This window comes from Lobosporangium transversale, assembly GCF_002105155.1.
Source record: "Lobosporangium transversale strain NRRL 3116 chromosome Unknown BCR41scaffold_20, whole genome shotgun sequence".
Classification (NCBI taxonomy): Eukaryota; Fungi; Mortierellomycota; class Mortierellomycetes; order Mortierellales; family Mortierellaceae; genus Lobosporangium; species Lobosporangium transversale.
In genome coordinates this window covers 435,049-690,171 of record NW_019028998.1, presented here as the reverse complement: position 1 = coordinate 690,171, position 255,123 = coordinate 435,049, and the positions used below count along the sequence as shown (strand labels likewise).

The 255,123-nt window shown below is 41.7% G+C and overlaps 70 protein-coding genes across 70 annotated transcripts; 36 read left to right on the top strand and 34 right to left on the bottom strand.

Annotated features, from left to right (window-relative positions):
* The first annotated feature begins 13,135 nt into the window (after positions 1-13,135).
* On the top strand, positions 13,136-14,376 carry BCR41DRAFT_82362 (hypothetical protein). The gene is made up of 4 exons (XM_022031037.1): positions 13,136-13,645; positions 13,771-13,782; positions 14,022-14,054; positions 14,147-14,376. Exons 1-4 carry the CDS (start codon positions 13,330-13,332, stop codon positions 14,203-14,205), a joined length of 420 nt encoding a protein of 139 aa, XP_021881146.1. The 5' UTR covers positions 13,136-13,329; the 3' UTR covers positions 14,206-14,376.
* A 2,949-nt stretch (positions 14,377-17,325) lies between these two features.
* On the top strand, positions 17,326-18,534 carry BCR41DRAFT_354512 (hypothetical protein). The gene has a single exon (XM_022024329.1). The coding sequence runs from the start codon at positions 17,341-17,343 to the stop codon at positions 18,340-18,342; it is 1,002 nt and encodes a 333-aa protein (XP_021881145.1). The 5' UTR covers positions 17,326-17,340; the 3' UTR covers positions 18,343-18,534.
* Positions 18,535-22,682: 4,148 nt separating this feature from the next.
* BCR41DRAFT_396737 (hypothetical protein) lies at positions 22,683-23,688 on the bottom strand (the record flags this gene model as incomplete). The annotated part of the gene is made up of 3 exons (XM_022028836.1): positions 22,683-22,895; positions 23,087-23,147; positions 23,312-23,688. The coding sequence occupies 3 exons, from the start codon at positions 23,686-23,688 to the stop codon at positions 22,683-22,685; spliced, it is 651 nt and encodes a 216-aa protein (XP_021881144.1).
* Positions 23,689-25,059: 1,371 nt separating this feature from the next.
* BCR41DRAFT_396736 (hypothetical protein) lies at positions 25,060-26,235 on the top strand (the record flags this gene model as incomplete). Its single annotated transcript, XM_022028835.1, has 2 exons — positions 25,060-25,229; positions 25,977-26,235. 2 exons carry the CDS (start codon positions 25,060-25,062, stop codon positions 26,233-26,235), a joined length of 429 nt encoding a protein of 142 aa, XP_021881143.1.
* Positions 26,236-30,388: 4,153 nt separating this feature from the next.
* BCR41DRAFT_354506 (hypothetical protein) lies at positions 30,389-31,596 on the bottom strand. Its single transcript, XM_022024328.1, has one exon. The coding sequence runs from the start codon at positions 31,579-31,581 to the stop codon at positions 30,580-30,582; it is 1,002 nt and encodes a 333-aa protein (XP_021881142.1). The 5' UTR covers positions 31,582-31,596; the 3' UTR covers positions 30,389-30,579.
* A 2,959-nt stretch (positions 31,597-34,555) lies between these two features.
* Positions 34,556-35,823, bottom strand: BCR41DRAFT_82260 (hypothetical protein). Its single transcript, XM_022031036.1, has 4 exons — positions 35,287-35,823; positions 35,150-35,161; positions 34,878-34,910; positions 34,556-34,785 (listed from the first exon to the last, which is right to left on the bottom strand). Exons 1-4 carry the CDS (start codon positions 35,600-35,602, stop codon positions 34,727-34,729), a joined length of 420 nt encoding a protein of 139 aa, XP_021881141.1. The 5' UTR covers positions 35,603-35,823; the 3' UTR covers positions 34,556-34,726.
* Positions 35,824-56,526: 20,703 nt separating this feature from the next.
* Positions 56,527-57,739, top strand: BCR41DRAFT_422501 (lactoylglutathione lyase). The gene is made up of 5 exons (XM_022030163.1): positions 56,527-56,610; positions 56,707-56,777; positions 56,917-56,956; positions 57,070-57,182; positions 57,323-57,739. Exons 1-5 carry the CDS (start codon positions 56,572-56,574, stop codon positions 57,564-57,566), a joined length of 507 nt encoding a protein of 168 aa, XP_021881140.1. The 5' UTR covers positions 56,527-56,571; the 3' UTR covers positions 57,567-57,739.
* Positions 57,740-58,132: 393 nt separating this feature from the next.
* Positions 58,133-60,568, bottom strand: BCR41DRAFT_386830 (TFIIE alpha subunit-domain-containing protein). Its single transcript, XM_022027835.1, has 8 exons — positions 60,417-60,568; positions 60,080-60,175; positions 59,767-59,908; positions 59,479-59,654; positions 59,230-59,345; positions 58,851-59,129; positions 58,621-58,747; positions 58,133-58,456 (listed from the first exon to the last, which is right to left on the bottom strand). Exons 1-8 carry the CDS (start codon positions 60,530-60,532, stop codon positions 58,243-58,245), a joined length of 1,266 nt encoding a protein of 421 aa, XP_021881139.1. The 5' UTR covers positions 60,533-60,568; the 3' UTR covers positions 58,133-58,242.
* Positions 60,569-60,938: 370 nt separating this feature from the next.
* Positions 60,939-61,671, top strand: BCR41DRAFT_371090 (hypothetical protein; the record flags this gene model as incomplete). Its single annotated transcript, XM_022026572.1, has 3 exons — positions 60,939-61,028; positions 61,174-61,393; positions 61,511-61,671. 3 exons carry the CDS (start codon positions 60,939-60,941, stop codon positions 61,669-61,671), a joined length of 471 nt encoding a protein of 156 aa, XP_021881138.1.
* Positions 61,672-61,984: 313 nt separating this feature from the next.
* BCR41DRAFT_354475 (ubiquitin carboxyl-terminal hydrolase) lies at positions 61,985-65,464 on the bottom strand. Its single transcript, XM_022024327.1, has 10 exons — positions 65,311-65,464; positions 65,001-65,150; positions 64,730-64,864; positions 64,459-64,597; positions 64,180-64,368; positions 63,969-64,087; positions 63,777-63,886; positions 63,038-63,640; positions 62,823-62,908; positions 61,985-62,747 (listed from the first exon to the last, which is right to left on the bottom strand). Exons 1-10 carry the CDS (start codon positions 65,407-65,409, stop codon positions 62,059-62,061), a joined length of 2,319 nt encoding a protein of 772 aa, XP_021881137.1. The 5' UTR covers positions 65,410-65,464; the 3' UTR covers positions 61,985-62,058.
* Positions 65,465-66,052: 588 nt separating this feature from the next.
* Positions 66,053-67,725, top strand: BCR41DRAFT_82173 (transcription factor TFIID complex subunit 8 C-term-domain-containing protein). The gene is made up of 3 exons (XM_022031034.1): positions 66,053-66,270; positions 66,409-66,803; positions 66,937-67,725. The coding sequence occupies exons 1-3, from the start codon at positions 66,132-66,134 to the stop codon at positions 67,651-67,653; spliced, it is 1,251 nt and encodes a 416-aa protein (XP_021881136.1). The 5' UTR covers positions 66,053-66,131; the 3' UTR covers positions 67,654-67,725.
* Positions 67,726-67,865: 140 nt separating this feature from the next.
* BCR41DRAFT_354473 (Protoglobin-domain-containing protein) lies at positions 67,866-68,782 on the bottom strand. Its single transcript, XM_022024326.1, has one exon. It carries the CDS (start codon positions 68,582-68,584, stop codon positions 67,886-67,888), a length of 699 nt encoding a protein of 232 aa, XP_021881135.1. The 5' UTR covers positions 68,585-68,782; the 3' UTR covers positions 67,866-67,885.
* Positions 68,783-69,244: 462 nt separating this feature from the next.
* BCR41DRAFT_337087 (hypothetical protein) lies at positions 69,245-72,072 on the bottom strand. Its single transcript, XM_022022055.1, has 4 exons — positions 71,721-72,072; positions 70,791-71,549; positions 69,811-70,658; positions 69,245-69,646 (listed from the first exon to the last, which is right to left on the bottom strand). The coding sequence occupies exons 1-4, from the start codon at positions 71,860-71,862 to the stop codon at positions 69,431-69,433; spliced, it is 1,965 nt and encodes a 654-aa protein (XP_021881134.1). The 5' UTR covers positions 71,863-72,072; the 3' UTR covers positions 69,245-69,430.
* Positions 72,073-73,558: 1,486 nt separating this feature from the next.
* Positions 73,559-75,243, bottom strand: BCR41DRAFT_354471 (hypothetical protein). Its single transcript, XM_022024325.1, has 4 exons — positions 75,104-75,243; positions 74,301-74,451; positions 74,104-74,179; positions 73,559-73,981 (listed from the first exon to the last, which is right to left on the bottom strand). Exons 1-4 carry the CDS (start codon positions 75,149-75,151, stop codon positions 73,810-73,812), a joined length of 447 nt encoding a protein of 148 aa, XP_021881133.1. The 5' UTR covers positions 75,152-75,243; the 3' UTR covers positions 73,559-73,809.
* Positions 75,244-77,668: 2,425 nt separating this feature from the next.
* Positions 77,669-80,104, top strand: BCR41DRAFT_306391 (hypothetical protein; the record flags this gene model as incomplete). Its single annotated transcript, XM_022020822.1, has 3 exons — positions 77,669-77,972; positions 79,581-79,637; positions 79,890-80,104. Coding segments are annotated over 3 exons (576 nt in total), but the record flags the coding sequence as incomplete, so codon positions are not given.
* Positions 80,105-82,970: 2,866 nt separating this feature from the next.
* Positions 82,971-83,525, top strand: BCR41DRAFT_396717 (hypothetical protein; the record flags this gene model as incomplete). The annotated part of the gene is made up of 1 exon (XM_022028834.1): positions 82,971-83,525. One exon carries the CDS (start codon positions 82,971-82,973, stop codon positions 83,523-83,525), a length of 555 nt encoding a protein of 184 aa, XP_021881131.1.
* Positions 83,526-83,617: 92 nt separating this feature from the next.
* Positions 83,618-86,115, bottom strand: BCR41DRAFT_422491 (hypothetical protein). Its single transcript, XM_022030162.1, has 3 exons — positions 85,695-86,115; positions 85,025-85,488; positions 83,618-84,929 (listed from the first exon to the last, which is right to left on the bottom strand). The coding sequence occupies exons 1-3, from the start codon at positions 85,969-85,971 to the stop codon at positions 83,760-83,762; spliced, it is 1,911 nt and encodes a 636-aa protein (XP_021881130.1). The 5' UTR covers positions 85,972-86,115; the 3' UTR covers positions 83,618-83,759.
* Positions 86,116-86,248: 133 nt separating this feature from the next.
* BCR41DRAFT_422490 (mitochondrial 39-S ribosomal protein L47 (MRP-L47)-domain-containing protein) lies at positions 86,249-87,341 on the top strand (the record flags this gene model as incomplete). Its single annotated transcript, XM_022030161.1, has 3 exons — positions 86,249-86,541; positions 86,802-86,968; positions 87,105-87,341. Exons 1-3 carry the CDS (start codon positions 86,424-86,426, stop codon positions 87,339-87,341), a joined length of 522 nt encoding a protein of 173 aa, XP_021881129.1. The 5' UTR covers positions 86,249-86,423.
* A 1,673-nt stretch (positions 87,342-89,014) lies between these two features.
* BCR41DRAFT_386821 (hypothetical protein) lies at positions 89,015-93,350 on the top strand (the record flags this gene model as incomplete). Its single annotated transcript, XM_022027834.1, has 9 exons — positions 89,015-89,047; positions 89,281-89,415; positions 89,787-89,903; positions 90,088-90,369; positions 90,525-90,617; positions 90,758-91,174; positions 91,470-91,734; positions 91,831-92,306; positions 92,422-93,350. The coding sequence occupies 9 exons, from the start codon at positions 89,015-89,017 to the stop codon at positions 93,298-93,300; spliced, it is 2,697 nt and encodes an 898-aa protein (XP_021881128.1). The 3' UTR covers positions 93,301-93,350.
* Positions 93,351-93,389: 39 nt separating this feature from the next.
* BCR41DRAFT_354459 (translation initiation factor 3, RNA-binding subunit) lies at positions 93,390-95,215 on the bottom strand. Its single transcript, XM_022024324.1, has 5 exons — positions 95,012-95,215; positions 94,459-94,524; positions 94,075-94,354; positions 93,605-93,944; positions 93,390-93,511 (listed from the first exon to the last, which is right to left on the bottom strand). Exons 1-5 carry the CDS (start codon positions 95,141-95,143, stop codon positions 93,499-93,501), a joined length of 831 nt encoding a protein of 276 aa, XP_021881127.1. The 5' UTR covers positions 95,144-95,215; the 3' UTR covers positions 93,390-93,498.
* Positions 95,216-95,469: 254 nt separating this feature from the next.
* BCR41DRAFT_354458 (hypothetical protein) lies at positions 95,470-95,953 on the top strand. Its single transcript, XM_022024323.1, has one exon. The coding sequence runs from the start codon at positions 95,553-95,555 to the stop codon at positions 95,853-95,855; it is 303 nt and encodes a 100-aa protein (XP_021881126.1). The 5' UTR covers positions 95,470-95,552; the 3' UTR covers positions 95,856-95,953.
* A 3,033-nt stretch (positions 95,954-98,986) lies between these two features.
* BCR41DRAFT_337073 (peptidyl-prolyl cis-trans isomerase D) lies at positions 98,987-100,725 on the bottom strand. The gene is made up of 6 exons (XM_022022054.1): positions 100,620-100,725; positions 100,458-100,509; positions 100,291-100,364; positions 100,037-100,190; positions 99,671-99,901; positions 98,987-99,548 (listed from the first exon to the last, which is right to left on the bottom strand). Exons 1-6 carry the CDS (start codon positions 100,689-100,691, stop codon positions 99,031-99,033), a joined length of 1,101 nt encoding a protein of 366 aa, XP_021881125.1. The 5' UTR covers positions 100,692-100,725; the 3' UTR covers positions 98,987-99,030.
* A 201-nt stretch (positions 100,726-100,926) lies between these two features.
* BCR41DRAFT_386817 (Endonuclease/exonuclease/phosphatase) lies at positions 100,927-103,170 on the bottom strand (the record flags this gene model as incomplete). The annotated part of the gene is made up of 5 exons (XM_022027833.1): positions 102,881-103,170; positions 102,512-102,762; positions 102,168-102,423; positions 101,914-102,031; positions 100,927-101,825 (listed from the first exon to the last, which is right to left on the bottom strand). Exons 1-5 carry the CDS (start codon positions 102,995-102,997, stop codon positions 100,927-100,929), a joined length of 1,641 nt encoding a protein of 546 aa, XP_021881124.1. The 5' UTR covers positions 102,998-103,170.
* A 1,664-nt stretch (positions 103,171-104,834) lies between these two features.
* BCR41DRAFT_354450 (hypothetical protein) lies at positions 104,835-105,458 on the top strand. Its single transcript, XM_022024322.1, has 2 exons — positions 104,835-104,966; positions 105,104-105,458. The coding sequence occupies exons 1-2, from the start codon at positions 104,896-104,898 to the stop codon at positions 105,426-105,428; spliced, it is 396 nt and encodes a 131-aa protein (XP_021881123.1). The 5' UTR covers positions 104,835-104,895; the 3' UTR covers positions 105,429-105,458.
* A 3,096-nt stretch (positions 105,459-108,554) lies between these two features.
* On the top strand, positions 108,555-117,154 carry BCR41DRAFT_422483 (hypothetical protein; the record flags this gene model as incomplete). The annotated part of the gene is made up of 6 exons (XM_022030160.1): positions 108,555-108,622; positions 108,976-111,056; positions 111,185-111,673; positions 111,866-115,704; positions 115,801-115,890; positions 116,012-117,154. 6 exons carry the CDS (start codon positions 108,555-108,557, stop codon positions 117,152-117,154), a joined length of 7,710 nt encoding a protein of 2,569 aa, XP_021881122.1.
* An 845-nt stretch (positions 117,155-117,999) lies between these two features.
* On the bottom strand, positions 118,000-119,707 carry BCR41DRAFT_354444 (G-protein gamma-like domain-containing protein). Its single transcript, XM_022024321.1, has 2 exons — positions 119,251-119,707; positions 118,000-118,490 (listed from the first exon to the last, which is right to left on the bottom strand). The coding sequence occupies exons 1-2, from the start codon at positions 119,349-119,351 to the stop codon at positions 118,373-118,375; spliced, it is 219 nt and encodes a 72-aa protein (XP_021881121.1). The 5' UTR covers positions 119,352-119,707; the 3' UTR covers positions 118,000-118,372.
* Positions 119,708-120,515: 808 nt separating this feature from the next.
* On the bottom strand, positions 120,516-122,534 carry BCR41DRAFT_354441 (mitochondrial carrier domain-containing protein). The gene is made up of 5 exons (XM_022024320.1): positions 122,276-122,534; positions 121,544-121,849; positions 121,151-121,382; positions 120,854-121,046; positions 120,516-120,772 (listed from the first exon to the last, which is right to left on the bottom strand). Exons 1-5 carry the CDS (start codon positions 122,408-122,410, stop codon positions 120,721-120,723), a joined length of 918 nt encoding a protein of 305 aa, XP_021881120.1. The 5' UTR covers positions 122,411-122,534; the 3' UTR covers positions 120,516-120,720.
* A 1,081-nt stretch (positions 122,535-123,615) lies between these two features.
* On the top strand, positions 123,616-126,412 carry BCR41DRAFT_323208 (tRNA synthetases class II core domain (F)-domain-containing protein). Its single transcript, XM_022021504.1, has 8 exons — positions 123,616-123,955; positions 124,069-124,209; positions 124,351-124,440; positions 124,557-124,672; positions 124,780-124,995; positions 125,155-125,270; positions 125,387-125,988; positions 126,110-126,412. Exons 1-8 carry the CDS (start codon positions 123,803-123,805, stop codon positions 126,215-126,217), a joined length of 1,542 nt encoding a protein of 513 aa, XP_021881119.1. The 5' UTR covers positions 123,616-123,802; the 3' UTR covers positions 126,218-126,412.
* Positions 126,413-127,658: 1,246 nt separating this feature from the next.
* On the top strand, positions 127,659-129,583 carry BCR41DRAFT_354436 (HAD-like domain-containing protein). The gene is made up of 5 exons (XM_022024319.1): positions 127,659-127,901; positions 128,025-128,093; positions 128,190-128,428; positions 128,629-128,951; positions 129,128-129,583. The coding sequence occupies exons 1-5, from the start codon at positions 127,721-127,723 to the stop codon at positions 129,366-129,368; spliced, it is 1,053 nt and encodes a 350-aa protein (XP_021881118.1). The 5' UTR covers positions 127,659-127,720; the 3' UTR covers positions 129,369-129,583.
* Positions 129,582-132,448, bottom strand: BCR41DRAFT_323202 (retinal pigment epithelial membrane protein-domain-containing protein). The gene is made up of 6 exons (XM_022021503.1): positions 132,046-132,448; positions 131,735-131,928; positions 131,317-131,614; positions 130,693-131,135; positions 130,078-130,579; positions 129,582-129,970 (listed from the first exon to the last, which is right to left on the bottom strand). Exons 1-6 carry the CDS (start codon positions 132,409-132,411, stop codon positions 129,695-129,697), a joined length of 2,079 nt encoding a protein of 692 aa, XP_021881117.1. The 5' UTR covers positions 132,412-132,448; the 3' UTR covers positions 129,582-129,694.
* A 922-nt stretch (positions 132,449-133,370) lies between these two features.
* BCR41DRAFT_81778 (histone H3) lies at positions 133,371-134,227 on the top strand. The gene is made up of 2 exons (XM_022031033.1): positions 133,371-133,453; positions 133,757-134,227. Exon 2 carries the CDS (start codon positions 133,767-133,769, stop codon positions 134,175-134,177), a length of 411 nt encoding a protein of 136 aa, XP_021881116.1. The 5' UTR covers positions 133,371-133,453; positions 133,757-133,766; the 3' UTR covers positions 134,178-134,227.
* Positions 134,228-134,666: 439 nt separating this feature from the next.
* BCR41DRAFT_306411 (hypothetical protein) lies at positions 134,667-135,527 on the bottom strand (the record flags this gene model as incomplete). Its single annotated transcript, XM_022020824.1, has 1 exon — positions 134,667-135,527. One exon carries the CDS (start codon positions 135,525-135,527, stop codon positions 134,667-134,669), a length of 861 nt encoding a protein of 286 aa, XP_021881115.1.
* A 204-nt stretch (positions 135,528-135,731) lies between these two features.
* BCR41DRAFT_381089 (mannose-6-phosphate isomerase, class I) lies at positions 135,732-137,789 on the top strand. The gene is made up of 3 exons (XM_022027292.1): positions 135,732-136,065; positions 136,332-137,040; positions 137,214-137,789. Exons 1-3 carry the CDS (start codon positions 135,925-135,927, stop codon positions 137,684-137,686), a joined length of 1,323 nt encoding a protein of 440 aa, XP_021881114.1. The 5' UTR covers positions 135,732-135,924; the 3' UTR covers positions 137,687-137,789.
* A 112-nt stretch (positions 137,790-137,901) lies between these two features.
* Positions 137,902-139,272, bottom strand: BCR41DRAFT_396699 (hypothetical protein; the record flags this gene model as incomplete). The annotated part of the gene is made up of 1 exon (XM_022028833.1): positions 137,902-139,272. One exon carries the CDS (start codon positions 139,270-139,272, stop codon positions 137,902-137,904), a length of 1,371 nt encoding a protein of 456 aa, XP_021881113.1.
* Positions 139,273-139,534: 262 nt separating this feature from the next.
* BCR41DRAFT_386808 (hypothetical protein) lies at positions 139,535-140,380 on the top strand (the record flags this gene model as incomplete). Its single annotated transcript, XM_022027832.1, has 4 exons — positions 139,535-139,595; positions 139,715-139,800; positions 139,919-140,014; positions 140,159-140,380. Exons 1-4 carry the CDS (start codon positions 139,559-139,561, stop codon positions 140,378-140,380), a joined length of 441 nt encoding a protein of 146 aa, XP_021881112.1. The 5' UTR covers positions 139,535-139,558.
* Positions 140,381-141,009: 629 nt separating this feature from the next.
* On the top strand, positions 141,010-141,629 carry BCR41DRAFT_371067 (hypothetical protein; the record flags this gene model as incomplete). Its single annotated transcript, XM_022026571.1, has 2 exons — positions 141,010-141,118; positions 141,184-141,629. The coding sequence occupies 2 exons, from the start codon at positions 141,010-141,012 to the stop codon at positions 141,627-141,629; spliced, it is 555 nt and encodes a 184-aa protein (XP_021881111.1).
* Positions 141,630-142,495: 866 nt separating this feature from the next.
* Positions 142,496-143,519, top strand: BCR41DRAFT_354429 (hypothetical protein). Its single transcript, XM_022024318.1, has 2 exons — positions 142,496-142,629; positions 142,710-143,519. Exon 2 carries the CDS (start codon positions 142,725-142,727, stop codon positions 143,376-143,378), a length of 654 nt encoding a protein of 217 aa, XP_021881110.1. The 5' UTR covers positions 142,496-142,629; positions 142,710-142,724; the 3' UTR covers positions 143,379-143,519.
* Positions 143,520-147,508: 3,989 nt separating this feature from the next.
* On the top strand, positions 147,509-149,975 carry BCR41DRAFT_306482 (hypothetical protein; the record flags this gene model as incomplete). Its single annotated transcript, XM_022020827.1, has 4 exons — positions 147,509-147,887; positions 148,555-148,754; positions 148,893-149,120; positions 149,277-149,975. 4 exons carry the CDS (start codon positions 147,509-147,511, stop codon positions 149,973-149,975), a joined length of 1,506 nt encoding a protein of 501 aa, XP_021881109.1.
* Positions 149,976-150,116: 141 nt separating this feature from the next.
* BCR41DRAFT_354424 (glycosyltransferase family 20-domain-containing protein) lies at positions 150,117-154,176 on the bottom strand. The gene is made up of 7 exons (XM_022024317.1): positions 153,279-154,176; positions 152,941-153,081; positions 152,639-152,764; positions 152,460-152,512; positions 151,645-152,361; positions 151,050-151,530; positions 150,117-150,937 (listed from the first exon to the last, which is right to left on the bottom strand). The coding sequence occupies exons 1-7, from the start codon at positions 153,919-153,921 to the stop codon at positions 150,159-150,161; spliced, it is 2,940 nt and encodes a 979-aa protein (XP_021881108.1). The 5' UTR covers positions 153,922-154,176; the 3' UTR covers positions 150,117-150,158.
* A 231-nt stretch (positions 154,177-154,407) lies between these two features.
* Positions 154,408-155,912, bottom strand: BCR41DRAFT_354423 (hypothetical protein). Its single transcript, XM_022024316.1, has 4 exons — positions 155,873-155,912; positions 154,997-155,846; positions 154,788-154,904; positions 154,408-154,703 (listed from the first exon to the last, which is right to left on the bottom strand). The coding sequence occupies exons 1-4, from the start codon at positions 155,884-155,886 to the stop codon at positions 154,434-154,436; spliced, it is 1,251 nt and encodes a 416-aa protein (XP_021881107.1). The 5' UTR covers positions 155,887-155,912; the 3' UTR covers positions 154,408-154,433.
* A 5,417-nt stretch (positions 155,913-161,329) lies between these two features.
* On the top strand, positions 161,330-162,342 carry BCR41DRAFT_371063 (linker histone H1 and H5 family-domain-containing protein; the record flags this gene model as incomplete). The annotated part of the gene is made up of 3 exons (XM_022026570.1): positions 161,330-161,503; positions 161,703-162,047; positions 162,160-162,342. The coding sequence occupies 3 exons, from the start codon at positions 161,330-161,332 to the stop codon at positions 162,340-162,342; spliced, it is 702 nt and encodes a 233-aa protein (XP_021881106.1).
* A 723-nt stretch (positions 162,343-163,065) lies between these two features.
* On the top strand, positions 163,066-163,950 carry BCR41DRAFT_396691 (RmlC-like cupin domain-containing protein; the record flags this gene model as incomplete). Its single annotated transcript, XM_022028832.1, has 1 exon — positions 163,066-163,950. One exon carries the CDS (start codon positions 163,066-163,068, stop codon positions 163,948-163,950), a length of 885 nt encoding a protein of 294 aa, XP_021881105.1.
* Positions 163,951-164,111: 161 nt separating this feature from the next.
* On the bottom strand, positions 164,112-168,224 carry BCR41DRAFT_377875 (P-loop containing nucleoside triphosphate hydrolase protein; the record flags this gene model as incomplete). The annotated part of the gene is made up of 4 exons (XM_022027126.1): positions 164,112-165,579; positions 165,724-166,014; positions 166,114-167,689; positions 167,783-168,224. The coding sequence occupies 4 exons, from the start codon at positions 168,222-168,224 to the stop codon at positions 164,112-164,114; spliced, it is 3,777 nt and encodes a 1,258-aa protein (XP_021881104.1).
* A 2,315-nt stretch (positions 168,225-170,539) lies between these two features.
* BCR41DRAFT_371060 (hypothetical protein) lies at positions 170,540-172,151 on the bottom strand (the record flags this gene model as incomplete). Its single annotated transcript, XM_022026569.1, has 2 exons — positions 170,540-171,681; positions 171,782-172,151. The coding sequence occupies 2 exons, from the start codon at positions 172,149-172,151 to the stop codon at positions 170,540-170,542; spliced, it is 1,512 nt and encodes a 503-aa protein (XP_021881103.1).
* Positions 172,152-175,246: 3,095 nt separating this feature from the next.
* Positions 175,247-177,186, bottom strand: BCR41DRAFT_422466 (hypothetical protein; the record flags this gene model as incomplete). The annotated part of the gene is made up of 4 exons (XM_022030159.1): positions 176,833-177,186; positions 176,632-176,725; positions 175,492-176,512; positions 175,247-175,362 (listed from the first exon to the last, which is right to left on the bottom strand). The coding sequence occupies exons 1-4, from the start codon at positions 177,144-177,146 to the stop codon at positions 175,247-175,249; spliced, it is 1,545 nt and encodes a 514-aa protein (XP_021881102.1). The 5' UTR covers positions 177,147-177,186.
* A 567-nt stretch (positions 177,187-177,753) lies between these two features.
* On the top strand, positions 177,754-178,788 carry BCR41DRAFT_354411 (pirin-like protein). The gene has a single exon (XM_022024315.1). It carries the CDS (start codon positions 177,839-177,841, stop codon positions 178,715-178,717), a length of 879 nt encoding a protein of 292 aa, XP_021881101.1. The 5' UTR covers positions 177,754-177,838; the 3' UTR covers positions 178,718-178,788.
* Positions 178,789-181,684: 2,896 nt separating this feature from the next.
* Positions 181,685-186,077, top strand: BCR41DRAFT_337030 (hypothetical protein; the record flags this gene model as incomplete). Its single annotated transcript, XM_022022053.1, has 3 exons — positions 181,685-182,468; positions 183,024-183,155; positions 185,021-186,077. 3 exons carry the CDS (start codon positions 181,685-181,687, stop codon positions 185,851-185,853), a joined length of 1,749 nt encoding a protein of 582 aa, XP_021881100.1. The 3' UTR covers positions 185,854-186,077.
* Positions 186,078-186,090: 13 nt separating this feature from the next.
* On the bottom strand, positions 186,091-187,708 carry BCR41DRAFT_354404 (ribosomal protein L36e). The gene is made up of 3 exons (XM_022024314.1): positions 187,575-187,708; positions 186,892-187,023; positions 186,091-186,459 (listed from the first exon to the last, which is right to left on the bottom strand). Exons 1-3 carry the CDS (start codon positions 187,674-187,676, stop codon positions 186,382-186,384), a joined length of 312 nt encoding a protein of 103 aa, XP_021881099.1. The 5' UTR covers positions 187,677-187,708; the 3' UTR covers positions 186,091-186,381.
* A 2,070-nt stretch (positions 187,709-189,778) lies between these two features.
* Positions 189,779-191,002, top strand: BCR41DRAFT_354401 (mitochondrial carrier domain-containing protein). The gene is made up of 2 exons (XM_022024313.1): positions 189,779-189,826; positions 190,116-191,002. The coding sequence occupies exon 2, from the start codon at positions 190,119-190,121 to the stop codon at positions 190,878-190,880; it is 762 nt and encodes a 253-aa protein (XP_021881098.1). The 5' UTR covers positions 189,779-189,826; positions 190,116-190,118; the 3' UTR covers positions 190,881-191,002.
* A 223-nt stretch (positions 191,003-191,225) lies between these two features.
* Positions 191,226-197,255, top strand: BCR41DRAFT_386795 (NRDE-2, necessary for RNA interference-domain-containing protein). The gene is made up of 8 exons (XM_022027831.1): positions 191,226-191,329; positions 191,501-192,674; positions 192,786-193,811; positions 193,907-194,269; positions 194,361-194,976; positions 195,098-195,311; positions 195,437-195,602; positions 195,736-197,255. Exons 1-8 carry the CDS (start codon positions 191,252-191,254, stop codon positions 197,100-197,102), a joined length of 5,004 nt encoding a protein of 1,667 aa, XP_021881097.1. The 5' UTR covers positions 191,226-191,251; the 3' UTR covers positions 197,103-197,255.
* On the bottom strand, positions 197,207-197,970 carry BCR41DRAFT_354397 (heavy metal-associated domain-containing protein). Its single transcript, XM_022024312.1, has 4 exons — positions 197,886-197,970; positions 197,678-197,753; positions 197,520-197,587; positions 197,207-197,394 (listed from the first exon to the last, which is right to left on the bottom strand). Exons 1-4 carry the CDS (start codon positions 197,889-197,891, stop codon positions 197,335-197,337), a joined length of 210 nt encoding a protein of 69 aa, XP_021881096.1. The 5' UTR covers positions 197,892-197,970; the 3' UTR covers positions 197,207-197,334.
* A 1,823-nt stretch (positions 197,971-199,793) lies between these two features.
* On the bottom strand, positions 199,794-201,912 carry BCR41DRAFT_337018 (guanine-1-methyltransferase-domain-containing protein; the record flags this gene model as incomplete). Its single annotated transcript, XM_022022052.1, has 4 exons — positions 201,427-201,912; positions 201,240-201,340; positions 200,210-201,089; positions 199,794-200,104 (listed from the first exon to the last, which is right to left on the bottom strand). Exons 1-4 carry the CDS (start codon positions 201,875-201,877, stop codon positions 199,794-199,796), a joined length of 1,743 nt encoding a protein of 580 aa, XP_021881095.1. The 5' UTR covers positions 201,878-201,912.
* A 459-nt stretch (positions 201,913-202,371) lies between these two features.
* Positions 202,372-206,242, bottom strand: BCR41DRAFT_80512 (hypothetical protein). The gene is made up of 6 exons (XM_022031031.1): positions 205,612-206,242; positions 204,778-204,884; positions 204,535-204,689; positions 204,281-204,433; positions 203,108-204,185; positions 202,372-202,983 (listed from the first exon to the last, which is right to left on the bottom strand). The coding sequence occupies exons 1-6, from the start codon at positions 205,880-205,882 to the stop codon at positions 202,603-202,605; spliced, it is 2,145 nt and encodes a 714-aa protein (XP_021881094.1). The 5' UTR covers positions 205,883-206,242; the 3' UTR covers positions 202,372-202,602.
* A 3,126-nt stretch (positions 206,243-209,368) lies between these two features.
* Positions 209,369-210,253, bottom strand: BCR41DRAFT_354392 (pirin-like protein; the record flags this gene model as incomplete). The annotated part of the gene is made up of 1 exon (XM_022024311.1): positions 209,369-210,253. One exon carries the CDS (start codon positions 210,251-210,253, stop codon positions 209,369-209,371), a length of 885 nt encoding a protein of 294 aa, XP_021881093.1.
* A 1,364-nt stretch (positions 210,254-211,617) lies between these two features.
* On the bottom strand, positions 211,618-212,619 carry BCR41DRAFT_422454 (hypothetical protein; the record flags this gene model as incomplete). The annotated part of the gene is made up of 2 exons (XM_022030158.1): positions 212,135-212,619; positions 211,618-211,940 (listed from the first exon to the last, which is right to left on the bottom strand). Exons 1-2 carry the CDS (start codon positions 212,274-212,276, stop codon positions 211,618-211,620), a joined length of 465 nt encoding a protein of 154 aa, XP_021881092.1. The 5' UTR covers positions 212,277-212,619.
* A 6,068-nt stretch (positions 212,620-218,687) lies between these two features.
* Positions 218,688-219,811, top strand: BCR41DRAFT_422452 (ubiquinol-cytochrome c oxidoreductase). Its single transcript, XM_022030157.1, has 3 exons — positions 218,688-218,762; positions 218,970-219,182; positions 219,690-219,811. Exons 1-3 carry the CDS (start codon positions 218,753-218,755, stop codon positions 219,746-219,748), a joined length of 282 nt encoding a protein of 93 aa, XP_021881091.1. The 5' UTR covers positions 218,688-218,752; the 3' UTR covers positions 219,749-219,811.
* A 1,902-nt stretch (positions 219,812-221,713) lies between these two features.
* Positions 221,714-223,094, bottom strand: BCR41DRAFT_354389 (hypothetical protein). The gene has a single exon (XM_022024310.1). The coding sequence runs from the start codon at positions 223,024-223,026 to the stop codon at positions 221,851-221,853; it is 1,176 nt and encodes a 391-aa protein (XP_021881090.1). The 5' UTR covers positions 223,027-223,094; the 3' UTR covers positions 221,714-221,850.
* A 473-nt stretch (positions 223,095-223,567) lies between these two features.
* On the top strand, positions 223,568-224,367 carry BCR41DRAFT_354388 (hypothetical protein). The gene is made up of 2 exons (XM_022024309.1): positions 223,568-223,825; positions 223,961-224,367. The coding sequence occupies exons 1-2, from the start codon at positions 223,630-223,632 to the stop codon at positions 224,314-224,316; spliced, it is 552 nt and encodes a 183-aa protein (XP_021881089.1). The 5' UTR covers positions 223,568-223,629; the 3' UTR covers positions 224,317-224,367.
* A 3,839-nt stretch (positions 224,368-228,206) lies between these two features.
* On the top strand, positions 228,207-229,941 carry BCR41DRAFT_377871 (MBOAT-domain-containing protein; the record flags this gene model as incomplete). Its single annotated transcript, XM_022027125.1, has 4 exons — positions 228,207-228,472; positions 228,621-229,148; positions 229,241-229,462; positions 229,563-229,941. 4 exons carry the CDS (start codon positions 228,207-228,209, stop codon positions 229,939-229,941), a joined length of 1,395 nt encoding a protein of 464 aa, XP_021881088.1.
* Positions 229,942-230,128: 187 nt separating this feature from the next.
* BCR41DRAFT_354383 (hypothetical protein) lies at positions 230,129-230,341 on the bottom strand (the record flags this gene model as incomplete). Its single annotated transcript, XM_022024308.1, has 1 exon — positions 230,129-230,341. One exon carries the CDS (start codon positions 230,339-230,341, stop codon positions 230,129-230,131), a length of 213 nt encoding a protein of 70 aa, XP_021881087.1.
* Positions 230,342-230,420: 79 nt separating this feature from the next.
* BCR41DRAFT_354382 (hypothetical protein) lies at positions 230,421-231,265 on the bottom strand. The gene is made up of 2 exons (XM_022024307.1): positions 231,026-231,265; positions 230,421-230,693 (listed from the first exon to the last, which is right to left on the bottom strand). Exons 1-2 carry the CDS (start codon positions 231,044-231,046, stop codon positions 230,454-230,456), a joined length of 261 nt encoding a protein of 86 aa, XP_021881086.1. The 5' UTR covers positions 231,047-231,265; the 3' UTR covers positions 230,421-230,453.
* BCR41DRAFT_396671 (hypothetical protein) lies at positions 231,202-232,368 on the top strand (the record flags this gene model as incomplete). Its single annotated transcript, XM_022028831.1, has 3 exons — positions 231,202-231,873; positions 232,014-232,102; positions 232,260-232,368. The coding sequence occupies 3 exons, from the start codon at positions 231,202-231,204 to the stop codon at positions 232,366-232,368; spliced, it is 870 nt and encodes a 289-aa protein (XP_021881085.1).
* A 3,171-nt stretch (positions 232,369-235,539) lies between these two features.
* BCR41DRAFT_80413 (hypothetical protein) lies at positions 235,540-239,134 on the top strand. Its single transcript, XM_022031030.1, has 4 exons — positions 235,540-235,936; positions 236,083-236,352; positions 236,472-238,047; positions 238,144-239,134. Exons 1-4 carry the CDS (start codon positions 235,637-235,639, stop codon positions 239,040-239,042), a joined length of 3,045 nt encoding a protein of 1,014 aa, XP_021881084.1. The 5' UTR covers positions 235,540-235,636; the 3' UTR covers positions 239,043-239,134.
* A 166-nt stretch (positions 239,135-239,300) lies between these two features.
* On the bottom strand, positions 239,301-240,178 carry BCR41DRAFT_422446 (hypothetical protein). The gene is made up of 2 exons (XM_022030156.1): positions 239,933-240,178; positions 239,301-239,799 (listed from the first exon to the last, which is right to left on the bottom strand). The coding sequence occupies exons 1-2, from the start codon at positions 240,040-240,042 to the stop codon at positions 239,343-239,345; spliced, it is 567 nt and encodes a 188-aa protein (XP_021881083.1). The 5' UTR covers positions 240,043-240,178; the 3' UTR covers positions 239,301-239,342.
* Positions 240,179-240,348: 170 nt separating this feature from the next.
* BCR41DRAFT_323147 (peptidase M24, structural domain-containing protein) lies at positions 240,349-242,313 on the top strand (the record flags this gene model as incomplete). Its single annotated transcript, XM_022021502.1, has 6 exons — positions 240,349-240,471; positions 240,571-240,661; positions 240,797-240,885; positions 241,028-241,173; positions 241,329-241,847; positions 241,982-242,313. Exons 1-6 carry the CDS (start codon positions 240,454-240,456, stop codon positions 242,310-242,312), a joined length of 1,194 nt encoding a protein of 397 aa, XP_021881082.1. The 5' UTR covers positions 240,349-240,453.
* A 207-nt stretch (positions 242,314-242,520) lies between these two features.
* On the bottom strand, positions 242,521-246,062 carry BCR41DRAFT_354376 (hypothetical protein). Its single transcript, XM_022024306.1, has 2 exons — positions 245,751-246,062; positions 242,521-245,646 (listed from the first exon to the last, which is right to left on the bottom strand). Exons 1-2 carry the CDS (start codon positions 246,050-246,052, stop codon positions 242,556-242,558), a joined length of 3,393 nt encoding a protein of 1,130 aa, XP_021881081.1. The 5' UTR covers positions 246,053-246,062; the 3' UTR covers positions 242,521-242,555.
* Positions 246,063-247,822: 1,760 nt separating this feature from the next.
* On the top strand, positions 247,823-248,587 carry BCR41DRAFT_80362 (hypothetical protein). Its single transcript, XM_022031029.1, has one exon. The coding sequence runs from the start codon at positions 247,890-247,892 to the stop codon at positions 248,550-248,552; it is 663 nt and encodes a 220-aa protein (XP_021881080.1). The 5' UTR covers positions 247,823-247,889; the 3' UTR covers positions 248,553-248,587.
* Positions 248,561-249,139, top strand: BCR41DRAFT_306461 (eukaryotic cytochrome b561-domain-containing protein; the record flags this gene model as incomplete). The annotated part of the gene is made up of 1 exon (XM_022020826.1): positions 248,561-249,139. The coding sequence occupies one exon, from the start codon at positions 248,561-248,563 to the stop codon at positions 249,137-249,139; it is 579 nt and encodes a 192-aa protein (XP_021881079.1).
* Positions 249,140-249,290: 151 nt separating this feature from the next.
* On the bottom strand, positions 249,291-250,460 carry BCR41DRAFT_306406 (DHS-like NAD/FAD-binding domain-containing protein; the record flags this gene model as incomplete). Its single annotated transcript, XM_022020823.1, has 2 exons — positions 249,291-249,987; positions 250,090-250,460. The coding sequence occupies 2 exons, from the start codon at positions 250,458-250,460 to the stop codon at positions 249,291-249,293; spliced, it is 1,068 nt and encodes a 355-aa protein (XP_021881078.1).
* Positions 250,461-250,928: 468 nt separating this feature from the next.
* On the top strand, positions 250,929-254,287 carry BCR41DRAFT_422442 (clasp N terminal-domain-containing protein). The gene is made up of 3 exons (XM_022030155.1): positions 250,929-251,246; positions 251,420-251,859; positions 252,173-254,287. Exons 1-3 carry the CDS (start codon positions 251,052-251,054, stop codon positions 254,127-254,129), a joined length of 2,592 nt encoding a protein of 863 aa, XP_021881077.1. The 5' UTR covers positions 250,929-251,051; the 3' UTR covers positions 254,130-254,287.
* The last annotated feature ends 836 nt before the right edge of the window (positions 254,288-255,123 follow it).

Sequence of the window (255,123 nt, the reverse complement as noted above, 5' to 3'; positions counted from 1 at the left end):
TATGGTAGGAAGGAAAGGTGCTCTGCTCTACCGACTAAGCTAAACGAGCCTCCGATGGAGGTTTGTCGTAGAGCATCTACTAGTGATCTCTGGAAACTAGTAGGTAATGATGAAAAATGAAGAATTGGGCAAGAGCCTCGTGGTTTTGGGATACGATAGTGATCCTAAGTAATGCTTTGAATGATTTTGAGGATGCTGCAAAAGGGCATCGATAATAAGAAGAGAGATCTTTAATAACTGCTAATTTTCTGAGAATTCATAATGAGAATAATGAAGATAAACTCACCTGCAAAAGGGCATCGATAATAAGAAGAGAGATGCCGTTTTTGCAGTGAAGGAAAAAGCTACTTAAATACTATTTAAAAATGGTAGAAAATAGGATGATAGGAAATAAATAAATTGAAAGGAAATACATATTTAGGTAAATGAATAGGCGTCATTTACGACACCCCTCCATTCGGATTGGCACTACTCCTGGAGTGCCTGGATAAACGCCGTAGCTCTCTCTGATAAATCTCAGCAGAATTTGCTGGAGGAATGATAGGAGAAGGAGGAGCTACAGCATCACGATCAGCGATGAACTGCTCTTGAGCTACACGTTGCCGTGCAGCATCTTGAAAATGTGCCGTTACTGGATCAAGTTCAATGGGTGATCCGTCCATGGAATTATCCATAGAAAATTCATCAGAAGCGCTTTTTGGTTTATACCAAGGCGCCTTAGGCATCTCATTATCGACTAGAACAGCCTTCTTCAATCTATCTTGATGGACTAAGTCAGCTTTTATCGTACCGTCAGGCCATGCAAGCTGAAAGGTATGTAGAGGCGTTGCTCGAACAATACGTAAGGGACCATAAAAACTTTGATCAAATTTCTTCTTAGCGAAGTGCTTCACAAGGACAGCATCACCTGGAAGAAATTTATTTTCGTCGATTTCATTCTGCTTGTCATAGGTAGAAGCCATAAGATCTGCTGCTTTCTGTTGTAGACCATCTGCCTTGCGACGTATTTCATCAATCTGATCAAACTGTTGTTGTCTGTAAGCTGAGTAATCATCTTCCGTTATGAAGTCGAATAAATGAGGGTGAGAAGTATCTCCAGGGATAACTGGATCTAGACCATAAACCAGTTTAAAAGGTGACACTTTAGTGATAGAGTGTATACGAACTCGACATGCGAATAAGGCTTGTAAAATGTATCTGTCCCAAGCTGTACGATGATTTCCGACAAACTTGTTAATCATTGTGCCTAATAAGCCGTTAAATCGTTCGCACTTTCCGTTGGCTCGGGGATGGTATGCAGATGTTAGTTGATGGTTCGTACCCATCCGATTCATATATCGCTGTAAGGTCGCTGCCGTGAAATTTGATCCACGGTCTGTGACAATTTCAGATGGACATCCAAACTGCATAAAAATTTCCTCATAAATAAAGTCAGCAACTGCCGATGCAGTCGCTTCATGCACAGCACGGGCTAAGGGCCAGTTGGTAGCATAATCAATTGCGGTGATAATCCAACGATTGCCATTCTTGGTTTTCGGTAGGGCTCCTATGAAGTCCATTCCCCAGCGCTGAAAGGGCAAGGTAGGCTCTAGAGGATGTAGAGGTGCAACAGTGGCATCTTGACGGGCTAACAGCTGACATTCAGGACAAGCTGAGACCATTGTTATAATATCAGCACGAAGGGTTGGCCACCATACACGAGTTGAAACCAGATCGAATAAGCCGTTTCGGCCAAGATGACCAAAGCCAGCATGATACATACACTATCATGCAAAACTGATTCAATAATTCATTTCCATGTGCATTTCTTTTTTTCATTCCTAGAAACCGTATATGCATACACCACTCATACTTTGGTTTAATAAAGCTCCCGTCTTCTTCTACGTCATAGTGATGCGTTGTGACATTAGCTTGTCTCATTTGAATAGCTAATGACTTTTTTGTTCATGCAGGTCATTGAATCAGTTTCACATGTGCCCATTCGGTGGCCAAAGATCTTTATTCTTTTGTGAGGCATAACCTTACATCAATAGATAGTATTCCAACCATGGGCATCACTGACAGCTTGGAGTCCCTTATGGATACCTATGATGAGTTTGCGGCAGAAGCCCACTGGGATCCTGTACCATTCAACCGATACTCGCTCCCATAGTTCATCACAGCTCTTAGCTCGCTCCGGATACCTAGAGAGCCGCCTATCCAATTCTGCCCACATGTGTTCAATAGGGTTGAGGTCAGGGGATTGTGCTGGCCACTCTAGAAGTGTACCTTCCTCTTCTATCAGATGTACTGACTCCAAATACTTCCTAACAATCTTCGCCGTGTGCTTCGAGTCATTGTCGTGCTGAAAGACGATATCGCTTTTAGTTAGGCCCCAGTCATCAAGCGACATCTGTAGATCCTCCTGCAGTAGTTTGATGTAAAGTTGTGCGTCCATATTATTGTCAATCTTTGCAATGTATCCAGGTCCGTACCATGAGAAGCATGACCACACTTTAACATTACCACCCCCAAACTTGACAGTGCCTTGCACCGACCTGCGAGTGAGGCGTCCCGGATTGTCGTCCCAGATCCACTGCACGCCATCAGAGCAGATTCGGTTTATTTTCGATTCATCTGACCAAATAACCTTTTTCCAATCTTCCAGAGTCCATTCCTTATACTTATTGATAAAATGCAAACGAGCTTTAATATGTCGTTGACGTAAAGCTGGCTTATGTACACGCCTCTTTGCTGTCAATCCTAACTCCTTGAGCCGTCGTCTAACGGTGGTCTCAGAAACAGCCGCTGGTATGAGCTGGTTGGCTCTGACGGTGGCCTCAACTGCAGACTTGAGTGTACCTCGTTTCATGTTCACCTTAAGATACTGCATGATACCTCTGGGTACTTTCCTTGGTCGACCGCCTTTATTGACTGGCATGTACTCCTTATTATGTGCATAGATCCTGGTGGCCGTCGCTATTGATATACCAACACTAGCAGCAGTTTCTCTAGTAGACATGCCTCCCATCATTAACCTCCTGGCTTCGTTGACTTTCCTTTGTGGAGTGGGTCTCATATTCTGTGAAGGTATAGTTAAGAGAGAGTTAAGCAAGTGTTCATAAAGGAAAGAGAGAAAAGTCCTTTTTTTACTGGCATTAAATGACGTCCAAAAGTTGTCATGGGCAACATTTTAGACCACATGTGAAACTGATTCAATTACCTGCATGAACAAAAAAGTCATTAGCTATTCAAATGAGACAAGCTAATGTCACAACGCATCACTATGACGTAGAAGAAGACGGGAGCTTTATTAAACCAAAGTATGAGTGGTGTATGCATATACAGTTTCTAGGAATGAAAAAAAGAAATGCACATGGGAATGAATTATTGAATCAGTTTTGCATGATAGTGTACGATATCATCCTAGGGCAACCCTGGCTGCGAAAGTGGAACCCGCAGGTAAATTGGCGTACTGGAATATACAAATGGCAAGGTCGAAAAGGTTGGCAGGCGATACGCAGCGTAAGGGAGGAAAATAATGGCCAGCTGGCTTCAAATATTGAATCTACCGGGGCGAGCGACAATAAGAGCGTTAAGGAAACTGCAGAAAGGACAATGGAAGGAGACGTCATAGAAAGTGTCGCAGAGACAGTGGCAGGCACAGACGAACTGTGGAATACGACAGTAAGAGAGGGCGAGGAAGCAACAATGGGAAATGTGAAGAGCGATGGAATGGAGCAAGTAGAAATGGTGAAAGCAAATGAGGAGACAAAAAATGGGGAATCTACAGAAAAAGAAAAAGATCATCTGATCTCAACCTCTGCAGAGCATGAGGCCAAGAACCGTACAGACGTTCGCCTCGTCGGAGTGAAGCATTTCAAGAAGATCCTGAATACTACAGAGGATTATGGAGTTTGCTTTATCAGTGGGGACGAAGTAGAGTTAGTGGTCAATTCCGTTGACGCCGCCGGTGAGGGAGCAGAAAAGGTCCCAGAGAGATACCGCGCGCTGATAGAGGAATTCGCAGACTCCGTCTTCGCCGACTTGAACAAACTTCCCCCACACCGTCACGTTGATCATCGCATCGAGACTGGCTCGGCCCTCCCTATCGCCATGCCGGTGCGGAGGATGTCGCCTGAGGAACTGGATGCATTAAAGGAGCAATTAGAAGAGCTGCAGAAGAAAGGCTTCATTCGGCCCAGTATTTCCCCTTGGTCAGCGCCCGTTGTATTCGCTAGGAAGAAAGACGGAGGCCTCCGTCTGTGTGTAGACTACCGCGCGCTCAATGCAATTACCGTCAAGAATAAGTACCCTCTGCCACTCATTGATGAATTCTTCGACCGACTCTCAGGTGCAACCGAGTTTTCTAAACTCGATTTGCAATCAGGCTTCAATCAGATTCGAGTTAACCCCAGCGACGTGGAAAAGACCGCTTTTGGTACCCGCTATGGTCACTTTGAATATTTGGTGATGCCTTTTGGTTTGACTAACGCACCTGCGTCCTTCCAGGGGATGATGAATGAAGTTCTGCAAGGCGGTCTAGATAAATTTTGTTTAGTCTTCATGGATGATATCCTAGTATTCAGTCGCAACCCTGAGGACCATAAGGAACATTTGCGTTGGGTACTTGAACGTCTGGCGAAGTATCAACTCAAGGTCAAGATGTCCAAATGCGAATTCGGCAAGCCTGAACTCCTCTTCTTAGGCCACGTTGTGAGCGGTGAAGGCTTGAAAGTCGACCCCTCAAAGACAGAAAGCATCCAATCATTGACGGCGCCCACCAATGTTCAAGAGGTTCGTCGATTTTTAGGTATGGCTGGCTACTACCGCAAATTTATTAAAAACTATGCCTCTCGGGCCGCTCCCCTCACAGATCTCACAAAAGAAAAAGACAACAACAAAATCAAGACCAGACCTCTCCCCTCGCCGTGGGGCGAGAGAGAACAAGCTGCCTTCGACGACCTCAAGCAAACCCTCGCCTCAGCTCCCGTTCTACGCCTTGCCGATTTTTCTCGCCCCTTTTTCATCGAGACTGATGCGTCCCTCACTGCCATTGGTGCCGTCCTGAGTCAGGACTTTGGTTCAAACGGCCGGAAGGAAATGCACCCTATCGCTTTCATGTCGAGGAAATTAGATGAGGGTCAGCAGAAATGGCCAACACATGAGCGCGAATTGTATGCAATTGTGCGCGCTTGCGACGAATGGCGTACTTATATCCAGGGCAGAACAGTCAACATCTTGACCGACAATCACAGTTTGGTGTTCTTAAAACGACAAAAAGGCATGAGCAGACGCATGGCGGGATGGAGCCAACACATGGAGCAACAAGATCATGTTATCATCTATCGTCCGGGCAAGGATAACCCTGTTGCCGATGCTCTTTCTAGGCCTAATGAGGAGAATACCAAGGACGTCACCTGCAACTTCATGGAACTCGCCAACGGGGAGCTCGGAATAAAAGAGAGTAACCACGACGCAGGTGTTGAGGCGTTCGAGGAGGCATTATTGATGGCCATGGAAGAGGCAGAGTTTGACGAGACACTGGAAGATATGGATTGGCCTCTATTAATGGTCGAGTATAAGGAAACGGGCACCCTCGCTGACCCCGTACACCAGGACTTCCTAGGTTTAATGAGGGAGGAAGAGGATAATTTTGTGGTGGAAGACGGGAAAGTGTTTAGAGTGATGGGTGATACGCAAGTAGAATTTTTAAATTTCGCTCGGCGCGCAGATTACATGGCCAAAATGCATGAAAGTATGGGACACCCCGGTGCGCAAGGCTTATTTGAACGCATCCAGCCTAGATATTGGTGGCCTCGTATGCGTGAGAGCATTCAAGAAGCATGCCGTACTTGCAAGGAATGCCAGCTGACTCGCGGAGGAGCAACGGTCACCGAACCTCTCCACACTTTCTCGGTGGCTAAACCCTTCCAACGCTGGGGTATCGATTTCATCGGACGCTGTCCCAAGACTAAGAATGGAAACATGTGGATAATAGTCGCTGTAGATTACGCCACTAGCTGGACAATAGCCAAAGCTACGCCTGACGCCACTGCCGAGACAGTCTCAAATTTCATTTATGAGGAAATTGTCATGAACTTTGGTTGCCCCGCAGAGCTGATTTCCGATAGAGGCAGTCAGTTCATGTCAGAGGTCCTGTCAAGGACTGACAAAGGGTTTGCAAGGAAAGGTAAGTGAATGAATAACAAGAATGATAATGAGCTGAGAACTAGAATGGATTCACGAATAGTTTTATTGCAGACTGAGGTTTACTATGTTACAAATCTATCATATTTATACTTGTTTGACTGAAGCGGAGACGCGCTTCAAGAACTCTAAATAAAGCTTACTCAAATATTTCCTAAGGACTTTTACCATATGCGGAACTTCAAGTGTTGAGTTAACTTAATACACAGGATCCGAGGAAGATATCTGGTGCAATCTTATTTCAAGGTTCCTTGGCACTATAAGCCTTGGTTATTGGTTTATAGCTCTTCTAGAATCCTTGGAGCTATTCACGGAGCTAGAAAACTAGGAGACGCGACTTGGCTTGACAGGCAAACTATGCATGGAGGAATGAGTGAAGGAAATGAGCGGAACAAATTAATCAAGCACACGTGATCTTTTTCAGATTCGAATCAGACAAAAGTCATTCATCAATTCATGAGCTAGACATTGCTTGCTGTTCGTGACAATTTGCTTGAGTTTTTATACTTTCTCTCCGAGACAGCCTAGTGTTCTCCGCTAAGGCTAAGATCGTGGGTGCACTACCCTAAGTCGCCTGGCTGGCCACATGTCTTAGGTATATATTCCACCCCCCAGCCGAACCAGCGGTACATCTGGCAGCACATCCCCATCCACCCACTTGACTAGGACAGCGATGATCACAAAGTTTGACGGAGTCCAAAGTAGAAATTTCAGACCAATTCCGCAAGATTTGGGTCCACATGCCAGTGGATTTGATCGAATAGAAAAAATTAAAAGTCGTCCTTAGCTAGAGTCGGCACGCCAGCCTCCGCGGCTTTTCACGGGCGCAACAGGCCACATCGGAAGGATGGACTTCGAGTACCGATCACGGTGTACATTGGTAGAGAAAAACATGGATACGAATTGGCTCTTCACAGCCATCCCGTGCGAACTTTGAGAATTTCGCTTGTTTCTTTTTTTTTTTTTTTTTCCTGTTAACAAGAACCCACAGAGGTGAGGAATTTTATTTCATAATCTCGCTCTAAATGAGAGTTTCGCTTGTTTCATAGTTGATGCAAACGTGTTATACAATACTGAACTCAAACCTTTGAGGAGGGCTCAACTATCACGCGCACCCCAGGCGCCAAGACGTCAAGCCCAAGTGCCAAGACACCAAGCCCCAACCCTATCAATTATCAGTATAAATAGTCCACTACGTTATAGCCAAATAAAGTATCCTTTGACCTTCGATTCCACCTAAGATCACCTTTGATTGTTACTATTTACAGTTGAGGGCGATATCATTACTTTAGAGCGAGATTATGAAATAAAATTCCTCACCTCTGTGGGTTCTTGTTAACAGGAAAAAAAAAAAAAAAAAAAAAAAATTGTACCAAGATAAAGGTCTTTATTAGTTTATGATACATATAATACTATACAAGTAACTAGTGCTGAGATGAATGAGGTTGCATACCTGAAGTGTTGTACCAAGATAAAGGTAAGGAACACTTCAGGGACGGAGAGTCCACTATTTATTATAGCGGGGAGGATCGGGTGGCTGAGCTCACGTCCAGGCAAGACGGGGGGGTTTTTTTTTTTTTTTTTATTTTTTTTTTTGATAACAAGGACCCTCAGGGTCATGGGATTTATTTTCTACACTCTATGAACAAAATGCTACAGAAACTATAGTCAATAAACAGCTATTACTGCACAAACGACAAGAGCCGCTGTATCCATGATTTCATAAACCCTGGCCGCCGTGGTTGGTACTCAAAGTCTGTCGAGAACCTAGGCTTAGGGTAAGGCAGAATGACCTTTTCCAGACTAGGCAGGTGGGTATGTAAGAGAGTAGGAGATACAGTGGTCATCAAAAGTCATTCAATGATTTTGAATTTTTAACATTCTCATTCCTTTTCTTCATTCTCATCTAGCATGTGGCTAGTATATTTGGGGTAGTGCATTTGTTCCCCACACCTCATGATTACTTTCATGTCTCATTCCCAATTATGACTTCATTGTGAAATAAAACCAATTTCAATTTGACCTGCCTATTGAATGACTTCTGCTGAATTTCAATGTTGATTGCAAAAAAAACTTTTTCACTTCTCTTTTTTCTACCAAGGTTACCTTCAGCTATATCTTCTTACACCTCTACTTACAATTAACATTCCACATCGTTTAGTATTTATTATGAGGACGCTTTCTATGGAAAAGGTACACAATGCTCAGGCCTTACTTCGACAAGGGAAGTCTACAAGCGAAGTGGCAAGGAAACTTGGTATCTCTATTCCATCGGCAATAAGGATCAGGAGGGACGTCAAGGACAATATTCCTAAACCCAGAATGGGCAGACCCTCATTGGTTTCCCCTGCTACCAAGAGGGCAATTGCACGCGAGGTTGATACGGGGAAACTTAGATCCATTCTGGCAGTTCAAGAATACATCAGATCGAGTCATGGAGTGCATGTCAGTGTAGAGACTGCCCGACGCTATGTAAAATCAGAGGGTTTGAAAAACTATGTCCGCCCATTCAAGCCTAGGCTGACAAAAATGCAGATTGCGAAAAGGAAGAATTTTGCCCTCAACCACCTTGACTGGACTGTTGATGACTGGAAGCGAGTGATGTTCTCGGACGAAAAGCTTTTTGAAAGGCTAGGGTCCTTAGGAGGAAGAACACAATATAGGCGACCCGGCCACAGGACTTTAGAAGATCGAGATGTTAGAGAGAGATCAAGGGGAGCACATAACAAACTTATGTGGTGGGGCTGTATCACTTATCATGGTGTAGGCGATGGTTGCAGGATCCCTGTCACAGTTGATTCCTCTTCATATGTTGATGTTCTACAAGATTATGTCCTCGGCTCGTGGAAGTGGTATGGCCAGGACCCTGAAAAGTTAATTTTTCAGCAGGACAATGCAAGTGTTCATACGAGTAGGATGGTTAAAGAGTTCTTAATTAAGTCACACATTACCACTTTGGAGTGGCCTCCAAATTCTCCTGACCTCAACCCTATCGAGAATGTATGGGCCTACATGGATCATCGGCTCAAGGGATATGAGAAGGTACCAAAGGATCCGGATGAACTATGGGAAAGACTACAGGATATCTGGACATCTATTCCACCTGACTTCCTTGATGAGCTATATGAAAGTATGCCACGAAGGGTAGAGGAGCTACATCGCATGAAAGGAGGTCGTACACATTACTGAAGAACAGAAAAAAAAAACAAATAAAGCAAAGCTCCTGATTTTCTTCAAATGTCATTCAATGAGATGCCAATAATTGGCATTCATCTAAATTTTCAATTAGCAACAGGAGCTCATTGACATTGTAGTAGGAGTGACGTTGTCGATGGTCAAACTCGCTACGTAAGTTTCATTAGCGACAAGCAAGATCAAATTGGAGAAAGGAATGAGAATGTCGAAATTCCTAATTCATTGAATGACTTTTGATGACCACTGTATGTGAACAGGAACAAGGGTCAAGGAAAGCTTAGGAGTTTTATTCAAGATATCAGGTAAGGAACTATAGTGCGTGCCAAAACTGATGCAATAAATTGCATTTTTCAACATTCATTCCTCATTCTCCTTCTTCCTCTTTATGATCTTCCCTGCCACCACCGTTTCTCATTCTCATTTGTCTCACCTCCATGGAGTCTCATCGTCATCGCCATCAGTGGCCTAATTAGCATTTAATTGCAATTTGCTTTCAACATCTCATTGCATCTATTATGGCAATTAACAACTTCTTGTTTTTATTTATTCCTGTTACTTCTCCTTTCCCCTAACGATGTTCCCTCCTTTAGCCTTATATAACTCCCTCATCCTCTTCGGCATACCGCAGTATAGTTTGTGTAAGAATTCAGGAGGGATATGTGTCCATACGTCTTGGACTCTCTCCCAGAGATCCTCCATATTCTTTGCCTTGTCTGGATAATGATCCAACTGCACCTTCATGTATGCCCATATGTTTTCTATTGGGTTGATGTCAGGAGAGTTTGCTGGCCATTCCATGAGAGGTATCTTAGACTTTTGGATATAGGTCATTGCTATTCTTCCGGTATGAATCCTAGCATTGTCCTGCTGAAATATAAATTTGTCCTTATCCATCAAGTAGTAATCCCTGGACTTAAAGATATAATCCTTGAGAACGTCGACGTATGTCACCGAATCCACCTTCTCTTGGAGCCAGCAGCCATCGCCTGGTCCGTAGTAAGTTATACAACCCCAGAACATCATTTTGCCTCCACCGCCTTGCCTTGTCTTTTTGATATGATGTGCTCGTAGAGTTTTATCCCATCGATGCTTGTAGTAGTACTTTCTTCCGCAGGACCCAACTCTGCTAAAGATGGTCTCATCTGAGAACATGACGTTCTTCCAGTCTTCTAGAGTCCTGTCCAAGTGATCCTTTGCAAAATTATATCGAGCATAGATTTGCTTCTTCGTCAGATCAGGCTGCTTCTGTTTTACATATGCCCCCATATCATCCTGCATAAGGAACCTCCTGATGCTCGATTTACTAACCTGCACTCCTTCCCTCAATTGAACAAGTTGTTGGCCATCTTTTAGGGTCTCCAATACACCCATGTCAAAAAATCTTGATAAAAGCTGCTTCGTTTTCTTAGTAACTTTGCAGGGTCGGCCCCCTCTCAGCACTGGAATACTTTCTTTGCCTCTTTTCCTAATCCTTTGAGCTGAGGTAACAGATATCCCTAAACTCTTTGACACTTCTCTGGAAGACTTTCCCTGGTGAAGTAGAGCAGTTGCATTTTGGATAGTTGATTTGGATAATGATTTCATGTTATGATAAAGATATGGCAGATATGTAGAGTGTCGCTTGGTGTATCAGTGGTGATGGTGCTATAAAGAAAGAATAAAGAATAAGAAAGAAGTAAGGGATGGACAAACCTGACATGTACTTTTTACCAAAACTGATGCAATGAGACATGACTATACAAATGGCGATTATTCGCTAATTGCGTCATTGATGAGAACAGCGATGACAGTCTACGAAGGTGAGACAAATGAGAATGAGAAGCGGTGATGGTAGGGAAGATCATTAGAAAGGAAAAGGAGAATGAGGAATGAATGTTAAAAAATGCAAATTATTGCATCAGTTTTGGCACGCACCATAAACTAGGTGGGGAATGCGTCTCTATTTATATGTTATTCATGGGCTATGCTTATCAGTGAGTCATAGGGCTGTACCTATCGATGACTCATGGGCAATGCTTATCGATGGGCTATGTTTATCAATGAGTCATAGGCTATGCTTATCATTGAGTCATAGGCTATGCTTATCAATGAGTCATATGCTTTCACATGCTATGACTCAGACCTGAACCGAGCCGTGGTGGCGTTAGTTCGTGACTTGCTTGGCCTCGAATCACGTGACGAGCTTCTGACTTGGTGGCTGGTATACGACAAAGTCCACCTTTCCGACGTGGCCTGTTGCGCAACGCGACAAATTATCCACTATCCATAGTCATCAAAAACTTCATCCCACCTAGCCGCTCCATCACGTCCAGTTTGGTTTTCCCAAGGTAACTGTCCCGGACCAGTGCTCCTATTCGAACCATTCGAATCGAATTTGCCTGATATCGAATTCGATTCGAATACGAATAGATAACAGGATTCGAATGCTATTCGAATGGTTCAAATGATTCGAGCCATTCAAACCATTCGAATCGAATAGGAGCACTGGTTGAAAGAGATGCCTTGATTGAGCCTTATATAGTTTTCTAAATAAGAGTATAAGCATCTCTCAATACTAGCAAATCAAATAAAACTTTTTGCAATACAACTCTGAACCAGGGCTATGAGCTATATCAGTCATAACACGTCGCAATTCAAACCACCACGCTCCTATTCGAACCATTCGAACCATTCGAATCGAACCTGGATAAGGCTTATTCGAATCGAATGCATTCGAAGCTGTTCGAATTCGAACCGTTCGAACCAAATAGGAGCACTGCACTTAACATTGGCATGCTTGTTTATTCTAATAAAAATAAAAGTGCAAGCAAACATCGCTATTATTCTTATCAAGATGGAAAACATGGGCGCGGAACATGTGGACAATTTTGGAAGCCACTGTATGAAATAAAGCACATTACATTACCTTCGCACGCAGACATGATAATGCAGACTGTCCAGGAACACCAAATTAATGCAGAGATTACCAGGGACGGAAACCACCGAAATGATAAAGACTTACGAATGTCGATTGGATAATAGCGTCAATGAAAGATTGGCACAGATGTGAGGCCTTCACGTTCTAACGGTAGCGAGAGAGAGAGAGAGAGAGAGAGAGAGAGAGAGAGAGAGAGAGAGAGAGAGAGAGAGAGAGAGAGAGAGAGAGAGAGAGAGAGAGAGAGATTGCTAAAAATAATGGGAACGCAATGAAAGGAAAATACAAATGGGAGGAAATTAGGTGTGTACTGAGTGAGGAAAACTAGAACAGAGGAAGCGAAGGAAAAATCAGTGAGCAGGGAAAATGGGTGCGTATAAGGAAAGGAAATCGGTGTGCGAAAGTAAATTGAAATGATTGATTCACAGAATGAGAAAAAGCTGTGCAAAGAGAGCGAGAGAGAGATAGGTGCACAGAGTATGAAATAAAAAATGGGCAGGGAATGTGTGCTGAGAGATAAAAGTGAAAAAAATTGGTGAGGAAAATAAAAAAATAATGGACAAAATAAGCGAGGAAAGAGAGAGTAAGAGGTGTCTAGAGAGAGAGAAAGAGGTGCACATGGAGGAGCAAAAATTAAAGATGTAAAGAAAGAGATAAAAAAAATAGATATAACCTTGAATTAAATGTTTAACGTGTAGTTAAGGTGCGAAAACAAAGATTCTGAAGGATAATCAAGCAATAGAGAGGAAAATGTATGTATATAATTGTATGATGGATGATGGGAATAAAAACGCGTGTACGTAATTTTATTTTTAGTGAGCACATCCTATTGCCACTCTTTTTTTTTCTCACACATCCATCTTTTCTTTCTTTCATCCCTCTTCCTCTAAGCATTTCTCTTTCAATCTTCACATTAACGCCAACATTCTTGCTCAGTTCACTTTAATCAAATTCGCTCTTTGCTGATTTACTGACAATTACTTTTTTTTTTTTTTTTTTTTTTTTTTTTTTCAGTACGCAATTAAACCAAGATGACTCAAAAAATTAAGCTCTTTTGTATTCTCGACGGCGACTCTTCCGCATTTGAAGTCCAATTGGATGCTGATGACTCAATTGCTGCTCTCAAAAAAGCAATCAAGAAGGAAAAAGAAAACGACTTCCGAGAGATTGATGCCGACAAATTGAATCTCTTTCACATCTCTGTTCCTGATGAGGGCGCTACAATCAATCTCGCCAATATTGAATCAAAGGAGCTACTCACCAGAGCAACAAGCGAGATCTCTGAGGTCTTTGGTTCTGCTCCAGCGAAGAAAACCATACACGTCATTATTCAGCGGCCATCACAAGGTAGCTCTTGATGGGCTGGCTACTGATATTTTCAGCCAGATGGAGCTTAAACTCCTGTGCATGACGATCAACATTACTGTTCATGCTAACATGTTTATTTATTTTATTGCTGTTGCAATTGTTAGGATCCTTTGCAGGTACGAGTTCTCAAGTCAACAGTAAATGAGTCTATTTCTCAAGTAGACTTTCAGCATCGCAGATGCTCTGTATTCATTCCTTGGGTCTTTTGATTGAGTTTGCACACCCGGAGCCTATTCCTAATGCCCTTTCTTTTCTTTTTTTTGTGGTTGTGGATTGAGTCAATTTCTCGTTTAATCTTTTGCTACATGCTGCAGCTTATTCTAACGCCTTTTCTTGAAACATTATGGATACTTAGGTCCAAGAGCTTTAGAACTAAATGATGAGGATGGTAAGAGATTTGTCGGGTTATATTACGGGTTATATAGCACATTAGTTTTTACGGCATATTAACATTGTCCGTCACATGTCATATCTAGAGAGACTCTGGCTTGAGAGAATCAAGAAGGAATTCTTCCAGGGAAAGGTCAAGCAATTCCTAGAATCATACGCCAATGGTGACCTTAAACTTCCACTGACTGGGGGAGTTGTGTCAGGTCTTCCGAAAGTCCCTAGGAGAGGAGCGCCAAGCGAGAAAAAAGAATGGCCAAGTCTTCTTCTCCTTAGCCCATCGACATCTCTCAATAACACTATATACCATCCATGTGAAGAGGCAATCAAAAAAATTTATGAAGATGATCCTCGTCAACTATCATTGTTTGGAGTTAGTGGTTGCGGGAAGACCAGGACTGTCATCGAGATTCTTTCCCAGAAATGGGGCATCTATTTGAACGCCAGCAGCACCGATAGAGGATCCAATGACTTGACATCGCTTGCTAAGTTTATGCAAGAGGCAAATTTGGAACGGTTATATAATAATCAAGATAAGGCAGAAAATGGCCTTAACACACAAGCAATCACGCACTGCCTACTCCTGTCAAGACTACTGATCTTCCAACACTGTCTGGGATTGAACAAAAACCTAACTTGTGAAAGCTTGATGCTCTTGCAGGTTTGCCCCTCAGCTTTCAGCAAGGAGGTACCCGATATTTTTGACAAGCTTTTCAATACTATAGCCGCAGGCTTCCACAGGGGAGGTGTTGGAAGAGGGAACGTATGCCGTGTCGTTCAAAAAGCTTTTGAACAAGTTCAAAGTCAACTGAATCCATCGACCAAAATTCTGATTGTAGTTGATGAGGCTCAGAATTTCAGCCGAGTATTTGAGAAACGATTCCAATCGAACCTACCCGATAGCAGACCGAGGCCATTACTATCGCCTGTAGTCCATGGCCTTGAAACAGTAACCACGGATTCGCAACATGTTTGTATCATTCCGTGTGGGACTGGCCTTAGTCTTAATGACCTTCAATGGTTGGAGGATTCTGGCGCAGAAGCCAAAGGTACCAAGGAACCGGATGGAGGTCAATCCTATCGTATCACCAATTTTTCTGGATGGAGTAGTATAGCACAAATCACCGAATACTTAGAGCGTCTTAAAGATCAAGTGACTACAGGTCGTGAAAAAATCGATGAAATGATACCGCCAGCTGCAGTCGATACGATGTACCGACTCCTCCGAGGCCGATTCCGACCCATTATCAGCGTGATCGAGGGAACTATATGGAAGCACAATGCGATCGAGGAGACTAAAAGGGAGCAAAATGAGCCAGGATCTCAAGAAGAGCCAATCTGGATGAAGGAGATAAAGGACGTGCAACAAAGGCTAGCAACTTGCCCTGATGATTTGAACCAGAGGAAAAGGGGGAACTTATGCTCTGACTTTCATCACGCTATGAAGCGCTTAATGTGGGAGAAATCTGAGATGCTCTATCTCGTCAAATAGCACTTGTTCGCATGGTGTTATTTGGAGTACAAACTGTTATCGCTAAGGAACTTCCCCAACTTGTAGAATCGGCGCTTGGTAGGATGGAGTTTATCAAGTCAAAATCGTCAGAATATCGTACAGTGATCGACGAACCATTTGTGTTTCTTGCAGTCCACAATTACTTTCAAAAATCAGACCCTGGATTTCACAACATGATAGTTACCTTTTGGACATTCACTAAAGACCCCAAAATACATGGAAAATTTTGGGAGTGTCAAGTTCCTTTGAGCTTGATCAACATCTTCCACAACAAGACGCTTGCGAAAAAGATGTTTCCAAAAAATGCACCTCTGGATCTGGTTGATCACGAAGCCACCATAGTTGGATGGAAAAAATCCCGCATTGGAGCTGATTGCAGTGACTTGACTATGGAGCAATTCTTGGAGGCCCATTTCGACCATGATTCGAGGATTGATAAAAGAGAGATTCCTCCATTTTATTTCCCCACGGACGAAATCACTGGTCCAGACATTGTGTTTATTCTCAAGATCAACAAAAAGATGTACCCCGTATTTGTCCAGCTCAAATTCGTGAAGAAGCTTGATGGTATGAAAGCAGCACACGCCTTAGAGACAATTAGCCGCGACGCGATCAATGTACACCATTTGCCCAACTTTGACCGCTTTTGCCCTCCGAATGAAAGGTATCTTAGCTTGTTGTTAATGTATCCTGGAAAATTGTCAGATAAAAATAAGACCATGCATCCCCCAGATTCAAGGCAGGCTCTAATGGTGATAGATGAGGGCAACATTGCCGAATACTTTCATGAGAACGAGATTGAGCTATTGGATTCCATCAAGAGAAGTGGAGAGGCAATTGAGCATGGAAGAGAAAAGAAGATCAAATCCAACGAGCAAGAATCGTCCTTAACACTGCAAGATGGCGACTAATTGTTTTCAGAAAATAAAAAAAGCTTATTCATTCACATAAACGTTTGTAACAACCCAGTTTATTTTGTTGAACTCTCTTGGTGCGGAGATCGCACCTTCTTGGAAAACTGTGCGTGCTCTTCCAGCGTGTGAGTGCGCATCACAAATGATCCTCCTGCACTCTCACAAGCCTGGGAAAGGTCATCCTTACTCATCTTGAACACAGTCCTCCTCGTAAGCTCTGTTGGCCCCGTGGGATACCCAGATGCAGGGATCTAGCAGGCAGAGCTCGAATATCTCTGGTACATGATGAAAAAAAAAATAAAAAAAAAGCAGGTTAAAAGTATGATTTGGAGCAGAAAGAAGCAGAATGAACCTCAATTTATAATCGCCATGGTCTGTCTCATTACATTCCGGACAGTCAATGGACCGATCAGATTCGACGATGTTAATAAAGTCTACTATGTGGATCCTGCGGACCATGACAAAAATAAGGAAATACTACAGAGCGTTTTTCGCCGCGATTTAGTGATGCTCATAGGCGCACGTGCCTCTGGAAAAACAACATGGTTGTATCGACTTATCACCCAATTAACTGACTTTGGGTATCGCTGCCTCCCGTAAGCCAACTTCCGCGAAAATGGATAAAGTGGATGCAATGTATGCGCTATTGTACCGGTACTGACCTTATATTTTTCATTTAGACTATCATTTGAGGAAGTTAACGTTCGCAATAATGAGTCTGTTTTCTGGAGAACTTTTGGTGATGCGAGACGTACACTCGAAGTCAAATGGGTATGTTTTTTAAGCTTAGTTAACTCTCCACGAGTTGATGTGCCATTCTAATACAATGAATTGTGCTCAATGTCAATAGTCATCCAGGAATGATTTGTCTTTGTGGACGCTCCATTCATGAGGATCTTCGCTCGAAAGTCAACGGCTCGACGAAATGTCTCGATTACGATACATGGCAGGACTTCTCCACAGACAATCAGAATAAGAGGATGCTTTCGTACCATACTTTCAGAAGGATGGTCGATTCACTTTTGAATGAATCAGCTACAGATGCTGTTAATCTTCTCCGAACAGATTTTATTGGGTATCTCGGCGATATATCTATCACAGACATGGAACAACAGAGATTGGCAGACTTCCTAACTGCAGAAGGGGTGCTGATAAGACTTGATGGCAGTAACTACCGTATGGCCTCAGCATTCATTGACTCGTTTGTGAGGAGATATATTATCCCATTAAAATATCCTCACGCTCCTTCAGAGTCACCCCCAAAGAAAAGAGGAGGATCATTGGATATTCTAGAGATTATGAAGATTGCTCTTCGATTTTTCGATAAAGACTTGATTTTGCAGGCGGAAGATCGATCATACAAAAGTTCGGGGAGAACAGTTAAGGTTATGGGCGACTACAACGCCAGTGTCCCTCGAGAAAGCGTCTATGACACGGAATTGATGAGAGTTCTCACCAACTGGCTAAACAAAACAAAAAAATATGAGATCATTGGCCAGTGGCGCCTCCGTGAGCATGAGGACCACAAATATATTGACATTGTCATCAAGAAAGCAGGAAAACCTACGGTTGTTATCGAGCTTTTGGCTATAGGGAGTCAAACTTCTATTAAGGACCATATCAGCAAGACGCTAACTTACAAACGTTTACTCCCAGCAGAAGAAGCTTGGGTTGTTCATTTTACCTGTGAGGACGACTATTTTAAGCACCCATACTGGCAAACCGACGCGGAACTGGACCAAGGGGTGAATTTGGTGCATTTCTGGCACGATAAGAGTTTTAATACAGTGCGGATGAGTGCTCGCTGGAAGGACAGTAGTGGCAATACTCAAAGAATTGACAATGAGCTGTTGACTATCTAACAGCAATTCTATTTTTTTTTACCCAACATTGTAAGGACGTCCCATTTTGTTGACATAGGATTTATAATTTTGCAGATCTGTTTAAATAGCTGTTACTTTGTATATTTCGCATTGATTGCATTAAAACACTCTCTCTTCATTAATGACAAACAATTTACTTTATGTATCTATACCTTAATCTATATTTATATACTGTAGTTGCTGACTTTTTATGAATAGGCGTGCTTGTCAGCCTGAAACGACACAAATTGGCATTTCGAGCTCGAACTTTTTGATACGAGAAATGAGCTTGAGAGTGCCATGGACACAAAGGGAAGTATAAAGAGAAGACTGAAACTTTCTTCATGACAACTGAAAATACAAATCGAATACATGATACTGAAGTACAAGGCATTTACCGCGAAACTTGGCTGTGTTAATTTGTTCTGAAAAAGATATCAGATCATTAAACTCACTTTAAATGCGCAAACCGGGCTTCATTACGACATCTGGGCTACATGGGCTCACAAAAGTGATGTTAGCCATATACAGCCTTCCACATTTGAAAGTAGAAACACCAAATATTTTATGTTGGCTTCAACTTTAATGAATTTGACTCACTTATTGACACATCGATTGGGCAGCTGATAGGGCGTAATCGACGTCTGCCAAAAAATGGCCCGTGTCTCTTCCCCTGTATGCTCATATTTATTTTTTTGCTTTGTATCTCTTCCTTTTTCTTCCATTCTCTTGTGTCTCATCTCCCTCACTGCGTGTTGGTTTTGTTCTTTGTCTCTTTCCTCTTGACCATTCTTTCATCTTTCTTTTTATCTTTCCACAATGAGTGAATCCAACAAATACATTTTTTTCTTTTGTGCCAAAGGACTCGTGGGAAAAAAGAAAAAAGATGAAGAAAAATTACTCCGTGAATATCATGATCATTTAAATCGTTATCACTTATCCATCCTGGTTGAGTTCGAGTTAGAAAATACAACTGAACCTTTCCTCATTCATCGTAATCCCATGTCAGACATGGCCTTTCTCACCCTGTAAATTTTTTTTTTTTTTTTTTTTTTTTTTTTTTTTTCAACCGTACATCTGTGTTACGACACTACAAGACCTGTAAAAGTTGCCGAAAATAATGCGCCGCCGGTCCCTCCAGCCTCGAATGCCGATACATGTTCAGATGGCCATTCATTACAGGATAGTGTTAAAAAACATGAGGCAGTAATTAAGGTGCTTTGTGAGAGGATAGACGCTCTTGAAGAGAGGTATGACATCCTTTATTTGTTGTTAATGAGTTAATAGACTCTTCTTTTTTTTTTTTTTTTTTTTTTTTTTGAGATTAAATAGAAAGAAGTTCAATCGCCATGTCATGATAAATAGCGAACAAGAACAGTAGTTCTTTGTTATTATTTTAAATAAACCTCTTTTCATATAAAACGTTCGTTCTCCCTCATAACTTCAAAACAATAACTTTCAGTTCTCATCCTTTACTTCCTCATTACTCCATGGATATCTTGAAATATGTTGGAAAAAATCTTCCGACAAAAAAGCAGATCCCAAAAATAAGGTGTACACTCTTTTTTGTCTACTTGATGGAGAACCGCTTTCTGTCCTCATTGATGCATCTGCGCTCTCCTGCACCAGCGTTTGCCGACTCAAAAGGTTTATAATGGCAAGAGCAAATGTCAAAAAAAGATTCATTGCACGGGCTCGTGACATTGACAAAGCTTGAGAACATTCATAAGTTGTTTGACAATTTTGAATCGTTGGCAATGCTTTTCGAATCAACAGAAATGAATCGAAAGCATGACAGTGAGAATGACAATACTGCCGAGAGTAAACAACGACTACGGCGTTCTAAAAGAACATTGGCAAGACATTTATGAAAAACCCGTTGAATAAAAAATCGATATTTATTTCTTTATGATTTATTTTCTATATTTTCTATATCTATATTTTTATATCTTTATATTTTTATATTATCATGTTTTTATATTTTTATATTTTATACTCGGAGATCTTTATCTTCAATACTGATGTCAACACTCACCTTATACTGTAGAACTGAGCAAGGCTAATAAACTGTTGCACATCTCTTTGCTTGGTGGAACGAGGCCACTCTTTGATAGCCTTGACATGGCCTGAGCTTGTCTTGATACCTTCTTTACAAACGACGTGGCCCAAGAATTCAGTTTCTTCTTGCATAAAGGAACACTTGCTAAGTTTGGCATAGAGACGATTCTTCCGGAGAAATGAGAGTACACTGCAGAGATGGGCTAGGTGCTCAGTCTTGGCCTTGGAGTAGATTAGAATATCATCCAGGTAAAGTACTACACACTTATCCAGCAGTGGGCTCAATGCTTGTGACATCATGGTGGAGAAGGAAGCAGGGGCATTAGTTAGACCAAACGGAACAACATTAAATTCATAGTGGCCATATCTATATACAACGAAATGCAGTCTTATGAGTGTGTGCATCAAAAATCCGCTGCTGGTGATATCCTGACATTAGATCGAGTTTTGAGAAATATTTTGCATCTCGAAAGCGGTCGATGAGCTCATCGATACGCGGAAGTGGATGGCGATTTTTGCGTGTGATTCTATTTAAGCCACGGTAATCTACGCAGATACGAAGGGTCCCATCTTTCTTTTTGACGAAAAGGACGGAAGCCCCATAAGATGATGTGCTGGGCTTGATAAATCTTTTAGCTAAGAGTTCATTCAGCTGTTTGCGTAACTCGTCGAGTTCAGCGATAGAGAGGCGAATCACAGGGCGAACAGGTGGATCTGCGTTGGGATCTGTTTCAATTTCATAGAATCGCCACGGTCTGGTGGAAGACCTGCAGGGAGTGAGTCAGGAAAGACATCGGGGAACTCAACCTGTATAATTGACGCAATATCAGGGTGTATGTCGGAATTGGTAGATGAGGGAATTTTACTGTGGCGAGATAAACCTCGCTGCCTGGCTGTGCCGCGGCAGTTTAGAAATGCATGTGACTCATAAGTAGCCCACGAGACTTAGCTGTAATGGAATTGGTTTGAAACCCTCTGCATGACCAGTGCATGGCATTGCCATTATGTGTGAAGTGGGGATCATTAGTGCGCCAGTCGATAGAGGGATTAATTGTGGTAAGCCAAGGTTTGCCGAGAATGAGGTCATAGTATTTGAGGGGATAGACGAGAGGGTGAAGAGTGTCGGAATAAGTGCCACGTTCAAGAGTGATGGAAACAGTATGTTTGGTGATGGAGCGGTCGCCATTAGGGAGTATAATTGGAATGGAGGAACAGGAATGGAGGGGAATGGAGTTTTGTTTTTGGAATGAGGAGCTAATGACGTTACCCTCAGCGCCACCATCGATTAAAATCCTGGCTGGACGGCCATTAACAGCACCAAGGAACGTGAGTAGGGTACGGGCAGCAGTGTCGACTGTGAAGGATTGTAGTTGAAGGGTCTTCTTGCGTGAGCAACGTTGCAGGTTCTTGGGGGAGAAGGCAGGTCCACGGTCTCAGATATTCTAGTCGCCTCAAGCGGGCAAGGTTGTGGAGAGGAAGATACAGAGATCGTGTGGCCATTGGAATGTTGGTGAGTGTTTAGGTTTAATTTATCTCTGGCACGTGGCCCATTATTTACATTTTTAGCTTTTTTCGTTGGTTTCTGACTAATTATTGGCAGGAGGGAGCGTATGCATAGCAGAATTTTTAACTTCAACAGATTTATTTGTAATGTTGGGAAAACTTAAATCTGGTTTGCGCGCACTCCCCTTGTCCAGAAGAGAAGGAGAGGTTGCTTCAGCGACCAAGCCCTGGACTAAGCTTGACCGCTGGGGGCTTTTCCCGACATAGTGGAACATTGCTGGAGTATTTATTCATTTCTGGTAGAGGGACCTGTACCAGGTAACTACGTGTTTATCTACATAATAGAGAGTTTTCGCAACCTCGTTTTTACATCAAAATTCACATCGGGGAGTGAAAAAAAACCTTAAAAAGCATCTCTATTTTTGAAATCCAGCCTTGTCATAAATTTGCTTTGTAAAATACAACAAGATTCGTTTTTCTCGTATTTCTACGTCTAGCCAGAATTGCTTAAATTTAGCCAAAAAAATATAAAAAATTGCCAATTCTATATTTTACCATAAAAGACGCGACTTTTTAGACTATAGAGGTTATCAACATTAGAAATCTCTATTCTATTAGTCATCAATGCTCTAGCCTAGAGTCATTTAAAGCCGTAGTGTCTACGAGCCTTTACCTCCTGCTATTCCTTTCACCGAAAAAACTCTGGCACACAACAGAAAGCATTCTTCTCTAATGAATACTCCCCCAGAACAAAATGAGACGCATAACTTACCTTCCTTTCAGAGATTGTCGATTGAGGATATATCCCAAACGGATCCTGTGGATGATGTTGAAGAAGCAGGATCAGACTCTGAATCACCTTTATCGGTAAATCTGAACATCGTACGGAAATCTGCGTCAGAAAGTGCTTCCAAATCGATACGATTATTTTGGAGTCGAGGTACCTGGAAGTTAGCAGCACCATCATCATTTATATCCCTTCCATCGAGAAGCTGTTGAGCGTTGACGAGGTTTAAGAGAACGGGTGCAATGTGGACGCTTTACATATTTTTTTTTTTTTTTTTTTTAATTCGAAGTATTTATTTTAAAATCAGTCACAGCGTTAAGAAGAACATGGAAAAGTCGTTCTGTATATTACTAATGGCGAAAATAAAAATGGTCATTTTTCAGAAACACATCAAACTCTTTTAAGTTCATTCTCAGCTGATGTAAATCCTTGATGTAAACTTGGTTGCGAAAACTCTCTAATAGGTAGTGAAGACAAAAGGTGATCTTTATTAAATTATTATTACAAGCCTTTTATAGGCTTAAGACTATATACTGTGACACTGGTTCAGGACTACTTGACACCGTAGTCCGAACCTTTCGTCTCTAGATCATACAAAACAGCGGCATTCAGTCGGCAGACTTCCGCTGCTGCTTTTCACACACAGCTTGGGTTGATATCGTTGCTTTGACTTCAAATATGGCAACTTTCCAGAATTGTTCCCTTCGTATTTTGTCCTGTTTCCATTCCTTATTTAACCTTAAGTATTCTTGTTCAAGGTTGATGCGTCCACTATTCTGTAGTGCTGGTAATATTATGGTCATCCAATTTGAATCGAAGACACTCTTATCTTGGGAACGCACGTTGCAGAACTTTAGATAATCTTGATAATTGATTTCGCGAGGATTCTTCAACTGTCTAAAGTAATCCGAGCCAGGGACGTGTCCAAGAGCCGATGACCATGGTTCACATATGCTAGTATACTTGCTGCCGGTGCCTTCGGGAAGAATTGCTGTCATTATTACTTTTGAGTTTATACAGAAAATCTATTTCGGGTCGACAAATAAAGTAGAAACGCAATTGTGAATATTAGTTGGTGATTCTTGCCTTACCGAGCCTAATATTTATTGCAAGAGAGGAATAGTAGGAGACCTGAACACATTGGCGCCCTTTGCTAAAGGGTCCCCAAATGAGTATGCTCCATGAAACGTCTAGGACGCTCACGGTCATCAAACCTTTCTAGCAATAACGAAAGGGGTGATGATGGGAGCTAAGGTGTGCTATTTTAAAGCAGTCTTTATCCGCGGAGTCCCCCTAGCACATTCTGCCACGATTTCATAATAAAAGGCACTTCATTATACGATTGTTTCCAAGACATGTCAGAGAGACATGTATCCGGTGTAAAAAAAAGTGACGAACCCAGTAAAAAAAAGGCTGACAGTGTGTGTGAGAAAGAGAGATGAGTAGGTGTGCTAAAAGAAGGGAGGAGTGGGAGAGGCAGTAGAGAGTAAATGGTGTGTTGAGAGATAAAAGCTGATGCGGAAAATAATATGTAACACTATGGCGATAAAAAAAGTTGTGAATGACGAAAAAGGAAAAATAAAGTAATAGCTAAAAAAAAAAAAAAAAAAAAAAAGACTAGAGAGGACCAAGAGACAATGTCATAAAGCTTTCCTTTTTGGAGCTTTAGCTCCGTCAGACAGACACGCTCGATCATGTTGCGATGATGGGTGGTAGGTGGTCAAGTCGTGCTCCATAAGACCATAAAAATAAAGCGCCAGGTTCCAACAGATGTGAATAAGAACAAGCTAAAACTACTTACTGATGCTTTGGGAATCAATAGAGAGAGAGGCAGAGAGAGACGGAGAGAGAGAGGTGAAAAAAAAAAAAAAAAAAAAAAAAAAAAAGTGTTTGGAGTGTGTGTGTACAGTATGAGTAAAAAAGTGCGTGGAGGTGAAGCAACAAGAGAGGCAGTGTGAGTGGAGATAATCAAACGCGAAAACAAGTCATCAACCATGCGATGATAAATGTCAGCATCACTTGTCTAGCTTTTACCAATAATCCTTAGACGTCAGCCCAATATAATCACCTTGAAGGCTAAGAGGATGAACACCGTCTCGGGCTCGAAGAATGCTTTTAACTGTTCAATATGTGAAGGAAGGGTGATGCCTTTTGCGGTTGAGCGTCCTGCACCTAAAACATCATCGTACCGTCGCAGAGCTTAGAAATTAAGTCCTAGTCCCTGTCCCTCAGCAATAATTGGATAACTTTTGTTGATATCCAAACCTTTCGTCTCTAGATCATAAAAGATGGCGGCATTTAGTCGGACAGACTTCCACTGCTGCTTTTCACACACAACTTGGATTGATGTCGTTGCTTTGAATTCAAATATGGCAACTCTATGCCGCCATTTGCCGTCAAACCGGATTCGGATTGACATATTCACCTTCCGACCACATGGAGTTGAACAACTCGATCCATACTTGCTCTCAGAATCCTTTCGTGCTTGGGCACTTGCTCTGGAAACTAATTCACCACTAAGGGAGAGCGAGAATGCATGGTAATTACACCTATTAACTGAATTTCTTTGCCGAGCTACAGCAGTGGCAGAATCAACGTCTAAAACGTCCACAAACATTCTACTTACGTAATAGCTCGGAGCGACGTATCATGTAGCAGGTTGAAAATGGTAGACCAGCTCGACACAAATACATGCTATGACGTTGGTGAAGCAAACAAATCAAGTTCAATCCACAAGAGGATTTGGGAGATGATCTGAAGAATAGTGTACAGGGTAGTGTCCTCCTCTGATTGAGACAACAAAGTCCACACCCGTTTGTTAAGAAGCTTAAACTGGGATCTCCTGATATTCCTACTAGAGTTGCTGGTGGCAGGATAGAGAGTTGTCAATAGATCCTTCTGGAGGGATTTAATGCTCCGGTAGCACACCCATTACAAGATGATCGAAAGAGGGTCACGCCTTCCGCCATTGAATACGAGATCGAGAACTGCTTCCCTGTCACAGTATATAGTCTTAAGCCTATAAAAGGCTTGTAATAATAATTTAATAAAGATCACCTTTTGTCTTCACTACCTATTAGAGAGTTTTCGCAACCAAGTTTACATCAAGGATTTACATCAGCTGAGAATGAACTTAAAAGAGTTTGATGTGTTTCTGAAAAATGACCATTTTTATTTTCGCCATTAGTAATATACAGAACGACTTTTCCATGTTCTTCTTAACGCTGTGACTGATTTTAAAATAAATACTTCGAATTAAAAAAAAAAAAAAAAAAAATATGTAAAGCGTCCACATTGCACCCGTTCTCTTAAACCTCGTCAACGCTCAACAGCTTCTCGATGGAAGGGATATAAATGATGATGGTGCTGCTAACTTCCAGGTACCTCGACTCCAAAATAATCGTATCGATTTGGAAGCACTTTCTGACGCAGATTTCCGTACGATGTTCAGATTTACCGATAAAGGTGATTCAGAGTCTGATCCTGCTTCTTCAACATCATCCACAGGATCCGTTTGGGATATATCCTCAATCGACAATCTCTGAAAGGAAGGTAAGTTATGCGTCTCATTTTGTTCTGGGGGAGTATTCATTAGAGAAGAATGCTTTCTGTTGTGTGCCAGAGTTTTTTCGGTGAAAGGAATAGCAGGAGGTAAAGGCTCGTAGACACTACGGCTTTAAATGACTCTAGGCTAGAGCATTGATGACTAATAGAATAGAGATTTCTAATGTTGATAACCTCTATAGTCTAAAAAGTCGCGTCTTTTATGGTAAAATATAGAATTGGCAATTTTTTATATTTTTTTGGCTAAATTTAAGCAATTCTGGCTAGACGTAGAAATACGAGAAAAACGAATCTTGTTGTATTTTACAAAGCAAATTTATGACAAGGCTGGATTTCAAAAATAGAGATGCTTTTTAAGGTTTTTTTTCACTCCCCGATGTGAATTTTGATGTAAAAACGAGGTTGCGAAAACTCTCTATTATGTAGATAAACACGTAGTTACCTGGTACAGGTCCCTCTACCAGAAATGAATAAATACTCCAGCAATGTTCCACTATGTCGGGAAAAGCCCCCAGCGGTCAAGCTTAGTCCAGGGCTTGGTCGCTGAAGCAACCTCTCCTTCTCTTCTGGACAAGGGGAGTGCGCGCAAACCAGATTTAAGTTTTCCCAACATTACAAATAAATCTGTTGAAGTTAAAAATTCTGCTATGCATACGCTCCCTCCTGCCAATAATTAGTCAGAAACCAACGAAAAAAGCTAAAAATGTAAATAATGGGCCACGTGCCAGAGATAAATTAAACCTAAACACTCACCAACATTCCAATGGCCACACGATCTCTGTATCTTCCTCTCCACAACCTTGCCCGCTTGAGGCGACTAGAATATCTGAGACCGTGGACCTGCCTTCTCCCCCAAGAACCTGCAACGTTGCTCACGCAAGAAGACCCTTCAACTACAATCCTTCACAGTCGACACTGCTGCCCGTACCCTACTCACGTTCCTTGGTGCTGTTAATGGCCGTCCAGCCAGGATTTTAATCGATGGTGGCGCTGAGGGTAACGTCATTAGCTCCTCATTCCAAAAACAAAACTCCATTCCCCTCCATTCCTGTTCCTCCATTCCAATTATACTCCCTAATGGCGACCGCTCCATCACCAAACATACTGTTTCCATCACTCTTGAACGTGGCACTTATTCCGACACTCTTCACCCTCTCGTCTATCCCCTCAAATACTATGACCTCATTCTCGGCAAACCTTGGCTTACCACAATTAATCCCTCTATCGACTGGCGCACTAATGATCCCCACTTCACACATAATGGCAATGCCATGCACTGGTCATGCAGAGGGTTTCAAACCAATTCCATTACAGCTAAGTCTCGTGGGCTACTTATGAGTCACATGCATTTCTAAACTGCCGCGGCACAGCCAGGCAGCGAGGTTTATCTCGCCACAGTAAAATTCCCTCATCTACCAATTCCGACATACACCCTGATATTGCGTCAATTATACAGGTTGAGTTCCCCGATGTCTTTCCTGACTCACTCCCTGCAGGTCTTCCACCAGACCGTGGCGATTCTATGAAATTGAAACAGATCCCAACGCAGATCCACCTGTTCGCCCTGTGATTCGCCTCTCTATCGCTGAACTCGACGAGTTACGCAAACAGCTGAATGAACTCTTAGCTAAAAGATTTATCAAGCCCAGCACATCATCTTATGGGGCTTCCGTCCTTTTCGTCAAAAAGAAAGATGGGACCCTTCGTATCTGCGTAGATTACCGTGGCTTAAATAGAATCACACGCAAAAATCGCCATCCACTTCCGCGTATCGATGAGCTCATCGACCGCTTTCGAGATGCAAAATATTTCTCAAAACTCGATCTAATGTCAGGATATCACCAGCAGCGGATTTTTGATGCACACACTCATAAGACTGCATTTCGTTGTATATAGATATGGCCACTATGAATTTAATGTTGTTCCGTTTGGTCTAACTAATGCCCCTGCTTCCTTCTCCACCATGATGTCACAAGCATTGAGCCCACTGCTGGATAAGTGTGTAGTACTTTACCTGGATGATATTCTAATCTACTCCAAGGCCAAGACTGAGCACCTAGCCCATCTCTGCAGTGTACTCTCATTTCTCCGGAAGAATCGTCTCTATGCCAAACTTAGCAAGTGTTCCTTTATGCAAGAAGAAACTGAATTCTTGGGCCACGTCGTTTGTAAAGAAGGTATCAAGACAAGCTCAGGCCATGTCAAGGCTATCAAAGAGTGGCCTCGTTCCACCAAGCAAAGAGATGTGCAACAGTTTATTAGCCTTGCTCAGTTCTACAGTATAAGGTGAGTGTTGACATCAGTATTGAAGATAAAGATCTCCGAGTATAAAATATAAAAATATAAAAACATGATAATATAAAAATATAAAGATATAAAAATATAGATATAGAAAATATAGAAAATAAATCATAAAGAAATAAATATCGATTTTTTATTCAACGGGTTTTTCATAAATGTCTTGCCAATGTTCTTTTAGAACGCCGTAGTCGTTGTTTACTCTCGGCAGTATTGTCATTCTCACTGTCATGCTTTCGATTCATTTCTGTTGATTCGAAAAGCATTGCCAACGATTCAAAATTGTCAAACAACTTATGAATGTTCTCAAGCTTTGTCAATGTCACGAGCCCGTGCAATGAATCTTTTTTTGACATTTGCTCTGCCATTATAAACCTTTTGAGTCGGCAAACGCTGGTGCAGGAGAGCGCAGATGCATCAATGAGGACAGAAAGCGGTTCTCCATCAAGTAGACAAAAAAGAGTGTACACCTTATTTTTGGGATCTGCTTTTTTGTCGGAAGATTTTTTCCAACATATTTCAAGATATCCATGGAGTAATGAGGAAGTAAAGGATGAGAACTGAAAGTTATTTTTTTGAAGTTATGAGGGAGAACGAACGTTTTATATGAAAAGAGGTTTATTTAAAATAATAACAAAGAACTACTTTCTTGTTCGCTATTTATCATGACATGGCGATTGAACTTCTTTCTATTTAATCTCAAAAAAAAAAAAAAAAAAAAAAAAAAAAGAAGAGTCTATTAACTCATTAACAACAAATAAAGGATGTCATACCTCTCTTCAAGAGCGTCTATCCTCTCACAAAGCACCTTAATTACTGCCTCATGTTTTTTTAACACTATCCTGTAATGAATGGCCATCTGAACATGTATCGGCATTCGAGGCTGGAGGGACCGGCGGCGCATTATTTTCGGCAACTTTTACAGGTCTTGTAGTGTCGTAACACAGATGTACGGTTGAAAAAAAAAAAAAAAAAAAAAAAAAAAAAAAAAAAATTTACAGGGTGAGAAAGGCCCATGTCTGACATGGGATTACGATGAATGAGGAAAGGTTCAGTTGTATTTTCTAACTCGAACTCAACCAGGATGGATAAGTGATAACGATTTAAATGATCATGATATTCACGGAGTAATTTTTCTTCATCTTTTTTCTTTTTTCCCACGAGTCCTTTGGCACAAAAGAAAAAAATGTATTTGTTGGATTCACTCATTGTGGAAAGATAAAAAGAAAGATGAAAGAATGGTCAAGAGGAAAGAGACAAAGAACAAAACCAACACGCAGTGAGGGAGATGAGACACAAGAGAATGGAAGAAAAAGGAAGAGATACAAAGCAAAAAAATAAATATGAGCATACAGGGGAAGAGACACGGGCCATTTTTTGGCAGACGTCGATTACGCCCTATCAGCTGCCCAATCGATGTGTCAATAAGTGAGTCAAATTCATTAAAGTTGAAGCCAACATAAAATATTTGGTGTTTCTACTTTCAAATGTGGAAGGCTGTATATGGCTAACATCACTTTTGTGAGCCCATGTAGCCCAGATGTCGTAATGAAGCCCGGTTTGCGCATTTAAAGTGAGTTTAATGATCTGATATCTTTTTCAGAACAAATTAACACAGCCAAGTTTCGCGGTAAATGCCTTGTACTTCAGTATCATGTATTCGATTTGTATTTTCAGTTGTCATGAAGAAAGTTTCAGTCTTCTCTTTATACTTCCCTTTGTGTCCATGGCACTCTCAAGCTCATTTCTCGTATCAAAAAGTTCGAGCTCGAAATGCCAATTTGTGTCGTTTCAGGCTGACAAGCACGCCTATTCATAAAAAGTCAGCAACTACAGTATATAAATATAGATTAAGTATAGATACATAAAGTAAATTGTTTGTCATTAATGAAGAGAGAGTGTTTTAATGCAATCAATGCGAAATATACAAAGTAACAGCTATTTAAACAGATCTGCAAAATTATAAATCCTATGTCAACAAAATGGGACGTCCTTACAATGTTGGGTAAAAAAAAATAGAATTGCTGTTAGATAGTCAACAGCTCATTGTCAATTCTTTGAGTATTGCCACTACTGTCCTTCCAGCGAGCACTCATCCGCACTGTATTAAAACTCTTATCGTGCCAGAAATGCACCAAATTCACCCCTTGGTCCAGTTCCGCGTCGGTTTGCCAGTATGGGTGCTTAAAATAGTCGTCCTCACAGGTAAAATGAACAACCCAAGCTTCTTCTGCTGGGAGTAAACGTTTGTAAGTTAGCGTCTTGCTGATATGGTCCTTAATAGAAGTTTGACTCCCTATAGCCAAAAGCTCGATAACAACCGTAGGTTTTCCTGCTTTCTTGATGACAATGTCAATATATTTGTGGTCCTCATGCTCACGGAGGCGCCACTGGCCAATGATCTCATATTTTTTTGTTTTGTTTAGCCAGTTGGTGAGAACTCTCATCAATTCCGTGTCATAGACGCTTTCTCGAGGGACACTGGCGTTGTAGTCGCCCATAACCTTAACTGTTCTCCCCGAACTTTTGTATGATCGATCTTCCGCCTGCAAAATCAAGTCTTTATCGAAAAATCGAAGAGCAATCTTCATAATCTCTAGAATATCCAATGATCCTCCTCTTTTCTTTGGGGGTGACTCTGAAGGAGCGTGAGGATATTTTAATGGGATAATATATCTCCTCACAAACGAGTCAATGAATGCTGAGGCCATACGGTAGTTACTGCCATCAAGTCTTATCAGCACCCCTTCTGCAGTTAGGAAGTCTGCCAATCTCTGTTGTTCCATGTCTGTGATAGATATATCGCCGAGATACCCAATAAAATCTGTTCGGAGAAGATTAACAGCATCTGTAGCTGATTCATTCAAAAGTGAATCGACCATCCTTCTGAAAGTATGGTACGAAAGCATCCTCTTATTCTGATTGTCTGTGGAGAAGTCCTGCCATGTATCGTAATCGAGACATTTCGTCGAGCCGTTGACTTTCGAGCGAAGATCCTCATGAATGGAGCGTCCACAAAGACAAATCATTCCTGGATGACTATTGACATTGAGCACAATTCATTGTATTAGAATGGCACATCAACTCGTGGAGAGTTAACTAAGCTTAAAAAACATACCCATTTGACTTCGAGTGTACGTCTCGCATCACCAAAAGTTCTCCAGAAAACAGACTCATTATTGCGAACGTTAACTTCCTCAAATGATAGTCTAAATGAAAAATATAAGGTCAGTACCGGTACAATAGCGCATACATTGCATCCACTTTATCCATTTTCGCGGAAGTTGGCTTACGGGAGGCAGCGATACCCAAAGTCAGTTAATTGGGTGATAAGTCGATACAACCATGTTGTTTTTCCAGAGGCACGTGCGCCTATGAGCATCACTAAATCGCGGCGAAAAACGCTCTGTAGTATTTCCTTATTTTTGTCATGGTCCGCAGGATCCACATAGTAGACTTTATTAACATCGTCGAATCTGATCGGTCCATTGACTGTCCGGAATGTAATGAGACAGACCATGGCGATTATAAATTGAGGTTCATTCTGCTTCTTTCTGCTCCAAATCATACTTTTAACCTGCTTTTTTTTTATTTTTTTTTTCATCATGTACCAGAGATATTCGAGCTCTGCCTGCTAGATCCCTGCATCTGGGTATCCCACGGGGCCAACAGAGCTTACGAGGAGGACTGTGTTCAAGATGAGTAAGGATGACCTTTCCCAGGCTTGTGAGAGTGCAGGAGGATCATTTGTGATGCGCACTCACACGCTGGAAGAGCACGCACAGTTTTCCAAGAAGGTGCGATCTCCGCACCAAGAGAGTTCAACAAAATAAACTGGGTTGTTACAAACGTTTATGTGAATGAATAAGCTTTTTTTATTTTCTGAAAACAATTAGTCGCCATCTTGCAGTGTTAAGGACGATTCTTGCTCGTTGGATTTGATCTTCTTTTCTCTTCCATGCTCAATTGCCTCTCCACTTCTCTTGATGGAATCCAATAGCTCAATCTCGTTCTCATGAAAGTATTCGGCAATGTTGCCCTCATCTATCACCATTAGAGCCTGCCTTGAATCTGGGGGATGCATGGTCTTATTTTTATCTGACAATTTTCCAGGATACATTAACAACAAGCTAAGATACCTTTCATTCGGAGGGCAAAAGCGGTCAAAGTTGGGCAAATGGTGTACATTGATCGCGTCGCGGCTAATTGTCTCTAAGGCGTGTGCTGCTTTCATACCATCAAGCTTCTTCACGAATTTGAGCTGGACAAATACGGGGTACATCTTTTTGTTGATCTTGAGAATAAACACAATGTCTGGACCAGTGATTTCGTCCATGGGGAAATAAAATGGAGGAATCTCTCTTTTATCAATCCTCGAATCATGGTCGAAATGGGCCTCCAAGAATTGCTCCATAGTCAAGTCACTGCAATCAGCTCCAATGCGGGATTTTTTCCATCCAACTATGGTGGCTTCGTGATCAACCAGATCCAGAGGTGCATTTTTTGGAAACATCCTTTTCGCAAGCGTCTTTTTGTGGAAGATGTTGATCAAGCTCAAAGGAACTTGATACTCCCAAAACTTTCCATGTATTTTGGGGTCTTTAGTGAATGTCCAATAGGTAACTATCATGTTGTGAAATCCAGGGTCTGATTTTTGAAAGTAATTGTGGACTGCAAGAAACACAAATGGTTCGTCGATCACTGTACGATATTCTGACGATTTTGACTTGATAAACTCCATCCTACCAAGCGCCGATTCTACAAGTTGGGGAAGTTCCTTAGGGATAACAGTTTGCGCTCCAAATAACACCATGCGAACAAGTGCTAATTTGACGAGATAGAGCATCTCAGATTTCTGTTCTTCCTCCACATTAAGCGTCTTCATAGCGTGATGAAAGTCAGAGCATAAGTTCCCCCTTTTCCTCTGGTTCAAATCACCAGGGCAAGTTGTTAGCCTTTGTTGCACGTCCTTTATCTCCTTCATCCAGATTGGCTCTTCTTGAGATCCTGGCTCATTTTGCTCCCTTTTAGTCTCCTCGATTGCATTGTGCTTCCATATAGTTCCCTCGATCACGCTGATAATGGGTCGGAATCGGCCTCGGAGGAGTCGGTACATCGTATCGACTGCAGCTGGCGGTATCATTTCATCGATTTTTTCACGACCTGTAGTCACTTGATCTTTAAGACGCTCTAAGTATTCGGTGATTTGTGCTATACTACTCCATCCAGAAAAATTGGTGATACGATAGGATTGACCTCCATCCGGTTCCTTGGTACCTTTGGCTTCTGCGCCAGAATCCTCCAACCATTGAAGGTCATTAAGACTAAGGCCAGTCCCACACGGAATGATACAAACATGTTGCTTATCCGTGGTTACTGTTTCAAGGCCATGGACTACAGGCGATAGTAATGGCCTCGGTCTGCTATCGGGTAGGTTCGATTGGAATCGTTTCTCAAATACTCGGCTGAAATTCTGAGCCTCATCAAGTACAATCAGAATTTTGGTCGATGGATTCAGTTGACTTTGAACTTGTTCAAAAGCTTTTTGAACGACACGGCATACGTTCCCTCTTCCAACACCTCCCCTGTGGAAGCTTGCGGCTATAGTATTGAAAAGCTTGTCAAAAATATCGGGTACCTCCTTGCTGAAAGCTGAGGGGCAAACCTGCAAGAGCATCAAGCTTTCACAAGTTAGGTTTTTGTTCAATCCCAGACAGTGTTGGAAGATCAGTAGTCTTGACAGGAGTAGGCAGTGCGTGATTGCTTGTGTGTTAAGGCCATTTTCTGCCTTATCTTGATTATTATATAACCGTTCCAAATTTGGCTCTTGCATAAACTCAGCAAGCGATGTCAAGTCATTGGATCCTCTATCGGTGCTGCTGGCGTTCAAATAGATGCCCCATTTCTGGGAAAGAATCTCGATGACAGTCCTGGTCTTCCCGCAACCACTAACTCCAAACAATGATAGTTGACGAGGATCATCTTCATAAATTTTTTTGATTGCCTCTTCACATGGATGGTATATAGTGTTATTGAGAGATGTCGATGGGCTAAGGAGAAGAAGACTTGGCCATTCTTTTTTCTCGCTTGGCGCTCCTCTCCTAGGGACTTTCGGAAGACCTGACACAACTCCCCCAGTCAGTGGAAGTTTAAGGTCACCATTGGCGTATGATTCTAGGAATTGCTTGACCTTTCCCTGGAAGAATTCCTTCTTGATTCTCTCAAGCCAGAGTCTCTCTAGATATGACATGTGACGGACAATGTTAATATGTCGTAAAAACTAATGTGCTATATAACCCGTAATATAACCCGACAAATCTCTTACCATCCTCATCATTTAGTTCTAAAGCTCTTGGACCTAAGTATCCATAATGTTTCAAGAAAAGGCGTTAGAATAAGCTGCAGCATGTAGCAAAAGATTAAACGAGAAATTGACTCAATCCACAACCACAAAAAAAAGAAAAGAAAGGGCATTAGGAATAGGCTCCGGGTGTGCAAACTCAATCAAAAGACCCAAGGAATGAATACAGAGCATCTGCGATGCTGAAAGTCTACTTGAGAAATAGACTCATTTACTGTTGACTTGAGAACTCGTACCTGCAAAGGATCCTAACAATTGCAACAGCAATAAAATAAATAAACATGTTAGCATGAACAGTAATGTTGATCGTCATGCACAGGAGTTTAAGCTCCATCTGGCTGAAAATATCAGTAGCCAGCCCATCAAGAGCTACCTTGTGATGGCCGCTGAATAATGACGTGTATGGTTTTCTTCGCTGGAGCAGAACCAAAGACCTCAGAGATCTCGCTTGTTGCTCTGGTGAGTAGCTCCTTTGATTCAATATTGGCGAGATTGATTGTAGCGCCCTCATCAGGAACAGAGATGTGAAAGAGATTCAATTTGTCGGCATCAATCTCTCGGAAGTCGTTTTCTTTTTCCTTCTTGATTGCTTTTTTGAGAGCAGCAATTGAGTCATCAGCATCCAATTGGACTTCAAATGCGGAAGAGTCGCCGTCGAGAATACAAAAGAGCTTAATTTTTTGAGTCATCTTGGTTTAATTGCGTACTGAAAAAAAAAAAAAAAAAAAAAAAAAAAAAGTAATTGTCAGTAAATCAGCAAAGAGCGAATTTGATTAAAGTGAACTGAGCAAGAATGTTGGCGTTAATGTGAAGATTGAAAGAGAAATGCTTAGAGGAAGAGGGATGAAAGAAAGAAAAGATGGATGTGTGAGAAAAAAAAAGAGTGGCAATAGGATGTGCTCACTAAAAATAAAATTACGTACACGCGTTTTTATTCCCATCATCCATCATACAATTATATACATACATTTTCCTCTCTATTGCTTGATTATCCTTCAGAATCTTTGTTTTCGCACCTTAACTACACGTTAAACATTTAATTCAAGGTTATATCTATTTTTTTTATCTCTTTCTTTACATCTTTAATTTTTGCTCCTCCATGTGCACCTCTTTCTCTCTCTCTAGACACCTCTTACTCTCTCTTTCCTCGCTTATTTTGTCCATTATTTTTTTATTTTCCTCACCAATTTTTTTCACTTTTATCTCTCAGCACACATTCCCTGCCCATTTTTTATTTCATACTCTGTGCACCTATCTCTCTCTCGCTCTCTTTGCACAGCTTTTTCTCATTCTGTGAATCAATCATTTCAATTTACTTTCGCACACCGATTTCCTTTCCTTATACGCACCCATTTTCCCTGCTCACTGATTTTTCCTTCGCTTCCTCTGTTCTAGTTTTCCTCACTCAGTACACACCTAATTTCCTCCCATTTGTATTTTCCTTTCATTGCGTTCCCATTATTTTTAGCAATCTCTCTCTCTCTCTCTCTCTCTCTCTCTCTCTCTCTCTCTCTCTCTCGCTACCGTTAGAACGTGAAGGCCTCACATCTGTGCCAATCTTTCATTGACGCTATTATCCAATCGACATTCGTAAGTCTTTATCATTTCGGTGGTTTCCGTCCCTGGTAATCTCTGCATTAATTTGGTGTTCCTGGACAGTCTGCATTATCATGTCTGCGTGCGAAGGTAATGTAATGTGCTTTATTTCATACAGTGGCTTCCAAAATTGTCCACATGTTCCGCGCCCATGTTTTCCATCTTGATAAGAATAATAGCGATGTTTGCTTGCACTTTTATTTTTATTAGAATAAACAAGCATGCCAATGTTAAGTGCAGTGCTCCTATTTGGTTCGAACGGTTCGAATTCGAACAGCTTCGAATGCATTCGATTCGAATAAGCCTTATCCAGGTTCGATTCGAATGGTTCGAATGGTTCGAATAGGAGCGTGGTGGTTTGAATTGCGACGTGTTATGACTGATATAGCTCATAGCCCTGGTTCAGAGTTGTATTGCAAAAAGTTTTATTTGATTTGCTAGTATTGAGAGATGCTTATACTCTTATTTAGAAAACTATATAAGGCTCAATCAAGGCATCTCTTTCAACCAGTGCTCCTATTCGATTCGAATGGTTTGAATGGCTCGAATCATTTGAACCATTCGAATAGCATTCGAATCCTGTTATCTATTCGTATTCGAATCGAATTCGATATCAGGCAAATTCGATTCGAATGGTTCGAATAGGAGCACTGGTCCGGGACAGTTACCTTGGGAAAACCAAACTGGACGTGATGGAGCGGCTAGGTGGGATGAAGTTTTTGATGACTATGGATAGTGGATAATTTGTCGCGTTGCGCAACAGGCCACGTCGGAAAGGTGGACTTTGTCGTATACCAGCCACCAAGTCAGAAGCTCGTCACGTGATTCGAGGCCAAGCAAGTCACGAACTAACGCCACCACGGCTCGGTTCAGGTCTGAGTCATAGCATGTGAAAGCATATGACTCATTGATAAGCATAGCCTATGACTCAATGATAAGCATAGCCTATGACTCATTGATAAACATAGCCCATCGATAAGCATTGCCCATGAGTCATCGATAGGTACAGCCCTATGACTCACTGATAAGCATAGCCCATGAATAACATATAAATAGAGACGCATTCCCCACCTAGTTTAGTTCCTTACCTGATATCTTGAATAAAACTCCTAAGCTTTCCTTGACCCTTGTTCCTGTTCACATATCTCCTACTCTCTTACATACCCACCTGCCTAGTCTGGAAAAGGTCATTCTGCCTTACCCTCAGCCTAGGTTCTCGACAATATCAGGTCAAAACAACTTTTGACCTTTTCACTCCTGTCCACCATGTCTGTTTCTCCCTCTGAGCATTCCTCGACCGGTTCTCGACTCTCGAAGCCGCTGTCGAAGGTCTGCGAGTCATTGAGCCAACCCTGCAGTTTTTTCACCAACATGTTGACTTCTTTAAGAATGTCGCCACCAATCTCGAGGGCCGCCTTAATCTTATCGAAGATGCCGTTCTAGAGTCTCTACCTGCCAAAATCTCAAGTTCCGTCCACGCCAGTCGTAGCTCCATCGTGCAAGAAACCACCAACGCGGCCATGGCTACCCTGCATACTGAAGTCTCTGCCATTCGAAACCTGTTCGATTCCTTCCAACGATCTGCTAATGCCCTTTATGCTACTAAAGAGGAACTCAAGCTTGTCAACACCAAGACCTCAGTTGCTCCCTCTGCACCCCCTGCCGAGCCTAAGTTAGCTGCCCCTGCCGTCTTCTCTGGCAAAAGAGAAGACTGGAAAACCTTTGCAAGCCACCTGGACCTATACTTCGCTGGAAATAAGGAACACTACCCAAATGACTCTGACCGTATCCTCTTTGCCATTTCGCGTCTCGGAGATGGCCCTGCCTTCAAGTACATGGAGAAGTTCATTGGGGACTTCCAAAAATCTGCTGCCATGCGACCCGTTATTATCTCTGACTACTCCGTTTTCCTCAAGACCATGCGCGATGCTTTTGGTATCCAGAATGCTGATGTCGTTGCTCAGGCCCAATTGCGCAACCTGCGCCAGAAGGGCTCGGCAATGGACTACACTACCAAATTCCGTGAACTTTCTGCTGACCTCGGATACAACGACCGAGCTCTTATTGATCAATACCGTGTAGGACTGAAGGATGCCGTTGTTGATGTCCTAAGCCAGTTAGAGGATATCCCCACCACGTTTGACGACTACGCCGCCAAGGCTGTCGAAATCGATGCCAGACAGTATGCCCGCTCCCTTGATAAGAACTTTGCCAACCGACCATTTGCCCCTGCCCCCAAGAATGCTGTTACCTCCGCCAAGCCTGCCCAGGACTCAAGAACGCCCCCTGCTCGGACCTCCGCTCCCGCCGCGACGACTCAAGCCCCTAACATGGCCATGGACCTATCTCAAGCAAGACACCTGACCCCGGAAGAAAAGAACCCCCGCAAAGAAACTGGATCCTGCTTTTACTGTGGTGACTCTAGCCATTGGACTTCCAAGTGCCCTGTCAAAAAGACCTCTCTCGCTAGCACTTCCGTAGATGAGATAGCTTTTGAATTGGGAAAAGAAGAAGCCTAGTAAAATCCACAGGAGTTAACCTAGGCACACTATACAATCTGAATCCTGCCATTATGAAAAATTATGATTCCACTCCCATTACTATCCCCGTCACCCTGTTCTTCCACAACTCCTCCCTTCCTATCCACGCAATGATCGACTCCGGTGCCACTATTTCATTCATCCATGAGAACCTCGCCCGCCTTTATGATGTACCCCTTGTTGAACAACACCTTCGAGTCTCCCTTGCTGATGGAACCACACATCAGTCCCGCCACGCCACACGCATTGTCCTACAAACTACCCAGACTCATTTTGAATTACACTCTTTCCAACTCATCACTCTTGGAAATTACCCTTTGATCCTTGGAATGGACTGGCTCAAGAAACACAACCCAGAAATCGACTGGGCCGCCGGTTCAATAACACTACCCTGCTCACACCAACACACACTTTCTTCTCTCCCTCCTATCGCTACCACTACCATGCCTACTCCTGTTCCTGCTTTTGTCCCTGAAAACCATCTCCGCACTTTACCTCCTCAACTCACCCCTCCTGACATCAAGAAAAACCCCTCTCCTACATCTCAAGCACACGTCCCAGAAAGCCCAGTGAATATTTCCATCATCAGTTCTGCCTCCTTCTGCCACATCCTGAAGCAAGGTCAAGGCATTGGTTACATGATGGATGTATGTCATATGGAACAACTATCTTCTGTTTCCCTCGACTCTGATCCTGCTCCTGCCATTGAACTACCAGCCAAGTATGCCGAGTATGAAGCCGTGTTCTCCCGTCAAGAAGCCGACAAGCTCCCTCCACATCGCCCGTATGATCATGCTATTCCCTTAAAAGAAGGTGCCTCCGTACCCTTCGGCCCTGTCTACAATCTGTCCCAAAATGAACTAAAAGTCCTCTACGACTACATTCAGGAAAACCTCGAAAAGGGTTTTATCCGCCGCTCTGAGTCGCCAGCTGGTGCCCCAATCCTATTTGTCAAGAAAAAAGACGGTTCCTTACGCCTTTGCGTCGACTACCGCGGTCTAAACAATGTCACTATTCCAAATCGCTGTCCCCTTCCCCTTACCCCTGAGACCTTTGACCGCCTAGGAAAAGCCAAGAAGTTCACCCAAGTCGATATGCGCGGAGCCTACAACCTACTTAGAATAGCCAAGGGCGACGAGTGGAAAACTGCTTTCCGCTGTCGCTATGGCCACTTCGAATATCAAGTCATGCCCTTTGGTCTAATGAACGCTCCCGGCACATTCCAAGCGTTCGTTAACGATGTACTTCGAGAGTATCTTGATGACTTTGTCGTCGTGTATTTGGATGATATCCTCATCTACTCTGAAAACCCAGATGATCACGATGAGCACGTCAGAAAGGTTCTCTCTCGCCTACAAGATGCCAAACTTAGCCTGAAACTCGAGAAGTGCAAGTTCGATCAAACCTCTGTCAACTTCTTAGGTTTTGTGATTAGCCCCGATGGTCTCTCTATGGATCCTGCCAAGGTCGCCGCTATTCAAGAATGGTCTGTCCCCAAGTCTGTCCATGATATCCAAGTCTTCCTCGGTCTTACAAACTTCTATCGTCGTTTTGTCCCCAACTACTCAAAGCTTGTCACTCCCCTCACGTCCCTCTTAAAAAAGAACACTACATTCACCTGGTCCTCCGCTGCTCAAAGTGCCTTTGACGACTTGAAGAAAAAGCTGAGCACTGGCCCTATCTTACAACATTTCGATCCCTCCAAAGCCTGTGTCCTAGAAACCGATGCCTCGGATTATGCTCTTGGAGCAGTATGCAGTCAATATGATGACGATGGCCGCCTTCGCCCTATCGCATACTACTCTAGAAAGCTCCTACCCGCCGAAATGAACTACCAGATCTATGACAAAGAACTCCTAGCCATTGTAGTCGCCTTCAAGCACTGGCGCCATTACCTCGAATTCTCTCATCATGCCACCATTGTCCTGACTGACCACCGTAATCTTGAATACTTTGCCACTACAAGACTGTCAAGGACTGACAAAGGGTTTGCAAGGAAAGGTAAGTGAATGAATAACAAGAATGATAATGAGCTGAGAACTAGAATGGATTCACGAATAGTTTTATTGCAGACTGAGGTTTACTATGTTACAAATCTATCATATTTATACTTGTTTGACTGAAGCGGAGACGCGCTTCAAGAACTCTAAATAAAGCTTACTCAAATATTTCCTAAGGACTTTTACCATATGCGGAACTTCAAGTGTTGAGTTAACTTAATACACAGGATCCGAGGAAGATATCTGGTGCAATCTTATTTCAAGGTTCCTTGGCACTATAAGCCTTGGTTATTGGTTTATAGCTCTTCTAGAATCCTTGGAGCTATTCACGGAGCTAGAAAACTAGGAGACGCGACTTGGCTTGACAGGCAAACTATGCATGGAGGAATGAGTGAAGGAAATGAGCGGAACAAATTAATCAAGCACACGTGATCTTTTTCAGATTCGAATCAGACAAAAGTCATTCATCAATTCATGAGCTAGACATTGCTTGCTGTTCGTGACAATCCCTCCTCTTATGAGCGATCTCCTGATCGCGGCGAATACCCAGGTGGCCGAGGTAAGTGTGGGTAGCGTTCATGGAAGTCATGAACAAGGTCCTGACTATTCTCGAGATTCTTAGGAGGTTCTTTGGTAGGCTCATCATAACCAATCCACTTGACTAGGTAACGGAAGCGTCGATTCTTAAATTCTGATGACAAGATTTCTTCGACCTCGTATTCGTTTTCGCCATCGATCTCAACCGCAGGAGGCGGCGGAGCGACACGACCCGGGATGGAATTAGCATGGTAGGGCTCGAGCAGAGAGACATGGAAAACAGGGTGAAGTCGTGAAAGTTCTTTTGGCAGTTTAAGTCGGAACGAACGCGTTCCAACGGCTTCAACTATCTCGAACGGTCCAAGTCGTTTAGCGTCGAGTTTATCAGAGGGCCTGGTAGTCTTTATATTGGTTCTTGACAACCACACCATGTCACCAGGTGAGAACGATGGCTGTGGCTGAGCATGTTGGTTGTAATTACGCTCTTGCGATTCTTGGGCTTCACGAATATAAAACTGAAGGTCTTCTTGAACGTCTTTCAAAACTTGTAGACGATTTTTAGCACTAGGACTACTGGCAGCAACCCTCGGGATTACGAAACTGAATCTTGGGTGATACCCTTGATGCGCGAAGAATGGCGTCTGGTTGGTGGATGAGTGGACCGTGTTGTTGTAACAGAATTCTGCCATAGGGAGCAGACCAACCCAGTTGTCCTGCTGATAATTTAGAAAGCAACGTAGATATTGTTCCAGAGTAGCATTTGTCCTTTCGGTTTGACCATCAGTCTGTTGATGGAATGCTGTAGCAAGATTCTGAGTCACACCTAGGCCCTGAAGGAAGTCTCGAGTGAATTGTGCGGTGAACAGGGATCCACGGTCAGTGATGATATCATCCGGGAGACCATGGACAGCTACGATACGATGTAGGAACAAAGTGGCTAATCCTGCGGCGTCGATATTGTCTGTTGATGGGATAAAGTGCGCCATCTTGGTGAATCTGTCTACGACAACTAGGATAGCAGTCTTGTCCTCAGAGGGTGGTAGTTGAGTGATAAAGTCCATGGAAATGGAGGACCATGGTGTCTCGGGTACAGGCAAGGATTGTAATAAGCCATATGGCTTGTGGTGAGTGGTCTTATTGCGCTGACAAATGTCACATGTAAGGATAAACTTCTTGACGAACTGACGCATCTTTGGCCAATGATAGGTTCGTGCTACAAGCTCGAAGGTCTTATGAACTCCAAAGTGACCCGTGATGATGGTGTCATGACAGTGACGAAGGATATCCAGCTTGATGCGGTCATTGGCGGGCACGACGATGCGGCCCTTATGGTATAGCAGACCATCCTCGATAGCATGCTCTGGGTAGGACTCTGGCTTCTGGTGTAGGCTGTGGAATATAGCAGCTGTTGTTTCGTCTTGAGGGTAGGATTCTTTGATTCTTGCAGTGATGTCGTTACTGCTTGATTCTTGATGTGTGGCTACGGCTAATAATTTTGTATCCCATGGTTCTAGTTTGGGCAGGATCGCGTCATGGACAGCGTCTTCCCCCCCTTCAGGAGGGTGCATGCGAGAGAGGGCATCAGCAGCACCATTGAGAATGCCAGGGCGATAGACCACGCGGAACTTGAACTTGGATAGACGTTCGGCGTAGCGTACTTGACGAGAACTTAGGGAACGTTTTTCAGAAAAGTACTCGAGGTTCTTATGATCAGTTAGGATGGTGGCAGGGAAGTGAGAGTACGCGAAGTAGTGGCGGAATTGTTCCAGACCCTCTACAGCGGCTAGGAGTTCAGTATCATGGACATGGTAGTTTCGCTCAGGGGGTGTCAGAGAGCGAGAATAGTAGGCAAGAGGCCGCAACACTCCTTTGTCGTCCGCCTGGCTACAGACAGCGCCCAAAGCGTGCTTTGAAGCATCGGGCTCGAGAAAGCATGGTTTTTCTGGGTTGTAGTGAGACAGGACTGGTTCGGTTGTGAAAACCCTTCGAAGCTCGTCAAAAGCCTTTTGAGCAGGAGGACCCCAGACAAAGGGCACATCTTTTTTAAGGAGGCTTGTGATAGGCGAAACTACATTGGAGAAATTCTTGATGAAGCGACGATAGAAGTTGGCAAAGCCCAAGAACACTTGGATGTCGCGCACAGATGCAGGGGTAGGCCATGATGTGATAGCCTTAACCTTGGCAGGGTCCATGGAGATGCCAGTAGGAGAGATCACGTAACCGAGAAACTCAACGGTGGTAACATGAAACTGGCATTTTTCCAAATTGACTTGGAGGTCAGCATCCATAAGTAATTGCAAGACCTTACGCACATGGTGGACGTGTTCCTCCTCGTTGTTGGAATAAATCAGGATATCGTCCAAATAGATGACGACGAAGGTATCAAGGCAGCTACGAAGGACCTCGTTGAGAAAGGCTTGGAAGGTGGCTGGGGCATTGGTGAGCCCGAAAGGCATCACAAGGTACTCGAAATGGCCATACCGAGTGCGAAAGGCGGTTTTCCATTCGTCACCCTTAGCTATACGAACAAGATTGTAAGCGCCCTTGAGGTCTAACTTGGTGAAGATGAGTGCTAACCGTAGTCGGTCCAAGGTCTCTGATATTAAGGGCAGGGGGCAGCGGTTCTTGATTGTTATTTTATTGAGGGCTCGATAATCTACACAAAGTCTGAGTTTGCCATCTTTTTTTGGAACAAATAGGACAGGAGCGCCGGCAGGGGATTCTGACCGTCGGATAAATCCTCTTTTCAGATTATCATCAAGGTATTCTTTAAGGGCTTCGAGCTCAGTATGTGACAAAGTATACAAGGGGCCAAATGGAATTTTGGAATCAGGCTCAAGAGAGATAGCATGGTCAAAGGGTCTATGAGGAGGCAGAGTTCCAAGTTCTTTCTCTTTGAAAAGTTGCAAAAGTCAAGGTAGTGTTCTAGGGGGATCTAAGGGTGCAATAAAGGTATCTTTATTCAGGGGGAACTATGCTACAGAACTAGATAGAAAAGTAGACCTATTTATACTAGTTAATATCCTGTTGCAAGGAATGCTCTAGAAATATGGGCGAAATACTATGTTGCACAAAATTATTATAGTGATTTCGCTTGCATCCTTCCCGTCATGAAGAAACCTATTATCTTGTTTTTCTTGAAGCCTCAAAGACGGCAAGCGCCTCTTTAGCGTTTGCGAGCGAAGATTTTGTTTCCCAAGTGGCTTCATCTAATGGATAGCCTTTCCAAAGAACGAGCCACTTAGGAGTTTTGCCAAACATTTTGAAGTCAATGATTTTGTCGACTTCATACTCCTCTTCTCCATCTACCAGCTCGGGGGCAGGGCGTGGTGGTGAGCGGTCGCCGAATTCACGAGGTGACTCAATATAGGGGCGAAGCAGATCGGCATTAAAGACTGGATGCTGATGCATGTCAGGCGGTAGTTCCAGCTTGTAGGCATTTTCATTGACCTTCGAAATGATCTTGTAAGGGCCTATGTACTCAGGTTCCAGTTTCTGCGACGGTCTATTTTTATGTCCCGCGACAGAGATGTTTTCCGAGCTTAAGAGCACCATGTCACCCACAGCAAACGTAGCAGGCCTGCGAGTTTTGTCCGCTTGGGCCTTTTGCCTATTCTGCGCTTCGATAATGGCATCCTGAGCTAGCGCCAAATTCATCGACTGGGTTCGAACAAAATCACTGACAGCCGGAACATTGGTATCAGGTGGCTTTAAAAGAGATCCAGGGACTAGTGGATGGTGACCATAGTTCAGAAAGAATGGGGAGAAGCCTGTCGTAGGATTGACAGAGTTGTTGTATGCGAACTCCATCATAGGCAGTAAAAGATCCCAGTCGTTTTGCTTGTACGATATGTAAGAGCGGAGCATTTCTTCTAATGTTCTGTTGGCGCGCTCTGTTTGTCCGTCTGATTGTGGATGGAAGGCAGTAGACATGTTAAGTTTGGTGCCCATGAGCTTCATCAACGTTGTCCAGAACTTGCCGGTGAAACGTGAATCTCTGTCTGACACAATTGTCCGAGGCATGCCGTGCAGTCTAAAAACATTGTCGAAAAAGAGTCGTGCAACATCAGAGGCAGTGTCGGTAGTTCGGCTAGCGCAGAAATGAACTTGCTTGGACAGTTTGTCCACAAAGACCGTAATCGCGTCAAAACCTCTGGCTGTCTTCGGAAGCTTGACAATGAAGTCCATTGTTACAGTATCCCATCGTTGGCTTGGAATTGCCAAAGGTTGGAAAAGCCCTGCAGGAGGCTTTAGTGAAGGCTTGTTACGCTGGCATTGCTCACAGGAAGCAATGTATTTTTTTATATCCCTCGCCATGCGTGGCCAAAAATATGTTCGTCGCATGCTACTGTACGTTTTATCGAATCCCAAGTGGCCTGATATAGGAGCGTCGTGAGCGTCATGCAAGAGTTGTGAACGGAGTCCGTCGTCCTTGGGTATGCAGAGGCGAGGGCCTTGTCCAGCGTTGATCCAGAGTAGACCATCCACCACGAAGTAACGATCCGAGGTAGAGGCATCCTTATACTGATGCACGAGGGGACCTAGAATTGGATCGTGTAGGTAGCAACTGGCTAGTTGTTTTCGAATGCCAGGGTCTAGATTGATATCCAAGGAGTTCAAAGTAGTAGGTGTAGCCTCCAAGTCCTTGAGGTCCGGTCTTCGTGAAAGAGCATCAGGGACGACGTTATCTTTACCAGGTTTATACTTGAATACGAAATCATACTCTTGAAGCAACTCCATCCATCTTGCTTGTCTGCGAGTCAAGTTCGGCTGGCTAGGAAAATGTTGTAGAGTGGCATGGTCGGTATAAACGACAAAGTGAGAACCATCAAGGTAGTATCGCCATGTCTTCAGAGCATGCACCACAGCCAGCAGTTCTTGTTCGTGTGTAGGATAGTTGCGTTCCGCTGGGTTGAGCTTGCGTGAAGTAAAAGCTACTGGTCGTGATTCACCATTTTGGTCCGTCTGGAACAGGACAGCACCAATTGCAAAGCCTGAAGCGTCTGTTTCGACTGCTGTAGAGAGGGCAGGATCGAATATCCTAAGAACTGGTGCTGAGCTCACTGCTCTTTTCAAAGTCTCAAAGGCGTCTTGTTGAGATTTTCCCCAGTGGAATTCCTTATTGGAGCCTAACAATTGTGTGAGGGGAAGAGCAATATCAGCGTAATGAGAAATGTACTGATGGTAAAAATTAGTCAAACCAAGGAATTGCATCACATGTCGTTGGGTTGTTGGTACTGGCCATTCCCTTATTGCCTTGACAAGTCCGCCATTCGTCTTGAGTCCATCCTTGGATATGACATGGCCTAGGAACTCAGTCTCTTCCTGCATGAAGGAACACTTGGATAATTTACAATAAAGCCCAGCTTGACGCAAGAGGGAGAGTACTTGTCGGATGTGCTCTAAGTGATCTTTCTCGTTATCGGAGTAAATTAAAATATCATCGAGATACACAACAACACATTTATCAAGAAGTGGATCAAGTACGTTACGCATCATAGTCGAGAACGCTGCAGGTGCATTTGTAAGACCGAAAGGTACGACGTTAAACTCGTAGTGGCCATAGCGAGTTCGGAACGCGGTCTTGTGTTTATCATCAGGATGGACACGCATTTGATGATAGCCCGAGAGTAGATCCAGCTTGGTAAAACATTTAGCTGTTCTGAATCTGTCGATCAATTCATCGATCCGTGGTAAGGGGTACCTGTTTTCTTTGTGATCTTGTTCAGGCCCCGATAATCAACACACATTCGAAGCGAGCCATCCTTTTTCTTCACAAAGAGGACTGGAGCACCGTATGGTGAGGTGCTCGGTGAGATTAATCCTTTTTGTAAAGATCAGTTAGCTGCTTCTTCAGTTCATCAAGCTCAGCGATCGACAATCTGATGACAGGTCGGACAGGTGGGTCAGCATAAGGGTCAGTCTCTATACGCATGCTATCACCTCTGTCAGGGGGAAGGCCATCGGGAAGTGTTGTAGGAAAGACATCAGGGAATTCGACTTGAACGATTTGCTTGATAGAGTCCGGTAGTTCAGAACTACTGCTAGAGACAGGTACTGGAACTCGAACTTGGGCGAGGAATACAGAGGCATCAGGTTCCGAGGCAACGGTAAGGAAGTTAAGAGCAGATATGACGGAAGATCGCTGTCTAGGCTTCCTGTCGATGCCAGTGCAAGGCCACAAGACCGGGGTACCTTGGTATTCAAAATGCAGATCATTTGTTCGCCAATTGATGCGAGGGTTGATATCCGTCAGCCATGGTTTACCCAAAATTAGGTCGTATTTGGATAGAGGATAAACAATGGCGTTGATTTTATCCTGATACGCGTTGCGGGCGAGGGTGAACGTGGCTGTGTGCTGAGCAATTGTCTCGGTACCGTTGGGAAGAATGACAGGAATGGGTCTACCCTCAATTAGCGGAACATGTGTGTTCTCGCAGAAAGAGGAACTTATGACATTGCCTTCGGCCCCTCCATCTACAAGAATGCGCGCAGGTCGACCATTCACTGCTCCAATGAAAGTAAGGAGTCGGCGAGAGTTTTTATGTTTGTCATAGGTAAGGCTGAAGGATTGAAGGCGAATTTCGTTACGACAATGGGAGTGGCGATTGGATGAACTAGGGGTAGATGAATGAGTGGAAGTGAGTGAAGTGGAAACAGTGAAAGGATCAGTGGAGGGGAAAATAGGGTCGGAGAGGGGATTGTTTTTTAGCAATGAGGAATGAGTAGGGGAATGGGGATCAGGATGAGGTGAATACTTAGAGAGTAGATGTAAGGAAGTAGATGCAGTGGGAGCAATAGAGTGATCAGAAAGGGGCATGGATGTTATATTTGTGCACAAAGGATTTTTATTTGTAGTCATCAACTGTAACTGACCATGCCCTCTATTATCCAGGGCTTGAAGGCTGGGGCTAGAGGGGGCGAGGCAGGCCTGGTTTACTGCTCGCCCTCCTCTTTTCCCGACTCAGAAAGCGTATGGTCATTGTTTTCTATATTAAAGACAGAGGTGCGTTGGCATTGTTCGGCTCTATGACCTCGGTTCCGGCATCTGAAACAACGCCCCTCACGAACGCAACGTTCTCGTTCAGCTGCTGTGAGCTTGGGTAGCGAGCTTGGCTTGGAGTGGTTTCTGTTTGGTCGTTGCTGATGGAGAGAGGTGTACAGGTTGGCAACCAACATTCTCATGTTATCGAGATCCATTGGTGTAGGGCCAGAATTATTCTCATGATGGGGTGATAAGGCGTTCGGGGTAGCGGATACAGGGGTGGCATCGATGGGATGTAGAATACTGTGGACAATGGTCGCCTGCTCAATGGCATCGTCCAACGTCTCTGGCTGTCTAAGTCTTACCTGCTTGCTTGTTTCGGGCTCAAGGCCTAGCATGTATTTTTGCAAAGCAGAGTCTTTGTCGAGATTTGTAGCCAGACGTAGGTGGCTTCTAAACTTGCTCGTATATTCTGCCACACTCATCCTTCCCTGACGAAGTTTATCCAACGCTCGGCGAGCTGCATTCGCAGAATCTGGAGGGGTGAACTGACGGAGGAATGCTTTACGGAAGTCAGCCCAAGGTGTATCGAGATTCAACCCGGAATCTCTCCACCATGCCTTGGCTTCGCCATTGAGACTGAGGACAGCGTATCGAACCCATTTGGATGGCGTGAGTGTGACAATAGTGTAATACTCCTCCAGGCTGTCGACAAAGTTTAAGGCTGCAACAGCGTTAATAGCTCCTTCGTAAGGCGTAGGCTTCTGTGGCTTTAGGACCGTGGCGAGGGTTCTGGCTAGGTCATTCTCAGCGGCTTCGTTGGCTTTAGCAGTAGAGAGGGCCTGATTAAAAGCAGTAGCTATGGCTTCGCGAATGTTCAGAGGAAGATCGATGGACGAAAGGGCGTTATTCAAGTGTTCCATGGCGAGGGGTGAAATTCAATGGTAATTGTAGTTCTCTGGGTGTGGTCGTGGTTTCCTTTGCTACCAATGCAAAAGTCAAGGTAGTGTTCTAGGGGGATCTAAGGGTGCAATAAAGGTATCTTTATTCAGGGGGAACTATGCTACAGAACTAGATAGAAAAGTAGACCTATTTATACTAGTTAATATCCTGTTGCAAGGAATGCTCTAGAAATATGGGCGAAATACTATGTTGCACAAAATTATTATAGTGATTTCGCTTGCAAAAGTGGTGTGAACTCAGAATAGGTTGGGGGCAAAGATTCAGAGAGTGTTACAGGGCAAGGCTCAGAAGTGCTGGAATTCAGGGATAGAGAGAAACAAGAGAGGTCAGGAACAGAGATCAAGGACTGGGTAGGACATAGGTCCTCAAGGTATTCTGAGAGTAATTGACAGAGATAATAATCATTAACAGATATATTATTTTCAAGATCAAGACTAGGAGCAAGACTAGGGACGAAACTGGAAGCAAGAAAGCTAGACAAGATTGTTTCACAAGACACGACAGGATACTGTTCAAAACAGGTTTTATTGCAGAAGTCATCAGAGAAAGAAACTAGTCGCCTTTTCCAGTTTATGGCAGGGTTGTGCTTTTCAAGCCAATCGATACCAAGGATGACTGGGTGCTGGATACTAGTGACGTTCAGTGACAAATTTTCACGATGATTTTCTATGGCTAGGGAGACAGGGGCATGGTGAGTGACAAGGCCGTGAAGGCTGGCCTGACCATCAGCCATGTTGAGACGAAGGGGAGTGGACAAGGGGACAGTGATGAGGTTATGTTTCGTGACGAGGCTCACATCGATGAAAGAAGCTTGCGCCCCAGAGTCGATGAGAGCTTTGGTTTGGACAGGGGGCTGACTAGGCAGGGACAAGGTTATATTAACTAAGAGGCAGATTCTAGGTCTTGAGGGCGAGGAAGTAGTGAGCATATTTCCCAGGATCCATTCCTCGTCGGAGCCTAGGCAGATTCGTTTCCCGACTCGGCTTCTAGAACGGATGCATGGATTGTCTTCTTGGTAGGGCAATTCAAGGCGATGTGGTTAGCGCCACCGCAATACAGGCAAAGACCCATATCTCTGCGGCGCTTTTTCTCTTCGGGTGTGAGACGTCGGGCACGCATGGCATCTACATCCATTGCCATAGATGGAGCCGCTGGGGCCTGAGTAGTGGTGCTCACTGGTGGGGGACGTCGGGCTGGTGGTGTCTGATGCTTGAAAGACTCGAAGCGGGGCCGCTGGCGACGATGTGATGACAGATTTCTATAGGCGTCGATTGCCGCGGTCTGCACCTCATGTACGGTCTTGAACTTAGACCACTGTGGCAAGAGCAGGCCATGGATTTCACTTGATAGACCTTTCTTGAAACGGGCCTTGAGGGCTCGGTCGTTCCAGCCACTGCGGGCGGCGAGGCGGCGAAACTCTGTTACATATTCGATCATCGAACCGGATTGACGGATGCAGGATAGTTGATGTTCAACATCTTCCTGCTCGAGATGGTCTCCGAAAAATTCTTCTAATGTCTCGATAAATACTTCGTAGGAAGTCAGGACTCCGGAGTCATCTTCGATTTCTCCATTGATGTACGGAGCAAAGTGCCGAGATGCGTCACCATCTAGGCACTGCAGGGAGTAGTTAATCTTTTCTTCGTCGTTGGATAGGGCGTCAGGAAAACGTGCGAAGACAATTTGTAGACGAGCACGAAAATCCGAGAGGGACAGCTCATCGCTGTTTCCCTTAAACTTGGTAGTGAGGGGTTGCGGGATAGCAGTACGTGGCGTAGGAGCTGTGGCTCGATTTGCAAGTCGGCTCAGAATAGAGTGCATATCTCTTTCGAAGGAGCGCTGCATATTTCTCTGTTCTTGATGCTGGGATGCAAGGGTCTCGATGGCGCTACGTAGGGTGATTAGCCCTGCGGGGTCAGGATTACTGTTCAGTTGGGCGTGCTGTTGGTTCACTACATCTCGGATATTCTGGATTTGCTGCTGCATTCCGCTAACGGCTTCAGCATGGGACTGGAGATGAGCCAAGACTTGACGGGGGTCTACATTAGGATCTTGGGCAAGTTCTTCTAGGGCTCGTGGTGTATAGATTTCAGGATGGGGGTTCTGGGACATGATTGTGAGATTGGGTTAACAAGGGAAAAATATAATTTGCTTAGGATAAGAGTGGGCAGAACAAGAATTTGTGGAGTCTGCAATGTCAAGGACTGACAAAGGGTTTGCAAGGAAAGGTAAGTGAATGAATAACAAGAATGATAATGAGCTGAGAACTAGAATGGATTCACGAATAGTTTTATTGCAGACTGAGGTTTACTATGTTACAAATCTATCATATTTATACTTGTTTGACTGAAGCGGAGACGCGCTTCAAGAACTCTAAATAAAGCTTACTCAAATATTTCCTAAGGACTTTTACCATATGCGGAACTTCAAGTGTTGAGTTAACTTAATACACAGGATCCGAGGAAGATATCTGGTGCAATCTTATTTCAAGGTTCCTTGGCACTATAAGCCTTGGTTATTGGTTTATAGCTCTTCTAGAATCCTTGGAGCTATTCACGGAGCTAGAAAACTAGGAGACGCGACTTGGCTTGACAGGCAAACTATGCATGGAGGAATGAGTGAAGGAAATGAGCGGAACAAATTAATCAAGCACACGTGATCTTTTTCAGATTCGAATCAGACAAAAGTCATTCATCAATTCATGAGCTAGACATTGCTTGCTGTTCGTGACAGTATGCCTGAGCGGATGTTAGCAGTCATAAGGGCGAAAGGGGGCAATACGAGGTTTTGATAGGTGAAAAAAAACGATGGTTAAAAAATTGTCCAAATGAGAGGTAAATTTCAAAGTAGTGAAAAGCTATCAGAAACAAGCAGGAGCGCTAATAGGTTTTGAGCAAATAAAGTATGTCTTCCAGGTTGCTCCCATCTAGGATCCAAGGGCACAAGCGCTGCTCACTGTTGAACACTTATAGTTTTCCTTTGGAAGAATGAAAGACTTGGACAATATTGGAAGCCACTGTACGAGTGGTTCCATATGTGCAAAAATCAATAAATAGTGACTCTCTTTTAAGAGAATAATATCGATTTTTCAAATTGTCTATTGAAGGAAAACCGAAAATAACCGAAACATGCTAACACTTTTTTGGAGGACTGTAGCTTTGGAATAGTCCTTATAGAGCGGATGAGGATAGTATTTATAATTTTTCGAAAAAGTGTTAGAATGAGCTTGTCAACTTTCTAGAGCCTTCTATCCATACCCAGTGCTCCTATTCGAACTGAAACTTTGTCAATTATGATGTTTCAAATTAAAAAAATAAATATCAATTGACAGAGTTTCAGTTCGAATAGGAGCACTGGCCATACCTATAAGCCAACGAGGCCTAGAATCTTCAAGAAAGCAACTAATAAGACCCGAGAATATATGTTAGTAACAGAGCTATAGTTTAATGGCAGGGTAGAGTCCTCGCCAAAAAGTCATAAACTGGATATATTTTACAATACTCAATTTGAATTAAAAATTTGAAAAATAAAAATTTACATACGAAGACAAAAATGCATATATTTTTTGAATAGAAGGAATGAATTAGATGCATGGCCACCAAACCAATTCAATCTTCGTTTTTAATTAGAAATATTAGAATTTGCGAGAAATGGGCAACATCATTCTCAATCTCATTCTCGATCTCATCCTCATTGTCAACCTACTTTATTCGCAATCTTCAGATAGTAAAATGTCTTTCCCTTTTGATATCAATAACCTACTCTCATACAACGATCTTGGTGGTTGGTATAGCGAAGGAAATATCGACCAAATGATTTCAGGCACACCCTTCACTCCGCCTCGAAGATCGCCACAACTGCCCACTGAAGCCGATCTCTCCCCTATTAGGTCTCCTACCGAATATCAATGGATTACTCCTCCCAGAAACGAGCCAAGGAGTTCTACCTCATTAGAGCAATTCGGTGAGCGTCCCAATACCCTCGATTTAAATCCATTCTTGTCAGACAAACAAGCTGGAGAGAGAAAAAAGGCATTTACACGCAGTAAAGCGTCCGTTACTAAAGACGAATACGCGATAATAGCTCATACATATAATGCTATAATGAATGCGCCACCAGCAGTCCAAGACTGGTTTAAGAAGACAGACAACAGAGCAATGGACCTTTCGATTCTGATGGGTGTAGGGAGAAACACTTGTGTGGCAGCAATTAAATATGCACAAACAGGCATCGTCGAAATGACAGGGCGAGGAAGAACTGGACGCCCTAAAAAAGAAGCGGACAAGGATTTAAACTCGAAGGTGCTGAATATCATAGTTGAATCAAACAAGAGCGGGACTCCTAATTCTGCGGGTTTAATTGCAAACCAACTGAAAGAAGACTTTGAAATCGACAGATCAGCAAGATCAATCACTCGCGACCTCCGTAAAATGGGACTGTATTGGGGCAAAGGGATCCGACAGAACTTTTTGCACGACTCCAAGGAGAATATTGCCTTCCGAGCTACTTACCTGAAGCGCCGTCTTAAGAATTTAAAACTAGTAGACGGCAGTTGGGTGCCTAGGACTCCAGAGGTCTTCTTGGACGAGTCTTACTGCCACATTGACCATGCTGCAGCAAGACGTTGGGTGCAAAGTGGCGGTGGTGTCATTAACGATGCAGGAAGGAAACCAATCATGGTTATATTTGCAGCCTTCATTGTATATTATGATGAAGCTGCTAAAAAGGTTGAAGGCAAATTCGTTAATGATAGCGTGTATGTTTGGCCATCAAAGGGACCAAAGCCTCAATCAAAAAAAGGCCAAGAGCAGGAGGCTGAACTGTGGGATGACGTACCTGAGGAGATCAGGAATGCAGGGGTCGTGGCAACAGATCACGATTATCATGGAAACTTCAACGCTAGTTTGTTCGATAGTATCTTTAAGCGACTTTGTGAGAATCTCAATAAGATGGGACTTGGCCCTTGTAAAATCCATCTTGATGGCGCTTCATATCACTTTCACAAGAAAAACAGGAAACCAACCAAGAGCGACACTGTGAAAACTATCAAAGAGTGGCTCACGGGCAAGGAGATTGTTATTCCAACAAGGGAAAATGGAAAAGCACTGAACAAAAACGAGCTTATGGAATTGGTTAACGCTCTTCCTGATGAGTCGTATTTCTCTATCAGTAAAATAGCCCAGGAGAATGGTGGACATGAAATCCTCAAGACTCCACCCTACCATTGCGAGCTACAACCTATTGAGAAGATCTGGGCAGTTGTGAAAAACATAATTGCCTCGAGAGCAATGGTGACAATGACATCCATCTTGCTGAAAAAAGGCTACTAAGCTTGTTTTCCCAGATTCCGTGTAAAGTCTTTTACTCTGTATGGAAGAAGTCTGTGAAAATTGGCATGAGATACTATAACGAGAGGAGTCATGCACAGGAAGAAATAGTCGAAGAGGTTTATCAAGAGGTTTTTGATGAAAACGAGCCTATTGTGGACCTTAGTGACACTTTCAAAGTCGACAATAGTGAGTGGGATGCAGAACTCATTAGAGTACTAAATCAAGAGCGAGCTGAAGCTGTTACCCTAGGCCCTGAGATAGTGGATCTTACGCTAGATGCTGGAAGCATGTTTAATGTGATAGAGGATAGCGAGTCTGAGGACGAGCCTCTTATCAATCGAAAACGCTCTCGTAAAAATTAAAATTTTGAGTTTGTACGTATTTTTCCTGCGTCTAAAAGTGGAAGTATTCTATTCAATTTAAAAGCCTGAAAAATATATCCAGTTTATGACTTTTTGGCGAGGACTCTATAAGGTATCATGACCAAATGAAATTGGCGACATGTTGACACTTTTTTGGAGGGCTGTAGGAAGTATTTTGAGTAAGCTTTATTTAGAGTTTATGGAACGCGTCTCCGCTCCAGACGTTCAAGGATAAATGTCGTAGACTTGTAATATAGAAAACCTCAGTCTTCAATAAAACTATCCTTGAACCTATTCTAGTCCTCAAGCCCATTACTATTCTTGTTTTTCAACTACTTACCTTTCCTTGCAATCATCTTGTCAGCCCTTGACACACCCGGGGCTACTAAATTATGATATTCGATCGCATGCTGTCGCTTGTGCTCATCGTACATTGCTCTCTGTCCAAAAGAGGGTCGACAGGTTCTCTGGACAGTGCCATCCATGAAAGAATAGATCTTGGGTGTCCACCTTTATGAGAGATCGTGACAGCATAACTTTGAAGCTTTGTCCTAGTCAATCTCCGCACATCCAACATTATGGCACGAATGATCGTGCAATAAGATTGATGGTTTCTTGTAATTGCACTACCATCCTTTCTAAAAATAATGCATGCGATCAAGTTTGGTGCAAGACGAGACATGATGTCTCTTGACTTGAAGGCGCAAATGAATAATTGGCAATTATATGTTAACTGGAGTATTGGGGACAACGGCAATGACAGTTTATAATGATAAACCGCCTTCAGATTAATCTTTCCAATGCATCAGATAAATTGAATGCGAACGCGGAAGTATATCAAAAAAAAAAAAAAAAAAAAAAAAAAAAAAAGTCGCGTCCGTGGCGGCTTTCATGGAAATACATATTTTATTTTTGCATATTCCTATAATCCTATAATTACAATATTTAATTTAAAAATATACGTCAAGAAAAGTCAACCCCTGAGCGATTGGAACGAAATGGCTTTATGGCTGCTGAGGTTTTTTTTGTCTTTTGAATCGGCTGTCCAGGACCTTCACTACTTCAGATCAAGAGAGTATTTCATGATATATTTTTAAATATAAATACAAATATTGAATGATGGTGAGTGCGTAAATGGAACCCAGTTTCATATTCATCAGCCACCATGTCAACTCAATTATACACAAGAAAACCATAGCCAATGAACCTGATTACATGACATGATATTATTGTCATGACGCCAGAGTTATGATAAAAACGACGAAGAGCCCAGCAATTATTGTCTCTTTCTTTCTTTCTTTTTTTTTTTTACAACAAACATTCTCCATTTCCAACGTTCATTACCATGAGCCAATTCAACACTGACATCAAGACCTATGAATTCGTAAGTATAGAGTGTCTTCTGTACTAAGAAGCTTTTTTTCTTTTTCTTTCAGAACATGTAATCACATTTTATTTTTCCTAATTCAATATAAAATAGAATCACACTATGATCCGTGTGAAGGATCCAGGAGCCTCGCTTCACTTTTACCAGGAGATTCTTGGTATGAAGTATGTAAAACATTTGTGGTTCGGTTTACCTCTTTTTTTGTTACTTTTAAATCGTGAGAAAAAAAAAAAAAAAAAAAAAAAGTGATGCACGATAGAATACTGCAAATTTCTTTTACTTACCTGAAATTTATACTAATAGACTTGTTTCCAAGATGGATAACGAGGGCGGCAAGTTCACTGTAAGAAAGTGTTCATTTCTCAAAAACTTGAAGAGCTTTTTTTTCTTCCTTTCACTAAATATAATTCTAATGCTTTTATTATTATTATTGCTGTCATTACACGCTCAACCTAGCTCTACTTCTTAGCTTACGTGAATGATGATGAGTTTGCGAGCTTGCAGGGCAAGACCGAAGAACAGCGTCGCTCCTATGTTACCAACCGTGCTGGCGTTCTTGAGCTGACACAGTGCGTAAAAACCGTGAAGAATGGGTTCTCAGATATGCCTTGAATCGTTATAATGCTGACATCAAACACCCTTTCTAACCTTCTTCATTCTATTTTTTTTTTTTTAAAAAAAAAAAAAAAAAAAAAAAAAAAACTGGTAGTAACTGGGGTACGGAGGACGATGCAAATTTCAGCTATGCTAATGGAAATCAGGATCCTGGTCGTGGCTTCGGACACACCGCCATCGTTGTCGATGACATCGAAGAGGCTTGCAAGCGCTTCGAGAGCTTTGGTGACAAAGTCAAGTGGGTCAAGCGTCTTACAGATGGCAAGATGAAGAATATCGCCTTCATTGCTGACCCTGATGGCTACTGGGTTGAGATCCTCCGTCGTGGCCACAACTAAAACAAAGGAACTAAGAGATCCAAGGATAGCCGATTTTTGTACAGTTAAAAGTATCTTTCGATGCTCTTTTAGGGTCCAGTGTGGACAAAAAAAAAGTCAATAAAGAAAGCCACATCTTCTCACATTAAAAATTTTACGATCAGACAATTGAAACACCACGCATTGAAGCGAACGTCAGTTGTCATGAGAAATGATGGCGTAAAGCCTATGCCCTGTTTGTAGTAAAAGGAGCTAAGGGTTGTCGCACATGTACGTACATGAGACTCGAGTTAGAAGTGGGTACCCCACAATAGCCTCGCTTCCCTTGCCCTCTGATGACTATTGACAAGTAGGACTACTTGAGCGCAGTAGCAATTATCTAAATGCACCCTCAGTTGTGCAAACGTTGATTGCCTTTGGCGTTGATTTACTATCAGCTAGGCAAACTTGCCCATGGCCTCTCAAGATGAGTGAGATGGTTATTTCATTTCTCCATATTATGGAAATTCGATCAGCTATTTCCTAAAACTTCACTTACTCTAATAATCGAATAATTATATATTTCATTCGAATAATTAATTCTTATGGGGTTGATGCTCTTTATTATTATCGATGATGCAGAAACCATAGTCCCCCATCTGAACTGGCCTAGAGTAGCACTCAAAGTAGCAAGCGAAGAGGGAGGGGGGGAGACCAATTACCCCTGGAACCTTTGACAAATATCATAGTACCTTTGGTATTCGTCCGGCGTCATTTGACTCTGATGTTCTTCAGTAACTTCCAGCAGTGGAACAAGGACACCTGCAACATACACATCAGGCAACGGTTCCTCATCATCGCCCCCTTCATACAATTCCTCTTCGCCACCGTCCTCTACTTCAGGTGGCTCGTCATCAGTTTTATATCGTTTTCTAAAAAAAAAATAAAATAAAAAATAAAGTAGAAAAAGATAGGGAAAAGATAGGAAAAAGAAAAAAACTATTTAGCTTACGTATTTTAAATCGCAACGCTACTTCATAATGAAGCAAAATTGAGTAACAGATGGGATTGCTAAAGAAAGTATAAGATGGCTTACCCAGAACTGTATTGGCCATCTTCCAGTGGCCTCTTGCCATTATCATTAGTAGTATCCAGCGTCTCAAATGATTCTTCATCAGCATGTTCCTGTGAAACAGCAAGGTTCTCGTAGTACTGTTTGTAGTCTACGGAAGAAAAAAAAAAAAAAAAAAAAAAAGTGAGTGAGTGTTTATGAAAGAAGAGAAAAGATATTAAAAAGAAGTTAGCATGAATCTTATATGAACTTACAATCGTCACGTTCTGTGTCATCTTCTACATCTTCGTTCTCATCTGCATCTGCACCATCGGCTGGCAATTCTTGAAGTTTTGCTGCAGCTGCTCCCAAAGTTGTCATTTCTCCAGAAACAGTCGACCAAGCATGCCATAAAGGCACTGCATTCTGTTGTCTTTTCTTGTTTGCCTCATTTTCACGTGCCTTCTTAGCAGCCTTGTCATTATCATCCTGGAATACCACTTGGATCTCTCCTTGCTGTTGACCGCCATCCTCTGCGAACGCCAGATCATCGTCTAATTTGATATGAAAGCAATAATAAGTAAATATGAGGGTCTTTTAGCATCGTCTCCTGAACGTATGGTGATCGCGCGAGATCGACTCTATTAAAATTACCGTCATGAGTCCGTGCAGCAGCCTTCTTGGATGCCATGCTCTCTGTGTATTGCTCAATCACAATATTATCTGTCAACTTGAGAAGATCGACGATTGGCTTCGTGTTCTCGCGCAGTCTTAGGGAAATAAACATGAAAATAAGGCCCAGTCCTTGTCAGAATTTGAAGCGACCGTATATGTAATAACAACAACAAAAAGGCGACAGTAAGGGTAACAGCGACAGCTTGATTGTAGTGTTATAATTCATACTTTGTCTTTGCCTCCTGTCCTTCCTGATCATCCTCAACAGTTTCTTCATCCAGAATGAATCCGTCGTTAGGGCACATGAACTTTTGACTTGATTCATCAAGGAGGTGCATAACGTCTACTACAGCGAAGGCATTTAAACATGCAGGGCACTTGAGTCCTGCATTTTCTACCTCGGCCTATGTTGGTTTTTATTAGAGCATATTTCGCTTTAGAGACTGATGTATAACAAATGATAATGCTATAGCCTATCGAAGTTTTTCTTTTTCTTTTCTTTTCTTTTTTATTTACCTTGGACAAAGTAGCATCAAGCTCCTTACCCATCCTGTGAATCTTGTACTTGACTACATCGACAAACAATTTATAATCAAGATAATAGTAGGTATTTGGAATGGGACGCTGATCAGGTTTCCGTGCCTCCATTTTCATCAAGCTTTTCGGAAAAAAAAAAAAAAATTGCGGATGTAATTATTAATAGCTTTTTTAAGATGTTCCGTGATATCTGACACGTATATATATGAATATAGAAAAAATTAAATAAAATTAAATAAAATAAATAAGTAAAATAAAATAAGAAATAAAAAGTGTTTCAAGGGTCGCTTACTCTTTAATTAAACGGTCTTCCTTGAGTTTGCCACAGATTTTATGAACCTCACGCTTGTTTAGCTTCAAGGTAGCGGCCAATTCTTCATCCTTGACCCTGGAATATTCATTTGATTGAGTGTGGAGACGAGTCCATTCGATATAGTATATATTTATATTTATAAGTTCGAGAATAAAGGGAAAAAATAGATAGAAGCCGTTGAGTTTAAAGTTACTACATCTGTCTCTCCTATAAATTTCTGTTAAAGACAAGAAACAAAATTGCTTTTCACACGATCTTCCCCCCCCCCGCCTTTCCACTAATATATATGTATAAAGATCTTTTCGGGTTCCCTTACTGCTTCATTTTATTGATCACATCCATCACCACGATATATTTCGGTTCGTAAAAGGCACGACAGACTCTGTAGACTAATTGGTCCAGAACCTGCTGGTCTTCAGGCGAGTTTGACATGTTTGTAACTTATAATCACTTTAAAAAAAAATAGAAAGTTGAGGGTTTTTTTTTTTAAAAAAAAAAAAAAAAAAAAAAAGAGAGAGAGAGAGAGAGAGAGAGAGGATGCCAATAACACAATGTCGCAGTATTGTTATTCGTTTGCGTTTCTTCTTTAGACAAGAGGATTATATATTCGTATATGGCAATATATGGCAGTTATAAGAAACGTTCACGCATGCAGCTTTAGACAATGAAGAAAAGCAAAGAAAAAAAAAAAAAACAAAGTCCATCATTCAATGAAAAAACAACTCCCTTTTATACTTTTTTCTGTGGCTTTGAAGTTTCGTACAGATAAAAAAAATCCATTATTTGCTGCGCCCGCATTACATTATTTTTACACTCAAAGTCTTCCTTTTTGTTTTTCATGCTCAAGGACTACTACGCCATCCTCAACGTCGCACAGGATGCTACTGTTGCAGAGATCAAGCAGCAGTACCAGAAACTGCTCCTAATCGTGTGTATTCCATTACATTGTTTTTTTTTTTTTTTTTTTTTTTTTTTTAAAAAGTCATTTGCAACAATAACTTTGGAATGACTTTAAGCTTAACTTTTTCTATCACTATTATTATTATTTTCATTCATAAATCCTGCTGATTTAGCATCATCCCGATAAACAACAACAGCAGCAACAGCAACAATCTCAAACATTACCGGTATCAGTGACATCAATCCCTCTTCAAGATATCAAAGAAGCATGGGAGTGTCTTCGTCAGCCAACACAACGATCCTTTTACGATTCGTCGTTAAAGGCCATGAAACTTCGAGCCAATGGACAAGTTAACGATGACATTGATTTAGACGATATGGAGTACGACGAAGGTATGCCAGTAACAATATATACATTAGAGAAGGATTAGTGGTCTATCATTCGTTGAATCTAACTATTTTTTTGACATCTGTTGTGTTTCAAAAAAAAAAAAAAAAAAAAAAAAAAAGATTCCAGTACCTATTCCTCACCTTGTCGGTGCAGCGGTGAATATATCATCTCAGAAGGTGAATTAGAGTTGGGTGTTGACACCGTAGTCTGTTCGACCTGTTCTCTCATCGTTAGGATCCACTACGAGTTGGCCGATGATGAAGACAATGAAGAAAATTGAGCTAGAATTTTTTTTTTTTTTTTTTTTTTTTTTTTGAGATGGAAGTAATCTTGGGACTAGAACTGGTGATGTTTAGTTGGCCTATCATCATAGCCAGGGAAGAATGAAGCGACATGTCCATCCTAAAGATATCCAACATCCACTCTTCACTCCCCTGAGTAATATTCTGTCCTCTGTCCTGTTCACTCTGGACATGGGCCATGAACCGTACTAATTTTTGCATGTTCCACTTGCCTTAACGCCCCACCTAAAGCCAAGGTAGTCTTTACGAGATAATTGCAAAAAAAAAAAAAAAAAGACGAATTAAATAGAAAGGCGTCCATGAAAGCGGCGCGTCGTTTTATTTATAAAAAAAGAGTGAATTCTTTCTCTTTTTTTCTTTTTAATCTAGTCCTGGCGCCTAAAGATATACATGTAGGCGTCACCAATGGGAGCTTTGGGATCATCAACAACCTTATTGTCGTTAAAGAGGACCCATTTATTGCCTCGCTTGATGTGGCTGACATAATGTCCGCAATGTACTGAAGGTCCCTTGTGCGAAATAAATGAGGCCAACTTGTAGTGGCCCTTCTTGTTGACATCACCTGCAAGTGGCTTCTGCCCAGCGGCAGCTGACTTAGGATTGTCATTCTCATCATTATCGATTGGGGTATCCATGTGGCTGAAAAGCCATTCTACTGCGCGCTCCATGTTGCCACCAGTCTCCTTAAGAGCCTTCTTGGCTTGCTTATCAGTGAATCCCATGTCTGCCAATTGAGCAATCTGTTCAGGATTAGCGGCAGAGGCACTATCGTTGGAGTTCTTGATGGGCTGATCAATGTCGGGATCGTCCATGTGCTGGATAAGCCATTCCATCGCAACTTCAGCATTCTGATTATTAGTTGCCAACAATGCTTTCTGACTGCGGATCAATGGGAAGCCCATCATTTGGAGCTGTTCTAGAGCTGTTTCATTATACGTAGGCGATGCCGCCACCGCCGGCGCATCCTCTGGAAGCGATTCCTCGTTTGGTTGTTGACCATGCCCGCGATATTTTTCAAAGTCAATTTGATCGTCAGGGAAGACGATCGGGACAGCTATGAAAGTAAACAATGGTTTAGTAAGGATTCCTGTCTATATTAATGGTGTCTAAGTGGTCTGCGAGAACATACCAAGCTTTCTGGGAACCCAGTTCTGATAAGCAAAGCGTCTCATGTTGATAACAAGCACCTCAGGGAAAGTAGCAAACTTATTCGTCCTATTATTATTATTGTTTTTTTTTTTTTTTTTTAAAAAAAAAAAAAAAAAAAAAAAAAAAAAAGTCAATTAGTAATGATATAAAAACAGTAAAGGCAAAGACAAAGACCATCTCTCTTGTTTTTCATACTTGGTGGCAGTGGTGTTTTTCTGGCAGTTGGGACAGGTATATGGAAGCTCTTCTACTGCAACATAGGCATCAAGACACTGTTCTAGAGTCACACTCTCGTATTCATCATCATCTTCGGGATTGGTTTTCGCCTTCTTGGTGGCAGGAACTGCAATTGATAGGGCCGTCGTATTGTCATAAGTGTATCGCACCTTCTTGCATTCATTGCATTGCAATCGCTGTTCATTTGAGAATTCAAAAGTTTTTGTAGGATCCTGACCAGCAATGCGTTCAGTTTGCGAAATAATCTTGATCAGGTGTTGGAAAAATTCAAACGAGTCTTGTTGCCTCATGGTCGAAAACTCTGGGTGACCGCGGCCGATTAATGACTTAAACATGGCAGGCGCAATGCCATCTTGGCCCTGTACCTCACCGCTCTCAGCGGACGTAGGAGTTGAATATCGTCCACTCAAAAGACCATCCGCCACCTTGGTCAACTGGCATTGTAAGCACTTGCCTGGCTCTTGATTGCACCTTTGCAGGTGATCGAGATCAGCCGGGAAATATCTCGAAGCAAACGCCGGGAGATCGAACACTGACTGCAAGACTGATGCCATATAACAACTAGATTTGATTTTCATTTTCATTTTCATTTTCATTTTCATTTTTTTTTTTTGACATGTGTTAGAGTTGTAAGAGTGGGTATAATTTGCGAAAGAGAGTTGTATTACTGCGGCATGTTAGGATACTTGATGATTACCTGTTACCCAAGTTCCTGAATCCAGTGTAGCTAGGCCCGAACAATGGCTCATATGCTTTACCGTCTTCAGTAAACATGTTGAAGTTAAAGTTTTGATTCTGCTCTAGCGACTAAAGGAAGCATTATGTTAATCGATCAATCTACTTTAATGATCAGCGCTATTAAGCACGTAGTTCAGGATGGTCAACGTACCAACTCGGTTAAGGACTTGATTGTCTTTTGTTGTGACTCCACGTTAATGCCAAACCGCGCCAAATGTACTCCTAACTGGTCATCAGAGCGTTCCTCATTGCAGTGGTAGCAGTAAATATCTAGAGAACGTTGTCCAACGGACAGAGTTAGCTATCACACAAATAGGAAACAATAAACATATAGTAGTTCCATACGCATCAAAGCAGTTTACCTGCTGTTCCCTCAGGTGTAATGGTTCCAAGTTTGCAGGAAACGCCGTGACCTGTTGCATCAAAATGGGCCAATCCATGACCATTGCCTCCAGTGCCTCCATACTGTTGACGCCCGCATCCAAGGTTGCCGCACACAAGACACAGCCAGAGATTTTCCTTCAGATCACAGTTGGCGCAGTGTGCATTCTCTAAAAGTTATATCAAAAAATTAGCTTCCTCAGCCCTACTAAGCTTCGCCCCTTTATTAGGCGTGCGTCATCCCGCTTTATGTTACGTACCAGCCGCTACAACCTTTGGATCGCCCTGCTGTAGGTTTCGAATGTGGTCGCATGAGACAATTTCTTCTTCCCATGCTTTAATCTCTGATTGTCGAGAAGCTGATAAGGATGTCATGATCGCATCAACCACTTTTGGGATCTATAACATTACAATACAACACGATGTCTTTTCCTTAAATAAAGGGCAACAAAATTTTTCTCTCGACTCCCCTCCATCTAGCGGCAGAATCATTAAACAAACATCTATGGATTAGCTTCTCCCAATGCTTACTTCGCCTGCAGTCTTGTCAACCTCAACACCACCACACTCGTAACATTTGACATGTGTAAAGTATTCGTAAAGATCTGCGTCATTCTCAGGGACGATTGCAATTTTGGTTATTTTTTGAGGAGGTTCCTGTCCATCCTGCAAGAAAGTTTCCAAAAAAAAAAAAAAAAAAAAAAAAAAAAAAATTAATAACAGCTGATAGTAGATTGATTTACAAGACTAGCTAGATTGACCAAATAGCAGCTATCGGCCAAAAGCTTGGTCTTATACTTACTCGACCACTCTTAGCACGCCTGACGCGCTTGATGTTTAATGCCAGTGGATGACCAGTCTTGCTAAAGTGCCGGATAGCATGATGACGCTCTGGATCTGTGCAGCCGCCGTTGAAGCAGGAGAGGCAGACATCCAATCCACCCTCATTGTCCTATAGAAAAACAAAAATATATCGGTTAATTTGAAAAGAGTAGGAAAATGGCAAAAGGGAGGTGCTTTTTTTTTTTTTTTTTTTTTTTTTTTTGCTATATTGAGCTGCGCGTCATGTCTGTAAACCTGGAGCGCACTCGCAAACGATATTGATGACATACAGGACTATCATAGCAGAAAGTGCACTCGTCTTTGTAAATTTGAGCAGAGTGCGAAGGCACAGAGAGGCGAGTAGAGGTAATATGATGACACGCTGCCATGGTTAAAAGAGTAGAAGAGAAAAAGAAACGAATGAAAGCGAAACAATAAATGGAATGAGAAGAGAGAAGGCACTTGTGGGAAATGCACAATGTCTTTTTGTAGAAGAGGTTGTTGTGACTGCGTGAGAGATTATTCAAGCCACGACTATGGCCTTTTTATTTTACTTTTTGAACATGCAATCTCATGTCCCTTCGCTGTTTCGCTGTTGCTGCATCAATAAAGTCAGACAGAATAGGGAGATTAAAGCAACCATGTCAGACAATATTAACACACCCTATAACAACACGGGCATTACTGGCACGACTGCAGCTGGAGGAAATAATAAAGCACGACGGCAAGGCTCATTGTCACATCAATCAAAACAACAGATATCTACATGGAGCAGCCAACCTTCGCCTCCAGGGCATGTCATGGATGACCTCACAGCAGAGGCCACATGCAAAAAGCTCGTTTCAGTGCTGGCAATTGACGCGGGTTTTGAGGGCATTACTGCATCCGCTCTTGAATCACTTACTCGTGCCTTTGAGAGTTGTAAGTAGCGAGATAATCAGCCATAAGCAAACAGGGGATCAAGGACATATTGGGAACATTGTCCTCACTCAGTAACCTTTGGAGAAAACTAACCCTTTCAGTGGCATACGGTTTTTTTTTTTTTTATTTTATTTTATTTTATTTTATTTTATTTTTTTACAATCACCGACACACATCAGATACCCAGCAAATGTACATGATCGCACATTCATTCGCAGAACTTGCGGGGCGGACACGGCCAAATATCCACGATCTCCAACAGGCATTCACAGATATGAACCTGCATCCAGCCAGTCTTGAGTCTTATGTCAAGAAAGCCTCACAATCAAGTAATGCTTGTTGATGTTTATTTCTGCACTCTACGTTACCAATCACAACTTTTTTTTTATTTTTATTTTTTTTTTATTTTTCTTCCTCGCGAAGGATGAATGCTAACATTTCCGATCATTGAATATTTGATAACAAAGAAATACCGCTTCTTCGAGGGCCGCTCAAGGAGACAATACCAAAAGTTCAAAAAAAGAAAGAGCAAAAGACAGTACTTTTGGATTCTGATATTGAAGATAACTCGGATAGCGAAGATGAGGAGCCACAACAACAACAGCAACAACAACCATTGACCACAGCAGCAGGACCAACAACCACATCAACTTCTACACCAACGTCAACGGCAAATATACCTGTGGCCACAACTGCAAGTACGACCACAACATCAACACCGACGTCAACAGCAGTACCAACAGCATCAGTAGCGACAATAACACCAACAATACCAATACCTAAAATCAAGGTCACTCCTCGAACAATTGTACCAGACCATTTGCCACCTTTTCCAAGCAAGCACTCATATAAACAAACGCCTGTAAGTCTCGCTAGCATCCTTTGCTGCCAAAGCAAGTATACATATCAATCATTAGAGTAGTAGGACTGGCCAAATTGTCGCCTTTACACCTTATTCATCCTAATACCCCTATATTTATTTTCTTACTCTTCAGGTATTTGTAAAACGTCCTACAGATCCTCAAAAAATCCGAGAGTTGAACGCAGAGCAATCGCGACTCGTAGAATCGAATTTGAAACGATTAATGGCAGCTGAAAACAAGGTGGGGATGACTGCAGCTGCACATAAAGATGCATCTGCTGCAGCAGCGGATCTATTGATGGTCAAAGAGGAACAAGTCGATACTACAACAGAAGAGGCTGTGAATCGACGTGTTTTAACCAAATTGGAGGCTCTACCCGTTGTGAACTATGAATTCACGAAACGACAGCAACAACTCAATGCTTCAAACCGACAGAGTAGTCAACGACATCAGGCAGAATTACAAGGTCTACAAAGTAGTGGGCATCATCATCAACGTGCAGAACCATTGTCATCATTGGCTGGATACGTTCATGGTGTGAATAGCGTTGGTCCTGTCAGGGGCAATACACAGCTGGACGGCAGTGGAACAGCAATAGGGGTCATCGGAGCAGGTGCATCCAGCATTGGGGTAGGCACAGTAGCATCCAGCAGTGCTAATAACAGTGCTGTAGCCCTCAAAACAGAATGGAGAAAGGAGAGGCGGAGAATGCGGAGGGAACAACAAAATGCGATAGAAGAGCTTGAGCAGAACTTACACAGCAATAAGCGGTTACGGCAAGAGAGTGGCCACGGGCACACCACTGCTTCACATCTGAAGCTTGTCAGTATGGACGTTGATCCACAATAATCCCTTTAAAAATTAAAGTCAACGTAATCTAATTAATAACAAGTACATGTATTTGATATTTATTTATTGAAATGTACAATGCAAGGATTAAGTAATATTTTTTTTTTTTTTTTTTTTTGTCTTGAAAAGCTTAATTAATGATCTGATGGAAAGAAAGGAAAAGCTCAGATCCAATTATTTCTTCGTCCTTCTCTAGTATATATCGTCTTTTTTTTTTTTTTTTTTTTTTTTTTTAAAAGAAGAATTGCCACAGACGAGTCAAAATGCCAGGCTGTCTTGCAACGACCATTGAGGATGAGGTTGTTGTAGTGGTCCTTCTGGAAGGGCTATCAGCGTACTCCTCTCCATCACTGCAATAGTACTTGATAAAGAAATCATTCTGGATCCAGAGCAACTTGCCGAATGCAGCGATGGCCTTGTATTCTGTATCTCTGTCCAGGTTCAGGGACTTGACGCCTCCGATCAAGACTGTCTCCACATAACCCAACAGCGCATTGATATGAATCAGATCCACATTGATCTTGGACTTCTTGGTCGGTGTATCCGTATGAATCTTTGCAACGTATTCAAGGTACTTTATCATCTTCTCGTCATACGGATTCTCCAGCAACTTTGCAAAATACCGTGACAACATATCCTTTCGGAACTTGATCTGCTCTGCATTCTCGGTCAACTCTGCAACGTCCTCAATCACCTTGGCGTCCTTGGGCACATAGCCCTCATGTCGTTTAGCCATCACAGACCAAGTAATGTCAAACTGGTGAAGCTTGCGGTAGACAGCATCCACAACAGCTGGGACCAAAGGCTTGATCAGCTCCGCAGCTCCTTTGATCGCATCGATGTCTTCTTGACCAAAGTCCATGAACTTTGCTACATATTGGAATCGGTACACGGGATCGTTGTACAATTGGGATCTCTCGATATGCTCCATTGTCTTATCTGTTTATGTGAAGAGAGAGAGAGAGAGAGTGTGTGTGTGTGTGTGTGTTTTTTTTTCAATGTCGGAATGTGAAGTGTGGAGTAGAAAAGAAAAGAAAAGAAAAATGAATGTGTTTTTAAAATGAAAAAGGAAAGTTAGGGAAATTTTCAATGTTTGATTGAAGATGAAAGCGAGAATGAAATGGATAAGTAGTAAGATAAAGTATAGGATGAAGTGAAAAGGAAATGGTATTTAAATACTTTTTCTTGACTGTTTTGTTTCTTTGTTTGCTTTCGTTAATGTTCTTTACGAAAAAATCCCTGGTTTCTGGTCGGAGACCATGTTTGTAGATCCATCCTTATTTTTCGGACAAATGGAAAGAAGTGTAGATCGTCATGGACCTGTTCGGAGTGCATTTCCTAAATCGGACGAGACGGATTTTTCACAAATTGTCTCGGTTCAAGATAATCTTCCATGATTTGTTATGAATCTTGGAAAATGTGGGAGTAAGGCACACCAATGAGATCTCATCCGAATAAAATTCTTTGCAGGGTATAAAAAGGCAACAAGGCATTTCATTTCATCAGAGGCAATTATATTATTTATCTGTATATTTGTACCATATCCACATTATGATATTTTCTCTGGACTTGAATCTAGACTAGGTCTAGACTACAATATCCGGCTTTGACTATATTGTCTTATATTATTATATATATATATATATTATATTAATATTATACTATGTTAAACTATGCTATTGTTGCAAAAAGGGCCTCAAAGTAAAATAGCTTATACTCTAACTAACCCTTGAACCAAGGGAATGGTAGAATCAGAAGGACCAGAATGACCAATAGCCTACACATCTGTAGATACATAAGAAGGTGGTGCACTAGATTTCCAGTCTACTTTGATTAAATCGCATGCCTTCTCAGCAATCATCACTGTGGGCGGACATGTGTGACCTGCAACAATCTTGGGGAAGACACTTGCATCGATCACCCGCAGATGATTAATGCCATACACCTTCAATTCAGGGTCAACAACCGCCATCGGGTCTGTCGGAGGGCCCATCTAGATGTTTTTTACAATTTTGGTAATAAGGTTTTGAGGTTTTACCGCGAGAAAGAATTTTTTGGGTAAGCATTTGGAAGATGAAAATAAACATAAACATCGGAAAGGCATTTTTTTTTTTTTTTTTTAATAGTCATGCGCCATGACGTATCATTTCGCTTTACCTTGCACGTAGATACAGGGTGATAGACAGTCTCGGTATTCTCGCGAGCATACTTTTGAAGGGCTTCTTCGTCATCATCCGGTACCTTCGCTTCTCCAGGGTACACCTCCACAGCCTCCACTTCTGGGTCCTGACCGAGTCGTCGACCAATCTTTCGAAGGAACCGTAAACTCTCTGCGAAAACCCTGACATCAAAGGGGTCTGCTAGGTAGTTTGGATCGATTACGGGCTCTGTCACAATCCTACTCTGACTCTGACTTGAAGAGGCCTTTTCATTTGTACACTCTGTGCTACAGTTCTTTTCCTCAGCTTGTCTAGTTACCACTTTGATAGAGCCTACTGAACCAGGGTTCAACAATGCCACACTCAAAGTAATATAGTTTTCTTTATCAGGGGCCATAGCCTCACCCTGGGCTCGAGCATAACCAGGGATGATAATGAATTCAACATGTGGCGCCGTTGGGCCACTTGCGCGCTCAATATATGTTCCATTTGCCTTTTCACGAGTCACAAATTCTGGAGACATATCCTCGAGTCGCATAAATATGAGGGCTTCCGCCAGATTACTGGTCATGGTACCGGTACCCTTGATGGTATACTTGAGGATCTCCTTAAAGGCCTTCCATGGGTCCATATTACCTTGTATAGTGGCACACTTTCGATTGACCTTATAGACAAGAGGTAGGAAGAGATGGTCCTGCAGATTTGCACCCACACCCGGGAGAGTATGAATGTGTGGGATGGAGGCTTGAGGGGCTGGTCCAATGCCAGAAGCAATAAGGATTTGAGGCGATGCATATGTGCCAGCACTCAAAAGTACCTCTCGAGAAGCCTCGACGCGCCTAAGAACTAGTTGTATTTTTTTTTTTTTTTTAGGAATAAACCAAAATAAATATCAATAAAATAAATAATGCTCAAAAGAGAGCTTTTTTTTTTTTTTTTTTTTTTTTTTTGGAACAATGTAGAATAAAAATCACTTACTGTTGTTATGGTCCATAAATTCGACCCCTGTAGCCACCTTGGCTCCATCGTTTTCCTTGTCGGTTTTCACGAGGATACGGTTCACATGTGCTCCAAAGATCACCCGAATTGTACCTCGACCGTTCTTGCCTCCAGGTACTACATCTTCTCTTAAAAAGGCTCTCGCCAACGAGCTGCGCACACCATCTTTTCGAATAAATGTCTGAGCTTTGTTAGCCCCTAAAGGACTAGTTCCGTTAAGATCCTTATTTAGGCTGATGCCCTCTGCTTCACCGGCTCTCAAAAACTTTTCGCTCACTTTAAACATCGAAATATTGGACACCTGCCAAAGACCATCGGTCCCATGATATTCTGGCTCATATGTTGTAAAGTCATTGTGTAATTGTGAAGTTGAATCAGACGCATTGAAACGCTCTGATTTCCTGAAATAGGGCAAGACGTCCTTGTAGGACCAACCTGGGTTGCCCAACTCTTCCCAGTGATCAAAGTCTGAGGCCACACCACGATGATAGATCATAGCATTGATAGAGCTAGAACCACCAAGCATCTTGCCTCGGGGCTGCAACAACGATCGTCCACCCGCATGCTCCTGTGGGACCGTGCGATAGCCCCAGTCGCAGGGTGTCTTAAACGTGGCGAAGGCCAATCCCGGCGTGCGGGAAGAAAATATATCGTCTGAATATCCTGCCTCCAAGACTAGGACATTTACTTCAGGATCTTCTGCAAGCCTATTCGCAATTACGCACCCTGCAGCTCCTCCTGAAAAAAAAAAAAAAAAAAAAAAAAAAAAAGGATCCACGCGAGAGGTTTAAGTCACCAAATCAACTTGACTGTCATTTTTTTTTTTTTTTTTTTTGCAAAAAAAAAAAAACCACTTTAGGTCCTTCAATGAAGAAAGGAGAAAATAAAAAATAAAAAATGAGGGTTTACCTCCAATGATAATGTAATCGTAACGTTTTGTAGAGTCAGTAGCATGATTCCAAGGTGATTTCCCCTTCTTGGGATGGAACTTGACTATCTGTGATAGTCGATTGAGTCTAAGAACTGTTTTTTTTAACTCGTCTGCAGACATTTTTTCTTTCGTTGTTTTGAACGTTGCAAATTTGTGTACAGGGATAAATGGTTGATGGATCTTCAGCAATTGATAATAGAGGTGATTGAAAGAGCTGAATGTAATGAGTATGGATTGTGGAGAAGAGGATGTGAAGATGAGGGAGAATGAGGAACTGAGGGCAGAAGAAAGAAAGATATAGAGAGTGTGTGTATGTGTGTGTAAAAGAGAGAAATAAAGAAAAAAAAAAAAAAAAAAAAGATGGGAGTATTTATTTTGTGTTAATGCATTTTCACTCGGAAGAAGAAACTTGTTTTCTCTTTGTGCAACGTTTGTAAACCATCCGTCTGGGTTACTGTTGTCAAACTAAAACGAATGATTGGTGTCTAACATGCAATACGCTCAAAGTTATAAAGTTATAAAAAAAAATAAAAAATAAAAAAAAAGAAAAGAAAAGATGGGGGGTCATGATTCAAAACGGAAAGAGGCTATATTTATTATTCATTAGATATATAAAAATACACCTTCAGGATGAGCAGAGAAATAAGGGGGGCCTACAAAGATGCCGGGATTCACAGGACCAAATGGGTTGACTGCAATGTGATTGGAACCCTCGAAAGACTATTTTTTTTTTCTTTTAAAAAGAAAAATTTCATCAGTTACTGCTGCTAATACTTCTTTCACTTCCTTGGTATGTACCGTACCATTGTTTCCATTGGCCCACTGGGCTGGCATGCCACATTATGGTGGATAAGTGCTGGTGGGTGCGCATCACCAGTTTAAATTGTATATTACTCTAAACCAAATAATGGCGAGAATCATGGGACAATGTATCAAGGCATAAAGATAACCAATTGTTACAGATACAATCATCACGATATAATTTAGCACAGCAGTTTGTAATTAAAAAAAAAAAAAACGTTGCATGAACCTTATTGTTTTTTATGATTTTTTGAGTTAAAAAATTCATGCATGCTGCATTCCAGCAAGGAAACCTTCAACTGGGAAAACATTTATACCCATCATCTTCTGCCCAAAAGCGATTCTCTTTCATCTTTATTTATTTATCATTCTTTATTTTCCCCTACCTTTCTTTTGCAAGACAAACATCGAACCCTTTCCAGATATTCGCTCAAGGAAATGCTCTTACCTGTCAAATCCATTTAGTCCTGCTCCTCATACTAGTGTGTATATACATTAGTACTGGAGTATAAAGTTAAGTTTAGACGCGCGTTGCTTCAAGGTTATTTATGGACAAAAAAGTTGCTTCTCTGCGACATCGTCTCATGCTACGATAGACTGTTATACTGTACATCCTTAGAAGCCATGTTAAATGCATGGCTGCTTAATGCCACCGTAGAGAGCAAAAGTCTCAGCACATCCAATTCTAAAAAAAAAAAAAAAAAAAAAAGAGAAATTGTTTACCCGGACATCAGATATGGCCTGATACCTGACTGGCTATCCTTCCTTGTACGGCCCGTATTGATATGCCTGACATTTCAAGACTCAATAAGAAAAAAAAAAAAAAAATAACTCATTATCTGCTGGACTTAATATTTTGAACCAAAACGTAATAGTGAAAATACCAATGATGACCCATGCCTGTATTCTAGACACGTGAAAGCTTCGTTTTCATTTATGATCCCATGTCCATTGTCACCAAGGATAGCACAAGAAACAAACACAAGTCAGGATCATCCAAAACACAGTTATTTTTTTTTGTACATTTATTTAGTAATGTCTGTGCGGTATTTGGGAATGAATCAAAGCAGCTTGAACGGGCATAGTATCGTCAGAAATAGATCAAGGTGTCGAGTACAAAAAAAAAATAAAAAATAAAATGAAAATGAAAATAAAAATCCAAGACAATTCTAACATTATAATTGACATTCATCAAATCCAGAACGTGGGTTCAGTGGATTGGTGGTAAACATGTGTGTGGAAACCAAAGAAAAATTTATCCATGGTTTAGGAATCGACTTGCATGTAGTCATTCATCTCAGCATCTAACTGATCCACAGTCTTGGTTTCTCTCTTCTCGCCATGGCTACGACCTCCACGTCCACGTCCACGACCTCCACGGCTACCACGGCTGTGGCCTGGGTTTCGTTGTTGTCCCTGGTTATTGTTGGTCAATGCCCTGATCGAGTAGAAATAAATAAATAAATAAATGAATAAATAAATAAATAAAATAAAAAAATCAGTCTAAATCATCAGAGCCAAAAACAATTCTTATTCAATATTTGTGAAATCATGTCTTACCTTGGTGCTTGTGCAGGGGGAAGGACAGCCTGAGCAACAGTGGGTGTCAAGAGAATTTCAATCTTCATAGGGCGTCCTATGAATTATCCAAGATGCAGCAAATGATTAGTAAAAGGTTCCACAAAGTAAAAAAAAAAAAAAAAAAAAAAAAAAGTCAAAAGCAATATATAATTATAGTCAATTACAACAACAATTACCATCAAGGGGGACTCCGTTAAATTTGTTATAGGCAACAGCGGCATCTCCGACTCGAACAAAATGGATGACAGCTGTACCAGTTGACTTCCCGCTCTGGTCGTACATCAAAGTGCACTTCTTGAGAGGTCCAACTCTGGATGAAAAGACAAGCTAAATGACGGCGTACATACATTCCAGTTTTTTTTAAGAGCCAACATGGACACCGTCGGGAAATGAGAGGACAAAAGGAAAGGAGAGATGGGGAGGAGAGATATTCATGAAGGAGAGTGGGAGAGTGTGCGAGATGGGCGTCCGTTAGAGTCGAGTCCACGTTTGGTTTGATCTTTTTTTTTTTTTTTTTTTTTTTTTGTCATGGCTCTGGTACGTCTGAACAAGATAGGATACACGCAGTAACTGGATAAACATCACCGCCACATTTTTAGCAACCCACTGCCCATTGTCCTCAAAGCGCTACGACCACTCTCCCTGTGTTCTTTCGATCCAACCATTTCGATTCATCATCTTGGCAACCGAGTTGACTTGGTTTCGAAGCGCACAAAGAGAACAGTGTAGAGAAATAGCCGCATAAGCTAGAGCCAATGTGACTCTGTATAAAGATCAAGGACAGATCGCGATGATCAAGGTCGGTGGTAATGGAGAACACCAGATAGCATGATACGCAGAGGAGACACGAGGCTCGCCTGGTTCTTGTATTAGCAAGCGCCTTGCCCCTCTGGTTCAGTCTAGCCCAGCTTAGTTCAGGCCAGTCCAGTCCAGTCCAGTCCAGTCCAGTCCAGTCAAATATTCGTCTCCGTCAATTTACCTTCAGGTCCTCGGCAGAGACTTGGCGGTCAAGGTTCGAGACCTGCATCTTGGAGCCATCGGGAGTGTTCTGGCGAATGACAGATGTGTGAAGAGGTGCTGCAGAGGCATTATTGCGGTACTGCTGAGCACCGGCAGTGTAGGGCTTATTATCACGGCTCTGGCGTCCAGTGCGGGTAGGGCCGGATGCACGAGGGCCTCCACGACCGCCACGAGGACCGTTAGTGCGGCGGTTGGATTTTTGAGTCTTGATGATGTCATCAAGAGACATATCGAGAGCATCAACGGCGTTGGACATTATTGTAGAAAGTTGAGGGTTAAAAGTGATGGGTTGAAAGAAAAGCTATTTTCGTCCAAGATGATTAAAATTAAAGAGTTAGCGATCTGGATGTAGAGGGTAAGGAAGTAATGTGCAGCACATTTGCTGAACCAGATGGAATGCTTACCTTGAAGAAACAAAAATAGATGGTTTGATAAAAAAATGGACAGACAGATTGCAAAGCTGGGACGATGATGATTATAAGAGATCAGACACAAAAGGCCAAGGGCAGCAAGTGTATAAAATAAAATAAAAAAAGGTTGATTGGGTAGCAACGTGACTATTTTTATTAAGGAGCATAATGATGGATCGAGTCGAGTCTATTTTTATTTGAATATCAAGCAAGATGTTAATCATAAATAAAAAAACAAATGCAAGAATCATTGGGAAAGAGAGAAAATTATTGTTGCCTCACAGCTCATGCGTCTTTCGGGAAAAAAAAGTTTTCTCACTTGATCAGCAGATTGAGGCAAGACAAGTTGTCTACAGACACTGATATGATTTGATTTGATATTATTTTGTGATAGTGTATCTCAACAACGCACAAGATAAGATTCGTCCACCATTTTATCACCTGGGCCCTCTTTTTTACCTTCTCCTCCTCTCTCCCCTCTTCTCACTCCTTTTCGCTCTCTTCCCTATTCTTTATATCATTATAACGCCTGTTCATGCACATTCAAATTTTATCTCTACTCCTTTTGATTTGATTCTTCTTTCACTCATACTCTTTTACTTCGCCTTGTCTTGCTCTCTCCGCTCCCTTACTCCCCATCTCATCCTCATCCCACTATCTTAATCATCCCTCCCCCCTCTTTTTCTTCATTCTATTTCTCATTAAAATAATAAAAAATAAATACAAGGTAACCTAAAAAAAAAAAAAAAAAAGCATGTCTCGCTCCACTCCATGAAATCCCCTTCATGGTCCATGTCCAAGCTAATTCTCATTTTCTTTCTCCTTTTTTCCTTGATCACTTGCCTCTTCTATATAAAATTGACATAGCCCCCTTTGCATCACTCTTCCATCTGTACATGTCGCTGGCTGAAACAGCACCAGTCGTCGCAGCACCTGCTGGCCCACACGCGGACAGCTCTCCAGCCGTGAAGCTGCATTCAGACCCTGATACAACTTCAACTGCCACTTCCACTTTAACGACTTCAATAAAAGAAACATCATCATCAGTATCAGCAGTAACTTTAACAACAGAACCCATGACGACAGTATCCGCATCACTTGTATCTGTCTCTGCTGCAACGCCATCTGCAGAATCATCATCAATTATCACCACAGCCCCTAGTCCACCCGGTCATAGCCAAACTACGACACAGACTCACCCTTTACCAATAGACACCCAGAAACAGCACCAGGACAATTCAATGGCTTCAAGGACACCATCTTCCCCTGTCACCCCGCCTGCTCCTTCAGCAGTCGCGTCCTCATCACCGATCTTGGCTCCGCTTTCGCCTTCACCTTCAGTTTCTTCCCCTACACAGCCATCATCCTTACCATCAGTATCAGCATCAACATCAGCGCCAACAATATCAACAGTCAAAACAGAAGCTATTTCGCCCGGTCCTTTGTCGTCGTCCTCTGTTCCAGGCGAGGCAGTAACGGCACCCTTAGCCTCCCCTACATCTTCTACAGGCCCTCCTGCACCGACCCCCACCTCACTCTCACCCTCCCCTTCCTCCATGACCTCTAGTTCTAGTATGAACAACATTGATAAGGGTCGCCCGATCCCTACTTCAAACGCTTTGTCATCTTCACTGAGAAGTAGAATTTCCACCAGCGCACCGCTCTCTTCTCTTTCCTCCGTCACCGAAACGACCATCATCTCCCCAAAGCCCTATCCTTCACATCCCCACATCTCCTCAGCCCCACTCTCTTCTTTCAACAAGGCAGATGCTAGTCTACGCCATCTGGGAGGCAGCAGTTACTCGAATGCCTATCCAACGCCAGCATCAAAGTATGAGGATATCCATATCTCCAGCCCAAAAGCACACTCGCAGCAACCTCATTTCCCACAATCAAAAACTCAGGACGGAGATATTGCCTCAAAAGATGATCATCCATCTGCATTGTACAGAGTAAAGCAAGAAGAGGAATACGAGGAGGTATATGAGATGGAGGGTGAAGAGTATGAGGTAGTGGGTGATGAAGAGATGGGTGAGAGTGATGTTGAGATAGACCGGGAATCTGGGATGGAGATGGAACATGATCTGAGCCGACCAGATGATCGGGATGCAAACATGGTCGATATCTCTGTCGAATCTCTGTCCTCAACCCAAGGCAAGAAGAGGTTGGCATCGCCTGATTCATCCTCAACACTCGCCAATGAAGATGATTCAAGATCCAAGACTCTGTCACCAAACCCGAGTACAAAGTCAGGGACAGATGCAGCTGGATCCTCACAGCCCAACAAAACCTTGGGAAGTGCTGTCAAGAAGGAATCCAAACCAGGAGTCACAGGTACCAGCTGTGCTAACTGTGGTACTACCAAAACCCCTCTTTGGCGACGCGCCAGCGATGGACAAACGATCTGTAATGCATGTGGTAAGTCCACTTTTTTTTTTTTTTTTTTTTTTTTTTTTATTTCCGAGGGGAAATAGTTCAAAAGATGTTTCAGAGGGCAAACACATTGTGCGCCGGAGAGAGATTGGAGATGGCGGATTTATTTACCGTGGAAAAAAAAAAAAAAAAAAAAAAAAAAAAAAAAAGAATGGACATGGACACATTATTGGACATGGCAACATATTAGAGAAAGAAGACCAAGGCTATCATGGTTTCTTCGCGTGCGTTAAGATGTGTGGAATGAGCACTAGGAGGAAAAGGGATAGCCATTAGTAAATACCAAATCAATCATTGGTTATTGTTGTCCACTGAAGGAAAAAAAAAATGCATTCAAAATGTTCCTTTAGCCATCACACGACTACAGCCAAACAAAGGATTTGTGAGAATCTAGGCTTAATAAGAGATATAAACAAAAGGGATGGGCCATTTCTGCAATCTCGCTATCTTTCTGCCCTCCTTCCACGCTTTCTCATTATCTGTTAGTATAGTTTAACATGATATTATATGATATCTAAAATATTTGTCGGTCATTTCAATACGATATTCATCCCTCACACAGTAATATAATGGTGGGAAAAAAAAAAAGAAAAAAGTTTGATCGCGATTAGACACCAAGTAAGACGACAATCACAAGAAAAACAGAGAGCAGGTTGCACATGGAGAGAGAGAGAAAGGAAAAGAGTGGAAATGTTTAGAATATCACATTTAATGTCCATGGAGTAATAGATCGATAAAAGAACAGGGCAAAATGAAAAGCTCATGTATCCCATTCATCCCATCCATCCGTTCCTCATGTATTCATGTATTATCGGGAAAGAAGAATGAAAAAAAAAAAAAAAAAAAAAAAAAAAAAAGAGAGCAAAAACAGAGTGCGGGTTGGAGTGAAAAGAGTGAGTGAGATGAGGCTGTCTCGTACAACTGTTACTGTACACAACAAAGGGGTTATTTTAGGACAAACAAAAAGAAGGCAAGCTTTGGTTGGTTGGGATTGGTTGATGGGTTATTTGTTTGTTGGAGGAGATTTTTTGATTGTTTAGATTGTTTAGATTGTTTTGATCTGAAATGGTCCTTGATGTAGTGATAGCTGGATTGATTGATTGTTCACTTCAGTTCTTCTTCTTCTTCTCTCGTGCTTGATGGACTCTTATTGTGTCTTCTGCACGTGGTGCACACACAGAGTAAAAAGAACAGGATGGTTTTTTTTTTTTTTTTTTTTTTTTTTTGTATGATGGGGTCCCTTGTCTATCTATCCTTATTCCTTTACTTGATCAAGCTGATCTCTTTCTCTCCCTCCTATTCACTTTTATTTTTGTGATTGTACAATGATGAGAGAGAGCATCGAGATGGCGCTGGTTTGGGTCACACACAGTTTAAACTCAATTTCAGTCGACTTTGCCATTGCATTGCATCACATCGTAGTATTGATTATTTTAGTTATCACTTTATTTTAGTTAATGTACTTTAATGTCATATATTAATTACTTTAGTATAAAAGTGTCATAACTAACTCGCTTTTTTTTTTTTTTTTTTATTTTTATTTTTTTTATATATATTGCCTTGTTTTATAACTATTTGCTCGGCAATACTTAGGTCTGTACTACAAAGCAAGGAATCTAACAAGACCACCATGGCTCAAGCGCAACATGGGTCTCAAGAAGGGCGATACTGCAACTGGCGAAACAGACGATCTAGAAGATGGGAATGTTCGAGCTGCATCTTTGAACCCAACGAGCAAATCTGGGCCTTCTTCGATAGATGGAGCATCATTGGATGATGAAAGGTCCACTGCTGAGTCCACAAAGGCAGCCTCACAGGAGTCAGAAGAAAAGCCTTCGGAGACTGAACCTTGCCCAGGAGATGGCAACTGTAATGGTGCAGGAGGAACGCATACATGTTCAGGATGCCCTTCCTACAATCAACAACAGTCAAATCGTCAACACCTTGTATGCGCCAATTGTCGAACAACCACAACTCCTCTTTGGCGTCGAGATAGCAGTGGCAATACGATCTGCAATGCGTGCGGACTTTATTACAAACTGCACAATGTCCATCGTCCTGTAACAATGAAGCGTGCGGTCATTAGGCGCAGGAAGCGCGTGATCCCACCTAGCCCACCGCCATCGGTTTCTCAGAATATGAGACACCAACCACAGCATTTGCAGCCACAGCAACCATCTCAACTTCAAGGAACTCGATATCCTTCCCTGCAGGGTCCACGATCATCGCCTCCAACGTCTAGCATGGAAGGACAAGGAGATCCCAAACGTAGACGGATTCAGAGCTCTAATGGAGCCAGAGGAGGTCCATCCATGGAGGAGTACATTCTGCCCAAACCGTCTGGGAATGATTATCCTGATCGAAGCCAGCGTGAGCAGGGATCAAACAGTTATCGCCGCAGTATGTCGCCTATTGATAATATTAGCAATGGTGAGCAGAACCATCATCATTCCAACTCACCTCACCACCAAGGGTCCTCATACTCTCAGCAGCAATCTCGATCGCAGGAAGGATACCCACATGGTCATGCACACTTGGGGCCGTCTCGATACATGCCGAGCGCACATTCAGTCAATAGACATTATCATTCAACGCCCTCTGCGAGTATGTCACGCTATCCTGTACATCACGTTCCACCACATTCTATGCCGCCACAGCCACATCAAGGAAGTGCACCTTCTATGGTCAATAGTGATGTTAAGACCAACACAGCGTTAGCCAGTCTTATGACTCTGAGTTCTTCAGGCGGACCTAACCATCCTGGTTCGACAGTCAGACATGACGACAGAGAAATGCAACACATGGCGCCACCGCCACCATCGCAGCAGTCGATGCCACTGTATTCTAAAGCTCACAATCAGACTCAACATCCAATGTATCAACACCCCCCACATTCCTATGCACATAATGGTCACGCTCCTCGAGATTTAGAAGAGGGAATGCATCCCAGCTCACAATATGCTTCAGGATGGAACCAGCGTCTGCCTGGATATAGTACTGTGTCGACGTCTTCAACTAATATTCGGTTGTCATCTACAGGCATCGTACATTCGACTGGCCCGCCACCGCCAGGATCGCCACCACACTACTCGAGGTACCCACCATATCATCATCCTCATCAGCCGTATCGCAACCAAGGTCCACCTCCACCAGGACCAGGACATGATTATCGTCCACCAGAGTCACCTCAATCTCAAGGGGCCTCAATGCCGCCAGCACAAGGAGGGCATCATTATAGCACGGGATCGTCACCGACTCAGAGTAATGTCATGCCGAACAGCTCTGGTTATTCAGCACCTTACCATCATTCAGGCCCGAGTGATCCACATGTGGATCGTGAACGTGCTGGATCTGGTGGTGGTAATTCGGCGCACTTGCCGCCTATTTCGCTTCCACATCCTCCGCACCAGAGTCATCATCAGCCTCTCCCAAGGGCAACAGACTTGCTACACCAACAAGAACAGGGTCCTCCACCGCCTCACCATCATCACTATAATGGGCATGGACGACAACCCTCACCGCCGTCTATGCCGATGAATGGGGCAGCCATTGGGGCATCAGGTAATCATGTGGCGCCAGCATCTTCGACAAACACAGATGTTCTACAGCAGACGCGCAAGGACTTGCAGCGTGAGGTGTCCCATCTGTCGATGCTATTGGGAAGAGCAGCAGCAGTACTCAATGGTTTGGACCATGCCTTGGATTCACATCATTCTGGAGCATCCAGCTCCCCTCCTGTGACACACTCACCCCCTATTGGGCATGGGTATGGACCACCTCCACCTTCGCATGGGCATGGTCATGGTCATAGTCATGGTCACGCTCATGGTCATGGGCCTCCACCACCACCATCGCAACCACAGCTGCAGCCGCATCCACCTCCTCAGCAACAGCAGCTACCGCCTCCACCGCATCACAACCAGGCAGCGTCTCCATCGCGTTATGCACCAGCGCCATCTTACACATACCCTCTACCAAGGAGGCCTTGAAAAGGCCTTTTTTTTTATTTTTATTTTTTTTTTATAATCTCATATAATACTCCTACCTTTGTCTGTAATCTAGACTTTTTCCTTCCATATATTCTTTCCGTATTTCATTTTCATTTAACATTTTTCTTTCTGCAAGTTTCTTTGTTGCTGTGCCTTTTTTTTTTTTTTTTTTTTATCTTAATGAGCGATCTCTCGTGTATTTGTAGACACACAAAAAAAAAAAAAAAAAAAAAAAATTAATAAATAAAATATAGTTTTGGCTTTTTTTTTTTTTTTTTTTTTTTTTACAACAATACACATCCTTTTATTTTTTATAATACAAAAAATGAGTAAACACAGCTTACAAACGTCAAAGACACTGACTAACAGAGAACGAGATTACTTGGCACGGATATTAACTACAACAACAGACTTTCGACAATTGTAAATGCTGGATTGTTTAAAAAAAAACAAACAAATGCAACTGCAATTGCATCAACTTTTTAGCAAGAAAGGAATGAATGAATGAATGTATGAAATAAACTAGATTAAAAAACTAATCAATGAGCCGTTGTTTTATTTTATTTTTATTTTTTTTTATTTATTTATTTTTGGGTGAGGGGAGCATAGATCGACAACCGAGTGGAAGAAGTATAACACCCAGGGGATAACGGCCCTCAAGAGTGCACGAACTTGTAAGAACGAATTTTTTTTTTTTTTTTTTTTTTTCAGTCAGACTAAATGCATTAATTTTTTTTTTTTTTTTTTAAAAAAATACATATAAAAATAGCCGTTATAAGAGCAATCGATGAATTGACTGCAGTGATAGATCAACGTAATTTTTTTTTTTTTTAACTTTCAAAAGACAGGGATTATAAGAAAGAAAAAAAAAAAAGGACGCATTCGCTGTACTTGTTGGATTAATGCGGTTTACCTTTTATATATATATATATATATATATATATATATATATATAATAATAATAATAATAATAGTTCAAGATGTTATTACAAGGATGAATAGGATCCGTCAGAAACTAATTGCACAGATCCAGCAAGCTTCTCCACCAGAGATCATAGGCATTGACGCGATTCTTGAAGCTCAAAAAGCACAACAACAACAACAACAACGGGAAGAAGAAGATGAAAATGAAGAAAACGAGAAAGAAGACCAACAGAACAAAAGACCAGATGAAGATAGTCATAGCGATCTGATAACCACTATGACAACCATGTCAATGACACGAGGATACATTCCAGATCCAAGGTTGATAACTCACATCATTCCAGGAACACAGGCAACACCGCTGGACATGTCCTCGTATATTCAGCATGTCTTTGAGCAGGCCTTAGATGAGATCGGGCTAAAGGAATCGATTCTGGAAGCATTGCAAACCATTCATGAATTGAAGGATTCCGGTCAGGATGAGTTACCGACGCTCCTGGACCAACAACTGACCAATATGACTCTGTTGTGGGAGTTGGAGCCTTATACAGAAACAGTACCGGAGAGACTTTCGGTGGAAGAGAAGCTCGGGGTAATGTCATGGCAATTGGAGATCACGAAATAAATAAAATAAAATAAAATAAAATACAAAAATACAAATAAAAAACAACTAAATCCCATATATAATTTGCATTCAGAGCAAAGAAAAAATCGTTGCAAAATTTTCCTCCGCATACGGAGGACGATGAGTTTTCATTAAGTAATGTTTGAAGATGCAAAATGAAGAAAGAGATACTATGGTATGGATCAAAAAATACAAAAAATGAAAATATTGATTTGAACGCCCGGTCTAATAGATCTAATCCCATCCAGAGACTTTTCCTCCACCAAATGGATCTGCATCTGCCTCGAGCGCCGTAATATCAAAGCTAGGCTTCTTGTTCTTTTTGGCCAGCTGTGCAGACTTGTCAACAACGGCCACAACACCTGATCGTGCCTTTGCACTCTCCGCAGGATCCAGTCCACGCATAGGTTTGTCGGTTGCAGCGGAAGCAGTAGTATTAATACCGGGAGCGTTGATGGTAGTTGGGATGGTAGCCTTTGCTGTAGTGCTTGTTGTTGTTGTTGTTGCTGAGCCGGCGGCAGCAGCCTGAGTAGCCTTCTCGAGCTTAGCCTTCTTGATCTTGACTTCTTCTTCTGTAGGCCTTACAAAGAATGAGTCTCCTTCCAGTGCAGTAGATTCCGACTTTTCCTTGTCCTTCTTCTTCATCTTCTTCTCGTCGCGCTCGGTTTTCTTCTTTTCCAGTAGAGCAGCTGTCTTTTCTTTCTTGGCCTCTTTCTTGACAGCCTTCTTTGCATCCTTCTTGGTCTCATTATTTGATCCTGCTCTCTTTACTTTGCCCCTGCCATTCTCCATGTCCACATCGCCCTCGCTGTCAACAACAGAGGACGTTGGAAGCGATGGTACGAGGGCGCTGAGCGGACGAGGTCCATTGCCCTTGAAGACGGATGACAATGTTGACTTTCTTTTCTTAGCGCCCCCAGCATTCGAGCCCGTGTCGTCCTCGTTTGCATCTCTTGACCGCTTCAAAGATTTAGACTTTTTATCTTCCTTGCCTTCCTTTTCCTTTTCCTTTTCCATCTTTTGCGTCTTCTTTTCTTTTTTATCCATCTTATCCTTTCTCTCCTTCTTCTCCTTCTTCTCCTTCTTCTCCTTCTTCTCCTTCTTTCTGTTGCTGTTGTCGTCATCGCCGCTATCGACATCATCTTCCGCTTTTGATGTTTTCTTCTTCTTTTTCAGCCGCTCAAACTGTTCTGCTTCTGCAAGGACTTCCTTATCAACAGCCTCTGGATCAATCTCACCACGTTTGATTTTTTTGAGCATCTTCTTCTTCTCCAAGTCCTCCTTCTTTTTCTTCATCTTTTCAACCATCTCCTTGTGCTCTGCACGCTTGGCTTTGATCTGAAGGAACTTTGGATCAAAACGTTCACCATCCAATACTCTTAGTGATGGCACAAGCTCTAAAATCTATTTTAATGATAATAATCTATTAGAAACCGACTTTTTTTTTTTTTTTTTTTTTTTTATGTTAAAAAAAAAAAAAAAAAAAAATTAAAAATTACCTTCTCTTTATAATCTGGCTTTTGACAAATAGGATTCCCCTGGAGACTCAAATTGGTCAATTTCATCAAGGATCCCAAGGCGGCCACGTCGCTCCAGTCTCTCAAAAGGTTATGACCCAAATCCAGGATGTCCAAGGCAACACAACGACGGAGGGTATCAGGAATGGTGACGAGTTTGTTATGGTTCAATCTCAATTCTTTCAACAAGGGGTTATCTGATAAATCAGGGATCTGACGAATCTCATTATGGGCTGCAGAAAGTTTTGTCAATTTCTCAAGTTTGGGGAACGAGGGTAGTTGCTGAATACGGTTATGAGAGAGGACGATGGTATTGAGATCGAGTAATCCACCCAGATGGTCAACGACTTTAATTTTGTTGTTGTTGAGAACCAAAGCTTTAAGTTGAGTCAATTTCTCAATGTGGATAGAGATACGATTCAATTCATTATGGGACAAATTTAAAACTATTTTTTTTTTTTTTTTTTTTTATGAAGAATAAAAAAGAAAATAAGCAAGAGAAGAACGAAAAATAGTAACACATATTACGCGCGTTAGAAACGTTTTTTTTTTTTTTTTTTTTTTTTTTTTTTTATATATATATATAAAAAAAATATTTTTGACGGCCAATTGCTTGTTAGTCTACGACAGCGAATTTCTTTTATTATTTTACCAAAGAGTGTCGAAAGCCGTTGAAGACCTTCGAAAGAATCGAGTTGGTTTCCACTGAGGTTGAGCAAGGTGAGAGATGGGAGATATTGGAGACCGGAGATAGCATCTGGTGAGGAAAGGTTGTTGTTGGATAGATTGAGCTTATGAAGATTGATACATACGGAAATGTCTTCAATATGATTGATGCCTTTCTTTGACAAATTGATCTCCTTGAGCTGTTGGATATCTGTCCCAGCAGCACCAGCTTGAGAGGCGATGATAGCGGGTGTTAACTTCATAGAGGGGAAATAAGCGAATCGAGAGTTTGGGGATTTGGAGGAAAGGAGACCTTGACTATGTGAAAGAAGGAAGGTACAGATATTAATGATTTATAGAAACAAAAAGAACAAAGAAAAAAATTGCTGAAAAAAAAGGGCGAAGCGTTACACGTTGGAATTAAAAAAAAAAAAAAAAAAAAAAAAAATGTTTACATTTTCTATGGATGTGACAAGCATTTAGGATCAAGCCAAAAGCCACTTCCATTTCCCTCCCCCCAGGCACCAAACAACAGGGAAACTAATATTTCCACACTCTGTCAGCTTTACTCACCAGACCCATTGATGTTATTTCAGACCGTTGAACTTGGACCAGATTAAGGCAGAGGATCACATTCAGCTAAAAAATAGGAAATAAGAAAAAAAGAAAAAAAGAAAAAACGAATAACAGCAATTAAGGAAAAGGAAAGGTAGTCATGTCATTCTTTGCCAGACCTATTTTCAACCGCATCAAGCAAGTGGCATTCAAGCCTCGTGGAGTTGAAGAATTCTTTGAAGGCGGCAAATCCCTTCCGACGGAAAAGTCATGGACTGGTAATACATCACCACGTTCTTTTCTATACTTTTTTTTTTTTTTTTTTTTCTTTATATTCTTTTATTTTTTACTTTTTATCCTTTTCTTTGAAATTCGCTCTGTGCTCTTCTCTGATCCGGTTGTAAGAGGAGGAAAAAAGGAAGATAAAAGGAAAAAGATTGAATCAATCACAGATCTATCAGGTTTAACTCATTAGTATTATTTTTCTCTTCTTTTCTTTTTTTCTTTTTTTTTTTTTTTTTTTTTAAAAAAAAAAAAGGTCGCGCTTGGAGAGCCAGTGAGCTGAGGCTCAAGTCATTTGATGATCTGCATAAACTTTGGTATGTTCTACTCAAGGAACGCAACCTCCTTGCCACTCAGAAGGAAGAGGCTCGTCGGTTCCATATTTCGAAGCAATTTTTTAGCAACAAGGGTCGTCAGGAGAAGGTAAAAAAGAAGAAAGGGATTTAATACGTTCTTGATCTGATCTGATCTGATCTGATCTGTAAAAACAAGTGAACTGACAAGTTTATATATATATCTTTTGACAATGCTGCTTTTTTTTTTTGTTCGTATGAACTAGTGCAAGAAATCGATGGCAAGAATTAAATTTGTTCTGAATGAACGACGCCTGGCTTGGGTTGAGGCCAAGAAGTTGCAGAGACTGGCTAATGTTGAGGAGGCATCTGTCAACACCAAGGTTCCGACAACAGGATCAGCAAAGGTAGCATCCGAAAACACTACATCAGCAGCAGCAGCAGGAACATCATCAACGTCAACATCAACAACAGCATCAACGACAACTAATGCTAGAGCTTAAAAAAAAAAAAAAAAAAAAAAAAAGATGCTACTGTAACATGTGAGGACAGGTTTATTTGTTTGTAACTGCTAGGTACTATTGGAAGGAAGAGAGGGTATAGATAGACAATTAAAGAACGGAATATTATGAAGATTGCATGTAAACTATAGCTTTTTTTTTTTTTTTTGCTCATGATAGCTATGCTATTGCAACTGAATTGAAGATCACGAAACGTGGGAAAAGTATGTTAATGGAACCAAGTTGGTTGCAGTTTTTCGCGATCATCTTGAACAATGTATATACATATATACATATTCATATTTGTATATATACATTGCTGCAAGCATTTGTTGTTGAGCCTTTTTATGATTATTACTATTATTATATACAATATGATGATGATGATAATGATGATGATGATGATGATGATAGAAGAATACAAGGAAGAAGAGGGCTCCTTCTTGAATAACATGTGTAGGGTGTAGAGGGTGAAGATGCGGTTTTCATATCGGATTAATAAGATTTTTGATTTTGATAAGCAAATGAAGTAAAGGAGAGGATGAAGAAATGCAATGGAGTAAGCAGGCCGGATGTGAAATCCCTATCCATCGATGTATACAAGAAACACAGCAGAGTAATTATATACAAAAAGATATTTGAATACTTTTATTTTTTATTTTTTTTTTTTTTATTTTTTTATTTTTTTTGATTTTAATTTTGGCTCAACTCAACTCTGGCTCAAAGGTGGAGCCGAGTGAATTTTTTTAATTTTTATCGTTTTGTGAAAGAGCATTAGTTTAAAACATGTGTTTTTTTATTATTATTATTATTATTATTATTATTTTATTCCTTATTTTATTTTATTTTGTTAAATTAAATTACGGTTTATGTGTTTGTATGGCTGTTGGAAAGCTGTTTTATGTGTTGGTTGGTATATAACGGTTAACATTTATTTTGAGAAAAAAAAAAAAAAAAAAAAAAAAAGTTGATCTTGTACTTGGGGTCAATGCATTTATTTTTTCACAGTAGGGTATTGATTGATCACTGAAGCATTATCGTTGTTCCTTACCCAGTAATTTTTTTTTTTATTGTATGAATGCGAGCCCAATTTAGTTTGGATGGAGAGTGAGAGAGTGAAAGTGAGAGTGAGAGTGAGAGTGTGAAGTGAGAAGTGAGAGAAAATGAGCGATCTGTTTCTCTTCCACTCTTCCTTTTCTCTCTCTATCCAACCTCATCTTTCTCTTTCCTTTTCTCCCATTCTTTCTACTCTTCTCTCCTTGGGCCAAGGATTGTCTCTTTCTTTCTTTTCTTTCTTTCTTTCTTTTCTTTCTTTCTTTCCTTTCTTTCTCTTTTTTGAAGGAATAAAAAATAAAAACGACTTTGCCCAACCTTGCAAGATCGATTGCCCTGCCATCCACATAGTCTTGGATACCTCACCCTCTTCACACTTTCTTTTATCCCCCCCCCTTTTCTCCCCCTTTACCTCTCTTTTTTCCTTCTCTTCCTTCCTTTCCTCCTCTCCGTGTTCTTTTCTTGCTTTATTCACGACCCAATTATCATTGTTACGCCTCTCTCTTTTTAGAACATTCACTTTTTAAACCTTTATTCATTCACATTCACACATTTCATTCACTTTTTCTTTTTTTTTTTTTTTTTTTTTTCTCTTCATCTCATCCCATTCAAACAACAACACCATGAACAGAGATCAACGACCTGTGCAGCAGATGGTATGCACTTGAACTACTACAACTACAACTACAATTACAGCCGTTAGCAACTGATATATATAAAAAAAAAAAAAAAAAAAAAAAAAAAGTTACTCACGAATCTTCTCTTTCTCTTTCTCTCTCTCTCTCTCTCTCTTTCTCCTCCATTCTTTTTTTTTTTTTTTTTTTCTCTATTCTTTCCTTTCTATTACTTTGATTCCTCTGCATTCGTACGCATCCATATCATCTACCAGTCATATGGTGGTCCAGAAAACCCGGGCCCTGGTCCTCGTTATCCAGGAGGGGCCGGAGGCGGAGGTGGAGGTGGAGGTGGAGGTGGAGGTGGATACAATAGTCATAACCATCCCTTGCGAGCCATTCCTATGCATGTAAGTCGTGAAACGAAAAAAGAGGAAAGAAAAAGGTTTCTCTTCTTTCGCTGTATCCTCATTCCTGGACTCTTCTGAACAGTTAAAATGAAAGTGGAACATGGGTCTTTTACCCCTGGTAGACACATAGCAAATTTACTTTTTTTTTTTTTTTTTTTCTGGCTCTCTTATTCGTTAATTCGTTTATTCATTTTTTTTTTCGCTTATTCGTTCCTTTGCTCTTTTTTTATCCAATTTCCCCTGTCCGTTTATTTTCTCCGTTAGTCATTCTGTCTAAGGTTGATGCATAGTCTATTTCCTTTTTTTTTTTTTTTTTTTTTTTTTTTTAATCCATTGTACTTTTCACTAAAACGGTTTTTTTTTTTTTTTAGCTCCAACGTCCGCCCTTTGAGCAACCTTTTCCTTCTCATCCCAAATCTCCTAACCCACTAGATGATCTTATTGATACAGAAAAGGAATATGTCGCCGATCTTAAAGTCCTTCTTCAGGTAATAAAACAGATCGATCGAAGAAACAAAAAACATTATTTACTACTCCTACTCCATGCATGATGAATGATGAATGAGGATTCAGAAAAGCTAATTTAAGGTCTTTTATTTTTATTTTTATCTTTTTATTTATTTATTTATTTTTTATGCACACAATTGGATGGAATTCACACCACATATACAGCGCGTATCTGCAGGATGGACTCAGGATGACTTTCCTCCCAAGGAGGTCGACATCTTGCTCAGGAATGTCGAAGACATCTACGCAGTCAACCGCAAGTTCTCAAAGAAGTTAGCAGATGTCAAAGCACCTGGCGCTGATACGATGAAGGAGCTAGGTACTGTCTTGATGTGGTTTGCTGATTCAATGGAGACCTCATACTCCAACTTTTGTCGCAACCATGTCCCTCATTTTGACAACTGGCCCGAGATCATAAATAATACGCGACTCCAGGATATTTTGGCTGTAAGTTTATTAGACTTTCTTTATTATTATTATTATTATTATTATTATTATTATTATTATTATTATTATTATTATTATTATTATTATTATTATTATTATTATTTTGGCTATTTTTTAAGCTTTTTTTATATATATATATATATTTAATTTCATAGGAAATCGCTGTAGAACAAGTTCAGCATACCACTCTAGATACTTTCTTGATGAAGCCCATTGATCGTCTACACTACTATCGTCGACTCTATATGGTGAGGACCTATGCCTTTTCTTTTTTCTTTTCCCCTCTTAATGCAAAACGTAGTAGCTTCTTCATAATGAATACTGATTAATCTGTTTATTTGTTTATTTGTTTATTTTATTCCATATCATTGCTGTTACTTCTTTTCAGCGTCTGCTAGAGTCATCTGAGCGTGGAAAACCCGACTTTGATGCGTTGGAGGCAGCGTTTATGAGGATCGATACGATTCTACGATTCGTGACCGTGGATGTGCCTGGCACTTCCCGGCATCCTGCCTCACCAGCATTGTCCGCCATTTCAGGCATATCTGCCATGCGTCAGGCACTCCCTTCGCCACCCATCGGCGCTGCCGATCAGGCACCTCCCAATTTCCCACCCCAACACGGGGGCAACTATAACAATACTATCTCCCCAGCCCTACCGCCTTCTCCTCACTCTCCCGGTATGAATCCGGATCAGCGACCCTCACAACATCCTTCTGCTGCTCGAACAGTAGAGGCTATGCAGGCACTGGAGCGTGCATTGGATACCTCAAAGGTCCTTGATATTTTCACAATGCAGCCCAAGGTATGCTGTCTTTTTTTTTTTTTTTTTTTTTTTTTTACTTTTATTTTTTATTGCTACTGCTTCTGTTTGTTGTTGTTATTGTTGTTGTTGTCGCTTTTTGGTGTAATCATGCATTATCTCATGCGAGATAAGTCTATGGGATGCAATGTCGTCAGATTCCTCTGGTTGCACAAACTGTCAAGATAAAAAATCAACGTTCAGCTCATTAACTCGACTACTTTTTTTTTTTTTTTTTTTTTTTTATATATATATATATAAAATTTTTTCGATATTTTATAATATTTTTGCAATGAAGACTTGCTCGTTATCATTATCACTGATCGAACGTGATGTCCTACTCCGTGGAGATCTTCCGTTCTCTGTTACAACAGATGAAGGTGTAGAAAAGTTTGATGATGGACATATTATCTTGCTCTCAGATCTGTTGCTCATGTGCAGAATCAAGACTCCAGAGGAGATCGAGGCCAACCCTGAGGGCAATGAGTCTGAGTTCTGGCTTTTATTCCCACCCCTGGCCGTCCGACATATCGTTGCTCGTGATGGTACCATCGAAGAAGACGGTATGAAAAAAAAAAAAAAAAAAAAAAAAAAAAGGTTTTAAAATACAGTACGAAATCATGGCTGATTTTATGTCTTTCTATAATCCCTTTATGTAGATCCTATGGTAGAGTTTGTAATTGTCAATAGGGTGACTACACGGATATGGACGCATGACGACGAACTCAAGTTCAGGTGGATCGATGAAGTCGCTGCTGCTCAACAAAGAGACGCTGCCAGAATGGCTAGTCTACAACAACAAGGTTTGAATAGAAGTCAAACACAGTCTCGACCACCCATGAGGCCCATGGGACCTGGATCACCCTTGTCCCCTACGTTCCAAGGCGGACCAGGTGGGCCAGGCGGCGACCCGCATTATCATCAGCAATATTATAACAACGGACCCATGTCACCTCCCTTCCAAGGACAATATCAGTATTATCAACCTCAGGGCAGTCCCATGGGTCCTCGTCCACACATGGGTCCCGGAGGCCCTAATGGTATGCCTTCACCTGGCTTTAGGCCTATGATGAATCATGGAGCCCCTATGATGAACCAACAGCGTCCACCTCGTCCTCCAAATGACCACCGCATGGTATGCCTCTCTCTCTTTTTTTTTTTTTTTTTTTTTTTTAATATGGTTGATATTTTGAAAAGACGTTATATAAACAATTCCTTTCTTTCTTTCTTTCTTTCCTTCCTTTGAACAGAGTATGCGAAGGACTAATACAATGATGGTGAGGCCCGGACCTGGCGGTCTTCCACATGGACATCCTGCAGGCGGGATGGGTAACGTGGTGGCTGCCAAAGAAGTTTTATTCAAAACCAGACCTTGTGATGTGTTCCAATGGCGTGACGATGAATGGGAACCGTTGGTGGAAGATGATGATTGTTATGCAGAGTTGCGACTGACAACAGCCAATCGGTTGGCGATGGCGGTGACGAGATACGAGACAGGCCAGCTGGTTCTGAATGCCTGGATTGTGGAATCAACAACGTTCCGTCGTGCTTCCGAGACAGATGTGAGTGTGTCAATGGATATGGGTGCTTCTGTTCAATGGTTCATGGTTGCGCTGGACACGGTTCGAGAGGCCGATGAGTTCTGTATGGCATTCCAACGTACTAAGGAACGAGCCATGTATGACCCCAGCATTCAGAAGGCGTCATCTTCACCCGTCTTATCTCGAGGTGATAGTCTTGCCTCCACACCCACTCAACAGACTATACAGCAGAACAAACCTGTGAGACAAACCTTGACATCGATGTATCCACCTGCAGACTGCAAGCTGTTGTTGCAGACAGGAGATCATGGTCAATGGATGAGTCTGGGAGCTGCAAAGGTTGAGATCAAGAGGGAACACCCTTCTGGATATGTGAGATTGTTTGTGGGATTGATCTCGAGCCAGAAGCGGATCCTTGACAGCGTCATTGTCCAATGCGACTGTCTAGAATTGGTCGGTCCCAAGAAGCTGGCCATTACTCTGATGAACCCACAAGAAAAGATGAGTATCATTTACATGCTTCAATTTAAGGACGATGCCCTGGCCTCCAAGATTTTTGAAGGTCTCAGCTTAAACACAAATGAGTAAAAAAAGGGAAAAATAGAATGCATTTACAATTTAAAAAAATAAAATAGAAGAATGATAAAAAAAATAAAAAAAAAAAAAAAAAAAGATCCTCAAGGATACAAAAAGTATATGTGTCCGGTTACTGTTCGTTGGCAACAATTAGAATTTTTGAAGAAATGAGATGACACACGGAATTTTATTACAAAAAAGACACGATATTTACGCAGACGACCTAGATTGTTTAATAAGAGGGATTAGTCAGACACAGTCGTTTTTTTTTTTTCTTTTTTTTTTTTTTAAAGAAAAAGAGAGAAAAAAGACTTACTTGGCCCATTCCACACGAAGAATCAAATTATCATAACCACGTCCGTCAATAGCCTCCAATGCACGTTGAGCATCCTCACGCATTGTGAAAGAAACAAAAGCGAAGCCCTTGCAAACATTGGTCTCGCGATCACGTGCCAAGAAGACGCGGGAGATGTGACCAAAGCGCTTGAATAATTCTGACACATCGGCCTCGGTCGCATCCTCTGACAAATTGGTGACACGGAGCGTGGGCTGCTCGTCGCGCTTTTCGCGGATCGTCTCGCGATCCTTGGAACCACTTGCTCCAGCACGCATGTGGGGGGCAATGTACTTGCCACCGGTCTGCTGCTCTTCGGGAGCTAGTAATAAAAAATAAAAATAAAAATAAAAATAAAAAAAAGAGAGAAAGGAGAAAAGTTTGTAAGATACATTGTAAAAGTGTAAACGAACCTTTTTTTTTTTTTTTTTTTTTTTTTTCTGCTTCCTTACCAGGTTCTTCGGCGGGAGGAGGAGTACTGACAGCAGCAGTATCCTCCATACCGAGCGAATCCTTGTATGGACACTTTGTAGTGAAATGGTCGCCCTTGCAGATACGGCAGAGAATCTTCTTGTTCTGGAGCTGCTGTTTCATGGCCTCGTGCTTCTCATCCACATCCTGAACAATCTGTCCGGTCGAAGAGAGTTTCAACTTGATGTTATCACCGACATTCGTCGTTGCTGGATCAGGACCAGGGCGGTTTCCTTTTTCCTTGCCGAATTTAGGCCATTTCTGTTTTGGACAAAAAAAAAAAAAAAAAAAAAAAAGTATTAGTGGTAATGAAAATAAACAAATTAAAAAAAAAAAAAAAAAAAAAAAAAAACCTATTTTGTTACCTTGCGAGTAGCAACAGCCTTGTTGACGACATCATGAATCAACTTCTTCTGAGTGCGGCGAGTAATCTAGCATAGGAGAGGTTTTTTTTTTTTTTTTTTTTTTAAAGGAATATTATATTAAGTTCCAGTCAGTCAGACAGACCATGGAGAGAGAGTAGAAAGGCGTTTTGTTTCTTTCTAAAATCTACTTTAAGAGCTGGATTCCTTTGATTCTCGGGCTTTACGTCCATGCTATTTTGGTGGCGTGAAATACTTCTCACTACGTTTCATAAACGTCATGGGGCATCAATAACTTATCATTATTACTATTATTATTACTTAGAGTCCTGTATCGTGCGTCCTGTTATCCAGTATTCAATATTCAGTCCTTGGTTCTGTTGCTTTTCTTCAATGTCAACTTGAAATCCATGGGAAATGAACTCTGCTTGTGTTCCTGAGACATAATCGATAGTCTTTTTTTTTTTTTTTCCTTCCTTTTTTTCTTTCTTTTCGTTTTCTTTTTAGAAAAAAAAAAGGGGGGAGGGAGGAAGAGAGAATCAGGCGCTTTGAGTACCTTGACTTTCTTGCCATCCTCGTTAGTCTTATATTCAATCGTAGTGGTGATACCATTGGCATCAGTGAAGGTCTGAGGCATTTCTTCGCCATCGACCTCATCGGCCCAGTTCGTGGCAGAGGAGACAGGCATGATTATGGTGTGTATCTGTGTCGGTGATGAGAGAGGATGATTATGATGTATGCAGAAGGCTTTTTTTTTCCCTCCCCTCTGCCTTCACTCAATTGTCAGGGCAAAGGTAAGAGGAAAAAAAATAACAAACCCTATATCACGTGGATATCCCCGTCTCTAATATACATGCATAGAATAAAGCTATTGTCTTATGCTGCCTAGTGAAGTACTTGCCCAAGAATTAATGAAATGGCAATCCTTCCTGTGACGTAGACTTCTTTTTTTTTTTTTTTTTTTTTTTTTTTCCAAAAAGGTCACTTTCGAGCAAATCTTTAAATCTTCCCTCTCCCCTCGCCTCTCAGCACTTCTCACCTACATCTTTTTTAACTTTCAACAATTATTAATACATTTATTAAAAAAGAAAAAAAAAATGACTTCTGCTGTCTCAACTGCCACACACCGTGCTCAAGTTTTAGGCTTGTATCGTAACTTGTTGCACTATTCCTCTCGTTTTGCAGCATACAACTTCCGTGATTATGCCATCCGTCGAACTCGGGATGGATTCCATGCAGCAAAGAATGAAACTGACCCGGACAAGATCCAGGCCTTGATTCATAAGGCTCAACAACAACTCGAGGTGGTCAAACGTCAGGCATTCATCTCTCAACTCTACAGTGGCGAAAAGCTCGTTTTGGAGACTCCCAACCATCAAAAAATCTTTAGGAAACACTAAAGTATATACATATTCATAAAAACATACCCTTTCAACCGACTATCCTCAAGGCAATACAAAGAATGGAAGGAAGGAAGGAAAAAAAAAAAAAAAAAAAACCCCCAAAAGCTTAAAAAGCTAGTACTTAGGGCCCAGGTGGTAGATGTGCGCAGGAGGAACATCTCTCACAACATGCAAGATACAAGATACAAGATACAAGATGATAAAGCTTCACCCCTCATCTCTCTCTTCAACTACGTTATTTCTTCATCAGTTTCTAAAAAGCTAAACCTGACCGACCTTTTCTTTTCTTTTCTTTTTTTTTTAAACATCCTTTATCATCCCAAATGATGGGGTTTTTTTTTTATTATTATTATTATTACATATACTCTCTAACTTGCTCCACTTGTACAATAAAGCATAAGAAAATAAGGATAACTTTTTTTTTTTTTTTTTCCTAAAAGTCATTTTGATCTGATATTTCTTTGCTGCGCTGCGGTTGAAAGTAGAAAATCAATTGGCCCAAAATTTATTTCTTTTTATGGATGTGATCAAAAAGAAATCTTGAGATCTGTTTTTGTGATTGATGTATGGACCGCCACCAAAACATAAAAAAAATGATTGGATATTGTGTCGCTATTGAGTGCAGACCCCTCCCTGCATCTGTTAAAAAGTTCATTGATCATGAGCAGGAGGAGGAGGAGGAGGAGGAGGAGGAGAGGGGGAGAGCTATAGGTATCCTGACAGCTAAGAAGCAAGCGCCTTTTTTTTTTTTTTTTTTTTTTTTGTTTTTTTCATTCTGTCAGGAGTTTATACGATACATAAAGTTTTTTTTTTTTTTTTTTTTTTTTTTTTTCCTTTTGTAGATCATAAACAGACGTAAGTTGTTCTGTTACTGCTACTGTTATTGTTGTGGCTGCTGTTGCTGTTGCTGCTGGCGTTGTTGGGATGATTGGGGTAAAGGTTGATCTTGAGGAAAATAGCTAGACATGGCGACAAGTGTTGGAAAGGGTGTTTGACCAGCAGGACCCTGTTTAATGAAGATTGAAAAATGTAAACAGCTTTGATTTGACAGGAAAGCAAAACACGAGGCGCACAGACATATTCGAAGAAAGGTGGGGGAGGAAGGGTTTTTTTTAACCTCCTTTTTTTACCTTGGTGAAAACAAATGATATGCCATCCATGTTCTGAGACCAAACTATTCAATCGCAGTATTAAAATAATAAAGGTCAGTGACGCGCGTTATTGAGACGAAAGATTATGCATAAGAATGGGTAAAGACGATATTTATAGTCAAAAGAGAAATGTTTACCATGTTCTTTATCCTCCTTTCGTAGGTTGCTGATTTCACTGATACTATTGTTGAAGCATTCTGGATGCAGGGTGTTCAATCCCTTGCTGTGTAAAGAATCATTAGATTATCAGCTTAGATGATAGAACAACTGGTGATTGCTGCAGACGATGATGATATTGTTGTTGTTATTATTATTATTATCACGAAGGACTCCTTACAATGACGGGAATTGAATGCTTTTGAAAAGAAAACTACGGTTACAAGGCGACATGATTTCTATGTTTTTTTTTTTTTTTTTTTTTTTTAAGAAATTGAATTTCTGTCAAAAAACTTTATTACACGCGTTTACATTTTTTTTTTTTTTTTTTTTTAAAAAAAAAAAAAAAAAAAGCTAATATGATGTTTGGATCTTCACCTTGATTATGCGGTTTTTGATGGTGTCCTGCACGTAACATTACTTATTAATTTTTTTTTTTTTTTTTTTTTTTTTGTGAATAAAAAAAAAAAAAAAAAAAAAAGAAAAGGGACAATGGCTATGACGTTGTAATGAAAACTACAGTAAGTTGAATCAAATTTAAGGCTTTTATATATATATATATATATATATTTTTTTTTTTTTTTTTACGGGAAGGCAGTATAGATGGAGAGAAGGAGAAAAGAGAAGGAAGGAGGAAAGATGGGAAGGAGTAAAGGAGGACAGGAGGACAGGAGGACAGGAGGACAGGAGATGAAAAGAGAGCACGAAAAAAAAAGTAAAAAGAAAAGAATGGACGTTAAGATTGAAGTTAAAAAAATAAACTGGGAAAAGAGGTAGAGGGATGAGGGAAAGGCTTTGCAATCGTTGGTGAGCTATTGAACTGTTGAAAAAGAAAAGAGGAGAAAACAAAAGACACGGTGTGTTAGGGGGTGAGGACGGGGAGATGCATTAAAAATAAAGATTAAGGAGGTTTGCGTTGGGGAAATAATAGAAATGATCGCCGCCAAGGTTGGTTGGAACAAAAAGAGTTTTTTTATTTATTTTTTTTTTGCCAAATCGGCGGTTCTCATCGTTTGTGTCCTTCTACTTGACATCATCCGGCATAGAACAAAAGAAATGAGTGGTAGGAAGGGAACTTCAGTGCATGCGTGCGTGAGAAAGAGACAGAAGAATGGGAAATCACCATGCTACAAATACCAATTTCTAGGCTGGATAAGAATCTATCCTAGCACTCATTCCTACCCTCACCCTACTTCGTTCCCCCTTCCCCTTGCTGAGACACTTCTTTTTAGACGCGTAGGGGAATAAGAGGCATCAATTGAAATTGGGAACTTGGAACGAACAGGATCAGTAGAAAGCATTGAAGTAACTGTTAGCATCTGTGTGCTGTTGTACTCATGGATCAGGGATATCCAAAGCTAATTGAGAATAAAGTGATGATCTAGTGCACTATGGGAGAAGTCAAAGAATGTTTGAATGCATACTATATGATATCCATATTGGATCATCTCAGGTTAGCTGACAGCCTTTTTAAAAACATTGTGTAGTATCCACTATCTTCAAGATGGACTACTAATGGCCCAAGTCGACAAGGCACTGTGCTTATGTTTCAGAATATGTCTGCTCTCTCCAAAAAAGGAAGCAAGGATCCGATGCAAAAGAGAGAGATTTCTTACGAAACTAACCAAGTTCGAATACATCTGGAGCTAACTGGCAGACAGCCCTCGTCTGGAGCTATGAAGGTAACGCGAATGTATCTGGCGGGCTGAGTGCCTTGACCAATCCAATCTTGTCCACGCCAAATTGAACCATGAGCAAGTGATTCTCAGCAAATTTTTACACGCCATATATTTCTGGTTCAACACGTCTAGCACATTAGTAGTCTTTTCTTTCATTCCTTTCTTTCTATTTTACTCTATTCTATTCTATGAGAACATCTTTGCGTAGGCTTTCTTTTCCTTCTCACGTTTGGCGGTCAGCTTTTGTTGCACAACCTCTAATTCTTTCAACACTCCTGCATCCTTAGGTGAAAGTGCTTTGGCCTGATTCAAATCCGCCTTCGCGCTCTCTAAATCGTTGCTCTTCAAGTATGCAGATCCGCGTCTGAAATAAGCCTTTGCCTTTTCTGCATCCGAAATATACTGAGGATCAAATTCCAAAACTACTGTCATGTCCTTGATCGCTTCCTCAGGACGCCCTAGCTTCAATGCACAGAATCCTCGATTAAGATAACAGGGGACTTTGACTGAATAAAACTCCTTGATCAGCTCAGGCGCATCATCATCATCAAAGACAGGCTTCTCGTTCAGATACCGGATCGCTTTCTTGTACTTGTTCAAGGCCTTTCCATAATCTCCTGCTTTGAAGAAGTTATTACCAAGGTTCTTGAGGTTTTGTGCAATTGTAATCAAATCCTTATCTTCCTTGGATCCTTCATAATCATCTATTGGTGGAAAGAGAAATAAAAGCCAGCATATGAATGCAATTACAGAGTTAAAAAAAAAGGGCCCATGTGCCTTCATTACTCTTAGACTCATGCATTCTCATTGTTTCCATTAAACTAACCTGGCCAGTCTGCATAGTTATCACCAGCGTCCGGAGAAGCAACACCATCATCTTGACCCTCTGCGAGCTCACCGCAGTCTGCAATGATCACAGGCGATACTGGTGCATCGTTTTCCTTCTTGGGGGTTCTTTCGATCTCACGGACAACAGATTGACCTTTGAGGACCTTTCCAAAGACCACATGCTTTCCATCCAAATGAGGGGTGGGAACAGTTGTAATAAAAAATTGTGCTGTTGATTTCAAAGAAAAAGAAAAACAAAAACAAAAACAATAGTAAAGTTAGATCACCATAGATGTGTACGGGATTTCCAAATTCACCGATAAAGAAAAAGCAGGAAAAAAAAAAAAAAAAAAAAAAAACATACATCCGTTGGTTCCAGGCCCTGCATTAGCCATTGACAACAGGAAGGGCTTGTCGTGCTTCAGTTCAAAGTTTTCATCCTCAAATTTAGCGCCATAGATCGATTCTCCACCCTGTCCATTCCTTGCTGAGAAGTCGCCACCTTGGATCATAAAATCCTATATATTTGTAATTCATTATCATTATCTATTAGATGCAAGTACTTTTTTTCTTTCTCTTTTTAATTTCTCTTAAATAAAGAATGTTAATAATCCTTACGCGAATAACACGGTGGAAGGGTGCACCCTTATAAGTCAGTGCCTTGCCAGTAGTCGCTCCCATACCCTTCTCGCCTGAATAGGAAAATTTTTTTTTTTCTTGGTCAAAATCCTTAGAATTCAATATACTATGTAAATATCAAAAGGGAGATAAAAAGTAATCACTACCTGTGCAAAGTGCACGGAAGTTCTCAGCAGTCTTGGGGACGACATCTGCAAACTAATATGAATTGAAGATAAAAAAAATTAATAAGTATTGAAGACAGATCAAACCAACAAAAAAAATAGATAGGCCTTTATTTTTCTCGATTATGAAAGGAATTATCTTACCAATTCGAACACAATACGTCCAACAGCCTCTTGTCCAATGGTAATATCAAAATAAGTACGTGGGTTTGGCATGGTGTCTTTAGTAATGAATGGAATTTCGGAAAAGTTGTGTGGAATGAGGTGGAAACAATTGCTCCGTTTTTATATGACCCCCTGAAACTGAAACATAGACGATTCTCGAAAAAATATCACGTGAAGTTCTAGCGCGCGTTCATTGGCTGGAGACGCGTCCGCCCCAAAGCACAGCCACCTTTCAAAAATCGACGCAAAATTATAAATAATATTTTATTATATATTTATAATGAATCTATTTACAAAGGAGTGCAAACTCCACCATCAGGCAGAAGTGATCACTAGAAAAGTTTTCGTCGGGTAACCCATGGCCCAAAAAGCTCTGATCCGGGACTTCCAGGAATTTGAGAGGTACCAGGCGTGCACCATTCTCAGGAAGGGGTTCGTCTAAAAGATACACGTAGTCAAGCGTATCCTTGAACCATGTTGCAAAATTGGTGAAAATGGGCTCCCCGTGGGTATGGTGAGTGTGTGCTTTGGTAGCTGTTGTATTTCCTGTATCAGTTTTTGCTGCCGCCCCAGCACTCACTTGTGCAGGATTGTCTTTGATCAATATTTCGTATTGTCCGTAAATACTGATGCAACGTGGAGAGGCTTCTATTGCGGCCTTTAATTCTTGTGGAGGCGTAAAAGCCTCAATGGGTGCAATGACCCTTGCGTCCTCCCCACTCTCATTGTTGGCAGCAGAAGTAGCATCTTTCTCAGCAAGCTTCTTGATCTTGGGGTCCTGCGACGACGCAAAATCAGCTGCGTTAGCAATAGTTGAGGAAGACTGATCCGTTACTACAGACGCAGTAGCACCTTTTTGTTTGGGCAGCAAAATACCCCTATGTGGGGCACGATAAGGCAGATCGGATGTCTCTTTCTCAATTTTTGTATCGTTTTTACTACTAGGATCATTGCCTGAGCCTTCGAGATCTAGGTTTTCTGCTTTTGCCGTCAGTTGGTCTATCTCATCACTGTTTACTTTCAATTCACCATCAGTCCCTTTTGATGTTGTTTTTGCTGCTGCCGCCTCCTCCTCACGAGCGACCTCATTCGTAAGCCATGTTTGTAAATCAGGTATCTGTTGAGGAGGCATCTCATTCCTTGTCATAGCACGATATGCTGCATCGCGTGGTGTTGTGTTGAAATCTAAAATCGATAATGCCGGGAATCATTGTCAGTAAGAGTGATAAGTGCATTTTTTCATATATCTATAAAAAAAGGTACACATATTTACCTCCGCCAAGTAAGACAGTGTACTTTAAATCCTCATTCCATTCCTTGATCTTTTTAAGGAAAATAGACGCCTGACGAAGGCGCTCATAGGATCCATCAGGTCTCCAAAACAGATGAGTCTATTAGTTGCAATGAATATTGATACAATTAGTAAGCTTTTTTTTTTTTTTTTTTTTTTTTCTCCCTCTTGACATCATTGAGCCTGTAATTGATTCCCCAAAGCACTCATCATATTCATGCATTTATGCAGCTTACTGTGGCTACAAGTATCCCTCCAGGGGTCCCAGCCACCTCTCTTTGCGGACAAAACGCATTCACACTAGCGGTAACATCCTTTTGTCCTTCTTTTTCCTCATCCTCATCAGGAAGGAGCATGTCTGCGTTGGGATCTGGGTTCTCGGCAGAATGTTGCACAGGTCGTAATCCCACCATCAGACCAATGTTACCAGTCAAGAAAGTAGGCTGTCCGACATCATCGTACTCAATAGTGGCCTGGTCGACTTTTTCGAATCTTATATTGGGGAATAAAGAAAAAAAAAATTAATGTTTTCTCGAGGGGTTTTTTTTGTCGCTATTCTTATTACAAATATGTATATTACCTTGATTTGCGCCAAACGATGGCGCAGCCGTGTTTTTTGTTCTGATTCTTGTAAAACACGCTTTCATAGCCAGATTTAGTTAAGGCCGGGAGATAGAATTCATCCCAGAAATCAACCTCTTGCAAACATGCGAGATCAGGTCCAAATTCCAAGAACTCTTGTAACAAGTTCTGACGACGGAATTTCCAACGGAGAGCCTTCTGACTCGCATGTGGAAACATGTCTCTACGTACCAAGGCCTGTGCCAACAGCTGAGAAAGTAAGAAGACAAAAGTAAATTAAAGAAAAAAAAAATGTCAGTAAGGGGGCATAAATGGCAAAATGTTCTCGAAAGGAGGACCGATTTTTCTTTTTCTTTTTATTTTTTACGTTATAGGTCATAAAGAGAAAGCGATCCTTCTTCTTGCGCAGCCGGATAGGGCTCTCGCCTTGAATTAGCTCTTGTGCGCTAGGCAGAGCAATCATTCGCCTGTGAGGTCGGGGCATGACAAAAAGTAGGGAATGTAGTAAATGAATGGAGGGGTCTTTTTTGTTGAATGAAAATGAATGGAGAGAGAAGAAAAAGACTCCTACAATATCAAAGTCTGATCTCTATATCTCTAGTAGTCACTGAAGAATAAAGATCAATCGATAGACACTACACGACGAGAGGATAATGAGGCCCCCACAGATCATTCAAATATCTCAAATACCTTTTCGGGTTTCTTTGTTCTTTACTCATGAGCTCGCTCCAACGTCTCCAGTAGGAATGCGCAAATCACGTGATATATTATTCTTAATCTTTAACTTCTTTTTTGAAGAAGAAACAACCTTTTATTTTAGTTTGTTTGGATCGGGATGCAGATGCAGAACCAGGAGGATTCGACATTGCTCTCATTCCGACGGGCCATTGCATCTCATCTCTCTGAGGCGCTCGGCAATGGCTTGCCTGCAGCGACGTTACTCCCGCTTGTCCAACACAACACAGGCCCAATAAGAGAATCTCATAGTGTATTCTCGGTCGTCCTCATCCTCCTGCGTCGGACAATATCTGGAGCAAATCTGGAGGAAGACACACTAGATAGGTGTCTAATCTTATCGCCAGAAGCCCAGAAATGGATCTCTCGCATCCGCAAGACCAAGGATATGCTTCTTTTTGATCCAGTTCCTCTACAATTGATCCAGCTAACCGTCAAACAACTGATAGATAATACTACAGTCACGACCACAACTACAGCTGCAGTTGCTAATATTGATAACACCTTTGGATCATATCTTGGTAAAAGGCCTCGAGATAACGACCGAACAGTGATTGTAAATGGATCCATACTTCAATCAGATCAAAATGGCTACTGCGCTCTTCGAAGAACAGTCCTGGCAGGATGCATTGCAAGACTTCTGAAGAGCTCATGTCCATCATCATCTATCAACGTCATTATGGAATACCCAACCCGTAAGTTTTTTTTTTTTTTTTTTTTTTTTTGATATTATCACTCTTTAATGTAAGTGGTCTTTTCTAATAATGAATAGTCTTTTTTTTTTTTTTTTTTTTTTTTGTTACAGTTGGTGAGATAAGTGAAGGGATTAGAGGGTTACTTCGTGGATTGGATCTGATTAATGGAGTCCCAGACACAGCATGGTCCGAGGAATATCTTCAAATCATCAAAAATGCATTTCAAACCAATGCAGACATCAAAGCTCAAATCAAGGAAGACGGGTCTTGGGTAGTTGACTTGACATCGCAGCAACTTGGTCAGGTCAAGGTCTTTTCCAGAAACCCCTCCCCTGATGCGCCCGATGGGACTGATGGTAGGTCGATGGTGGAAGAACCTACAGCTGTCATTTGGGTACTGATCTCATTGGTATATCAATTCCATCAGTACGAATACGATCGATTAGTCTGGATAGTTGCTAATGGTAGACGACAGGTTGCAGAGCAGGTGCTGTTTTTGGCAAAGGCCATATTTTCTAACCCCGGAACTAGCGCTGATGAAACGGTAGCGGAGACTCAGGACCAAACTAAAGGTGGGATTCCAAAAAATGATGACAATAGATTCCACAGGAATAAAATGATAATGCCTTGGACGGATAGGATTGAAGTCCTGTATTTTGGATTCGTAACTGGAACGGATATTTGGAAGGATAATGAAGAGTTGGAACAAGGCTTGAAAGGGATTGTAGACTATACGAACAAGCGGATGGGAGAGATTGTGGTTGAAAATAGAGGGAAACCAGGACGAGGTATTGGGTATGGCGATGGTGATATTGACGGTCATAATGGAGAAGATGACGTGGAGCCAGCGCTAGATGAAGCTGCACTGACAAGGATGGCTAGAATTTTAAGCGAGTCTGCACTTGCATTTGAAAGCGTGGGCGGCAAGCGGATACGGAAGCTTCTTGTGGACATGAGTAGGATCATGAATGGCAAGGGCAATTCAGGCGTATTCTTGCAATACGTCCATTCAAGGCTTTGTGGGTAAGGACGATTCTTTTTATATATACGTATTTAAGTTAGCCTGGATAGATGAAGGATCGGGAGCTTATTGTTAACACTGCGCTTCCTTGCTTCGTCTCTTTACATATATTTGTTTTGTACTTTTATTGTTTTTCAAGTATCGAACGAAAGTCGAACGTACGGTACAATCCTGATGCAGATCTCTCGCTTGTTCAAGGGTATACTGAAGCATTAAATTTGTGTCTGGTCATCGCAGAATGGCAAGATATCCTTTCTATGCTACAGGGTACATTGGATCCCTTTATCCTTGTCTCTCATTTGTTCCGCCTTGCAACAGAGATTAGTCAGGCTAACCGAGTATTACGTGTTAAGGATATGGAGCCAGCAGTGGCTGAAGCACGGTGGTTACTATTTTGGGCTGCAAAACAGGTGCTAGAACAAGGGTTAGGGCTCCTTGGTTTAGAATTTGTAGAATTCATGTAGTCTAAAGATAAATATGATAGCACAGCAGCCCAAATGAAGAAGAAAAACTGCATAGTGTTTTTTGCCTTTGCCAACGAGTTTAATTTAGCTCATGAATCAGACGCGAGGGGCTTTTTGAGTAATAGGTTGTAGGGGTAAAAGCAATTGGCTTTAGGTAAGAGAATGACACGATATTTATCCGCTGAGAAAGTTATCATTGTTACTGAATAGATGCCTCTGTGTGTTGATTGTTCGGAAAAGACAGGAGAAAGAAAAGTACCTTAAACTAACTTGGCAGACCGAAAGTAAGACAAAAGTTTATGCACGGGCTTTTTTCTTTTTCTTTTTCTTTGAGTGGTCCTTCCTTCCGAAGTAGACACATCCGATGATTGAGAGCCACTCGAATATTACGGTTGCGCAGTGCATGCAATTTTAAATCGATAATCTTAAATTCTTTTTTTAATGATCATCCATATAAATAAACCAACAAACTTTTTTTTTTTTTTTTTTAAAGCACTTCGCCCAAGTTTTATTTACTATCCAAACAACATATACCAATGGCAACCCTTATGCTTCGTCTTCGGCCTCAAGTTCAGGTTTCGTTTCGTCGTTATTTCGCCTCGATTCCTCCTTCCGAATCCTTGCAATCTTCGGCATCACAATCCGCCTCTCCTCAAGGTCCCAGTGCCCAAGAGAAATCTGCTCCACACTCCAAGAGCAGCAATCATGACCAATCTTCCAGTCAACAAGCATCATCCTCCGAGTCAGACGCAGACGTGAACCCGCTCTTACTACTCCTTCGGGGACACAAGAACAACAAGGGAGCGATTGCAGCACTTATTGTTGCCGCTGCCAGTGCAGACATGGCCTTCACGTACACATTCTTCAATAAGCGAAAGGATCCTCAGGAGGCCCAATCCGATATAGTCTTTGTTATCGAGGACCAAAAATAAGAGCCTTGCAGCCATCATGATGAAGAGACCGTACTACAAACAACCAAGCCAATACCGATTTCCAAGATGAAAAAGGCGTATCATTTGATATGACAAAAACTCCCCACTCTTCCTTGAAACAGAGATAATTTAAACACTTTACTGTTTTTATTGTGCGTGATCCAAACAAATAACAACCTCCCCACTCTTATTTTGTGACAAAAAATAAAATAAATCAGCCAACGTCAATCTATTCAAACACACAAAAAACATCATTGATGTGTTGATGTGTTCTCGGCGCTGTCAACTACATCTGATTAAGGAGGGAACTGCTATCCTATCGACTTTGATATCAAACGCGTGTTTTCGCCTTGTTTTTAAAATATAAATATAGAAGGCATGGCAACAAAATACCTTCACTGCCCCGTATTAAAAGACAATGGAGAAAAGAACTAGACAATAACAGAAAAAAAAGTTATGTCATAATAATGGACTCTTAATACACTAGTAGATGCACAAGGTTCACGAGTTCTAGTGTATAACAAGGGGGGTCCATTGTTTTTAGTTTTAGTTCAACGGTTATCCAAATAAAAAAAGCCATTATTTACTAGGGTACAAATGAAATGCGCGCATAAAAGCACAGAGAGAATGGATACTCTAGGACATAAAACCAAGAAGACGCGATAATGCCTGTTGATAGGGGCCCCCCCAAAAAAAAAGACATACACACTAAAAAAAGGTCAGCGAGCCCAGGATCTGTTTTTTTTTTTTTTTTTTTTTTTTGAAGTATAGATTTTTTAAATAGTCAGCCTGGGGTCGCTTTCTTTATGGGCGTTTATGTGCTCTTTTTAACTTTTTCAAGATCAAGATTTGATTGTCCAATGCATAAAAAGTCCAGACTGACTTTAGAAAAAGGGGATCCAGTTCAGACCCTCATTTTCCTTCTTTAGAGAAAAGAAGGAGGCCATTGGCTGCTCTTGTTTGCACTACTACGGGTATTCGAGTTATTTTAATTGATGCGATACGACGAATTTCCATGATGAAATGACCGTGTGGGTGAAGAAAATGTCAGTGCTCAGAGGATGAAAATGGATCTTTTTTTTTTTTACGTTGCTTTCCAGCTCAAAAGTCTGAGCAAAATAAAGAGCAGACAGGACATGTAATGGTATTACATGATAATGTTTTAAAAAGAGAGAAGGCATTGGTTTATTATATAATATAAAACGCGTTTGTTTGTGCAATGTTAAACATGGATAGAGTTGTTAGATTAGGAAATGCATGCTTTTTTTTTTTTTTTTTTTTTTTTACGTGGAGAGAAGGGTACCAGCCTTTATTTAGAGGAGGCAAAGGTAAGGAGTATAAAAGATAAAAAAAAGTAAAAAAGATAGTGAGCGAACCAAGGTGAATGAATGAAATTAGCCCTCTCTTCTTTCTCCTCCCAAGTCGATGCATCCATTTTGTTCCATTTCATTCCATCCTTTCCTTTCTCTTCTGATGAATGCATCGCTATTCCTTTAATTCATTTTGATGCATTAGTCAAAACGGAGCACACATTTTTATTTTTGTTTTATTTTTTTGTATATGATTACAATCGTAGTTAGTAATTTATAAATTATTAAGCTGTATAAATCTATGTGGTTCTGGTCGTTTTGAGCAACAAGTAATAAGATATCAAAAACACCATCGATCCATTGTTCCCCCCCGCCTCCCCGATCTTCTTATTTCCCCCTCTTGGCCCATATTTACCCAGTGAAGGGAAAAGAGAAAAAAGCTTTCAGGTACTATTTTTTGTGTGTACGTGCCCTGAGGATTCCAGCAAATGTTGGCAGCAAATGTTTTTAGTTTTCACTCACCTTGCCCCTCACTAGCGATATTCTACCAACCGTGTAAAAAACATGGACCATTTCTCGTATTATTTTTTTTTGTTTCTTGTTTTTGTTTTTCGCTTCCTCAGTATGCTTTAAACTATGGTGCTCCTTGCACACCTTGGCGCTTAAAAGAAAAAGGCTGAACATGATTGTGTTTCCATTGATCTGACTTGCCTTGTTCTCTCTTTCTTTCTCTCTCACACACGCTTACTTTGTTTCTTTCCTATTGCCATCAATACACCAATCCACAGTAAAAAAAAGCTTGCGCACAGTGTTGTTGTAAACAAGAACAGGATCACTTGAAACAGCTTTTTTCCCTCTTCTTCTCCCCTGCTATTTTGACCAATATGGATTCAATTGTATCGACGCCTACAGCCTCCGGATCAAGCGAAGCAGCGGGCTATTTCAATTCAATGTAAGTTGACTTTGACGCGTTTTGTTCCCAAGGATAGTGTGTTCGAACTAATACAGTGTTGACTGACCATGATACACCCCTTCTGTCTGTCTGGCCCTTCTTTTTTTATTTTAAACTCAATGGACACACACATCTGATGCGTTATCTGTTGCTTACTCGTGTCCCCTTCCTCTTCCCATCTACTCCACCCCTCGCTCGCGCTTTGAAAACTTCCGTTTGTGGGGTTATTCATTTGTTGCGTTGAATGGCGCGTCTCTTGAATCTCTCCCCTTTTTTTTGCGTTACTGTGTACCCCTGCACCTCCACCTTGCACCCTGTGCGCTTTTTTTTTTTTTTTTTCTGCATGCACACAGTCCATTGATCACATCTCAAGATCCTGAACATGCAGCAGTAACAACAACCCAGGAAGTGAAAACAGGGAATGCATCATCAATGCCAAAGATAGATCCATCACCAATAACAAGTTCAGGCCTAGTACCGGAGGCTATGACACAGGTCGACACCATATTCTCTTCTTTAGAGTCCACGCCATCATCGCCGTCTTCGCCATCATTGTTCTTGCTAACAGAGGTCTCCGAATTAGCAGCCAACATACCACTCCTTGTTGAATCTAACTCTGGCCAAGATCAAGGTAACTCCATTAGACGGCAGAAGGAACGCCAAGGTGACAACCTACAACGAGCTGTTGTGAATTGTAATATTGGTCAGACAGTCGTTAAGGATAATGAGTTTTCGGTTGCACAGATGAAAGCTGTATTTCCAACGAGCCTTTCACATTCATCTTCTGCGTTTCCCTTCCCCTCCTCGCACAAACCACTCTCGAATCATCCTCCGTCTTTGATTTCAACAAAACCACTCATGATCTCGGGTGACACAAAAACCACACCGTCCCTATCCACGTTCGCGGCAACAGAAGAAAAAGCAGCGACTGTGATCCCTTCATCCTCTTCTTGGACAACAGCAACAATGACAACAACAGCAACAATCAACACTACCACCGCTGTGGCCTGTCATCCCGTTACTGAAGCTCGATCTGGAGTGATTGCCTTGGCCATGAGCACATCATCATCACCTTTATGGTCCCCCACTATTGTTTCTCAGAGACCAAACGCTTTTGATGCTGAAGAATACAATCATCACGACAATAACATGACTGAAGCAGCGGTAACAGTATACCCATTCAGGCCGAAGAGTGAGGAAAACAACCACTCCAGGGGTATCTATACTAACAAAGGGTATGACCGGAGTTTTCACCCTCTTTCACCATCCACGGCTACAACTTCATCTACGGATCATTTTGCGCCTTTCATTCTTCCTCCCATTCCTCCTTTCTCTGAAATTGGCTTGACGTTTGATAAGAGTCGGACGGACAGCGGTGCCGGAAGCATGAGCCAGGATCAGCAACGACAACAGCAGCAGCAGGAGCAGGAGCTATGTTGTAGTCACGGTCAACAAGATGATAACGGTGGCTCCCTGTTCACAGTGGAAACCAGTCTGACTAAAAGGGAACACACTGGAATGAATGAACACCAGCAACAGCAGTGCGAGTCTAAAGAGAGATTTGACACATACAGCAGCAGCAACAACAACAGTAGACTCGACAATAAGGATATTCATCTTCAACATCGGAATACTATAAACATGGGTATAGAGGGATTTGTGTTTGATTACGATCCATCGATCTTTGATTACATTCAGTCTGACGAAAATGAAGCCTATATTCTCTGGAATAGCCCTCTCCCTATTAACAACAGTGGAGTAAGTTGTGATACTACTGGTCCGCTCCCTGTAGTGCCGCAAGGCACGCTCAAAAGCAGCAATTCAGGCAATTATAATAACGATGGTAATAACGGGCATGCTGCTACGAGCAGCCCCTCTTCCGTGATAGCAGGTGCTAACGGTCAGCAAGCAACAACAGCAACAACAGTAGTAGAGCGCCCGTTACCCTTTTCACCAGCTTGCTCAAGCGCAGTCACAGCCTCAGTCTCTGTTGTTAAACGGTGGTCTGCAGGAGATATCTTCAAACCAAAAGAAAAAGGGAGAGACTCTTTGGAGAATGAGAGCACGGGAATAGGACCAAGCATAGGGACAGGGATAGGGATAGGAACAGGCGTTGGAGCCTCCTCAGAGAATGCCAGGGCTAGCAGACACACACCTACCAACAGTAATCACAGTAACAGCTACTATAACGCTGACGCTTCTAACAATAATACTAGCAATGGTTTATTCTCAACTGCCTTACCAGGGCTTTCGAAGCCTCTCGAGCGCCTGGGAGGGTCAATCACTCGATCAGGCTCTTTAAGAGGCAAACCATCAGCTACTAGCTCCAATCCTACAAATAATGGGACTAATAACCCATTGAATCCCCCAGGAGAGCGTATCATCATGGCAGCTACTGTCGAGAAGCTGGTTGAGAAGCTTACAAGCGATATTGGTAAGGAAAAACACATACACCCAAACAGAGGCAAATATAAAAAGGCGACAGTAACAATAGCAATCATATTTAATTAACGCCGCATTCAATAACTCCACTTGTCATTATTCTCAATTCAAACAAACTAGACTACACGTTTCTTACGGACTTTTTCCTCATCTACCGGCTGTTTATTTCACCTTTGGCACTTCTGAAACTGCTCTTGGCACGTTTCTATTGGGCTTTGATTGAGGATGAGGGCGCCAACGCACCACAGCGTCAGGTCGTCCGAGTCCGAACATTTGTGACAATACGACATTGGCTACTGAACTACTTTGAATACGATTTCATGGGATCCAAAGCTCTAAGGCGGACGCTGGTTCAGTCTTTGAAATCTCTAGCAAATCACCCAATTATTTTGACGAGTGTTCGAGATGAGCGAATCATTAGGGAGCTACGTCGTTTGTTTCAACTCAAACGTAGACTATATTGCCGGGAAGCCGCTCAGGTGACGCTTGAGGAAAAACAATGTTCTTTTCCTTTGACGACTACAGTGCCTGCGACTGCTGTAAAACAAGGTATATTATCATGTCAGCAGTCGGCGTCGTCATTACTTCGGAAGCAGCATGTAAATCAAGGTAAGCCGTAATAACCTCTGACAATACCAAAAAAGGATTGGTTGTTGCGATACTTGCTACAGACAAAAAATGAAATGAAAAATAAAAGCCTTTTATTTTAAAACATGACTCCTCCTCGATTTGTACATCTTGCTGATCATGTCCAGTCTGGCTTTCTTGTCACGTTTTTTCTTCTCCGCCCTTCTATACCAGAATGGACACAGTCTATTCCTCAACAACAACAACTACAGGAGCCCATACCATCTACCGAGCGTAATGTAGGATGGGAGCAAAATAATGAAAAAATGGAAAACAATGTGTTATCTGGTAATGCGATATCTAATGACGCATTTGGAGTACTATCAAGCGATCCACAGGAGGAAGACCTTAATGAAGAACCGGTTCGCTATATGGTCCAGCGAGGGCCAAGGGCTTCCAATAATATCGAACCAACCTATGATGATGAAGACGATAGTGGGACTGATGACACGGATTTTGAAGGCGATGAAATCAATCAGTGTGAAGAAGAAAATCAGGGCACATTTACCAACAGTGAGAATGTTCCTTCACGGAAGTTCTCGATTGACTCTGTCAAATACAAAGAGCCGATGAGTGATTCCCTATCTCGACAAGAGTTAGCTAGGGTTAGTACTGAGCCTATTTCTGATGTAACTTCTGGAAGCCATTATCGCCATCGATCTAGTTGCCTTCATTCAACAAACTCTACTTTAGAGCAGACATCTCATCACTATCGGAGCCATACAATACCTCAAACACATGAAGCCACTCATGCCGCACAGGAACCTTGGCCATTATCTCATAGTGAAGCCTCAATGGAACCATCGCCCTCGTTTGCGCATTCCTCTTTGGATTTATCACGACGACCATCCCTAGAGCCGCACACAAACCTTCCATCGCAGCCTTTAGCCACCGGTATCACCACAGCCCCCCTTGCAGAGAAGAAAAAAATATGGTCACAGTATATGAGTGCCACAGTTGGACAACTTTCTAAAGTCAAGCGTGTCTTCATGCCCAAGCCCTCTCAGTCAGCTCAGGATTTTGATAACCATCATCAAAACCACCAGCACCATTTAATACCCTCTACATCGACATATCTCCAGTTGCAGGGCGCCACAGATGGAGGAAGTGTAAGCCGACTCCGTAAGGGCAGCCGGAAGGCAAATGCAGGGACAGCAAAACATCAGAGTCATAGTGGGCATCGGAGGTCATGTACAGAAGGCAACAATAATGACAATAACAACAGGATTACTACTCTTTCCAGAGAGCCCCTGCAAATATCTCCATCTGCTCATTTAAGTATGACAACAATAAACTCAACGGCTGCAAATGACATGGCCAAACCATCAGACGGGCGACGTCTGCATCGAAATGAAGCAGTGATGGTGAGCCCATATCAAAACCAATACCAAGAGTCGCAATGTTTTCAAAGAAATGGGTGGCCAAGTAGCAACAACAATGATAATCAAGATAATAATGGTGACAGCGATGATTATTATACCAACCACACATGTGCACTAGATTTAAGGCCGGAACTTATAAGCAGGAACCATGACCAGTCCCAGTACCAATATCAAGCCCAACAAACTCAACGGGCATTTAAAAATAAAGGACTCGATCGTCGGCGTTCTTTGCAACTAGAAGAAACTTTAGCTCAGTTCAATAATAGGAGCCCTGGGCACACTATGTTGGACCAAAATAGGCGTCAGTTCTTGGCATCGAAGACTTTGCGGCGTCGCTCCAGTTTACCATTCGATGGACTGATGACTGTCAAAGAGGCACTTCTTCATGAGGCTACTACATCTAGTTATGGGAGGGAAGATTGGGAGCAGGCGGAAATTTATAGATATGAATTCGATGACAAGGAGAGTGAATACAAAGATAAAAAAGAGGCAGGCGAAAAGGCAACAGAAGAGAGAAAGGAGAAGGCAATTGATGATGATGAAAACAGATCTCTAAGCCCTATTTTTGCGCCAACCTTGCCTCCTGTCAGCGATAACAATCAAAGCCGTAGCCTCCGTAGGACCTCGCCAAAGCGGGATGGCGACCGTGCCTCCTGGATGACCTATTCCTCTAGTAGTTCCTCCATCTTTGGCGCTGTGCTTAGTCAGGGACATTTGCCTCCTAGCCAAGTGATTCATGAATACACTGGTCTTGGAAATGTGAGTCGTTTCATGGAGAGCCTTAACAAAGGGGTGCAGAACCTCAGTAGTGGTGGTAACGACGCTCAGGTAGCTCCCACGGCAACATCGACAGGTACTGTCATATCTGCAGCAGGGACTCTAGGCTCTCCATCTCGTTCTGGAGCTATTTCCTCCAATGAGGTGACTAGCTCGACGGATCTAAATATTAAAAGTCCCGTAATAAAGCAACAGCAGCAACATCTCGAGGGCTTTGGCACCAATACACACCCCGGGCCCAGCCCTGAACAAGGCCCTAACTCCAGGAGGAATAGCAGCAAGAGTCGCACAGTAGCCCTGCATCCACACCGTCAAACAGCCTCGATTACGCATCATCACCTTCATCATCACTATCTCCAACATCAAGGTGATGCTTCCTTGGGTCGTGCTCACCCGCCCTCAAGACGCCATTCCGCAGAGGTCCACACCAAGAAGGCTTGGGATACGTCGCTTCCCTTCTTGTCTCAACAGCATCAGGGACAGAAACAGTATCAACAGCAATGCCAGTGCCAGCAACAACCTTTACTAAAGGAAAAGACAAATAGCATTTCCAAAATCTCAGTAACAACTATATCTAGCTCTGTTTCACATCAGAAGAATATAGAAGATGTCAGCAATGAATTCCTGCAAGAAGGGAGATCTAGCGCCACTGCACCTTTAGGTCATCCCCCTAGGAAGTTGTTAGAAGGCGCTGCCTATATTGCTGCACTGGAAGAGACTCAACGCCAACTTAAGTTACTGAACAGCAACCAAGAGAGTCAACAAAAATCTAATCAGAATTCCCGAAATCCCATCCAAGCCCCAATGGTTCTTCCTCATCCACCGGGAAGGCCTCGGAGCAAGGCGCGTCCTCGCCCCCTAGCAACCGTAAGCAACATTGCAGCGCTCCAAGCTAACCAGCCGACTTTTTCACTGTCCCTGACATCTTTATCGAGTACTAGTGATCAGAACAGATCAAGCTCAGATCTACAGGTGCTCAACGTGACTAGCACTAGCAGTGATACAGGATCGGAAGTTACTGCTCCCGCCTCTATCCCTGTCCCTGTCCCTGCCCTTGCTGGTATCAGTGGTGGCACTTCTATGGTAGCACCAATCAAATCGGATCCACCAAAACTATCTCCTGGTTTGAGTCGAGGCCCCAGTGTAGGGGCATGCCGCTTCCATTTACCTCTGCATCATATGAAACAGAGCGACTTTTCTCCCAATTACTACTTCCATCATCTCCACCATCACAGTTACAGTAGTTACGGGAATAGCTTTAGTCAGCAACGGAGTCCCATGAATCCACGGTTCCAAAACATTGTCTCTCCAACGCGCGAGCTTGCAGGGTCTTCCCAACCAACATCACCACCAGTCCCCATGATATTAAGGTTTCGATCAGAGCTAATTGCACAGCAGTTGTGTCTGATTGAGCGTGAGTTGTTGAATCAGGTGCCATGGTATGAATTAGTGAGCGCTGGGTGGAAGAAGAAGAAATCACCAACAGAAGAGGAAGAGGAAGAGGACGCTACCATCTCGATGACTGCATCTGATTTACCTACCATTGCCCCTGCCCCTGCTCCTACTGCTACTCCTGCTGTTACTCTGAAAGACCAAATAATTAAAAAGAATATAATGGATAGTGATACTTCATCCATTTTAGTTGAGCAACAAGTAGGTCAACAACAGACTACTAACGTTAGCAGCGGCACAACAACAACCACGGCAACAAAAATGCGTAGACCAGTCAGCCCTTGGCCATTGAGCCGATCACAGACTGTACAAACCGCAAGGTCTCACACACAACGATTCCCCACCCGGTGTCAAACGAAGGATAGTCCCAATGTGACTCGACTGGTCGACCGGTTCAATTTGGTAAGATGACATGCGCAATGTGCGTCTTATTTTAGTTTATTTCCAACGTCCATGGTTAACTCAATGAACATGTCCGATATACATATCCTGCCATAGATGTGCCGTTGGGTAACGACCGTGATCTTAAAAACAACAGATCTGGAAATGCGAGTCAAAGTGGTTGAGAAGTTTATCAGGATCGCACAAGTATATATTGCTCCCACATTATTCCCTTTTTTTTTTTTTTTTTTTTTTTTTTTCCCTTCCTGCTGTTTTATAATATCTAACCGTTTTTTTTTTTTTTTTTTTTTTTTTTTTTTTTATACAGATTTGCTATTACCACTCCAATTTCAGTACTCTGACCCAGATCATGTTAGCGCTTCAAGTTCATGAAGTCTCGCGTTTAACTCGAACCTGGAGCCGTATCGGATCTCAGGAGATGAAGATCATGCACGAGCTAGAAGAGTTCACATCCATGCTTCATAACTGGAAACACCTTCGCAGTGCTATGAAAGAGATTGCAGATGAATGGGGTGGTGCGACTACTGGTATTGGCAGCATTAGTGGCCAAGATGGGTCAGCAGGAGCTATCTCCAGCTCTTCATTCATGTCTGGCAGTGGCAAGTATCAGAGCCTGAGCTTATTCAGTAAAATGGCAGGCAAAGACAAGGATAAGTCTCAGAACTCTTTCGGCAAGCTAGCACACAACCGCTCTTCATCCTTTGGTAGAATTTCAATTCAATCTATTAGCCCTACTATCACTGCTATTGGCACCAACATTTCAAGCAATACTGGTAGTGGAAATGGAGGAGCATCAATCCCTAGTCACCCTACTATAGCCGCTTCTTCACTCCAAGGAGCCCAGTCATTAGAAAAGGAGCAACCACTACAATGTCAACAACAGCAGGCCTGTGGTGGATGTATCCCCTTTCTTGGAGTATACCTCTCAGACTTACTATATAACACAGAGCTCCCTTCATTCGTGGGGCCTAAAGCGACTCTTAGTTCTGAAGACAATAATCCTTATGTCCAACGTATGCTACAAGCACAGACCTCTATACATCCACACTTACCTCAGATGCTTACAGATCCCTCTCAGAGTACGCCACTTTATAACAGTGATCTTTATTGCATTTCCACTTTTGGTGCTAGTGGTAATGATATAAGCCATGACAGTGGGGATGGAGATTTTACGTCGTCTTCATCATCTTCCTCCTTACCATGGATGGTGAATATGCATAAACACCGAACGATTGCCACAATTATCAAAAGAGTCCTGACTTTCCGAACCATGGCCAGTCGATACCCTTTTGTGAAGGAGACCGATATCTATGAGCAATTGATGGCAATTGAAGCCGTTGATCAGGCTGAAATGGAACGTTTGAGCGAGCTATGCGAGGAAAAGGTTTCTGCATCATCTTCATCTTCCTCCTCCTCTGCTCCGAATCAAAAGTCTGTGCTGGCTAATTAGCTCTTTTGTCAATTGCAAGAACTTGACCTGTTTATTACGCGCTCTGTAGCACAAAAAAATAATAAAAAAAAAAGCTACACTTAATAGAAGACAGAAAGGCAATGTAAGATTATCATGGGTATCCCAACTAGGACTAGACTCCACTGCTCGTTTTTCCGCTAACAAAAAGTTTATTTTATGCACAATATAATATATGCTATTATTCTTAACGGTCATTGACGATATCTTTGCCAGGAAAAGGACAAAGCTGTTCCAGACTAGTGGCAACATGCTTTAATTAACGTTTTTAGCAATGAAGTGTCTCAACCGTAGGTCTCGTGGTAAGACCACCTTGACCCATCAAGACTTAAAGAATAGGCTTCTTCGAAAATGGTAGTCATGGTAAAAGAGGCAGGAGGAAAAAAAAAAAAAAAAGTCGAATAATCAATTTATGATTGATATCAGTATGGCTGAAAAAATGTCCTGGAACACCAATTCTCTTTGTCGCATGAGCCTAATAATTCTGGACCCTCGTTAGAAGGAGGGAGTCTTATGCAGCCGAAGCTTGCGATGATCTGGGGCCTAATAAAAGTGTTTCCAACATTTGTTATCTTCAATTATCAGCTGATGCCTCCTGCATTCGTGAAGCCATGTGGTGCAATGGGCATGGGTTTTGGTCATTATTCCCTGCGCCCGTCCAAAAACATATGAAGTAGAGTGAATGAACCGAAAATAAATTGGATACTGCATGCAAGAAAATGCAGCATTTGGAACTCCTCCCAAATATCAATATTCTTTTGAAAAGTCGGTGTGCATTGGACACATCATTGGAACAGTGTTTATAAAAATAAAATAAAAAATGCTTTATGAAGCCAAATAGGCTTTATTACGTTATATTTACACTTCAAATGAATGAACTAATAAAAAAAAAACTGGATCAAAGATCTCATTAAACAAAATGAATAGGAAAGGATAAAATACCATTGCCAATGTCTCCCCTTCACTCTTTCTAGTTATTGCTTGGCTGCTACTTTATCCTCCCAAAATTACTTGAAAAGGTCCGTCCGGCGTTCCTTTGTCGTGAATTCGACTAAAGTCAGTAAAACCAGCTCCCTCAATCAGCGCTCCATGCGTTCAGATGTTTGATTGGTTATTGTTGAAAAATAAAAATTGACAAAATGCCCTCGGGTTGAGACTTCTCCCTGTATTCCTGCTCCCAAACTACTCCAAATAAATGGGCTACATCAATGTGCAGCAACCTTTGGGCTGGGCCATGAATGGATCCTCACTTTTATCCAGCTCTCCCCAGACTTGTGTTACAAACACATCACGAGTTGACATGCAATACTTGATCAGACTATTATTTAAAAACAATAATATTATATATTAATAATAATAATAATAATAAAAAAAAAAAAAAAAAAAAAGGTCAGTTGAGTTAGATCGCAAAGCGATAAATGGCGCAAGGAAAAAATGCATAGACAACTGCATGTGTTCAAGAAAGGTTCAAAGCAGAATGAGTATAATTGTAAGGCATAATATGCTCTGAAACGTTTCACAGAAAGAGGAATCAGCTTCATGGTTTTTTCAGGGGTGTGTGGCATAATTGGATATTGCAGGACCTCTAAAGCCCTTCGAAGGAGCGGTATTGGATAGAAAATATTGCCAAAGTGAAAAGGGGAAATAGGAAGGACCTGGACGAGATTCAGTAGGTCAAATGACGGAAGAGTCCCTTCATGCTCTTATTGTCTTTTTGCATATTAACGAGTCAATCCTATCCTCAATTCGATTCGTGCAACCATGTATTTCAACGTGCAGATTTTCCCAATCCAATATGGCGCTGCATGTGTCTGCTCACTCTTTTACCTCATCCCATCATTCAGCTCAACAGCCCATTTTGGTGCCCTCCTATTTCCCTATTTCTTGTGGCACTTGTCTTTTTGCCCAACCTTTTTTTCTTTCTGCATATATTATTACTTTGAATCATATAGGCATATGGGCATGCGACACAATAATAATAATAAAAAAGAAAGTTCAAATGCCAAATAATAACAAAACAAACAAGACGACATGGCATAGCATGTACTATATGAAAGATGGATGGATGATTGACTTACAGGGCGCTAGCTTGTGATACGGAGATACGCTCGAGCTCATATTGTTCGCGAAGTCGCTTGTTGTGATCCAGCTGTCGCTGCAATCGCATTTCTGTAGGCATGATGGTTGATAAACGATATGTTTTTGATATGTGGATGTGGGTGACGGATAATAGAGCAGTGTTTGGACTGAAGATAAATAAAAAATGTATATGTATGCTGATGTATTTATATGTTTACAATGTATCCGCGTAGTGATCAAGGTAATAAAAAGCCGTGTATGATTTTGATGCTATTTCAAAGCAAATTAAAGAATAGAAAAACGTTAGTTGCAGTCAACTACATATATGCAAACAATTGAACAACATAGAACTTTCTATATTTCTCTTTCTCTCTCTCTCTCCTACATTTTCTCGAAGACTCAAGAAAAATTATATGCACTACATAATATCCATTGATTGGTATCAATGCAAGAAAGATATTTTTTAAAAAAAAGACGGTGAAAGTAAGTACTCTGGAAGAGTGAAATTCTTATTTTTTTTTTTGATAACGACATTGAAGACTAAATTTAATATTCAACAAAAGTCGATGAATGGCATGTGGTTCAGTTTTAGTTGCTTAACATGGATTGGTCAAGGCGATGCACATGTTTTTTGTGAATGTGTACATGAATAAATTTAGATGAAAGGCGCGTGATGAGTAAGGTGTTTGGTCCAAGGCAAATGCGCTGGTGGTTGAAGAAAGGACATGGAAAGCGATAGAAAAAAAAAAACATGGATGATTGGAGTGCCAGTTTGAAATGCCGATTTGTTGAAAGAGAGAATCCTACCTTTGACAAGTAGAAATGGAGGGAAAGGAGAGAAGAGAGTAAGATGAAAAGGGAATGAGAAAGTGCTGTGTGATGAGAATAATGCAAATGAATTAAAGAATTATGATGAAAGTAGAGAAGTTGAGGCAATGAAGTGAAATAGAAGAAGAAATAGAAGTGATGGAAGCGGAAGTGAAAGTAAATAAAAGTAGAAAGAGAAGCAAGAAAGTGAGCTCTTCTCCTTTGCTCTTCGCTCTCACTTTTTTTCGACCTGCGCATTTTATCCTCGGTTGAACATCCATTCATACTTTGCGATTAATTTTATGGGAAATTTGCACATGAACTTCGATGGTTTGCATAACATCGTTGCACTATCAACGCACCTACCCAACCTCTGCCTTTTTCCTCCTCCTTATCTTTATGCTCAGAACAGAGCAATTACACGTTTATGGCACATTTTGCTCAACGGAAAATAAATGTTGACTTTAGGATTTCAGATTTTATTTTACAAGAGGAAGAGAAAGGGTGATAGATTGTTTCTATATGATGGATATGGATAAAAAATAGAGCCAGGTTTGGAGGGTCGTCGTTGAAGGTGTACCATAAGAAAAAGTAACTAGGATGTTTACAAATTTTCATCTAACGCCAATCTCGAGCATGTCTTTCAGAAGCAGCTCCAGAAGTTACCAGAGGTAGTTCATAGCTCGCAAACTGTACTCAACTCCTAGGAAAGTACTACAAAAAAAAAAAAAAAAAAAAAAAAAGTCAGCTGACAATATCAAGTTTCAAAAAAAAAAACAAAGTAATGACACTTACGCAGCATTGGCAGGGAAGGCACGAAGCAAGGCAGGACCCAGACCCTTGAACAGTGCCTGAGGGCCCTCGTTCTTCAGGAGAACACGAAGGACATCCATTGTGCCCTTGTAGGTACCAGCTGGGGCAGACTGGTAGCGAGACTTGAGCACATCTGGAGGAATGGCAATGGTCCACATGGCAACACCGGCCATACCTATTCAAAAAAAAAAAAAAAAAAAAAAAAAAATTATTCGGTGATCGTGTTTGATTGTGACAATGATATTGTTGAAGATACACGAAGGGGAAAAGAAAGCATACCACCAGCGAACAAGACAGAAAGAGGGTTAAGGTCAGAAGCCTTGCCGCCCTCAGGAATGAGGGCCTTCTTGACTAATTCGTAAGCAACAAAGTAGGCAGCTGATCCTGGACCATCACGGAGGAAGGTAGCACCAGTTCCACGGAAGATCGAGGCCAGACCACCTTCCTTGTACAAGGCACGGACAACATCAACGGGTCCATTGTAAAGCTTGTTAGCACCAGAACCTTGAGTCTATATCATCAGTTAAAAAATAATTGTTATGTGACATTAGATTGTTGTCTTGGGATGAGTAAATATCATGAGATGGAAATTGATCCGAAGTTCATGATCACAAAAAATAAAGTCGCCACACACGTGAGAGTCGCTTTACAATCACAAATCACCCTGCTTACCTGAAGAAGTACTTTGATACGCTCAGTAGGAGACATCAACAAGGTAGTTGGACCGGCAGAAAAGAAACCAGCAAAAGCATACTCGAGTATATTCAGTTCCTCGCTGGCGCGACCAGGGGTGACGGAGTAGACAACCTTCTTGCCCAAATCATACGCCCAGAAGGAAACCGCAAAGATGGGCGTCACTCCGAGAAAGGGAGTGGACATACCGCGGTAAAGACCACGGAAACCATCGGCCTTGAAGGTCTTCTTAAACACATCGAGTGTTCCAGTGTACATACCATTAGGACTAGTTTGGATGCGGACCTATTCTCATCATCATTGATAAAAAAATGTCTGTACTGTTAGATATTTGGTTTGATCGAGAATGGGAGGGTCTTTTTTTTTACTCCACCGAAACATACGAATGTGAGGAAAAATAAAAAAAATAAAATAAAATAAAACAGTTCTAGCATAGCTGTTCCTTTAAGCAGACTAGAGCTGGTTGTTCTGTGGCCCGGTGAGGACCAAGGTCATGATCAGGTGTCTTTATGAATTCCATAAACCGCAATTAGCATGATTCTTTCATTCTCTCACTTCATCTGACATGAATCAATTTCCAGCCGTCGGACTATTGCTTCGAACTCCACATTTTCGTATTCGGGCTTTGATCTCTTATTATATTCAATCTGCATCCATGGTCTAATAGTATTCATTCCATGCGTTGAATCTGGATAGTTTTTATTTTTTTACCTTGGCCAAGTCGAAAGGGTGACCAACCAGAACGGAGGCCATGCCACCGAATCCTCCAGACAAGAAGGACTTGACAGCAGAGGTTTGAGGGACGACCCCCTGGACAATTTCAGCTTCAGCGAGTTCAGCAGACATTGTGGGATATCAAAGAGTGGAAAGAGGTGAAAAGATGGTTGAACACGAGGATTGAGGAGAGTAAAGAAGAAAAGGAGAAGAAAAGGAGAAGAAGCAGAGGATAAGAAAGAAGTACTGTTTAAAACTTTCCTCGAATAAAGATCCAGGGACGTTTTTTTTTACCGTAAAATATCACTGAACTCTGTCATTTGTCATTGACGCTATCGGGCTCGATCTGATTGGGTAGCTCGCCATTCTTGCAGGCAGTGTCGTCCGACCCCGCCGAGCCTCCCGTTTTGATTATGTGTACGACGACAATTACGAACAATGGCGGCAAGAGCAACACATTTTTTTTCTTAATACGATTTACTTGAAGAGGACTTGCTCAACGAAAATATAAACATTGTTTTATGCTCCATGATGCTTCACCTCAAAATACCCACGATAGCGTGCCTATTGTTTCGGGCAATCACGGGTGAGTTCCTGTGAATAGTGAAACTGCCTTTTGTCTTCATAAATACCTCGTACATTTTGTGCGCATGCCTACAATTGCATTTGTGCAATTAAGGTCTCTTCCCCGCAACCCCTTACAGCTCGTATTTGCTGCCCGTCTCTAATTCAAGTGCGTTGTTCATCCCCATCTCCACAGGAGTTGGACGAAAGAGTATGCAAGGAGGCATAGGCTAGTGGTTCATTAGAATGGTTCATTTATTTCAGTACTGATTTTACATAAGCCATTCTCATAATACGCGTATGTCCAACAGAAGGTCTTAATAATCTGAATCATTAAAAATACTACAAACAATGGTGTGAAGCAAGGACAACAACGTCTTCCTAGGATGGATTGTTTTGAAGAGCCACAGACAGATATGTCACTTTAAGACGCCGTGCATCCCAGTTTATTGTGATTCTACACTTGATCACGGACCCACTCTCAGGAGATGGATCTCTCCATCAAACCACGTTTTATCTGTTTTTGTACAAAATTTTCTAAACGTCAACTTGAAAAATAACAAAATGCTGTGCATCGCTTCAATCAGGGTTTATCGCTGTCCGAGGGAGTTTTCGTGGCGTGGTTGAACATTTATCCTTTATCAATGTCACTACAGACTGGGAAGCATGCGGTCTGACTGTATTCTAAATTCCAGATGCATGACTTGGCGACACCATCATTTTGGACAGAGGCTATTGTAAGAAGAGTATATGAATTGACGACATACGAGATACCACCGCTGAAAAAAACGTGCCTCTGTAGTTCTGGTGGCACAGAAGTAAGGAACAGGTGAATCCTCTCTGAGTCACTGCTTTGATTGGCTGTTGTTTGATCCCCTCCAAGTCACAAAACAGAATAACAATACACTGTCATCCACTTGCATTTCTGTTCTCTTCTCCACTTCACGAAGAAACGCAGCCATGGCATCTTCCGAGGAAATCCAGACACTTGTCCTCACTACCCTTGACAAGCAGGGCGGTATTGAAAACACAGAATCACTCAAGGACAGCAATGGAGTAACCTACCCTTACCGCGCTGTCGTGGGTGTCTTGAACTCGCTTACTAGCAAGGAGGTACACATACATTCAAGACTGCATTCACCAGACTATACCTTGGAAACTAATGTTAATGAGTGTAAAATGCACCAAGATTGACAATTACCTCCGTCTGTTCTGTGAATCAATAGATGCTCACATACACCACCATTGAGAAGGATCACTACAACTTGACTACCGAGGGTAACGAAATCGCTGATTCTGGAAGCCACGAAGCCAAGGTCTTCAACGCTGTCGATTCAACCAATGGAATTTCAATCGCTGAACTAGCCGTAAGACAGGAAAAATTGTTCAATTACTCATAGGGCGCCTATACACTATGCTCTTTATCGCAGGATTGCCTGATCCGCGCAAGAAGATGCTGACAATTAACCATAAACACTTTGTATGAAATTCGGGTTGGGCTCTTGTAGAAGCAACTCGGTCCATCTGCAAAGATTGGTCAAGGAAAGGCTTTCAAGAACAAGTGGATAAAGAAGGATGGCGACAAGCTTATTCGTGAGGTACACCATCAAGTTTAAAAGAACTTTTCCTTGAATACAGAGCTATCATGAATATTAGCGAATTCATATAAGCGGATCTTAATCCCCTCTCTTTCCTTTATTTTTATCGCCATTAGGTCGAGTCTATCGTTGACCAGGCGCAGTTGGACGTTCTTGAGATTCGAAAGACTGGTACTCACACTAATCCTGCTATTCTGAAGGATCTTCAGTCCCGTAAGCTTATTGAGAAGGTGTAAGTGTCTATGAAAAAATACGGGAAAATCTAGTTGAGAAAGCATAACATCCATAAACACAAGCAGTTTCCAACTGACTATTCATTGAATTTGCAACCAACAATAGCAAGCTTGTTTCGTATAAGGTTGCTAAAGGACCCAAATTCTCGTTGACCATTGAGAAGCAGGCTACCGATCTGACCGCTGAGATGTTGGCTGATGGATCATGGAAGACTCAGACTTTCAAAAAGTATAATTTTGCAGGAAACCCTCCAGAGGGAGGCCACCTTCACCCCCTCATGAAAGTTCGTGAGGAATTCCGCAAAATTTTCTTCGAGCTTGGGTATGTCTTTGTCAAGCTAACTGATTTCTTTTATTTATGCGATGGTTCGATTTCATTATGAACAAGTAAGCCCTTTTTATAATGGCTGTGGCAATGGATACAATTGGCCTAACTTTTTTTTTTTTTTTTTTTTTTTTTTTTTTTGAAATTCTGTGATAGATTTGAAGAGATGCCTACAAACAAATATGTTGAGTCTTCATTCTGGAATTTTGATGCTCTCTTCCAGCCTCAGCAACATCCCGCTCGTGATGCTCACGATACTTTCTTCCTTCTCGGTATGTCTGAAATATCCGTGTTCTCACAATTGCTTTGGACTACTTGATGGATTATATTGAAAGTCTTATCTATTTTTATTTGGAATATTGACATAATTATGACATTTTTTTTAAAGATCCAGCTACCTCCTCCAACTTCCCGGATATGGAGTACGTGAACCGTGTTAAGGAAGTTCATTCTCATGGTGGATATGGCTCGATTGGATATGGATATGATTGGAAGATCGAAGAAGCTGAAAAGCTGATTCTTCGTACTCACACCACATCGGTCTCATCCAACATGCTTTACCGTCTCGCTCAGGAAGCCAAAGCCAATGGCAAGTTCAGGCCTGCAAAGTTCTTCTCTATCGACCGTGTATACCGTAATGAAACTGTCGACGCCACACATCTAGCAGAGTTCCACCAAGTTGAAGGAGTCATCGCAGATAAGAACCTGACTTTAGGAGACCTGATTGGATTCATGGAGGTCTTCTTTGAGAAGATGGGTGTACCCAACATCAAGTTCAAACCTGCTTTCAATCCCTATACCGAGCCAAGTATGGAAATTTTCTCTTGGCACCCTGGTCTTGAAAAGTGGGTTGAGCTTGGTAACTCGGGCATGTTCCGTCCAGAGATGTTAGAAGCCATGGGATTGGACCCTGATGTCCGTGTGATTGCCTGGGGTCTTGGGTTGGAGCGTCCAACCATGATCAAGTATGGCTTGGACAACATCCGCGAGGTAAGGGCTGCTATGACTTGACTTTTTTTTTTTTTTTTTTTTTTTCTTCACGGGTCGTAGCATCTATGAGATGTTATCTGATATGGCTTTTTTTTTTTTTTTTTTTTTTTTTTTTTTGCAGCTTCTGGGACACAAAGTCGATCTGGCTATGATACAATCAAATTCCGCTTGCAGATTGGATAAGAAGATGGGCAAGGAATTGGTTGGCAGGGATGCAGTTGATGCTTAAAGAGGAAGCAAAGGACGTTTGGAAAAAGCGAGAGGACGATAGATGGAGTGTCCATCGCCTGGCATTACTTTATCTCTATTACCACCTTATTCACTTAAAATAAACTGACAAAATGAAGAAAAAGATAACGCCATCGATAGTTTCGTTTATAGGATATTGATAGATCAAAGGCAAAGTCTGTCGTACAAAATATTCAGAATATCAATCATTTTATCTTGGTCATTTTTTTTTATTTTGGTTATATACAATTTGAGCTCAGATTGAACAAGATCTTTTCTATGATCTCCCGATTCAGTTTGTTGATATTTTATTCACCATTGCCAATTCGTGCCTAAAGTTAAGAACTTGGAGGAGTTTGTAATAATACTAAACAATAAGTTGAGATGACAATCGATAGCCATTCTTTCAAATTTCAGCACATCATCCCTCTCTGGCATTCTATTTTCATTATTTTATCCTTCTTACTCAAGAAACCCAATGGGAAAGTAGAGCCATGAGTAAAGGTAGTGTGGACACAATGAAGATGATGTTGCTTCTTCTGAGGTTGCGCATCCACTTGACACCAGGATATCCGAGAGAATATTCTGTTTCTCAGTGTCGCCTTCTCAAACCACAACTCTGATGTTGGTTGATTGAATCTGTGACTCTATTCTCAAGGGAGGATGATTATGAGCGTCCTAGTAAACGCATTGTAAAGTATGTAAATTATGAGTTCTGGAATTTTATTATTACAGGCGAGAATCGATGGTGTCGAACTATGTTGGATGGGTAGGGATATGTTTGCTGGAGGGAAACAGATCGAAGCTTTCTACCATCGAGAGAAGTCTATAGTTGCAACATAAAATAAATTGAAGTCAATAAACACAATTGATTCTAAAAGGTTCAATGGGTTTACTTGCATTCAATTATGCAGCAAAAATTGTACCTTCAGATTTGTAGCGTCCAGTCTTATCTAAAAACTCCTTTTGGGCACAAACGTTGCACCTCCATGGGAAGAGTTTGGAGGCTTCACGTTCGACGATCAGGGTACCACAGTGAGCACGATCATGTGGACATGAGTTGCACTTTTGGTAATATACATGAAACTCTTCAAAGTGTTTCTTGTCACTCGAACACAAGTACTTATCGTGGACACGCCAGCACCTGATAGGAAAAAAAAAAAAAAAAAAAAAAGACAAAAGGTTATAATAAATATTGACTGTGACTATAAGGGACACTAAGCATGATGCCTAATGCTGGATCCAGCCTACAGTAACAATAAAGAGAGAGGAGCTTTAATTACATTATGAAAGTTTGTTTGGTCGTAATGATAATGACAAGTGAATGCGAAGAATGGAGGCTGAATTGTTTTTTTTTTTTTTTTTTTTTTTAGGATGGAGCAGAAAACTATGGGTGAAATGTTCTATACTTGTGTATCAATCTAATCGAACAAAGAGTGCCCTCAGATAAGTGATTATTCCAGTGACTGACACTTGACACTGTGCCACCAACTTTTTGTTTCACATGTCGTCATTTGTTAAAAAAAAAAGACCTCTCCTACCATACTCATCACTCGTTTCAACCCACATTCATTCATTCACATTCATTATGGTCACTTCAGAAACCACTCCTAAAAAATTGACAGCCGTTGAGGAATACAAGACTTTCCTCGACAATTTTGATACGTTTTTACTCGACTGCGATGGTAATATTAATATCCTCGCAAAGCCTCCCCTTTTTTCTTTTAACCAACGAATAAAGAATATCGATGATAACCGATAACCTTTTTTTATTTTTATTTTTTATCTCTGCTCGATATTCGTTCTAGGTGTCATTTGGCATGGCAGTCAAGTCTTAGACAGTGTTTTGGATACAATCAATTTCCTTCGCAAACATGGTATGTGTGTTTATCATAAATATGGACTGGTCACCAAGCAATGACAAGAGAATAGTGACTGACGTTATATTACATATACAATCATCTAACTTCAAGGAAAGAAACTCGTCTTTGTCACCAACAACAGCACATTATCTCGCACTAACTATGTGAAAAAGTTTCAGAAGCTTGGGATCGAGGCTTCTGAGAAGGATATTTTCACCTCCGCATACGCAACAGCGGTCTATCTGAAAAACATATTGGAGTTCCCAAAGGACAAACGTGTCTATGTGATCGGCGAGGGCGGCATTGTGGATGAACTCAAGGAAGTCGGAATCGAATGTACAGGTGCCTCTGTAAGTGTCCGGCTATCTATTCATTCCAGCTTAACTCAAATTACAATGGCGATAAAGAAAAAGAACATTGACGCCCGTTCCCAAAGTCTTATTGTGCTATTATCATGTATATGTATATACTTTGCGTTACTAATCAATACCCAACGCATATTTACTTTTTATTACTATAAAAAAAAAAAAAAAAAAAAAAACTTATACAGGATGAAAATGGAGGCCCAATGACTCATCAGGATTTCGCTTTGATCGAGCAAGATCCCAGCATTGGTGCAGTCGTTTGCGGATTCGACATTAATCTGAGTTATCGCAAGCTTGCAAAGGCATACACATACCTCAGCAACAAGGGTCAAGATGGTCAGAATAATGTTCATTTTATCTTGACTAATGATGACTCAACCTTTCCTGCCCCGAATGGAATCTTCCCAGGAACGGGTTCTTTGGCCCAACCATTAATCCATGCTTTGAAGCGCAAACCTCTCGTCATGGGTAAACCCAACAAGCCCATGCTGGATTGCTTTTTTTCAAAGTATGTATTTTTTTTTATTTTTATTTTTATTTTTTTTTTCATTCGTTCATTCATTTCAGGTCAAACCTTATCTAGCATCCAAGGAGTATATATTACTATGCATAACTATTTTCTGTGGATTTGCGCAGCGAATCATGACTAACTTACTATATTTTAATATCTCTAAAAAAAAAAAGTTATCACACAGATCCCAAGAGGACTTGCATGGTTGGTGATCGGCTCGATACAGATATTGATTTCGGTGTTCAGGGTGACATTGCGACATTGATGGTCCTCACAGGTGTCAACACAGAACAGGAGGCCCTTGATCCACAGCAGTCTATTAAGCCTACCTATATTATTCAGAGTTTCGGCGAGTTTGCCAAGGTTGCACATGCACATGTTGACACCAATGCCAACAGTAATGTCGATGTTTGAAAAAGGGGTAGTGGAGTGTTAATCAAGGCCTATAGAGTCAGAAAACAGTAGCCAAGACAACAATCAACCCCAACACCATCGCCATCAATGTGATCATCACTATCACCAAAAACGGCTACTGCAATTTAAACATAGATCTAAAATAGACTTCGGAAAGCATCTTATCTTAGGATATCTTCATAAGTACATCTATCGAATTAAATCTTCTGATGTGTAAGAATGATGTGAGTAGTAAAATGAGCTATATTAAGGAGACGTCAGGAAAAAGATCTGGAAAGGTGCGATAAGACACATGACTGCAGTCTCTTGATTGTCTACAAGTTTATTTATTCCTCATCATCGCTGATGGCAGCAGGAGGTGAGGCTTCCTGCATGCCTCTACTGATATCACCAGGTGCAAAACAGCCATTTGTAAATGATAATGGGACTATTTCTGGCAAGACCGCACGTGCTTTTTCTACCAGGTCCTTGGCATCCAGAATTAAAAGAAACGAGCCGTTCGCCTCTGCATCATATACCACACTGACCAACACTCCTGCATCCTCGTTCTGATCAAATACTGGTGGCGGCACAAACACTGCCTCGCTTGGGAAGCAGTTTTTCTAATTATTAAGATTTTAATAAAAGTGAGAATAATCCAAGTTGACTATTGTGAGAAACCATATCGGATAAAACAAGGTGAAAACAAAAGAAAAAAAGGAATGTTTACCTGGCTCCAGACCAAGGGCTCGGCATCGCCTTTGACGTGCAGCTTCATGATACAATCATACATATCGCCATCGCTTTGTTCTTTAAAGCCGATACCCCAGGTATACTTGTAATCCAATCCATGGTAGATAGGGTTAATCCTTGGCAACTCTACACCAGGCGTGCTCCGAATCCTTGTTGCAAGAGGTATATCGCCAGAATTCTTTTCAGGTACGGCATAATTAATGTTTGCTCCTCCAATACTCACTCGACGCATGAATCCACGCAGTTTATCAACAGGTCCAGTATTTGCTGTGGCAGCATTATAATCCTCTAGTCGCTGCGCCTCTGCTTGCACATTTGCGAGCTCAAATCGACAAAGCTCCGGTCTGATCAAAGCAGGGGACGAGGGATTAAAAAGGGCTGAAAGGCTAAGCTGATGAGCAATTGCATCATCTGCATACATTGAAAAATCTAGATAGACATTGTCTGCCTCATCTTCAAATGCATTAACGTGATGAAGGCTAAAAAAAAAAAAAAAAAAAAAAAAGAGAGAGAGAGAGACAGCATTAAATTTCAATCAAGAATCATACAGCAACAAAATAAATAGTCAGGGGAAATAGAATACACGTATTACAAGAAGAATGCCTCAGACTTGAAGGTTGCAATGTGTCTCCTCTTGACTCGTGATATGATATAGAAATAGGTCGGCTCTGTTCGTTTAAACGAGAATGCGTCCAGGATTGAGGCACCCCACGAGTATTTGACACCACCATCAGATGGATTCAGGGGGCTAACTACTAAGATGATATATCGAGGTGTAACTGCGAACGAATGTACATGGCTTAACTTTGCGTTGACGGAGGCAATTAGTGTCCCATGTGGTTCCTTCTCCGTTATAGAAAAGAAATGATACTGTGTGTTATGAAACCCGTGCTCCATCGTAAAGTTGATTAGCTCCTTCGTAACTGGGTCAAAATGGCTGTGGGGCGAGGCTTGTGATCCTTTGAATTGAGGATTGACTTCGTCCCAAGCCAAAATGCCACATTTCTCCAAATTATCCGTGTTTAACTCAAGAACCTGAATATGATTATGAATAGGACATGAAGGATATTATCGAGGTTAATCATCTTATTGTCAAGAGTACATTAAATTCTTTTTTTTCTTTTCCTTCTTGAAATATTCCAGGCCGTAGAATTTATACGCTCCATTGCTTATGTATCCTAGGTCATTGATCCCGAGTTGGTTTTTTTAAGCTTACATGGTTAGCAAAATTTTGGCAATAAATGGTACGACGGCCATCAGCATTAAAAGGCGGGAAAACTTCAATGGAGGCTCCACATGGTTCCAGACTGGGCTTTCCTTGGGATTGATTCGTAGACAAAAGCCTTGCAAAGACACTCTGGTTGGTGCCTGTCTGGAAAAGACTCGATGGCTGGTTAGGCAAATATCCTTGATGTTCACGGATTTTCATTTCAGCACGATGCGCGGGTTTTGTAGATCTATACATGATCGTATTGTCAGAGCCTGAGAACGCAAACTGGTTGACTTGTGGGATGCTTTTATATATAAATATAAAAAGGCAATGTTAAGGTTTTATACTTCGGCGCTTTACTCTGAAAGAAGTGGTATATTAAAAAAAAAGGCAAAAAAAAAGACAAGGGGGTTCCACGGCTTACTTGTCAAACCAATGACCAAAACTAAAAGATCGAGTCTCTTGCTGGAGATCTCCATTGACGACAACCATTTTTGGGTACTTGATTTCAAAAATACCAGGACTCAATGTGTAATGGAATCCTGTCAACCACTCGGGGATTGTTCCTTGTACTGTAAGTCTCTTAGGAATTTCTGTTGAGATGGCATTTTTTAAAGCCTAAAATGACGAATTAAATCCGATATGAGTTTTATGTGAAGGGTACACAAGCAAGTGTGTATGTAAACGCGTTTTTATCAACAATTAAAAATAATATTTCTTTCATCAACTGCCTACCTTACGAAAGGTAATATCTACATCATTGGAGCGAGAAATCGTAGCCTCAGGCGTGTTAGTACTGGCGCTGCTATCAGAGCTAGCTGTACTGGTGTTCGTGGAGACCAACTGAGCAGAGTCCCGAATAGGACTCGGTTCGTCTTGGTTGTTAGCCGTAGTAGTAGCAACGGGTGCATTAGTATTGTCCTCAGTGTCAATGAGAGTCGTTGAGGAAGCAGGAACGACAATCTGGCTATCTTCCATTTGAATGACTTCAACTTCAGAGACTTCCTCCATGGTGAGAATTTGGTATGTACAAGAATGAGTGAGTTGATGGAAGAAAGTATAAGAGGGTAAAGTGGACAAAGTTGCTTCTATCAAGAACATCACCTTACAGACCTTATACACCTTACACACTCTGCACACACGTCACTTTTTTTTTTTTTTCTCTTTTTTTTTTTCGCGTCACGGCAATGTTGTCTCCATTTTTTATTTTTTTATTTTATTTTTTTTTTTTTTTTTCATCAATGGATGGGTTTTTATGTGATCAAGGACCACAAAGTACTTAAAAAAAATAAAAGAAAAAAATAAAATTAAAAAAAGGCTAGTATATATAACACAGTGTTGCATAAAAGTAGTGGAGCGCTAATGAGAGGATTGAAGTCAAGATGCCTTTAGGATTTAACAGTTTGAAGTGACTGGGTTCATGTTTGAGTGGCGAAGATCTGTAACACAAAATGCACAAAATGCTGCACAAATAAAATTTTTAGTGCGTGCACTCACTTTTTTCAAGGAGAGTTTTATGATTATGTGATTGGGCGTACGTGGTAAAAATTTCCTTGTGGCGTACGTATTCTATAGGACATCAGACCGCGCTTTTGGCCATACGATTTGTATCGTTGCCGACAGCTGAAGTAGAGTGTTGGAAAGCAAACTCATACTACAGGCGCGGATATCTGCAGACAAAATAACATACACTTTCATGACGCACCACACCCTTGTTGCCTGCTGTGTGAGAGTGTGGCTTTCACCCTCACTGCATTCTCTGACCAGGCAAGACTAAACCAGACCAGGACCCCATGGCGTATTTGAACTTTTAAAATTCATTTTCACTCTCTCTTCTCTTTTCTTTTTTTTTTTTTCTATTTATTTATTTCTCTCATCTTCCCAACTTTACTCTTCTCTCTTTTCCTCTCCACACACGCACACACCAACAGGTAACCAAGCATCCATTCGTACACACTTACACTAAAATTATTACTGTCATTATTATCACTATCGTTATCATTCAGACTTAATATTACTCTTCAAGATATCAAGACATTCACATCCACATTTACACTCATACAGTCCCCTACCTGTATCTGACCCTCACCCTATCCATCCATAACAGAACTTTTTTTTATCCTCATCGTGGCACTAGAATAAAGTACCTGAACCACATATAAACACACATAAACACTTACACCCGGGGACCACCATTCTCTACAGCCTTCTTAGTCTCTCATCTCTTTATTTATTCATTCTCGTTCTTGTCTAATTTTGATTCCATTCTGGGTTTCTCATTTCCCTTTCTTTTACAATCATCACTACCAGCAGCCTTTTTTTTTTTTTTTTTTTTTTTTTTTTTTCCTCCTCTGACTAACGCCTTTATTCTTCTCTTATTCTCTCCTGTCCTGGACACCACTCACCTACATACACTTCTATAAATAACCCGGTGTGCACCCAAAAGAACTACCACTATGGCCCGTACCAAGCAGACCGCACGCAAGTCCACTGGAGGAAAAGCTCCTCGCAAGCAGCTCGCCACCAAGGCTGCCCGCAAGTCCGCCCCCGCCACCGGAGGTGTCAAGAAGCCTCACCGTTACCGTCCCGGTACTGTCGCTCTTCGTGAAATCCGTCGTTACCAAAAATCGACCGAGCTCTTGATCCGTAAGCTCCCCTTCCAACGTCTCGTCCGTGAGATCGCTCAGGACTTCAAGACTGACCTTCGTTTCCAGTCCTCTGCTATCGGTGCCCTTCAGGAGGCCTCCGAGGCCTACCTCGTCTCACTCTTTGAGGACACCAACTTGGCTGCCATTCATGCCAAGCGTGTCACCATCCAACCCAAGGACATCCACTTGGCCCGCAGACTCCGTGGCGAGCGCACTTAAAAAAGACGTACTACTCTGTACCCACAAAATACAATAAAAGCAGAATGGATAGGATGACTTTTAAACTTGGCGGTCTTGTTTCAATCAACCCTTATAATTGCTATCTTTTGGGTGAATGTTTGGCATCGTATCCATATATGTATTTTTTTCTGCCATTTGTATTTACTCCCATCCCAGGATCAATCCACTCGCTTCCTTGATACAATAGAAACCTTTTCTTTAGCGCTTTTCTATTCCTCAATAAAAGAAAAAGTAAAAAAAAAAAAAAAAAAAAAAGAAAGAAAAAAAGAGCACAATGATGACGAAAAAGTGTAAAAAATAGCCTGGTGTTGCTGCTCCTATCTAGAACAATTCAACAGTGGCGCTGGGCCACAATCAATTTCAGTTGACGGCCTCAAGATCTTCAGGTCATTTGATCACATGATGGCGATGTTGGTTTTCTTTCTTTCTTTTATCAATACTAATCAGACGAGTGCTTTGCTATTATCGTTAATGTTGTGCAGCGTCAGAGGTATTGGAGATACCATTGCTCGCAGGCTGATCTAAATAATATGGAAGTGCAGCCTGGAGCTTTTTGTGTTCGACACAAGCCTTCAGCCATTCGGGTTTGACAATGGGAATAGACTGCTGCAATGCCGCTTCATATTCGTTTCCACCTTGAACATGGCACAACAAATGTGTTGTCTCAACGCCAACTTCTTCGGTCCATTTGCCTCCGATTTCAACGATCAATCTTTTACATTCTTCCAGAGCTGCTTCGGATTCAAAGACGCCGAAGCAAATGTTGGTTCCTGTCAGATTCTCGAGTGTGTGAGTCCTAGCCTTGACTTCATTGCTCCAAAGTGCTCCTGCAGAGGTTTTGATCCCGATTTGGAACGAATATTCATGATCAATTTCCAGTCCCTGTAGCTTGTATTTGGTCGTGTGGAAGGGGTTTGCAATCGAGTGTCCTTGCTTAACACCATTCTTGTAAACGTCCAAGGAACGGAGGCTGGCCTGGTTCAAGACTAAAGGGTCCCATTCAAGTATGCAGGTAGATTGAGTGAGGGACAAAACACGTAAAGTGGGAGTCTTAGGTGGGTTCTTGCCAAACTGGTCCAAGATCTCATCCTGAAGGGCCCAGAATTCATCCCGACGACGTTGCTCTTCTTCCAAATCACGATTCACCGAGATGTTGACTACCGAGCCAGCAGAGACCCCTTTGGGTAACAACAAGGAAGGAAACTCGATAAGGTGATGGTCTTCAGTCAAGAGGATAGTCATGCCCGCGTCAACCTTGCCAACCGTAAAACGGATGGACGAGTTTTGTTTTGAGGATGGGACCGCTGCGTGAATGTCTTCTGAAGTCATCATTGATGAATATCGTATAGATATATGTATAGGAATGAGTATCTGTCGTTTGAGTTGGATGGGATGAAGTATGAAATTGGCGCGCCTTTAAATAAAAAAAAAAAAAAAAAAAAAAATGATGTGAGTGCGTAGAGAACGAGTGATGATTTGAATGATGGGCAGATTCTCATTCCACGTTGCAGGTGGACACAGTCACTTCCCAGAAGACACCGTAGTAGACAGGAATTAACACTTCATCTCGCTTTCTTTTCTTTCTTTCTTCTTTTCATCCGTTCATTCTTCATCAACTCGTCCTTCCTGTTCTTTTCTCGCATTTCTCTCTCACACTCAGTGGACCCCAAGGCCCTTTTTCCACACAGCTCTACCCTCTTTAATTGAGACCATTTTACCCTCACCAATGACCCATCCTACTATCTTCCGTCTTGATTGTAAAGCCCAGTCGTACGACTGGGGAAAGATTGGCTCCTCCTCCAAGGTTGCAAGGTTTGCTGCCACTTCGCCCGGCTTCACTGTCGATGAGAGTCGTCCTTATGCAGAGGTAAAAATTGCTACGGCCTTTAATGCGTCTCATAGTTTTTCAGAGGATCTAAATCCATTGGGAGTTGCCAATGGACCAGTTTCTTTTTTTATCTTTTTTTTCTTTTTTTCTTTTTATTTTCTTTTTTTCTTTTTATTTTCTTTTTTTCTTTTTATTTTCTTTTTTTCTTTTTTTTCTCACGCTTGTGTGAAGCAAGAAAAAGAGCGATAAGGTGCAATGAATCAGACTAACAATATCTTACCATATCTTTTTTTAACACAACATAGCTGTGGATGGGTACTCATCCCAGTGGTCCATCGACTTTGTATCAGTCAGATAAAACGCTAGAGTCTGTGCTGAAGACCTATCCCCATCTGTTGACGCCTTATTTCTACGGAAAATACCATGGCCATCTCCCTTTCTTGTTCAAGGTCTTGTCTATCAACAAAGCCCTATCTATCCAGGCACATCCGGATAAGGAACTTGCAGAGAGACTCTTCAAGGAACGACCTGATATCTACAAGGATGATAATCACAAGCCTGAAATGGCCATCGCATTAACAGAGTTCGAGGCCTTATGCGGATTCAGGCCGTTACAACAGATTTCGGCAGCATTGGACCAATGGCCTGAATTATGGGCTCTGGTTGGAGACAAGGAAGCAAAGGATTTTCAGGATGCAGTGGCGCGAACCCAAACCATCGAGGGTATCAAAGGTATCAAAGAAGGACGTCAAGCATTAAGGATATTGTACACAGCCGTTATGACAGCAGAAGCGTCGAAAGTCAAGCTCGAATTAGATCGCTTGATCAGTCGCTTGAATACCAATGGCGCAGCTTACCCATCACAATCGATCGAAGAGCTCCTGTTGAGGATCCATTCACAGTTCCCAGGCGACGTGGGGTTATTCTCATTGTTTTTCCTCAACTATATTGTTTTGCGGCCTGGCCAGGCTATCTTTTTAGCAGCTAATGAACCCCATGCGTATTTGAGTGGAGGTGAGTAAACCGTATTTTATGATTCAGCTTCGGTTCATGAACTCTTTTTTACAATGTTCTCGATCGTACTTCATTTTTCATTTTTTATTTTTAAATTTCTTGAAATGGGAACGCTAACTCGAGCCATTTCTTTTTTTATTTTTATTTTTATTTTTTATTTTTATAATCAATAGATTGTGTGGAATGCATGGCAGCTAGCGATAACGTCGTTCGCGCAGGATTGACACCAAAGTTTAAGGACGTTGAGGTCCTGACCCAGATGCTGACTTACCAGACCAAATCCAGTACGGATCAGCTACTGTCAGGCGTTCTTTGTACACCTACGGGCCACTCTTTGATGTATGATCCTCCTATTGAAGAGTTCTCGATCATTTTGACAACACTAGACCATGCCAAGGAGAAAGAGCGTCTTCGTGGAGCTGAGGGCCCGAGTATGGTGATTGTTACCAGGGGTAAAGGGGTTATCCGGTCGGAGAAGAACCACGAAACTGATCCAGATGTAGTGGAGTTGAGTGTTGAGGCTGGAAATGTTTTCTTTGTTGGGGCCAACACGCCATTCTCGATCGAAGCGTTATCGGAAGAAGGGGTGACCATTTATACCGCATTTTCTGTCAGACCTGACAAGAAGGACCATTTTCATCACTGAGTAAAAGAGAAAAAAAAAACTATAAAATAAAATGCAAGGAAAGTAGTGCTATTGCGGCAGTTAGAGGTTTATCCTATTTGTTCTGCAAGAGTGCGTTGTACTGTCGGACTTGCCTTCCAGTGTTGTTAATAATGAATAATTTCTTCAACAGCCCTGGTTGTATTCATAGCGATTTGTATCATACATATTTTATTTATAACAAAGGTGTAAGTCAACTACACTGTCCAAGCTGTAGAGCCGAGCGAAACATATTTCAACTTCTTAAATTTGAGTAGATGGTTCAGAACGCGCGCCTCTATTGACATTTCGCGATCGTGGTCATCCATGCGAACAGCAATGACTGGTGTACCCGACTTTCTCCTTTGCAACGCCTTCATTTCTTTCAAACGCATCAGCACACTGTCTATTTTCTCTTTGGTGCTGAGCCCTTGGATCCTAACAAAAAGGGTTTCGAGATCATTACAAGACCAAGATGCTTTTTCAACCTCATCGATATTCATCTTATGCTCAATGATATCGAGAGTCACCAATTTTTCAAGTAATCGTGGCCAAAGTTGAAGTATCCGTCCTGAACTCTGGAATTGATCCTGCCTCTGAAGTATATCATCTTCTTTCTCCCCCGAATTAGATGATGGTGGGTAACAACAAATTTTTGTCCATTTAGTTGGATAGCATGCAATTGTTTGGACCAGATCCTCTGACATACATTCGTATCTAAATGTTAAAGCTGTGAGGTTGATAAAAACATCTTTGACCAAAAGATGGACCAATAGATTGCTAGAAGTGAAATTTGATTTGATTTCTATTAATTTGGGGCACCATATGGAAAAGGTGTCTTTAACAAGCTGGGTAGGAAATGAGTCTGGTGTTTGGCTGCTCGCAGTATCCCACTGTCGCAAATTTGGAAAGTGGATAAATATCGATGGTTGGTTTGGCATCACAACGACTTTCATCAATGCTTTGATGGATGTTACGCCTGTGTGTTGGAAGGTATCCAGAGCTTGGTCTAGCGTAAAGACCGTCTCCCAGACATCAACATTTGTGAGAGCTGGACAAGCTCGAAGGAGAGCCACAAATGATGTTCTTGTGAGGTGTAGAGAAGTAATAGAAATACTTGTAAGTTTTGGAGGTTGAGTTGGCTGTGTTATTGTCATAAGTGAGTCCAATAAAAAACGTGGTGATGATCGAAAAGAAGGCTCACGGCGGCGTCTCAGTATGAGATTAGTAAGGTTTCCATGGGTTCGACGGATGAGACTATAACATCTCGTATGGTAAAGGAAACTTTCTGTCATTTCAACTTCCAAAGTGGATAGATTGCAGGCTTTAAATGATTGTAAGAACTTCAGCTGTTTAAGAGTAGAAACATTCTTGATCGTACGAATGTGATGGCCCAGTTTAAAAAGAGTACTTCGATCCATCTGAAGAAACCCAGGGTGGATGGCCAAGTCTATCGTATGCCAAACTGGGTACACGAAGTCTTGGGAGAAACCTTTGGAGAGCAGAACACAAGACAAGGCGTCCTTGAGGGTGACAAAGAGAGCTATTCGACTGCGGATTTCAGGAATGTCTAATGGGTTTTTATTCATGGCCAAAAAAAAATAAAAATATAGAAAACAGAAATGTGGAGATGAGAAATGAAAATTGGGCGAGAGCAAGATTAAATTTCAAATGATGCTACTTAACGAAGCATACAAATATTCTACGCTTGTGCATCATTCTGACGGTACAACTTTTAAAAAAGACAAGCGAAGAAAGCCTATAAAAGCCTTTAATCAATCAAACTTAACTTCGCACTTTTTTCTTGACACAACCCCTCTCTCGCTTCTCTTTACTCTTTATCGAACTTCTCTTCTACATACCTATCTTACAACCATGATTCACATTCCTCACGTCGCTTTTACCGCTGTTGGTAAGCATACTCTACACACCTGTCAATCTCAAAGCCTGAAGAAACACATACGCGTTACATCTTGAAAGCCGCATAGCTTTAACACTATTATCTCAAAAAAAAAAAAAAAAAAAAAAAAGCTGTTGGTACTCTGTTCTGTCAATTCGTTCAAGGCATCGCATATAATGTACTCTTTAATCAGATGTGGGTCGCTGCAATGAAAAGAGTAAAGTGTTACCTATTCTACAATGTGCAATCCAATAATGAAGCTGCAATGCTATTTTTTTTGTTCCATACACACCCATTTTAAGTGATCTAATTTCTTCCCCTCTTCATATGATCAGGAAAGGAATGGTGACAGCTGGATGAAAAAGGACAAAGAAGAATCGGCGGAATTCTGGTCATTTTTTCTTTATGAGATGATTCTCAACTTGATTAGGGTAAGTACATGAAAGCCTTTTTACTCTATAACCCTCGTATTCGTCATGATTTCAGGTATTGGGCGAATTAGCCTACTTTATAAAAATGACCAACATAATTGACGCAACCTTTTTATCATTTTTATTTTTTTTTTTTGTTAATAGACATGGATCACCGGACTTCTTCTCAACTTGACGCAAGCCCAGACAATATCTCAAGCTGCTCAATTGGGCGCATTCTTGTTTGTAGGAGTTACAGTTCCTTTGGTGACCTCGGAGACCATGTGGGAGAAACGTGAGTCGGATATACAGTTGATTCGGTACTTGACAGCTTTCTTCTCGACTGTCTTCCTTTCATGTGTCCTTCATCTAATTGGTACTGCTTAAAAAAGCAACCAAGTACTTTAAGACACAGTAGTTTCTTTTTCTCTATTATAAAAGTTCTGACTCTCTCATGTAAATATAGTCTCTAGTGTGTAAGAAAATAAAAGGAATTCTCGTAGACTTGAACTTGATTACTGTTTCTCCCAAAGGAATACTTTTTTTTTTTTTTTTTTTTTTTTGACGTCGCTCATATTTCTGTGATGACAGGTTTTGTATACAAATAACAAAGCTTGGTTGTATCCGTTGGAACCAATTTTAGTGCTGGGCTATATGAATATGACATAAAAAAAGGATGGTCCTTCTTTTATTTCTTATTTCCTCTTCTTTAAGATTATTTTGTCCTAGAAAAACGTTTTTTATTCTTTTAAACATTACATATTGCAGGAGCTCTGAAGGGGGGTACATTCTAACTCTCTAACTCTCGTACACGTTAATAGGACCCTACATCAAATGCACGTTTCCATGTCTAACAAAAAAAAAGGATATTGCTCGCTTTACCATCGCTTCTAGCAATTGTAGTATTTGCAGTACGTGCTCATGGCCTTCTCTTTCTCAAGAACAAAGATAAGGGCGCAAGCCTGCTTTCTTCGACTCTGCTACACCAACCTCTTTATTGAGCCTCGCTCGATAGCATGTTGACGACAACCTGCGCAGCACTTTTGACTCGCCTGATTCAGCTCACACTTAAGGATAAAATCAACTTCAACTTTGTTTGCAACTGCGGCTTTGCTTCTGGCGTGGGTAATGGGTCTGTCGTGTAAAACATGCGATCAAGACAACTTTAAAATCTTTACTTTCTATGGTAGACATGTGCAATAGTCTCAATTACATCGAGAGTCAGATTAGATCTACGGTTTCTATGCTATCTCCATTGTTGCTGCGGCGATCAATCAGGCATTTGAATGGACAGCCTCAGTTTATTTCATTCTGTGTTTACTTGACTGCCCTTTGTGTTGGACGGCCTACTTCTACCTCTTCAAATACATTTTATTTTGATGCTAATATTGAGGAAAAGGAATGGGAGAAGCCTACGGCTTATGGTCAAGCCAACCTACTGCCTCGTCTCTGTTCTGCATTTTTGGATCCTATCATCATGAAGGGCTTTGGCCGGCCCTTGGTAGATGCCGATATTACCAATATAATGCCCCGGCGCATTAGAACTGTCTACAGCTATGCCCTCATCTCGGCAGCCTGGGACCGCCATCTGCAAAAGCGCCGCAATGCTTCCAAGAAGACGCCTTCACTGCTCTAGGTGATCTTCAGAGCTAATGGTTGGCTTGGTTATCGGTGGTTGGGCTTGCACTGCTAGAGTCCATTCTGAGATTCATACAGCCAATTCTCTTGGATGTTATCTTGGACTTTATAGCATCTTATTCTACTGATCGGTCTCAACCAACCGTATTTCCTTCGTATCAGTAAGCCCGTACCGTGTTTTCGCTTGAGGCATGAAAGTGAATATGTCAAAACTTTGAGCCCGTGTCCGTTGGCAGTGAAAGGTCCAATTAGGACATGTTTAGTATTCCTATCGTCGTAATCAATCCTTCCTCGAGCCCCGTATCCCTCGAATCCGACTCTAATTTATCCACAAATCCCTTATCAATTCCACTGAAACGGGTCTACTGGGGCCAATGTTACGCCCCCTTGTTAACTAATAACTAGCCTTTATTCCTCGTTCCTGATTACAGTCATAACCTCCTTTTATTCCGTACCTTTTATTATTATTTTAGCAATTCTTGATAGATAATGGACTTGTTGTGGCATTTCTTGATGACTTGATCTATGTAGCAAAAAGAATACTGTCCTCCTCCAGCTTTGTACTCTAATACCTGCAATAGGGTACATGATCTTGGTTTCGTTCATTCTTGTTAGCCAAGAGTCACATCAAAAAGCCAACAGCCAAAGAAAAATTAATAGATTTTAGGACTTTAGGATTGGAGGAGCTATTTCTGGACAAATAGTCTGGCCACAGCAAGGCTGAACAATTAGAGAGCCGTTGATCATTGATGTAACATGCCCAATGCCAAGGATATGAAAGTGCTTTTTTTTTTTTTTTTTTTTTAAAAAAAAAAAAATATATATATATATATATATATGTATATAAGAATTCATGAACGTAAACATCCTCTTGTTCTCATCCTTCCTCAGAACTGCATTCTCTCCCTCCTTCCTTTCAGCGCCCATCACGCACTACCCTTTCGCATCCATTCTCAACATCAAGGCTATATTATTGATGCAAATCTCTCATTCCCCTCGAAGGTATAAGATTGTCTTGATCGAAACTTCAGATCATGCCCTCTTCAATCCCAGTATCCTTCTAACCCTCGCCTATCTTGCTTATAGTCGTAGCATGTCGTTTCTTGATCAATTGTTTGGCACTGATGGCCGGAGACGAAAGGATGGAGGCCTTTGGGGCTGGATCAAAAGCCGACCGTACAAGAGCAAATGCAGGTGCGATAAATCCACTAAGTCCCATTCAGATAACTTTATCTTGTTGCCCACCATGCCCACCACTTTCACTTGCTCACCTACGTCCCCGACATCATCATTCCAATCCTCAACAACAAGTACACCAAACCAATATGCTCTTGAGACAAGGATAGAACCTCATTCACGATCATCAAAAAGGTTTACTTATTATTGTAACACTCCTTCATCGCATATGAATACGCGTGCTCCACAAAGTGCACAGAACATATGCATATCGCCTATTGCATCTTCTTTATCAAAGGCCATGGTGCGGCCTGGTGACGAACCTCTCGATGCTACTTTGCAACATCAATATCAATATCACAATACCATTGTTTCATCTAAAGGAAATAATGATGCGTCCTTGAAAAAGAAAGAAGAGAAGTCCATACATAGGCTGGCTGAGGAGGGCTTGGGCATTGATATCACAGTCGTTGGCAATCATACGCAGCGCTACCAGCGACACCGAGGCTCATCATTAACTGATCGGTCCATACCTCGAAGGAACGCTATTAAGGGTTGGTGGTGGGAATAGTCAACATCCCAATTATCCTTTGTAGTATTTGAAACAGTTATCGTAAAGTTGGACCCATTATTACTCTTAATATAAACACTTGTAATAAAACCAAGGTGTGACATCCCCTTGTTGTAATATACGTACATTGAAATAAATGAGATACATTATGCTTCTCCTTAATCAAGTGGCCATCACTCAATGTCTATCGTCAGCAATAACTCGAGGAAGTTTGGTCCCTCACCATACTGGACAATGAGCTATTCCAAATCTCCCAGTCGATTATTTCCGGTATCTAGCCCTTTTACTTCGAGGACTAAAGCAACTACGCGTTTCGCTATTCTGATCATAGCTGCAAATATCTTCGATAGTCTTCTCCAGGCATCGCGGACGATCATTCCTCGATCAAAAATGGTAGTGGTAAAAGTGTTACCAACAGAAGAAGTTTGATGAATGAACATTCAAGTCTCGTCGCCGCCATGCCCGCCCCAGGGGTTACAATTGAGTTTCCAGGACAGAGCTCCTTGAGCAGAGCAACAGCAACAGCAGCAGCAGTAGAAATAAAAGCGGAAACAAAAGCGAAAAGAGCATCCAGAGGTTGTTCCACGAAGCATTCGTGATTAAGGTTGAAACTTCAAGAGCGTTGACAGAGGAGTTACGTTTGCGGTTTTAAGAATCAGTCGAGGTAACGACATTCTACTAACTCAAATAGGATGCATTCCAGCCAGCCTTTTTTTTTTGTTTTTTTTGTTTTTTGGTTCGGTCATGACTTCGTGTTCCAGTTTTTAGCTTTTTTTTCACTTGAAAACGGAGAAAAACGTATGACCATTTTGCCTTACATTGCTATCTCCACCTGACATGAGTATGTACCTGTATGTGTGATGTGCTTACTAAAATAACAAGAATTAGTAGAACACATGTAATAGATAGAAGCCTTTTCCTTTTTTTCTGACACTAACATAAGAATTGACATTCACAAATAAAGCTGCAAGGGACACTAGACATTCATAAGTAAAGATGCAAGTGATAATAATACAAAACTAACCCGCACAAATCCCATGGAGAGAATATTAAAATCTTATTTTCATGATACTAAATTTAAAGTTGGAAAAGCAGGTCTGAGGTGATACAAGATGTAAGCAAGCATGTCTTCCTGCCTCAACTGAGACTTCTGCTTACTCACTTCTTCCTTTTTTCCACTTCTTCATTTCTTTTATTATTATGAAAACGATTTAGTTTCACTTAAGATAGGCTTTTTGCGGGCCAGTTTTTGCGTTAGTATCGGTGCATGTTTATCTGTGAATGTTGGTTTCTTGTGTTTGTATTAGTGCATGTTTGTTCATGAGTAAAAATTTTCGACTTCAGTACTCAACTCCACTCTTGGTAGTTTGGGTCAACTACTTGCTTCATCCATGGGGTTACAAGACCACATTTATTAACATGGCTACCACCCTCTACCAGCGCATTGGCAAGTCCCTTCGTAAACCCTTTACCATATACTCCACAATTACCAAAGCCCTCCTATACCAACAAGCTTGCTCTGGATTGTTCTCACACTATGGATCGTGAAGGGCATAAAGGGTGTAAAGTCTACTTTTATTTTTATTTTCATATCTTTTCTCATCTGGTCTGGTTTAGATAGTATCGGATGCGTTCTCCCATCTCTTGTCCCCTATCCCAGGAAACAAACTACTCGCTTGTTTGAAAGATTGGTTTTATCATCTGGCAGGGATCATTACGTTTTCCCTCTGCTTCGTAAGAAATGTGGAAAGGTGACCAGGATCGCACCACATTTTGTCTCTGTGGCCGATAAAGACACGATTCGAGAGGCAAATGAAAATAACTCTCTTTCATTTTCATGAAAGCCAGAGAAAAATAACCTGATCTGACCGTTGAATGGTTTCTTTTTTCTCATAGATCTTAGTGACAACTGACTACCCCAAGGACGCCGCCACCTACCAACCCCTTGACCCCAATGGCCACGAAAACCCAGCCCCAGCCCACAACAAGAGTCCCCATAAGAGTTGAGTACGTTTATCACTCTGTTCTCTTTTTGCTCTCATAAACTATTTTGCCATTTATAATTGAGTTGTAACAATCCTTATCAATACTCGAAAGTGTAACTTCTCTTTGTGCACAGTGCCGGATTGCCTCTCCAGCTTTCGGTCTGTAATACCTTCAGTCTCTTGAGCCTTTTATGCATGGGTACACTAGTGCCCTTCTACAAAAGATCGATAAAGCCTTCCATGATCCGTGGTACGAGAAGAAAAATTCCTTGGGTCCGTCCACATACCTTATGTTTTGAGGGCAGAGTCTTGTCACTTTGTACAGACTACAGACACGGGCCATGGCTTTATGGTATTGCAATGTGGGTAATGTGAGTCTAGCGTTGAGAGGAATTCCCTATTAAGATAATGGGAACGAAAAATTGTATGGATGAAAGATAGTGACAGACGAGAACAGCGGATATGGGTGAATAACATTTGAGCCCTTCACCTTCACCCAAGCCCTACTTATTTATTCTTGCTGAAAGCACTCTGGATAAATTATCGTTTTTTTTTTTTACCCAATGCAAGCTCTCCTTTCTGACAACTAAATCTGATCTGGTGATTTACAAGTTAAGAAGCATTTAAGATTTTGGCGGGTAGGAAGGTATTTATTCATGATCAACGCTTGGCTCTCTTGCAGTTTCTACTACATCAAAGGTTTGATGTCCAATCGCCACTCTGTCAAACAACCGGGGCAATTGATGTGTACAGCAGCTTCGGGTGTGATCTTAGCATGGTACGTAAGCTTACTCTTTTTTTTCTGAGAGAGATTGTAATCCTTCGTAGGCTGGTGGTTGAAGGAGTGAGAGGTTGTTTATGTCGAGGTATGCGGGGCGGTTACTCGGCGGCAGCTCGGTGGAGTAACTCTGCTCGATCGAGGGCCTAGGCTTAGCTGTCCTTGAAGTAGGGCAAATGCACTCTTGTCGAGAAGAGTAACCTTTGTTCAAGTAAACACTACATCCAAGCTCGGTTGCAGTTTCAAGTTTGCTTCCTCCTCTTTCTCTTCTTCCCTCTCCCGTTCGAGCAATGCAAGCAGGGCAGAGTCTATAGAGCTATAGGCCCAGTCATATACCTCTTTTTCAGCTTCCTCAACACGTTGTGCTCGCAACTTTTCTTCAATCTCCATAGCTTGCCGAGCACGTTGTGCTTTAATGACCCACTGTACACGTGGATCCTCCCGGTTGGGAAACAGGCTTCAAATGACTTGAACTGCCATAAATATAGCGATAACGTTTAGAGGAGGTACCTGCGGAAAGTGAGAATGGAGCAGGCGACAAGCATGTGCCAGATGAACGTGTGGTAACCATAATATTGAAAATCGAGAAAAGTGAAAATAAAAGTGAAAGCTCAAAGTAACGAGATATGTTGAGGAATTACGGCAGTAAAGGTCAGGTCCACAAAACCCACAATACATAATCTCGCATCGTGCATTGTAGACGCGACCTTTTTGGTGAGTGCAGTATGCAGAGATGCTGATCTGTATAGGAAGAAATAAATGGCCTTTTAGCAGCCAGTAACATCATATTTTATTTTTGCTAGTTTTTGCTAGTCTCAAGCAAGGCATCGACAGAGGGGGCTCCCTCTTCCTCTGAGGGTTGCCAGTCTGGCAACCCTGGTGTAGTAAGATAGAAGTCTACACGTGATAGTTTCATGTAATAATATACACCAAATCTTACAGGATTAGTCCTTTTGTATCACCTCTTCTGTGCCTCTACTACACCCTTTTCAACCTCACTTTGATCCCTTCACTCATCTTTTCATTGTTTCCTTGCGCACATTCGTTCCCTTACTTTCCACCATTGTTCATTGCCCTTGGCTTGTTTTCCGCGCGGAATCAGCATCCCCAGCCTTTTTTCCCTTTTCATCTTTACTTTTTTTTTCTTCCTTGAACCCAATTGGATTGATTTTTTTCATTACAACAGATTTTTTTTTTATTGAACTAGAAGAAATAGAGAAAAACAATACCAGAGGTGAATTCCAATGTCATTGGAGAACCTCTCTGAGGTTCTTTGGTCTACTTCTGGCGGCGCCAGCCTCTTTGAGCTCTTTGGTTATTATAACAATAGTAACTACTCTTTATCTTCGTCTACACCATTATACGGCATGGGAGGCAGTAGTAGTTATTTCTTTCTGAACAACACTACGAATGGTGACCCTCCATCACAACATAACTTTGTCCTTGGCATTTCTATAGCAGTGGCAACATCATTCATCCAGTCTCTTGGATTAACCATCCAACGCAAGTCTCATGTACTCAATGAGGCTATTCACCCCAAAGAATTACGTCGACAAGCTTGTCGGCGGCCATTGTGGCATCTAGGTTTCCATACCTATATTCTGTCAAACCTCACAGGGACCATTTTTTCGATCGGATACTTGCCAGTCATTATCTTGGCTCCTTTAAGCGCCGTTACTTTGGTCTTCAATGCTTTGTTTGCGAAGTTGTTATTGGACGATGTCTTCTCACGGCAAAGTGCAATCGGTAACGAATCTCTTCCCTATTTCGCTTGCTACTACTTTTTTTTTCTCTCTTTTTATTGTTGTCGCAAATTCTCACATCCCATTTCGCCATGATTTTATTGTTATTTTTTCTATTGCATCTCGTCGGCGCTATAAACGAGATCAGGAAGAGGATGTTCTCTTTTGGGGATCATTAGAATCGCTGTTATCATCATTATCATTGTTGTCATTATTCATGTTCATCCTTATGCGAATATCATGCATACACATGTTTTTATTATTTTAGGTGCATAAAAGAGCAAAAAGAAAAAAGAAAAAAAAAGTATTCATTTGAACAAGTCTTAAGATATTTTTTGGGCTGGTCATTACTTAAAAAAATTGGCGTTACATCTTGGTCTGAGGTTGTTGTATCATTACATCCCTCAAGACAATTTTATCAAGGGCAAGGGAGAGCAACATTTGTGTGTGTGCGTGGCATGTGTGAGTGCGTGCATTGAGCAGCCAATGCGATTGATGGATCCAAAAAACGATGGCCCAACCCGTACCATATTGACATATGACCATGAATGTGTGCATGCATAGTCATCGTCTCATTTTGAGTGATGCCAGTGAGACAGCTACGTATGCTTTCGCGTAAGCCCTAGCACGACACTTCCTAATCATTTTGAAATTTATTATGAACATTATAGGTACATTTTTAATCCTGTTAGGCGCCATTATGATTGGATTGTTTGGCATTGTACCTGAGCCAAGTCATTCACTCGAAGATTTGATTCATCTTTGGAAACGCCCAGCATTCGTGATTTATTTCTCTTTGATAGAATTCATAGTGATTAGTCTATTGGTTGGAAACAGGATAGTAGAACAGATGATGGAACGAGAAGCGAAAGTCAATAAGACTAATCGGCTGTATCAGCATCGTCAACGCTATTTACGATCTAACTCGGCAGCTAGCAGCGTCAATCCCAACTTGAGTCATAATGGCGCAAATAATTCCTATCATAATAATAAGTACTTGTTAGGTGAGAGTACAGTTCCAGGGCGTTTATTGAAAAAATGGAGTCCATCAAAGATTAAGACAATGCTTGGGATCTCATATGGATGTGTGAGTGGAATGCTGTCGAGTCAAGCGTTGCTTTTTGCCAAAAGTGCCATCGAACTCTTGATGTTGACCATTTTAGATGGCAAGAATCAGTTTGAGAACCCCTTGAGCTGGTTCTTGGTCATTGCTTTGATTGCAGCCGCGCTTCTTCAGGTAAGACCCATAATGGTGCTCAGAAAAGAAGAAAAGCTGGGAATCGTTTTTTAGCAACACCCCATATCGGACAAAGAGTTTATCATTTGAAGCTCTCAGGCTGCTCTTTTTTTTTTTTTTTTCTAATTCTTTTTGAAATTCTTAAATCAAATATAGTTATATTACTTGAACAAAGGGCTCCGATTATGTGACACAGTGCTGTTGGTTCCTCTGTCTTTTTGCGCGTACAATGTCTCGTGTCTATTCAACGGGCTCGTCTACTACGATCAGTGGGGACGCCTGTACTGGTGGCAGATCTTGTTGGTCCTCTTTGGGATTAGCCAGGTGCTCATCGGGGTTCTGGTCCTGGCATGGCGACCAAACGCTACAGGAGACGATTATGACGACGATAGCTTTGACAATGATAATGGCACTAATGAGGCTACTTTGTTGCTTCCCAATGGATCTCGGCCTGGAACGCCAAGACATAGTAGAATGTTTTCGTTCAAGAGTGTCTTAAGTGAGCTTGGTAGTCGAAACAGCAACAGTGGCGTTTGTAGTCCTGGTGGTGGACCAGGACACGGATATGGACATCCTCAGCAAGATTCTTCTATTGATGCTAGAAATTTGATCCATGGATTTGAAATGTACGAAAGTGATGAGGATGACCTCCAAACAGCAACCTCTGAGCAGATACCACCTCCACTTCGTCCGGGACTACAGCTTAATCCATACCAACAGCACCAGCAGTCAGTCCCACAAAGCCCTCGATTGATAGATCTAGCTGGAGATGAAGGCGAAACGACAGAGCACCAACCATATATTCATTCTCCAAGAACTCTCTCCTTCGCTCCATCCGGCCGCACCTCTAGATAAGACCGTATTCTGTACAAAATGAACTTACATAAAAAAAGCTAATTATTTATTTGATTACAAAACTAAAAGTTACAAATAAGATGCAATTGAATGCATATAGCTGTATCTCTTAATGTCTAGTATGTACAGAGTTGGAGGTATTATATTTTTTTATCATTTTTATTTCTTTTCTTTGCCATCTATTTATGCATCGATGGTGCCGGAGAGGATACCAAGGACACGAATCAGCTCTTCAGGACTGGTAACATGCCAGTTAGCAAGTGTCTTTTTGAGGGCATGGCCGATCGTGATTGAAAAGTGTTCATTGGTCAGGTTAGAGTTCGATCCCTGGGAGCTGATTGATGTCAAACTAGTGATTGACCCTGGTGTCGCAGGTCCTGAAGGTGAAATAGGTGTAGTAGCAGCATTGCTGTCGTTGTTGGCACTGTTGATTTTGGTCGTGAAAGGCGCTGGAGGTCTCAAATGCGCGCCATTTGGAGCCTTTGCTATGCCATGGGGGCCTGAACTGTCCTGACGATGAGGAATGGGTGGAGCAAGTTCTCGCGATTGTTGACGTGTCGCTTCTGCAATCTTGGCAGCCGTTGCAGCGACCAACGCATCGTTATAAGGCTCGATGATGGCTCTGTTCTTGAGAGATTCACGACGGTTGTTGCCACCACCACTATTTCCGCTACCAGCCAATGCTCTAAACATATCCTCGTCTGTCTTGTCATCACCGGCACACAGGACGAACTCAGCTTCAGGATGCTGATTTAATAAACGCTTGACGATCTCACCCTTGTTTACAATTGTGGGACGCACTTCCAAATTCTTCTTGCCAACTAGGATCTCCACGGGGAGCTTGGACAGTACAGCGTTCTCAAGATGATTCTGGCATTCTTTGGCCTGGAATGCACCAAACTCAGGGTCAGCCATGCGGTAGTGCCATGTGAGTGATGATCTCTTGTGCTCAATGAATGATCCTATTAAGGGAATGGAATAGAATAGAAAAAGAAAGAAAGTGTTGAATTTACTTGTGAAACGTGTGACACGGCTTCTAAGCTTACTGCCATTTTCCTTGACCCTGGCATTTACCTTGGGTACGTTCGGTATAGTAAGTAAAAATCTCAATGACATCATTCTTCCAACTCATATCGAGGGACTCGGTCAGGTTGACCCATTTCTTACTACGGGGCTGTCTCATAAAGGAACCATGCTCAGCACTAAAGCCCAAGTTCTCAACTTCACCCAACCATTCCTCCAACACCTTTTGATCACGCCCAGAAATTACCCACACTACGTTGTTAGGGTCGCTTGCCAAAGCTTGCAGAGCCTTGAGCATATGTTCCTGAGGAACTGCCGCACCGGGAGTCTTGCGGATGGGGGTCAGTGTACCATCATAATCAAACATAAGCAGACGCTTTTTGGCACTGCGATACTTGTCAGTAATAATGTTAAGATCAAGATAAGGTGTAGGAGTCGATTGATCCCAGGTGCTGGCATTCAGAATAAGCTCCGAAATGAAATTCTTAGCCCAGTATTGAGCCGTGTGAGAAAGGACATGGTTATGGAGTTGCTAATATTGATGACGGCATAAATAAAAGCAATATCATCATTAATATTAAAGAGACAAGAGGCGTTAATCAGGGGTCCTCACTATGCTTTTTTTACACGCGTTCCATTCACTTACACTATGGCGAGCACGTTTGTCTTCCTCACTGAGATGCAGAGCATCATAGATGACGCGAGCAACACCCTGATAGTCCCACGGGTTGACCATCAATGCTCCACCCAGACTTCCTGCAGTTCCCGTAAACTCGCTCAAAATGAGAGGACCATGGTTCTCCTTCTGGCACATGATGTATTCCAGCGAAGTTGTGTTCATGCCGTCCCTGACCGAAGTGATTAAACCAATATCGGCAACTGACAAGAGAGCATAATACTCATCACGATCGATGTGCTGGTGATAATGATGGACGGGCGTGAAGTTAAGCGAACCATACGTTCCATTGATGTGAGCAACCAATTCCGCAATCTTGGCTTCCAATTTAGGGTTCTCGACCAAAGGTGGCGAAGTAACTTGGATCAAGACAACTTCGCCTTGCATCTCAGGATAATCATTCAAGAATTTTTCAAATGCATGAAGCTTTTGTTGGACACCCTTGACTAAATCCAGCTTGTCGCGGCCTACAATAATGCGCTTTCCTTTATATGTCTTACGAAGAGCCTCTATCTTCGGCAAAACACCAGGAGCCTTGCGTTGGCGTTCAACTCGCTCCGCATCGATTCCAATGGGGAATGTTCCTACCCAAACCGTTGATCCCATAGCATCTACGCCACGTGGCGTAGACTCATAGCCATTAACGCGAGTGCAGCAGCTGATAAAATGACGTGCATATGAATATGTCTAATGGAGGCAGTTAGCTTGTTAGGGAATGGTCCTTCAAAAACTATAATCCGTTTTAGAGCAAAATGATAATAATAATAATAAAATAGATGAATTACCTGAAATCCGATCTGATTTGCACCTAAAAGACCGTTCAAGACCTCGACACGCTCTTATTAATGGTAATTGGGCAGGATAATGAAACATATGAAAAGGTAAAAATTAATACCCCAAATTGCGCCTAGCATTCCGTTTGTTTCATTCGTTCTTTAAGCTGAACCATTGAACAATAACTTACTGGGAAGGCATCTGAAAATTTCTGATGAAGGGAAAGGCGCATGAATAAAGACACCAATAGCAGCCCCTGGCAACTTCTGACGCAATAGATGTGGCACAAGCAATAAATGATAGTCATGAATCCAAACTAATGAACATTCAGAAAAAAGGAAGGAAAAAAAGGGTCGTGAGAAAATCATCAAAAGAAACAAGAGGAACTTATAATGCCAACCTATTAAACAAGTAATAAAACCGGCCCACATACACACATAAAGGGAGCATCGATGTGTGTATAACTGCTTAAATGGCACAGTGCTTACTTACCAATGTCACCTGGCTGATACTGTTCAACAATTGCATCTGCGAACTGCTGGTTCACAAAGACATAGTCGTCCCAATTTTTCTTCTCGACACGACCATCCGTCGCCTTCTCCCAAAGGATGTAATGGAATAATGGCCAGAGAACTGATCATGAAAGAGCAATAGCCCCCCAAAAAAAAAAAAAAAAAAAAAAAAAAGTTTTTGCAATGAGCACAAAATGACATAGTGTTGTCACAAATTATAATTACACATCTCTGTATGAGACATTGCCCAGTGTCTCGGTGCCTGGGCGCCCATTAATGGTGCATGCTGTCTTTATCATTGGTCCATGGTTCACTCACCAGTCTTGCAGAATCCTTCATAATGACCAGCCGCGCGGCTGTCGTCCAAGAAAATGGGGACAACCTTCTCTTTTTGCCACAATTTCTCTTTAATATTTTGCTTGTGCTTTTCACTTAGGCTCTTGCATGGAACCACATATCCGTCCTGATCTGCTAGTTCACCCACCCATCCAATCTGGATAGTCTCGAGATCCTTCTCTAGTGACTTGATTCCAGAATACATGGCCGAATGGCCCCTCCTTGGATCAAGGATACAGTCTCCGTCTGCCAGTAAAATGGGCTCTCCTCCTGCGGTGCCGCCAACACCAGCTTGGGATGAATGGCTTCCGGATGCGTTCAGAAGCCCAGGCGATGAATGGCCTTCAATTTCAAGGGGAGAAGACGCGGCGGGATGGCGAGGGATTGCCATGGAGGCGCGCCTGTTGGTGGGTGAGCCAATGCTGGTGCCCATAGTTGTAGTCCCCGACGAAGCATTGGATCGATCGATGATAGTGCATGCGTAAGGAATCTGGTGAGTGACGTTGATGAGCCTCGGTTTCTCGCTGAGCGTGATCTGCGCGGTCTCGGGCAATTCGGTCAGCGGCACAAGCATTGGGACATCCAAAGAGCTTGTTGAGGATGTCGAATGAGTTAAGGAAGTCATACTCTCGTCTTCTTTTTTTACGGCTGTACGATCGAAGATGAAAATAAAGGAGTTCTAGAAAACAACGAGAGAGTGTCAGTGTATGCGTGAAGGGGGAGTAGAAGGACAATAAAAAAAATAAAAGAGTCTTCCACAAGGGTTTGAATAGGATTTCCAGTGTGGAAAGGTATGGTGAGGAAATGGAGGAGACGAAAGGAATGAAATGAGAAAGGGAAAGAGATAGGGGAAAGAAATGCAATGCAATACAATGTCATGCAATAAAAGGAAGATTAGTTTGCTTTGTAAACTACTTAGACATGCCTTTGCATTGGAATAGCACAGGTACACTTCCTGCGCACGGTGAAAAGATAAGTTGTTGTAAATGAGGTCATAATTCGTCTTATCTGTTGATCTGTACGGTTTTTAAAGTTAGTCCAGAAATTCAGGGGCAAAAGATTGAGAGGATACAGGAGACGAAAATAAACAGAACTTACAAATTTTTTGTGGGTGTGCCGGCACCCAAATACTTGTGTCTAGCGTCGTGCGCGCTTTGCAGCCGGAGCAGGCGACTCTTCCGTGGGCTTGTACTTTGCAGGCCTCTCTTGCCTCTCAATTTGAGCAAGACCGATTCTTGCGATGTTTTCCGCCCCTACTGCGTCACGGTCGAAGAATACCTTACATGTCCGGCAATATTTAGAGCGAGGGTACACCGTCTCTAAAAAGCTATCGCAGAGGGGTCGGGGACAACGGGCGCTGGTGTAAAATTCGTGCGCCCCTACAGCGAAGTGTCCTCGTGCTTTGACCTAAGCGTTTCAAATGGCAGTCGTTTATTAGCAAGGGTTCTATGGCGCTCCAGCTTTTCTTACTTTTTTTAATAAAAGCCATACCTGTGTGACAAGGTGTCTCGTTATAGCAGTGTGCTTGCTGGGAACTCCTTTACTACTTTCAAAGGACCCTAGGCCGACGACAAACACTCCTTTTTCCCCGAGCATCTTCAACACTCGCTGTACCGCGTAGTCGAACGTAGCTCATTGAGCCTTTCGTAGGTCCCATTTTTTTTCTGGTGCCATCTGGACTCGTAGAACTCTTGAAGCACATCCAAATTCTTTGATCCTATCTGTGTCTGGGACTCCTCGCTCATCCATTGAAAGTACTCATTGTACGTACCCCTTCCAAACACAGGGATGGCGCTCTCAACCTCAATCATTCCTTTTTCACGCTTCCTTTTGTTCAACAGGTGATTGAAGCGGAGGACGGGGAGGTACAAGAACCTGCTTCTCACCTTTACCGTTTGCCGCAAGTTAGGGTTGTGAGGATCCAGGGAGGAAAGCGTAAGGGCGTTAACAATACCAGGATCGCATCCGACGATAGTTGTGGGGTTTGCGGATGGGCACCGCCCTGGTTTGTTGAATGTGAACTCAACGTTTTCAAGCAGTTTGGAGCTCCTCTTCCAGTTTATGTTAGCATAGTCTTCATCTGCCAGGTCTTCACCGGCTGCCTTTGAACACGTCGTGTTGAGAAATCCCTGAGAAAGCTCCAGTTCTTGGCTGGGGTCTTCTTCATCTACGTCAGACTGCTGCTGTCTCTTCGTCTGGGTTGTGTCATAGGCAAGTAGATTCAGAACTAGACCGTTGGTAGAAATCGTTCCTTTGAGTTTGAACCGAGTTAGATCCTTGTCCTGTGACTGCAGGGATACTTTGTCTCGATATCCAAGAACCATGCGATCGCCTCCAATGTCACAAAAGAGAGCCTGAATCAAAACCCCTTTTGTTCCCTGTACACACTCAAACATTGCAGTCTTGGAAGGATTGTCGAGAGGCAGAATACGCTCTAGTAGCTGCTTGGTATCTTCGTTCGCCCAGAGGATGTCAACTAGGGCGTGTTCAGACAGATACACATACCCGGGTGACCAGGGGGACGTAGGAAAGTCTGAGTATTTTTTTTCACTTTTTTGTTCTCCCGCAATAAAAACTCAATGTCGCTCATATCTTCGTTTGTTTTCTCGACATCAAACTAGAAAAAAAAAAAAAAAAAAAAGAGTCTGAATAAAGAGCATTTGATTGCAGAATATGCATGAAAATATCTTACACAAGCTATACCATTGCGTTCTGTAGTGCTGCCTTAATGATGTCTGTACTTGGCCCATTAGTAGCTCTGACGCTCTGGAAATGAGATCTTTTTGGGATCAAAGCCTTGCACGTCCCCCAATGTGATGTCTATTTCCTTTATTGGGGAAAGTTCGGTGGTGGCCTTGAAATGTTCATAGGCGAGGAGATAATGGGGCGCTTCTACCGCCTTTCCTTGTTTTTTTGCCCTCGCGTAAGCTGAATTGGGGCCACCTTGACCACTTAAAAGAAGGGTGGCGAGACGGAAGGAATAATCATTGCTATCCAAGACCTCGTCCAGTGCCTTTTCCTCGACCTTGCTGCCCCTGGTAACCGCATGATCCTCTCAATGTCCAAGGCAATCGCCCAGTATGCATATCGGCGTAGTCGGTTGAGGACAACAACTGTCCCTCGGATCTGGCCTGCAATACTATCCCTTTCATCTGCGTCCAGTCCGCCTTTCCTTGCCATGGAGGCCTTAAGAGACCCAATTGTTAAGGCCTTGATAGGGTGCTTACTGCTGTAGCTGTGATCAACCCTCGTAGCATCCTTCAAGTTCCTAATTAGTGCACCTTCTTTTTTAGCCCTGTGGGGCTTCTTGCCTTTGTGCTTCCGCTTTTGTTTTTTCTGTTGCTTCTTTTTTGCCTTTTTCCGACGTGGTGGATGCTTAAGGCCCGGCCTATCGTGCTGACGGCAGTTACTGATATCAACTGTGCGCCCATTCAATATGCTCGCCTTGTCAGAAAAGATGGCTCGCCTTTGCTGAGCCATTCTATGACGAAGATCCTTTCCATTGAGTAGACGCTGCTTGAAGTTATCGAACTCATTGTTCAATGGTAATGCTTGGGCCGACGTTTGATGGCCGGAAGTAAAAACGCGGAGAGCTACTCTGAAACGGCCTTCTTCAGAGGCTGCGTTCCTTCCCAACACCTTACTAGCTTCCCTTAGGTAGTCCCGAAGCATTTTATTGTAGTTCTCGTTCCACGCAACCTTTCGAATTAATCGAAGATTATTAACCGGGCCTAACGTCTCGAGGTTCCTTGAGTAGTCATTGCCTGCGATGGCACAGAATAACACCAGATGCGCGTGTGATGGCAGTCTTAGTGCTTGGATAACGTTGTCTACATCGTAAACCCCTAACTTCCGTCTACGGTGCGGAAGGGGTCGCACTAGGAAGTAGACTCGTTCGTACGCAAAAAAATCAGAGTCTTGGGATATTACGATCCTATCATTATCCTCATTATGGCACCCTATGCATGGGTCCGCTTCATATGCACACAGACAGACATCGAAGACAGAGCTAAGGCCTGTTGCCAGCTGATCCTTGTCCTGGACGCTCAGGGTGTGGACTTCTCGAAGACCCTTCTGGATGCGCCTCATGACTTGAGGACGAGTCCATACCCCACTCCGAGAATTTCTCTCGAAGGTGCTCATATCGTTCTCCAAAGCATCCATATTTTTTTCTCTTATGGCTTGCCGTTCTGTCCTTGCTTTTTCTTTCTCAGTACAAGGTTCCCCATCAATATGTATAATCAGATTGTCTGTTATGAAAAGATCCTTTATCACGAGAGCCAGGGACCTTCCTACATCAATGATGGATTCGTTTTTCATCTTTGCATGGCCGACTCCGCGGAGGATGTCGTAATAGAACGCACCGAGGAGATCTACATGAACAGAATGGTCAGGATTTGCCGCCAAGAAAGTGCCCACGTCAGTTTCCGAAGGTAAAACCCCGCGATCCGCAACCAGTTTGAAGAAGGATTTCAACCCCATGGCCAATATCTAAGCGAAAGAGAAAGAAAAAAGGAAAAATGGTGGCGATGAAAAGAAATGAAAAAAAAAAAAAAAAAAAAAAAAAAAAAAAGAGCGACAAAGGTATAAAAGGATGAGCTTTTTTATATTGAGGAAAAGATACAGGAACAAGTGGCAGTGGTAAAAGGGATGGGACTTTGAAGGGGGAAGACAATGATCCCTTTTTATATCCTGGATTGATTGAGTTTTATCATTGTCTCATATAGTTTTGATATCGATCCTTTGCTTCACAGGCCACATCAATCTTTATTCAGTTCCTTTGTTTGGATTGGGGTTTTGTTCAAGTCAATAGCAGAGATTGACAAATAAATACAAGCTCTCGCATGAACGGCAGATTGGAAGTGAGCATTCGAAAAAATCATCTCCAGATACAGCATACAGTGTCGATGTCGATCCTTTGTTACATAATTTTTTTTTTTTTTTTTTTTTTTTTTTTCAGTTTCTTTTGTTTGCACTGGCCCTTGCTTTGTGCTTTGTGAGGAATTTAATGAATAAAAGAAGATTTATAATTTTGAACAGGGGTAATAAATGCCTCGGTGATTATATCCTTGTCAAAGGTAACAACTAAAGAAAAAAAAGTCTTTTTTATCAGAGAATGGCTTCATATGATGCTCTTTGCTCCAACAGCCCCAGTACTATTGCGTTAAAGCAGAGATATTCGTTGACTCTCAGATTCCGGCATCAATGGCGGAGATAGGAGTGATGTAGTTGCATGCGCTTATTGCTTGGAGTAAAAGCTATCTAAGCACCCTTTCTTACTGGACGATGCCTTGTTAATGGTGATATTGCGCAGCGCCTTGTGGATGGAGGGAGAGCAGAAGCGAGAGTGGTGGTTTTTGGCGGTCGTTTGGTGTGTGTATGTGTGAATTTGATAGTTGATATCAATCGCCAAAACATATGCATCTAGAAATACAGAAGCGAGATTGATACCGACGCGTTTGATCCTTTCCTAGGGATTGTTATAACCATGGGATGATTGTGGAGTGGCCGCCAAAATAAAGTTTGTTTGGAGGCACCAATGGAAAACGCTTGTGTTTTGAACAAAAAAAGACGTCGCGATGTAAAATGTGTTTATACATGTACAGAAACTTAAGAGATGCTTCAGCTGCTTATTCGTGCACACAGTGATTGACGAACAAAAAAGGAAAAAAAAAGCCCGCGATGAAAGAAGGCATGTGCAGACAACAAATAAACACAGCTCACATACATTTTTTTCACCGTTGTGTCTGTATCTCTTCTAAGCTTTCTGTCTAGCCGTTTAACACAAGGAACCCTCAGAAAAAGAAATACCTCGCATGATTGGTGCCAAGTCTGAAAACAACAACAATGCATTGCTGTACGTGGAAGATAGGGTCTAGAAACTATACCATTGATCACAACCGCTACCCATGCTCTCTTGCCAAGGACTTTAACAGGCATAGCAGCCCCTTCTTCCTTGCTCTCATAACCGCTCACATCCTTTCGATGCATTCTTTCGCCGTTTATGTCCACTACATCTGAACCACACACAATTCACCACTCACTCCAACAGAGATATTTGTATCACCTTGGGTATGATATGTTGCTGTGGTTCCCTCCGGTTTCAACAGGCCCAACAAACTCTATAAGCTGTTTACCAAGCCAGATATATCAAAGGAATGCAAGAAGACGAGGAAGCGAACGATGTGACAAATCAAGTCTTGCCGAGCTGTACAAGAAAAGATCAAGTTAGTCAAGCTCCATGGTGCGGAAGAATGGTTCCACTCAGATTGCCCTCCTTTCAAGTCGATACTACGGCAGCGAACATTATCGCTGTTATATTACATCAGTCAATAAATAAACGATACAATGGACTCCCAAGGGGATGCTAGGGTCATGCGAAAGTCTTCATGAGTTTTTTATTTGCACAAATAAAGAAGCCAGGATAGCTCCATGACAATTTAGTTTTCGGCCATTTATTTCGACATCGAAATAAAATTTCAAGACAGTGCCCATGGATTGCTGGGTTTTAAGCCCATTTATAATGGCAAATTTGCCCTTGTGACGGACGAAGGGATAATGAACTTAAAAATTCCTTTCCCACTCAGCAATCAGGTACAGGCGTAGATTGCAGAAGATACATCGTGGGCTACTCCAGAGCATCCCATACGTCGTCCATACCCCTTTCCTTTTTGTCAACTGGCTTCACCGACCTCGTGTCGATTCTAATTACACCATTACCAGCAGATAGTCTTTCGCATGACATAACCATATTATGTGCAGCTGCTATCGACCCTTTCTTTTATTGTGTCCTGTGTCTGCATCTGTGATCAATTCGATGATCACAGGGAATTGCTTATCTTTTTGGCATGTACCGCACAAGTATTCAACCACACCATTGGATCCACGTAACCTTTTCTTTTATCATAAATTAAACTAACTATCAACAGCAATGTTGAACAGTTTTGTTGTGCAAAAACAATATTTAATATAGCTGTCTAATAGCATACCTTTACTCTCTCCGTTTCTTTGTTCTGTAGCGGCACACACTGTTGCGCCTGTACATGTCGTCATATAAAAAATTGGCCCTTTTTACCCTCGAGCCCACAGCTCCTCGCAGGAAAAAAAATTTTCTCTGTGTCTCATCATAATTGTTATTGGTCAATGCAGGATTTGCTGTTGATCCAGAGAGTAAGGAGCAACTAGGAGACTCAGCACAAATGAGGAGCAGAGTGTCCGTTTGGCTTGGTAAGAGTGACGTCCATAAGGATCAGAAAGTCTGATTATCAATCGAATCCAACCTTATGAATTCTATCGTCTAAATATACTTAAATGACACTACAAACACTTAATGGGGAACCATGTCTACAGGTTACAGTTCTTGATGTGCACTTGTAGATTCTTTAAAAGATGTCCCCGCTACACTCACTACTTGAAACAATGGCGAAGACAAAGATCAATAGGAAAAGGCTGCATATATTGTCCATATGAATAGACTCCCTAATTGTGACGATAAGATAAACTGAAGGCTTGATGCATTCTTATCATACCATGTATAAAGATAAAGTGGTTTTTTTCACAAACCACTGAGTATGTGTCATTTGTCTTCTGTGAACAAAAGGACAAACTGGCTCATTTTATGAATATTTGTGAAATACACGTGATTAATCTAGTCTTTAGCTTAAAACACGCGTCTGTTATTTTTGTGCTCACTTTGTGCATCTGCTCAATTCACTTCGCCGCGTCCTAAAATTTATTTTGAGTCCAAAAACAAATTTGAATTTTTAGAAAATTTTAATGTAATTTTTACTCAACGACGCGTCTAAAAAAAAGAAAGAAAGGAAGAAAACACCTTAATATTTCGACTGAATTGTTTTCTCTCATTTTTTTTTTTCCTTTTCCTCTCTTTTTTTTTCTTTTCTGTTTTCTCTCTTTTCGCTTATTCTTCATACTCATATAACGTCAAAAGCCATATATTTTGCACTTCAATCACTTTCCAGCGCATTTTTTAATTTTTTTTTTATTGATTTTCTCACTAAATACACACATTAACAATGGGTACTACTCGCACTAAGAAGGAGGATGCTGCCCCTGCTGCTGCTGGTACCACTGCTGCTGCTGGCACTACCGCTGCCACCCCCGCTGCTGAAGCCCCTGCTAAGGCCGCTACTACCAAGAAGGCCAAGACCTCCACTCCCAAGAAGGAATCTGAACATCCTCCTTACAAGGTATACAGGCCTTATCCAGGATCATAACAACCATAACAAAAAAAAACCATTTATTAAGATCTACGACAGATATTTTGGTTTTATTCAGGATATTCAAAATTGATGAAGAATTAAGAGCAAAAATTATGACGAAAGTATACTAAGATTGTCGCATGATTTTTTTCCTTTTTCTTTTCCATTCGATATTTGGATTCAATAGGAAATGATAATTGCCGCCCTTGTTCACCTCAAGGAGCGCAACGGCTCTTCCCGCCAAGCCTTAAAGAAATATATTAGCGGGAACTACAAGGTCGGCGATAGCTCCGATGTCCACTTGAACGCTGCCATCAAGCGCGGTGTTGAGTCTGGTGACTTCCTTCAGCCCAAGGGTAAGTCTGGCCCCATCAAGTTGGCTAAGAAGGAGCCTAAGAAGAAGGAGGCTAAGGAGAAGAAGGAGCCCAAGGAGAAGAAGGCCAAGAAGCCTGCCGCTGCTGTCGCTACCAAGAAGGCTGCCGCACCTAAGAAGGCTGTACCTAAGAAGGATAGTGCTAAGAAGGATACCAAGGTAACTTTGTTATTAGATATAGTCGTCTAAGTTTTATCTTAATACTGTATTCACTTTTGATCGATGTGTTGTTGATATGTTTACATTTGTATTGTTTTGATCGATATGGCAGACTGCACCAAAGAAGGCTACTGCTGTTAAGAAGGCTGTCAAGAAGGCTGAGGCTAAGAAACCCGTTGCCAAGAAGGCTGCTGCCCCTAAGGAGAAGAAGGCTGCTGCCGCTGCCTCTAAAGAGAAGAAGACCAAGGTTGCTGCCGCTCCCAAGGAGAAGAAGCCTAAGGCTACCAAGGCCTAAGTTGGTCAGGGCATGAATCTCACGAGCCATTTTTTTCTCGGGAAGAGCGAACAAAAATCAGAAAATGGGTCTCGCTGGATAACAAAAAAAAGACATTAGATGCATGAGTGTAAACCAACCAAACGCGGCCAGCTTGTTCTTTTTTGTGTAATATTTTTTTTTTCTCGTCTGCTTGTCTGCTGGCCAAGGGCTTTGGAAACAACCCTTTGCCTTTATTCCCTTCTCATTATTCCCCCTTACTCTTCCTGACCCACCAACTGCATTTTCCATAATTGCCCTTTGTCCATGCAATTTTTAGTTAGGATTCATTCCCTTGTAACAAAACTGTATTTGTGTTTGCTTTTTTTTGTTTTTGTTATTAAAATTTTTTTAAATTTATCATAATGCATTTGCAACAACGAAGAAATTTACTAATGATTACTGGAATATTCCGATAGGTCAGCAAATGCTGACTTAGTTTATACTTTTTAGCAGAGCCAAGTAGCTACGCCACTGTATGTGGCTTATTATCTCACATTTTTCCTTATTATGTGAGCATGCTTTTTGATTCCATGAAACTCTTAGAAATATCAAAAAAAAGTATAAAAAAGATATCTTAATCACTCGACCCCAAATTTTTCTTCATCAAAAACTAAAGCACGCAGAATAAAAGAAACAGATACACAAATACATATTCTCTCTCCTCTAGATTCGACGCTAAATCAGCAACATCAATATACTACAATGACTTCTTCACTTGCCAGAGCTTCACGATCAGTTATCAAGGCTGTTCTTTCTAGAGAACAAGCCGAGGGTGTTGGAGCCCGAGTCCGTCGATCTATTGGACGGCCCGAACTCCGTAATCACGATCCTTTCCTCATGCTCGACGAGTTCAATGTTGACAAGAACGGTGGCTTCCCTGACCACCCTCACCGTGGATTCGAGACCGTCACTTATATGCTTGAGGGTCAGTTCCAGCATGAAGACTTTGCAGGACACAAAGGGACCATCGGACCTGGAGACTTGCAATGGATGACTGCTGGACGTGGTATTGTCCATTCAGAGATGCCTGTCAAGTCCCAGACCCGTGCTCATGGACTTCAGCTCTGGATCAACTTGCCCAAGGAACACAAGATGTGTGAGCCTCAATACCAGGAGCTGCTCGATGGCCAGATCCCTCGTGCTAATCCACAGGAAGGAGTGGTGGTGAAGGTGATTGCAGGCGAGTCACATGGAGTCAAGAGCAAGGTCTACACTCGCACACCAACAATGTATCTCGATTTCAAGATGGACAAGAACAAAGCAGTTGAGCAATCCATCCCTGCCAACTACACTGGATTCATCTACACACTCAAGGGAACCATTTATGTAGGTGACAAGGAGTTCAAGGGTGAGGCTCACCACACCCTTACGTTCTCGGAGGACGGAGCCGAAACAGTCAAGATCACAACCAAGGATGAGGACGCCCACTTTGTGTTGATTGCAGGCGAGCCTTTGAAGGAACCCATTGTTCAACATGGACCATTTGTAATGAACTCACAAAAGGAGATCTATGACACGTTTGTAGACTACCAATTTGGACAGAATGGCTTTGAGCGTGCTCCCAATTGGCGTTCAACCATTGCTTAAAGTGAAAAATGTAAACAAAAAAGGCAAAGCTTGTACAGTACAGAAGTGCGTACCAAAATCTCCTTCATTTGTAAAATATACACTATTAAAACTTGAATAAAAACATATACATTTACTATCATTATTATTCAGTATTTGTTATTTTTCTATTCGTCTCTTATTTAATGAGTCTCACCAGCCTGTTCAGCCAGGCTGTAAAACAGTCCTTTCTTTCGCAATAAATTGGCAGGGGTATCATACTCCTCGACTTGTCCCTTCTCTAAGACTAGGATCTTGTCGTAATCCATAATAGTCTTGATGCGGTGAGCAATCGTCAAAATTGTTCGATCCTGGAACTCCTTTCGAATCGTCTTCTGGATTAGCTCGTCCGTTTCCACATCCACAGCTGCAGTTGCTTCGTCCAAAACTAGTACTTTGCTTTTGCGAAGCAGCGCACGAGCTAAACACAATAGCGATCTCTGTCCTACTGAGAGGTTCTCCCCATTCTGTGCAACTTCAAACGAGAGTCCATTCGTCAATGAAGAAATATAGTCCTTCAAATGAGCTCGATCCAAAGCTTCCCAGATCTCTGCATCGGTCGCTTGATCAAATGGATCCAAGTTTTCGCGGATGGTGCCAGAAAAGAGCGTGGGATCCTGTGGGATGATTGACAGACGTTGACGCAAATCTTTCAGTCCCAATGTTGAAATATCAACCTCATCAATCTCGATATGACCACCATCAATTAAGGGTTCAACATTGGTGCCATCATTAAAATGTCCGTCTTGAGCGCTTGCGCGAGCCCAGTAAGAGTCTGCGGCTTCAATAATACGGAACAAGGCCAATGTCAGAGATGACTTGCCTGCACCTGTTCGACCTACGATACCAATTCGCTGTCCTGGATTGACTTCAAACGAGACATTTTTGATCACTAAGTCCAACCCTTGACGATACCTTGCTGAATAATTCTTGAAGCTAACTCGACCTTGAGATGGCCAATTGTGAGGCAACTCAATCGCGATAGAGTTGGGTGCCTCTGTACGCTTGTTAGAATACTCATGAACACGTTCCACCGCTACCAAATCTCCTGCTAGATCACAGTATGATCTCAAAGTCCAGATCACGTTGTAAGTTAAGCTCAAAGAGTTGCTAAGAGCAAGGCCTGCAATACTGGGGCTCAATGAATCCTTATTCCCAACCGCTAATAAGGCAACAATCAGAACTGATAACGTAGAGAGGGCCTCCAATCGAACATTGAGCCATCGATTAATCATCATTGACGAGTAATAGGCATTCGCGAATCGGTCCGATCGGGCTGCATTCTCGTCAATGAATCGGCTTTGAATACCCATTGCTCGAATTGAGGAGACACCGTTTAACGTCTCGTCAAAATGCTGATAGAGGGGTGATTTTGAGATGGATTCCAGTCGGCGAAGCATGCTCGAGGTCTTAATATAGTACCGTTGAATCACAAGAATGATCAGAGCCATAACAGGAAGAGTTGCAATAAATGCTGGTGTGGCGAAAGTAAGGATGAATAATGTCCCCAACAAGTTGAAGAAACAGGTCAAAAGACTAAGAAAACTATCGGGCACTGTTTCATCAATGCAGGAGATATCGGATGAGAATCTGTTCAATACGCGTCCTTGACTAGTTCATAGCAGGAAGAGGAAATAAATTGAAATTAGTCTCAGTGAACTGCAGTACTGGTAAACAAAAAAAAAAAAAAAGATGAGTACCTGCGGCAGAAAAACAAAAATAAGGGAGAAGAAGGGGAGGTAGCGGAACACTTACGGAGTGACATCAAAGAAGCACATAGGAAGGCGAAGGACGCGTGCAAGTAAGTTTTCATGAAGAACTATGGAGGCTCTCAAACAGGCATGGACATTGGAGACGTAAGTCAGGTACACATCCACAGCAATGTAGGCAATGACCAAAGCTGCATACACCGATAAAAAGTAGATCACGGTGTGAGTTGTCGTATTAGCCACTCGAGTCCAGTATTCCAACCAAAAAGGTACACTCTGCTGGAATATTTCCCAAACCAAGTACAGCAATACGGTGATTGTAAAGTAGTAATAGGACCTTGGTAATAGCATTGAAAACATTGATAATAGAGGAATTAGGGCCAGCTATAGCAACACGTTATTATTGTGAACACCCACAAACACATAAGACACTTACATCGCCTCACAGTAAGCCTTGAACGTACTCCATCCAACGATACCGACTTGGGTATTTTCCTCATCCACAAGCCCACCATCAGCAGCTTCATGCTCTCCGCCACCCTTGACACTATCGACTTCATCGGCAATGGTAGAAGACTCATCTTCATCCCCGGTAGTATTGGATGAGGTAGAAGCATGCTTGACTTTTTTCTTCCTTCCAATTGAGAACTCCTTGATGAGGTTGTAAAACACATCGTTGGCTTTCATTAAGTGCGTATAGCCTCCAGCCTCCTTAATTCTGCCATCCCTGATCAGCAAAATATGGTCAACTTGCTCTAAATGGTGGATTCCGTGTGTAACCAAGACACGAGTCTTGTCCTTGAGCAAACCTGTTGGACCAAGCAAGTGCTCCCATAGATGTTGATCTACATGAGCGTCCACAGCGCTGAGAGGATCATCCAAGAGATAAATATCCGCGTTCAAGTAAGCTGCACGAGCCAAGGATACACGCTGCTTTTGGCCGCCAGAAAGATTGATGCCACGCTCTCCAATCTCTGTTTGATCTCCAGCAGCCAGGACTTGTAGATCTGGGAGTAATCCTGAAGCAAATAAGACGCGGCCGTATCTTTCTTGATCAAATGGCTTTCCAAAAACAATGTTATCCCTGACAGTCGCATTGATAATCCAGGCTTGCTGTGGTACATAGGCAACCGATCCATAGATTCGGACATGACCTTCTCGCTTATACATATCGCCAATCATTGCACTCAGCAACGATGACTTGCCTTGCCCAACTCGGCCTACTACTGCTGTCAGAGATCCACGAGCAAATGAAGCATTGATGCCCACTAGCGCCGGGCCATTGGAGCTATTCTGTTCTGCAGTCAAGAGCGCTGTTGTTTCTGTTATTTGCTCCTGACTACTCTCATCATCATTATCACCACCGCCAGCATCGTTATCCTCCTCTGCGGGATTTTCATGTTCGGGCGCCCAAGCAAAGGTTCCATTCTCGATCTGAATAAGAGGTACATTAGGGTCCTTAGGCACATTGGGATCACGCTCAATCGCCAATGGGTCCTGTTCTTCCTTGAGCAAAAATTTTTGAACACGACGAGTGGCCACTCGAAGGCCAATGGTCGATTCTGCCAGACGCGACATGATTCCGATAGGCCTGTACAATAGCGAGAATAGCGAGACGCTGACAAAGATCACCTGAGCATTCATATCACCTTGTGTGAAACCAGGGCCACCGACACTGGCATAAACCGCAAACGAGACAAACGCCATGAATAAAGGTAAGCAAGTGAAAATAATCGTCAAGAGAGACATAACCTTGCCTGTCTGACGCAAAAGATTGATCTCTTGCTCTCTGTAAGATGTAGCCTTGTCCTTGAAGTGAGGCTCATAGCCATACAGTTTGATGTTTTTGATATGGGACAACAACTCGCTCATGATGCGAACACGGCTATCCATGGCCTCCAACCGAGCATCGCCTGCGGAATCGAAAAATCTGCCTGCTTTGCCTTGAATTGGAGTAATCACCACGATGGTAAAGAGACCGCATAGTACTGACCACCCCAAGACATTGTATACTAGTAAGATTGGTAAGAAAAAAGAAGAAAAAAAAAAGTTAGCATTATAAAAGTATCTCGGCTAGACAATCAACAAGGAATGCAAAAACCTACACATGACTGAAGCGACCAGGATTTCAAATGGAACGGTGACCCAACAAATAACCCAGAAAAGGTCCTTGGTCCACTTCTCAGCGTCAGTCGACATATGGTTAGTGATTTCACCTGCAGAACCCTTATTATTTCTACTCTTGGGAGACAAGACCAAGGCCTTACGATAGATCATGGAAATTAGCGCACTTCGAACTTCAAGGCCTAGCTCAGTGATCTGCTTATTGAATTGTCCCGACAAGAAGGATACCATGATGTTGACCACAAACATGCCCAACGCCAAGATTACACCACGCGATCGTGGTATAGTTTCATCCTCAGACTCGATATAGGCCAAAATATGATGGATCAAAACAGGAAGGACAAATTGAAGAGAGGATGAAGCCAGCTGAACTAAACTCACGAAAATAAGGGGCCAAAAGAAGGTCTTGACAATAACTTTCATCAGACTAGGTGTCATTTTCTTATTCTGCCCACTTCTGTTACTTTTGTCATTGTCACACTCATGTCCAATCTGAGTTTGGCTCTTCTGATGAGCCCATCGTTTCTCTTCCTCCCAACTGTTGGTCAACTCTCTATACCCTTGCTTGGTCTCAATGTGTTTCGGCATCGTATCCTCAATATCATCAAGAGTTAAAGGCCGCCTGTATCCCAAGGAGACGATCGGCTGCAAGTAATGGAAAGTCCATCTACTAAACAAATTGGCTTTATCATGGTGATTGGCATTGCTCTGTTTTTGAACATGGGTATAGCCGCGCGGTAAAGCCTCGAAGAAGAATGCGGTCAAGATGGCAAAGAAGTAAAGATACAAAGACTTGGAAATAGTTTGTCCTTGTGCATAGAGCGAGTACAGAGATACAAAAGTAGTAATCACTGCATACAACTCATTCAGGAAAACATAGCTGGAGGATCGAATGTTATATCTGGACTCAAGTTCGTTGAGTCGAATGGTTTGGATCTGTTACATTTGTAGTGATTTTTTCGAGATTTAACAATTAGATTCGACATTCAAATTCAAATTTGCATTGCATGGTGATTCTTTCTTTTTTTTTTTTTTTTTTTTTTTGCGATTGCCGACATACCCATGACATAATTAAGGACCCAGCAGCAAACACAGAATAATAGCCATCATGGTTTCCGAAGAACTCAAACGTATATGCGGCCAGCGCACCGACAGCGATGAAGAGCGCCAATTGGCTAGGCCAGTATACAAAGACATGACCCAACCCATGAGGAACTCCATGATGACGTAGATAAATGGCTCTGATTAGGAACACAGCCGTTGCCGCTAATGCAGGTATTCCCAAGAGGACTGTGTGCCAGAAGCAAGGGGAGAGAGAGACACCATCATGGTTCAATGGGCCCTGTTAAATGAAATATTCATTTATATGAATATGAAACATGTATTAGTGTACTGACTTTTCTTTTCTGGATGTAATGAAGATGCGTCATAATGCTTTGTTTTCTTTACCCATCCCTGGGGACCACACCAGGACGAACTTTCCGAGGATACTATTGATACATCCATGACGGAAAAGAAAAAAAAAGAAAAGGTGGAAAAAGGAAAGAAGAAGACCTTCAGAAGGAAATGATTTGTATTTTTTTTCTCAAGCGTGGTCATGGGAAAGAGGAGTATTTATCCCAAATCCTAATTGCATTGCCATTACCAAACAGAGCCAGAACTTTAAAAAAGAGTCCTTGGAAAATATGCTTATTGTCCTTGCCCTTCATTTCGGGCACACAGATAGCATTTGCCTCACATTCCAAACATGCAACTGGACAGTTGGACAGTCGGCGTCTCTCTCATTGGATTTTATACTGCGGCCGCAGTTTCGAGGGAAAAAAAAAAAAAAAAAAAAAAAAACCTCCCATCGGCTCTGCGACATTTTGCATCAGAGTTTATTTTTTTATGGAGCGAAAATATATTTTGCTGTTGGTACATGATATGTAAGATCTCTACTTCTTATCCTTTCTGGTATCATCAAGGCTTTCATCCCATTCCCACCCTTGTTAAGATGAGTACAAAAAGAGAACCTCTATACCAACAGCAGTCAACGCCTCCTTGTATTTGGCCCAGACGTGATCATGGTGTGTGAAGGGCAGCTGTGGATATAGGCGATGGATATTGTGATGATGGTTCAATAGCGGCACTGCTAAATTGAACCCGTCGGATTGGAGGATCCCTCCCGCCGCATTTGTTATCTTGTACACGTTGCCGTTGGCGCTATATTGATGGCCACCGCCTGGACGATGAGACACATATCCATATAACCAGGATATGAGTGAGCGAGGCCCGTCATAAGTCCCGTAGGGATCAAGAGTTACCACTCATACGCCTATGCTGGCCTGGTTTGTGAATATGACCTTGTGCAGTGACAGTACGACGGCGCGGCGCCCGAGTAGTAAAAAAAACATTCATGATATATTTTTGGTTACACGGAGAGTGCATCGTACAAAAGCCCCTGCATTCAACCATGGTCGAGCAAACATGCCCTGTACCACTTCGTTGGGTCATCAAAATCAAAGAAGAGGAGGCTTTGAGAACTGCATCGAAGCGTTTCTTCCGAGCTGGCTTGCCCCCGGTTCGCCTCGCATAGTCGATATTCGAGTTATCTTGATCGAAATTGACTTGCCTATCAACCACATTGCTCAATTCTCTTTTTTCTTTTTTTTTATTTATTATATCGAACCAATAATTGAACACAGGTGAAAATCAATATACAAATACGGTACATTAGTTGTCTCTATTAGATTGATCCTTTATTGTGCACCTGATGTTACTGAACGACCAAGAAGGAGTGATGTGGCACCTTTAAGGGCCATGAACATGTTAATCTTTTGCTTTGCTTGCTCTTGGTATTCTGGAGGAAGAGCTGAAGATGCTGTGGCGAACAAGTTCTGACCCCTTGTCGATCTATTCTCAAATATCTCATTATCATCATTTTCATTGACATTATCATCACTATCCTCTTCTCCTTCTCCTTCTTCGTCATCCTCATCTCCAGAACTGGTGAAGCATGACGATGAGGATGTATCTGAGCCGCCTCGATTCATACTCATTAATAAGTTTCCTTCATCCTCTTCTGCGATAATGGAATGTCTTCGCATTGAGGATGATGGAGACAATGACAGTATGTAGGGTTTCTTATTTAAAATTGCTTGAGGATTATACGACCGCCCAGTCTCTGATGGCACAGAAGGCGCTCCTTGAGCTAGATTGTGCTTCTGTTGTTGCTGCTTTTGCTGTATTTGTTGCTGTGTCAATGCCTTGACAGTAGAATAGCTTGGAGTCTCCTTATATGCAATGCCTGCTTTGACAAGGCCTGTCAATGTAGCAAACAAAGTCTCTGTCACGATCTCATGGATCGCATACTGTTCATCCAATTCGATCACCTTCTCAATTGAATGTTTTGACAGCCTCCATGCCTTTTCCTGTAGACGAAACTTTTCATCCACTTTAGAAAGTATTATTCGCGAGGCATGGATACAAGTCTTGATCGCGTCCGGGATAGGAGATTGCTTCAATCGTATCGCTGACTCAACTGCTGTGGAAACAATGGTCTCACTTAATGTTGACTTGGATGGATTATCATTATTTCTTTTCTTTCTTCGTTTTGTGCTGTGACCACTATGAGGATCTGGTTTATCGCGCTGTTGTTTTTTGATTTTATCAGGCATTTGCTGTGGAGTATGAAGAGTATGGGGACTGTTGGATTGACCAAGTGAGTGTTGATGGATCAAGGATGTTGCTTGGCCACGGTGCTCGCGATGACGTCTGCGTCTACGACGACGAAGCAACTTGGTATCGACATCCTCATCGGTACAAACCAATTCATTCTCTTTTAAAAAGCTTTTCAACTGAGATATGAAGGCCTCTCGACGTAGAGGGTCGCACGTTTCAACTATTAGGAACATAACAAAACAAAATAAGCCTAAATATTTTTCTGATTCCAATTTGTAAGATGAGGGCAAGAGAACAGAATTAAGCGCATTTTCTCTTACATGGTAGAGCGTGCATCAAAGTCATAATGGCGGCTAGATAGAGCTCGAACGCATCATCACCAGCTTCATCATCAATAGTTTTTGACTGCTCTTCTCTTTCCATAGCCAACATTGACAAAGTAGTTGATTGATCAACCAGCTTTTTGTTTAGTTTACGGTAATGAACATCCTCTGGTGTGACAGCCTTGCTCCCTGAACCCTTGCTGCCTCCTGTCTTGGAGGCAATATATGTTAGAGTTGAATCCATCACTGGATGTGTGAGGATCCGACCAGCTACGGGAATGGATCCGAGCTGTTCCTTGGAAGGCAAAAGGCCCGTCCCAACGGATGTAACAGATGTAACTACTTTTTTAGCTGCCCTAAATGGCATCATGGGCGAAGGTCTTGGGATTGAAGGAAGCCTACCATGCCACGTGTTTAAAAAGGACAACGATGGCGAAGGAGGCGGGGTGGTGGATGGACTTGGGCTCACTGACGAATTATTTGTGAAAGTAGCACGAAGTGCTGGTGATGCCGGCGGTGTGCCAGCAGGAGTACTAGAGGTTGTGGAAGAACCTCTCCCAAAGAACAGGGAGGACATTGGAGACAATACCGACATTGCTGCAACATCCTCGGATGTCTGATCAAATGATTTTGATTCCTGCAAGTCTAAGGGTTCAACCTCGTCCTCAAGTACAGTCGGGACCGAGGTGAGCGATGCTAATGATGGAGTATTTGCTGATGATGTTGAGAGAACGGTCGTTGGCGCTAGAGGAGGAGAGACGAGCCATGATGGAGACGATGACGATTTCTTATGCCTTGATTTTGTAGGTAGAGACGTCTTGGTGGGTACAGAGGAGGAGAAAATTACGTCTACAAGTGTAGGTCGTAAGTACTTTGGACGATCACAACTGTCCATTGAAACTCTGCCAGAGCCCCTGTTGTCGGATGCAGAAGTACGGACTGAGGGGGTAGAGTTGTTTCTACGGATGGGGTTTTTTGGTACAGGTACTGGAGCAATCTTTGAGGAAGACATTATGCAATTTTATTTGTGGTGTTGAAAAGAGAGGAAGCTGAAATGGTGGTTATAGTAAGCAGTTGTAGTAGTTGAAGTGGTAGTGGTGTAATGCTGCTATTCGAGCAGGGAAGAATGTCCCTAGACCTCGATTCGAAAGAACGGGTAGCTGGAGGTCGAAGGAAGGAGAAGAATGAAGATTGGTGGTAGAGTTATTGCTCTCGAAATAGAGGATGGGGAGTGAAGAAAGATCCAATAACAGTCGAGAAAGTGTTCATTATTCCTCTCGAAAGAGTGGAAGAAAAAGAAGTAAGAAAAAGAAGGAAGAACTAATGGATCTGTCCTCTCTACTACTTTTACTTATTGAGCAGAAAATGAATTATGATAAAATAACGGATTTTTGTAACTGTTTTTTTTTTTTTTTTTTTTTTGATTGATTTCTTGACTTGTGTAGTGTTGTGTTCCGTTTTGTTTTCGCTGTTCTTGTTCTTCGTGTAATGGAAGAAAAAGGAGTTTTTAGCGAAGCATACACACAGACATTTTTATCTTTAAGAATACACAAGGAAGAGTGTAAGAGAGGTGTGGATAACAATTTACAGTATGAGAATTGAGCAGTCGGAGCGGCCCAGAGGGAGATTTGGCGGACAGCAAGCCTTTTTGTGGCAACAGGTGGGGTTTTATATGTGATTAACAGCTTCTATTATATTATAAATAGTAACATCAATAAAATAAGTCGTATAAATGTGTACATATATATATACGATTGCTGCGTTGATCGCGCAAGAAACCAGTATAAAATATAAATTATACATAGAAGGGAACGATAAGATTATGTTGTACTCCTTCCGCTTTGTCTTCGTCTTGACTATGGTCCCAACATGTGTTGCATTTATTAACAAATATATTTATACAGTGTATATATATTTATGTGTGGTATTAGCTTTTATGCATTGGAAGAAAAAAAAAAACTAAATGGTTGCACTTCGTATCATATCGCCACCCTTCGAACAGCCACGATGATGAATGCATTGTACAACATTGGAACAGGTTACTCGACACATGAAAAAAGAAAAAGCACATCTACTTTGCCAATAAGATGTTTCGACCTTTTTTTAAGTGCTCATTCATCGCGCCATTTTATTTTTCTTTTGTCTTAATATGCACGTACACACGCACCCGACTCTTGATCTTGTCTATCTCCACGAGGCTCGACAAAAGTTTGATAAAGTTAGGTTGCATTGTAAACGGTGGGGAAAAGACTGTGGCTCTTGTTTATTATCTCTTCCGCCTGCATATTCTTTTCGCTTCTTCATTGGTATAGCAGTGCTTCTTTAAGCCTGCTATCCATTGGTTGGTGCAGCTCTCATCTCAACCTGGATGTTCGCCCACATTTTATTTTGCTTCTGTACCCTCAAGAAATAAATAAATAAAATGGGTCAACGGCATGCGTGGCTCTCGCATATCCCTTTTTTCTTTGATATTCAAAAAAGCTGGACATTTTAGGCGTCTCATTGTGAGATTGCAAGCAAAGAACCTTGTGTTTAACCTTACGAACTCCCTTGTTTTGACCCTATCTGAACCACAGGAAAGAATGAAATGTGTATTTCTTCGATCATAACCACAACTGAAAAACAGGGGGACTGATTCTACCATACGTCATATGTCAACGTGGGTATGGCAATGTCCTGCAAGAAGGACCTGCACCTGTGCAGCAATGTGTACACATGCTTTCATATTGGACAAAATCCTGCTTTTTTCTTCCTCTTTTTGTCGTGATCCATTTGCCCTGGTCTATAGTATAAATACAAATATATTTAATTTCATTGTTATCCTCTGTGTTCTTTATTTTTTTGATGAGGAAAATCAAAGTTTGAGTTCGATCCCAATAAAAAAAAAAAAAAAAAAAAAAAAAAGAGAACGAACCTCTATATCCAACCGGGTAACAAACTACACATGTGCTTAAAAGGGAAGCGGTTGGTTCTGAATACATATTATATATATATAATGTAATAACTTCGCCGATTTAAATTATCATATGAAATAAAAAAAAAAATGAAAAAGTTCCAGCTTTATTTGGGTGACATATTGAGTCCTAGTAATAAAATGACACTCATTTTACACGCGCATGCATCAAGTCAAGATGAATTTTTATGCAATCGGATATATTTTTATATATATTATATAGATGTTACAGAACTAAATGAGCACTGGCCATGGTGGAGGTGGACATGAGTGGTAGTCTCACCCGAACATATCCCTAGGCAGGCATGTCATATGTTTATATGCACCATGGCCGTTTGATTCGTTCTACGCTATGACCATTCAAACTCAGTTGCGTAGCTTGATTGCTCTTACAGCATGTGTAAAGAAAGTTCCCATATAAAAATCGGTATCATTTCTATCCGAAGAGTCATCAACAAGGCAGATCACGTATAATAATTATGGTCCACCTTTAGCAAAACGTATTATATTTAGATCACATAAAGACGTGATGCGTATTTGGTGGCTGTCAACAATGACGATAATGAGAAAATACTTTTGAACAATTCCACGTGAAAGTCATTTTGAAAGGTGCATCCCGAAAATTCTTATATAAATTATTTTATTTATTTATAAAGATTATTCTCTGTACTTGTTTTGAGAGAGATTCATAAATATATTCGCCGGAGATCTTTTGGGAGTGTGATTTTTTGACATTGTGGACAAAGTTTCTTACTGCCTAAAGTTTTCATCCAGCATCCCTCGCAATGCACATGCCAGCAGACAATTGACGTTAGAGGAGCAGTATAAGGCTCTAAACAGATCAGACATGAGGGCACGTTTTTACTTGCAGATTCCAAGTGCTTAATCTTGGATCGCAACGCTTCAATCACCAGTCGCGTATCTCCGGACGCAAATGCATTGCTAATCATGGCATTAATTTTAAACTCTTCTTTCCCTTTTTCATCATTCTCATCATCAATGGCTTCTAGATCAATGTCCTCATCCTCATTCACTTCGTCATCAATCTTGTCTGGATATGCATTTTCTTCTATAATATCCACTTCGCTGCTCCTCCTGTTATGACGTGTTATCCCCGATGTGCTACTTCTCTGAGTTGAAGCGGTTAATGTAGAACTTGACGCAAGTACAATTTCCCTCAGCTCTTCTGCATCCGGGTCCGCACTATCCATCACCACGTCCCTCTCCGTGAACTGTGCCCCGCCATATTCATCCTCTTCATCGTCTTCCACATTCAAGTCATCATCAACATCTTCCTGAGCAGAAGCTGCTATCGGTTGGGACCCAGATCCTAATGCTCCCATACCTCCTTCAAACAGTGATGTGGCTCGGATCCTTGTCTGACCCGCCCAAGTGTATTCTTCAAAGGAGTCTGCTGTTCGTTCGTTCGGCATCGTAACCGTAGAGCCTCTCATCGAAACCTCTTCAGAGATTGGTGTATGTGCTTCAGAGGATATATTTACTCTTCCTGAGGAGTGCGGTGGTAGTTGTGGGTTTGTCAGACAAGAATCGATATGATTGTTAATGTCGTCAAGTGAGCCAAAGAGGCGCTCACTACAGATGAAACATGTTGCTGGCGCATCTTCACTCTGACCTAAAAGGAGGACATCGTTTAGTGCTCCTGTTAATCCAAGGTCTATATCTAAGAATCTACGACCATGTCCTGTTGACGATAAAAAAGGCCCTTCCTTGTTGTTTTGTCGAGCAGCTCTTCGCTTTTGAATGTCGCGCAACACCTGACAAAATAGGATTCAAGAGATGTGTATAAACAATGTAGCAGTATCGGTCAAAAAACAAAGACAAGAAGAAAGCCATGGTAATGTATTTTATAGTATTGGTCATAAGAATGTCTTACTCCACGCTTCTCATTATCGGCCGCTGACCCACGACTCTTTCCTTTCGTGAACTGTTTCGTCGCTGCGATTGCGGCGCCTCTTTTCCCTCGAGGTCTAAAAAAAAAAACTCAACATAAGAATACTGTAGTCTATTCCATGGCAAAGCAAATAGAATGTCGAGATTGGGTTCTTTTCCTTTTTTTTTTTACCAATGTTCATACATTTCATACGAAGCGCATGCTTCCAATTGTGTGAGCTCCATACGGTAGTGCTGCTCATACTGGCCTGGAACTACAATCTCGTGGCAGATGGGGCACTTGACTGACGGATTACGCTTTGATCGTTTGACAGGTGTTGAAGGTATGGAAAAAATGGACGCAGGAGCCCTGTCATTCCCCTCTGCATCTATGGAGATATCTTCATCCTCTACCAAATGTTCATCGCCGTTGTTGTGCTCTCCTTCTCTCTGACGCTTATCATCGATGTCCTTTCGAGAATGCTCTGTGTGTGTGAATGAATCCGTATTATTGTCCATTTGCTCATTAGTTTATATGCATTGAATGGTTCTCATGAAGTGATTAGGATCAAAAAAAAAAGTTATGAATGTTGGACCTAAAATAAACAGTCCGGTTCATTTTACAACGCGTCTAAATTACAACTACATAATTTATACATTTGACTTAAAAAGGTTATACTGCTCTTCTTTAATTGACATCGAAACATGTAACTAACAAACAGACTTTATCAACACGCTAGACTAGGACGTTGCCATAGTCTTATAGGTGTCAATATGCTTTCCATTAATGAAAGCAATAAAAATATTGACTAACTTCTATGCTCATCAATGATAGCCACAGTATCAGCTTTCCATCCATTTAGAGACTATTAAGAGAGATACAATAGACATAATGGTAGATTGACTACTAATTTCAGAAAGTCGATTACAATTTCCATATACCATTATATTTATTAAACATATTTGTAAGCATATTCCAATCGTGAGTGGCTAAAAATTAGTCAAAAATAGATAGTAGGAAAAGCCACAATATGTGGCTTCGTTGATATACATAGTTTATGTCAGCAAGACCTATAAAAGAGGGACTTGATCGCCATCTCCACGTTTTTTCTCAATAAAAATATAAAGCGCAAGTTCAACAAATATATTTCTCGTCCTTCAGCCACCAATATTTATCACAGCATAATTTTTTACTCAACGTACACAGGAAAATGACTGCAGCAAGAACATCTCGCTCTATTGTTAAGTCTGTTCTCTCAAAGGAACAGGCCGAGGGTGTTGGAGCCCGAGTCCGTCGATCTATTGGACGGCCCGAACTCCGTAATCACGATCCTTTCCTCATGCTCGACGAGTTCAATGTTGACAAGAACGGTGGCTTCCCTGACCACCCTCACCGTGGATTCGAGACCGTCACTTATATGCTTGAGGGTCAGTTCCAGCATGAAGACTTTGCAGGACACAAAGGGACCATCGGACCTGGAGACTTGCAATGGATGACTGCTGGACGTGGTATTGTCCATTCAGAGATGCCTGTCAAGTCCCAGACCCGTGCTCATGGACTTCAGCTCTGGATCAACTTGCCCAAGGAACACAAGATGTGTGAGCCTCAATACCAGGAGCTGCTCGATGGCCAGATCCCTCGTGCTAATCCACAGGAAGGAGTGGTGGTGAAGGTGATTGCAGGCGAGTCACATGGAGTCAAGAGCAAGGTCTACACTCGCACACCAACAATGTATCTCGATTTCAAGATGGACAAGAACAAAGCAGTTGAGCAATCCATCCCTGCCAACTACACTGGATTCATCTACACACTCAAGGGAACCATTTATGTAGGTGACAAGGAGTTCAAGGGTGAGGCTCACCACACCCTTACGTTCTCGGAGGACGGAGCCGAAACAGTCAAGATCACAACCAAGGATGAGGACGCCCACTTTGTGTTGATTGCAGGCGAGCCTTTGAAGGAACCCATTGTTCAACATGGACCATTTGTAATGAACTCACAAAAGGAGATCTATGACACGTTTGTAGACTACCAATTTGGACAGAATGGCTTTGAGCGTGCTCCCAATTGGCGTTCAACCATTGTGTAAATCAAAAGATTCTTATATCCTACTTTGTATAGTAACAGCTCCATAGACATCTAATGTGTATTTTATATGGTCAATAAAGTAAATTATATTATTCAGAGATGACCTGCTGATGCGACATTTGTGTCTTTCGTGGTTTGAACTGGAAGGCTTCTCTTTTAAAAATTTTTCGCACGCTTCATATATTTCCTCCAACTCGTTTGGTCAGTGATTCATATATTTTCTATTCAAAAAACGTTGATTGAATTGATTTGGTGGCTGATTTTGACATTTCACCCTCCGTGACGAACTGGTGCCAAGGAATATAATTGGCTCCCAATTCAATCAAGATTATTCAAAAAATATATGAATCACTGACCAAATGGGACGGAGTATACAATTCAGTAACCGAATATCAATTTGCGCAATGTTTATCTCCTGTCCACTCAAAACTTTAACGCCTTTTAATGTCGAAATCAAACTCATTAGGGGGGGTTTTTTTTTTTGAGGTAGACTAAGACCATAAATATCCCATGCGGCATCTTTGGGTGACCAGGAGCTGAGATTTAAAAGGCACGTAAGCAGCACATGTATACTTGTTATACAAAATACGTTGGTCAAAAAAAGGGGGCAGTGAGCATTCGTGATTGATAATCTGATCCATGTTGCAGTCGTAGCCTCGGCCAGTCTAGATCTCGCATTGCCCTCCCTGTCTTCCAAATGTAAAGGAGAGAGACAAGTGGAAAAACTGTGCATGGATGACAGTGCCCAATTAGACTACCATAGTACTTAAATAGTCAAAAGCATCGACCTAAAAGCCACGAGTAGGTTCAAGGAAAAGGAATCATTAGTTTACTTCCCACAGTATTGTACAATTGTGAGCAAATAGGTTGACAAAACGTTCTTGAAAGGCGTTAAATGGTGATCCCGCTGAGGATATTTGGGATAGCTCCATGGAGCCGATTCTTTCTTTCTGTTTTTCTTTTTCTTTTTCTGGAAACTAATGTATTGAATTACCAACTTTCGTGCCATATCTGCCCTCAAACCCATTGCTGCTAATATGATTCTAGGTGGCATCTTTCCTGATCTACTCATGGGGCAACTGAGTATTAAGACACACTCTGTTGTCTTGTGTGAGTCTATTGGTATGAAAGCAACAATAGGGAAGAAAGTGAAGAAGACAAAAGAAGAAAGAAAGGAAAAAAAAAGGACATAACATTTCGCGTTTTGTTTACTACTTCATGAATATACTGAGAAATGCTTTTTCTTTTCTTTTTTTTTTTTTTTCTATGGGTGCCATTGGTACTATATACATCAAGTATGCATTTTATGGATACATGAATGTACAGATCGTGCGGCTTTTTCTTCCAACTCGCGCAGATGAAGCAACTTCGTCTATAGTTGGTTCGCGACATGGCCAGGAACGTTGGTCTTAACTGGACGGATTTTCTTTTTCTCGCATCGATTTTACAATCCAAAAAAAAAAAAAGCTTATCCAATGAGCGTTAGTGCATGGCGATTGGGGGAGGGAAACAGAGCTTGGACCCGAAGTTTAGGGCTATCATGAGCAATGGTCTCGCTGCTTTATTTGCTTATTTAAATCCGTTACAAAATATGTAAGAACCACTTGTCATGAGTTTATAAAGAAGGAGGATTTATGCATGTCTTTTTCAAGGGGAGAGATGAGATCCCTCAAGTTCATGTGGGTGACATGCGCGTTATTATCATACACGTACACGCTAAAACACCTTTCAGAAATGTATTGTTTGCGGATAACGTGCAGCTCACTCACGAATAGCATCGCGTTTTTTTATCATGCATGTGTGGTTTGTGTATGCTTTAATCCATCGATTTTACCAATGGCCAAACCCCGCGGGGCCTTTTTTCTTATAACCTCCTGAGATTCTTGCAGACATGTAGCTAATCTATGATTACGCAAGAATGCTATAGTAGACAAAAACAGGCCCATTGTATACAAAAAATATTATGTAGCCCAGTTTATTTGGTTAATATCAGGTGTACTTTTTTCGAATAGTCTCGAGTGTATTAGCAGTTGAATAAATTGCTTGTTGTAAGCTCATCACTAGTGTGAAATGTTGTAAACGAAATGGACGATAAAGTTCAATTCAGTGGTGTGAGTTGTCGATTGTGGACTTTTACCAAAGCGCGGTCAATGCGCCGATTGTTTTCCTATCTGTCCGCGGAAAGATAAAACAAAAATGTACATTATTTTTATACACCTTCGACGTTCTTTACTCGCTGAATATTTTCATATATCTTTTGAATAACCTTGATTGAATTGAATTGGAAGCCAGCCATCAAATCAATTCAACCATCGTTTTTTGAATTAAAAAAATATATGAATCCACTGATCAAGCGATGGAGTATACTTCAATGAGTATAGATGCAATATCTCCGAAAACCAGGTTTTCGATCACGATTTATCTTTCCTTCACTGATGTTGTAATGATTTAGCGACTTGTTTGAAGTCAAGAATTAAAAATAAACAAGGCAAATATAAAATAAAAATCGTTGCATATAAAAATATATGCCATTTTTCCCGTAGTCGTGGTATGTGTAAATATATAGTTTTGTTCATGCAGAGGTTCTGCATGCTTATACTCTAGTTGTTATTACTTTATTTACTTTTTACAGATTTGCTGTCCATAGTGCCTGGTGTTACCAATCGAACAATTCATGCATCTCTTCACTGCCTAAAAAAAAAAAGAAAAAAAAATGCGCGCACACACAAACATCAGGCCTTGTGGCGTGCATATTTTTCTCACACCACATAGGCCAATTTCCTATTCATTTTAAAGCAGAGATAATAACGCGTGCATTATAAGGCGAAGACATATATAAAGGACAAGTATGCAACTAACGTCCTGTTTACATTTTCTTCTACAGTACTCACTCGCGTACGACTCATCCATACTTCTTTCCTTCTTCACTCATTCACAGATCCACACACTTTTCTTCTCTCCCCTTATCATGTCTATTAACTTCAATCAAGCTGGTTTCCAGGGCAAAGTCATTCAGCGCGGCGATGAAGCTTATGAAGAAAGCGTCTACCAATACGCATGGAGCTCCTATGAAGACAAGGGCACTGTCGAGCCTGCAGCTGTCATCTACGCTTTGGACGATAGCGATGTCCAACTGGCTATTAAGCTCGCCAAGCAATACAAGTTCGGTATTGCTATCCGTACCGGAGGCCATCACTACACTGGTGCATCTTCTACCTGGGACCAAAGTATTCAAGTTGATGTTTCCGACACCTATACTGACTTTACCTGGGATAATTCTGAAAAGACCTTGTTAACCACTGGAATCAGTGTCGCTCTTAGCAAGCTCAACAGCAGGCTCAGGAAGGCAAATCGCTTTATCCCCACTGGTCAATGCAGTTACGTCCACTTGGGTGGTCACCTCCAGACCGGAGGATATGGCCAATTGATTCGCAGCTTCGGTCTTCTTGCTGACCATGTCCAGAAGGTCCGCATCATTACTGCTGATGGTAATCCACGCTGGGTTGTACGTGGTGTTGAGGCTGACAAGGACCTGCTCTATGGCATTCTCGGAGGCAGTCCTGGCAACTTTGGAGTGATCACTGATGTCACTTTGAGGGTTCACAGAGATGAGGATCACCCTGAATCCCGTGGTTTCCGTGCCCAGCTGCCTTATAACATCACTGCCCTCAAGGCTCTTTTGGATATTATGGTCGAAATGGACAATGATGATTCCTTCGCTCCAGATTATGACTTCTGCGTCTCTGTCAACAGTGCCCGCGATGAAGAACATAAGCCCGTTGGAGGCATTGTTGTCTTTGCACAGTGGGCCAATCTGAAGGGTGCTGGCCAGCTATATGATCCCACCTTCTTCAACAAGATCCGTGCGGCTTGCGGTGGCTCTGGTGTTATGAGGCCTCACGATGGTATTTACATGGATGATGACAAGGCGCCTCTTTCAGTTCTCTGCTCTCACTGGCTCTTCCCCATTGCTCGTGAGTACCAGCTCCCCTATTACAAGCGTACCTACCTTTCCAACTCTAGGGCCGAAAGACTCAAGCAAACTGGCTGGACTACCTGGGTTACTGATCGCATTCAAAGCCTTGAGGGGGATCATTACACAGATAACAAAAACGGCGTCTTCGTGTCATGTCAATTCCAGTACGCTGGTGGCAGAGACTCTACCTACCGCAAAAATGGTACTGATGGTTACTCGTCATACAGCTGGCGCGATTCGACATTCGGCTGTACATTGGACGCCTTCTATGACGAGAAAGTCACGAATGCAAAGACTTTGGCCCTTGACTGGGTCACCAAGAACGACCAAGAGGGCACTGGTCACCAGGGAGCCAAGTTTTCTGAACAGGACCGCCGTTTGTTGTGGGGTTCGTTCGATTTGAACCTTCCTGACCGCCGTCTGGAGTACTATGATGAGCATCCTACTAAGTATGACCGCCTCAGTGCGATCAAACTAAAGAATGATCCTGAGCTTATTTTCACTTCCAATGCCTTTGCGGTTGGTCCTCTCCCTGACCGTGTTACTAAGGCTCTTCATAAGGCTCAGTTATGTGAACACAAATATGGATTCTCTCTGGCGCTGCACCATCAGGGCGATAAGGCAGGTGACAATATGCCCTCCGCCCACACACTGCTGTGTGATGAAGATGCCGAATCAAAGCCCTCTCACAAGCCAATGTGTCTCCACGCTGTGGGATCTAAGCTCGACGATATTAAGCGTGAGAGGATTAGGTCTGAGGAATAAATCCGTAAATATAATGTAGAAACCATAGATCAGGAAGGATCTTCTGGTGTATATACTATTCTCAAAATAACAGGAAGACACACTCGCCTCCATTTTGTCCAAAAAAAAAAAAAAAAAAAAAAAAAAAAGAATCCTTGACATTAAAAGTAAATAAGTTCAATTAACCGAAGTCGTGAATAGCGAAATCTTAATTTCATGTGTATTAATCTCATCACATTGACACAAAAGTTTGCTGTGAAGCATAAATAAAGTTCGCATGGTCGATGGGCTGATTGTCTTAAATGGAGGGTATTTTATCCAATTTGTCTTTGTCGACGACTTTCTGATGAGGACCCTAGGAGATAGAGCTGCTTCATTATCGAGTATACTCAAATTAATGGTTTCATTATTTACATTTATCAAACCGATTGATCGTTAAAGATCGTTAAAATTGCTCTTTTAAGGCATAAAGTGGCAATGCTTATCTAAGACAGTATAAATTAAAGCTTTTTTTATTCACATAGCCATTCACACAGCCCTATTCACACAGCCCTATTCACACAGCTCCAATAACAAGCCATAGTTATACACTCTTTAAAATCTCCCTACACATCCACTTTACGGCTGTGCATGGAAATGAAATATGATCGGGCTCTATTTAAAAGAAGTTTTGTACCCGAATTTTATTCCATCTCTCTTTCTTTCTTTCCAACAGCTCACTTACAAATACACCTTTCACTCACTCTATCTTTCATCTCTCGTACTCCATCATGGTTAACTTCGCGCAAGTCGGTTTCCAGGGCAAAGTCATTCAGCGCGGCGATGAAGCTTATGAAGAAAGCGTCTACCAATACGCATGGAGCTCCTATGAAGACAAGGGCACTGTCGAGCCTGCAGCTGTCATCTACGCTTTGGACGATAGCGATGTCCAACTGGCTATTAAGCTCGCCAAGCAATACAAGTTCGGTATTGCTATCCGTACCGGAGGCCATCACTACACTGGTGCATCTTCTGCCTGGGACCAAAGTATTCAAGTTGATGTTTCCGACACCTATACTGACTTTACTTGGGAGAACGATGACAAATCCCAGGTCACTCTCGGAATCAGTATTACCCTCGGCAAGTTCCAGAGCAAACTCAGGAAGGCAAATCGCTTTATCCCCACTGGTCAATGCAGTTATGTTAACCTGGGTGGGCATGTCCAAACTGGAGGATATGGCCAATTGATTCGCAGCTTCGGTCTTCTTGCTGACTACGTCCAGAAAGTTCGCATCATTACTGCTGATGGTAATCCACGCTGGGTTGTACGTGGTGTTGAGGCTGACAAGGACCTGCTCTATGGCATTCTCGGAGGCAGTCCTGGCAACTTTGGAGTGATCACTGATGTCACCCTTAATCTCCTCAAGGATGAAGACTATCCTGAGTCCCGTGGCTTCCGTGCTGTCTTCAAATATACTCCGGAGACCCTCAAGCGCCTTTTGGATGTCATGGTTGACATGGACAATGAGGATGAGTCTACTGCTGGAGACTATGACTACTGTATCTCGTTTACCACTGGTCGTCCTGCCGAAAACAGACTTCCAGGCATTGTTGTCTTTGCACAATGGGCCAATCTCCAAGGAGCTGGTCAGCCATATGACCCCAGCTTTTTTAATAAGATCCGTGAGGCTGGAGGTGGTTCTGCTGTAATGAAGCCTCACGACGGTATCTATTTGGATGATGACAAGGCGCCTCTTTCAGTTCTCTGTTCTCATTGGATTTTCCCCACAGTTCGAGAATTCCAACTTCCCTATTTCAAGCGTACCTACATCTCTAATTCCAGAAATCACAAGCAAAACGGGTGGACTACTTGGGTGACTGGTCGCATCCAAGACCTCGAGAAGGATCCTAACAACGAAATTTTTGTCTCGGCCCAGTTCCAGTATTCCGGCGGCAAATTCTCAGCTTTCCGCAACAATGGAAAGGATGGTTTTTCATCTCTTAGCTGGCGCGACTCGACCTTTGGCTGTACCTTAGATGCTTTCTACAACAAAGACTATCCAGCCTCCAAAGCTGCGGCGGAAGCCTGGGTTAACCAGAACGACCAGGAGAGTGTTGGCCACCACGATGCCAAGTTTTCTGAACAGGACCGTCGTTTGTTGTGGGGTTCCCACAACTTGAACCTACCTGAGCATCGTGAACAATACTATGATGAACATCCTACTAAGTATGACCGTATCAGCGAAATCAAGCAGAAGTACGATCCTGAGCTTATTTTCACTGCCAATGCCTTTGCGGTCGGTCCTCTTCCTGAGCGTGTTGCTGAGGCATGCCACGTCAAATTCGGGTTCTCTGCGGCGCTGTTCAAACAGGGCGATGCTTTCGCCAATCAAGCTCCTTCGGCACATTTGCAACTTCAACTCCAATCCGAGGAATAAGTTTAGGGAAAAAAAAAAAAAAAATCTAACACCATTCAAAGTGGAATATCTATGTGTATATACTCTTTCCACCTTCATAATTAAGACCACATACTCTTAAACAATTAAAAATAAATATTAAAAGTATATAGTGGCACTCGGTGCAAGAAAGCCTTTGCTTAGTAATTTTTTTTACTAATAGAGCATCACTATTTAGATACTCAAATAAGCTTGGGCTGTTTATGGAGTTTGAGGTTGATCGCATTATGGATCCAAATGTTTCGATGCACTATATCCTCAGAACGTGCAGCTTAAAGGCACTCTGCTTCTTTCCAAAGGCTAGGATTCCTCTTCCATTTTGAACTGCAATTATTTTTGTGCATTGAACCATCACCTATCATTGATCCATATCATACTAAAAAAAAACTATAGCACGAGTTTAAAATAAAAGGAAACATCTATGAGGTCTTCTGGATATCCAACAGTGAAGAAATGAAGTCATTTATTGTCGGTTTGTATCCAAAGAAGAAACTGCTAATGATGAGCAATTTAATGGGCACGACGAGACTCAGCAATGACGTTGGTCATCTCCTCCACCTTTTTCTTGGCGCGAAGGAAGGTTCCGAGCTGTAATAAACAAAATAATAAAGAGAAAAAAGAAAATGGTCAGATCAATTACTATTTTGTTTTTCAGCTATAGACTAGAAGCGTTGGACAGCTTTTTTTTTCCCCATCAAAATGGTGGCGGAAAGTGTATGAATCATTGTACGAACAAAATCCATTGTTGTATGCCATATACTAAGCGATGATTGCTGCATTTTTTCTGAATACTTGTATCTCCTTTCAATTGATAACCCAGTTTTGTCGATTTTCTCAAACACAATGCAGTAGTTATCTTGCAAATCAGTATCAAGGAGTCTTTGATCTAACGCCATGATAAATCCTTTCGTTTCGAACTAATCCTGCAATTTTCCGTCAAAAGCATCGTAGTCTTGTCTCAAAAGAGCGAAACTAGTATCTGGTAAACTAAATCGTAATGTTTTTAAAACGAATACGTACTCTCTTCTTGGCGAGCTTACGGGCACGCTTATCCTTGGAGTTCTTGATCAACTCCATGATGCGACGCTCATAAGGAGCAAAGCCAGCAACCTCACGGATGATGGAACGGACAAAGACGACGCGCTTACCAGCCTAGTCATATTGATCAGAAACCCAGCAAGCAAGCAAACAAAAAAAAAAAAAAAAAATTGAGTTGAAGAGTTTTTGACGTTGAAGGTAAAAAAGACAGGGTCCTGTCACTAGTCTCTATGGCCTTCCTGCTTTTCAAAATTCGTGTTAAAACTTTGATGAGAGAAAGTATGCTCAAGGCGCCTTCATAAAAGTGATGACGAGTTAATCGATCGCTGATTCCGACAAAACTGGTCCATTTTCTGTTTTTAATGTTTATTCTCTTAAATGGCGGACCGCATTGTCTATCTGTACTGCTGATTGAATGAAGAAAACTGTTGATCAAAATATCTCTGACATCTTATCGACGTCTTGTTTTAGCAAAGTATTCCATGTGAATCGATGTCATTGTCGTTTGGTACTGAATCGATGAATGTATGTCATACTGGACATGTAATATGTTGTCTCCGCTATTTTCCCAAATTTGTGAGCACGATATGCATCCATTGATACAAAGTGATGCTTTTATTTTCGTATCCATCGATCAGCGCATCCATTTGACTCATTGCACTTACAACACCCTTCTTATAGGAGATGGGGGTCTTCAACTCACGAAGAGTTGTGATGTGTCCGCGGTTCTGTCCAGATCGGATTCCGGTCTTCTGAGTAGCAGCCATTGTTAAATGTGTGCAATGGTTTGAAAAGGAGGATCCAACAAACTTGCAGGGCTTCTGCATCAAAAAGAAAAAAGGCATCTAACCCTTAAGAAATATGTTCTCTACTGTTCACGAGACTTGTTTTGGGTAGTATAAAATTTTTCCAGGTGTTGCAGCTTTAGTTTGTTCTTTCTCTGCGTTGCTTCCTTAGATCTCTCTACCGGATTGTCCATCAAGGCAATCCCTCGACAATCACGCCGAGCTTAATGGTTGAGGCATGAGTCATTGGCACGCTATAGTAATCTCCCTTCATTCCTTGCCTTAGTGGTCCCAAAACTTGAACGATTTCTCCTTCAAGTCTGGTACCAAATCCTTCTTCGATCCGATCACCTCATGTGTCAAGTTGATCCGTTGCCGCCCCTCAATCTCATCTCTCCCTTCTATCTACTGTTTTCCCTGACTTATTGTTGATCTATATTTCTCACCCAGGAGGCCACCTGTTTTTTGGAAGCTCACAGAACTGAAGTTCTTTCAGTTCGCTGGGATTTTTCGAGAGACAATAAGGGTTCTGCTATGGGGTTTGAAGTGCGATTAGCAATTTTGGTTGGTTGGGAACTCGGTTGGATAGTGATCTGAGATGTTTGAGATGTGCTGTGTTCGACAATGATGACGTTTGGGGTTTGGTGTTGGATCTGGAATTCCTAAAAGGAAGGATGTGGCTAAAGATGAGGACAATTATTTATATCCATTCTTTGAACATGGGCAAAGTGTTATATTATTTACTGTGATGGTTTAAAAATCTTGTAATAGCAATTTTTAAACATTTGAAAATATGGTTAACATCTTGGTTGTCACCACATCACCATTGCTAAAAAATGGTTTATTGATATAAAATATATACAAATGTGAACGGATTATTGTAAGAGACGAATGATCCTGTGGTACTCTGGTTTGCCCTCAGTTCATCAGCGCGGTTCATCCTTCTTTGAGGTATCAATTTTTGTTGAATGGCCGGTGAGAAGTTCGCCAGCCTTTCTAGTCATCTCTGCGAGGGCACCGCCGACCGCGGCTAAGGGAAGAGATGCCGTCTTGGCTGCCTTCTGTGGAATACCTTCCTTATTGGAGTTGGGATCTGTGAAGGGCTCCGGAGTTGAATGAGCGGGTTTTTGTGAAGTATCTGACATTTTTTTGATGCTGTGAAAGGAGAAAATAAAAAGCTTTTGTCTATTTTTGAAAGTTTAGAAAAAGCATTGGTGAAGAAAACGTGATGGATAATAACATAAATGACGGCATTCTTATGCTTTCATTCACGTCACGGATAGCCTTATTATATATATATATATTAACTAAATTCAGCTGCAAAACCTTGATTCTTTTCAAGAGTTGGTATAAATGGATAGGCCTATTTGACTCTTCCGAATGAATATGATCATATGATCGTGTCTGTATTTTAAATCACGGAACTGTACACCATCTGGGGTCAATGCGGATTTTCTTAATTAAATCCCTTCTAAATCAGAGGGTGCAACTGCGCGCGCAGATATTTTCAATGATAGGTGATCCTTGCCGCCTCTTAAACTCGTATTTTAAATTATTGTGTATAACAAGAATCAAAGTACACAGACGTTTGTCTTGCACGTAGTGGGATGATTGGCCGGGAAACAAGTCTTTTTTAACGATACATTTGCAAATGATAATAAATATTTCTATATTCAACATGCCAATTGTGTGCCTGTAAGTCCTGAGATAAGCCGCCGCCGGGACCACTCCGCACCCGATATATATTTGTTTTTTTTTTATTTTTATTTTTATTTTTTCTTCTTCTCCTCATCTACTCCCCACTCTTACTCTGTCTTTAAATTTCTCATCATGTCCACCATTCAACATCAGGCCTCTGTCGCCCCCACCGGCGCTTCTCTCTATGCTCGCTTCGCCCTTGCTGGTGCCATCTGCTGTGGTGTCACCCACGGTGCCCTCACCCCTGTCGGTAAGCAAGATTGATCTCAAACTCAGATTTAGATCTGATCCGATCTTAATGTGACAACCAGAATCAGTTACCTACATTTTTCTTTCCATTGGCGTCAGAGATGAACTAAAAATCTTAATTTCTTGCTACCCGTTCAGATGTCGTTAAGACTCGCATCCAGCTCGAGCCCACTGTTTACAACAAGGTAACGCAGTGTTTTCAGTATAGCATCCATCTCATCAATTCATCAATTCCGAGCATCGAAGAACCTAAAGGAGCTTCATCACATCAATACTATCCATTTATCCATGCCTTGAAGAGGAGCTTGAGCGAAGAATTTATTGGATCATGACAGCACATCCAATTAATAGAGTAGTCGAATGCTCTTCATGATTTTTGGTCGTCGCTATCTCTTTTGTTCAAAGTGATTTACGTCCATCTATTGTATCGCTCACATCATTTCTGTATTATCTTTTCGGGGTTTTCGATTTTAGGGTATGGCCGCCTCTTTCCGTCAGGTCGTCAAGAGCGAGGGTGCTGGTGCTCTCTTGACCGGATTCGGTCCTACTTTCGCTGGTTACTTCTTGCAGGGTGCCTTCAAGTTTGGAGGTTATGAGTTCTGGAAGAAGACCTTCATTGATTACGTTGGACTTGAGAACGCTGTCAACAACCGCACTGCCATCTACTTAGTTTCGTCTGGTATTGCTGAGTTCTTTGCTGATGTTGCCCTCTGCCCTCTTGAGGCCACCCGTATTCGTCTCGTTTCCCAGCCTACCTTCGCCACCGGTCTTGTCTCCGGTTTCACTCGCATCTTGAAGGAGGAGGGTGCCATCCGTGGCTTCTACTCTGGATTCGGCCCTATCTTGCTTAAGCAGATCCCATACACCATGGCCAAGTTCGTCGTCTTCGAGCGTGCCTCTGAGGCAATCCTCGATTCTGTTGGTCCCAAGGAGAAGCTTTCTGCTGGTACCTTGACCAGCATTAACTTGGCCTCTGGTCTCATTGCTGGTGCTGCTGCTGCCGTTGTCTCACAACCGGCTGATACCCTTCTTTCCAAGATTAACAAGACATCTGGCACTGGCTCCGTCATGTCCCGTCTCGCTGCCTTGGCCGCCGAGCTCGGCCCTCGTGGTCTCTTCTTGGGATTGGGTCCTCGTATTGTCATGGTCGGTACTCTCACTGCCTTCCAGTTCGCCATCTATAATGACATCAAGAAGGCTCTCGGCGCCACTGGCGGTATTGAGATTCGCAAGGCTTAAATGTCCTGATTATTCATTCCTCTTCATTTTCATTCTCCCATCATTCATCATTATTACCTTCACAAACACACTCTATTATAAAGAATAAATCGAAATGCATAGAGATATCAAAGATTAGACGGGTACATTTGTTTATTTTTTTATTTTTGTCTATATTTTTGTATGGAGGCCTCTTCTTTTTTTCAACATCCGCACAGACTTTTGTCGGAAAGAAATGGCGTTGGTCGGATGTATTTTTTTCCTTTCTGAGACTATTCCGTATCTATTAAGGGCTGAGGTGCACGTGATTGGGTCAACCTATAGTATTAGGCGACTGTTGGCATTTTGTAACACATACTCATTCACAATTGGAACTAGGAATAGAGGGCGTCATGTCAGACAATACTGCTGATCCTGATGCACGGTTTTCTGCAGAGGTGCTCGACAAACTCGATTTGAGTGGGCACAAAGTAAGTGATACCTTGTTTCCGTTTTTTTTTTTTTTTTTTAGTGAAAGCAATGCTTGCCAGATATATGAAAAAGATGTATGGTATTATACACCGAAAAGAATTCTCGGGAGATGACTAATCCATGGTCGCTTATGGAAATAACAACAATGATAATAATAATAATAATCTTAGAATGCAGTAGAAAAGACACAGGCATCAATCCAAGCACAAAAACCTAATTCGACGCAACCACCCACATTTGATAGTTTTCCGGAAATACCTATTCCCCCGGCATCAACTTCATCATGGAGTATCCCAACATTTGCGTCTTTCCCGGTTGAGAGCTTGCCGCTCCTTCGTGCTCCTCCCTTAGTTAGCGAAGCTATTCAGTTTTCATCAAACAGTGACAGGAACTACGAATACAAAGGCTCCAATGAACTTAAATCTAAAGATAAGAAAAGAGCAAAGAAAGAAGAAAAGGAACATGGTCGCATTTACGATCATCGTCGACTTGGCAGTAGTGATGCCTATAGAGCTAGTAAACAGGATAATGACAGATCAAGAGACAAAGATCATAGAAAGCTACCAGCTCATGACGACCATATAAAGCAAGATGCTAATTGGGAACATGAGCGGAGACGGGAACGACCGAAAAAAGGAAAACGACTTAGCGAAAGCAAGAGTCCCGATAGGCTGCTTGAGAGTCACCGCGATAGAAGCGAACGACTGAGTCGTGGTGACTCCCATATTGATCGAGAGCGGCGGAAAGAAGGAAAACCCAGTAGAAGCAGAAGTAGAAGTAAGAGTAGAGAAAGATCTTCTCGGAGGGATAGGGACCACAATACCCAGAAGGAACATGATCATCATGATAGTCGCGAGCAAAAGAGGAGTAGTAATCGCAATGATCGCAGAAGAGACAGCTCTAGGGACCGATATAATGATCGACATAGTGGGAGCCAATTGAAAAAACACCATGGCGATGACCGTAATATTACGCAAGTTTGGGACCAATATTGGGAACAGGACCGCCACCGTACAAAGCAGCATTCTACTATGCACAGATCAGACGAACCTTTGCGTAAGAACCTTGATCATAAAAGAAGACGGTGTGAGGAGGAAGAAGCGAAGGATGATTATGACAATTCGTGGACTAGCCGCAGTAAGCGAGATCGTCGGCTAGAACAAGGAACAGGCAGTGAAATACCGATCTCAGTATACCCATCCTCTTCGACATGGCAGCGTAGCGGCACTTCTGAAGAAAAGAACAAACCAGGTACATGGGTTATAGATGTTCGTGGTGACCAGGATTTCTTTCGTTATGGTGGCATCAACCCCCGGACAATACCAAAATACAACCGTGCAGGAGGTAGGCCATCATATATCATTGTGGCATATGCAGACAAAAAAAATGCACTTGTTTATTATAATAGCGCATTAATCAATAGGGACGTAATCTACAAATTTATCCAATATGCAGGTGGTCGAGTATTAGGAATGCCATCAGATATACTGATAGATTACGAGAAGACTAAAGCGCAAGGCGGGAAATTCATTGTTTTTAAAACGAAGAAAAAGAGCACTAAAACTAAGCGCTATGTTGATCCCCATGCGACGTGGCGCGATCAGAGTAAGGAATACAAAAGAATTTCACGAGCAAAGGCTGAAGAGCTGGCGAAGTTATCAAACATAGTGTGCGAAGATTCATCATTCATATCGCTTGATATTCGGTCGAGGAGCAGTAAGAGGTTGCATTCATCAGATCGGAGCGATAGTGAGAATACAAGCGGCGAGATCGATAGTGACAATGAACTAGGAATTTCAGGGAAAAAAAAGGTTGATTACAGAGATATCCATGGTAAATCTGTTTACAAGGAAGAGGATGAGGACTTAATGCAGACTACAAGTGACCAGGAAGAAGAAGGCGCAGAGAGCGCGCTGGACGTACTCAGAAGACGCAGGATGATGGTTGACGCAGAGTTGCGCAAAGATCCAAAACAACCCAGCAAATGGCTAGAGTTTATTGCCCTCGAGGATGAAATCGACCTAGTCTCGAATCGGCGTTCAACAGCCAAAGTTGGAGCCCATTCCACCAGTCATTTTGAGGTAAAGCTTAGTATTTTTGAACGTGCTTTGCTGTCCAATCCAACAAACGAGCGTTTGTTATTGGAATACATGAACACGTGTCGACAATGCTGGGAATCTGCCAAAGTCCTGTCAAAATGGGATGAGCTCTTGCAGTCAAATCAGATCCAAACAGCTTGGCCAGGCCTGTGGATTGAATATCTGGATTATCGACAGCGACATTTCTTGAGTTTCTCAGTCAAGAGTTTTGTGCGCGTTTTGGGGGAAGGATTGGAGCGTTTAGGGCAACTAGCGAGATCGACTTGGATGGCTATACAGCGGTCGCCTGAAGAGAATGCAGAACTAGGAATACAGCTTGTTAAGGTTGAGTCGGTCATGGTTCATATCATGGCTCGAGCATGGACATTCTTAAAAGAAGCAGGTAAGGGTTTAAATTTTTCAGAGGTTTGCCGTCATACTTTATTGACATTTCATATCCATTGTTAAAGGATGATTCTCCTTCTCCTTGACCTGTAGGATATGTTGAGCGAGCTCAAGGCATCATTCAAGGCCAGATAGAATTTTTATTCAATATGCCGCCCAGTCTGGCGACAGAATCATGGCGAGTTCAGATCAGGAGCCTAGAAGAATTTTGGGATTCTGAGTTACCGCGTTTTGGAGAAAAGGATGCAAAGGGATGGAACCACTATGTTACTGAGGAGGATGAAGTAGCAGTGGAAGGCTTGCTTGAATCCGTAAAACTACCTTCACTAAATGCCCCTACTGATGAGTTGATCAAAGCGTTCGCCGACAATAATGTTGATCGCTATCATTATACTCGTTGGGCGAGTCTTGAGAGAGAGCTTTCCACCCTCTGCTGGTTCCCTATACGAACCACAGGTAGGACTTGTTCTTGACACCTTATCCAGTTCTCCCCCAATGTGTACATCTTTTAACATTTGCCGTTGAATCAACATGCGATTTATAATAGAGGAGCTACCGGATCAGTTAGAGGATGATCCTTACGGGATCATCATATTTGATGACATTCGACCCTTTATTTCTTCACTTTACTCCCCTGAGGCCCGCCAACAGTATATAGAATGTGTATTTAATTTTCTTGGCATACCTATTAACTCGTCTATTGGGTCAAATGGGCCACAGACACTATCAAGTTCATCGGTATCAAATCCTGATTCTTACTCAAAACAATCGATAACGAACGTCAATAACATCAGCACCTATAATCCTTTTTTCCACGACAGTTTATTGCTGAACTTGGGCATGAATATCCAGTCTACATTAGCCTCCAACGAGGGCCTAAGAAGGTTCTTTCCCGAATTTGACGATCATGCAAAGTTGGTAGAGTGCATTCTCAGGGACATTGCGCGGGAATATAACTTTCAAGAACCAATGAGAAAAGGGGAGCAACAAAATTGGGACTATGTCTGGAACTTGCCATTGAGGTTATTTCCTCAGAGTGCGGACACGCTATTCGGAAACATTAATCAAACACTGGAGCCAGAAAAGATGGAGAAAACTCGATATCGATGGGCCACTGTGAGTAGCAACGAAGAGATACAGACAACAAACAAGCTTTTTATCCGGTATGCAACTATCCTTTATTTTGGCTTGCTTGAAAGAAATACATGTAGGATGTAATGATTTACATTTTGAAACTCTATCTTTCGCTCTCTTTTGCTACAATCCTTCTGAATTTCTCAATAGACGTTCACTTCAGCAGCTAATAGAGGTCGTCCCATTATCCAAGAGCCAGCGGCGTAATCTCTCGCTTTATCATATGATGTATGAGACCTTGGATACAATGTCTGCAGTCAAAAGCCAGAAGCTAGCCAAGAAATATTTGAAGAATGACAGAATGGATCTTGATTTGTGGAACGCATATGCTCAAGCAGAAAGGGCACTTGGCCGTATTTCTGAGGTACAAACAAACAAAAAAAATCCTCAATGCTTAAATTCAAAGTGTTGACTATTCATGATAATGGAACCAAGGAGATTTAATCTTTTTTTTTTTTATTTTTTTTTTATTTATATTTATATTTGAAGGCTCGAAAAATATATTCAACTGTCTTATCAATGTACCAATCTTTTCCGATAAATATCCAAGCAAGAGTGCCTCTAATTTACCGTTATTTCGCAGAGTTAGAATGGGAACAAGATCGACCTGGTGCTGCGCTGGGAATCCTTGTGGCATTTGCAGAAGGAACTTCAGGTAAATATAAAAAAAGAGACTCCCATCGTCGTTGTAATCACAGGGTATCAAGCCCTTGACATTAGAATAGGTTTTAGAATTTATAATGTTGATGTCTTTTCAATACGTATATTTTCACTTCCATTCCTACTAGTAACCGTCCCGGAGGATTCACAAGATGATATTCCAGTGCCTAACCCAACGAGGCTGATCAAAGCACGTCAGTTTTATGCTCAAAAGGTGGCACAGCTCAATTTGCGTCGCCCTTCTATTATGGCACAAAACAATCCAATAAATGCACAGAAAGAGTCAATCGGTGGTCAGTGGTTTGAGCCTGCTTTAGACCTAGTCGTCTGTTTTGCATGGTTCGAATACCTCTCTGCCACAACTGGCGCAGCAGCGGTAGGCTCGGGTTTACAGTCTGGTATCAGGGTTTTTGAAAACACGATCCACGAGCTGGACTTACGAAACCCAGACAGTGAAATTGAGGTGCCCATCGTATCTTCGCAAGATGAGACAGAAAAACGGAAACAAAGGCAGCAACCTCTATTCTATTCATCTCTCGCAATATTTGCGGATGCTCTAAAGGCCGAAAAGACAACCGTAACAAAAAAGATTTGTACAAGTGTTGAAGCAGAAATGGTATGGATTCAGCTTACGAAAATGGTTTATCTTCATTCCCAAAAAGGCATGGGTAGCACATCCAAGCATAATACCTCATCGCCATTATATCGCGGTAAAATTGTTGGAGGCAGGAGTGACGGAGCAGGGTTCCAGCCTCGTGACTTGCGCCGAGTAGTTCAAGAGGGTTTAAAACGATTTCCGAACTGTAGCATTCTACAGTCGCTATTTTTCTGGTCCGAGACAAAGCAACGATTGCATGGTCGCGTTCGCACATGGGTTAATGAACAGTTGGCTGGCCGGCAGTACCACAATTGTAATAATGGATCTCCCGTTAGTAAGGCGCCGATGTGGGTTTTTGGCATATATTATGAACTATGGAATCAAGAGCCATACAATCCCAGTGTTGTACGTTCTATTCTAGAAGCGGCTCTTGAATCGGCTTCGAAATCATCATCAGCCACTTTCAACTCGAGTCCAAGCCTATGGCTAATTTATATAGAGCTCGAACTGCGGGAGAGTGCTCGACAAGCTAAACCCTCATCAGCATTATCATCAAAATCAACAATCGACACTGTCACTCCAGAAAAAACTGAAACAAATATGCGAGTGAAGCAGCTTCTGTTGCGTGCGTTGAACGATTGTCCTTGGAGCAAGGATCTTTATATGCTTGCGTTTGAGCCGAGACTACGAAGATTATTTTCACTAGATGAGCTAGATCAATTGTATGAGACCATGCTGGAAAAGGAGATTCGTTTGCGCAACGAGATCCCAGAGCGAGAAGGAAAGCAAGCTCAAGATTCCAAAGACCATCAGGCATGGGAAAAAGAAGATCCTTCTCGTGATGATAATAGTGATTCTGGGGAAGAAGGACAGGATATCAAGATGAGAGATGGATGAGAGTAGGTAGTATAAAATGTTCATTTAATACAGTAGATATTGTCTGACCTTTGTGAGAGAAGCTCAGCTACTATTAATTCTTCACTTTGAAGTGATAGATAATAGTTGTTTTTATTGCTTAATGAATGTATACTGCGTAAAAAAAGGGAATGGGGGCAAGCATAGTCATAAAATAAAAAGAGAAAGATAATGTGCATGATAAAAAAGGTCATTCACTGAAGAAAGCCCCTGTTTAATCCGAAGCGACCTTGACAGTCTTGCCGGTCTTTTGAATAGCAGTCAGGATCTCATTCTAAAAGGTGTAGAGGTAATATGATAGAAACAACCTAGTGAGTGACCAAAAACACTCTTTGTCTTCTTTTTTACCCGCGTTATATTCATAACGTACATGCACGAAAAATATACTTATAAACACACCTCCGACAGAGTAGATGATTCAACAGTGACTTTCTGTTTTTCAAGAGAAACATCGAAGCTTTCGACACCTTCAGGAAATAATATTCAAACATTTGGAGTCATAAGTGACTTTGATAAAATAGAGACGATTGATTTCCTTACAGATATGATTAGTTTACCTTGGAGCTTTGACAGGGCTTTGGTCACAGCGCCAGAGCATCCGCCGCAGGACATGACAACGTCATACTTGTATTGCTATGTTTTTTATTTTAAAGGGATAAAATGGAGTAGAGGGATATTTAAAGTAAGTAAACACGCTATGGTTGAAATTACTTTGACCCGAGTTAGTGAGTAAGAATGGATTGATCATTGGGATACTAAGCTTACAGCCATGGTTGATGAAGTGATATTAAGCAAAAGAGAAAGGAAAGTAATGAAAGTTTTTTCTTTTTTTTTTTTTTTTTCTTTTTTGGTGTGCTGTTGTTGAGAATGAAGTGCGATAATGAATCCACCCACCTTTTATATCAGTTCAAACTTTGTACTGTGTAACCATGCAACATGCGCGATTTTAAAAATGTTTTCGTCTAGATTTTTTAAAATGCGCAAACAATCACGGTTGGACAACTATCGCCTACCATTCAAGGATAGATTATTTGTAAATTTGCTCACTCTATAATTTTCCATGGTGTGCCATAATGCCTTAATGCTGCAAGCCATGCGGTCCTGGGGCGTGTTTCTTCTTTATCACCCTCCTGCTCTCTTCTCTCCTCTTTTTTTTTTTTTTTTAAGAACGAGTGGACATCATGGAGAGCGATACCTACCTATACTTGACAAAGGAAGTTAAGTACCAAATAACGTATAATCGCCTGGACCACCTAGCAACTCGTCCAAGGCATCGTCATCACCCTTGTCTTGTTCAATGGGAGGTTGAGCTGTAGTAGTATCTACAATCGATACGGTTTCCTATGTATAGTGGACGACAGGCGGCGATAAGACTGCTTCTAGTCGTCTCGATCTCTGGTTGATGTACTATGCTGTTGGTAAGGAATTAGGAAGAGGCTTTGTAGTGGATGAGTTGTAATAACATGTCTCTATGCATCCTTTAGTAAAAGGGTTGGTTTGGTGTAATAAGGAAGATCCCCGCCTGGTCTGTGGGCATCGTCAAGCTTTAACTATGTGTAAAATGGCGATGTTTCTTAATTTTTAATCTGGGTTCCTGCCTGTTGATGCTTCATTGGGGTTCTTATGGCTCTGTCTGATACTATTTGTACTGCTGCTATTGCCTGATGCGCTTTGCCGCATTGGAGACTTGGCACTGCTGAGTTGTGAAACAGGGACCTAAATGATTAAAAAGAGGCAATGTTAAGCTTGAAAATATGGCGTCTATTCAGTTCGCTCTCGTTTTTTTTTTTTTTTTTTTTTTTTTTTTTACAAATATGGGTCCATTCCTTTATAGTTCCGTACTTTAAATGTCTTCAAACATCAAGTAATACACATGCAAACAACTCAAGTGACTTTATAAAGCGTTGCGATTCTCGCACATAAGAGTAGCCGAGCCTGCGATGATGCTCAATCCATTGACAATGTTATCTCAATTAATAGCTTCATTAATAAGTATCCAATTTGTAATCCCCACAGAGGAGATCGTAACCATTATACTTACTGCAATAAAAACTGGGCTTATTTACAAGACCACAATCATGGATAGCCATCGCAAACTATTCTCAGTACTGTAATAGTCGTCAGGGCGGGCGAGGGTCCGTGTAGCACTGGCACGCTAAAAGCTTTATGGCCTATTCACTAGAAAAGGGGGCTCGGTATCTAAAGCATTGTGCATGTGGCTGTAAGAAAAAAAAAAAAAACTTTTACAGCATGAGCTTTACAAAGATGTTATAAAAAAAAAAAAAATAAAAAAAAAAAGGAACTTGATGCCTGTAACCTATTGAGCTTTAGAGCAAGCGCTTTCTGAGAAGAGGAGCGAAAGTCCTTGGTCTTATCCATGAGCATCCATGAGGAGCAGGCGAAGAAGGGAAGTGATTTCGTGAAAGGGAGGCTTGGTTCATGGGCCTTTCCTTTTGTATTTTTTGGTGGCGTTTCTGCTGCGCCCAAAATACCAAAATCTCAAAAACTCCTCAGATGAACAAACATTACGCATTTTTATGCATACTGGAAAGCATGCACTAGGAACACAAAATACTTCTCTTTTTCTTTTCCCTCTTTCTTTTTTCTTTTTTTAGACGATTTAATATTAAAGGACCTGTTGAAATGACCTTGAAAACAGTATGTATATTTATTTTATACTGAATCACTCCTCTTTTTAAACTCATCAGTGTCCATAGGTTGATCCTGTACTTCTCCCTCCCTACCCCAGCCTCCTTCGTCCTCGCTCTCATGACTGCTAGTGATGCTTCTAGCTTCGCTTCCGGATCTACTCTCCCTAGAATCAAAACCAGACAGCTGTTCATCCCGTGCATGATGATTAGGTCTCCAAGACTCGACACTCCGGCGAACTCTAGGCTTTTCTTCCAATTTACGCTGTGGAATCACCTTTAAAAAAGCCTCCTTCCAGTCGTTGCACTCAATGAACTGTAACAAAATTTCAAAGACTTCAAAGAAAACGAGGAAAAAAAAAGGAGTATGAGGAAATTACATCTGGAATTCAACAACGTCGTTCCTTCTTTTTTTCTTTTCTTTTTTTTTTTTTTTGTTACCCTGGTTGACAGTGAGGATACGTCGGCTTGACATTTGGATGTAATCGCCAATAGGCAACTGAGCAGTTTCAATCCCCAGTTTTTCCGCCTTGTTCTGACATAAATTTGGATATCGGTTCTTATCAACAATTCCTCCAAGAACATAACATGTATTTTCTTCAAGTTGCGTGATCGTATTAGGCGAGTCTGCACTCAGATAAACAACTTTTTTAACTGCGGGGATCGTCGCCAGCTTTTCCTCCTTTTGCTGGCGCTCCTTCTCTAATGCTTTAATGTCAAGGGCTGGGTTGGTTGTGGTCCCATTTTCCAAAGTTGCTGGAGTCCCTGGAGTAGAAAGTGGTGAGGTGTAAGTCTGATCAACAAATGGCGATGCCTCAGCCTCCTTTGCTGAAATATTATCCTGTTTTTCTACAGCATTTTGTATGGCCACCTCTGATAAAGCACCAAGTCCTGATTCTGTTGTTGAAGCAGACGAAAGTAATGCCTCTGATGAATTCTTTTCATTTACTCCTCCTTCTTCTGCTCCCGTAGCTATCGGTAATGGCGCCAAAGTTGACGCTGAAGACGAAGCTGATTCTGTCTGAGCATAAGTCGCCAAGACCTTCGCCTTGACGGCTTCTGATTTAGCAGAGGCAATTGCTTGAAGCCTCTTGAGCTCAGCCAAATGCTGTTTACCAGAAATCTCTTCTGAAGGCCAAACTTCTTCAAGCCCTTTTTCATGGATCGTGAAGTTCTTCCAGAGCTCAAATCCATTGGCACGCTTGCAAAACTCTTGCTTCGATTGACCTGTAAATGAAGTGAGAGCCAAATGTACAATCTTTTCGCACGTCCTGTTGTAAGAGTAACAGCGTTTGATCTGATCCACCATTGATTTGACTTCCTGAGAGGAAAAAAAAAATTGAAAAAAAGAAAAAGATTAATGTCATTCTGCAATCGATCATATTTATGGCGCTAGTTAGCTTAGACACTATCACCTGGATTTCTTTTTTTTTTTTTTTTTTTTGTTTTTTTCGAAAGCAAAGTAGGTCACCTTCTCTAACATCAAGTCATCAAAGGACATGTCAACCCCAATTGTAATCCCTGTATGGATCTGGTCGCTCTTATGGCGTTTTGGTGGTGGCGGGATTAAGCCTATCAACAGAGACTGCGTTAGCTATCCAAATGCTTTTCTCTTTCTTTCTTTTTTTTTTTTTTTTTTTTTTTTCTCCTTCTCGTACCGGCTTCAATCGCATCATGACGCTCTTTGCTCTTTTGTTTGCGCTTCAGTTTTTCCTGAGCTCGGAGTTGTGGCTTCCGTTCCTCAAACTGTTGCTGCTTTAGTAACTTCTTCATTGCATTTCTTGACAAAGGCTTGCCATCGGGTCCCATAATAGGTGGTGGTCTTGGTTTCCAAAACGGGTTTTTACTTCTTGGATCAGCTTCTTCTGTCGTCTCTACTGTTTCTGTTTCCGCTGTTGTTGCTGTCGCTGCCGCTGTCGCAGGCTCTGTCTCCGTTGTTGCTGGCATTTCTGCCTTCGCCGTCGTAGTCTTTGAGAGATCTGCTTCTCGGTCTTCTGTACTAGTTGTATCTGTAGAATGGAAACCATGTTCTTCTTCCTTTAAAGCTGAACTTTCTTGCTGCGGTAAAGCTGCAAGCCCCTTTACTACTGAACTCTGTGCTTCGGACATTGTAAGACGAGTCGCATTAATAGATTGAGCCTCAATGAAGAATGGTTACTTTGTGAATCAAAGAGAGCATTAAAGAAAAACACTAGTCACATTTTAAACGCCACCAAAAGATTCAATTGAAGTGGGAGGGCTTTTTTTTATTTTTTTATTTTTTTATTTTTTTATTAATATCTAATATACATTGTCTGGACTTTGTTTTTTTTCTTTTCGCAAATGATCTGATGCAAGACATGGATTATGTTCGACTGTGCAAAGTGATATAATGGTTTTGTGTAGTCCTGAGTTTTTGGGGTGTTGTGTTTGATTAAAAATATATCAATTGGTATTCATTTACCATTGAGAAGCGCGAATACGTAAAAGTCCCATGGCAGCCTCTAAAATAGATTTATCAGGCTCAAGCTCAGAAAGATCTGTGTGCATATCTTGAGCTGCACCGCTGACCCACAGCTGAGATCCCATGCTGTGTCCCTCGCCTGCACTGTCCGTGGTTGAGTCGCGAGCGGGATATGGCCCATATTGGTCTATATGATGTGAGTGATCACCATACAGTGGATGGCCTCTCCCTTCGTGATTAGGAGCTCGCTCATGATAACGCGAGGAATGTGGCCCTGAGTAGCCATAGCTTTGCGGTATATCTCGATAATGGTGTCCATGCTGTCCATGAGGTTGGTATTTTGATTGAGACCCATGATATACAAGGGGTGGTGGAGGATAGGCAGAAGGCACTAAATCGTGGTGGTTTGGGGAATGATACTCTGGATACGGTTGCGACTGTGAATGGGAACGAGAGTGCGAACGTAATGGGCTGGGATAGAATGATCGTGGGTGAGACGAATGTGTAGTAGACCCATAGCGATCCTCAGCATAAAAGTCCTGAGGGCCAAATCCCTTCTCATAACGCATGGCCATCGGATAGGATGCCTGCTTGCTAGGGTCATAAATGACATCTTTCTCAATGATGCCAGCATCATGAGCGCCAGTTCGCTCCTGGGGTGGTGTAGGTGGTTGAGAGACCTGAACCTGTCTCTCAGACAGATGTTCTCCCTTGATAGCCATCGCGTGTTTACCACCATCGTCTTTGGAAATAGTCTTTTTTTGCGCCAGCTCTGTACGTGAAACTGAAGCTTTCTCGATTGATTTGGTGAATTTTGGCGAGGTCCGCCCTTTAGGTTCCAGATCCTCCTCTTCTACATCTTTTTCGCCATCATCATCATCATCATCTTTCTCCACATGTTCGCCGTTGTCCGCCTCCTCGTCATCCTCCGAGGCTGCGTCATCTTGATCTGATGAGTCTTTGCTTTGCTGACGCTTTGCTGAACGTTTCTTTTCGTTGCTACCATTTTCGCTGCCATTCTGCTGCTCATCCTGAACCTGTTGCTTGGCAGCGATCATATAGTTGTTGTTATTTTCACTGTTGCTCATTAGCATAGATCGCTGTTCCATCGCTGCCATGCACTGATTCTGAACACCATCCATCCGAAGATGTCGCACCAAAGCATCCTGTCGCACGAAGGTAGCTTCGCAGACAATACATTTGTAGGGCTTCTCGGACAAGTGCTTCTTTGCATGACGGTCGCGGTCGTGGCGACGTGAAAAAGCAAAGTTACATGATTCACAGACAAAAGGTCGGGCTTTTGAATGAGTGCGCATGTGAGACCGAAGGTTGAACAGGCGCGAAAAGCTCTTGTCACAGTCAGGTTCAGGGCAGGCGTGTGAAGGCTTGGGCTTATTGGAAGCAGGCTTCGACTTGGGAGCGATGTCCACCAGTCCATCTGTTGGAAGACCAGCCTTTGACCGCTCCCTAAGCTGTCCATTCACATATGCTGCATGAAGATTAGCAGAGGCCCTCTGCCCAATGCCCAGTTCGCTCAACTCATGGGGCTCCTGGCGCTTCTTAATCGGCTTCGTATTGGCGGTGACAGCTGTGGTGTTAGAAGTGTTAGCTGTACTTGCAGTGCTGGTAGAAGCAACAGAAGATGCTGGCTTTGATCGAGCCACTTCAACACGTCCCGATTCGGGCTTGGGTTCTTTCCCATAAGACCATGACGACGGAGCTTGATCATCATACGAGAGACTCTTGTTCCTCTCACGCGCGTTGAGTTCGTCACGCTCATTTTGATACGAATCGGGTGAGAGGGGAACCACAGCTGTTGTTGGCGAAGATGGGTCTGCCGTTGCAGCACTAGATATAGTGCCAGGTGATGGAGGCTCATCCGATATTAAATTCATCAAAGACATAACTGTAGATCGTTTGCGAGGTATAGATCCATTTTCAGCTTGGGCGAACGGATCTGCAGCATCCAAGCTACTATTATTTAAGTAGCCATAGGTAAGGTCCTGTACTATTAGTGTCATTATAATGATTATAAAAAAGAAAGAGACACGCATGAAATATTTTCATACCTAGTAGGTGGCAAAGACATCTTGCGCTTTACAGGACGAGACAATGAAGGAAGATTATCCATGGCCACAGGCTCAGGAACCATTCCAGGGCCAGCGTTCTTAATGGTCTGGGACATGAGTATACGCTTGCCGTGGTGGAGTTCAAAAGTGATGCTGTTATATCCAGAAGAATGCAATTTAATAGGGGAAATAACATTGTTATTGGCAATAAGAAATAGATGAATGCGATTGAAATATAATTAATATTTACATACATGTAACCGTTATTTTCATCGGTACTGGCATGATGTGATGGCGGACAACAGATCTTGAAGAAAATACGGATTTCGCCAGTGGAAAAAAATAAACGTTGAGGAGATGGCACCGTAGGATCCGGTCCTACGACTTGGAACGTGTCGCGCTTCTTGGTCTATTAATAAACATATTGCAGAGTGTTCAATACATTTAATTGTTTAAAGATTAATTATTGATTGATACATGTTCAGCACAGCACATACCCTGCAACGTTCACAAGGAGAGATAAGATCCTGTGACTTGAAGGTGTGTAGATCAGCATTGGGCAAAGCTAACCGAGGAAAGATCTTCAATACGAGGTCCCAGTCGCCTAAATCACATGATATAAATAGACAATAATGAATATGCGAGTTTTCGATGGTGCATTAAAGGAGCTCCAAGAGGATTTGAATGAACACAAGAGATAAAAGAATGAATGGTGTATTGTAAAATTCAAAAATTTGAACGGTAATTAATAATAACTGACAACAATGATGATAGCACTCCAGGCAAAACAAGGTTTCTTTCGGAATGGGCGGATGTATTGTACGAAACTGAGCCTCCCGTTGCCACAATAAGAAAAAAAAAAAGATACAAGGATCACAAATGGAAAGCATGTGCAGATCGTACGAAATAAAATTATCTCGAGATGTAAGACTCAACTAGAGTTTTCCGATTCTTTATCAATTTAAACTGTTTGTCCCGTTCCTTTCATCCCAACATATCAGCTACTCATTGAGAAGGGCTTTCAAGTTGTCTTGATGCAATCAAGCAACAAAGCAACAGATACATCTGAATAACCAGCACGTTCTCATCATGACGCGTGGGTAGCGAAGAGCCAGTCGCTTTTTTTTTTTTTGTGTGTATATTTGTGCGTGTGTATTTGTTTGTACGATTGGAGATGTGGGCCGTCGTGCACAACCCGAGGGAAAAAAAAAAAAAAAAAAAAAAAAAAAAGGCAGCAATCCATGATCGGAGAAATGATTGGAAAGAGAAAAAAAAAAAAAAAAAAAAAAAAAAGATCAATGGAGCTGGAAGTGATCATGCGAGATCATTACCTGGTGAAGATTGTCGTTGACCAGTATTGGGTGCACGGTAATGCTTTGGAATGTAAATCGAATTCCAGGGTGCAACAGTAGTAGGATTGGAGTCACGTAAACTAAACACGACGCTTGCGGTACAGTCGCGGCTGAATCTAGAGACAGTCAGGTTAACCGATTGTGGAAGCAGGCTGCGGTCCTGGGACGCAGGTCGAGTTTGTTGTCCTTGTTGGTCTTGCAGCTGATGTTGCTGCTGTTGATCAAGTGACTGAAGCGGATGACGAGTCATATCAGTCTCGGGGAGAGTGGTAGAGGACGGATCAGCCAAGCTACTACGTGTAAATGTCAAAGAAGGAAAACAAAAAGCAGGTCAGGACTCGGTGGAGAAAGGGCGTAGCAAAAAATGATTAAAGTGTAAAATATGGTTGGACGAGTGAGGGGACTGTGGCACGAGGAAGTCTGTTTTGTCTCATGAATTTCAAACTAAAATCACTCTAGGTCATCGGAAACCTGGTGAATGATGTGAATGATGTGAATGATAGAACGCGTGAAGAGCATTCTCTCGGCTTTCGTGACAAACACAAAAGATGGATATTGCTATCTTTTTTTTTATAGATATTCTTTTTCTGCAATCTTTAATAGAGACTAGCAGAACAGATTTGAAATGATTGTGAAATGTGGGTGGAGGTACAGGGGCTGGCTTTGGGGGTGGGACGGGCTGGGATGAGCTGGGAGGACAAGCACACGCCCACTGCCACAGACAAATCTCTTTTGATGACATGCATTGAGCATTTCAATACACATGTACGCATGCAGAAAGTCCTTGAAAAAAAAAAAAAAAAAAAAAAAAAAAAAAGAGATAGCCAACTCTTCTTCATATATCCTGTCTCAATTGCACTAGGACCATCTGCACTCGCCCAATTGATGCAATGAAGCTAGTCTCAACCCGCCAGTGAAGATCCTTTCTGATAATCATAATAAATACGGTGAAATTTAGGGAGAAAGAATAGGGGATGACCCAAAGATGAAAGATGATGCTCTTCAATTTTTTTTTTTTTTTTTTTTTTTTCGCCACAGTTCCGAAAGAGGATCTCGATTATCGCGCTTCTTTTGAGGTCACAAAGACACGACACGATTTTGTTTTAATGGTATGCATCCATTCCCTGAAGCCACACTTCCTTCTTGTCCATAATATGCAAAACAGAAAAGTACGCGGCAACCATTCCACACACCAAAATAATACACACGTGCAAACTCTGTATTCAAAACGTTTACTTTCCCCTTCACATTTATACTGATAATCTGATAACCCTAATGATTGCATCCTCTATCCAAAATCCTTCCTGTCTCTTTAGACGATCAATAAAGAATGGTGAATTCATGTTAACCTACCTTGAACTGGTCATGGTCATACTAATGCTTGCAAAGGCTTTTACTTGAGAGTTCAATATTAATGAAGTGTAAATACCAGGAGAGAATTGCGCCCAATGACGAAAAGTAAATCAATCAGGACAGAATTTCTACAAGAATACGATTCTTTTTGGAGAGAAAAAAAAAAAAAAAAAATCAATATCCTATCATTTCTAACCAAGGAAGAAAAAGAAGAGTTGCTACTCAAATTCTAGAGAAAAACTTTTTTTTCGGTTGCACGAAGATAGTATCCGAGATTGAAGGTCGCAGTCTTTTCGTTAACGATATGTGAGGGGGATAAAACCCGATTGAAACTCATTACTTCAAGTAAAACATGGTCAGTAGGAAAATCCATTTTGGGCTGTTGCTCCAATCCCAAGTACATCTTTCGGAAATATTTGGAGTAAAAAAAATAAGAAAAATAAAAAATAAACGGCTAGATGTAGTCATCGTTCAAGAAGAGATGTTTTTGTTTGTGAAGAATGGAAGTGTAACAAGTCCTTTTGCCTTGGAACTGTGGAGAGGTAGAGACCAGGAAGAATAAAAAACGTGAAAGGGATTAGAGAGTAAATAGAATTGGCTCTCAGTTTACTCTCTCGGAGATGTCTGTCGGGCGAAGACGTCCTCTGCATCCAAATTGAACTGAGATAATTATGGAGCCAATTTCTTTTACTTTTCCAAAAACCACGAAGCACATACACACATCCATGAGTCCGCCCTCAAAAAAAAAGAAAAAAAAAAAAAAAAAAGCAAGGTTGTTATCGAAGGGCGCCCTTGTTCCTGATGTTTTGTATAATCGAAAGTGCAACAAAGTAGGAGTGGATGTCGTAAAATGAATGTAGATAGATGGATCTTACTCTGTGCGAATGTAAAAATAAAAACAAATGATAAAATGAGGTTGAATGCAAAGAAATCAAGGTAGATCAAAGAGAAAAAAAAAAAAAAAAAAAAAAAATTAAAAATTAAAAAAGCAAAGAGTTGCCAGGAAAGGAATGGATGGAGAGTAGAGTGGAGTGGGGTGGGGAAGGATGGGGCTGAATGAGGATGAGGGTAAGATTGAAAATGATGAATAGATTGAATCGATCTTCGGATCCGACTGCGAAGAGAACAGTATGGAAGAGAAAGGGGGAGAGAGAAAGAGAGAGAAGAGGGGAAAGTTCAAAACGGCAAGTATCCAGAGCAGAGGGCGCGAATAACTCCTCTCTCTCACTCACACACGGATGGATTGGATTGGATTACCAACAAAAAAATCTTTTTGGGCACAGCAGGGGAAGGAAGTATAAAAGGTAAATACAGTGACAGACAAGAATAGGGCGCAGACTGTTCACATTGCCTTGCTTTGCCCTAACCCTCCATTATACCAATATACTGCCCTTTAACGCCACTGCACATAGATCTCAGCAATAAACAGGAAGACAACCCTCTCTTCCTCGACTGTGACGGTGACAATACCTTACTACCGCTCAATAATCAATCAACATTGTAAGAATCGGCTTCCTGTCCAGCAGATGAGGCCACAAATGATCCTAGTAGTCTTTAGAATCGCATGTGACGTTCTCAAAAAGACGTTTGCACAATTAGTTAAAACTAAAGAAAGGAGACACTCATCAGATGAGCGGTGCTCCTGTCCTTGAAGATTTGGGCGAAATAGACCTGACAAAGCGTCCGCAACTTTATCTTCTCAATCGCCCCTAGCTCCCACATCATGTCCTGTTATCACGCCACCAACACCAACAGTCAATTGATATTTGCTACAAATGTTTGTTCACCGTCTCCCTCACTTTCTTTTGCCCCATACTCACGCGACAACACGACATATTTAATTCCGTGGGAAGTCAAGTCGAGCAATGTTCCCAAGCCGCTTTAACAGACAACATAATATTTATTTTCATGTTCATGTAAACAGTGTAACCATTTTGTTTATAAGGAGAGACAATTTAAGGTTGGAAAAACGTCACACATTGCTCCGCCCACGGCGCAGTCCATTCTTTCCCTGTTTCTCTTAAGAGCAATTTCAAGTGCCTATCATTGTTATATCCATATTTCTATACTCTCGATGCTGCTAATATTGCCACCTGCAGCTAGCTGCTGTATTTAGTAATTGCTCTACAGGGATTGGGGGATCAGGGGTCCAGAATGGGTCTCAACAGAAGAATATTGATCTGGACGGACATCTCCTTAGAATGCGCGTGCAGTATTCTTCTGTACGACATTTACATACTACAAATATACATTTTATAAATTAATGTTCTTATTTCTTTCCTTTCAACAACAACAAAGGCATAATAGGTCCGTGACCATGCATATTAAATGGAATGAGAATTTATTATTACTATAATTACTAACAATTATGGATGATCTTTTTTTAAGCAATCGTCGAATGCCAGTTGGGTGCACGTTCAAAGCCGTTTTTGCCACCATGATAATCTTCAAACGTGTCATAGATCTCCTTTTGTGAGTTCATTACAAATGGTCCATGTTGAACAATGGGTTCCTTCAAAGGCTCGCCTGCAATCAACACAAAGTGGGCGTCCTCATCCTTGGTTGTGATCTTGACTGTTTCGGCTCCGTCCTCCGAGAACGTAAGGGTGTGGTGAGCCTCACCCTTGAACTCCTTGTCACCTACATAAATGGTTCCCTTGAGTGTGTAGATGAATCCAGTGTAGTTGGCAGGGATGGATTGCTCAACTGCTTTGTTCTTGTCCATCTTGAAATCGAGATACATTGTTGGTGTGCGAGTGTAGACCTTGCTCTTGACTCCATGTGACTCGCCTGCAATCACCTTCACCACCACTCCTTCCTGTGGATTAGCACGAGGGATCTGGCCATCGAGCAGCTCCTGGTATTGAGGCTCACACATCTTGTGTTCCTTGGGCAAGTTGATCCAGAGCTGAAGTCCATGAGCACGGGTCTGGGACTTGACAGGCATCTCTGAATGGACAATACCACGTCCAGCAGTCATCCATTGCAAGTCTCCAGGTCCGATGGTCCCTTTGTGTCCTGCAAAGTCTTCATGCTGGAACTGACCCTCAAGCATATAAGTGACGGTCTCGAATCCACGGTGAGGGTGGTCAGGGAAGCCACCGTTCTTGTCAACATTGAACTCGTCGAGCATGAGGAAAGGATCGTGATTACGGAGTTCGGGCCGTCCAATAGATCGACGAACTCTTGCGCCTCGACCTTCGGCCTGTTCCTTTGAGAGAACAGACTTAACAACCGACCGTGAGACTCCGGAAAGTGAGGAAGACATTGTTTCTGTTTTACGTGTTGCTTTTAAACTTTCTTTGTTTGTGTTTATGCACGTGAGTTTAAAGGGTAGGAAAAGATAAAGAGTTGGAGTTCTTTTTTTTTTTTTTTTTTTTTTTTTTTTTCAAAAGGATGCAGACAGGGTTAGACAAAGAGGGCGGGTTTTTATAGATTCAAGGTGCTGTGTTGATGCTTCGTTCTATACATTAGAAAGCACATGCTGACCAATTTGTTATTTATTTATTGTGTCTATGAGAAAATCAGATTCTACGTGCATATTTTTTTATTGATCTGGCTGCAAGAGGATCTGTCAGGCTTAGCAATTCTGTCAACAATCACAAATAATTTTTTTAAAAAGCCACTTCCGAATTGTGGCTCAGAAGGGTACATGTTTAATGGGAACATCCGCCTGAATACCTGACTAAAAGACCACACGACCCTACATCCTTCACAGCACGGTCCTAATATTTCAGAGATCGTCATTCCTCATACGACCATGAATAGCGGGCAATATCATAACTGATATACGATCCATCTATTAATTAATTTAGTATAAATATATATATCTAAGCATCTTTTTTTTTTTTTTTTTTTTTTTTTTTTTTTTAAATATCGTAAGGACTAGTCATAGTGGGACTTGGATAGTACATTTATTTGTATACAATAGCACGACCCCAAGGGCCCTGTCTATTTTTTTGTACTCAGTTAGACTTCCACGTATATATTGAAACCTAATTCAGGTAATGAACGTCATAAATAAAGCATTAGACCCGTCATTTCATACTTTAGTCTGCAACAAGGGGCGGAGGTCGATCTTTTTTTATTTAATTAATTCTGCCTGGATCAGGAACAGACATTTCCGGAACCTGCTATATCCGTTACGTATATATGGTTGATCTTATAAAAGTAAGGCTTAGCTTATTTATCGACAAAGATGACGACGATCTAGAAGAAAAAAGACATGCAGGTTCCCTTTTCTCTGATCAAAGATCCGTACCACACGAGCATCAGTATCATTAATGTCACATAATGAACCTTTTGTTTTTTTTTTTTTTTTTAATTATTTTTCATATTTTTAATTTTTATTTCTTATAAAGTATAATACAGGAAGAAAAAAAAAAAAAAGAGGAAGAGGAAATAGAAATCTGACATCATCCTTATATCTTTTCCCTTCACTCTTACGTCCCCGTATCACTCCTTACTAAAATAATGATAAAGGAGGATACCTGGTATCCGTGATTTGTTTTGTACAGACAACTTTGTGTACATGGGATGCAACAAAAGATAAAATAAAATAAGATTTGAAGCATCTATACCCATAAAATATTTAACAAAGGACTATTTTTTTTTTTTTTTTTTTTTTTTTTTTTAAAACTTGGCAATAGCGGCGACACAGCTGATCAGACCAACGGTAGCAATGCCACGCCAGACTGTGTATTGGCGGTAATTAATACCAAAGATGCTGAAATTGTCGATGATGCAGGAAAAGATCAGTTGAGCGCAAACAATGATCGCTGTTGTTGTACCGGCACCAAGTTTGGGAATGGCCAAAATAGTGATGATGACAAAGACGGCACCAATGACACCTCCGGTCCATGCCCACCAGGGTGCCTGACCCATTGTCGACAACAGGTCCGTTGGTGGACGACCCTTGACCTCAATTAAGAAATAAATACATGATGTTATGGCACCTATTTTAAGTAAAAGTTATAATAAAAATAAATTACCAGAGAATAAGTATTTTTAAAACGGCCAAAAGAAAAAAATAACTGTCCACTTAAAAAAAAAAAAAAAAAAAAAATGCAGAAACATGCAAACATATTCAGGGATAAAAAGGGAAAAGAGGACCAATCATGCAAACTGAAATGATAATAAAAGGACATACCGACGAAAAAGACGATGGTTGAGCAAAGACCCTGCCCCGAAAATTGGCCGAGCTTGGAGTTTACAGCGCCCTGCGAGGCTGTGGCAATACCACCGACCACGCAGATGAATGCGCAGAAGATGATGTTATCGAGGACAGACATTTATAAAGATTTGATAGAGTGGAGATGAAAGGATTTTTTGTCGAAACGATCAATGATATCGAGATTACAAAAGGGAGGATAATAGGGATAAAGAATGATGATTATGTACTGCTGACAACTAAAGGGTGAAGGAGAGTCGATCTATAAGTTTGTAGAGAATTAACAATGTGGTATAATAGATCTGACACTAACAGAGATTACAAGTGAAAGGGAGAAAAAAGAGAGAGAGAGAATGGATGTAGATGAGGAAAGTTGAATGAAATAACTGTTTAGAGAGGAGAGAGGAGAAGAATAGCTGGACCAATTGGAGGTCTAATGGAGATGGATAAAATGTTTTGAAAAGTAAAGAAAAGGACCCCAAGGATGATTGTCGGGGTCTGAGTATTTATACGAAGTGACTTCGAGGACCATGGCCACGGGGACTAGGTTACAAGGTATATACACATGTACATCTGAACACTGCAGGCACAGATATCACTTGAGCCAATAGAATCTAGTTTAGTGAATAAAAGAATAAAACCGATAGGTCTTTACGATCGAGCCTATTGTCCCGGCGGAGGAATTGCAGGTGTCGGATTGGGTGTTCTATTCAGTCAGTATATAAAGTTAGTTGATTCTATCAGCCTTGTCAGACTTCCTTTCTTGGATTCATTTGAGGCTTCTGGTCTATCTCTTAGAGAGCATGTTACACATCGAATGAGGGTATCAAGAAGCGAGGCAAAGCAACAATACAATTGAGAGTTTGTTGAAAAATAAAAAATAAAAAACACGGGCAGTTGTTGCATAGAGTTTTTTACTCTCTTCCGGGGTGTGTAAACAAACAAAGGTCTACATAGATCCTGTTGGTCTGTTTGTTTGTCAATCAATGAGATGTGCCTTCCTTCTACATCAACACACAATAACAAAAAGGGCCCGTTGAACGCTGCCATCGACTCATTGCTATGCACAGCACAAATCTATCAATGCTATGCATTCATGTTATATTGTATACAGCTTGAAGCAGACTGATCAACATTATATTTTGTTACATTTTGATTTTTTTGTCATAGAGGATACTTAAAAGGCAAAAGGTACCATCATGTAATGTCATCACACGTTTGCTCATACGTAAATCAAAAATGCGGGGTCTCTTTCCTCTTATGACAGGAATCTACTGATCATGAAATATTTTTCAGTTTAAAGGTTCAGCAAATGGGAATTCTTAACCAAAAAAAAAGCGGGGAATATCCACTTTTTTTTTCTTTTTATTTTTAATATTTAATTGAATACGATGTTACTATACACGGCTCGTATTTTTCCATTCTTTTCAATTCAAATTAGTTATACAAACCTCTAATTATTAATATATGTGTATATTTATATAACATGTATCTCTAAAAATCGAATTGGGTGCGTTTCTTACTGTTTATCAATAATATTTATTACACATGTATAAGATGGAAAAATAATATCCTATAATATAGATATTAGTAATATTTATTTTTCAGTTATCATATATTTACATATGACTGCACTCCAGTGTACTTAGTGAAAATGTCATTGTCTTAGATATTTATATATATATAATATTTATATACTTTAATAATAATTATTATTATTTTTTGAACAGTTTATCCAGAGAAGAATTACGAGGACGATTACCTTTAATGTCATCTCTTCTCCACCTTTCCGATTCCGACAATGAGGGAAAAAAAAGGTGTAGCACAAAGGTAAAATACAAGTAATGCACGCGTGGAAAATATCCTAGTGAGCCAATCGATTCGTTGATTCCTGCTTTTGAAGAGAAAGAGAAACAGATGGGGTATCTCATGTGTACACAGATCAGTGGAGAAAATAATAACAAAAAAAAAATTGTCTTCCCCGCGTTGATACATTTGCCATAACGAGGAACTTGCTCCCTCAACCCAAACAACCAAACAATTTAACCTGCAAGGGACTCATGCATATGTATATATCATTCTCGAAACTCCGTAAAGCTTGAACGTTGGACAGAGCTCTTTTTTGACACGAGGATGTTCATTATTCTTCTAGCGGATCTTCATTATCCCCTTGAACCCCTCATCCAATATCTTTTTATGAATGTCTTGTGTGGAGAAGGATGGCGATTTAATTTTCTATGAGTATGATTGGAGTTGATACAAAATCTTTGATCCTCATCATTTTTAAGCTATCAAAGTTACTGGACAGGTGATAAAAAAAATGTCTTGCTTCGATAAGAAGCAGCCAAGAGGATCGCCTTCTGTGCTCTTAACATGATATGTAGCTTTTCTAGTTACTACCTTCAAGTATCGGAAAGAGATGCTTAAGCGATACCCAACAACAACAGCAACAACAACAACAATAATAATAATAATAATAATAATAGAAAAAAGACGACTCGGTGGAGGAAAATATGTATTGTCATGATAGACTTACATAGAACTACATAGAGCTATCCAAATAATCTACAGCACCTTTCTTTTCTTGTATTTCCTTAGCCTCATCAACTCTTGTAAACGTCGCTTTTCCTTTAATGCGGAACCACCAATGCAGAAAACAATGCAAAAAAAAAAAAAAAAAAAAAAAAACATTCCCCGTTTAAAATGTTCATACCACTCCCCAACAGATTTTCAGAGGCAAAGGCAAAAAGAAAAAAAAAATGCACTAAAAGGCCAACTTGTACATAGTCACCATAAATAAAAACATGCAGTAGTAATAAACGTACACAATATGCGAAAGACATGTATATATCATCCAACCCACACGTTATCTTTTCCTGTTTATATCACAAAAAAAAAAAAAAAAAAAAAAACAAACGTGTCATTCAAGGGAAAAATAAAACAATACCTATTTTCGCCAAAAAAGCCAAATTATATACAAACAAATATATATATATCTATGCGCAGCGGGGAAGACGAACACAAAACCGCCGCGTTTGTTTTTTATTTTTTTTTTTGTAACGCGTCTACGCCGCTGATACCATCGATTGATTCCCTCGTTGCCGTTGTAGGACTATGTCCTTATGGATATACTAGCCATCAAGCTCTTTTTTTTTATTTTTTTTATTTTTTTTTTTTTAGAGACGCGTATTGCGTGTATTCTTTTTTATTTTTTTTTTATTCCATACTTGAATATATATATTATGCAGACAAGATATGCAGTATATACAAATATATATGTATAAAAACGAGAGAGGAGCAAAGTGACATCAGATGCCAAAAGTATAAAGACTATAAAGAGTATATGTCTATATGTATATAAAAAAAAAATTGCCCGCGATTTAATACTGTTATAGGAAAAAATAGGGTGCTCTACAACTCTACAAGGATTAAGAAAGTTAGTTGTACAAGTAATGACCGCGTTTAGCAAACCGAACTAGACTACCAGCTCAATTATGAGTATATTTATAAATCTGTATTCATTACTTCTTTCTCACATGCACCATTCCTTTCTATTTTTTCCCCGCATTGCATATTATTACCATTTTCAACCAACAAGAGTTTTTATGCTTACTACCTCGGCCTCTCGGCATTTTAGTTTGTGCGATGGGCTTTAATAATATCCAGCTCAATCACTTGCTTGTACTAAATTAGTTAAATGACCAAGTTATAACATATATATATATATATATACATGTATATACTGTATACTGATGATGTTCTAGGCTCTTCTTTTCATCCGCTCGACCTCAACCAACTATCTTTACAAAGAAAACTCAAAGCTGACATTGATTTTGGACTCACGTGCCATGTGAACTACCTTAACAAGCTTGCTGGTTGCATAATCAAGAACGTTCGAGGTAACGATCCCAAGTCCTGACTCTGTAGTCAGCTTTTTGGTCTCATTCCTAAAACCGGACCATCAGACGGATCCGGAGCTGTAGTGATGATGCGACTGCAATAATGTCCTACGTATTCACTCAATAGGATATGATTTCTCTAAAAATATTGTCTAATGATCTTGAACCTGCTCTGCAATCGTTCCTCCTCCAACATTCAAAAACTTGACAGGCGCTCCACCATGAAGCTTCATGATATCTGTCGTCGACTTCACCAGCCCGGGCCCTTTGGTTAAACATGCAACCGATCCATCTAAACCAATGTAGTAGAGGTAGTGTTATTCTGCAGAGACCTCACGAAGATCTTCAGGGTTGATATTACAATGACTATGGACTTCATGCTGGTGGGTTTTGGCGTCAATCCAGAGAACTGGGAAGGGAATGGGGGAGATGAGGAGTGAAATAACTTTATGTATAATTTTAAGAGCTTGAATTATCACTGGTGTTTGGGCAATAGAACCAAAAGTAAACTATCTTCGTGATTTACAGATTCTCCCATAAGCTTAATCCCCAACATGACAACATTCTTCTGTATGAAGGGTTCTTAGTCCGTTGCTTGATCAGTGCATTTGGGAGAAAAAACCATGTATTCAGCCAAATCATGGGCCACACAGTTGGTTTCCTCATTAATATCAACCAGCTGTTGCGAGGTTGCTTCTGAGTCCTCTGCTGGTACAGATTTGAGGTCTACGCCGTCCTGAAAAGATGCTACCATCATAGAGCCTTGTGGTTTACGACCCACCAGTATCGCAAAGTCGCACAACGAGCGTACTTGTTGTTCACAGATCCAGACAGCATTGCAAACCTTACCTGCAGCTCCTGTCTGCTTAATTTGTCCAAGCATCTGTTCAGTAAACATCTGGGCCTGTTTAAGCCAAAGCAAAGATATATACCAGAGTACTTTCTACAACATCCTACACAAATCGAATTTACGCTCCTCTTCTGCGGCATCCAGACATACACTCAAGGTCACGATAATATATATATATATAAGCAATCCTCATTAAAAATAAAAATAAAAATAATAGTGAAATTGTTGTTAACGGTGAGAAAGCAGTTTAATAAGTGATCAAATCTGTTTGTGTCCGTGCGCTGAGAATGTGCGTAAATTTATATCACTAGACACGTGGGATACGCGGTTGGACGGAATATCGGGTAAATATTTGAAATTATTTGCCGGTAAATCAATCCAGAGTCTCACATAATATATACATTCACATTAAAAAAAAAAAAAAAAAAAAAAAAGATACAACATGCTAAAGCCCAGTAACGGGTGTCGCCAGCCTTAAGCAATAAAGTCCTGCCGCTCGCGAAATATTGGAGGGAAATAAATACTTTTGTCTTAATGAGGACGACTGAATCTCAATCCCTCAGAATATATTGCTTTTCGATTATTGAAGCGACCGCTGTTGTTATAATGGGACGTATATGTATTAGGTATAAAATCTACAGAATAGTTCATTTGAGTTTGCGCGCCGGTAGGCAAATGGTGTACCAAATACGACGAACGATAGTATTCACAGCTATTAAAAGAGTTTTATTGTTACGGCAGATTCCCGAAGTTCCTTCCGACCAAGTAGCACAATCTGACGCGTCTTTTGCATGACCGAAAAGGTGGTGAATCTATTTAGTATCGTTTATGTTAATCCTAACAGCTTTCTAGACTATAGTTCTTCTAGAAGACTCTTCTTATTGGTTCGAGATGAGGCAGCCGTTGCTACCCACATGTCCTTTACGAGAGAAGAGACTACTCGATGTTAGAGCGTAGGTGCACTGCTGCTTAAAATGTATAAAGTGTGCGCGGTACTTCCTGTGCGTCAAGGAATTCGTTACTATTGCCAGCAAGCCTAACTTACAGAAATAGGTATTGACTTTTTTTTTTTTTTTTTTTTTTTTTTTTGGATTTCAAGCGCTCAAAGGCCTTCAATATATTAAAGTGTATTCTTTACTCCCAAATGTTGCCACCATGCCTCTATAGAGTAGCCAAACATCAGGGGAATGGATATAATCTGCCTAGGATGGGTTCAGACTTAAGGCTCCAAGTGATCTATTTGAGAGGCTTTCCATCGATGACAGTAGTAGTAAAAGCTTTTGCCAAGGACTTTCAAACTCTCCGCAGGAAGATACTTCGTAGTGGTCGGTCGTCCCCATCGGATTGTATGTCTTGTTGGACCAGAGCAGTAATCGTCATCTCTTACACTTGATCGTTAGATATTAGCCGAGTGAGATGTGGCACGGATGGAGCACGATAATTTTGTAAATCTTTGATATATAGTTCTGATACTGCTACCAATAATAGTTAGTTGGGCAGTTAAATAGTTAACTCTTATATTCACGATGAGTGTAATGCTTAATGCAACGTAAACACCACCTTGTGCCGTTAAGTCGGATTCATCCAACATTTAACAAGTCCCCAAAGAGAAAATATCAATGGGATTTTACCTTTTGATATTGTCTTCCCCTTTATTAATGCCACATAATTTGCAGAAGTAAGTGAAGGCCTCGTGTCGATAAATGGGAATCATGTGATCCTTATGGCCAGTGACGTCGACAAAAATATCTCGGAGAGAGTTTCCGTCTTTCATTTTTATTTTTTTGAATTGTTTAATCAATCACAAACAACGAACGACACTACCTTCTCAATACATCGAAATCAACAATGGCTGGAGGTACATTACTTTGTTCCTGATCCGTTCACACTCAATCACGCTTGTTTTTATTCGATTCATCGAACACATTCAGCTGAAAACACCAACTTTACTTGATCATCCTTTTTTTTTTTTTTTTTTTTATTCCTTTGCTTTCCGAGTTCGGAACTAGCAGATTTCTAACTCGCTGTCTTTTTTCTTTTTTTTTTCTTTTTTTTTTTTTTTTAGGAAAATGGATGGGTTGGTGGGGACACTTGGGTGCCCCAGTGCAGCGCGGCATTGTCATCTACTCATTGTCGCCTTATGAGCAACGTGCTTTTTCAGGAGCTCTTCATCAAGCAGTCTTCAACACTTTCCGTCGCGTCTCTGGACAGGCCTTTTATGTTGCTGTTCCTATGGGAATCGGTTACGCCGTTTACTCCTGGGGCAAGAAGAATCACGGTATGTTTTTATTTATTAATACTTCATAATCAAGACAACAAAGAAAGAAAGGGGAAAAAAAAAAAAAATACATTGAATGGCATCAAAATAAGATCAGGAATTGAAGAATAAAAAAAAAAGTACTGGGATTTCAATCAGGATATTCACTGTCATTATTGGTCAAGGAGAGAGGAATGGACATTATCCGGTGGATATTTTAAAGGATGACGGTTAGAAACGATACTATTGTTGTGGCATTACTTCAAAAAAAAAAAAAAAAAAAAAAAAAGCATTATATGATGTACGATTTTCATATCGGATCTGTGTGCAGTTCGCTCTTTCAGAACGTATTTTTGGGTCGATACAGGAAGCGGCAGTTGCAGGAATTAGTTTTATGATCCTGGATCACCTTTTCTTTTCCTTTTTTTTTTTTTTTTTTTTTTTTTTTTTAAAAAAAAAAAAAAAAAAAAAAAATAGAAGCATTATAACTGACCTTTTGAATAATGTTGATGATGATGAATTATATAGAGTTCCGTCTCAGCAAGGAGGGCCATAAGTACTACGAAGGTCATGAGGGCACTGCTTAGAAAAGAAAAAGAAGTATTGGATGGACGTATGATCGCGACAAACATATTATTTTGAATTACGAATAATAATAATAAAAAAAAAAAAAAAAAAAAAATTAGTCAGGGCAATAAATTCTTGCATTCCCAGATTTTCTTGACATTTCAGTTCTCCAAGTCAATGTCATTTCTGGGCAATGTTGATAGACTTTTTTTGTTAATAATTGGTGTGCTTTCGCTTTGCTCTTTGTATTCGACTTAAAAAAAAAAAGTCTTCTTATTTCTGTTATTACCTCGAAGGACTATTGTTACAATTTCTCCATGAGGAGTGTTCTATTGCTACTCTCGAAGCCTACCATCCTCTTTGCTCAACGATCACAGCAACAGCAGTCGAATCTACCGTCTAGTTGTAGTCTTACTGATATCATCTGGATGACCGAGGAATAATTAAAAGATGATTTTGTCTTCATGAATAGGATGATAGATTCAACTTTCGCCCGAATACTTGGCTCGATAAAGTGATGAAATATAAAAAAATAAAAATTGAACGATTGAATGAGGTGCACAGTCATTATCGGCTCCGTTTTCCTTTAAAGTCCTTTTCATCATCGTTGGTTATACGGAAAAGATCTGAAGAATGTCTTCTACAAAGCACGTTCGCCTCATAATCAAAAGCTTCATGGGATCATTGTAGATGAAAAAAAAAAAAAAAAAAAAAAACTTTGCTGCAACATCAGTTTGTATTGTTTGTATAGGAATCTCAAGAGAAGATGTTAAGGACAACGGTGGTGGTGATGATAATCCAGAGAGGAAGTAAGGTTATCTCATGCTTAATATTCCCACCCTCGTGAATATGGATCTAACCTCTGGTAATGGTGTCATGCATCTTTAAACGTGATACGCCCATCTCGATGGATATGGGCCTGAAAAAAACTTGGCGTTGCAGTCTGAATTTGATCCAAATCGTCTCTTGTATGTGCATCATGGATGATATGCGGCTACAACGGACAACTGATTGAATGATATGAAGGTCTGGTAATTTATGTCAAGTATCGATATCAGTCGTGAAACCAAGCATATTGTTAACTAGGATTGTGGTATTCTCGGCCCGTTCTTGTTGAGGCGTGCTTTATGGACAGATGAGACTTGTTATATGGATGCTATGTTTCGGATACAAGACACGATTCATTGATAGGCGCATTAAACTCAGGGCCAAATGTGTTTGTGGGTTCATGCTAACATTGTTGGTCCTTACGATATTAGAGTTATTTATTCTTGTAGGCTTGTGAATGCTATGTTTGTCCTGAGTGATTGTTTCTTTGATTGCTTTTCTAAAAAGAGATGGTTTTTTTAATGACTGATCAATCAATTGACGAGCTGAACGTTGTACGACATAAAAGTCATGACTTCAAAGTACGCACTCGCGGCTGGATGGGGTCTGGACAGGGATGGCCAGGTGCCTTTCATGTGGTCTATCGCTGCGTGGTTGATGTCCCTGTCCGTTCTCAGACATTACCCGAGGTCATGAGCTTTCAGGGGAATTTTGATTACAAATCCAGACATCAGTGATAGCAAAGTATATAGCAACCTGTAGTAGACCTAATTGGTAGCTAGAGCCAATGGCACTAGCCAGTCAGCTTCATTTTTAAAATGTTATGTGGGCGTTGCAGGCAAGAACCAGTTGTCTTCACCCTTGCCACAACGACTCGTGATAGCTCAAGGGGCCTTTGAGAGCCAAGAATCAATCCGTGCCGCCAGTGTTTCTTTTCACAAAGGCGAAAAAAAAAAAAAAAGAGTCGAAGAAGATGAGAACGACCATCGTTTATTGGAATAGATAAGACATTCAGAAAGCTATTCGAAAATATGGACAGGAGATGTAGGCTCAATGACTACCCATCACCATCGTCATCGGTAGAGTGAATAAACAAAAAAAAAAGAAAAAGCATTGGCATCTTTCCTCTTTCAAGTATACATTTCATCATGAAATTTGTCCTACATTCGACTTCGAAGCCCTTCTCCAACTTTATTTCATTTTTGTACACAGGTAGACATCTCGGAAAACCAAAGATTGATTGATGACAGTGATTCTTTTTAAAAAAAACATGGGGTATTGAGATGGTTACTTTTTAGACTAGTTTCTGATGACCGAATCCTGGTATTGAGTCGTGTTCATTACGGTCCATCGGGAAGAGGCCAGTAGCTGGTGCTCCCATTGGTTTGGCAAAAGCAGGATTCATTGACTGTGCTTGTGCCTGTTGCATCATCGCTGTTGTTGGAGTTTGTATCTGGGATGAAAACGAAGGCTCTACTCCGCCAATTATTGTGCTTGTGTCTGTAGTTCTGGTTGGCCCTGGTAAAGATTCATCGCTGATAGGTACTTTATCATAGCCTAGCTCGTGTCCAAGATGGGGATGATAATGCTCAGGCGGATGTGGATGAGTAAGGCTGAGAGTCTGCAGAGAGCTCAAAACAGGATGCTCTGTTGGGCTAAGGACCATGTCAGCTGACAGTCTCTGTGCTTGTTCATGTGCTAAAGGACCCTCAAAGTCCTCTGATGTGTACGTTGAGCTCAGATGACTAGATCCATGTGTTTGTTGTCGAGGATAGTGATGGTGAAGTTGGTGACCAAACTGCCTGGACGATCCGTTTAGTGCTGACGATGCTTGTGAGGATGGTGAGTGGAGTGCAAAATAGCCAGCGGCAGTTCCTTCTTCAGAAAGTTCCAATGGTGTGATGGGTGCAGATGGTCCCATGTTGGGTCGCAAGAGAGGTGAAGCTTTTGGAGATAGGCCCATGAGAGGAGTTACATCGCCAGATCGCAAAGAGACCGCGTTATTAGAGGAAAGAGATGAATGCTTGGTGTGAGCAGAAGGGTGGTAAAGACATCCGAAAGCATCATACAGGGCCGACTTTATCAACTTTGAGTCTTGTTGAGACTGCATAGTAGGTGAAGTGGATGCTGAGGGTGATTGGAGACCAAGGACCAAAGGTGAGATTTGATCGTTGACTTGGATAGCCTTGACCAAAGGTGACGGACAAGAGCCACTGTCCTCAAGTTGTTTGTTGTGAGTTGTGCTTGAAGACGATCCTGGGGTAAGTCTAAGACGAGGACTAGTACTGTTATTATCTTGAGTATGATCTAAAGATAAATGATCGAGCTGTGGTTGTTGTTGCTGTTGTTGTGGTTGTTGTTGAAAATCAGTTTGATGGGGTAAAGTGGAGGTAGTGGGCTTGGGTGCATTGGACAGATGTGGCATCCTACGGTGAGTAGCCACGTTTGGGAAGGGCATTATGGAGGCCATCTCTGTCTATCTGTCTTGTCGATGAGGTTGACTTTGGAAGCAAAGGATAAAGTAAAGAAAAAAAAAAAAAAGTAGGAAGAGAGAAAGAGAGAGAGAGAGAGAGAGAAAAGAGAATGAATTCAATGAATAAAGTGAATGAAACTGCAATGTCTTAATGTGTGGGAATGATTTTTTTTTTTTTTTTTTTTTTTTTTTTCATTTTCTTCCAGTCACAATCACACAGTTTCATGTGTACTTTCAGTCTGAAGAAACAAGTCAGGCACAAACAGCACAGATACTTCGAGGATAGATCAAGCACAATGATGCTTTTGCTTCTGCTTTTACTCTTTTACTTTCACTCTTGCTTGTGCTTTGTTTCAACTTTGTCATGCTTCACGGAAAAAACAAAGCTTGTGCTTCTCGTCACGGCCACAATGCATCTATGCTTACATTTCGCTTCTCCCAACGGTCCGCCTCCCTGCCGTCCCGCGCAGCTAATTTTTTTTTTTTTTTGATTACCCTCATTCTTTTTCTTTCTTTTCCTTCCTTCTTTCTTTTTTTTTTTTTTTTTTCACACATCCTGCAACACTCGATCCATCCCATCTAACCATCTGATACACCAAAATGGTTGATTTCCAGTTCCACTCCTTCGCCACCAGTTCAAACTCATTAGTTGCTGGCAAGCTTCTCACTGTCGCTTCTGTTGGTATCTTCGCCGGCACCGCCCTCTCCTTCAGCTCCATCATCATTCCCTCGTTCCGCAAGTTCTCTTCTGCCAGCTCGCTCGCCATCTGGCATGAGTCCATCAAGTCCGCACAGAGTAAGCTTTGTCATCACTGACAGAAGCGGAAAAAAATAATAAATAGACATTGCACATCATCTTTATCCTGGATGAGACGTGCTTATTTTGTAATGGACATTAGTTAACATCCTTCCTTTCCGATTGAATGTCTAGTCTTGCAAACGGCTTCGAATGCCGTTGGTGTTATCGGAGGTATCGGATTGTACTACGAGACAGAAAACCCTTTTTATTTGTACAGCGCTATCACTTTGGCCACTGTTGTTCCTCTTAGTCTTTTCCTTAATTATCGCGTCAACAAGAAGCTGATTGAAATCCGTCAGGATAACACAGTCGACGGCAAGGCCGACAGCATGAGGGACAACAAGTTCAATGATGCCGAGATCGAGATGTTATTGCGTCGCTGGAACCTCCTCAACATCGGACGTACTGTTCTGGGCTATGGCGCTCTTCTCGCTGCTCTCTACGGTGTTGCTTCTGACAGCGGAGTCAGGTTCATCTTTAGCGCATAAGATAGTCACACCTTATAAAAGCAAAAAAAGAATAAACCTTTATGAAACGTATCTGTGTAGGAGTGACATTGCAGATTTTCAATCACCCGCGACAGGAATATTAGAAAAACTCAGTAAGGATTAATTGATATATATACATATAAAGGTTGATCAAAGACGCTTGATATCCAGGTTGGCATTGAAGCACAAAGTCCCAGACAAGAGCAGTGTAAGTATACACAACACAAAGGAATAAAAAAAAAAAAAAAAAAAAAAAAAAAGAGCATTCAGTAAGCAATTGAAAACCAAAATTCAATTTTTTCCTCGGATGCTTCCTCATTTGTATCCCATTGGATCATTCCGAACAGGGGTTTCCCATTTCCAGATGAAAATTGCACAGTCATTTCCAAGGACGCAGACAACGACATGGCGCATCCTACATAGAATCGAGTTATTAACACGTAACGTAGCGCGAGTTCTGACACTATCTAAATAGCGCACTTGCACTTTGACATTCAGCCATCCAAGCATCCACAATGCTATTACGCTACTATTTCCAGTTTCGTCCCCCCTTCACAATGTGCTTTATCTATCAATTGGCCATAGAAATGTGATTTGCGTGTGTTACCCAAACAATGGACAAATATTTTTGTATTTGCCAGGCAAATAGGAAATAACAAAGATCATCGTCATCATCGTAATGAAGGGAATGCAGGAACACACAAGTTTTTGTGTAAGCCTGTGAGGCATGTGCGCGCAACACGAGACATCGGCAAAAGTGCACCAATATTAAGAGGAGACTTGCCTTTATAAAAAATAAAAAATAAAAAGCCTCAGAATAAATGAAAGCTGTGCATCATATGCGTTGTATTTCATTTATAAATCAAGTGAACGCGACATGGCCAATGCACTCAAAACTCGAATCGCTCCGCAACCTTTTTTTATTTATTTATTTATTTAAAGAGGGTTTTTATCGAGGTAGAAAAGTAGAATTCGGGTTGATTCTACAGTACATTATTAACACGCCCAGATGGGGAAGAACAGGGAAAGAACAAGGAAAAAACAACAACAAAAAACTCACAGGACCTGATGAATAGGGGATGCTTCATGGAAATTGGCGGGGTGACCCGTGCAATATGAAGAATATTCAAAGCAATCTAATGCAACTTGCGCTTGCTTATGAACCCTTGAAAAAAAGCAGTTTTTTTCTTTTTTCATTGTTTTTTTTTTTTGTTCCTCTACTGCTTCTTCTTGCCTTCCCACTTTCTCGAATTACCTTGCATTATATTCACTCTTGTGGATTGCCGAGCACAATCCTGCATTTTTTTTTTTCCGCTTCTCCAAGGTTAGTAACACTGGGATTGCCCATACTTTCTGAAATGTTGCTGATTTAAGCTTCCATTACATTTCAACCCAACAGCTGCTCATGCATCGGATTGTTTTGTAGTATAAAGTCCAACGGAAACAGCTAATGCAATTATATGAGAAAAGACGACTTGATGTCATCATCCCATTCCTCATTGTCATTATTCTCAAATATTCTTATTATGATGCCTTATTTCCCATGGGAAACAAAAGTCCGTTGGTGTAGGAGTAGAGGAAAATGGGTAGAATTAGATCGAGTTTCAATTTTTTAAATTGGGGGCAATCCACATCAACCTAAACTGGGTCTTGGCAAAGAGCTTCCAAGAACAGCGGCTTCTCTCCTTCCCCTTCCCTTTTTTTCCTCTCCGCCGGAGATTCAGTCGAAGCGATGCGAAAATGAGAGAGATCAGCTGAGATCTTTAGTTTACCGGCTGGCAGAACGCTGGGTAAACCGAAGCGTAATGCCTCGCTATCCATCTGCTTGAAGATAGACTGAAAAGGGAATTGGTCAAATGACAGAGAAACCATCACATCATATCTACATTTACTGTTGGATTTGTAAATGTGTTTTGCTGTCATCATATCGCTGCCCAGAAAACGCGCAGCTGCTTACTTACATCCAAGTAATGCAATACATTTTAGCATTTTGCATTTGGTGTTAAGCATTGATATTGAGGAGATCATGGTCGTACACATCATTCACACATGTCATTGGGAGTCCGGTTTTGAGTGAGAAGTGTCAATTACTCTTCCCCAAACAGAACATGTTCGATCCAAACCAGGAAGTGCATTCAATAACTGTAAACTAACACTCCGCCGATCCGACGGTGTTGTTTTGTTACAGTAGGTCATCATCACTGGCATGTGGGGAAAGAGCATTTTTAATGATATTCTCCCCTCTCTCATCTCCACGTTTCTTTTCTTTGATTCTTATTTAAAACCACCCTTGTCACTACACACACCACTAAAATAATATTTCTTCACTCTCATATCTTGCTTACTTACTTGGACCTACTCAATCTACTTTTTTTTGTCACTCCTTTCACGCGCGCTGTCTTTTTCTTTTGTTCTCACATTCCCCTTCTGTACCACATTAACATTCACTCCATCGATCTCACTCTCCGCATTAGTTTCTACTTTATCCAATCTTCATCAACATTTCCACATCCCAGACGGCTCTCATTTTATTTATTTATTCTTTATTCTTTTCTAAACAGCTTCACTCATCCAGACCCGCACAGCTTGTCTTTGACCTGTAAGGAGCAAGGGTATAGAGAAAAAGGTAATATAATCGGGCTGAAGCTCTGCGCTCTCGTAATTTTCATTTGCTTATTGCAGCAGCCTGGCCTATATTTACGGCGAAATAGTACATTTTATATAGACAACACACAGATCTACTGTGTTAATGTAGTGAGCATTTGGATAAAAATGCTTATTTTACTCTTACTGTATTTGCAATGTCTACACGTGCATTGTATCACCTAAAAAAAAACTTCATTTTGCAATGTACAGTTGTCCCTTGATCCTTTTTTCGTCTTTGTTCACTTTCTAGGCTAAAATACTCTTTCCATTCTCTCTTTTTCTATCCTCCTGTCTCTCTTCCATCTCTTCACTTCTTTCTTTCTTTCTTCTTCACTTTTTGCTTTGCTTACTGATCCTCATTATTACAACTTTTTTTTTTTTTTTTTTTTTTTGTCTCCCAATTCATTCCTAATCAGGGGGTGTTTTCATTCATTTCCTGTTGAATTGCAACTACGAGCATGTCAACAGTAGAACCGACCAACTTACCCCTCACACCACCACCAGAATCTGGCTCTATTTATACCTCAATTAACAGCACTATGGACTCGGACACATATCCCACATTGCAGACTTCCTCTGTTCCTCTCAAAGACTCAGCGTCTGTGACGAAATTAGACGTACCGGCCCATGATCTGCAAGGAAACTCACCAGCTGTGGATCGCGTAGATGAACATGAAACCACAGACGAAGATACAATCACCACAACGACATTTACAACTTCACTGTCATCCAAGGAACTTAAAAGCCATAAAGGCGGGATGAAGGACCTACTTGCTCAGCACCAATCTCTCCATCAAAAAATCCTTGAGGATAAGAACAGAGAAATTGATCATCAACAATCAACACAAGGGACTAGAGCAATTCCCGATGATGGAGAAAATATAACGACCAACATTTCAACTATTCAAGCTCCGTCTGCAACATCAACCTTATCTGAAGGTCAAAGCTCGTCTTTTAGGCCCAGCAGTAGTCACCACGACAGCCATAGTGCCCTATCAGCAGAGCGATACGGGCTGCCTACCAGCACTAGCACAAGTTCGATCGCAAGTGTTCGATCCAATACTAGCCCAGGAAACTCTAGTTCTGCTGAAGGGTACCATTCCATCTCGACCACCTCTGTCACAAGAAAGAAGCGTCAAGTGCGTCGCCCTACGTTTGAGGCCCGTAGCTCTCGACTTGATCCTGAAACAATGTCCAAAAATCAAGACCCTTTCCGTGGATTTCATACGCTTTTCTGGATTGTGATGGGCGCCTATGGGCTGATTACGTTTGACGAGGAATGGACACGAGTCGGAAGGGCCTTTGGAGGCACCTTATTTTCTTCTTTCTCGCAAGATGCAATCATGTTGGCTATTAGTGATTTTGGACTCGTGTTCTCGACTGGTATTGCTTTCGTGTTGATCAAGGTCATTGCCAAAGGATGGATGCGATACAGAGTCGCCGGAATGGTTATTCAACACTGTGTACAGGCGTCGTTTTTGCTTACGGCTATTGCATGGACTATTTGGAGGTATGTTTTTTTTTTTTTTTTTTTTTTTTTTTTTTTCAATGCAATCTTTGGTGGACGACTTTTCCATATTGCTACATTTGTAGCCTTTAGTTTGTTTGTGTCACACGATTCAAGGTCATTAATCCCCATTGTATTGTTTATTCTCCAGGGATTGGCCATGGGTGCAGTCTGGTTTCTTCACACTTCATGCCATCACCATGCTCATGAAAATTCATTCTTATATTGCCTACAACGGAGATCTCTCCGAGAAGCTGCTTCAGCTCAAGCAGAACGAGGCTGCGTACGCTTTGATCAAGAAGAGGGATCCCGAGTTAATCGATGATATCTCAAAGAGCAACAGTGGTAACTGTGAATTTCCCAACAATCATAGCAGTAACGACTCTTCACCCGACAACTCCAGCACCGATTCTCTGATTCGCGAGCAAAAAAAGGGTGCCAATCGCCGTCGCCATCACCGTCGCGCGTCGGAAGCAGCTGCAGCCCTTCTTCATGATCCTTCAACCCATACGACTGCTGCTAACGCAAGCTTACTTGCAGCTGATATTGAAGAGCTTAAGGGTGAATTACGTTGCCAAAACGGAGAGCTTTGGCCTGCCAATGTCACTGTTGCGAACTTTCTGGATTACCTGATCGTGCCCTCATTGATCTATGAACTTCAGTACCCACGTACTGACAGGTAATGAATCACTTTTATTTATTTTTTTTTTTTTTTTGTAAACTTCAGTAGAAAGGAAACTTACTGTTTATTTTTTATTTTTTAAAAAATAGGATTCGTCCTATGTATGTGTTTGAAAAGTCTGTTGCAACCTTGGGTACATTTACTCTGTTGTATTTGACGACCGAGCACTATATTTATCCTGTGGTGTTCGATCCCGCTATTTCGCCTTTGCGTGCATTGGTGCTGCTAATGATACCCTTTATGATGAACTACCTTATGATCTTTTATATTATTTTTGAGTGCATCTGCAATGCATTTGCTGAACTCAGTCGGTATGTCTTGTATTTTATTTTTTTTAAAAAAAAAAAAAGATATTTTGGAGGAAGATTTAAATGCTAATCATGCTCTTGTCAATATTTTTAATATCATCAGATTCGCGGATCGTAACTTTTATGAGGATTGGTGGAACTGCACTAGTTTTGATGAGTGGGCACGCAAATGGAATAAGCCAGTCCATCATTTTTTGCTTCGACACGTCTACGATTCTAGTATTGAGTCTTTCCATTTGTCCAAGTCCAAGGCAGCAATTGCGACGTTTTTCTTGTCGTCATGTGTGCATGAGCTAGTGATGATGGTGGTGACAAGGAAAGTTCGACTATATCTGTTTGTGCTTCAGATGTTCCAGCTGCCATTAATTTGGATGGGCAACCACAAGGCCATTCGAGAGAAGCCTCGACTCGCCAATGCCTTCTTTTGGCTCGGTATGTTCTGTGGTCCACCATTGTTGGGTGTTGCATACTGTTACGCCTAGGAGCCAAAATATGAAAAAAAAAAAAAAAAAATCTATATAATGTCTTATTTTTGCCAGGATAGAAACGAAATAAAAAGGTTACGGGTGCTTTTTTTCCTGCTTTTGGATTGATATTTGACGCCCCGCATGGTTGTAACGGACAGTAGAAAGTTTGTTTTCTTGTACAGAACAAAAATTATAATCTGAATTACAGACAGCCAGGATACCGATGATATGCGGAAATGATGAGGATAGAATTCACAAAACCATTACAATCAGATGCGATTCCCAGGAGAGTTTCTTCGGCAGAGCAGAGCCAGCCGTGAAACATGAGTAAACACATTATGGTCACACGTTTTATTTTCTTTCTTCGAGAGCAATTGGAGATGAAGGTAGACGGGCCGTGATCCACCCCAACCATATGATGGTCTTTTTTTTGGGGTGATCTCCTTTCACTTTTTTTTTTTTTCTTTCCTTTTTAATCCCTACAACACTCGCAACATTCTCGCATTTCTCTTTTAAACGTACGTACCTTAAAAAACCAGAAAAAAAGAATGCTGTTTACAGTTCACAGGTGGTAGATTATCTGGACGTGGAAATTGCCTGCAATCATCGTATAGGAGATCAATAGAAACAACATGATCGAGGAAAGGAAGAGGAGGACCAGGACAACGAGAAAATGAAGGAGCAGATTGAAACAAGTACAACAAGAGTTGCAGCGGCAGTGATATTATCAATATTGGACATATACTTGCATGAAGAGGAAAACAGATGTATGTGAAGACAAAAAAAAAAAAAAAAAAAAAAGAATAACAATGAAAGGATTGAGTGAAAGAGGACGATGTCGAATCAAGTATTTTGTGCAAGAAAACCAATGACTTTTCTTATACATGAGAATGGACAGACAAACAGACGAGTGCGTTTCTACGTTCCTTCTCCTACTTCTGTGCGCCACAATACCACAAATACATCAGTCATACTTGTACGGAGTGTATGGGGAGGAATAAGGAGTCATTCTTGGCTCATTGCCGTAAGCATGGCATTGTCTTCATTGATTTTGTTATTTACTCTACTTGCATCTTGTTTCTTTCATTCCTTGTTTTAGCATCGCAACCACGACATCCATTGATTCTCTTTCTATCGAGTAAATAACAATTACTTTTACAACTACAGATACAACTACATCAGCTACTACAGCAACAGCTATAACTACAGCGGTGACAACGGCTACTACAATTACTATAAAAAGTAACTCTTGGTCTAGAAAAAAAAAAGCGCAAAATGGTTCTTCCTGCACCTGCTTACCCAGTCTTGGGTGTTGTCTACCTTGCGCGCAATATCTCACAGCTCGGCCCCCAGTTTATCCGTTCAATTTGCTGGGCATTAGGGGTGGCGATCTCGACGATCACGCCCTTGGTGGCATTGACATTCAAATATCAGAACCGGATGATCACCAGCATCATCGATACTACACTCCCTCGTCTGGCAAAAGTCAAGATTTTGGGCATTGGGATCCAGACTTGGTCCACCATGTTCCTCACCATGGGCGAGTCCTCCCTTTTGGTATCGATCATTATGGGTGAAGTCTTTAAGAAAGAAAAGACAAAGGGGCTTTTCCAGAGTGTCCTTACTAAAGACAGCGTCCAAATCGGACCCCTTGCCAAGATCACAGACAATGGAATGATCAAGGTATCGTCAACAGAGGATCGTATCCAACAACAGCGCCAGCAACATCATAAGGTCTGGGACAAGGCATCATCATCATCTTCACATTATGGGCAGCGGATGGGGCTCTGGTTGGTTACATTGCCTCTCAACTTCATTCCTGTGGCAGGACCGATAGCGTTCTGTTATATCAATGGCAAAGCTCGGAGTCATTATGTTCATCGTCGATATTTTGATATGAAGGAGATGACAGCGCAGGAGCGTGAAGAATGGATCAAGACTCGCAAGGTGAGTTTTTTTTTTTTTTTTTTTATTTTATTTTATTTTTTTATTTTTTATTTTTTTTATCTTATTATCAGTATAGTTTCTCATTCTCATTCTCATTCTTTACCTTTTTCTCTACTCTTCTGTTCATTTCACCCATATAGTCCCAGTACACAACATTTGGTATTATTGCACAAGGATTAGAGTTGCTTCCATTCATTGGCATCCTTTTTGGATTCACCAACACTATAGGGTAAGACATAGAAAGCAAAGTGCTATCTTGATGATGAATGTTGGAGAAAAAAAAAAAAAAAAAAAAAAAAAAAAAGGAAACCTGAACTTTGGACGAGCAATATCCTGACCAAGCGATTTTTTTTTTTTTTTTTTTTTTTTGAAAAAAAATGGTTTAGTGCGGCATTGTGGGCTGCTGATCTGGAAAGGCAACAGTACGAACTGAGAAACAAGAAGTTGCGCCAGAAGGCTACTGCTGAAGCCGGTGACAATGGTCCTTCTGTTTAAAATTGATTTTTGTTTCTTTCATTCCTGAAGTATTTTGTATAATAAGATAATAGTTTTCGAGCGAAAACCCTCCCCACTCCTTTTTTTATTTTTTATTTATTTTTGTTGTAACCCCAAAAAAATAAAAATTTTTGAGAGAAGTTTCATTCATGACATAATGGGCATAATGATTCAGTTAGAATCCAACAAGATCCTGAAGGCTAGTCAGCTTGTGAAAACTTAACACACAGAAATCTTTTCATTCTCCACAAAATGGTCGTACTGCATAGCCACACGCCAATCATCACGAAACGCGACGTGTTGTTGGTTGCATCGTCAGTAGTCCAGGGTCCAGATCTCAGACTACATGCCTTTTTTTTTAAATTAATTCATATTATACTCCCTCATAGCGTTGGAGACCGTTTATGAAGTTAACAGGAACTTTATTTAAACAGAACAACAACAACAGAAGGTATGTAGGAATATTGGAACGAAAAGTTGTACGAAGATATATGGCTCTTTATCCACTTGCTAAATAGGGCTGATGATGAGATGGATAGTGTGCGCGACAATGCTATAACCCATCGGAACGGATTTGCCATTCGCGTCCATTTCCCTTACTCTCCTTTCTTTCCTGTCCATCCTGCCACATTCATAGTTCCACTCATGTCATCCTAGGTCGCGGCACAGCGCGTCGTGGTTTATCATCCAATTTAATGGAGAGGGGAAAAAAAAGGCTTGATATATTCTCCCTCAATAAGCTCCAGCAAATATTATAACTTTTCCAAAATGCTTTGGCTGGTATATTACTCTAGAAGTGCGCGAAGTTTCAGCTGATAGTATACGATAATTGAGCGACTCGATTTGGATTGCGTTCCGTGAAGGCTAAGTTGAAGAGCGACTATTTCATATTCCAACAACAAGCTTACAGGAACTTATTGAAATCAAGAGAGCAATAGGCAGGATAAGGCCACCACGCTTGGCATTTATATACATGGATCGTTTGCAAGAACAACTTGACCATTGCGGAGGATAAATACCACACTTTGGTGTATAAAGTCATAGCACGTTCTCACAATAGTGCGGTTATTGTTGCCTCGCATTAAGAGACGCAGTTGGTGTAGCCAATGAAGGAGCTTAAAGATCCAACTTTAGAGGACAGCAACTTGTATTTCTCTACCACTAGACTCCGAAGTGGCACGGATTACTATTTCCCGAAACAAATATATATCACTAACTATCTCTAACTTCAATTCAGCTATCTGATGAGGATTATTTTCGTGGCTTCAAAAAGCGCATGTTGAGAAAATAAAGAGGTCGTCAAAAATGTTTACTTGACAAGTCTTTATAGGATTAGTTTGGAATACATTTTTCTATTGAATATCATTAGGTTAGTGCATACGCGGTTACCACGGGGGAGCTTATACAATCTGTACTGCCTTGCTGCCTTGCTGTTGGGACTGACGATCTTCAAAGTCTTATCCAAGTACAAAGCTCTGGGCTTTTTATTTACAGGTAAACACGTGCATTAAAAATGCTTGTGCGCAAAGGGCTGACTGACGCGTCTCTAGTTTTTTTTTTTTTTTTTTTTTTTTTTTAAATGTAGCCCCAGTCTGGTGTTTATGAGTTGCTAGAGTTGTTTTGATTAATCGTCATCATTAAAAGTTTCTTCGTGCTTCCCTTCTTTTCTACCATCTTTCTTTTTATTCTATTCTATTCTATTGCAATGCACTTTGATTCTGACCCCACCCCTGTGTCTACACACACAACAACAGCAGCAACAGCTCAAGTCGACAACGACTCAACACACTCTCATTCCGCCGCAGTCAAACCTTCTCAAGTACAAGCACAGGAGCAACAGGCACACGCCACATCTCCATTGCCAACCACGGCTTCATTGCCATCTGTCACAGCCACAGCAACTGCCCCCTCGCCACCACCAACACAGACAACTACTATCATCAGCACCATTACTCCTCTTTCCTCTACATCATCTCCGAACACAAGCTCCACCACCACCATTACTTCTGCACCATCTCATAAACGAGGCCGCGAACCAAGCGCCATGACCGATCCAAGCGAAGCTGCTCGCTATACTCCTCCACGGGAAATGTTTCGCCAAGAGTTAGACGACAATTCATCACAGCCTACTGTAAGTAGTGTTCAAGAAAACGACACTGAGATTGAGATGGATGATGCAACTCCTCAACATGCTCTCCAACATGATGGCCCTCAACCCGATGGATTTCACGGAGACGCTGAACTAGATAACTTAGGTCAACAACTTTCCATCCACAGTCCTGAAAAGACAGCCCATGCATCTACTGACCTTGAGGATCCAAGTGGTCCTTCAGCTGATTTTGATTCAACTGCCGTTTTATTAACACAAGGGCCACAAAGGCAAAAGCAGATGCAGGAGCACCAGGGGCCGTCCACAGTACCTTCTTTTAGTGACCAGCTCGACACAATCCGGAATCTGATACATAAGAGACTCGAAGAGAACGATCCTTGGTACTTGGTTAATAAAGTGTGGTATGCTCGCTTCCGTAAATACTGTATCAAGATGAATAATGGAGGAGACGCAGAACACCCTGGCCCCATCGACAATTCTGTACTTTTCCAAGGCGACGCACTAAAACCTGACCTCCAACATTCCGTGGAGACAGTACCACAGGAAGGATGGGACAAACTGGTAGCTTGGTAAGTGTCGACGTAATAGCGTATTTGGCTGTGTATGTAGAACTAACTGTTGAGGCTGATCCTTGAATGTCAACTACGTCATTGTATAATTCCCACATACATTAGGTATGGCACAAGCACAGCGCCTATCATGCGTCTCGTTGTTAATACTGGGTCACCTCAAGCACCCAATCTCATGATCGACTATTACCCACCCACATTTACGTTGTACAGAGTTGTAGAATCCAGTCAAGTTGATAATCATCTCTTTGCCATGAATGTGCCTGATACCTTGGAAGTATCCAGGTCAACAAAATTTGGAAATCTCAAAATGGCTTTGATCTCAACCATCCTAGGAGGAGTGGCTAACCCAAAATCTACTCGACTCTGGGCGATCCCTAAGGATGCCAATTTAGCAGCGCAAGGCAATGTTATCGGAGCAAATGCGGTTTTATCTCTAGGAGCGACCTGTTTAGACAATTTAGAGGATGATGCGGCACTTGCTGAAATACCGGAGCTCGTCAGAGGCTGTGCCATTGCATTGGAGGTAGGGGTCAATGGCTCCTTTCCCGTTCCATATGCTGCTTCTGAGCAGGGATTCAGCCTCAACATGCCCATGTCATTTCCCCGTAGCTTACAAGGCGCGCGCGGCTTTGCTTCATCAGAAGCGCCTGTCGATGGCATCTGTGGACTATCTAATCTCGGCAACACTTGCTTCATGAACTCCGCTCTACAATGTCTCAGTAACACTCCAGATCTAACACGGTACATTTTGGCAGGAGCATGGCGTGATGAGCTTAATAGGGACAACCCATTAGGAATGGGCGGTGAAGTTGCTCGTGCATACGCCAATCTCATCGACAAGCTTTGGAAGGGGACCAACAAAGTTTTTTCACCCAGAGAATTCAAGGTATGAAAGCAACCTGCATACCATTTCTGCAGGCTTAGTAGAACTAATTCCAAGTAAACAAAGCCATTTCCATAGATCATCAACTTAACGCTTTTTTATTTTTATTTTTATTTTTAATTTTAAATCCTTCTTGGTTACTCTTGCAGTCAACAATCGGAAGATTCGCGCCCTCATTTACAGGATATCACCAACATGATTCACAAGAACTTTTGGCGTTCCTCTTGGATGGCTTACATGAAGATCTAAATCGCATCATCAAAAAACCTTATACCGAGGTTCCTGACTTTTCGGGCCGACCCGATGAGGAAGTTGCTGCAGACTGTTGGAAGCTTCACAAAGCTCGCAATGATTCCATCATTGTAGATCTCTTTCAGGGACAATACAAGTCGACATTAGTCTGCCCAGAATGTCACAAGGTAGAGTCAGTGTATTGCTAGCGCTATGCAATTTTATTTTAGGAGAAAGGAAAGCAGTTGAATAATTAGTGTCTCGCTTTTTTTTCTTTTTTTTTTTATTGTACGCTGCTCAATCATAGATCTCAGTCACATTTGATCCTTTTATGTATCTTAGTCTGCCTTTACCCATCAGCAAAAAGTGGGTTGGCACCGTTACCTATGTTCCTTATGATCCTAAGCAACCTATTGTAGACATCCGTCTGCAACTGCCCAAAGGCTCGACTCAGAGGGTCCTGAAGGAGAGGGTTGCAGAACTCATGAATACCCAAGCAAGTCATCTTTATTCGGCCGAGGTCTTCGCCAATCGATTTTACAAGACGCATGAGAATGGAGACGTCGTAGATGAATTGAGCGACACTGATAAAACATTTTTATATGAGCTTCCCGTGCCTGACTTTACAAATGCTCAGGATCATGTCGTATTCCCTGTACTCAGTATGATGGAACCTACGTCCTCATTCGGTCGGATCAGCACCTTCGGCCATCCCATGATGGTCTGTGTAACCAAAGAGGAAGCTTTAGATCCTGATGCAGTATATAAAGCTATTTTGAAGCAATATTCCCGATATACAACAATGGATTTATACGAGGACGATACTGCCGAATCAGGAGAAAGAACGAAAACTGATGAGCAAAGTGCTGATGTTGATATGACAACTCCCGACGATACTAAAGAAGAGAGGATGGCAAAGAGTGGCCTATTCCGCTTGTTGGCGTTCCCGCCGCCGCCTTCACAGCCTTCAAGATATCAGTATCGCCCAATGACCAAGCCGACAATGTATGCCCCCTCGGTTCCTCCATCCATGAATGACATGATTGACATGTACCAAAGAGTGCTTTCAAAGGAGTCTGGGACCTCAAAGGAAATGGACATTTTCAAGAGTCGACATGGCCAGTCTTGGGGCGACGACAATGAAGATGACAGTATGAACAGAATTGGTCGTCTCGGCTCACCCTCTGGGCTGTCAAACTCTTCACGCTCTTCTAGTCGTCCTCGAGTACCGCAACCTGATCAGGACGAACTCTCTGAAGATGAGGGCGAACAATCCATACTGCAGAGTAGGCGTCCTAACTTTGCTACCGCCTCTCCTTCGATTCCAGTATGTGAGCCCGAACCAGCAGTTCGGAAAGGAGAGATGGTTTATTGCGTCTGGGCTCGACCATATGAGTCGTCTATTTACGCTCCTGAACGGAGGTACCGTAGCTACCGCAGTATGGAGGAAGAGGAAACACAAGAGTCGGGAGTGCGTGTTCTTTGGGAACAACGTGGTCCTCCTGTGGTCGATCCTGTACTCCAGGAAGAGATCGCTGCTAACAAGAAGGGTAGGAAGGTCATTACTCTCGAAGACTGCTTGAACGAATACACTAAAGAGGAGCAACTGGGTCAAGAAGATCTATGGTATTGTCCCAATTGTAAAAAGCACCAACAGGCAACGAAGAAATTAGATATTTGGCGATTTCCAGATATCTTGGTAGTTCACCTGAAACGGTTCAGTCATACGCGTGCATGGCGTGACAAGATTGATGCCATGGTTGACTTTCCCATCGAAGGTTTAGACTTGAGCACTAAAACGCTAAAAGAAAATAATCGCGAGGACAATATTTACGATCTATTTGGTGTATCGAACCATATGGGCGGACTTGGTGGTGGTCATTGTAAGTTGGTTGTTTCATGAGTATGTTTTATTTGCAAAAGATTATCTCGTTTTCTCTTAATGTTGATTTTTATTCTTCATTTATTGTCCTTTGTAGATACTGCCTATGCGAAAAATGAGAAACTTAATCAATGGTACAGCTTTGATGACTCTCATGTCAGCCCTGTGAACAAAGAAGCAATCAAGACCTCCAGCGCCTATTTGCTGTTTTACCGTCGCAGAAGCGCAGTTCTTCCTGAGTATGAGCAACGACCAGCTTCACCTGTTGCAGAGCCAAGCGTCCAATCGATATCAGCCACTCCATACTATAACTATAGTGTATATTCAGGGCCTTCTGACGCTCCCAGCAGCAGTCTTTGGCGGAGTGAGTTGGAAGAAGGACAATATGGGCCTTGGGGAAAACCACCATCTGAAACTTATGATGAATATGGGCCTATGCCTCCTGCCTTCTTTGATGACACAGATCTCCCAGAGTACAACTCAACCATCGGAGCATCTGGCATGGCAAGCCCCCCTTCTCCATTCTCAGAAGGGTTGACATTTGTTTCAGATAAGAGAAATGGAAAATCACGTTCACGGAATGACGATAATGATGCAGATGATGAAGACTCGACGATGGCAGTCAGCTATCTAGATGATCCCACTGCACATTCGCCCGACTTGTCGACTTGCGCTAGTGACGGCTCCAATCCAGGCACAGCGACCGTGTCACCAGGCTTCTCGCCTCTTGCCCATGCTACTACAATTGGAGAATACCCACCTCGGATGCAATTACCGCCACATATCACTCTGGAGGACGGCCGGATTGATGATTCTGATGAAGGAGCAGAACTGCCGATGAGACTATATGAAAATATTGGGACTGTAGGAGCCAGTATTCCGACTCCAAGTTCTACAACTATTGAAGGCACAGAAGAGGCTGCGGGTGAGGAGGAGGAAAGCGAGCAAGACGGCGTGCAGATGGTAGAGTGGCGGAAGGGCTCTTCTGACCATTAGATAGGGAATCATTTAAGACAGCGTAGAGAAAAATTGGACAACTGCAAAATAGACCTTGACCAAGCTATTTCATATTGTATGCATAAACAAGCTTCATCTGCCCATAGTCCATAAAGCTTATTTCCAGGAACCAAAATCAAAAAGCTTTCCCACTCCATCCAAACCCTTTCCCGTGTTTTTATTGATGAATACAAGTAAACCAAAATCCTTCGATAGTGTGAGCGCGAGGTGTTTTTTTTTTTTTTTTTTTTTTTTTGACGTCTACAAATGCAGAAGTAGCAGACTGGGGCTGTTTGTCGACTACTTCGCAACACCAGCTGCAGATAATAATACAGCCACCACAGCTTCTGCGACAGAGCTTAGGGTGGGTGGCAATGATGATGAGGGCGAAGATATTGTTGAAGATACTACAGTCGCTGCTATTGATCCATCTGCAACTGTTGCTGTTGCTGTTGCTGTTGCTGTTGATACTGCTATAACAGCAGTGGTGGTGGATTTGACGGCAAAATCTGATCCGGCACGAATAACCTTAGCAATAGGTTCTCCACCTCCAAGAATCCGCAATAGACGTTCCAACTGATCATCAAATGTGTCCATAAACGCAGGTAATTGAAGGCCAAATGTGGAGATCGGAGAGCCATCCATATGACGTATCGGGTCAAAGATTCGAAGACCATTGAGATCTATCCAGCAACGGTCTGCGCCCCAGTAACAGGTTGTTGTAAACAATAAGATGACTGTTAAAATGCAGTAGACACTATCATGGAAGTAAATAGGAGAAGGAAGGAAGACAGACAAGGAAGTGAGGGGAGCGAAAGAGTAAGGAGGCAAGTTAGCTTTAATATATTCAATCAGCTACATCAGCAGATATTATGAGTCAACCGACTCACCATGGACGGTGGTGACGATAGAGTGAGATGGCATAAAGTATGACAAAGTAAGGTGCTGTACTCGGAAAGGGCATGAGTAGCAATGGTAAGAATGTACGGATGCAGTACATGGTGTGAGAGAAGAATTAAGTGAGTGCTCTAAGGGTTGTGAGGATGTGCGTTACACGTATGGAGATGTGTATTTGTAATATGCAGTTGGGTCGAAGTTGGAAGGAGAGTGATAGAAGACTGTTTGTGAAAGTTTGCGTAGAATGGGTGATGAGGAAGCCAAGAAATGTGAAGTGAATGAGCGAATGTCATGCACGTGAGCATTCGTGAATACAGTCACTATCAAAACAGTGGCAAATGTCATTGAAGCCACTTTTCAATACTTCAAAAAAAAAAAAAAAAAAAAAAAAAGGCCCCTTCTATTTGTCCAACTCCATACATATCATTCTTCTTTGATTTCCTCTTCTTTGACCCCCTTTCCTCGTTCCTATTGCCGAATAGCAGCACAATTAATATATAAATTACATATAATCATGGATCAAGATCAAGTTGTAAAGCAAGCCTTTTATGATATATAAATCAAAGGGACGTCTTGTTCAATCAGCCAGAAACGTAGCAATTGACAATTTTTTTTTTAAACGTGAAAACAGGAACTCTATGCAAAGAAATCCGATATCGATAATAACCTATCGGATCCCACAGTCATTGCAAAGTACCGTCTAGCTGCTGACATTGCTCAAGGTAAAAGAAAACATATATATCTCTTGTTTATCTTGACCATTGAAGTTTCTCTATTGCTGGGACTTCTATCATTCAAGAAAAATAAAACTGATAAACAGGTTATATAAACTGACTTTTTTCTCCTTTTTTGAATAGATGCTCTGACTAAAGTGATTGGTCGTATAACAGATGGTGTCCGCGTCAGTGAGCTCTGTGCCTTTGGTGACGAAGTCATACTTTCCTATGTATGTCATCTATATCATCTATATGCAATATCAGGGATTTAAATAAGATCGTAATAGAAGTAGCATCAGCAGCAGTCTAGGAGGGATTTAAAACGAAACGTAAACGGAGTACTGATTGTTTTCTATTTCCTTTTTCTAATAGACTTCTAAAGTTTACAACAAGAATAATATTGAAAAGGGTATTGCTTTCCCCACTATGATCTCAGTAAACAACTGTGTTGAGTATTATTCCCCTACTGGAGACAGTGAAGAGGATGTCATTCTTCGTAACGGAGATGTTGTCAAAGTGTAAGTGCCAAAGAGGGTTAAGGTTATGAATGAGTTGGGTCCAGAGACGATATACCAAGGAATCCTCCATTGATTAGTGATTATCTTGGACTTAACTCTTTTCTTCTTCAAAATTGACTTTGGTGGATTTTTTTTTTTTTTTTTTTTTTTTTTAGTGAGTTGGGCGCACATATTGATGGTTATATTGCTACGAACGGACACACAACGATCATCAACCCCAACCCTTCAATGCCTGTGGAGGGGCGCGCTGCAGATGTGGTTTGTGCTGCTTATTTTGCTGCCGAGGCAGCATTGAGATTGATGCAGATCGGCAACAGCAATGTTCAGGTTCAGGAAGCAATTGCAGAGGCCGCAGCACTGTTCAACTGCAGCCCCGTCCAAGGAACTGCATCGAATGAAATTAAACGTTATGTGATTTCAACCGAGAAATTGATCATGAACGTACCAGATCAAGAGAACAGGCCCGTTCAGGATTTTGTTTTTGTGGCCAACGAAGCTTATACACTCAACATCTTGATCAGCACTGGAGAGGATGGTGGTTGCAAAGAAGGAATCCAAAGACCTACAGTTTTTGCTAGGAATGTCCATGAGAACTATAACTTGAAGCTTAAAGCTGCACGTGCGGCTTTTAATCAAATCAGCACACAGTTTGGTGTCTTCCCCTTCTCAATTCGGTAAGATATATTTTCAAATGAATGATGTATATTCACAAAGAAATACGCGAGGGAGAACAGAAAACCATTTTTCTGACTCTTATTACCATTATTATTACTATTATTATTATTGATTAATTCATGCCAATCAATAGTGCATTGGAAGATAAGCGCCATCGTTTGGGAGTGACTGAATTAGCCTCACACCATTTGTTGACGCCTTACCCAGTCTATTATGCTCGTGCCTCTGAGAGGGTGGCCCAGTTCAAGATGACAGTCTTAGTCTCTGCAACTGGAACAACCCGTATCACCCCTTCATTGCCTTTGCCCTATGTTCACTCTGCGTATACAATTCCACAAGACTCCAACATCTCTCGTCTGATGGCCTCAGAAAACTTCAAGGTCGTCAAGAGTGGCAGGTCTTTGACGGGTATCAATGCGGGCGAAGTTTCAGCACCTGTCGCAGGCATGGACGTTGACATGTAATAAAAAAAAAAAAAAAAATAGAAAGAAAGAAAGAGTATTTTCAAGCAAATCTCCCATAACCATTGATTTTTCAGCATTCGGTGGTATCTTTTTTTTTTTTTTTTTTTTTACCTCTTCCTTCCTCCTTTTCTCCCTTTCACATATGCATTTGACATTAAAGTAGCACGCATTCATATATTTTTTGCACTCGTTTTGTTTGTTTGTTTGTCTTGTTTATTTATTAGTCAACATTTAATGTTTATATCAAAAGTTTAAAAGTTCATCACGAGCATCTCGTTGCTGTTCTTCTGATAACAAAGTATCATGAAGCTCCAGTTCTTGTAGTCGGCAGGATGTGGCCCTAAAGGTCCTCAACATAGCTTCTAAAGCTAAAGGCCCAAAATTCGATCCTGCCAACTGTAATCGTTCCAAGCACTCCAAATTCTTCATACCTGTCAACGCAGAGGCAAAATCCTCGTCCACAAATCCAAGATCGAACCGAAGGCACAACTCTTTAGACTCAAGTAATTCGAGCGCCTGTACCAAATTGTGTCGGCCAGTCGCATCCAAGTCTTGTTTGGGAGGTGATGACGATGCTGTGTTGTCAAGGGCAGGGTCCTTAGTGTGGTTGGGGACGCGCTGTGTTTCTTCCAGCCGGAGGACTTTGTAGATAGCCATACTACTACTCCATCCGTGGGTCTCGTTATTCTGCTGGATTTCTGTCTGATGAGCTTGCAACATGCTTGCCAATGCAAACGCGCTCGTGTTACCAAACCCTGTGTGCCGAGCATCCAACAGATACAACTTTCGACCTATCGCCCAGATCAATTCTGCCAGTCCTTCATCATCCAGATTAGGATTGTTGTGGATATCTAGATGTGTAATTCGATTTTCCAGCAGATTTAGAGATGCAGCCAAAGTCGAACAATGCTCCCGTCGTAATCCACAAGAAGATAACTCCAAGACAGATAACCTTGGCAAGTAAAGTAATGATTGAGCAATCTCGAGGAGTTGTGCAGGATGCCTTGTTAATCTTGTCAAGAGAGCGGCGCTAATATTGGCATCATCTACAGTGCTTATAATCATATTGATTCCAAGGTCGATACCGGTGATATGTAGCTCTTTCAAGTTGGAGAACGCTCTTATGAGCGAACCTAATCCCTGTGTGTTCCAGGGCTTGTTGATTGAAGATACTGTGCACATAGCGCTATTGCCTTCACCACCGCCTATGTTATGGCTATTAACACGCTGTAGACCCGAGGCATCAGATCCCCACAACTCTAGTATACGAAGATGTGGAAAATCGCCTGGACTAGGGTCCAACCCTGTGAAGAGTCCACGATCAAGATCTGGTATTTGGAGAGTTTGAATCTGTTGCAGAACAAATGCGTTACAAATAGGTTGAAGCCCTCCCTGAAGCTGTCGTTGTGATGATGTGCTGCCAAATTGCGGGACACTATCCCTATTCCTGCCGTTGCAACTACTATTGCTACCATTGCTCGGTAAATGTATTGCCCCTGCTTCTGTAGTGCCATTAAAGTGAAGAGGATCGTGATCGGCGTTCTGCGAATAGCGTGGGAGAATAATGGACCTTCGCTTAAGTGCTTTTGCCCTGATGTATTCCACGGTGGAGTCGTTGTTGTCAACCCCTTGTTGTAGCTGTAAGTCTGGAGCAAGAGTGAGGGCCCAGAGGCTAATTTTAGATGTCGAGATCATGTCAATCAAAGCCATAACTAAGTTGTCACTTGCAAAAGTCGATACCAAGGTCACCTGTTGAATCATGTAACCGTTCTCAAGAACATTTTCGAGTTCATTGACTTGTTTCACCGATGTGAGCCCAGAGAGTCTTAGGTGCTGTGTCTGATCATCGAATACGACTGCCTTTTCGGTACCAGCCGTATGCCGAAAGTCGTCGTCATTGTCATCATATGGATCGTCATTTGGGCCTTGGTTATTGCTTAGTTGTTTGCTGATATTGTCGCCTTGATCATCCCCCAGAATTTCTTTACATCGCCAAAGAAGGATATCACGGTCTTCGTGCATGTAATTAAATGTGCTCTGAAAGTGGTTGGAGCAAATCCAACGAATCGTACCATCGTGGACAAATGCGCGACGCATACCTTCTACATGGTAGCTCCCTCCAATCCGGAGTCCTTCAACGCATTCCCACAGCCGATGTATATCAACCAAAGGGACCCCTTCTTCGATATTCAAAGATAATAGAGCAGAGAGAATATTACCCTCCATAGAAAGGAAAGAAACCATCATCTCCTCAAGAGCCTTGATGGCTGTTGAAACCCGTTCCTCAATCTCCCAGGTGAAGGGTGCAAGTACGTCTGTGTAATGTCTTTGAGAGAGGGGTGGAATAGCGATCTTTGACTGCGGAATACGGCCTCTCTTAGCAGCAGTAGTATTGAGCCCTTGTTGAAAAAGTCGAAGGATTAAGAGTGTATATAGGCCAAACTGTTCTGTGAACTGCTTGAGGTCCAAGACCTGATAACCAGATTGATTCGCGATATGAATACAGTTTCGTAAATCAATGTGATCTGCTGTATCAGTATCGCTGCAACCATCATTCCTATCAAATGGATGACTGGTTGAGGTGTTTTCGTCAGTGCCGACAGAGATTGAATCTCGATCCGCAGGGAACGTCGCCCCTGGCCCACAGTCACATAGAAAATAGAGTCGAAATGTTTGCGACGACCGCGGTTCCCCTACTCCTCCCCAGTTGCTCCGTGGTTTGAGGTCTGGAAGAATGATAAATAATCGAGGGACTGCCTGTTCTGATAAGGGTAAGGATTGTGATACCAAAGCTGCTCCTAAAGCAGTTAATTCAGCTGATGGATAATTTTCCACAGTCTCTAGATTACTGTTGAAATCATTGTTTCTAATGTCGTTGAGATGGTTGAAAATATCTTCGTTCCCAGCACTGTTATCGTCACCATCAGCATCACTGTCGCTGTTGCTGTTTTCTAAAATGGCTCGCATTTCGAGAAACCTAAACAAATCCTCTTCATCGTTAGAGTGGTCAGGGTTTTCTGGTAATGATATCGGATTGTATGACGAAGGATGATGCACGCCGTTTCTCATTAGTTCTGCTGCATATCTTTCAAAGGACAAGCCATCATGCCCCCTTGCCATATATTGAGCTTGAGTTCTGCGAGTGCAGGTACCAGCAAAGATATCTAGCGACTCCTGATTTGATGCTAGTGTTGAAGTTGAAGAAGATTCCAACCGGCTCTGGATTGACAGGGAAGATCTCTCTAATTCGGACAATGCGACAGGTGAGGGAGTTGAGCCAGGCACTACATGCAGAGTTTCACCAGGACAATAGGCTACTCGCATGGGTACCAACCTAAGCAATGGTCATAGTCGGCATGAGGACATAAAAGGTGAATATGAGAACAAATTCACGAAGAGTGGCGCGCTCTATTTTTTTCATAATTTTTTGGAATTTACAAGACATCTTCTGAAGAGACAAGGAAAGGGATTGAGCTCCCGTCTGGTCTTCGTAAGGCAATGGTTTCTGGAAAGATATCGATGATGGGCTCTAGCATGACAACAGGCCCTTTTGAGGCCGAGTCGGTCCGGACAGGCACTTGAAAGGATAGAGTTTCGCCATTGACAACATGCTGGATAGTTTGTGCCTCCGCATTAGAGTCAGAGTCAGAGCTGGAGTCAGAAGAGTCAGGGTTAAAAGCTGAGTCTGGATTCGCGTTTGAGTATAGGAAGTTAGAGTGCGCCGAAGCATGCCTGACCATTGTTCTGTGCATAGCTTTTTTTTTTTTTTTTTTTGAAAAAATAAAAAAAAATTAATAAATGAAAATAAAAAAAAAAAAAAAAAAAAAAAAAAAAAAAAACCCTCCTTGAAATTTACGAAATTTACGAAAAGTAAAAGTTGAAATGAATGAAGATTAAAGAATGAGGATGAGGGAAGGGAGGAATTGAAAAGGTATAGTAAAGTGTCAAGCAAATGAGTGAGCTTGTGTGCCTTTGTTTGGCGAAGTTGCTATTTTTCAAAGAGAGCACCGATAGGCTGTGGCCTGCCTAAAGAGGTATCTGCCAAAATAACACATGCATATTAACATTGATCATGAATCTCTTTTGAACAAACAATACAAACAAACAAACAAGCAGCATACATGTTCATATGGATTGTGAATATTCACTATCCAGGAATGTTAATCGCGTCTGTGTTGTTCAAACGGGGGGGTCCATTTTGCGGGGACAGATCGAACCTGAGATGACTATGACTAAGAAAGAAAAAGACTCACGTGGGGATACTCTTACGCTATTTAGCTTGTCTAAAGCGCAACGCAACTTGGGACGGAAGAATTTCAAACCTAGTTCTGATCACGACGAGAACCATGCAAAGACCTCAAGTCAGCTTTGGGTCGCCTTCTTTTTTCATTTTTCATTTTTCAATTAAACATGACAGAGATGTTTGGGGGAAATGGGGTTACATATTCAATTATGTGGAATTGGAGTGTTTAGTTCGAATTTGCACCGAGAATATCAAAAAAACGAGGTCTGTCTGACTGTTCGGATGTTCAAAGTCCATACCAGCAAATGTACATTACAGTGCCCGCAATGTGAGCACAGAATGACAGATCGTTTCTTTTTTAGTGTGTGGACTATGCCTAATTGGATGCATGTTACATCTGATAAGATCACTTGCAAAGCAAGAAAAAAACAGACTGACGCTGTTCCTGTCTGGGCGATGTTTCATTGAAAGAGTTATCAGATCCTTCTTATTTGCTTTGTTCATTCACTTTCTTTTCTTTTTTACTCCTCCTTTTTTTTCATTTTCTTTCCTCTTCATACTTCTCTTTCTTTCTCCTGTCCCTTTTTTTTTTCTTAGCGCAAAGCCGCCTTTTCTATCGCATTGACTCAGGTAATCCTTTTATTTTTTAGGAGCATGATTTTTTTTCTTTTTTTTTTTTTTTTTTTTTTTTTTTTTTGCTTTCGAGATATGTGTGTTGGAATCAAGTTCATCTGTCAAACATTCTCATGATGAATGAAATGAATGAACAGCAAATGAGAAATAGCGAATTTATAATAAAAAGATCAGGCACATGAGTATACGGAGACTCCCGAGGTTGTTTTGAATTTTTGAAAATGTGGAATAGTCAGCCTCACAGCTTCCTATTCCCGTACTACTCTTTTGCCTTTCCTTTCATTACGTATGCAAAGTGGACAAGAAGCCTTGTTTTGGATTGAAATAACATGACCATTGAAGAAAAAAAAAAAAAAAAAAAAAAAGTCTAAACCAGCAAGGAATAGGAGGCCATGAGAAGCAAGGGAGAGGTGTATCACGCATAAAAAGAGGGGGTAGGGGAAAGACTGACCGCATTCAAAAATAAAAACGAACTCTCCATTAAAATCGAATAGTCATCCTTACCTGCTCTCTAATCCCAGGATGGCATCAGATTGTATTTTATTATTGTCTATTTTTCATTTTCCCACTTTCCCATGGTTATATGCTGGTGTAACGACTATTTTTTTTTTTTTTTTTTTTATTGCGCTTCCAGTTTGTGATTAAACTGACAAACTCCTTTCGTTTCTAATGTTGGCAAAAGGTGTCATTTAAGCCACACAATGCACCATCTGCACCAAGCCGACGCCAACCATGGCCACGAAAATGAGAGCACTCCCTTCCTCGCTTCTGCTGCCTCAGCCCAGCAGCAGCAGCAGCCAGCGTCCTCACGCTCTCCTTCACGTTCGCCTCGTTTAGACTACCGCTCTGTCAACAGATCATACTCACCCTTGAAGCAAATCGATAGCCATTGCAACAACGACAACTCCTCCAATAACAATAGGAACAAGGGCAAGAGTAAAAAGAATACAAAATCTCCCTTTGACTCTGATTCTGACTCTGACCAAGACGGCGACCATCCAGGAGGTCTGGCGTCATCTGCTTCCTCCATTTCCTCGCTCTTGCCTGACGACCAAGAGAACTCTCCCATATCTCCTTCTACAAGCCCCCTGACTCAACGCCGTCGTGGTCATCGCCTTCATTATCTCCAGATGTTGCTTGCAATTGCTGCTCAGCTTGGACTCTTGATCTTCTTTGGAACTTTGGCAGGTGTCACCGCTAAAGCACCATGGGTCTATCCATACTCATGGCATCCTATCTGTATGGGCCTTTATGGCTTCGTTGCCACCGAAGGTAAATATAAAAAACCCTTGCATGAATGGACTATTTTCTCTGAATATCATCTCCTCCAATTCGTTTCCCATTGTTCACATTCAAATGTTTGATTGATTACATGACCTCATCTGTCTTTTACTGTCTTTTAGGCATTTTACTGCTTCAGCCAATTGAGAAAGCATCGCAAAAGAGAGCTGCACGGACAGTGCACGGAATTTTGCAAATTTTGGCTTTGATATTCTCTTTAATAGGATTCGTGGCAATTTATAGGAACAAGGATCTAAAAAAGAAAGTCCATTTTCACACAAACCATGCTCTTCTCGGGTGTGCCGCCGTTGCTGTTTTCTTTCTACAAGTCTTATTCGGCGTTCTGGTCGCTTATGCACCTCGGCGGATGTTTTCATGTATTGGCTATGCACGGGTTTTGAGAATTCATCGTGTGGCAGGCTATGTGTCGATTGTATTGATGTGGGGGACATTTTGGTTGAGCGTATTGACCAATTGGATGAAGACCAATTTTGCCAACCATGAATGGGTCTTTGCGCTGGGAATGGGTATGATTGCGGTGGGAATCGTTGGGCAAGTCACTCCTTCCAGACTCTGGTTGTCCCGCAGCAGCAATAACAGCAGCAATAACAACAGCAACAACAAACGTTCTCTGGTTCAGAGTAATGCTGACAACAGCTTTTCACCGTAAAATATCATGTCCCTTCACTTCGCCCTACTCTATTATACTTATTCCATCCATTCTGCATATAAAGTTCATCCATTCATAATCTTTTCTATTATAATAGTTATACATTCTAGTATTACAAAGGTGTGATAAAGTTATTTGATCAGCTATTTAATTATGATCCAACGACGTTCAATGAGCGTTTGCGGTGTTTGATTTCGCCAGGAATAGGGCCCAATCCAAGCTGATCTGCAACAGCCCTAAGTAATGGAGTACTTGGTACATCATACCGTAAGCTTGCCAATGGATCACCACGAGATGGACCAAGATTGATTATGGCAATCGGAAGACCCGTATCTTTTGCCAACTTGACAAGGCGAAATGCAGAATAGGTAGCCAAAGAAGACCCAATGATCAAGAGACCATCGGATTCCAATATTGCTTGATAGGTATGCTCCTTGACACGAACAGGGACATTTTCGCCAAAGAAGACAACGTTGGGTTTGTAATGGCCAGATCCACAATGTGAGCATGTTGGATACCGGAATGAGCGATAGTCAAGTAATTTGTTACGCGTTTGTTGGTGCTGTTGCTGTTGCTGTTGTTGTTGCTGTTCGGGTGTCAAAAGCTCAACATCTCCATCGGCATTCATCCTCGAATAGAGACTGGAGGACGTCTGACTCTGAAGCAGTGCGTCCCATTCTGGATTCATATCTGCAAGAATCTTTTGGAATTCAGATCGATCTTGTTCATGTTCACAACTCATACATTGAACGCGATGCAGTGATCCATGCAGCTCAACCACATCGGTCGTTCCTGCCTTTTGGTGCAGTCCATCCACGTTCTGAGTGATTAGGGTTCGAATATATCCACTTTTTTTGTATCTCTGGGCTTCATTCTCTTGTAGACTCTTCGAGTCATGACCTATATTTTCAGCAGGAAGAGGACCTGGGCTGATTGAAGGAGGCGAGAACCGAGTAGGTTGCTGAAGCGCGGTGAGAGCAAAATGAGTTGGGTTGGGTTGGGTGGTCATGATGGGAGGAAATCCAAAGAAGGATCGAGCCCAGTAGCGATGGCGAGCTTCATTGGAGGCTACAAAGGCCTGATAGAATATAGGTTTGTAATCTGGATTAAGGGTGTATGTGCCATTCTCACCACGGTAGTCTGGGATCGCAGAGTCTGTGGAGACACCTGCACCTGTGAGAACTGTGATATTAGGCCCATGATCACGGAAGAATGAAGTTAGTTCTTGAACTGCAACTGGGGAAAAGGCTTTATTGACATTTGAAGAAACAGACGATCTAATTGAAGTTGCGACAGAGCGCGAGGAGATCCTCACACGCATCTGTTATATCGTTACTTAAATTAATGATAGAGAAGAGTAAGGAATGAGTGGCTTTCTTGCCCTCCCGTTACTTCAGTGAGGAATCAAGAATAAAGAATGGAGACAATAACCGAATTTTGCGATGCATTAAACAATGGAGCATTCATAAATACGTGAGTAACGTGACCAAGCTCACATTTCCCGCTTTTTTTTTGCTCTCTCGCTCACACTTTTACTCTTTTTATACAAAGTTTTTTTTCTTTCTCCATTGTCTGTTATAATCCATCCCATTCCAATAACCAACGTTAACCAATCAACAACTATAATTGCTGCAATGCTTGCTTCTGCTCAATAACATTCAACCCCCTTCACGATCCTCTTCTACTCCTTAAACAATCTGCCTGTGCCTCTTGCTTTTGTTGCTAGACCACCTGCTGCTTGCCTTGACTTGTCTTTCTCATTTCCCGCTTTTTCTTATTTCTTTTCTTTTTTTTTTTTCCGTTCTCCCTTTCGTCTACTCGCTGTACTCTTCTCTTTTTAAAGTCCTTTATTCTAGGCGATCTATCCTGTTCTTTCTTTCTCTCTCCTCTCGTCAAAATATAACATTCGGCCATGCTTGCTACTACATCTCAACATCTCAACTATCATGAGCTGGACAATATCCTCAGCCAGCCAGAGACTGAACATAACTGGGCCGCCAAAGAGGCTACTTTAAAGACCTTAGGAGCCGCATGCCACTCGGGTATAGCTCAGAACAATGAGTACATTGTTTTCATTAAGAATCATCGAAAGGCTTTTGCTGAATGTGTAAGTATAAGTCTTCGGAAAGGCATTCATGAATAACAATAAACAAAAGTCTCGTGTTTTCTTTTTAGCTTCTCTCTTTTGACTTTTTTTTTTTTTTTTTTCTTGTGGTACTAATAAACCTTTTTTTTTTTTTTTTTTTTTTGTAAACTTTGTGCTATGACATCCATTTCCAGCTCCTTACAGAACGCACTCGTTTATCAGGAGCGGCATGTGAACTGGTTGAAAAGTTGTCGACAGCGATGGGTCGCGACTTTGGAATACACTTCCCTGACCTATTCACAAATCCTTTACTCAAAGTCTGTGCTAGGACTAACAAGGTCATGGTTTCACGCTCTCTCAAGGCCCTCAACAGCATGATCAACGCAGGTAATGTTGTTCCCTTACCTAGAGCATGCAGTGCGTTTGCAACCAACAACAAGACACTCAGGATCGCATGCATTGGGATTATTGCTAGCTGCATCACGCAATTCTCTTCTCAGGAATTGGAGCCTCATCTCCATGCGTTTGAACCGATTTTGAAGGAAGGTGTGTCCGATGCAGCACCAGAGGTCAGAGACACAAGCAGAAAATCGTACAAGGTCTATGCAGAAAAGTTTCCAGAGAGATCACAGATGTAAGTAAGCATGCAGGACAGTACAACACAATAATACCCCTCTTTTTTTTATTGGGATCGAGGATAATATTAAACAACACCTGATTACATCTTTTGTATGCATGTATGTGTTGTTTGTGCTGTTGTCCCGCCTTCCCATTTTTTTTTTTTAATACCTCTCTATTATCATGGATCTATGATCTTGCTACTGCAGAATATGCTTTTTTTTTTTTTTTTTTTTTTTTTTTTCGTTCTACTGGCTCATATCTATTTGCTCATCGTATTATTAACTCATTTTTGACAATTCGCTCTTTTTTCTTTTCTTTTTTTATAGACTTACAGCAACATTGCCAGCAAATGTACTCAAGTATTTACTTCCTGACACAAGATCATCTGGACCGCAGTCAAGAGCAACCGTGTCTAGCCGCCTGGCGTCAAGTACAGGTCGTTCAATAGATGGAGGAGAGTTGCCACGTCACCAGTCCAGCCGCGAACTCACTGCGGGACTCAATAGACCACCAAGCAGAGTTGGGCCTGTTCGCTCTAGAACAGTGTCTTTGGTTGACCATAGCTCATCATCATCATCATCATCATCAAGTAACTTTAAACCGCCTACGCATTCATCTCAGCATACATCTCAATCGAGCCACTCCTATTTGCACCACGGAACACAAGCTCAGCAGTCGCATGGACCCTTGTCACAGCAGCATCTCCATCATCACACTACACATACCTTGACACGAAACCATGGACCAGCTAGTAGGACTGGCTCGCTGACAGACTTGTCTGAAGGATCATCAGGACATGGTGCCCATCGTTTATCATCTCAAAGAAACCGCTCATTCAGTAGCAACGCGTTAACAACTACCCAGCGTTCTCCTTCCATCAATTTGGCAACTAACGGAGGACCTCAAAGGGTCGTTCCTCCTGCTCCTTATAGTGCTGACGGCTCAAAAACAACTCGACCAAGCTCATCACAGAGTCGGTTTTCCAAGACAGAGCCCGTTTCAAAATCTAATCGGGCATCAGTGCTCTCCAATCATCCTACTGCTTCTGCTGACCGCGAACACCAACCAATGAGCGCTAGTGAGCGAGCCAAGGCCTATGCAGCGAACCTGAAAGCTGAGATGGCGAGCCGTCGCGCTGCAGAGACCCACATGCGGATGGGATTGAACGGTGCCACGAGAAGAGCTACCGCAGATTTAGGTCACAGTGGGTTTCATGCTTATGGATCCATATCATCTTCTGTCTCTGCTAGCTCCAATGCAAGCACAGCCTCAACGTCCACCGCTACCTCGACGACCACTGTCTCCCCTGCCTCTTCCTCTTCCACATCACCCACTACCGTTCATCCTCCCAACCACGACTATCTCTTCTCAACTTTCAGAAGTCAAACGAATTCCCAATTAGGGTCATCACCCCCAGAATCCTGCCCTTCTCCTGAGGCTAGACATTCGACGCCACCCATGTCTCAGCCACCAGAAGAGTCTCTTGCAGGTGCTACTGGTGTTGTCAGCGGTGCTCTAGAAACCCCTCTATCACCCACATTCATGGCTCAGGTTTCCTTGGATACCTCCTCTAACAATAGCATGGAGGATGCACATCCTTCTGAAGGACAGCCCAGCAGGACACACTCGTCACAGCCACAATATCACGGCCTATCGGGCGATGACAGCACAGCCAATTTGGCAGGATTTTCTCCTGCACCATTGTCGCCATTGTCGCCTCGTTCCCCCCATTCACCCCACTCGCTTTACTCGCCTCTCCAGCAACAGCAACAAGATTCAGTCTATGTGCCACCATCACCTAATTTTGAGCCAAACCATTCTGAGGAGCGTAATCATGACTTTAATATCGTAGGTACATTTGTTGGGATTGACAAGGATCATGATCATGATGACAAGGACCATGACCATGATCAGTGCTTAGATCACAACATGAGTATCCCAGATCACGAGAGCTTGTTTGGAAATACAGAGAACTATCTGCAGGCGGAGCAAGAAATTTTAGAGCTGCAAAAATCGCTTCGACTCTCCAGTCAACCAACAGGAAAGGAAGGTGATAGCATGGTTGAGGACCATAACGAGCTCAATGAGCATTTTATGGACGAGGACCCACTGTCACTTGATCAGGCAGAGGAGATGGAGGTTAAGGCCTATGTGGAGCGTTATGGGGCTGCGATGGAGGCAGAGGCGGAGGAAGAGATCATTGCAACGTCAGTAACAACAACGACTGTAACCACAACAACTGTGTCGCAGTCGACGAATGAAGTATCCGATGTCACACCATAGCATTTGCATATTTGTCAGTGTCAACCTCCTCAGGAAAGCATTCAAGTATACACACAAGGCACAGCACATATAAAACCTCATGATATTATAAATGCCAAAGAAATAAAATAAACGAGCCAAAGATCATGGCCTCGCCGCGGTCGGCTCTTGTCTTGTTGGAAAATCTAATGCTTTGCCTGAGTTACGTTCAAGGTCGAAAGAAAATAGTAAATTATAATTTCTCACAGGGATGGAGACAGTTGTTGCATTCTTTACAGGGCGCCCATTGCATAAAAGATTAAAGAAAATACTTTTCTTGTGCTTATGGACATTCATCCTGTATTAATGACGCACATTTTATACTTTTTCTGAACATACCTCTCTCTATGTTTCTCGTACACAGACCTGTAGCTATGCTTTTAATATGCTCTGATAAATATGATAAAAACTTCAATAAATACCCCATGGGTATGGTATGTAGACCTACATCTTGTTCTTACTCTACTATTTATCTTGTCTGCCAAAAACTTTTCATCAGTGAATGCATGGACTGTTTTATTTTTATCAGAAAATGGATTCAGATGTTGCTCTTTGTTTCAACACCTTCAGTACATTTGCGTGCGTTAGATATTCATTGGCTCTCAGATTTCGGCATCAATGGTGGAAATAGGAGCGACATTGTTGATTGTGTTTATTGCTTGGAGGTAAAAGCTATTTAATCACCCTCTTCTTGCTGGGTGGTACCTTGTTGGTGATGTTGTACAGTGCGTCTTGTAGATGGATGGGAGAGCGAGAAAGAGGGCAATCTTTTGATGTGTGGGTGTGTGAATTGGATAGTTGAGAAAATATATGCATACAGAAATATAGATTACAACATGGTTTTTAACAGAAGCGACGCGTTTGAGTGTGTTTCCTCGGTACTAAATTTTGTTTAAATTCACCAAAATGCAATGGGTAGACCTCAATTTATTTTGTGGAATGTTTATCCTCTCACCCGTTTGTAACCCGAGAGATT

Excerpts from the sequence above, each read along its gene's own strand:
- BCR41DRAFT_82362 (XM_022031037.1), top strand. The coding sequence starts at position 13,330 with ATGACTCAAAAAATTAAGCTCTTTTGTATTCTCGACGGCGACTCTTCC. Across the intron at positions 14,055-14,146 it reads AGAACTAAATGATGAGGATG|ACTCTGGCTTGAGAGAATCA; the intron begins GTAAGAGATTTG and ends ATATCTAGAGAG.
- BCR41DRAFT_354512 (XM_022024329.1), top strand. The coding sequence starts at position 17,341 with ATGATTTGTCTTTGTGGACGCTCCATTCATGAGGATCTTCGCTCGAAA.
- BCR41DRAFT_354506 (XM_022024328.1), bottom strand. The coding sequence starts at position 31,581 with ATGATTTGTCTTTGTGGACGCTCCATTCATGAGGATCTTCGCTCGAAA.
- BCR41DRAFT_82260 (XM_022031036.1), bottom strand. The coding sequence starts at position 35,602 with ATGACTCAAAAAATTAAGCTCTTTTGTATTCTCGACGGCGACTCTTCC. Across the intron at positions 34,786-34,877 it reads AGAACTAAATGATGAGGATG|ACTCTGGCTTGAGAGAATCA; the intron begins GTAAGAGATTTG and ends ATATCTAGAGAG.
- BCR41DRAFT_422501 (XM_022030163.1), top strand. The coding sequence starts at position 56,572 with ATGAGCCAATTCAACACTGACATCAAGACCTATGAATTC. Across the intron at positions 56,778-56,916 it reads CAGGAGATTCTTGGTATGAA|ACTTGTTTCCAAGATGGATA; the intron begins GTATGTAAAACA and ends TTATACTAATAG. Across the intron at positions 56,957-57,069 it reads ACGAGGGCGGCAAGTTCACT|CTCTACTTCTTAGCTTACGT; the intron begins GTAAGAAAGTGT and ends CGCTCAACCTAG.
- BCR41DRAFT_386830 (XM_022027835.1), bottom strand. The coding sequence starts at position 60,532 with ATGTCAAACTCGCCTGAAGACCAGCAGGTTCTGGACCAATTAGTCTAC. Across the intron at positions 60,176-60,416 it reads GTGATCAATAAAATGAAGCA|GGTCAAGGATGAAGAATTGG; the intron begins GTAAGGGAACCC and ends TGAATATTCCAG. Across the intron at positions 58,457-58,620 it reads GATGGCCAATACAGTTCTGG|AAAACGATATAAAACTGATG; the intron begins GTAAGCCATCTT and ends TTTTTTTTTTAG.
- BCR41DRAFT_354475 (XM_022024327.1), bottom strand. The coding sequence starts at position 65,409 with ATGGCAGCGTGTCATCATATTACCTCTACTCGCCTCTCTGTGCCTTCG. Across the intron at positions 65,151-65,310 it reads CTTTCTGCTATGATAGTCCT|GACAATGAGGGTGGATTGGA; the intron begins GTATGTCATCAA and ends GTTTTTCTATAG. Across the intron at positions 62,909-63,037 it reads AAAAACACCACTGCCACCAA|GACGAATAAGTTTGCTACTT; the intron begins GTATGAAAAACA and ends TAATAATAATAG.
- BCR41DRAFT_82173 (XM_022031034.1), top strand. The coding sequence starts at position 66,132 with ATGTACATGATCGCACATTCATTCGCAGAACTTGCGGGGCGGACACGG. Across the intron at positions 66,271-66,408 it reads CAAGAAAGCCTCACAATCAA|AAATACCGCTTCTTCGAGGG; the intron begins GTAATGCTTGTT and ends TTGATAACAAAG. Across the intron at positions 66,804-66,936 it reads ACTCATATAAACAAACGCCT|GTATTTGTAAAACGTCCTAC; the intron begins GTAAGTCTCGCT and ends CTTACTCTTCAG.
- BCR41DRAFT_354473 (XM_022024326.1), bottom strand. The coding sequence starts at position 68,584 with ATGGAGCATATCGAGAGATCCCAATTGTACAACGATCCCGTGTACCGA.
- BCR41DRAFT_337087 (XM_022022055.1), bottom strand. The coding sequence starts at position 71,862 with ATGTCTGCAGACGAGTTAAAAAAAACAGTTCTTAGACTCAATCGACTA. Across the intron at positions 71,550-71,720 it reads CGATTACATTATCATTGGAG|GAGGAGCTGCAGGGTGCGTA; the intron begins GTAAACCCTCAT and ends TTTTTTTTTCAG. Across the intron at positions 69,647-69,810 it reads ACCCTGTATCTACGTGCAAG|ATGGGCCCTCCGACAGACCC; the intron begins GTAAAGCGAAAT and ends AAAAACATCTAG.
- BCR41DRAFT_354471 (XM_022024325.1), bottom strand. The coding sequence starts at position 75,151 with ATGCAGGTCTCGAACCTTGACCGCCAAGTCTCTGCCGAGGACCTGAAG. Across the intron at positions 74,180-74,300 it reads TAACGGAGTCCCCCTTGATG|GACGCCCTATGAAGATTGAA; the intron begins GTAATTGTTGTT and ends GATAATTCATAG. Across the intron at positions 73,982-74,103 it reads CCCCCTGCACAAGCACCAAG|GGCATTGACCAACAATAACC; the intron begins GTAAGACATGAT and ends CTACTCGATCAG.
- BCR41DRAFT_422491 (XM_022030162.1), bottom strand. The coding sequence starts at position 85,971 with ATGAAGTTAACACCCGCTATCATCGCCTCTCAAGCTGGTGCTGCTGGG. Across the intron at positions 85,489-85,694 it reads ACGGCTTTCGACACTCTTTG|TTTTAAATTTGTCCCATAAT; the intron begins GTAAAATAATAA and ends AAAAAAAAATAG. Across the intron at positions 84,930-85,024 it reads AGCCAGATTATAAAGAGAAG|ATTTTAGAGCTTGTGCCATC; the intron begins GTAATTTTTAAT and ends TCATTAAAATAG.
- BCR41DRAFT_354459 (XM_022024324.1), bottom strand. The coding sequence starts at position 95,143 with ATGCCTGTCTCCTCTGCCACGAACTGGGCCGATGAGGTCGATGGCGAA. Across the intron at positions 94,525-95,011 it reads AGGATGGCAAGAAAGTCAAG|ATTACTCGCCGCACTCAGAA; the intron begins GTACTCAAAGCG and ends CTCCTATGCTAG. Across the intron at positions 93,945-94,074 it reads TCCTCCCGCCGAAGAACCTG|CTCCCGAAGAGCAGCAGACC; the intron begins GTAAGGAAGCAG and ends TTTTATTACTAG.
- BCR41DRAFT_354458 (XM_022024323.1), top strand. The coding sequence starts at position 95,553 with ATGACTTCTGCTGTCTCAACTGCCACACACCGTGCTCAAGTTTTAGGC.
- BCR41DRAFT_337073 (XM_022022054.1), bottom strand. The coding sequence starts at position 100,691 with ATGCCAAACCCACGTACTTATTTTGATATTACCATTGGACAAGAGGCT. Across the intron at positions 100,510-100,619 it reads GACGTATTGTGTTCGAATTG|TTTGCAGATGTCGTCCCCAA; the intron begins GTAAGATAATTC and ends AATTCATATTAG. Across the intron at positions 99,902-100,036 it reads AGGGCCTGGAACCAACGGAT|CACAATTTTTTATTACAACT; the intron begins GTATGTTTTTTT and ends TGAAATCAACAG.
- BCR41DRAFT_354450 (XM_022024322.1), top strand. The coding sequence starts at position 104,896 with ATGAGTAGGATCATGAATGGCAAGGGCAATTCAGGCGTATTCTTGCAA. Across the intron at positions 104,967-105,103 it reads GTCCATTCAAGGCTTTGTGG|TATCGAACGAAAGTCGAACG; the intron begins GTAAGGACGATT and ends TTGTTTTTCAAG.
- BCR41DRAFT_354444 (XM_022024321.1), bottom strand. The coding sequence starts at position 119,351 with ATGCCTACAGAAATGCGATTGCAGCGACAGCTGGATCACAACAAGCGA. Across the intron at positions 118,491-119,250 it reads GTATCACAAGCTAGCGCCCT|TCTGATCAAGTATTGCATGT; the intron begins GTAAGTCAATCA and ends TTTAAATAATAG.
- BCR41DRAFT_354441 (XM_022024320.1), bottom strand. The coding sequence starts at position 122,410 with ATGTCTGCTGAACTCGCTGAAGCTGAAATTGTCCAGGGGGTCGTCCCT. Across the intron at positions 121,850-122,275 it reads ACCCTTTCGACTTGGCCAAG|GTCCGCATCCAAACTAGTCC; the intron begins GTAAAAAAATAA and ends TGATGAGAATAG. Across the intron at positions 121,383-121,543 it reads GTATCAAAGTACTTCTTCAG|ACTCAAGGTTCTGGTGCTAA; the intron begins GTAAGCAGGGTG and ends CTGATGATATAG.
- BCR41DRAFT_323208 (XM_022021504.1), top strand. The coding sequence starts at position 123,803 with ATGGCATCTTCCGAGGAAATCCAGACACTTGTCCTCACTACCCTTGAC. Across the intron at positions 124,673-124,779 it reads CGTAAGCTTATTGAGAAGGT|CAAGCTTGTTTCGTATAAGG; the intron begins GTAAGTGTCTAT and ends AACCAACAATAG. Across the intron at positions 125,989-126,109 it reads GCTTGGACAACATCCGCGAG|CTTCTGGGACACAAAGTCGA; the intron begins GTAAGGGCTGCT and ends TTTTTTTTGCAG.
- BCR41DRAFT_354436 (XM_022024319.1), top strand. The coding sequence starts at position 127,721 with ATGTCGTCATTTGTTAAAAAAAAAAGACCTCTCCTACCATACTCATCA. Across the intron at positions 128,094-128,189 it reads CAATTTCCTTCGCAAACATG|GAAAGAAACTCGTCTTTGTC; the intron begins GTATGTGTGTTT and ends TCTAACTTCAAG. Across the intron at positions 128,429-128,628 it reads TCGAATGTACAGGTGCCTCT|GATGAAAATGGAGGCCCAAT; the intron begins GTAAGTGTCCGG and ends AAACTTATACAG.
- BCR41DRAFT_323202 (XM_022021503.1), bottom strand. The coding sequence starts at position 132,411 with ATGTTCTTGATAGAAGCAACTTTGTCCACTTTACCCTCTTATACTTTC. Across the intron at positions 131,929-132,045 it reads TAGATATTACCTTTCGTAAG|GCTTTAAAAAATGCCATCTC; the intron begins GTAGGCAGTTGA and ends TCGTCATTTTAG. Across the intron at positions 130,580-130,692 it reads AAGTCTGAGGCATTCTTCTT|CCTTCATCACGTTAATGCAT; the intron begins GTAATACGTGTA and ends TTTTTTTTTTAG.
- BCR41DRAFT_81778 (XM_022031033.1), top strand. The coding sequence starts at position 133,767 with ATGGCCCGTACCAAGCAGACCGCACGCAAGTCCACTGGAGGAAAAGCT.
- BCR41DRAFT_381089 (XM_022027292.1), top strand. The coding sequence starts at position 135,925 with ATGACCCATCCTACTATCTTCCGTCTTGATTGTAAAGCCCAGTCGTAC. Across the intron at positions 136,066-136,331 it reads AGAGTCGTCCTTATGCAGAG|CTGTGGATGGGTACTCATCC; the intron begins GTAAAAATTGCT and ends AACACAACATAG. Across the intron at positions 137,041-137,213 it reads CCATGCGTATTTGAGTGGAG|ATTGTGTGGAATGCATGGCA; the intron begins GTGAGTAAACCG and ends TATAATCAATAG.
- BCR41DRAFT_354429 (XM_022024318.1), top strand. The coding sequence starts at position 142,725 with ATGTCGTTTCTTGATCAATTGTTTGGCACTGATGGCCGGAGACGAAAG.
- BCR41DRAFT_354424 (XM_022024317.1), bottom strand. The coding sequence starts at position 153,921 with ATGACTTCCTTAACTCATTCGACATCCTCAACAAGCTCTTTGGATGTC. Across the intron at positions 153,082-153,278 it reads TGAAGGATTCTGCAAGACTG|TTCTCTGGCCATTATTCCAT; the intron begins GTGAGTGAACCA and ends TTTCATGATCAG. Across the intron at positions 150,938-151,049 it reads CTATACCGAACGTACCCAAG|GATCATTCATTGAGCACAAG; the intron begins GTAAATGCCAGG and ends TTCCCTTAATAG.
- BCR41DRAFT_354423 (XM_022024316.1), bottom strand. Across the intron at positions 154,905-154,996 it reads TAGGATCAAAGAATTTGGAT|CGAGTGTTGAAGATGCTCGG; the intron begins GTGCTTCAAGAG and ends TACGCGGTACAG. Across the intron at positions 154,704-154,787 it reads CGAGACACCTTGTCACACAG|GTCAAAGCACGAGGACACTT; the intron begins GTATGGCTTTTA and ends TGAAACGCTTAG.
- BCR41DRAFT_354411 (XM_022024315.1), top strand. The coding sequence starts at position 177,839 with ATGACTGCAGCAAGAACATCTCGCTCTATTGTTAAGTCTGTTCTCTCA.
- BCR41DRAFT_354404 (XM_022024314.1), bottom strand. The coding sequence starts at position 187,676 with ATGGCTGCTACTCAGAAGACCGGAATCCGATCTGGACAGAACCGCGGA. Across the intron at positions 187,024-187,574 it reads TCTCCTATAAGAAGGGTGTT|GCTGGTAAGCGCGTCGTCTT; the intron begins GTAAGTGCAATG and ends CAATATGACTAG. Across the intron at positions 186,460-186,891 it reads GTAAGCTCGCCAAGAAGAGA|CTCGGAACCTTCCTTCGCGC; the intron begins GTACGTATTCGT and ends TGTTTATTACAG.
- BCR41DRAFT_354401 (XM_022024313.1), top strand. The coding sequence starts at position 190,119 with ATGGCCGCCTCTTTCCGTCAGGTCGTCAAGAGCGAGGGTGCTGGTGCT.
- BCR41DRAFT_386795 (XM_022027831.1), top strand. The coding sequence starts at position 191,252 with ATGTCAGACAATACTGCTGATCCTGATGCACGGTTTTCTGCAGAGGTG. Across the intron at positions 194,270-194,360 it reads GTTCCCTATACGAACCACAG|AGGAGCTACCGGATCAGTTA; the intron begins GTAGGACTTGTT and ends GATTTATAATAG. Across the intron at positions 195,603-195,735 it reads ATTTGCAGAAGGAACTTCAG|TAACCGTCCCGGAGGATTCA; the intron begins GTAAATATAAAA and ends CATTCCTACTAG.
- BCR41DRAFT_354397 (XM_022024312.1), bottom strand. Across the intron at positions 197,588-197,677 it reads AGCCCTGTCAAAGCTCCAAG|GTGTCGAAAGCTTCGATGTT; the intron begins GTAAACTAATCA and ends TATTTCCTGAAG. Across the intron at positions 197,395-197,519 it reads AATCATCTACTCTGTCGGAG|AATGAGATCCTGACTGCTAT; the intron begins GTGTGTTTATAA and ends TACACCTTTTAG.
- BCR41DRAFT_80512 (XM_022031031.1), bottom strand. The coding sequence starts at position 205,882 with ATGACTCGTCATCCGCTTCAGTCACTTGATCAACAGCAGCAACATCAG. Across the intron at positions 204,885-205,611 it reads TCAACGACAATCTTCACCAG|GCGACTGGGACCTCGTATTG; the intron begins GTAATGATCTCG and ends CATGTGATTTAG. Across the intron at positions 204,690-204,777 it reads CTCCTTGTGAACGTTGCAGG|ACCAAGAAGCGCGACACGTT; the intron begins GTATGTGCTGTG and ends GTTTATTAATAG.
- BCR41DRAFT_422452 (XM_022030157.1), top strand. Across the intron at positions 219,183-219,689 it reads CTGGGGCAAGAAGAATCACG|AGTTCCGTCTCAGCAAGGAG; the intron begins GTATGTTTTTAT and ends TGAATTATATAG.
- BCR41DRAFT_354389 (XM_022024310.1), bottom strand. The coding sequence starts at position 223,026 with ATGGCCTCCATAATGCCCTTCCCAAACGTGGCTACTCACCGTAGGATG.
- BCR41DRAFT_354388 (XM_022024309.1), top strand. The coding sequence starts at position 223,630 with ATGGTTGATTTCCAGTTCCACTCCTTCGCCACCAGTTCAAACTCATTA. Across the intron at positions 223,826-223,960 it reads GTCCATCAAGTCCGCACAGA|TCTTGCAAACGGCTTCGAAT; the intron begins GTAAGCTTTGTC and ends TTGAATGTCTAG.
- BCR41DRAFT_354382 (XM_022024307.1), bottom strand. The coding sequence starts at position 231,046 with ATGGATGTCGTGGTTGCGATG. Across the intron at positions 230,694-231,025 it reads TGGATGTCGTGGTTGCGATG|ATCTGTTTTCCTCTTCATGC; the intron begins CTAAAACAAGGA and ends GTCTTCACATAC.
- BCR41DRAFT_80413 (XM_022031030.1), top strand. The coding sequence starts at position 235,637 with ATGCCCATGTCATTTCCCCGTAGCTTACAAGGCGCGCGCGGCTTTGCT. Across the intron at positions 235,937-236,082 it reads TTTCACCCAGAGAATTCAAG|TCAACAATCGGAAGATTCGC; the intron begins GTATGAAAGCAA and ends TTACTCTTGCAG. Across the intron at positions 236,353-236,471 it reads TCTGCCCAGAATGTCACAAG|ATCTCAGTCACATTTGATCC; the intron begins GTAGAGTCAGTG and ends GCTCAATCATAG.
- BCR41DRAFT_422446 (XM_022030156.1), bottom strand. The coding sequence starts at position 240,042 with ATGTACTGCATCCGTACATTCTTACCATTGCTACTCATGCCCTTTCCG. Across the intron at positions 239,800-239,932 it reads TATCGTCACCACCGTCCATG|TGTCTACTGCATTTTAACAG; the intron begins GTGAGTCGGTTG and ends CTTCCATGATAG.
- BCR41DRAFT_354376 (XM_022024306.1), bottom strand. The coding sequence starts at position 246,052 with ATGGTCAGGCATGCTTCGGCGCACTCTAACTTCCTATACTCAAACGCG. Across the intron at positions 245,647-245,750 it reads GTCTCTTCAGAAGATGTCTT|GTTGGTACCCATGCGAGTAG; the intron begins GTAAATTCCAAA and ends ACCATTGCTTAG.
- BCR41DRAFT_80362 (XM_022031029.1), top strand. The coding sequence starts at position 247,890 with ATGCACCATCTGCACCAAGCCGACGCCAACCATGGCCACGAAAATGAG.
- BCR41DRAFT_422442 (XM_022030155.1), top strand. The coding sequence starts at position 251,052 with ATGCTTGCTACTACATCTCAACATCTCAACTATCATGAGCTGGACAAT. Across the intron at positions 251,247-251,419 it reads GAAAGGCTTTTGCTGAATGT|CTCCTTACAGAACGCACTCG; the intron begins GTAAGTATAAGT and ends ATCCATTTCCAG. Across the intron at positions 251,860-252,172 it reads TTTCCAGAGAGATCACAGAT|ACTTACAGCAACATTGCCAG; the intron begins GTAAGTAAGCAT and ends CTTTTTTTATAG.